This window comes from Sturnus vulgaris, chromosome 1 (genome assembly GCF_052056855.1).
Source record: "Sturnus vulgaris isolate bStuVul1 chromosome 1, bStuVul1.hap1, whole genome shotgun sequence".
In the NCBI taxonomy this organism is placed as follows: domain Eukaryota; kingdom Metazoa; phylum Chordata; class Aves; order Passeriformes; family Sturnidae; genus Sturnus; species Sturnus vulgaris.
This window is the reverse complement of record NC_142243.1, coordinates 94,537,458-94,825,815: the sequence shown is the minus strand read 5'-3', so window position 1 is coordinate 94,825,815 and position 288,358 is coordinate 94,537,458. Positions and strand designations below refer to the sequence as shown.

Genomic DNA, 288,358 nt, shown 5'->3' with positions numbered 1-288,358 from the left:
GAAAGGGCTAATTTCACCAAATAAATTATTTGCAGTGCTTAATATGACCAGTGTAAATAGCTCCATAAGCCACAGGGGAAGGAAGTTTCTCTTTTTTCCTGCTGCTTCTGTTCTTCAGGGAGAGATTGAAGTTTAAGACATTATGAAGATTATCCAAAATTACATTAGTCCAGTCACAATTGTAGCAAAATCCTCCTGTGTTATACAAATTAATTTGCTGTGAAAACCTTTGTATAAAGAGATTCTGAATAAATAGAGGACTAGTGAAATATTACTTCGCGTTGTACAAATAAAATTTTTAATTAAGATTTAGGATGGGAAGCTTCTGTTTCTGCTTCTGCAGTCCCTCTCTGCAGAGCATTGATATCTCTTTTGTTTAAAGATTCACGAGTTGAGCACTATTTCATTGTAAATCACAGGATGTAAGAATTAACGACATTAATTCCAAAGGGAAATAATTTTAAGGTAATGATTTAATATTCCTGTAAGACAAGAGGCTGTATGGCTGCGTGGAGATGTAAGGTACAGGGGAAGAGACGGAATGAGGGAATGGAAGGAAAAGCAAAAGGACAAGAATTAGGATGGTATCCTTAGATACCACACAAGACAACACGATGGAGTGACAGACAGACATCCAAATTCCTTACCCCTGCAGTGGCCAGCTGATCAGTGGCTTAAATAGGAGGCAAATACCATGTTCTGCTGCCAGTCAGAGACCTACAGGATTGCTCCTCATGGTGCTCTCTTCCCCAAACTGCTTGTGCAGACTCACCCCTGATGGCAGGGGCATTGTACTTCCTGTGGTTACCTTATGAAGAGAATGGCTGCAACTGCAGCAAATAAATTGTGGCTATGCACAGCGAAATGTGAATTTTCTATACCATTACCTGGTTTGTGATTCACAAGTCAAGCTTATACTGGAAATCGTGAGCTTCTCTAATTCCCAGGGAAAAAATTGACGTATTGAAATCCAGCTGGATACTATGATGGTCATTTTAATTTGCTTTGAAATTCAATTTCTAATGTTGGCTACTGCTTTAATATTAATGTTCAAAAGCCACTCAAGAGCAGGATGAAAAATACTGATGTGTGAGTCAAAATGGTACACACAGCTCTCAGTGCTGCTTGGTCATCCTGCCAGGTGTTCACCAGCCAGAGCAAATAGATGCCTTCATATCCTTTCTATGCCCTAACTTTGAAACCGCATCAGATCAGAGACAACTGTGTTACTGAAGTGAATTCATGACTCATTGTGGGCTTCTAATCAATGGAGCTTATCAGTGATATGTGCTTCTGGAATGAGAGAAACAGGTCCACTTGAGAGAACAGTAGCCATAACACTGTGAGTCCAGGAAATCACCAATGACGCACTGAAACAAGAGAATGTAAAAGATGGAAAACAAAGTCCAGGTTTGCAAAAATAAGTGACTGTGCCCTCTGTAGCAAAGAATATTGAGGGAGTTCTTTTGATGAACAAACTGTAAAGCCCATCTGCAGATGCTATAGTGCACTTCAGAGCCCAGGGGAAGTGGGCATGAGAATAGCAGTTGGATAAATGGAGACTGGGACAGAAACTGTCAGAGACCAATTAAAAGCCAGTTACAGAGAAAAGCAGAAAAGAGACACTAGCACTGCTGTAGCCTTTCAAACAATGCACCACAAATCCTGCTGTTTTTTCCAGGTATTAGTATTTCTGTTTTCACAGGGAAAAGAAATCAAGAAAAACACGGAAAGGATCACGTGTAAGTTACCATGTAGAGAAGGAAAGTTCCCTTGTGGACATATCAAGTTGACTTAAAATAACTGGAGATCAGGTGTCCAAATTCCTTAAGATATTTGAACATTTTAGTCACTTCATTAATCAGCTAGGAGGGGATAGGATGTACTTTCTTCCATGCTGTAAGAACTGTAGGAGAGCTTTCTGTAATTGACACAAATCTTAGATGTTAGATACTGAGAAACGTTTATTTGGTTCATTGTTTATTTGATGAAAATTGGAACTTTAGAGGAAAGAAAAGAATATAAAGTACCACACTGTGTTTCAACATTTGTAAAATAAATTACCTTGATTTTTGAGGTATTCTTCATTTCAATATTTCCTGAATTCAATGCATAAAAAAAGAAAATAAGTAGTTTTGCACATACAGATGTGCTAAAAAGACATGACATATTTATGTACTGATTGTCTCATGAGGTTTTTGAGGTCTGAAAGACAGGTAAAACATAATGTACTGTGTGGATCTTCTAGCTGTTGTCTTGCCTCCACTCACAAACACAGAATGGGACAAATATCTTAGATACTTTAATCTGAGATTTGCCTTTGACTGTAGAAGAAAGAAATATACATGTTTCCCAGGGAACTAAGATTTCACAGTAGAAACTAGCTAATTAGCTAATTTTAAGTTGTCAACAAAGTACTAATGTGTGAGTAGCATCCTAGGGATGTTTTGCTACATGATTTGATTTCCATTAAAATTGTCAATCACTAGCAGTGACTATAAAGATTTATATTTTATTTTGCATGAAGAAAACTTTGCTAGAGGAGATATTTATTAGAACTATATTTGGATTAGCTCTTCTGTGATCATGCTGAACTGCATGAAATTCATTAAATACTTTAGCATGTGAGGAATTGTTAACAGCAGTCAGGAGATGCTGCATGAAAATCAAGCAAAGGGATCAGTTGAACACAGCCGTAAATGGGAAAAAAATATATTTTGGGCAACTCTTTTGTTGCAATGTGTTCCTCCTTATTTTACTTATTTTTTATTGTTTTACCAAGCACCTTTTGCTACATGGAGTGACTGTTAAAACTTGAAAATGTTGCAATCATCATTGTATATCCTAAGACTGTGCCATTGAAAAGCCCCACAGCCAATTATATCTTTTGCAAAAAGTACATTTGGTATTAGATTGTTTGGTTATTTGTGCATTACAAAGTCACCCACATTTCTAAATATGTTAAAAATCCAAACTGAGGTTGGCCACAAATTGCCTAATTTGAGACAATTAATTCATTGAGCTTTTAGGATATGTTCACAGTTTTTCTTCTGTCTCTGTTTCAACATTTTGAGTCACTAAAGCTCCATGTTGAAAAGGTCTAATACCTGTGGTTTACAGTCATCTGTTACCCATTCATTAGAGGGGCTTCTCTGAACCACTCCTTATCCTGCCCAAAAGTGAGGTTTGAGAAACAACCCACATATAAAACAATTGCAGTCAACAAAACAATCAACCTCATTGTTCTCTGTAGGGATTTGCTCCAAAAAGTACAACTGGAATTATTTAGAAAATTGAATTACTGCAAGATGGAGTCAGAAGAATACTGGTAATACTTTGAAAAATCATCTTGTTCTGCTTGCCTTTAAAAATATCTTTCCATTAAAAACATTAGTGAGAAAACATTAGTAAAAATTGCATATAGCAACATTTCAGCAGAAGAATGAGAGTTTATTACTTAACCTCTGTGGTCTACTGTAATCCTGCAATGTTGTGCATGGGATTTTGCATGAATGCAAATCTTTGCATTTGGATACAGTGATGTGTAACTTCACAGCTGAGGCATTTTTTCTATCTTGCTTGTATCAAAATTTTATAGATAATTTATTGAGAATCAAAGTGTGTGGGGATGATGACCAGCTCTTTAAATCATAGATCCTAAAGAAAATTATGCAGCATTTCTGAAGTTACTCCAACATAGTAAAAAGATGACATTCCTGATGCTGTTAGTGATATTTTAAAAAATCTCGTCCATGCTCTGCATGTCAGCCCATCAGAATCAGGCCCCACACATAATCACGGCGAGCATGAAGACACAGTGCCCTTTCTTGGCCATTTTTTGAAGGAGACAGCTGTGTCTACAACTCCATTTCAGAGTCAGTATGAGCTGCTGTTATCCACAAGATAAAAAAGGGGTAAAACTTTAATTATCTTTCAAGGAACCAGAATGGTTTACACATAGTAGCCAGTAACAATTAGAGAGTCATGACAGGTCAGTATTTATCACATAGCAATATCTGAGAGGGCTTTTCCTTGCTAGTCTGATTCTAGTAAGCCAAAAAGATAACAGTTATCACAAAATCAGATTAGCAAAGTAATTTAGATTACAGTTTTCAAATTTGAGAGACCAAAATCAAGCACTAAATGCATATTTAGCAACCAAATGAGCCACAGGGTGCTTTTAAGCGTGTATCAGTGAGAGATACCAGTCAAAGCTAATGATTTAGCTGCCTAAAGAGGTGGGAATTGCTAGCTAGCCCAACAACGTATAGTATGGTTGTTTGGAAAACTAAATACTGGGGAATTAATGCTTGTTTTAAAGAGATGATTATGCAAAAATACCCCTCTAGATTGATGCTCATATCAGTTATCAACTCTCGTGATCTGAAAGCAAAAGATTGTCTGGAGTATATTTCAGTTATGTGACTGAAGCATGGCAGGTAAAGCAATTATAAAATTTTGAGAGTCAGCAAGTGAAAATACCCACTTTGTTTTTGAGCATCGACAAAAGCAACTTTCTATTATTGAATCTGCCTTTAAAAAAAGCTAAATTTCTTTTTATTCAGAATTTATTTAATTAACACTTGTATCTATGGCACACATGAAATAATTAATTTAATCTGTAATTTCATTGTGAATTTCACTATATGAAATTATTTCATGTGACAACAATCTGTGCTGGAATGACAGAAGTGTATCCCGGGGGGGTGCTTATTCTCTTATTTAGAGACTTATGTGCAGGAAAGCTATGATGCATAAGAAAATTAAAAGTGCACATGGATGTGCAACATGATGACTGGAACTGCTAAATCTACAAGGATGAATCTCTTTATTTCAAAGACTTTTTTCCTTCACTTTTGCTCATAAAGCTTCATAAGTAAAGACAATAAATAGTCACATGGTCCTTTCAGTATTGTTAATCTCATAAGAGAATGTTATGATTGCAACTACACATTAAATTAGAAACATGAAAATATGTTCTATTATTTTTTAGTAGTAGAGTCTAGAAATTTTACCTGTGTGATTAGCATCTTCTCACAGTAAATTAAGATTGCAACTCTCATATTGCATTTTCTTTCCCGCAGTAAAGTTCAAACTAAAAGTGATCATGCATTTAAAGTAGTCTCCTCATTCAGTGTCTTTCAGTATAAAATCGTGATCAAACACCCTTAGATAAATGGTCAGTTTTCTAATATACAAAATTTCAAACTCAGTGTGCCATAACACCTGAGAATGGAAGACCTTAATATACTATAGTCAATAACAAATATCAATGACAAAAATCAATAAGGTATATACCTAGCTCTAAATCAAATAGGAATAACATTTTAAGTCACAGATGTCTATAATGCAATATATAACATTAAACTTATATAATATATATAAAAAATAATACTGATAAAATTTAAGAAGGTCTGACTTAAAAATATGACCAGTGAAGATCCCCACAAAACATTTGTTTGAGTACAAGTGTACAATTAGCCACCTACTGAACAAAAAAATTCAGGCCTACAAAAGACATAATGCATAGATACAAATAAATGAGGCTGATAAAAATAGCAAAATTATATAATTTCTATTATTTGGAATCAATTAGCTAAACAGAAGGAACAACAATGTAGAAAGTAATTTTCTGTTCCTTGAATGATTATTACATGGGACATCAAGTACCGGAAAAGAGGAAGACTTCTTCAACTCTGGGATTAGTTCAGAAAATGATGTACTCCTATCATGCAGCAAATAATACAGACCAGCACAATTAAACTGACATCCAGAGTAGAATGATAAAGAATTACTGACATGGGACAAGCTGCACAAAAGAGAGTTTAGAAAAGAAAAGGAGGATAACACAACAATTATATAAATACATATGCTAGCAAATATATGTAAAACTAGATATATATTTACAAATATGCATATATTTATATATCCATACAATTACACATAGACACACTGGTATGCAAGAATAGAATTTAGATAAACAAGAAACGGATTTTAGCTTAATACGAAATATGATAGCTTTCATTTGCAAAAAGTAAGACCAGCTGGAAGGGATACAGACCCATTAGGAACTAGAGGATAAAATAGCATACATTTTAAACTCTTGGGCAGAAAGACATCGTCAGGAATATTTGTGAATTCATTGCTTTATCATGGAGCAGAAGAAACTTTTAAGGCAAATACTGAATTTATAAGCTAGCAAATTATACCTTTTGATCTACAGAATGTTGGAACAAATAGTTTCAAAGGTAAAGTATCCCAAAACAGATCTATTCTAACACTATAAACTGACAGCACAAACTCCACCTACAGCAGAAAGATTTTGAAGACCATTGATTTCTGATCTTCTAATGGGTTTCAGGGAGAAATTGAGAGAACATTGCAATGCCCATGGTAGTACAGGGGAAGGAGGTCAGCTATGGGACTGAAAAGAGTCATTTGATTAACCCAGAAGGTGAAGGTATACAGAATGAATAGGTCAGAGAATAACACTAGTTTTAAATAAAATTAAGATTTTGGTTCTGAAATGTCTCAGGATTTATTTAAGGAATGCAAAATATCCCTTTTAGGGTTGTTGAATTCATTTTTGAGAAATTGCAAGGCCACATGTGGTATGGAAAATAGAAAAAAGAGGCAACATAACTTAAAAGGGAGGAGAAATGTAGAGAGTTATGGACTGTTCAGCTTAAAAACCCCATTCTGGAACAGAAAATGAAACTGCTTACCTGCAAGAAACCAAGGAGAAGAATAGCACTCAGCACAGGTTATTTAACTAAAAATTGGGTCAAGCACATGCAATTTTATTCTATGACAAAGAAACATAATATGGACAGAGTAGAGAAAAAACATATATATCTTAACTTTAGACTTTGTCTTCTTATAAGCATATAATGAAATATAGTATCACAGTTAAGATTTTACTGTTTCTTATTTAGTATACTTTAGGACAGTATAAAACCAATAAGAAAATCTTTGATAAGTAGTATTTTTTTACAGGGAAGCACTAACTATGATTCTGCATATATCAGTCAGGATTTGTCACTAGTTTTTTGGTTTTTTTTGTTTTGTTTTTTGTTAATGACCTGAATAATGGAAAGGGAGTAGTAATTAAATCTGTAGGTGATGCTGAAATGGAAAGCACCACGTTATGCTGATGGATGGGATTTCATTTCAAAAGGATCTTGACGGATTGAAAGCATGGTGTGAAGAAAACCAAAATTCAAGAGGTACAAGTGAAACAGTGCAGATAGACAGGCCTAATCAGCCAAACAAATTCAGGATCTAGAAAAACTGGTTGAGCAACCGGCCAATAGACAGGGATTTAAAGGTATTAGTGGATCACAAGTGGAACACAAGTCAATAATGCCATGCTGTTGAGAAAAAGATAAGCACTATCCTGGGAAGATTAAAAGGAGCAAAGTGAACAAACATATGGTACAGCTTTCTGCTCTGCTTAGAATTTGTAAGAGTTCAGGAGGAGTCCTGTGTGGGGCATTTTGACAGAAGTGTGGGAGATTCTGCAGGAGAAAACCGAGAACAGCCAGAGATCTGAAAAGCAGATCTTGTGCAGACAGACTGAGAATTCTGGTCTTTAATGTGTGTCATGCACAGAAAAGAACAGGGAGAGTGTTTGACTCATGCTGGCCTTAAAAGACAGCTGGAAGAGAAAAAGAATTATCTTTTCTCTATGGTCACAGTAAACAGGAATAAAAAGACTCTATTTACCAAGCATTTTTAGTTAGATATCAAGCCTCAGGATTATCAGATGTTGAAATAAGTTGCCAAGGCATATGTGGGATCTTCATCACTGTTCTCCATGATAACTTCATTAATTGCTTCAACAAAGGTCTGTTGGGAATGGTATGCTTAAGCTTATTGGGGGAGTGGTGACGAAGGACTAGAAGAATCCTTTGAAAATCCAGGGTCCAAAGTCTTAGTGATCCTTGTATGATGTGACCTGTTAAAAAATGTAATGCAAAGTATTTGGCATGAGAGCTGAAGAACTACAGTGATGGAGTGGTGGGATAGGAAAGCTTGCTTCACCAATATTCCCTCACACTGATAAATATGTTTCTTAAATATCAACTTAGAAAAAGTTTTTAGTGACCATCCTTTCATTCACCGTTGTTTCCACTGAATCCTTGCTGCTATTTCAGTTGCATTTTTGCTGAAGGTAAAACCGATAATAATGATCTACTTACATGGCCTGTTGTCTGCATATCTGTCATATTAAAGTCCATGCTGTTTGTTTATCAAGCAGTCATCTATAATTCTCTATTAATTTAATTATACTAAAAGATCTTAAAAGCCTTGGGCTAAGTAACATGTCAATTACAAATGAGTTTAACTTGGAATAAATATAAACTTAATATTTGTAATTTATTGCTTTAAATATAAACAAAGCCCTTACTATGACACAATCTATTATTAATTGCCCCAGTGCCCTAAGTCCAATTAAGCAAATTCACTTACATTTTCTTCAGAGGAAGTCGATGTTCATTTCTCATAGGAAGTCCGAGGAGCCTACCTTTCCACTTCTTTTAAACCCCTTAATGCAACAAAGCACTTCTGTGTTTTATGAAATGTATCATGTCAGGGGTGAGGGGAATGCTGGTGCCATGGGGGGTAGAGCCATGTGTGAGGGCTCATATTTACTCAAACAAAGTAACTTTCAATCAAATATCTGGTCATACATATTTTTTTCTTTAGATATAAGTAAAGATTGCATGTTTTCTAGTTGAAGATTGTATATTGTCTTTCTCTAGCACCATTTCAGTAACAAGGACAAGCTGTTTGGAGTTACACTATGTATGTGTGTATGTGTATTATATATCTTCACCTGAAAGGTATCTTAAACTTTTTTTGTATTAGTTATACTTGCATGTATTAAAGTAGCTAAACCAATTTATTTTTTTTTTTCTGTGTGTGTGTGTGTGTGAAAACGTGTACATATAAAAATGTCAGCCGCTGTGCTGAGACCTGGTACTTCATGCCTGGGGTAAAATTTTATTGCCTAGTTATAAAAGAGAGGGTTTATAGTGGAAACCCTGACACAACATTAACTATGGTTATGCTATCAAAGGAGTGCAGCATTTAAGAATTTAGGAACTATTCCGTTTGCGTGTGTATAGGCAGCCACGTGTCTGTCTGTGTCTAAAACTTCATGTTGACTTACATATGCCATTTACATGTATTTTTAAACACTTCGAAAAGGAAAATCACAAATTGGTTCTGTTACTTCTGACGGAAGTATCTTCATATGCATATCTGTCCTGTTTGCTGTCTATAAACAATAAACTAATTTAGAAAACTAGAAAAAAAATCACTACTAGAGCGTGTATAGCTTAAAAGTGGATCGGCAATGCTTTTCCCCCCCATTTTTTCAAGCTAGGGAACCGAGTAATGCATAGTGAGTTGCAAGAAGGCACACACAAATAAGTTGCAGATTTGAGTCCAGAGTATAAATCTTCTGAGTTCCAATCCTATACTTCAAATACCTGGCCTCTTTAGTGATATTAATGAAAAACTGAAATCCCTGTGGTGATTGCCTGTTTAGTTGCCTCAAATGGAAGGGGTCTGACAATCATTCTTGAATCCATCACTCATAAAATTATGAGAAACATAAGGGTTGAATCCATAAACCTGCACAGGGTTTCAAAATTTCTGGTGGGACTTGCAGGTAGTCCACTGACTCTTCTGAAAATGAAAGGTTGTGTGGCAGGGGTAGACACTATCACTAGGTTTGCCTGTAGCAAGAAAACAGTAAAATATGGAAAAAATATTTAAGCTAGGCACTATTTCAAAGGACCTCAAGGAAGCTTGGTGCTCTAACATTATTCACTCTTGAAGTAAAACAGTTACTTCCGAGAAAATAACTTCTGTTTTTTTCTATTGTGTGAAAATGATACCAAGAAAAAGTCAAGACAAATTCCCATCACATTTCCAAAAATCTTGTTTCAGATCTCATGATTTTGGAGGCTAAGAGGATAGTAGAAGTGCGAATATAAGACATTACTACTTTTTCAATCTTACAGTATGTGGCATGCCAACATACCAATCCACCACAGGCAGTGTGTTTAAATAGACAAGGGTAGCTTTCTCTAAGTTATTAAAATTAACATGAATGTTAAAGTGTTGATAACACAGCACTTAATGGCAATATTATAAATTGAGATTTTTCTCCCTGGGGATGGCCTCTTAGTGAACAAAGGGAAAGAGATACACTAGTCCTAGGGATGTTACATAGTTATATCCATACCCTTTAGGTACCGGTGCTTGAAATGTTGTCCTCGCATTATTTCAAATATCTTTGAAGTAATGTAGAATCATAGACTCATTGAATACTTTAAATTAACAGGAACAACTTGAGGTCATACACTTCAAGCACTGCTTGGGTGTAATTTGATAAAGGTTGCTCAGGGTCTTATCCTGTCATGTCTTGAAGACCCACAAGGATGGAGATGCCACAACCTCTCTGATCAGAATGCTCCAGTATTTGAATTCCCCAACAATAAATATATCTGTATATCTAACCAGAATTTCCTACGTTCTAACTTGTATTTGTGGCCTCTGGACTGTCATGGTGCACATCTGAGAACTTGCTGGCTCTTTCATCAGTATGTGCTGATCAATTCCATTGCAAACTGCAATAGTCTCCCTTTAGCTTTCTCTTCTCCAGACTGAATAAACTTGCTTTTCTCAGCCCCTCCTAAGATGCCACATGCTCCATCTGCAAACCATTTTTGTTCCTCCACTAGACTGGCTCAAATAAGTCAGTATTTTTATTGTATTTGTCAGCTTTCTTACAGTGCCCATTAACTCTATTCCAGTTCTTATTAACTTTGCTTGACTGCCATGAGCTGTAAAAGATGGCACAGTGTTCTCACAATAACATTGGCCAACTCTTCCAGCACTTGCACACATCCCATCTGATCCCATGGACCTCTGTGACTGAAAGATCAGATGTGGTCTAATAATTTCCATTTGTACACCTATGCTTTTGAACTCCTTCAGAAACGTCTTAATGCTCCATTTTTAGTAGTAACATAAACACAAATTGTATTTAGACTTGTTTAATGTCTCCTTCACACAGCCAAAGCACTGTGAAGGCCTTTAGTATAGAAGAGAATAAAACTCTCAGACTGTAATTAGAGGAGCATTTCTTTCCATGGCAGGCTGGCTAAGCCGTCCTTACTCCTCACCACTCCTTCCTGACTCCAGACAAGACCCTCCATTGTGCTGGTACAACTGTTGGAGAAACGGATTTCAGAGCGTAACACTAACCAGGCTGCTTGGTGAAATGGATTGTAGGGGTTAAAACCAGCCTTATATCCCTGCAGGATAAAATTCAGCTCCCTTATCTTCCACAGACCAGTCCCATGCCAGAAATAGAGACAGCAATAAACATTTAGTTGCAGTATTGAAGAGGAAACAACGAGGCTGATTAATGCTTTGTTTTGCTGCATCCTCAGAACTAGAAACAGGAACTGAGTGATATGACAGGAAGAAAAACCCAAACTAACAAAAAGGAATCATACCATCCCATTTCTTACCTTTATTTTAGCATCTTACCACTCCAGCAAACCTAGAAATCTCAGCATAATGATGCCATTTCAAGCAGCAGGATCAATTGGTTTTGTTATGGTGATATATATGCATGTATATGCCCAATAAAACCTGGTTCCACCTACATTACAATTTATGAAACTCTTACGATAAATAGAAAGTACAATTTTATTACTCCATTCAAGCTATGATGCCTTAATGAAATAGCAGGCACAAAGAAATGTGCTAAGCATAGTCCCTTCTGGTAAATGTGAGGTGCTCTTGAGCTGAGCTGGTTGCACAACTGAGATGGACTTTAAGAGGAGCAGAGGTAAGACGCAGAGCAGATTGAGCAATAAAATATTCACAGAATATATGCCACAACCACAAATAATTGAATTAAGCAATAACAAGGCAGACACAGGGCATTTCCTGGGGATTAATGACTAGCTAGGAGAGTTGATGGTCCACGGCGGTCATCAATTCCCTGGGAAATGTCCTGTGCCAAGGTCATCGTTGCTATTATAGCCCCCTTTTCTTTCCTCCAGCAGAAAAAAAGAATCCCACATTTTACCTGTTTTCACACAGTGTCATCACTCCTTCAGATGGCTGTGGAACAGATGGGTGTGAATGGCAGATCTGCTGAAGGATTTCTGTGTAATTGGTGTTCAGACCCCTTTATCACCATCGAAATTTCAATCAGGCTAACATAATATTTCAGTTTTTGACTCATCTAACTCTCTTGAATCCCCAAATAATAATTTTATTTTGTTGTGGCCTGCAACTCTGACAAATCTGTGTCTGCATTATAGCTAGGTGAACTGAAGGAAGGTAGACATATTTTATTCCTTTAGAAGTTTTCTGGCATAAAGAATCTGCTGAGAGAACTGGCAGAGAATTTATGCATTCAGCCTGCTCTTTGGCAATAATGTGTGGATTTATAACATAAAGTACTTGCCTATAACAGGTCAATAATGGAGATAATTAAATCTGTCTTTGCTATTCAATAACAATTATGAATTAAAATTTGTTATGGCATATTTTTCAATACAAGGCCTATCATGACTGAATTCCTCTAAGTCATAATTTTATCCAGACATTTTTAAGATATTGTTCTGTGGCAAGTATGTAAATCTTCAAAATCTGTTTTTCAGATTGTAAAATAAAAAATAAAGCACTAAACCCAAAGGTCCAGGAGATAAAGGAGCTTATGATTATCTGCATGCTCTTGGATCAAATTTATTTCAGAGTTATACCAATATTCCTTAACTCACTTATCTTCAGGATTTGTGAATATTAATCCGTCACTTTTTCTTCCCCTTAAACTAACATTTCACATTCAATTAGCCTAATCCTGAAATAGAACAGTGTAGACTAAAAATTTTTAAATTACTGTTTATGATCCTTTATACATGTTCCTTTTAAGCACATTCTCTGTTACTGTTGGCATTTTCATAGTTTGTGCTGTACAGCAAGTAACTCTTTCTTCATTTCAGCATGATGTAGTGAAACTGCTTATTTTCACATGCCTGACATTTTTTGGCTCCGTATACCCATATTAATTTAACTGGCCAATTAGTTGTTATTAAAATATTTTAAAAGAACATACAACAACACATGCACAACAAATTATTTCTTTCCACAATTTTATTAACATTTTTGTAGGTAGTTTCCAGTTTCTCACCTCCTTTTCCCACCAAGAGAGAGTCTCCAAGTTAAGGAATACAGAGTGTATGTTAGATTCAGGGCTCCACTGAGTTTCCTTACATTCCTTTAAGCTACACTGAGATCATGGAAAAAGGGCTGAACTAATGAAATCTTTTAGATCCCTTTCCTGTCTCACATTATGAGTTGATGCCACACTTACAACGCGATAGATTCAGATCATGCATGTCAACAGGCTGGTGCTCTAGGAATTTTCAGGAGTGGAAGAAAGATTACTATCAAATTTAATTGCCCAACAAGGTCAAAGTTAGCAATCAATATATTATAAGAAATGCATTGTCGTATATTTAATTTCTTTTTTTATTTGTCAGTTTTAACTATGTACTACATGTTGTTCAAAGAAATTATTCTGAAAAGATCAACACAGAGTTGATCCTTAACACTGAAGTTTAAGCTGTCAGTTCAGCATAGGCAAGGGAAGTATCCTATATTTTTCTTGTAAACCATTTGTGGCAAAAATAGTAGTTTTGTTTTTTGTTTGTAGCTTGTTATAGTTCTTAATCTGTGAGATGGATTCTCAGATAAAATATCGATAGAAAAGTAATTTAAAATGAAAAGTGCTAAATAATTTAGCCAGACCTTCAAAATTTTCCCATATCATTTCATCTCTGCAGTAATATCAATAAAAGGAGTCCCTTAAATGCACAACCCCACCAGGTGAATCATTGTTTCCCATTATACTTGCATCTCTTCTTGGAACTAATCAAAACTTGGCACAGTGGTAGCTGGAGTGCAAAGCAGTACTATAGTGGAAGGCTGCAACTTCTTATATCTATGTGTGTGTGTGTGTCTCTGTGTGTGTGTATAAGTACATGAGAGTGATTTACCTTGCTAAGTCTTTGTCTAATGACAATATCATATTTAAGGCACGAAATTCACAAAAATTTAAGACAATATATTTTTAAAGATGGAAGAAAAGACTATCAGACACAAGCAACAAAATATCAGAACGATCTTCAACTATTTCTCCCCATAAGTAAAAAAAAAAAAAAAAAGCAAAAAATAACCCCTGAAAACATATTTTTAACTAAGGACAGCCATAAAATGGTATCAACAGTAAATCTATATTGAGGGAAAGGAGCTACAGTACAGTAGTTGAGAATCTGGCCTAAAGTTTGCACATAAAATAAAGATAATAGAAAAATGCCACTGTTTACTTCAGGGGGTTACACATTTCAATTTATTGCCATAGAACATAGGTATGGTCAACTTTTAATCACTGGAAATGAAGAGTGTATAATGCTGTTGTGCTTATTTAGTATTTTATAATATTTTCGTTTTGCAAATACTATAAGTATTGAATTATACACATTTTATTTCTGGAAATATTGCATCTATTTTTTCAGGATATCTTCTTTTACCTTTGTGGAACAGCTGACTTACTGCCAACAAACTCAAGGTCAGGGCCCTGCAAAAATTAAAATTTCCCAGTGTAAGAACAGTTACAATAATTGCCACTATTACTGTAAAAAAAGATGGTGACCATAGACTGAAAGAAGAAGCCATGTTGCTTCAGCACTGGCTACTGAATGAGATTCCCTTAAATATTGATTCCAGAAGAATAGTCCTCTGCTCCCTTGCTGCTATTATAGATAGCTAAAGATCATATTTCTAGAAGCCTTTTTATGTCTCCAGGCTCTTCCACTGCAGATGAGAAAAGAAACTCAAAACTGCTATATAGCACGAGCCAGAGGCAGCAAAAAAATATACAATTGCTTTCCCACAGAAGTTGTTACTGTCCAGGGATCTTCTGTGAAGACAAATGGAGAGGAGGTGGTATACACAATCACAGACAAAATGTAAGGATGTCAGTCAGGTATTCCTTCTACCAGGTGTACCATGAACCAGGAAGTTGAGTGTGAAAGCAGGGAATATTTTGGATTAAGTGGGTGCTGAACTCTAATGGAATGGGATGTGACTGAGTGGTTGCATGGTGGCCAAGCACTCTTCCTCCTAAAATAGCTTCTTTCTGGGTTTGGCCCACACCAACAAACACAGAGGAGAGCTGTTTGGGGATCTCTCCTGAGTTGCTGCTCCCTTCTTCTGCCTGAGTCCCTGTATGGGATCAGCATCAATTCCTTCAACAGGAACCCAGAAACATGAGGAGACAATGTGAGCTGTCTACTCCCACCATAGGCTTCATGGTCCACGCACATATTTAGGACTCAGTGCAGTGGATTTTTCCATAATACAAAAAAAACCCTGACCAGCCAGATGAGTATAAAAAGGCTTAAAATAACCTCCATATGCAAAGCGCTTGGATTTTAGTGATGGAGCGCAGACACTGCAAACAAAGAATGGAGAGCTGTTTCTAAACAGGTGAATACACTTGTTTGTTAATCATTCAATTACTTCTGGCAATGCCATAACGTATTTTTATACTGTTCTTGTGTTAAAGAAAACTTTCAGTTTGATAAAGTATCACACCTGTGCAAACATGAGGTATGATGCCATAAGCTTTACTTACAATTACAGTTGTTTTTCTTAAATTGCATGAAGTATAATCCATAAGACGCTTCATTGTTTGCAATTACAGATGTATCTCTGAAAAGGCTGATTGCTTAATTACACCTCTTACTATGACTATTCTGGCAAATTTCTAAAAGGAATCTAACAAAGAACCGGATGAATGTTTCCTCTGTTTTTTTTCAGTTAGGGTTTGACTGTTCGACCTTTAGATTAATTGAAGTCAAACAGTTCAGCTTCTATTTTCTATTTAGTGTAGTTTTACTGCAGGCAAATTTCTCTTATGTATATTTAATCCAAATAAATAATATTATTCCAAACCATCTTGCTTCCTATTGCACAAAGTTGTTAAACAATTGTCTTTGAAAACTCCAGTTGTTAACTGTGACATGTCTCAATGTTAATATGTTATTGTTAGCAGCTGTAGCAAATTGCCTTTCTTACTCATACATACTTGAGCTAAACCTTAAACAGATTTTTCTTTTTTTTTTTTTTAAATAACCCTTCCCTTAATTTTACTCCTTATGTACAGTTAGCTTCCAATTAGATGGCTGGAAATTTCAATTCACCAGTTTTATGGATACACAAATTTGGTCTTTGTATTAGAAGCCTGATGAAAATGTCATCATAAATGTAGGTAAATTTATGTAAAGAAAATTTAGAAACCAAAAATTAATACAGCTAATTTTCCATTATTTTTTAATCAGCTCATTGTTCCCTGGATAAAAGTAGAAATTATTTTTAAAAGTTTCAAAATTATTTTCTTGATTTAATTTCATAGGGATTTTTATTAGGTGGATTATTTCATTGGAACTAGTCCAAATCCTTGAGTCTTTTCAGAATTAAAGTCAGAGTAGAAATATATTTTATTAGTTCTGGAGAAAAGACTGCTGTGATGAGAGTATTCATGAATGCTTCTTCTGAATGAATGCCTGAAAACTTCTCAAAACTTCTTAGCCAACTAATAATGTTCACTCTTTTCCATCTAGACCTTTACTTTCAAGTACTTGTGAAATATTCAGAAAATATTAATTAAAGTGCTTGTTGCTATTGACTTGGTCCTATTCATAACCACAGGTATGCAGAAGTTATAGTGTAATGAATTAGTTGTCTTGAAGTAGGCCCTATGTATCCTAAAGCTGTGCTTTGGGAAAATGTCCCACTTTTGTTTTTCTAAAACCAGAGACCTCAGATGGTTAAATTTATCTGGACGAGCCCATGACCAACATAATCTAATCTTGAAGATAGCCCTGTTTGGGGCAGAAGAGTGACGGGGGTGTCACCCAACACAAATTATTCCATAGCTATAAGATGAAATGTCATTAACATGAGAAGAAGGACTGTAGGTACCAGAGCCCAAACAAGCTATGGCAGGAGAGAAAATGTGACTTCCTGTTACTGAACAATAGCTTCATTACACACAAAGATGTTTAGGAAAGACATAAAATGGAAACCAGCCAAAATGAAGAAGAAAACAATAACTTTTGTAACTGCAAATCCACTGATGAACTGGAAAATCCAGGGCACACAACTTCCTCCTAACCCACTGACCCTTGGTAATAAAAATATACATTTAAATGCATTTGCTTTTTACATACTCAACATTAGTAGTATCAAAATGGTAAAACCAAACAAACAAAACTCAAGCCAAATTAATTGCTTATAAGTTGAATCTGTGCAACCATGAAAGAATAGCACATATCACTCAGCAGAAATGGATCCAAAAATATTTAAAAAATGCTTTGTAAAATACACATAACAAAGTAACACTAACATTATTCACAGACATTCCAGGCTGTTAGGAACATCGCCAATAGCAAGTGAGTATCATAATACAGTGATACATATTCCAACAGCAAGCAAATAATTTCCCTGGCAGCTGAAATAAAGTGTTGACTTTTCTTGAAAATTAATTAGCACAGAAACACAAGAGAAAAAATGAAAGGCTTCTTGTTCCTAAAGGTTGCTCTGTAATGAAATAAATCATATGAAGGTATGCAGTGTGCTCTCCTGTACTTTATGATTAAGTGCTTATAATATAGACAGTCTCTAAGCCTCAGCTTTTGCTAGGAAGTTCACATCAAAGGTGAGTTAAGTCTTTATTATAAATACATGGTAAAATATATAAACCAGAACTGCTTTAAGGTGGGAGATCCTCTGGTTTCAGTAGAAAGACCTTTTTTTCTTTTTATCAACTCATTTTACAAGCAATGTCCCAAATTTATGCTAAGAACATTTTCATGAAGCTTTTCCTATCCTCTTGGCAGAAGGCCTTAAAATTTGTGTCAAATAAATTAGAACTAATGTCTATGGCTAAAAAGAGAAGCCTGTTAAAGGGCAGTAGTAATCAAGACAAGATAATAATTTATCTGTGTTTCTGTGGGTATTAGTCTAATATCCTGTCTATTCACAGCATGTCAAAGATAAGAGCAGTCACCGGTTTACTGTTTTTCTGCCCTCTCCTTCCACCCTCCCTCTATCCCTCAGGCCTTAGCAGATAAAAGATAAAAAACACATATTAGGCCAATTGCAATAATATTCCACTAAAAGGGATACACTGTTACTATTATAAATGAATGCTTTAAAGGAAACTAGTAATAGATAATTATCTGTCCCTTAGATAATTATGCACATGAGTAATTCTGCCTCTCTGAAGAGTTTATAGGATTTACTGGAAGTCCCTGGAGGTATCAACAGTCACATGTGAACCTGCTTACAGGATGTGACTGTAGTTAAAAATGGTAGCTACGACAGTGATTCCTAAAGAAAGTTTCAGGGTGGAAAATCATCAAGAGGGATACCTCATGGGTTTTTTTTGTCAAATCTTTTGTTCCTATATGTATCAATTTAAACTTTAGGGTTTAAATCTCATACTTGTGTGGGCCACTACGGTACTACTGGAAAAATGGTATCTCAAATGTGTTGAACTTCTCTTTAGATGCTTACCAGTTGTTAGAGATTAAATTCTGTTGATTTTGTCACCTTACTACCTTCGAAGACTCTCCTTCCTGATGGGGAACCATTTTAAAGGTCAAATAAATCACATAATTGTCAGTTCTGTAGTTTTTATAGCCACTTTTCTGTCATGTAGTGATACAAAGCAGCCTGAGAGCTGACTCTAAGAACCTCCCCAGCTTGAAGAAACTTCAGGCTCACACTAGTTAGTGAAGCGAAAGTGTTTTTCAGCCCCATATTTTTTTACAGTCTGCTTTTTGGCAGTAGTATTCTGCCTTAACTATGTTAGAAATTGAGGCTCAATTCACCTCATAATTAATTAAGGCAAAGTAATTTATTTAAAACAAAATTATTTTGCTGTTGTGCACAGTGGCTAACCTTTTACATATGACATATTGTATAGATATTTTATCTTATTTACAAATGCCTGTTTAAAAAAAAATTATTAGTTCTGTAGCATGTTCAGCAAGCCTTCTTTATAGCAAAGCCCTCCTGGGAACTCTTATGCAAATAAAATCCATCTGGAGATTGAAAGTAATGCAGGTAAAATTATGAACAATATACTTAATTTTTAGGAGGATTTAAAGGGATATAAAAGCACACTTCATTAGAAAATCCAAACTACCAGCACATGTCCCAGTCACCGTTTTTCAGAAGTGCTGCTTCATACAGCATCATCCATCCTCCCCAAACTATTGAAATTTGTTCCAGGTGAAATTAAGATTTATATACTTACCATTTTTCACAGTTTAGTGACTGTCTTGTATTGGGAAGAAAAACCTTCTAACAATTAGCAAAATTTTCAGTAATTTTAGTAGTTCATTAGATTATGTATGCTAGCAAGAGTCTATTATAGCTATTAGGAAATTATTTTATTTAGTTTCTTTTATTTCAAAATTAAAAATGGCCCATGAGTGGATGTTATCAGGATGTGTATTACAGAAATTAATTAAAAGTTTGTAGCTATTGTTTTCTGTAGCTATGGAAGAGTAAAACAGCATAAAAGGAACGTCTTAGTTGTCTCTACTTTAAGAGTATACGTGTCATGGAAAATTCAAGTCACAGAGTGTCACACTATGGCTATTGTGTAAAATCTAGGAACCGGGCTTATTTCCACGAGCCAAAAATATGACTCCCAAATCCTGTCACTTAAAATGTGTGAAATCTATAGAGACTAGTCCTGCTTTACCACTCCCTCACAAGGTAAGCCCCAAAGGAGTAAAGAGTTGGTTTTTTGATTTGTTTTTTTTTTCCCCATCAAAAGAAAGGAAAAAAGAGAGAAGGGAAGGAACAAGAAAAGAAAGGAGGAAAACACCTGCTGATTATTTTTGTGTGTGCTTGAGAGAGAGGAATCTGCTATTACAGTACTCTTTTGGGACATATTTTCACTTTTATATGTACTTCATCCATCACCAGCACCAGCAAAAATTCAAAGGCGACAATTTTGAAAATTTTGATGCATTTCTAAAGGTAAGTGCATAACAAGGGAAAAAATAGTGACTTTCTTTTGTGTTAGGGAAGACTAGCTGAGTTTCCTGGGTTTTATCTGAAGAACGAAAAACTGTAACTGAACAACTTGGACAGTTCTGACAGCATTTCTGAAACAATCTTTGTTCTTTTGTTTGCTTAGAGTTACAGGAAGAGAAACTTTTGGCATCAAGAAACATCGTTAGCAATATCAGCATGTTTTCAGCATGAAAATACATTGTCCAGTCAGTATTTTAGTTGGAGTTTTGAAAGAAATTCACTTTTGTCTTCATGAGTTAAAAGTCTGTCCTTTTCCAATAAGATGGACATTAACAGTTTCTTGATTTGTTTAATATGAGGAAAAAACCACACATTTCAGGTTACAAATAATGCTGCTCAATACAAAAGAGGTGGGGGATTGTGCCCTTTGGACTTCTTCATTAAGCTGGGATCTGTGCAGATTGTTGGAAAGGCAAAATGCATAGCAGGACTGTCAGCAATCAAAACAAGTCAGAGAAGATAAAAGACAAATCCAAGCACTGTTGAGCGAGTGAGGCATACTGTTGTCGTGGTTCCTTGTAGAAAAAAAGCTGTAGTAGGAAAGAATTTTAGCCAGCTTTTTCATCAGGAAATGGGGCTGCAATCATGAGATTCTGGCTTTAAAAGCTCTTAAATTCAATCAGAAGTCTCAAATTTTGGGGTATACGAAAGAACCACGGTGTACAAAATAACATCTTTCTTTAAGGAGGCAAAATTTCTTTCTCATTAGGATTGAATTCAGTGGGAAATCTAAGAGGAATAATATTGAAATTTGTCTTCAAAAAGCCATTTTCAATTAAGATATTATTGATCTCTAAAATTCTTGAACTCAAAGGTGAACCAATCTAGAGAAGAAAAAAATTAAGGTTTTGTGTAAGTCCTTTGTACACTTGTTTTACATCACATGTCTCTTCTGAGACCACGGAATATCACACAAGATTTCCCTTCCATGGAGCATGTGCCACCTGGTAATATCATGCTTTCTTGCTTTCTTTTTAATTGCAACTCAGTGCTATGTTGGCCTTTATGTCACTGCCCATCCTTAATCTTTATCTATAACATACTCTAAACTCTGACTGATCTTTTTAACATTCTTCACATCAAACTACTACTCTATTTTTGTTTTGGTTTGGGGTTTTTTTTTGTTTGTTTCTGTTTTGGTTTTTAATCACTGCTGCCTGCAATGAGTATCAGAGACTGCATTTGTTCTGGCATTTCCTAGGAAGCTGAACCAGGTCATGTTTGTTTTGTGTTTTCTAATGTGTTTTCCGTTATATCTCTCTGGGTTATGGATTGTTCCGTAAGTTTATGTACATATGCATCTCTACATATGTATACATATAAATATATGTACGTATGTACATATGTGTGTGTGTGTGTCTAACATGTCTCTGTTATATATCTGTATAGCTATTACATCTAGAATATGTATGCTTTCTTCTTTCCCCTTAATCTTACCACAGCCTTTTGTATTGAATGTGTTTAGAGTCTGTAGGGAAAAAGAGAAAAACAACACCCCCCCCCCCCCCAAAAAAAAAACAAAAACCAAAAACCAAAAAAACCAACATCTGTACTGCACAAACACATTTTGGGAGGTCGTAAATAGAAACAGTTTTTCTGCTTGTAAGGTGAACTGGCAGGGTATCTGGCTAATGGACTTCACAAAGAATGCTGTAGCATGTGGCACTTCTATCTGGACTTCAGGCCTGCCTCGATTTCTGCTAAAGCCCAGTGCAATCTCTCCTAAGCTGCCTGTTTTCTAAGTTTAGCAAACAGTCCGTACTGCAGTCCTTCATCCTGACATTATGGAGGTCTATCCCGACTGGAGGCCAGGAAGCAGCATTTATCACAAACAAATACTTCCATTTGCACTTTAACACCACAAAGCATATGTGGGACGAAATTTTCATGGCAAAACCTGCCAGTTTTACCTGCTTATCTGCTGTCTATTAGAAACAAACCAACAATTTTGATATTAATTATAAACAGGAAGCTGGTTGTTTATTTGCCTAATTAGATGTGTAATGGCCAAACTGTAGATTTAGTGGCAGAAGTCAATCTTATATTAGTAGTGACTAAAATGTGATTCTGTTTCTCTTGTGAACATATTCCAGAGCAGAAAAGTGACCAGCAGAATTGAGACTGCTTGCAACCCTTTCTGACATTTCATAGAGAGTCCAAGAAAAAACTGGATATGGTGAATAAATTCTATTTCCTTCAGAAAAAGTAGTTTCTTCTGTCCAGGTAAAAAGTATGTTTGCTTAGCAGTGAGAGAAACTTGCACTGCCTATGCTGTGTGCAGGCTGTCAATAAATAAAGAAGTTCAATTTCCAGGGCTGTCAATAAATATATTATGTATGAGGTTTTTCATTATGTTCAGATGCAACTTGAGGTATTGTCTCTGCCTTCCTGGAACTAAAGCTATTTTTCTCAACTAGAATAAGATTCCCTTAACACATATTTGCAAATACATTGTTAATAAGCCAATGAATTGCATTTAAAGACAGCAAACAGGTTATTTTCATTTCTCTTGATTCCTTCTGGGTGCTTTGAGTGAACTTAAAGGTGATCTTAAACTTGTTTTTATGCTGACTTCATATACTAAGAAATGCAACGTTTATAGATAAATGCTCTCACTTTTAATGAAAATTATGAGCTATTAACATTTTGCTTGGAGGCATAAGCCATAGCCCAAACTCCTTTCAAATCCATTAAATATGCTTGAGACCCAGCTGTCAATAGGCACCATGAAGTAAATTTAATTTTCAGAGTCAATACAGAGCACAGCTGCATTAAGCATAGGATAATTTTGGCACATTATTAATTTGAATGGCCATGTAAGGCATTGTCTAGACAAGATATAAGCCCAAGTTTTCATAGGCAATCTGTACATAAAATGAAGTATGTCAAGGTTGTAAAGAATACTAATAACACAGATCTGGCCTATTAACCAATATTGATTGCTCTTACTGTGACACAGTCCAGTAACTTTAGAGGTGAAATAGTAAGATGTTCAGCACTGCTGCTTCTTTTTGAAAAGCAACACTAAGAATGGACTTTCTCAGATGAGGCTTGAATGCCTGCAATCTCAAATGTTTACTAAGACCATGCATGATTTCTAGTAATCTATTTCTGTAGATTAGGTAATTTTAAAAATAAGAGATTCATCAGAAACAGCAATTAGTCTTGCTGGCAATATGAAGCATTTTTATTTCAAATGCTGTCAATATTTGATCCTTTCGTAACAATTGTGGTTGTGCTCTGCATAAATAATGTCTGTTTTATAAGGTTCAGTAAATTTATACTTGATACATATAGTATTTATATAGTTGCACAGAGTCTGTGTAACATTTCCAAGAAAAAAGATATGAAAAAGGAAAAGTAATCTTTTCAAAACCGTGCAACTCTCTAGCAAAATTTGTACAAATTATTTCTGTGGTCCCATAAGAACTCTGTTAAATGATGGTTATTATGGTGCTTCTTGTTCTGCAGGCAAACAGACTGAAAGTTCTTCTAAACTGCTAGTGAAGTGAATCTTCTTCACTTTCAGTTTGGTCTGCATTTTGTGGATTCATTTGCACACGGAGCCTGGAGGCTTGGGTTCATTACTGCCAGCCCTTTGTCTCCACATCGAGTGACAGGACAGTAGGGGGGATCTGCGGAGCACTGTACTTGGTGCTGAGGACCAATATCCTCACTGTACACATTTCCAGTGTGATTTAATTTGGATTAGGTCTGGTGTAGTCCCAGTGGACCGAATGCTCTGTTGCAACTGTAATCCTGTATCAGTGCACTCCCAGGGGTGCATCCTAAGAGTTTTGTATCGTCCCGGGTTGTCTGTCCCAACGTGAACTAAAGCACAGGAATGGGGAGAACTCTGAGAGATAAATATCAGTAGCTGAACTAAATCATTAATGTGGAGAAAGCCTTTGGGGTCTTATATGAGGTGACTAAAGAACACAGAATAATTCATAGGTTAAGTTAGATTAGCAGATTAGAAGAGACATCAAGAAGTCCTCTAGTCAAACCTAAACTGGCAACCCAGACCTATGGCAGTGGAGAGGAATAACCATTTTCACAGTGCAAGTTAAAACATGCTGTGATCTGAAAGATTGGTAATGTGTTTTTTTTCCTTAACAACTGAGGGAAGACAGAAATAACACAGGTCAGCAACTGAAGTTAACTGGGATAAATGCTCAGCATTTAATGCATAAAAAATACCTATGCTTATCAAATTATATCACAACAGAATAGCTTACTCTTTCTGAGGCTAATGAGACATTTTATTTTTGAAGTATAAGTATCTAGCACTAATAGTTTTATCTTAGTTAATGCAATACTGGAGAGTATTCTTTATAAAATTATGCTTTTATGATTGTTTATAATTTTATGCATCATGATTGCACATGTAAGTATGGTATTTATTTAGAGTAAAATGTACTGCAAAAGTCAATCCCAAAAGTTTATTATAAAAGTAATAAATTATTTCCTTGCACTTCCTTAAAATTTGTGTTTCAAAGAAAGCGTTTCCTTATTTCTTTATTATATCATGTTTAGCTAGTGTTGTCTGGAATTAGGCCAACTATTAAATTACATGATAATAATTTATGGGATTCTTAGTCTTCCGTTTTTTCAAAGAACCTTTTATTGTCAAATTAAAATATTCAGAAGTCATGAAACTGAAGTAAAAAGAAAATTCGACATGTAAACCTTTTTTGCTTGTTATTGGTTTTGTTGTTTTTTTTTTTTTTTTTGTTGCATGAGGGTCTCAGGAGAAAGTCTGACTCCAGGAACATAAACTTTGGAGGGGACAATAAATACTTCTGTATTTGCAAAAAAATCATTAGAACTGGCATGACCTAAAGATTTTGTTCTTTTACAGACAATTTTCCTTTAGGAATCTCATTGCAGTTGGTGCTCCTTAGGACATGAAATAAATTCTTGGTTCCACTGAAGCTCGTTCAATCAAATGTATTGTTGCAGTCTGTCAGTGCTCAAATTTCACCTCTTTTACACCTCTTTTTATCATATACAATAACCAGTTCACAGAATATTTATTTTCTTTGTTTCGTCATTCACAATTGCCTTTTGGCTACTAAGTCTGTAGTTAAATAACATTTTTTATCAGAATAAATATAGTTTCCTTTTTGATTCCTGTATGTATAAATTTTCCCCTCTAGTTTTTTTCCTTAGAACAGCTATATCAAGTATGATTGAATTTTTTTCCTAAGTAAGTTCAAATTGCACGATGGATATTACAAAGAAATCAGTATTTTCTGATTTTCAGATTGCTGTGTTGCCATATTACAAATATTTTATGATAAAAAGTTTTTACTTACTTATTTTGACTTCTATATTAATAACCACCTGTTTTTAGCCTGACTGGTTATTGAAAAATCTACTCTTCAGGTTGTTTCATTTACTTTTTCACCTCTCTCTCACCTCATAATCTTGTATGAGTAGTTCATGGTATTTATAACTTTCCTACAATCCATTGCAGCAAAAAGAATGAAATAAAAATTTCCAAAAATCTCTCCTTTATGATTTTCCAGATGCAGTTTCATAGTTAAGTGTAGTTGTTGACTCCTACATGCAGTTTATTTCTGCTAAGTGTTTCAAGTTTTCATTTGTTTTGATATATGCTTAGGTCATCATGGTTTCCTTTCATCATGGGCTTCACTAATTACAGATCAACAGTTTCACTTATTTCCAGATTTGTAAGAGATAAATCCATATAGAATTCAACAGGAATACTCAGAATCTACTGTCTGTAGTTTTCTGCAGAGCCCTCCTCAAAAGAAGAGGGAATCTTCTGCACATTAGGAACCTCCCTCTTTCTTTTCAGTGGTGTAACCTGAAACCTTAGATCTAAATACATGTGACTATTGAAGGAGTGATTTTGATGCAGACCTGGATGTTTTGGCTAATGACAGGTACAGTTACCAAGTAGGTTTTTTGCACACGTGAACACCCTTTTAAAAAAAAAAATTATACCATTCTTACATAATGTTAGGAAGCATTGCTGACCAATAGAGAATTAGACGAGCAGAGAAAATCAGAAACAGAAGGTGGCAAATATTTGCCAGATAACTCGGCATCAGTACCTGCCCATATACAGTGTACATCTGGAAATATTGAACTCCATAAAACACTTTACAGTAGGGCTTATCAAAAAGATGCAAATGGGATACAAACCCAAAAGTTATCTTCTTTGAAATACACTGAAATCCTTGAGGTGAATATCTCCCTGCATTTATTTCCAGCTGTAGTCTAGAAGTCTAAGCTACTGCCTGGAACTTAACAAAAGAGAAACTTGCTAAAATAAAAATACATTAGTCTGCTAACACAATGCTACACTGGTATTGCCACTGAATATAGACAATAAAATTTGCCATATACCAATAGTATGTTGCATTCCAGTATTAAGAAGAGAAACATCATTTTTTAGCAAGTCCAACTTGTGGGTCTTGCAAAGCAGGCTCTATGCTTTCATCAGAGTAAAAATATTTTCTCAGTGATTTATACAAAGACAGCTGAAGTGTTAAGGAAGCTTAAAAAGATGGCTTCTAAGAAAAGAAAAACATTCTGCTATCATTTTGGAAAGAGCAATTTGAAGTGTCTTCTTACTGCAAAAGACAACATAATCTCAAAATTGAGCAGGATCAGTTAATATATTTTTATCAGTGTGTTATCTCATGCATGCTCTCTGTGCACAGAGATTTGGTGTTATGACAGTTTGGTATCTTGAAACAGACATACATTGCTCACATTTGAGAAGAAGAAGAAGCAGCAAAAACCTGTAGGCTGACCTTTAAAAAAATTACACTAGCCTCAATATAGTGATTTTGTATTTCTGGATCTGGCGAAAGCTCAGCTGTGCCTTGTACAAGAATTTAATCCCTCTCCTTCCATCTTCCATGGTTTCTTCTCTCAGTAAAAATCCTAGATTCATAAACCAGCAGGAACAGCAGCACACCCCAGGCACCTCTCTCAGGAGGAGAGTAGGAGCAGAGAGCACCCTGTTGAGTGTTGCCAACCCTTTACACCTATTGCTTCTTCTGTTCCAATGGAGCCCCCAGAATCCTTGCAAAATGTTAATTTTCCTTTCATGACAGTAAGGCACAAAGCACAGGAGGATGAAGCGAAGAAAAAACAACAAAGAATAAGACATTAGCAATTAGTTCGAGTATTTTTCACTCCCATTAAATATTTCAGAAGGTGACCCATGCTGAGAAATTGTCAGCACTTCACCGCTGCAATTATGGCTCCAGTGGAAATCTTAGTGAAGCTAATGAGTGCTTTCATGTACAGACGGCCTGTTGGATTAGTATCATTATTCACTGTACAACCTGGGAGAGTGGCTGCAGCCAAGACAGGTGCCCTACCAGGCTATGGACTATGCCAGCACGTCACAAAGAACAGGTATAACCCCCACCACAGGTTTCTTACAGTCCAGCTGCAGGCAAAGAAAGGACAGGAGAAAGGAAGCGCCCTGGCTCCTTTTAGCTCCACACCAGAACTCAGAGACAGTGAAGTAATCAGCTGAAGGTCATATAGAAAGTTTGTGGCAGAGCAAAAAAGTGAATGCAGAGTTTCCCAGGTGAAATCCAGTAATTTCAGCTCCACACTTGTTTACTCCCAGTCATTAACATGAGCCAACAAAGACGATTTTTTGAGCAATGCTGTACAGGGATTGAGCCTGCCCAGCTGCTATTCTTTCTCACAGCATATCTCTTTCACCATAGTTTTCTTTAATAGACTGTAAGTTACTGACTATTTGCAGGTAGCAATAATGAATGATATAATTAGCTAGATAATTCTGTTTTTCTTCAGTAAAAGCTTAATAGTTTGTATAAGAAAGCACTAGATTCCTTTCAACTGTTGTTGTTCTATGCATATGCTGAAACCACAAAGGACATTGATTATTTTAACTATGCTCAATTTGCCTTTGAAACCAACATTCTAAAAAGCAAAAGAGCTTAAACAAACATGAAAGTAATCTAATACTGACATAAACATGAAAGATAATAAGATTATTATGAATTGATCTAAATATTACTTAAAATAATTAGAAATTATTTTCCCATGGTATATCATTTAAGTTAAGCAGCTTCTTAGTGTTACTTAGAAAAACAAGCACAGCATTACTTCCCAGAATTTTAGTTAGCTTTGTTTATGACATTCAGTAAAACAATGGGCAAATATGCATTTATATTTATTGCTTTATATTTTGCATACAGTTTGTAACCAACTCTAGTTTTGTACCAGTTAATTTTGTAAGGGCAGGATTGTTGCCATTTTAATACTGTATCATTTTATTAGTTTAAACCATGAACCAATTGAATATTTTTTTTCATTTCTTGGCACCATTTCTTCTAGTTAACTTTATGAAAAGCAGTAACATGAAGGAAACAAGTCATGCTAATAACCCTTACAGCGACCAAACAAAAATGGCATGCATAGAAAAAAATACCAGTTAAATTTCAGTGCCATTTGTCAAATTAGCTATGGGGGCCAATCTCCAAATTAACTCAGTTTGGCCTTGCTTTCACTACCTCAGTCCCAAATGATTTATTGGAAGTTTGGGTCTTGTAAGAAACATAGCACTTGTTTTTTTTTCCTAAGGATTATCCAAGTTATCTGAATATAACTTAATTTTTGAAAATAGGATTAAAAGCTGACAGCACCAGGTTTTCTCTTAAGACTTAAAGATCAACCTGCCTTTATACAATCTGGCAATTGTTTTCTTTTGTAATCTAAGAAGTACTTTTCCTGATTAAAAGGAAACAAAAAATATCACTTGGATAAACTCTTTTCCATTAATCAGTTAAATATTTCAAACACTTAAGTGAATTTAAAAATAAATCGAAACAGGAAAGATACCTGGATAGTTTGGTAGAAATATGAGGACTTCTATTGCATTTCCTGTTCAGCTCTTCAATCTGGATTTATAAAGTTTTCCTCTGTATGCCAAATCTAAGACTAAAGATGAATGATCTTTTTGTTTTTAAAGACTGCAACTTCTACATATTTATCAAGGTGTGTCATTAGATGTAAATATAGTTTCTCTACAGCTTCATTTGGAAGTCAGGTAGGAAAGGCTTGGAGAGAGACCTCAAGAATTGCTCATGAAGCACAAAACACAGAACCAGTAGCAGTTTAGAAGAGAAAGACTTGAGTCTGAAACAAAAGGATCCTGACACATGGCAGCTGTGGGTGGGAGAAAGAATAATTGCTTTCTGGTGGGTGCAACCTTTCCCCCACCTTGTTATTTGGCTCATGATGTTGGGACCCCTCATGATGGGCAATTGACTTTCTTGGAGCAAGCAAAGGTAAAGGCTCTTAGGCCTACTGGAACCTAAGATTGGCCTTAGCCAAGATGACTTTAAACAGCAGCATCATTACAAAGGGAGCTCCATGAAAATGGTCCGTAAAGCAATTAACTTCCAAGGTCTGGCATGGAATAATTGTGGCAAGGAAAACAGAGAAGACAGGGCCAGAAGTGTACACTGGAAATGAAAAGGAAAAAAATAACACTATGTTCTTTTGGGTGAATACAGAAAAAACATCTATTTTTCAGGAGACTCAAATACAAGATTCAGATTCCCATTCTCCTCTTGTCCTCTTTCCATGCTATCTCGCCACCACCTTCCTTTATGTTGTAGGTATCTTCATTTCTTACATGTCTGCTTCTACCAGAGAAATGCCCCAGACCTCAGAATTTCATAGAAAGAGCTGTCACAGTCTTGATAGACCTGGGCTGTAATGCTAATCTTAAGACATCACAGGTTTAAAAAGCAAGGTGGGCTCGTCTCACTTACAAGGTTAAAACTTGATGGCCAGGAGGAGAGCTTCTGTCTCATACCATGGAGATGAGCTTTTTACTGCCTAGAAGCATTCACCTTTCAAGTGAATCCAAATAGGCACTGAACACAAATCTCCCACAAAGGTGACTTAATCCATGGGCTAGTGAATAGGTACCTCTTAATCTCTCCCTCTGGAAGTGCTCTACTTCCAGTGCATAATTAACATTCATCTCTGCAGGGACTGTGACTGGATTCTCCCACATTCCAGGGGAGTACCCTGACCATTGGACTGTAGGACTTATTTGTATTTTCCATCTTTCTTCTAGCCCAGTGAATATTTCATTACTTTCATTTCATTACAAGCATACAGACAAACACAGAGAATCATACACTCACACATCTATAGAATAGTATCTATAAGTATACTCTTCACAGCATATGCTTTTTTCCTGCAATTGGAGAACTGCAAAAAATATTACAGATACCTTGTGTTCATTTAAGAAAAACCAAAAGAAAATGAACACAAAACCTCTAAAATGGAGAAATGAGAAATTTTTACGCTAGGAAGCAAATTTCTTACCTATTAACATTACTACCTCACAAGTGGCTGAAACACATCTTTAGCCTATTGCAATGACTCCCAGTATGTGTATATTGAGGCTGTGCAAAAATCCTAAACCACAAGTAACTCCCTGGGTTTCAGTTTTCGTTATAAGCTCAACACTCAGTTCAGGTTCACTGAAAGGACATTACAAGCCTGGAAAGCCCACGAATGATGTAATGCAGACCGCTCATGTGGCCTACTGTGTTTCACAACACAGCATAGTGACAGATAGCATTTGCTCCTTATTTAGAGGGTACTATCATTGGAGCGCTTCCAAAGATTCAGAGCTGCTTCATGTATACATCACTAAATAAAGACAAAATGCAGGGAAAGATAGGGAGGCAAGAAAGTTATTATTTTAAAGTGCTTGAAAATAGGTCAGAGGAAGGATGCTTATTTGGCAAACTCCAGAAAGAGCAAGTTGGGTGAGTTGGGTGAAATTTATGGTACCCTGTGAGATCTTAATTCTGCTCCTATGTGCATCCAGCCTATGCTCTGAAAGAAGCAGTCTCATGAAAAATACCCTGACACAATGTAATTAAGGTCCATTGTATAATACAGATTCAAAAAGGACTAAATAAAATTTGTAGAGACATTTTCTGTGTTCTTTCTGAGATGTAGCCTTATGAACCTTTTCAGCTAGATTTTTTTCTACATATGAGTTAATTTTTTTTTAAAGAAGTAAAAATCAGAAGTTTATTTTAACAGTAACCTTACAGAGCTAATCGCTACTACATTTTGAACATTTAGAAATTATTTTCAACTACCTAAGCTAAATCTAGAACTACTGTGAACAACCACATAAGGTGGTTGCTACCTCCAGGCAATTGTGGTCTACACCAGCTTTTAGAAAATGGGTAATCTAGTTGTCAGAATACATCAGCTGTTCTAGTGGCACACAACCAGAGTTTTCCTGAGGAATCTAAACTTAAAAACCAAAATAATAACTTGCAAGAGTTTGTAACTCAGCGTTCATAGGTGGACTATTGTCAAAAGAGAAAATCCACTTCTTTACCCTATAGACTGAGTCAGTTGCGGCTTTTTTGCTTTTGAGGTTTTATTTGAGGGGGAGAATATTGCTTCACCTGATTCCGTTATTTGTCACTAATCCTGTATATTTCACTTAGTCTTTCTCAGAAATTCTGTTGTCTCCATGGAAAAGTCCTCAGCCAACAGGAAATACCCACCAAGTAAGATGAGGACTGAGACAGCGATAAAGGGGTTCCTTCACAATTACCACAAAGGGACGCTGTGTAGCTTTAGTGACTATATTTTGCTAGACCAGCACACATTCCCCAATGCACAGGAAAGAGAATATATATTGCATCGTTGGGGTGTCAGATTCTTCAGTGCTTCCTCAGTTCTACCTCAGTTCTACCTTGTAGCCACTACTTAAGAGCTTTCCTGAGCTGGACACACCAATGTACACAAAAGAGATTCTCTCCCTTCCGCAGACATTTAATCCAGCTCCTTTCTTTAGTCGGAGAACAGAAGAGTAGATTTGTAACTAAATCAGGTGCAGCTTGCCTTCAGTCATCTCAGAAGACAGCTACCTTTAAAGCTTCTGTGTCTTTATGCCCCTGGCAGAAAATAGTTGATCAATTTAATCTAAGAAATGAATTCCTGCTTATAACTGTTATTTGATAAATCTTATTCTGACTATTCAACAGAAACCGCTCCTGCATGGTAGTTATTATTCTCACTCAGTTCTAATCCGTACCATATAGCTTTTGTACACAGATTAGTATTTTATAATACATAAATCATATATTGTTTGTATAATCTAATTAGGTATTTTGCAAATAAATACAGACCAGAATTACACTATATGAACACTAATGTAAAGGTCTGAATACTTGAAGAATTGAAACAGTTGCTTACCAGAATTTTCTGTTGCATTAAATTAAACATCCAGCTGGCATTTTTATGTGTATCACATTCTCTTTCTGTAAAATATTTTGTGAAGATGCATGAGATAACATTAGAAGATAGGTGCTTATAATTCAAAAAATGTCCTGTTAATGCTGAAAGTATTGACATTTCTTCCTGAGGTTCTGACAGAAAATACAATACACTGTCTTATGTCAATTGAATAATTAGAGATTATAGTAATTCCTGCAAGGCTTTCATATGTGGCACATTCTGAGAAAATTTCAAAAGATGAGATTTGCATAAAGGTGGGTGTCAGGAAAAACCAGGTGCCTCTTCTCCTACAACAATGACATACTAAAGAGAAAAAATTAAAACTCCTCTGGGGAAAAGTGTTGGCAATGCTTATGTAAACGTTGGGAAAAGCCCGAATTGTAAGTGGAGAAAGGACTTGTCAGTATGCTCCACATCATGTAGGGGAAGTGGTATATTCAGACAATAACGGAGCATTTAGCATCTTTGGATTCAAATATGGTAATGAAAAAAAACCACGATAACCACTCACACTGATTTACAAGATCACTTCTATAATTCTTAAGCAAAAATAACACCTTTCAAACATCAGTGACTTAACACCACTTCCCCTCTCCTTTTTCCTTTTAGTATTGTGTATATATTTTATGTGCATTTTATATACATTTGTCAGGAGAATATTAATGTTCTGCTTTATGATTACCACCACCTTTCTAATCATTGCTTTTTATTATTCTTGTTCAGTACAGCTTAGCCGCTGAGCATGAGCAATGAAATGGGGGGAAAAAGAAAAGCAAATACTGTATTATATCATCATCTGGGGAGCGTGATTGTTTCTGCTGTGTTAATTTACACTAAAATCTATGACCCAGTGAGTCTGATTGATTGCCAAGGGCAGAAATCCAGCCCCTGGCCTAGTTTATTTTGTGAACTGTAGCCTCAGATATCGCTGCAAGCCACAATGATATTGATTTGATATACACTAGATGGGTCTTTATGCTCTTTGGGAAATTTATTGTGTAGAGTCAGAACTCAGACAGATGGGGAGAAGCTGCTCTTTAAATTGAAGAGGGTTATCATGGTTTGACTCCTGGGTCACTCAGGTTACCAAGTGGCCTGAGTGTGGCTGGGTCGGCGCAGGCTCGAGGGATTAGTGCTCATCGGTTTTGAATGTCAAATCTCCTCAGTGGACTTGAGTTACTGCTAATAGGAACTTGCTTGGGCCTATAACATTTGGATGGCCTATAACTTAAACATCATAACCCTTTCTTCATGTCATGGTCCTTTAAATTATGGCTGAGCACACCACCTCTGCTCTGGACGTTTAGCAAGAGATGGCTGTGTGTTATAAAGAAACCTGCGTCCAAGGTAGGCTGCACTACTACAGCCCTGCTCTGCAGGAGTGCTGTACCCACAGCTCCAGTGTCACAGCCATGTCCCCTGCCTTCTGCTGCCCGCTCACTGTCACTGCCCTGGCTTTGCACAGGAGATACAGAACAGTGAAACCTAGAGCACAGCTCTACTTTTCCCTCAATTCAGTATTTTTCCTTCATGAGGGAAAAAGAGGAGGAGGTCTGGGGAAACTTCAGGTTGTGGGACAAAAAAAACCCTGTCATGGTGGGAAATCACATATTCTTTGTGCAACAAATGAATGAAGAAAATAAAAGGCTTCTAAATAGGGATAAAGATTTAAGAGATTTTTCTACATAAAACAAGGCCAGGTCTGCTATGATTAGCCTAAGCCTGAACAGCATTTTCACTTAAGCACTGCTAATTGCTAACCAATATTTCATGCTACAGTAAATGGTGAAGAGACCAGGAAAAATAATATCTATGAATTTAAAGGAACACTTTAGTCTATATATCATAATACACCCAAACCTTTTAATTACCATAGAAGAATCTCACTGTATTTTAATGGGTATCTCTAACAGCCCACATAAACTGTACACAGCCCACATTTTCACACTCAGTGTTTGATCCATTTCCTTTGAGATCAAAAAAAGGATTTCCAGTCTCATTCAGAGAGGAACAGAATTAGCCTGAAGGAAGTCCCACGTATCCAAAAGATGGGACAGGGCTTCGTGCTGCCACTACAGTGAGAAAGGGATATCTGTTCCCACGTTTACAAGTAGCTTCTGGCTTCCTGTGTACAAAAATTAAGAGTTCTCCTCTATTTCTCTTAAACTAGTATACGAAATGGGAGAAAGCGAGTTTAGTTTTTCTTAAGCAGCTGTTTCCTTTTCTTGATCTGATTTGGTGCAACTGGGAATCAATAGTTTTAAAGGAAAAACAGTTTTCTCCAAACTAAAACTGCAACACTTATTTCCAATAAAATAAAAGGAAAAAAATAAAAGCCTTCTGGAAACATATACTTATTCTATCCCATTTTGCAGACCTATACAAAACAAAGACATCTCATGGCATTAATGGTAAATGGCTTAGCCTAGTCTTTTGGACTCCACTCTTGGCAATACACTGTAGCTCTAGCTGTTTATTACAGATATGCTATTACCATTTAAATATAATACTGCCTGGCTTGTATTCTGGTATGAAGTTCCTGGGATTTATTCTTCATTTGAAGTGAATACTAATTGAGAAAGTTACACATTTATATAGCTCCTGAAGAGTAACACCCACTTCACCTATCTCTCTATTGTAAATTAATATGTAGCAGATGGTGAGCTGAGATAGTTTGACAGCCTACTTACAGCACCATCACTTTAACCTCTATCTGAAAAAAAAAAATCCCATTAGCTTTTCTGCTGTTGGGCTCTTAACCCCCCAAAGTATCCTTAGTTATCATATCATGGGATTTTCTGCAATGCCAAGGAAGAAAATAATTAAAGATACCCTCTTCCATTTAAATGCTTGTTCTAATTTTACTGGGCATATCTTTTCCTCTTAACTTGTCCAATAATTTCAATTTAAATCTTCATTTAGAATGAGATTTTTCTTCCAAGGGGATTTTTTTTATCTTCAGGGACAACTTAGTGCACTGCAGAAGCAAACACAGAAGCCCTTCCATATATTATGATTAATATGGTGTTAGGAGCTCCCCTTGCTAGAAATGCAGAATCAAAGGAAGCAGAGCCCATAAGTAGAATTTAAATTCAATACACATTGGAATCTTATGGTTCAATTCAAAGTGACTCTAAAGGAAATAATTAGACACTCACCAAGGCTTTCAGTAAGAAATAACTTTCCCTAAGAAGGGCCTGCTCAAAGTCTTCATTCAAATACTCAGTCACTTTTCTTTCCTCTCTACTCTTTCTGATAGAGAAAGAAGAAGGATTTTTTTAAGATCTGGGAGATATTAAAAGCTTTAAATTTAAATCTTCCTTAAAACAAATGGTCTAATTGAATGTTTTCTTCTGATGGACTGATAGAAGTGCTTTATTTGTTGCAGAATATAAATGTATAGATCATTCTCAGAGATTTGCAAAATCATTGACTATGTATTTAAGATTCTTCCACATGGACTGAAACAAGATATTGTTTAGTCCCACAGCACTGCTCATATTCTGTTGTTTGGGGGTTTAGAAGTGTAAGAGAAAATGCTCAGTGACTCTGAAACAGTATCTGGGCTGGAAGACTCACATGTCAAGATAACAAGAATGTCCTATAATTTGTGGGCTTGATAGCACATGATTGTCTTAGGCCCCTACATTCACCAAAGCATCCAAAATGTCACTTAACTCTTGCACATTTTACAGTAAAATGGACCAAAACTGTACTTGTATTAGAGTTTGATTTCTGTTCAAATCTCTTTCATGAGAGTGTGAATGGAAATTTTCAGTTTCATCATTCATCTCCACAGCTCTTCTTGACTCTGGCAATACACACACATGCACCCAAACCCAGGCCCAAATAGATTTGGTCTCTCTTCTTCCTCTCTCACAAGTATTTACAAAAACAAAATGCTGACTTGCACATACATTCTGACATACAGAGAAGGAATTAACATTAAAAAGATCACAGACACTTTCTGTTTAGATGTCTCTTTTCCTTTCCATTGTGAGTGAATGTAAAATGTCTCTGCCCTCATGTCTGATGTCTGAAGACCAGGGATGTTTCAAGCTATTACTATACCAGTGGCATCACCTGTGGTGCAATCAGAAAAATGTCCTCCTTTAGAATATTTTTAAAGTCTCTTGAGCAGTATAAAGAACTTTTTTCTCCAGATAGATATTCCTACCAAGGAAAGGCAAGAGAAATTATAAACTGCACTCATGGGACACCCAAACCATCTCTCACCCTTATAAACTACCTGGAGTGATTGCAAGTGCCATTCCCAACCAAGCATTGCAAAGGCACAGATGAGAGCAGCTGGCCAGGGAACTGGAGCGGCACGGAGTAGTCATGAGCCTCAGATTGGGAAGGGTGAATTTCACCTCACCAGTCCCTTTACACTACCAGTGCATAGACCCCCAATTGCTTGGGCCTCATTCGAGTGCAGGAGATTGAATTTCACCCAGAAAATCAGAAATACAAATAAACATTTTATTAAATAATTAGAGGCCATAATAGAGGATTACCTTTCATTTGTATTAGAGGAAGGCATGGTATGGTCAGACCCCAGAATCTTGTTTGGTGTTTACATCACATCGGATTTCTAACTGCCATTTCAGAATTGTTTATTTTATTTCATTCTATTTCTTTTTCTATTAAAATTGATTCCAGATATCAGAAACATAATTAATTTCCCCTCACCCTATACTGAGATAGCAGGCTGAAATAGCAGATTGAGAACAACTTTAATTTTCTTTCTAATAAGAAAATACTTCACTTATTTAATTGTTAACTTTTAATATTTTTTCTTTGTAAATCCGAGGGGTAGCAAAACATTTTTAGCTGTTTCCCCAATTTTATATACTATGGAGAATGTCAGAAATGTCCCTTAACACACGTCCAAGTAACATAATAAAGTCCCCATATTTCAGAATAGCAATGTCAGCAGGAGGCTTAAATATGACTTTGAAGTGCTTTCAGTCTCTTGTTTTTAATAAGGTAAATAGGTCATGATTTTTAATAACACCTAGAGTACTTGTGGCTGATTAAAACTTTACTCCTTACTTGAAAAGCCTAATTTGGATCTCAGTTCAATTTTTTAGATGAAATTGCTAAAAGATTTTGAGCTGCTATCTTTTACATAGGGCTGGTGCTGTCATTTCCCAGGAACTAAGGAAGAGCAGGGACTCAGTCACTCTTGGAGAGAGTGGAAATATCCCACCGTTTTTGGAGAAAACTGCTCCTAGTCAAACGTTTCCAGAATTTCCTGTCTAGATGGGAAGACAGTGAATTGTCTATTGCTGCAAATGGCACAGGTTTGTGAACTGCAAGCTGAGCAAAGCACTTTAAAAGAACAAAGTCTACTGTGTGGGATTTGCCTAGGACCAGCATGTATTTTCAAGCACTTGGAGATGGTCTTGAAGGTAAGAATCAGATCAAAGAAGTCAACTAAGGCCCCTAGACCTAATGCTAAGCTTTTAAATGGACAAACAGAGGCCTTAATATTTTTTTATGAACTTGATTATTTTTTTATTTTCAATTTATACAACAATGAATGGCTAGAACAATGCCACCTGTAGCACTACTGATAACGCTTCAAATCCCCACCTAAGATATAGCCTTAGTGACGAACCATGGTGGTTATTCAGAGGTGCATTAGTTGGAGCTACCTGACAACAATAACAGTGGCTTCACCACTGCTAAAAATGTGAATGAAGGCATTAGACAAGCACATGTAAAATTCAGAAATAATACTAACAGAGTGAGATGAATTTATATGGTCTTCTGTGTAACATAAGCCATGCCTGAAACACCTTTTTTTCTTTTCTTTTTTCTTTCTTTCTCTTTCTTTTGGGGGGGGGGGGGGAGAATAAAATAAAAAGCAAGTCACCAAGCAATATTTTAAAATCCCATATATTCACTACTTTCACTTTCACTACTGAAAATGGGTTTCCTTTTTCACCCTGAATTTACTAAGGTTTAACTTCTAGCCATATGATCTTATTATAGTTTTGTCTGATAGATCAAAGAGCACTGTGTTATCAAATTTCTGTTCGTCTTGGTGTAGCATCATACTGGGAACTCTTGTTCAGCTGATTATCTCCCACTGACCTTGCCTTCACCCCAAGAATCCTTTTCATCATCACTACTTTATCCAGTACAGTCCCCCAACCATAAATATGTCCTTCATTCTTTGTGAGTAATGTAGGTTTTTACAACTTGCTACATTAAAATGACCTCATGTTGCCAAGCAAGCCAGATAGTTCTGCAGCAGTGACTTGTCTTCTTTATTATCTCTTGTACCTGCAAACTTTTATGGTTGCTATTTAAAATTGTCTTCTATATCATTGATAAAAATAGAGTACAACTATTTTTTTTCAGACCTCATTTAGAAGCACAGGCTAATAATAATTTTTGCTCAGAAGCACTTTTTGAGTCTTACTGGTTAGCTAGTTTTTAATCCATGTAATATATTACATGTTGATTTTGTACTACTCCCATTTCTTAATCAAAGTGCTGTGTTGTAATAAATGGAATGCCTCACTGAAACCTCAGTACTCTGTATCAACTTGATTATCTTTAGCAACCAAATTTATAATCTTATTAAAAATATATTAAGTTACCTTGATAAGATCTATTTCTGATACACCCATATTGACTGAGACTAGTTTTTTTTACTCTCTTTTGATTCTTCGTACATTAAGTCTCCTATCAGCCATCCCATCATCTTTTTTCCACTGTTATTATGACAGCAGGCCTGCGGTTACTGACATCATCCAATTTTCCCTTTTTAAATATCAGTACTTCACTGGTCTTCTTCTAGCATTCAGGAAAATCTCAGTATTTTAAGAATTACTGAAAAGCAACGATAACAATACAGAAAAAGAATGTCTTCAGATTATTTGAAGCAAAACGCCCAACTTTAAATACCATTTAACATTTCTTTGCTTTAATATGGGGGTGGAATATACATCATGATCATGAGATAGTTAACACTTCACCCTGTTTCTTCTCACAATATAGTGCATTGCTGTATTAACACTTACACACCTCCTATTACCATCTGATAATGGGTCTGTTCCTTTACTAGGATTCCCTTTATTCCAAAACTACTATCAGACAAGGTCTTCCACCTATATCTTAGCTCTTTTGGTCAATGACCTTTTTTTTTAAATTTTTTTATTTTATTCTTTCCTTCTCTCTCAGTTTTGGGCAGTTATTAGTTTAAGTTCATTGCTTTCCATTTCTCCTCCCCTTTATTTTAATCTTGTTTCTATATTACTTTTCAGTTCCCCTTCTTTATAGCTGTCTTCATTTCCCTACTAAACCAGGCCCTTTTTAAAAATCATATAGTCTTTTTTTGTCAGGTATGGAAATGGTTTTTGGATGCCCAGTAAAATGTCGTTTAACAGTTCCAAGCCGCCATTTACCTTTTTCTCTTTGATTCCTCTCACTGGCTTGATATGTCTTAATTATTTTCAGGTTTGTGAAATGGTCCTTTAAAACACTAAGTACATATATTGAATTTTGGATGCCCTCCTAACTAGTCTAGCCAGCCTTTCTCCAAGAACATTGGTTTCTCTTCTACTGAGATGGAAGCTATCCAACCCCTGCAGCATGATAACACAGATGGCAAAGCAGTTTTTTAAAAAAGAAAATATTTTCTGTGTACAACTTAATTGATTAGCAATTAAAGGTATTACTGTAAATCCGTTGCTGTCTAGATTTTTTGCTTTCCATTTCCTTTCTCTTTTGTTACAGGATATGTAACCTCTGACAGAAATGTTCTACTCTTTCAGCACTTGCTTTAGCACCATTAGGAGTTGGCAAAGTGGAATGTCCTCTCTAGAACATATCTTTTGAAGGACTGGCTTAATCTTATTAATCTTAGAGTCATGTTTCATCTCCTGGCTCTCTCAAGACAGAAGAACTCTATTTTTATGCAACATGTCCCATGCATAATGCAATCTCTTAAGGAAAGAACCCCTAACAAGAACCATTCCATGAATCATGTCTGAAGTATATAAATATAATTTGCCAGATGGCTGCTCAGAGGTTTTTCTGTCATTTCCATATTAATAAGATGACTGTATAACTTTAGCCATGCTGAGTTTACTCTGGGACTCTGTTGGTGAGGCCTTTCTCTGGGTTAAAATCCTTCAATGTCGGAAGGAAAATCCGTAAGAAAGTATCTAAGTGTACTGCAGGAGTCTGAAGCTCCTACCTTAGTAAACTAATGTTCAGCCAGCACAGCCAGCAGAGGCCAAGGAGGCAATTCAGCTCACCCTAAAGTATCTCTCTTTTCCCAGTAATGAATAGTATAGTACGTTAAAAAATTAAACCCTAAGATAGACGAAGATAATGAGGCATTTTTGAAACTCACTGAAAAATGCCAGGGAAGATTTGTAACTGTTTCACTATTATCTTGTGGCTAAGCTTACAGCAGAAAGAACTTCTCATTTATCTCATGAACTTGCTTGACCTAATGTTTGATTTTACAAAAACTTCAGTGTAGGTCTATGGTTAACATAACATCATAAAAAAAAAATCCTTGAGATTTTAGTGGCTGAAAGCACATGCATAAAAATGGTTACAATCACGAAGTGAGAAATGAAATTTCAGACAACTTTAATAATGCATTGCTCTTGACCTACATTGCTTATCAGTTACTTGGTAGCAAGACAAAATATTAGTTTGTTAGGGGAATCTTGATTTTAATTTTCATTAGAAAGCAAAATGAACCAAGATAACATTAATGAAGCCAGCACTGAGTTTCCCACCTGAATGTCAGCATTGTTTCACATCTAAGAATTTATGCACTTATTCTAAGAACTTATTTCAGTTTGGGAGGGAACAGCAAGACAGGTATGGAAGAGCTGCTGTCTGGAGAATCACTCAAGGTATCTAATGATCCAGTTGATTTTCACTGTTCTAGTAGACTGTAAATAATATAATTTCTGACTCTTCTGAAATGGGACAGTCAAAGCATGTACAGTATGTGGCTGTTACATTGTATTTGATTTAGGCAAAATAACTATAAAAGGAAAATTTGTGAGGCCAGGTGCAAAGTTTATAATCACAGAAGACATTAAAGAGCTATTTCTGTGCTCTCCTACTTCCTTTAATTTTTATGCCTAAGGAATATATCCATAACAGCCTTATCTTTCTGAGTTTAATACCAGCCTGGAGACTGCACTCCCTGCTGAAAGCAAAGAGATTTATTTCTCTGATTCCTAATTTAATGTTTATTTTTTCTTCTCTGTACCTCTTAGGTCTTCTTTAACTTGATCATTTTAGATGCCTAGGCTTCTGCAGCATCAGTCAGACTTCTCTACCTACTGCAGTTTCTTTGCATCTTTTGTCACAAAAATTAGAGATTCACAACGAAAAGTTAAGTAGCTAGCTTCAAATATAGCAAAAGTCACTTTTGCCCTTTATCAAAATTGGACAACCTACCAGGCCACCTCAAGTTACTAGTTCATTGATAGATGCTGAGAGCTTCAGACCTCTTTTCTCAATTTTCCACATGAATCAGAATTCCAGAAGTTTTATGTTGATTTACTTTCTTACTCTAAACAAAACTTAGGAATTTGGAAATCACGGTTATTTTAAATGAAAACAATGCAGATTGAAACATAATTTCATCAGGCTGTGCTATACCTCACATGCTTTCACTAACTTCTGTTCATAATATCATAATGAACACAAATCTTTTGTGGTAGAGGCTGCTTTCTAACTTTAAAAGTAGGCATAGTTTTTAATACAGCTTTGCCAGGGTTTCTAAGTCTGGACCTTAGATCCAGACAGCATTTCTTCCGTGCACCTACAGTGGTCATCAGTGTTAGTGCACCATGAGTTGCACACGATGAAAATCACTACATTTAGCTCGCTAATTAGTCTCTATTTTCATTTTCAATCACTTTAGACTCAGTCTGGTTTTTTTGCATAGTATCATTAAAAACTAAGTCCCATTTAAAAAAAAACAAAAAAAACCAAAAAAACCCACAGAAATCTATGTCTTATTGACAGCCAGAGTGATTTAGCCTGCTCAATGTCAGATTTGAAGCTGCATTTGGGCACTTATGTGCCAAGCTAGCCTTTCAGAGGCAGCTAAATACTGAACCACTCTAATCAAACTGTCAAAAAACCATACAAGAGTACTTTCTAGACTCATTCAGTAAAGATTCCTTTCCAGCTTGTTGATTGCCTAATGTGCATAGTAGTTATACAGGTATTTCAAAAGTTGAAAACACATGCCTGAGCAAAGGGAAAAACACGAAAAAAATATTTGGAAGGAAGACATCTCCAGGTGTCTGCATTCCTCTCCAGGAATACAGAACATCTGCAGAAGTGAGACTGAGTAGGGGTGACTTCAAGAAAACATGGCTCTAAGTGGAAAGATTAATCTTCTTCAAACTTTCTTTGCCTCTGTTCTTACTGATGTAAACTCTCCCGGCCTGTCATTTGCAGGAGGATTAAATGGATATTCCTGTTTTGAATCATGCTACTGAAAGATGTTTGACCTCCTTCTGTGTAAAAGTTGATGGATCATTTTTAATAAATCTGCTTCCAACTGAGCTACACAATAAGGGTGCAAGGGAATGAAACCTGGGGGTAAGCATAGAGGGTACTACAGCATATGGAAAGTTTGTATAAAACTTATGATGTTAACATGACTTCTTTCACCTAAGGAGAACCTATAAACTTACCTATTTTCTCAGCCTACAAATTCCTGAGTATTTCCCTGGGGACGGCTGAATGGTTCAATTCAAAGGATTTTTTTTAATTCTTGTAACTCTAATCTTCATCATTATTTCTAATTCCTCAGTACGAAACTAGAAATATTGATGATCTAATACATTTTACAGAGCAGCACACAACCTTCTTTATGGCACTTACATCATTATGTAATATATTATAAAGCAACTAGCATGTTGTAAAACTCATTTAAAAGATATATTTTTTCTCTTAGCTTGAGTTCACGATGGCCAAAATTGAGGTGGAAAGCTATTAAAGTTCCAGAAATCCTAGCAGTACACGTTCCTTTCAAACGTTCTTTTCTGCCCTCTTGCTTGGTGTTTTCTGTCACATTTTCAGTATTTCTGATGTGGGTCTATTGAGAGGTAATTTCTCAGCACGGCAGCTGAAGTAAGACTCCTATGGGATTAGTAACCCAACCTTATAAATTGTTACCTGGTTTCTGTCATTTACGCTGATTTGGTCAGGACAGTTGCTAACTGAATGAAAGTGGTGTAAGCCAAAGTGAAAGAAGAATGATACTCAAATATAATATAAAAATATAAATTGAACTTTTCTCATAAGTGATTGAATAGATTTTAACACTTGTCAGTGCTTTATCGACAGTGAGTTACTAGGCACTTTGTCTGGGAAAGCCCCAGAATAAGGTAGTATATTGAGCATTTTTAAAATTAATTTAGTGTTTTTAGGCTCTTCGTTTTCAACACTTGTCAGGTTCCTGTGTCTGCTGCTCTCTTGTACGCTGTATATGCACATCTCGTGCTGACTTTGTGCAATTTTTTGGCTGCAAAAGTAGACAATTACCAGTGCACATGCTTAGTGCTCTAGTGGTTGGGAAAATTAGGGACTGTCATTACACTGAAATACCAGCAGGAATACAGCTCAGTTCTGTTCCCATTGAAACTGGTTGATTTCAGAAGAGCTGAGTTTCAGACACAGACTGTAATTTGTTTTGCTGAAAATGGCCACCCCAGCAACAGCATCCTACTTCACTTGTAATTGAAGAACTAGCATAGCCTGTCAAGCCTAGCAGCATAGAGGCATATCCTGCTTTTGCAAGTGTAGAGCAGACGTTCCTTAGCTGAGAGTAGCAGCCCCCTGTTCTCTTGTGTTAGTCAGGCCAAATTGTAATACCAACTTGCTCACACAGGCAACACCAAAATGTTGTTGCTGTGTCTTCAGTTTAAACTGGAGATAAGCAAAAGTTAAAAGACAAGCTGTTTTGCTCAATTAATTTATATGCTTTCTCAGTCATTTTTTAATGAGGTTATTGAAAAGATTTTGTCTTCACCTGAGCACATAAACACCCAATCACTCACTACCCCAAGTTCCTACAACCTTTGAACAGGAAGTAAAACCGAGGTGAGCCTTTCCACTTGCCCAAGCCTTTGCTGTTAATTTCTTACTGCCAGCCAGGAAAAAAACATAAACTCCAGGTGTTCAGAGAAGAGCAAAAGCTCAGGTATAAAGCATGCCTTTAAGTAGGATTCTCCTTGGTGGACAAGGAGATAAATGATGAAACATATTGCAGCATATTTAGAACAGGAGTGTTGTTTCTGCTTTCTGGGAAATATCGCTGCTGATTAAAAGCAATGCAGCTGCTTGGAGAGTGAAATAGATCCAATAAACTACAGGCCATACCCTCTCAGTGCTAATTAAGGTGTTAATTAAGAAATGTTATCTTGAGGAGGTGTAATTGAGGGAAAGAATCCTTCATACATTTTTGTGTACCAGCAAGCCAAGGATAAGAGATGGTAGCATTTTCAATCCTGAATTTTTAAATGAGAAGATGGATGGTATTTATTTCTTTAACTAAGTCCCCTGCATATAAAGTCATTTAGTTAAAAAAACCCCACTTCCACCTATTGATACATGAAGTCCAGTATTTGTGACTGTAAGGAGAAGATGGGGTACTTTTATTATTTTTTCTCACTTCATGGTTTCTATAAATCAAAACAAATTTTGGGACTGTGGTGGATCTCCCCTACAGGTGTCTCAGCGGGAAAGGTGTTTTGGTGGTTCTCAGTCTCCCTACATCATCAAGAAGATAAAAGCCACTCTACCTCAGGAGACAAGTGAGGGAGACATGTTTCATGTTCTGCTAAACCTGACAGATAGGAAACCTGTGGATTTGAAGAGATGGAATCACTGATTTTTTTCTGAGCTTTCAAAACTAATACTAACTTTGTTAATTGGCCGTTTAAAATTAAGATTCTGGTCTGAATCATATCCCCACATGTAATGGCTATATCTGTAATAAAAATGGTAGAAAGACTACTGTTCAAGTGAGGGATGGGGTGTGATAAGCAAAAACAGGAAGGTCACACTAAACAGCTGTAATTTCATTTGCCTAAAAACTGGAAACTGGCCCACACAGTGAACTTTCCCTTTGGAGGCCTTCCCTTTGCCTCTTTCATTTTTATTTTTTTTTTCCTCTACAGCACTCTAATCCGTGTCAATGTCCAGTAACTTGATTGTAGCTAACTGAGTCAAACAAGATTTATGCGGTGCAATTGAGGCTACAAAACGTTTCAAACCCAACTTTTATACAGAAGTAACGGCTTTAGGATGCCTGCAAAGAGGCTGCTCAGCTGGAGTTGGGTTCAAGCCGGTGAGTCTGTCCTGCTCCCGGACACTGGTGCCTACTGCCAGCCCCAGCCGTACCCAGCAGCGATGGGCGGCCGAGTACTCTGGATGTGTGTATGGGAGCGATGGCTCAGCTTACAGACAGCTCAGCCTGAGGTGGGACACTCAGTTTCCATCCAAACGTGCCCCACATATAGACACCTTTATTTTGGATTCACTGGAAGGATGGGAATTGTTTCTACTACCCTCCTTATCCTTTGTGGGACCATTGCTCTGCTGAGATGCCTGTTTAGGAATCAGGTATCTCCCAGCCTGTGTTTTTTCCCACACAGGCCCTGCCTCAGGCTGACTAGACTTTTTTTTTCCTTTTTTTTTTTTTTCCCTTGACATTGGTTTGGAAGCTGGCAGTTGTCATTTATTTATTTATTAAAATGCGAAAGGCCTTCTCTTATTTATTTCCCAGCTCCTTTCAGCACGGGATTAGCTGTGAGCCACCATGTCGCCCAGGAGAAATTTCTCCTCTCTGTGCGCCTCTTCCTCAAGAATCTTCCGCTCTCCGGCAGTTAATTTAGAATAAGGGCGAAAGCTCGCAGGGCTTGTTCGGGACGGCAGGAGAGGGGGAGGAAATGCCACTGAAGGGGATTTTTTCTCCCTCCGTGGGCCTGGCGCACTGCCGCTGCCCCGCCATGGCCGCCCCCTCATCCGCTGCACCGCGGGCGGCCTGTAGGGGGTGCAAGAGCTCCACTGAAGCCGCGCCGTCCCCTCAGGGCAGCCCCCGCCCGCAGCCGGCCTCCATCGCCCCGCGGGGCCCGGCGAGCCCCGAGCCCGGCCCTGGCAGCGGGCACCGCTCCGGCAATGCTCGGGCCGGCCTCAGCCGCCGTCCTAAACCCGCCAGTGCAAGCGAGACCTCAAAGCGGAGCGAGCCGGTGCTCACCCCGCGGCTCTGCCCGAGCCGAACCCCCGCCCGCCGCAGGAGCGCGGCGAGGGGCGCTTCGGTGGGATGCGGGAAGGGGGGATCTGCTCCGGAAAGGAGTGGCAAACTAGTTTCTTCCCCGGGAAAAAAGTGATCAAGGGTGTGTTGACCATACGGGGGAATAAAAAAAATAAAAAGGGGAAAAAATTAGTGTGTATAGATGTATATATGTACATATGTATGTATGTATGTATGTGTGTATGCATCTATGTATGTATGTATATGTATTTAGAATGAGAAAGCACTTCTGATGAGGATTTTGTTTATAATTTCAGCTAGTATTTTATCTGGGCCATCCTATGAAAAATGTCTATCCCTCTATTTCTTATTTCTTTTTCGTTTTTCTATTTTTTTTCTTCCCCCCCTTGTGTGCTACCACTGCTATTGCTGTGTTTTTAAGCCGTGGTACATCTCAGTCTGGAGCCCTGTGCTGCCTTTATGCCGCTGAGGAGCCCGCTCCGCTTAAGTGATTGTCACTCAAATTAGTCCCATTGTTTTGCGATATATAAGTCGTCTTCTATACTGCCTGGATTAGTCAGTTCAATGGCAGTGACAAACATGGATTGTTTGTTGTCAGCGAGGGGATTCTCACATGGGAAAACACATGTACATCCAGTCGGGACACTGGTGCATTTCTCACCAGAGGGAGAGGGGGAGAGATTTAGCAAACTGGAATTTATTGCTTGTTCTTGCATGCGTGTTGTGTACGTTGGGTATCACAGCTTGACAACAGGAAATAAAGTATTGAAGAAGTGTTTGGGCACATAAAGATGTGTCTCTCAAAGGATTAACAGAGCTCCTCTGCAGCTAAAAGTATGAGCTGATTATTTATAGCTCTGAATTTTGTAACACTTAAATTAGGGTTAAGCCTGAAAATAACAGGTACAAAAGGGGAGATCCAAATCTGTGCAGTCTGAGTTGGCAACGTTTAAAGGGAACTAAAGCCAACGGAAGCTGTGTGAGGCACTTGAAAAAATCATTTTGTTCCCACAGAAGTGCAAAAGCATCAGGGGAGAAAATTAATTCAATACTTGTATTGCATGATACAATATCAAATATTTAGGAAGAAACATTATATAAGGAAGATTTCCCCAATTAAATATATTTAACAAAACTGATAATCTTATGATGGCATATTATAGTAATTTTCTTAAATATTTTCAGTCTAAAAAAAGATTGTTTGCACTGTGCTAACTTTAATATTTGCTATGGTCTAAAATGCAATTCTTTCTCTGAAGTAAGTGAATTTTATAATGTGTATCAATCCACTCTACTTGGAAAAAGGGAAAAAAAAACAACTTAACAGAAACCCAGTCAATTTCTCCTCACCATTATTAAAAACTTTATTCTAGAACAAAATTATGAATTCATAAAAGCTGCCAGAAATTGGTTTTCTGTGGGTAAGCAAAGCTGAGTCATCTCTGCAAATCTGTAGTGCCTTCAGTTTTTCCAAGATTCCTGCTGAAAAATTAAGTAAAAAAACCGCAATTTTTGGCTATCAGAAGAAGGGGGATCTTACTTTAACATTAAAAGAGGCCTCAGAAACTTTTGCATTAAATATTCTATTATCTTGCTCACAGAAAATGGAATTTCACAAACCTGATCAGACCAAAACCTAGGTGAATAGTCAAAATAAATTTCCCCCTGTACTTCAACACATTTTTTCTTACTTTTCTTTTTCCAAAATCTTCCTGTACTCTCTTCTTTAATAAATACTTCCAAAAAGCCCTATCTGTTTTATTCTAGCATATTTTCATGCACTAGAAAACAAATTTTAAATGTTTTCTGTGGTCATTTGTATAACAAAGCAGATATCAAATCAGTAAAATAGAAACCAAATCACTATGTACTCTGTTTCCTTGGGTTTTTAAAACTAAGCAAAACCACTGGAATCTAATTTTTTTTCCTCCTGATTGCAAATCCATTGCTGATTTTTTTTTCCCTTCCTAGGTAAATAAGAAATTTGATCCATTTATAGACATGAGGATAAGGCAAGGCATGAAAAGAAGAATGGAGTTCTCGGGTCTGTCTGTTTGAATCAACAGGACTGCTGCAGTATGAATTAGGGCTTTTGCATGCACATGTTACCTGTGACAGTTCCATGGGATGTTCTATGCATTAGCATATACAGCCACAGTCCCAGCTGAATCAAGAGTCTGTTTCTTTATTGGTTTTGTGTGGGAGAAATGCTGCTTTCATATGCGTGGGTTTTATCCAGAATCCCAGAATTTTATCTGTATGGGTTTTTTTTTCGTTTTTTATCCTGAAAGTTAGAATTGATCCCCATCTGCATAATTTCATTTGTAATTTTTCTTCAGAAGCTGCCATAAAGAGCATTCAAATCTTATTTATTAAAAGCAGTTGCCTCATGATAACACTGTTTTTTGACAGAGCGACATAGGCTTTTCTCTAGGAGCTACTCATGTTAATGACATTGGTTTCAGAGAATAAAATAATTCAGAATGAATCATGAAGTTATTAATGATTTACTAGATGAAAACATACCAAACCAGATTTTTTTTAAACTTGCAACTTCTATTCTGTTGTAAGTTTTCCTTTGCATTGAGCTTGTGAGCAGAAAGCATTAGGGAGAATTTCATCTTGATTAAAGATTGACGTGCATAACTCTTTGTGCACCGCAATGAAAATATGCCCCTTAGAGCAATGGCACTCGACCTTTAACAATCGAAGAGCCATTTAAAATCACAAGAGGCACACAAGTCAAAAACACAAAACCGCGTGTGACCATTTTATGAAAAATTATGAATGAATGCATTCATCAAAAACTGTTAAGGAAATCCTGAAGGCACTGTGCAATTTGTGTCCTAGGGCAAAGTAATTGATTGTGTAGGTTGTATGTTTTTACAAGGAGGAAAAAAGAAAGGTTACATACGTAAATGGAAGGAAATGGTGAAAGATATCATCCAACAAGTTTGCAGAATAGCTGAAAAGAAACAGAACTGAGCCAGCATGTCATACGATTTCTCACTCAGACCCATGATAAAAGCTCTATATAGGCCTCTGAAGAGTGAATTCCATAGGTTGAGTACCACTGCCATTAAATACTGTAGGTGCTGAGGTTGTTTTTACTTTTTTACTGTTCCTTTTGAAGTTACTCAGTGTGTGAATATCAAGTAACATTTTTAATGCTGTGATGATAGATTCTGGTTTTTACAGTGTATTTTGCAACTAGGAGAGCCTTTCCATTGCTGAATGCAGATTTGGCTGTAGGGAAAGGCAAAATTCCCTTCTTTGATTATATTCAGTTATCTAACCTGAAAATCGCAGCTGCATATTCTGCATTGGTTCCATACAGTAAATTCCCATTTGATTTCCAGGGAAAATCTGTGCAAAGGCTGAGTCAAGGATTGCAATAGCAATCCACAGAGGGAAAGAAATTCTTTCTGTCTGTGCTGCTGCTGCAGGCTGCTACACCAGGTTGTCAGTTCTGAAGCGCAGAGCCAAATTCAGCCCTGTGCTACCTTTTTTCAGGCCTTTTTGAACTCAATGACACTATGGAGGGTAAGAAATTTGGTTTTTACTTACTAGGAAGCTGTTTAATGTGAGATGTACGGCAAAAACGTACCAGCTATGAAATGTAAATTCTGAAAAATGGCATGACTGTTTAACTCCTTGTTACTTTGCAATCCTATGGACAAAAATTGGAGCTGACATTTCTCTTTGATCTGGTTTACCCATCTCGCTCTGCTGCTATCAGCAATGTGTGACAGCAGCAGACATTAGCTAGGAAGGAGGGAATCGGGAAGAAAGAAATGTAATCCTCCCCATGGCCTTCATGGGAGAATAGTGAATTAGAGCCAGACATACACTTTTAGGTGGACTTAAAAGACAATGCCCTTCTCCCAGAAGCTGTATGTGCATGCCAAGATATTGGGGAATTCAGTCAAATAGGCTCATTTATTTGAAAATTTAATAAATCAAGGCAAAAAGACAGAAGACGAAACTGAAAAAGTTGAGTACACCTGAACCCGTGCTGAAAACTTGATGTTTTGTTTAATTCTGCTTAGGTTATGTAACAGAAATCAGGATGTGCATCTTGTCCATGAGACTATCTTCCTTTTGAGTTTTGCCATATTTTTGGTCTCTGTAGCAGAGAAGGGGAACCCTTGCCAGAGGAATGGAGCAACTTGCCTCTAGTAGACGCTATTCCTTTCAGCTTCAAGAAGAGATACCTGAAATGGATAATGGTAAGTATTGATAAAATTGTGAGTAACTGGGAGAGGGTTGGATAGGGAGCAGCTTTCAGCATTTCAGTACAATGTTTTCAGAGCATCCAAAGAAGATACCACAAAGCAGATTTAAACCACCTACACAAACAAGAATATTACAGACTTTAACCAGAGAATATAAAAAATAGTGAATCATATTCAAAACTGTCCAGCCTTTCTTAACTTCTGCCAAGTACCCACTACTCCTCTTAGTTGAAGAAAATATTTATCACCCATCAATATGGTGGTTCTGATGTTCCTTTTGTGATTTCAGTATTTTCAGTATGGGTTACTCAAAATGGCTTTAATTTCTATGTCACAAATCCATCATGCCTTCCTATGATGGTCTACTTGTGTTAACAGTTCAAGAAATGAAATACAAACCACTATTTCATATTTCTATTGCATATTTAATTTTAGAAATGTTTATGTTAGCGTAGCTGTGCTGCTACTCTGCTGATCATATCATAACTTAGGGATGGTTTCTAATACCGGACACTGTATCCCAAATACTGTAATTTGTTTATCTAATTCCAGTCTATTTTTTTTCTGCTCTTCCCCATTTTCATGTTCCCTATATTTTAAGAATATTACAAACTATCAGAAGAATTAAAATAATACTTGGCATTTAAAATTATAAATACTTTTCTCTATTTTTCCATAATTTCTAGCATGTTATGCAGTCTGGTTTACTAAAGTCAAGCCCTATCTTTGGTTGGTTGCCAAATCAAGAAGGAAAAGGAGACAGTAAGCTTCTTGCCCTTATGAGGGCTGTAGCTATTTCTTCCAATGATCTTTGTAATCAATAGCATTCTTGCCTCACTCCTTTAGTGGTAAGATTAGCCTTCAGGAATCCCAGGTCCCTGAGGACACTGGGGAAAGTCTGGAGAAAGAAAAACCTTATCCTTTGTGAAGGATCAACTTGAAAGTACACTAAATAAACTGGGCATAAACAAACCTGTGGGACCCAATAGGATGCTACCACAAATGCTGAGGGACCTGTCTGATGTCATCATGAGGCTGCTCTTAATTATCTTTGAGAGGCTATAGGCCTTTGGGTTGTTCCCTGAGAACTGAAAGAAAACAAACGTCATCCTTATTTTCGGGAATGGCAAGAAGGAAGTTCTAGAGAACTACAGACCAGTCAGCTTTCTGATTATGTGCATTGTGATGCAGAAGTAATTCTGGAAAGTATTTCTGGACATAAGAAGGACAAGATGTGATTGGGAGTAGTCAGCCTGGCTTTAGGAAGGGGAAATCATGCTTGATGAACACGATAGCCTTCTGTAATTAGATGACTGGCTTGGCAGAAAGCAGTGGCTGTGAAGCTTCCAGTGTTGCCAACTCTGACTTCTTCATTGACAACCTGAACAGTGAGATAAAAGGACAGTTGATAAAAGGTGGATGGGTGGGGGTGACATGCATGAAGGCCAGCTGGACTCTCATCACTAGTTCTTTAATCTGGAGGTTGCTAATAAGGCCAGTACTGTTCAGCATAGTCACTGATAACCAGGATGATGGGATGGAGTGCAGCCTTGGCAGATTTACACGTGAGAAGCGATTGATACACCAGGTGGCTGCGCTGCCATTAACCGGGATCTTGAGAGGTTGCTGAAGTGGGCCAGTGGGAATCTCCAGACATCAATGAAAGAAAATAAATGCCAAGCCCTACCCCTGGGGAGGAATGAAACTCTGACACTCCCATGAACAGGCTGGGGTCTGACTGACTGGAAAGCAGCTTTGCAGAAAAGGCTGCAAGGCTCCTGGTGGACACTGAGTAGAGTGTGAGCCACAAATCTGCCCTTGTGGCAGACAACCAGCAGTAGCCATCCTACATTAGAGCTTCACCAGCAGGTTAAGGGGATGATTCTTCTCCTCAGCCATGCTGAGAGCACATCTGGAATTTTGTGTCCAAGTCTTGGATGTGAAAGGGAACACTTGGACATGCAGGAGCAAGGCCAATGAAGGTTTGCAAAGATGCTGAAGAGATTGTAGCCTCTGACATAGGAGAGGCTAAGAGAGATGGGATCGCTTCGGCTAGGGAAGGGAGGGTTCAGGAGCAAGTCTTACTAATGTGTGACAGAAAGGAGCAAAGAAAATGGAGTCAGACTCTTCTCAATGGTATCCACTAAAAGCTGAGAGGTGATAGGCACAAACTGAAACACAGAAAATTCTACTTAAATGTAATAAGAAAGAAAAGTCACTGTAATGGTGATTGTTCAGTTGATCAGACTGACCAGAGAGGTCGTGGAAGTCCGCATCCTTGGATATGCTAAAAAAATGAAGCTGATCAGTATCCTGTTTTAGTTGACTTAGCTCTGTGGTGTTGAACTAGATGTTCTCCTGAAGTCATTTCAAATCCCAAAGCTTCTATGATTCTGTGAGAATAGGCAGCTATATCCACTTGAGAAGTAGCTTCAATGAAGTGCTAAGAGGGAAAACAAGGATTATTATGTGTGCTACTCAGGAGAGCATTGCACATGGTAGTAATGACTGGGTGCTGCAACAGGCCATCTACAATAGGTTATGCTTAGTGCTGTGCCATACTATATGGATATGTCATATTTTGGCAGTGCTCCTCCCTGATGTATATGTTACATGGATATAACTAACACAGGTTTCAAAAGTCCAAAAATATCAGTGGGATATTGTTGTTGAGTGACCTGTATCTAGAAGAGATTCCAGGTCTAGCCTCAAGACTTTGATCTGCAAGTACAATACAGAACTGCAGCTGAAAACATCTAATGAGGGTTAATAGAGAGTTTACTAGTGCTGGGTCTAGATAATCAAGTCTGGATGCATGAGTGGAAAAGATGGGGGGTGGGAGGCAGTGACAAAGAGAATCACATGTCAAGGTACACAGTGTATAGCTGCAGTATGGGGAGTTGCATCCTTGGAAGCAACTGATCCCAACAGTGGAGTCTTTGAATGGCAAAACTGAGGCAAAACCTCAAGAATATGCTCCTTCAATATGGTAACAGGGAAGTAGTGAACAAATATATAGGTATATCCATGCAATCAGTTCTAATATCCTCATGTTAAAGGGTGCCCAGAATTGGAGATAAGACCCACAGCAATTATTTGAGGCCCAGGAGGAGACATTTTACTACAAGAACATTAAAGATCATTCTGCTTATTGTATTAAGAATGTCAGAGGTGGTTTGATCTCGCTGTAAAAGTAATGTCAGGAGAGATAGTGTAGGATACTAAAGGCTCTTTAATCTAGTAGAGAGAGGCATAATTAGAACCAATGACTGGAGGCTGAGGCAAGGCAGAGTCATCTGAGAAATCAAGTGCACAATTTCACAGTAGGTCTGAGAAGCCCTTGAAACAGATTATTGGAGTTAAGTGGTGGCTTTTCCTTCTCATGGAGTCTTCAGTTCAGGACTGGATGTCTTTCTGGAAGATGTTTCTCCAAGCTATTGGGCTGCCTACAGCAAAAACAAGATGAAAGGCAGGCTTGTTATTAGTCAGGAGGTCAGTTTTGCCTGATACTCGATGTCCTACTGGGGAATGAAGCTCTCTATCCCATTACTGACTGAGTGAAATTCTTTAAGATTAACTGGAAGATACAGCAAAATAAAGTCTTTTGGCCTTTACTTCTATGGTTTAAGTTAGAGGAGTGAAAGAACTCTTTACTGGGTATTGCTAACATTAACTGTCCTGCCCTGCTCTGCCCAAACAGCTGTAAGGGAACATCACAGCCACCAGCTCTATGGCCTGATCTGGTTGTCTTCAAACAAAAAGGGTTGTGTGTGCTAAATGTATTCTAAATATTGTATAAACTGAATTTACAAATGCAGAACTCAAGGAGCAGTTTCAAGGTACTTCAGAATAAGGTATAATGCTTACATAAAGATGGTAGAACTATTATGCTCTCTCTAAAAATGAATCCATTTTAATGCAAGGCGTCAACAGGTTAATATTTTATAGCATAAATACTGGCAGAGAATCCCTGCATTCTTCTCTACTTACATTTTCATGAGCTCAGTAAACTGAAACAATAATCTTAATAATAATGAAAAACAACAACAACTAAATTACAAGTTGCAGAGGCTATTGTCAATTTTACAAATCCAACAATAGCCTGCAGGGTTCCAGGTTTGTTTCTAGCTGCTCAGGAAGCTTGTGTGATTTGCTCACACATTTTTTTCTTATACCCCAGAGCTGTGCATCTGCTGGAGTCAGGGATCTAATATTCTCTTTGAACTTCCTTAACATCCTAGTGCATGCTGTGATCTATAATTAGTGCATGCACAGACACACACACCAGCTGCATTAACTCCTAAATGGCAGAAGATTTGCTGTGTCCATCACCTGGTTGAGGTGCTGCACAAGAAGAATACAACTGTTGCTGTAACCTTGAGGGTGAAAGTCTGCTCTTATGACTTGTATCCTTAGGGGAATACAAAAATAGAAAACACGACTTTTTGGTTTTTAGGTGGGATACTGTGATGCAGTTTTCCAAATATGAAATATCTGAGATCAAGGAGGCAATCGTAAATTGCACAGAAACCTAAGCTGTCTCAGGTTCAATTATTGATAGAAGACATAATTGCTGCATCATGGCTATATCAATATTATCACTTCTGGAGAGAGATCTTTAGAACGAGAAGATAGATTGCTGGTTTTTTTTGTTTGTTTGCTTGTTTGTTTGTTTGTTGTTGTTGATGTTGTTAAAAACCCAATCAACCAAGAAAACACCAAACAACCAACCCAAAACCAAAGAAAACAAAACACACACACCTCCAACCAACTAAACATATAATCACTTGGAATAAGTGGGATAAGAATGCAGGTAAGTTTGACAAGTTGTGCCGTTTGTGGGCATTCTTTCTAGAGACATTTAAATAAGTCCTACCCACCTCTCTAAAACAACTGAATAGAAGTCACCAAATCCCATGGTGGTTTCCATTTGCATAGGAAACAAGTCTCAGAAGGCTGCCAGGTGCTCCACTGTGAGCATTTAATAGGTTTCTTGGGGAAGAGCAACACTTGTTGAGTAATTGTTTGCAATTAAGAGTGCTCTCGTTTCTGCTAATGACGGTGATTCACACAAACCTGCATTTGTTTTGCAGTAATGAGCAAGACATTAAACACCTCATATCCTTGAGAATGCCAATTTCACTGGCAATAAATAATATAAAGATAAATAATAATGGGAGGAGGGGAGCAGATATATGGAGGGGCACTGATCAAAGAGTCATCATGGAATGTAAGCAGAAATGTGGAGGGATCTTCCCTGTATGGATTTGTAGATTTTAATATTTTAGTTACAGGCACCTAAAGAATCATGTTCAGTCCCATTTAGTAGCATAGCTATGGACCTGTATGCCAGTATTGCTGGGAATATCCCAATAGCTATGTTTGAAGCTTTTTTTGAGAGACTGAAGAAGGATCTCTGTTACAGACCTTTGAGATGTTAAACTGTAGTAATAAGAGAGCCAAGACCCCAGGTTAGCAGAAGGCTTACATTCCCAACAAGGAATTAACTGGTAAATCTGCATTAGTGTCTTAAAAGTCTAAAATGATTGCAAAGCAAGGTATTCATGTTTCTGACACTGCTTTAATTACTTCAACGTGCTACTGAAGTGTGCCAGGCTGTCACTAAAGTACAATATTATTTTTGTGAAAATTACAATAGTTTGCACGAGTTTGACTTTCCAAGACTTTCCAAGACTTTCCAAGAGTTGACAGAAAAGCAAAGATTTGGAAACTTCCTGATGCAGAATGCATACGCTGCTACTTCCCAGATTATTAGATAACCATTATTCAAGCTGAGTTTGCTCTTACTTTTACCCTTTCTTCTCTGACACAATTGCCAGGATTTTGTATATATATAAATATAAACAAAAGGAGAAACAGAATGTAATTCCAAAAGTTCAGGCCTCTCTGGTTAGCAGATGGCCCAAAGTTTAGTGAGACGTGTGTTAGAGTGTGGGGTGTATAGTCAGCATGTGTGTTTAGTTTTCTGGGGTGAACAAGAGTGATTGCATTAAGCACACTGTAACCATATTGTTCCAAGAGATAAGTATCACAGAATTACACTTTGATATAAAACCATGAGTGAATGCCCCGGTGTCACAGCAAGATCAGAGAATACCAACAGGTTTCTGGAACATACCTGAAGTCCTTCACTTACTTCCCTGCTCCATCCCACCTCCGAGAGTCCTGACTGAGTGTCATGCAGGCCAAGCTCTCCTTAGGTGTCGCAGAGAGGACCTAAGAGTGATGTATTGGTTGGATTTCCTCTCAGCTGGGATATAATCTAACTCATGTTAGATTAAGCACATTTTGAGGGTGTGGTGAAATACAGTCAATGTGTTCTATAATCACAGGATTCTTAACCTTATTTACCAGCTGCTACTTTTACACAATTAATATATTAAGCTAGTCTCGTTATATATGTCCAGGTTAAGGTTCTGCCCTCTCCAACTAGCTTCAGCTAATATTTAGAACAAAAATATGGCCATTCATTATAATTATTTATTTAGAACAAAGAAACCAAGATGTGAGTACACAAAGAAATAAAATTGTCAGAAAGTTGTTGGGTTGTTTGTTTTAAGGGGTGTGGTGTTGATTTGTAGATTGGGAGGGGGGAGTTTGTTGTTTGCTTTGTGGGTTTTTTCAGTTTTTTTTTTTTTTTTTTAGAAAATTATCTTCAATAGGAATGTTACCTAACAGCAAAGAAAGAAATACAGGTTTTGTCTTGTGCTGTTCAAACTGAATGCAGGAGTGCAGGGAGGTATAAACTCACTGCCTGAAGATTATTCCACTGCTCCATGGCAATTCCAACTGATTCAGGTGATTCTTAAGGAACACTTGCAGCATGAATATGTAGACCTGCCTACCACATCATCTTCCTCTTGCCTCTGAAATGTGGATTAAGAGTACTTGGTTTGGTGGTTGCAGATTCTGGAATGAACATAAACCATTAAATAATCCCTCAAACCTCTACTCTGAAACAAGGCAAATAAATATATTGCAATTTCTCTCCCTTTCTCACATGCAAGTTGTTTCAGTTTCCTTAGACAAGCAGATGTGAAGCTATTTTCAGTCAGTGTTTGTGTGTTAGCCTTGCACATATATCTCTATTGATGTTTGTCCTTTACAAATGCACAGTGTGGATATATTTAGGATTTTAGCTCCTTGCACAGTTAGAGCATATCATAAAGCCTAAACTAGATCAGTCAAAGGGACCAAAGGAGTTTCCAGCTTCATTTGATTCAGAGAACCAACTGAAAATTTCCTTTACAAGTACAGTACACTGGGCCTTCAGCTATAGTGAACCACTGGAAAGCGATAGTTTATCATTCACAGCAGTGAAAAAGGAGGTCATACAAGGATCACCTCTCCAATGACATAAACATGAGACTTTTCTCACAAGCTGTCAAACTTCAATTGTTGGTGAGATCTGTTGTGTCAGTGTTTCATAATAATTGCTTCTAAGTCTTGTTAAGGGTCTAAAACAAATTACCTGAGTGACATGCTTTTGGCACCAGTGAGGGAGCAGTGAGGGGAAAGCACATTGCATAACAGACTTGCCTATCAGGATTTTCTTTTAGTTTATTGCAGCAATTTTACTATTACTTTCCATTATTTGAAATACAATAATAAAAGTTGCAAGTTATCTCATGTTCACAAGGAAACATTTGCTCCCCAGATAATAGTCTAGCTGGCCAACATAAGCTCATTCATAACAACAGACTTATTTTTAAGAAGTGTTTTAAAACAAACTGAAAAAAATAATCCTTTAAGTTATGAATGCATTTCTTTAGATCTAAATAGTATAATGACTGTCTTTGCACTGAAAGTCATCTACTCTTTCTTTTACAACATATACAATAAATGGATGGCAGATTATATATATTGATGAATGTCAGCAACACACCCATCCAAGCCTACAGAAACACACCTGTCTACAAAAGCATATGAAATTAAATACAGTTTTATATGTACTCCCTTGTTAATAGCTTTGGAGAAAAGTAAATTGCAAAATGCTGATCATGTCTGATTATGTATAATGAGATTTATATGAGAGTGTGGAAAGGGTCTCTAGGCTTGGGGTTTTGTTAGTTTGGTTTTATTTTGCATTGAACAAATATGGAAATAAAAACTCCACTGAAAGAAGAATGGGTCAGCCCATCTTCTTTTTACTCTCATAAGCATAATTCATACAGAAGGTCAGATAGGTGAGCAGTGTACCTTGCCAAACTTAGAATGTCGTCAATGAGTCAATTTAAGTGTAAAATAACCCAGAGGCAGAAAAGAGGGACAAATACTTGATTACTTGCTTTTGACTGCCACTTCTTTGGGCTTTTATTTAAAAAACAACCAGCCAAAACCCTTCTCTGCTTGCGGGGCCCTGGTCTATTTTTCAGGCACAAACTGCTTTTTGGATTTGATAAACAGGACACATCAACTAACAATTTAAACTCCAAAGCCATAGTAATAGGTATGCGGCTTTTTCCCAGAGGCTTGAAGTTAAAATGCTACAAGCGCTGCAGAATGGCAGCTAAACACATGTCCCTTGGGCTCTGCAGGGCTTCATTCTGCACAATGATGGAAATGTGGAAAACAAGTTGAATGCAGATTTGGCCGTTTCCACCAAGCTGCAAAAGCCTAGAGGATTTTGTCGTTTATGTCAGGGGATCAAACTTTCATTGCTCAGTTTAAAGCAAAAAGTTAAACTTGACTGTGCTAAACTTCACTTTTTTACTTTGTCCAGGGCAAAAGAAATAGAACTCTTAATAAGGAGCTTGCAGACATGATGTTTTCCTTAAAATGGGCATATTACATTGCATAACAAAATTACCTAGCTTTTTCATTTTGCCTCTTTTTTTTCCTCAGATTTTCATCGCGCTATCATGCTACTCTTTATTCGAGTTGCATTGTTGGTGACTGATCTTTTAAACATCACGCCAATACTTGGATTTGATGCAGTCTTCCTCCCAGTTGTTCTTACATTGCAGTGTTCTTTTCTGTTATTTTCTCTTTTCAGTTTCCGTGGTCTGACAAGTCAACATCCTGGCCCTGTGCCTGCGCTCCAGCACAGCCAGGAGCTGGGATGTGGTGGAGATGCTCTCTGACCTGCACAGTGCAAGCTCTTCTGAGTATGCTGAGCTCACTGAGGGGTTTCTGAATGGTGCTGCTTAGGAAGATGGGGTCTTGCAGAGAAGCAGTAGTTTCCATGCATTAGGAATTATTTTTCACTAACAGCTATTATATTAGGGATTTGTGTCATCATATACTTGATGACTAGCAAGGATGTAATTATCTTAGAATTGCATTTGCTGGGTGCTGGTAGCAGTACAGGACTAAGGACTGCTGCCCTGGCTGAGGCTTACACTTGCAGCTTGCTTCTGCCTTTGTAGCTTACTGTAAACAGCATAAAAGCTGTAGTGTGTAGGGACTGATTAGTATTCTGAAATAGTTTAAGAGCCCTCTGATGGGCCTCCTTCACATGTATTGTGTAAGTCATGAGTACCAGTGCCAGAGGAGACATAAATTAAGCCATGTATGTTAGTGTGTTGTTGGCAATGGCAGTTATATGAGACTTTCTCTGGTAATATATTTGTAATATATTGAATCAGCAGCAAAAATGCAACAATAGCCTTTTCCAGTAAGCAAAGAACCCAATTTCATTATGTGTCTGAGCTGAGCAGGAACAAATGTAGAGCAGTGTGGTCTTCATTCCAATGAGGGTTCTGAGCATTATTGCAAAATAGTGCTAATAATGCTAAAAAAGTGGTTGACATCATTATGGTGGATACATGTATGTGGATTTTTACAACTCCTCCCATAGTCCTTGGCATCAGACCACCATTCTGCAAAAACAAAGTCATTCCACTTCATTTCTAAAATAAGACAAGCCTTCACCTCTTGCTGAGAAAATACTGTCCTACAAAACTATGCGCCATTTATCACATATGGCTTGTCAACCCAAACCAAGCACTTTTCTTAACAGCCCACAAAGTGACAGTGAAAAATATTGTTCTGTCATATTCTGTCCTCCACATATATACTAGAAACAACCCTATTTCAGATCCATTGTTCAGCTATGATCTGGACAGCCCAAATTACTCTTCTCACACTCCAAATATATAGTGGCTGTAAAGCCATACAATTGCTCCCTGATTTACCTCCTGATTTAGACCAAATACCACAATATGACAGTGTTATGGTACATGAGCAGTTTCATATCTAACTACTGTATTTGTGTGGAAAATTAGGCTCTCAGTCTAGGAAATTTTGCTCTAAGTTGTTCAAGAACTGGGTTTGAAGTATATGGATTATTATTATTATTATTATTAATTATTGCTTTCAACTGAGGTTGAAACTCTGGGGTCAAAGTATGTCTTGAATTTTATTTCAGACTTTCTTAAGTTCTTAAAACTAATTAAAATCTAAAAGTTTGTTTTATCCATATAGTGACATATTTGAGAGTACAGATGAAAGTACTTTGCAGATTTTTAGTAACTAATCTCTATAAATCTGTTAAAAAATAAAGAATAAAATATTTTAGCATAAAATTCTGTGATACAGGAGGTAGTCTTTAAATTTTGAATTTATTTTCCTGCTTAATAGAAGACACATGTTTTGTGAAAAGTCCATTTGGGCCTTTTTATAAAGATGATTTGCCAGTGAAGGCCAGTGAATTTGCCTAGCCTCAGGCTGGACAGCAAGAATGGCCATTGCCTTTCTCATCCTTATTCTTCTGAGTAAATTTTTGAGTAAGTGTATCTGTGTTGTTCACAGACTTCATCAATCCCATCCCAATCTTCCAGCAAGGATCCACAATGAAGAATAGCTATTTGACACAAAATGGTTATGGTGTCATAATATTGTCCTGTCACTTATTGCCCAGCATTGTGTCTTGCTCAAAGATAAGTGATTCATTCTCTGACTGCTGAGAACTTGGGGCTGGTTCTCACTCCAGAGCAAGCAAACTTAATGGGTGATCACATATTTTTCGCATCTCTACTAGTCTATTTCCTTCTGAATCTTAGACCTGTAATCAGTGTATTTTTGCCCTCTGTTTGTGAGGGACAACCTTTCCTGCAATAATCTGAAGGAATGCTCAGAAAGGCTGCTGAATATCAATTAAATCCTATTGACTTCAGTGACACAGGATATGACCGTCACCTCCTGTGATTTATACCGTACTGTGAGCTAAAATATCTTTTGCAGAATGACGATCAGTGCACTTTTCTGACAGCTAATTATGTGACTCTCACAATTTGGAAGTACTAAACAAGATTTCTGTTATAAACAACATCATAAATCTAGAATAATTCAAGTTTTATTGTAATGCATTGCATGGACCTTTAGATCATCTGCTGAGGTTCCCGTGCATCTTTCCTTCTGTCTGCACTGGTGGAGTAGTACTGGCTGGATCTAGGCCTACTGTTTCTGCTCTCATATGTGCCAGGTTCTGACAATAAAATCCTAGAAAACAAAGAAATTAATTGAGTCTGTAACTTTGTCAAACCAATTGAGTTCAGGTGGTTCTCTAATATATAAAAACGATCAAACATTATTTTTAATATTATGTTTTGGGGTTTTTCAGTTAAGGAGTACAAATCCATAAAATATGCCAGTGTCAGAGCTTTAGTATTGCTTGCTTTAATCCACTATGAAATCATGTGAACAATTAGTATTAGTCATGTTTTTCTACAACAAAAATCAGCATTTTTGAAAAATTTTTAACTGTAGTTTTATCTCACAGTGCAACCAGGGAAAACAAGCAAGTTGTTCGTGCAAGCACAGAGAGATCAGTGATGATGCACTATAGTGTTTACCAGATCAGCCAATCAGACCTTTAGTAAACTTATGAGCTAAATGAAGTCAGACGCTGCAACTACAAGGCAATTTCCTTTTCTGAATTGGGATCAATATTTACTAGCTTTCTACAATGTTGCCTATGCTTGCTTGATCAGCATCTGCTTCTGAAGACCATTGATTGTGCAGAAGGCTTTTTCAAAGGCAGATAATGCTCTTTTCAAATACGCTTTGTATTGATCAGCAAAAAGAAAGTTTTTTGATGGTGCAGAGTGCAAAAGCCATTTATAAAGATTAAGGACAGTAATATTTCGCTGTGGGTCACAGTGAGGTTGAATTAATATGGGCTAATGCATGTTCTACTTTTGAAGACAATAGACAAAAGTATTTGAGGATTTAAGTAATAGTATGCCTCCACTTGCAAAATACCTGCTATGCTGTCTCCAGGGAATGAAGCCTTTCTCCTTCAAAAATGAATTGGTTGTACCTACTCCCCAATCTCTTCCCACCTAACTATATATATTCTATGTCCTATGACAAATTAATATATTAACTTGATGGACTGTGGAATTTGATAAAACCAAAAAGATATTTGATTTTAGGTGGTTTAAACCAATATGAAATAAAGAGGGATGAATGCAGCCAGAATTGTAATGGCAAAATAAATAGCCTAGGGTGAGACCTTGGTCTTTCGCAAAAAAAAAAACCAACCAACCAAAAAAAACAAACAAAAAAAAACAAACAAAAAAACAAAACCAAAACCAAGATAAGCCCAGAACTAATTTCAGAGACTTTCTTAAGCCTTCCATTTGATTCTTCTCCCTGCAATTTCATGTTTGAAGAACATGGTGCATCTAAATTTTGTAGTAGGAATCTAAGACTATGTTGTGAAAGTCAGTCTACCATTCTGAAAGAAAAAGGATGATGGGATATTCACAGAGATTTTGGTGTAAGAGCTGGTACTCAGAGAGTTTAATAAAGGAAGTGAAGTTTCTTCAAGCATGTCCTGAACCAGTATACATCTAAAATAAGCAAAATGGAAAGCGTGTGTATGGTCTGCTGGTGTCTACATCTCTCCAAGTACAGCAAGTGCAGCACATCTATGAAATAAGCATTTGGTTTCCTAGCTGGAGTTCTCTGCAAGTGCCAAGGTTGATCACTGGAATATGGCACATACCTCCCATTAAAGTAAACAGCAGTGGCATATATATTCAAGGACAAAACTCTACTCTAGGTCTTTTAGCAGTATTGGTAAGATAATATGTTTTACTGACAGGAAATGTGTGTCTCCTCAGTCTCTTGCCAAAGCCCTCTTTACACCCATGAATCTTCTTTGCAAAAAATTAAAAAGAAATGAAAGGGGGTATAGGCAAAGGGACTTCCTATTGTCTTAACTAGAGGAAATTGATGACAATTAAACATTTCTCTTGCCAGATCACTAAAACTCATACTCTCATAATTTCTGAGTTTTCTGATTAAGCATATTATGGGGTTCTTGGCTCCTTTATCACTTTCTCTCCTCCAGGGGTCATGATGCATTAAAACAGTCTTTTCTCCAACAGAAACTTCCTGGTGACACTTTTGAAGATGAAAAGTACAGTATGAGCTGGTACTAAATTTCCTAGGCATTCCTGATAGTCCTCATAGAGCAACACCTCAAGATACATTTAAAATAAAGAAAATATGAGCTGAAGAGTTGTTTGAATTTAATTATAAGTGTCCAGGAAAATTGATTCTGATCTCAAATGCATAGCCACACTAGCACAGAAGCAGCCTGGGAAGGCAGAAGTTTTTCTAGAGTGGCCAAGTTTATCTGTGACAAGGGTTTGACTGAAATAGAAAAGAGGCTACTTTTGTTTTTCTTTCTCAATTTCTCATACAGAAATCAGGACTTTTCCAAATTAGACCCTGAGGCTTCCTCTGACAGTTTACTTTTGTTCTCTCAAAGTCATTGAGCTTTTTTTCATAAGCTTTTCTTGGTATTCATCCACCTCAAGTCACTGGAGGTAGATGAATCACCAGCTCCAAATGTTTTATCATGCTTCTTCTTGTAGTGCTATTATGCAACATATTTAATACAGAGGATCCTGGCAAAGTGAAATCTAAACTCAGTTGATGTGAGAGTTTATAGTTGTTTCCTTCTGTCCAGCTGGGGAGCTCTGAAGTTTTATCTGTTTTTGGATATGGTATTTACTCGTGTTTCACAAGGGTGGTATGTCCTTAACAGTTTACAGCCTCGTCCCTTTCTTCAGATGCCAGCTGCTACTTTAGTTCTAATTATTTTTTTCCTAGGGCATAGCATATTTGGTTAAATTCATTATTACATGTTTGTATGCACATGACATCCTGTTAAGAATAGAACTTTTGCTCCTTCCCACCCTTTAGGATATCTAGTGTCAGTTACATAATTTCGAGTTTATGTGTGAAGACTTTCTTGAGTGCACATGCATTATGCATTTAAAAGTTTGTGGTCTTCATATTTAACACCTTAGTGCCTCTCAAAGAGGTCACTACTTGTGAGACAAAAGACATCTACCACTAGTATCAATGTTTGTCATATTAGTTTTCCCATGAAGGTTCTCTCTATTTTGCAGATATCATAAATGACAATATTAAGCTTTCTAACAAATTTTTTAACAATTGTATATCTCATGTCAGTGAAAAAAGTATCAGCTGTCACCATGATTAATGAGCAAGTTCCGGTGGAAGAAATAACATGAATACTCTGTGTACAGAGGTATTGCAATACAGACATTTTATTACCTGTGTTTACAAATGAACCAAATAACTGCACACCCACATAAACATGTGTTTATGGTTGATCTAATTGAAGAAAATATGCCAAGAATTGCAGTTTTCACAAAACCAATAAATGTTTGTTAAATATGTAATTCTACTTAGTGCCACTTAAAACTAAACATCTCAATGAAAGAAACAGATAAATAAAGTCCTGAATTCACAAAGAAACCATATTTGTCATCTTGAGTGAGAAAAATAATGGATTTTTTTAAACTATAGGGAGACATCTGAAGACTGACGTATTATTATTTTTATTATTAGCATTATATGGCATTAATCTTCTATTGAGGAGATAATACAAAAATATATAATTTCTATTATTATAAATAATATAATATAAAATAATATAAATTATTTATAAAATAATAAATTTCATGTTTATCTGTTATTGAACAAAAACTACTTTTGCACTTCAAAACAATAATTATGGTCTGGTGTAAAAAAATAAACATCGTTTGCTTAGTCACTGGGACAAAAAGCCAAAAGTGTTGTGCTTTGATTTACAAATTAAGTGAAAAATAAATAATTTTAAATATATACATTTTAGCACAACCTATGGTTATATTTTTCTTGAGACTTGACTGTGTGCTGGTCAAAACATATAAAAGCTGATGTTCCACAAACAGGTCCCAGGACAATGTTTCCGGGAAAGGTGTGTGCACCTGCTTGGAGCAGAAGCAGGCTGCAGCCACATATTGTGAGTAGTAGAAAGCTGCTGGAAAGGCCAATCCTTCTGCCTCACTGCCCCCTTCCTCCCAAGCTAAGCTCATTCCATTTTGTATAGAGTTTGGGTGCAGTTTGTACCACTGAAGTTCCTGTTCTAATACCAGCAGCTGCTCATCGTGACTGATGTTGCCAGGCAATTAACATTTGCTTAGTTTATGAAGGTAGTTAATGCCCACTTGCTTGGAGCCCAATCCACGTTTCTGGTGCATGATTACTTGAACCTGCCATACCTACTGCCAGCGGCCCTACAGGGTGGTGTTGGTGCCTGCTTAGATGCTGGCCTGACTGCATCTGTGTATCTGAGCAGCCAGTCTGCATAAGAACATTCACAAACCAGATAAAAACTGAACACTGGAGCTTTTTAGGTTGCACAAGGATCCTCGTGGTACACAAGATTCAATATCTTGCCATATGAAACTGATGTGTCTCAGACACTGCAAAGCCCTTGACCCTGGAAGGATGAGATTCAATCTGATGATTTTGTTATAGGCTTGGCTTCTCAAGGTCATAAGTTTGGTGTGGGAAATTTTCTTTCAGGAACCCGGCCAAGATGCAAACTTGGCACTTGACTCACACTAAAAATGTCTCTGTCCATGCCATAAACATCACTGCATGCTGGAGATGAGGCCAGCTGGGCCCTTTTTGCTGACTTTCTCAAGGACAGCTTTGGTGGAGTAGCATTATTGGAACAGTGTGCCTCAGGTTGCTTAGTACCTTTCTGACCTTCCACAGACACAACTGAAAAAATCAGCAGCACTTACCCTATAGCCTCTTCCGTGCTCAAGGGCACTACACCTTTGTTTGGGGCACTTGTGGATTCTGAGAAAGAAGATGGGTATGGGAGTGGGTCCTGGCAGTGGACATTCTAGTGAAGGCAGGATACGGCAGGTTCAGGTGACATGAATGTTTCCCATGCATCCCTTATTCATAATTCCCATGCATTATTTTCCTGTCCTTTCTATACCTGCTGGAAGGCATGACAGACTCTTGTATATGGGGGTAGCCCAAGGAGGCTGTAAGAACCCTTTGAGTGTGGGGCACTGTGCCTATGCCAGGCTTGGCATGCCCAAACAGCCCCTCATGAGAAAGTGTGAGAGCAGTTCCTCCTAGGCCATTTTCATAGGGGGCAGCTTTACAGTGTCTTAGGTGTGTGGACACAGCCACAACAAACCTGTTACATCTGTCATTTGTGTGTCCCTGCCCTTCCCTGAATTTATTTCTATTTCATGTCATTCAGTCGCTAGTGGTCCTGCCTTTTCTGGTGGCTCCATTCTTCTTTCCATGTGCTATGCCCATGCTTAATAGTCTCCAATTCACCCCGAGAAAAGCAGTCATGGCTTGATATTTGCTGCAATCATGCTATTCAGTTTGTGAATTTTATTCCTTCCTGTCATTTTCATACATCTTGTTTAATTTAATTGTAAGCTGTTTAAAACAGGGGCAGCTTCCCTGTGTTCATACAATGCCTCTCTCAATGTGTCTGTGACCTCGATAATTACTCAGGTGCATTTATAATAAAGAGTTATTATCAGCTACAATAATTATTCTAGGACCAGGAAAAATACAGTCATATCCTTAGCACATTCCTCTCCACTTTTTGAGCAGTGAATGAACCTGAACAGAGTTGTGTACTCTGTGCTATGTATTGCAGCAATGATTTGCAAAGGGTTTTGAATGCTTACAATTAATGTTTCAGAAATTCTTCTCATCCAATGCAAAATGGGAACCGAGGAGTAAGTCTTTAAATTTCACCTTACTTTGTGATTATTTTCATTATTATGATTATTTCAGAAATATTTTGAGGATGGATGCATTTTTCACCTGGGACATTTTTCTGGAAATAATAGGGGTTTGAAACTGTTCAGAGGGTGCTAGAATAGCAGGAAAAAGTCCTGAGTGGTGTGAGCAGAGTGCAGGTGAAAAAAGTTAAATGATAAATCTAATACAGGCAAATGCTTTCTGCCCTGTATCTTAACATGGCAGTACATACACAACCCGCAGGTATGTGAGGCAAATAAAGACTATGAAATGTGCAACATACTTTCCCCAAATTCAGAATTTTTGAGCAATAATATTGGCAAAGAACCAATCTAGTTTATTTGCCATCTGGGTGCTCTCCTATGGATATTACTCTTCTTAAAAGTGACTAATGCAGGGAAATAATTTTCAAGTGCCATGGAATTTATTTGGACTTAGCAATTTTTAGTAAAAATCCCCTCAGGCTAAGATTCAGTGTACAGACTGTATTTGTACATAGTTCTTTTCTTCTGTGTGCTCTTCTCTAGATGTGTTTACTTGAAAAGCAGATCTTGTTCATAACTGCTTCATAACTAATGATAGCAGCTGAGTCAATACTCAAAAGACACTCTGTCTTTTCATTACACATGCTACCACACTCTTCTCTCCTCTTAGAAAGGCCCCAATCTCATCTTCCTGTATTCGCTTTTTTTACCCTTGACTGGAATACTAAATTAAAGTGCTATCCACCTCACCACCCCTACAAACCAAAGCCAGTTCCAAAATGCATTAAGGATATCAGGTGCAGATTTATGAAGATGAGTTATGCCTGAGAATATAAATGAATTAAAGATGTGGATATCCTCCAGAAGCTATTGCAATAATTTAAGTGATGTGAAAGAATGTTTTGTGATAATGTTATCACTCTTTCTCACTCTTCAGAGAAAACTGACAGTGTGAAAAGTCCTAATGTTAACATGCAATGTGATTCCCAGCTCTGGGATGACCATTACCACTCTGGAAGATCTTGAATTTAAGACCTAGCTCTGTGGAAAGTCTGCTTAGTGCTCAGTAGTGCAATGAGTTCTAATCAAATGTTAGGGATTACCAGAAAGAGAACACAAGATAAACCTCAAAACATTGCATCACTTTGTAAATACTCATGTAGATGCCCTGTGTCTTGAATGCTGTGGTCAGATTCTTTCTGTCAGCCTTCCTCATTTTGAAGACCAAATGCATAGAATATCTCTGCATGAGGAACAGTTTAATTGAGGGGTACTCCAGCTCAGAGAAAAGGAGGAACTTTGTGAGGATATATAATGGGCATCTATGAAACCATGGAGAGGGGAAATGAGGTTTGGTTATTTGCTTAGTCTTCCAATACAAGACCTAAGGCCTGTCAGCATAAAACTGTCTGTGACCTCTTCAAAACAAATGGTGCAAATGTCCATGATATTGTCATAACATATATCTAGTCTAGGGATCTTCAACATAAGGATGCTACTAGTGCTAAAATATTTGCAAGAATTCAAGAGATGAACAGCTGAGTGAATGAAAATGAAAAAGATTGCAAACCACAAAGATACTACCTCTGTCTTAGAAGGCCCATCTTGTAAATTGTTCAAAACTGGAATGGTATTTGTGGGAAGTACATCTGTGGAGTCACTATTCAGTTATGCTTAGGCCTTCATTTCTCATTCCCATAGGAGCCCAGATATAATTGGTGCCTTTGATCTGACCTAGGACACCAGTTTTAAAACTATTTTGTTAAATTCTTATGCTAATTGCCTGAGACTTCACATGAAAATAAGAATGTGGCATGAGGATGAGAATCAAGCACTGGTGTTTTTCAGAGATGTTTACAACACTGAAACATGCCTTTAAAATGATACCTTCCTCTGACATTCTCTGTTATCCCAATGTTTCTAATCAATAAAGATTATTTCTGACATGTGGTTTACCAATGATGTGGAAGAGCTCCTTTGTTCACTCATATACTTTGATGAACTACATCATTTTTATGGTTCTGGAAAGAAAGATTAAAAATTACACTTGCAAGACTAGAGATCTGTGTAATATTTTCTCAGTGTTATACACACCTGGAAGCATGTGGAAGGCAGTAGTTTCCAATTATTTTTTCTATTATCTAGTACAATGGAGAAAATATCATAATTATCAAGACAGCATGTTCTTACAAGTATTGTGAATATTCTAATTATCTCTTGATTGATAGGCAGGACCCATTATATAGATTTGATCTGGTCATATATACTGTTGGTTTGGTTATAGGTCCAAATAATCATATTAAAAAAGATTTCATTCTTTTTGTGGATATTATAAAGCATTCAGGTAGTCACCCATGGTCTGTCCTTTTGCCAGTTTTAAAGGGTCGTCCTGCTGCTCACATTCGAATTGTCATTGAAGCATTTCTGCAACTGATGTAATAGATGCAGAAACAAGCAAAGACAAAAAGACTCAATGCAAAGAAAAAAAGTTGCAGCTACATTTTATTCAGATTCTTTTCTATTCTGAAGCAGAGCTGCTTTTGCAGTCAGTAACTCCCCTGTTGTAGCTGATCCAGCACAAGGCTTTCTAAAGCTGTTATGTTCCCATGGTAATGAGTTGTTACTCCACAGGAGAAGTCCCGTTCCAGAGAAAAAATGAGATGCCAAGCTATCAAAATCGGTTCTGCCTTCAAGGTAAGTTCAGAGTCTCTTCATATGGCAGAGCTGATTATCCTCCATAGTTCTGCTCTTTATACAAAGAATGTGGCTTCATATTCATATAAACTCAGCTCATTGGTAGAGTTGAAAAACTGCTCTGCTGGCAGTGCAGGGAGACTCTATACTTGCCTTTAAGTTCTGAAAATATTAAAAAAGCTAATTCATATGGTCAAAAGTAACATGTCCATGTTTGTCTTATTTTGCAGTAAACATAGATTTTAGAACTAAGGGTGGTTTGCCCACGGATGAGGTTTAAAAAGGGATATTTTCAATGGCATCAACAGGAACATAAAAGCAAAGAATTGTGCCTCTTAGAAAAAGTAGTTTTATTTGACACTGGCTACTGACAAATACTAGCTTACAGATGGACCTTGCCCTGAGGTCTGAGCCCTCACCCACTGAAGAAGCTCTGGTCTGAGTCCTAAACCAATGCTCCTCCCTGTTCTTTTGCTCCATCCGCCTGCCAGGCTTCTGGCACTCCCTTTCCCACTTTCTTAGGATAGGCTTGCCTCCTAAATCTCCCACAGTCTGAAGTGAAAGGTAAATAGTTACTCTGTAGGCACAGTATGTTCTCAGGTTTCTTCCCGTGTGGGAGTTGTGAGGAGCTGAAGGGTGCTCAGAGGAGATAGGCTGCTGAGGCCATGAGCTTGTTTGCATCTATGCAAACTGAAGTTTCCTCAGATAATTTTTGGTTGAGCATTTCTAGGACAAACAGAAGATAAACCTGCAATATTCCCACCAAATTCCATGTTTTGCCACAAACTCTAAAGATGTCAAGTTTAAATAAATGATGTGACAGTATGTCTGAGTTTCTTCTTTAAATGTATGCCACAAGGCCAAGAGAATACATCTTTTGAACCCATTCTCAGAAATATCTCAAACTCTTATTTTTATTTTATACTCAGCATTGCTGTTTGGATTTGCCTTGATACTTTATTTCTCTCATTTAAATGCCTTGACTTGAGAGATTACATCTTACCTGACTGGAGTGGGAGCTGAATCAGACTTTGCATTTATTTACTGGGATGTTTCTTTAAGGTCAGAGCAAGGTTGACTTGAGTCTAACTTGATAGCTTGTAGTAGCTAGGTTGGAATTTTTTTCTCAGTGTTTCTCACTGTCACTGTCCACCTTGTCCAACATGTCTGGGTCTAAATGCATGTCAGCTGAGAAGCAGGTAGCCACTCTTACCTTGCTGAACAAATGTGGCTTCCTCACTTTGGATGAATGAGGTTGCAGAACTCTGTTATGAATTGTGGAGTATTCTTGCCCTTGTATCATTGGAAACAGATTTGCATAATCAAGCTTCACTTCTTTTCCATCCAAAACGTCCAGAGATAAAGCATATTCTGTGACGCTTTAGGTTGCCTAAATGATAATAAAAAAACAATGTTGATTAGACTTTAAAAAGTAATCAACAGTGTATTTTTCAATGATGAGACAGCATATATCATAAAGAGAAAATTTAGTCAAGAAAAACACAACTCAATTTTTAAGATGTATTTTTGCACGTCTGTTATGTTTCCTGGAACATTCACATGATATAAATGTAAAAGGTTCTTGCTTTATGGTTATAAAGAAGATAAATGTTCATTCTGATTTGAAATCAGTCAAAATGAAGGCTTCACCCTAGTAAAAGATGTGAAGAAGCAGTAGATAATTCAGATGTATCTGTCTTGGAATTCAGGTGTATTTTCAGTATCTGACTTGATTTGAATGAGGTCATTGGCATTTTTGGGATAGATATATGAGCTAGTTTTAATTTTTTAAAACATAAATTAAGACAAATAAGTATACTGTAAATTGCTAAATTCTGAAAGCAAAATAATAATTAAAAATTTGGTGAAATATAATAAAATATTGTTCACTTATGTATTTCTTTTGTAAATTACTTTGTTTCCAAGAAATTCAAATTTAGCAAAAATTTTCATTTGTAGCATCACATTTTACATTTTCATGCTCTCACATAAAATTTAAATTCAGGAATTTCTGGGACACCTTTCACTTGAACTACAACATTTTCAATTGGATGATAGACTGCAGCAGTGCCAGTGCATTGATTGATTGCTATGCTGATCTATACAACAACTGATTAAAACTGGCAGAACACTGAAGATGAATGGAATGGCACTGGTCCCTGAGCTCTATTCCTTTCTTATTTTTCTAGGTCTGTGACTGTAGAAGGGTGTTTTGTCTGTCACAAGTCTGCAGTGGTCATTCTTTCTCCAAACTCTACTGCTCAGGCAGTAGAAGAGCTGCCACGTGCATAGAGACCAGCAAAGCAGAATCAGTAGATAAAGCCTCTAGATGTAAGTCTTAAATGCACTTGAAGCTAGGCGGAGTGGTATTAGAGATGTAAAATACCCCACAAACCTCATTTTTCTCATTTCTGTTTTGTTTAAAAGATTCATCTTGGGATTAAGGAGGACTTATAAATGGTAGGAATTAAATTGAAGGAGTTATCCTAGTCCTGTTCTTTGAATCCATTCAGATTTTCTAGGGCTGGATTGCTGTTTAAGATTTCTGCTATAAAGAACTTGTATCAGCAAGTCCTGATGTTTTTACTAGGAGTAATTTAGTTTATTTGAAAATACATTTCAGACTTCACTAGATCTCAGTAGTTGTAGAATGTGAAGCATATATTTGAAGAATTGGGACTTTAATGGATTTCAGCAAGAAGTGCAGATATAGATGTTGATGATAGTGGGTGGCGCGCGCAGTTGATAGTTGTTTTAAAATCTTTTCCAGTTTATGTTTCTTGGCATATTGCGAGTGTCCCAAAAAAATCAAAGGGAGATCCACCACAGATTCTGCTGGATCCTTCTAGCCACCACAAGGTTTTTGTGGTTAGGCTGCCTTTTTTTCTTTTTTTCTTTTCCTAATCTTTTGTCATTTATTAATACAGCCTTTTCTCATATTTGCAATTATCAGTGGTCTTTTCAGTTACTTATTCAAACTCCAAAGCATTAAAATAACAATAAAAAGTACTCATTTACCCCAACCCTCCTCAGTGGGTATGAGTTGGTTTAGTCCAGTTCTTTCTTTGTCTTGAAACTCCTCCATCATTCTAATTGGAGGATGAAGATTTGTGGCTGTCCTTTTTCATTTGCCAGTGTGGGATCTGGCACTATTCATCTAGTTCTTTTGTATTTTATGGAAGTCACTCCAGATTTTCATTCTCATTAAAAAATGAAGGGCCTTTGGGGCTTGAAAATGTATGTATGTATATATGTGTAGCAATAGGATTCTTTCTAAAAGGTGATGTAGGTTGTGGCAATACCCTAAAGAGTGTAACTGCTTTCTTAACAAATTGAGACCCGTCCCTAGCAGAAAAATGGTAGTCACCTGGAATGAAAACATAGAAAAAATGGAAGAGAATCATAGAGAAAATCACAGCAGGCGAGTAATTTGACAGTATGAATAGACTTCTTGTTTCCATTTCTGTTAGGACAGCTCCGGTGGCGAGGGAAGCAGTAGGAAGAATAAAACAAGAAAAAGAAAGAAAAGCAGACTGAAATGAAATGAGCTTAACAGGAGGGCAGGACAGATTAGGACATGGAAGGCTGCAAGGTTGGGAGCTAAAGTAAGATTCCAGTGAGACTTTCAGAGCCCTGTTTGAATAGCTCGTTTTGCTCTAATCCCCCTAAGACAGCTGTTAGACAGCACTCCCCTGCAGGGAACAACCAGGAGCAACTTGACAACAATAAGCCATATTCCTCACTGTTTCAGACTCTGTAAGTACAAGGGAAAAGTAAATGAATAACCAAGTGAACAATAGTTTTGAGAAACTGGTAGAAGAGACATAAATTCTTCTTTCAGTAATCAATATGAGATGGAAAAAGTGGATCTTCATTGAGGAACACAGTGTGTATAACCTGGTGATTATAATAACACCCAGGAACAGCCTTTTATAGCCTGGATGGGTCCTGTGCCAGAGGCCCCTCCAGATGTAGCCCTTAGCTTACTAGCCATGGTATGGCTCTGCATCAAGGCTGTCTAAATGTTTGAATCTCAAGTCTGAGTAGGGATCAATGATCACCAAGAAACAGTTTACAGCAGACCAGCATGTTTAGGAACCACTGTTGTGTAACCAAGAGGCTGATATGGCAGAGGTTGTCACCAACCTCCTCTGACAAGGATTCTTTGGGAGAACCAGGCTGGCTGGAAAAAGTGGTTATGGCTTTGAGTATCAGGGATTCACCTGTTTCTCACAAAACTTTTTCTTAAGTGGCTTCAAGTCACACTCTCCTTGATGCTTCAGCACTTTCAGTAGCTTCCCAGTAAACAAGCCACCTTTTACTGGTCACATTTTTTGCTGCTTCTTTACTCTGCTGAATAAGAAGTCTCCTGCCACTCCCTGAGACAGTGAGTATGTCTAGGCATACTTTTAAAAACACTACTGGAAGCTTTCAAGGAGAGCTTCCAGAATTACAATGAGATTCCCTGACATTTCAGGTTTTTTTCCAGTTTGATGCTTTCTTTCTAGACTATCTTCATATGATGGTACACCTGAGAAATTGCTTTTCTCTTTGCTTTTTCCACCCTCAGCTTTCACATGTGTATCAGTCAGTATCATTTTTTGTTGTACTTTAAGTTAGGTAAAATGCAAACCTCAGGGGAAGCAAACTGTTTCCCACAAAGATGCATTCCTATTTTCTTTGCTGAAGCATTACTCCTGCCTTGATTTGCTTTGTCTTCAGAATAAGCAGCAATAGCACATAACCTTTGCATATACATTTGTTATTTTCCTGCTTATTCCATAAAATAATTGCCTCAACGCCCTAATGCAAATGTCTTGTAACTCTACTTTTACATTTTGAAATCATGCTGTTAACTGGGGTTTTAGTAATTTAAAGGAAAGTTAAATATCCCCTAGTTAAATTGAGCACCCTGTAACCACCTTGAATAAAAGCTTTTCTCATTCATGAACTAGAAAAGCACTGTTTAGAATTCTTACACTGTATAGTGTTATGTTCTGAAAGCAACTTATCCTGAGAAACAAACTGTTTTTTTCTAAGCCAGACATGTCAAATTCTGTTTGCTTTACTTAAGAACCACTGAATTTCCTACTTCTGGAGATTTAGGCAAACTTTTTTTATGAAAGGTTTAATTTAGAAGAGTGTTCTAACAGACTTATTTTTCAGTAATTCATAGTCTGTCTTGTACTTAATCTTGCAGAGACAGATGCTGTGAGCTGAGGCATCCCGCATATGACATAAATAGTCATTAACTATCACTGTTATTCAACTTCCCCGACATAGTTTTCAACATCTCTACTGTAAACAATCATCAGAAATTCAGATAAATATTAAGAGTTGTGCAGGTCTTATTTGTAAAAAAAAAAAAAAAACAAACAAACAAAAAACCCCAAGAATCTTAGAAAAATTAATGATAAAAATAAATTTCAGTTTCTTTATTTTAGTTCTATAGCTGATTTCTTTAGGAGGAGGTTCTAGCAAATGGAAATGCAGTTGTATTTCAAACAATTTCCTCTATGAGTTTACAGGAATATATTATGACGTAGTTGGCAGAATTTGCTTAAGGAAGAGAACTAGGCTGCAGGAAGACTGAATTTTCTTTTAGCACTGGGGAAGTTTGGAAGTAGGGAAATTTGTTTTCATCCTTGAAAAAATCATAACTGATACTAATACCTGTAAAATAGAAGGTACTTACATTTGCCTGGAGATTGCAATGATAGTGTTTATTGTTCCTTTTTTGATGAATATTTTAAAATTAAACAACAGGCATACAATACCACGAGACCTTGCTCCAACTCACATATCTTCTTTAATATGCTTGCCTGAACTGTACAGCTGTTATCACCAAAGCATCAGAGTGGCTGATAGCCCATAATGCTCAGGTTTATTTTAATGATTTTAGTATTAAAAGTACCTATGCTTGTAAGTCAGAGGATCTATGTGACTTACATGCACAATCATGTAAGGTTGTGTTTCTTTCCTACTCAACACCTCTGTGTTGCCAACAGATCAGAGGTTTGTGTACTGCTTTTTATTGTTGGCTTTTGACAGTGGGAGGGATTCTGACTACTGTAGATTTCTGACAGTTTTAGAAAAGCTGCCTCCATCCCTGAGAGCCGTAAATCAGGAGGTTGCTGTAGGTGTCTGTTTCTGCTTTTAGAGATGGATAATGGAAAATGTTCAGGAATGAAATGGTGCTACTTCTGCTTTCTTTTCCTTTTGTGTCTTTTGATCCATTCCCAAACTTCTTTTTGTGTCTCTGAAATTCTTGTGTGAAGGTCAGAAAAATAGAAAGTTGTTCAGCTATCAAGCAGTGCCATAGTTTACCATCCCCTGGCAAACCCAGCCAAGTGTGACAGAGCATTCTAAATTAATGTAAATGGGGTAAAAATGTAGAGCTTTTTTGTAAATACTATCCTGGACTTTCACTGTAATGGAGTCTGTGGTGCTACACATATTTATATCAGATCTTTGTTATATAACTGTCTATTTTATAGTTACCCAAAGGTATATACTACACTGTTTAAGGACAATTTTCATATAAAAATTCCTCTTTTTGATATGGTGCCACTTTTATTCCTATGTATTGACCTAGGCTTTGTAAACATGATAGAGAAGCAATTGTTTTCTGTCCAATTAGCCCAACCTTTGCCTTGGTTGTAAAACTTTATGCAAAATATTCCTTGCAGTCTTTGCAGTCCAATGAAACAAAGATAGACTTATAACTCTTAAGGATTTTTGGCAAACTGCTAATAAGAGCTTTTTAGAAACTGTAAGACCTTCAGCTGATGGAAAAATATAAGAGGAAAAAAAAAAGACTGCAGTCTTGCACAGGCAGTAATGATGACAGCACCATTAATAACATGGATCATTAAAATTTATAAAAAGCTATTCTTAATATAGGATATAAATACATTTCTCAGGCAGAGCTATGAAATTTATAACTTTTTTATTGTCACCAGAGGACCTTCCTAGTGCTCTACACCCCTCCACTGTCTGCCCTCCCTCATAAATCACTGTGTGGTTAATAACCTAGATTACAACTACCAGTTGCATTTACAGAATTAAATATTGACTATGTGAAAATGTTATTACATTTTTACTGATCAGAAGACCGCAGAACAGCCCTGCAGGACATGTAGCTGAACAGAAATATCAGTGTAATCTTTGTTGGAAACACAGTTATGGGATGCTTGGTAACAAGTGACGGTTTTTAGAAACAGAAAAGAGGTGGTGGGAAGTGAACTCCTTAATTTCACACTGAGCAACGCGTTACCCAGAGCAAGTTGTGTATTAAAGGCTACTTCATTTTTGGCTGATAAGTTCAAGACCAAATACATGAAGTAACTTTTAAAATGTGAGTCCCTGTGTTGGCAAAGTGCCATATCAGAAAGTCTGATAGTATTTCTTCTCAGGTCTGAGATCTTGGTGAAATGAGCTGCATTTATAGCAAGTAATGGGGCTTCTGCCAGGTTGGCTGGGAGGCTGACCTAGGTTTTAGTACTTGATGGGCTGTTTCTCATATCACTTCATGTCTATTTTTCCTGTTTTCTGATTGGATGAATTTTTCCAAGGGTCTCTTGAACTTCCTCTTCTCCATAACGCATGAATTAACATACTTCTCAGAATAAAAAAGTTTCTTATTAAAAATAATTTAGGTTTTGAGTCTTGTTATTTATTTAATAATTGATTTAATTGTCCCTTAGAATCCTTTGATATAATTTCATTGTTAATGCAATTTTTTATTAGGATTCAAGAAAAAGCACATGCCCAGATAAATTGCCATTTTCCATGTCACTATTACACTCCTGAACTTCCATCTGAAGGAAAGTAACTCTTTTTCTTGCTCAGGTGTAATTTTGCTGCTGCACTGGAAATAAATTCATCAAACGGTCCATAGTCTCAAGAACAAGTCGAAGTTTTCAATCTGTGATGGCCTCCAAGTTTAGCCTTACTTAGAGATTTGCAGAGCCCTTGCTGGATCTCAATGCAAACTATATAAAAAAAAATTCGTCATGGTAATGATTGTGGGAAGACCAAATACTCCATTCCTTCCCCTTTTAAAACTCTTTCTGGATTAGAAGAAACAGGGAGTTATTCTGGAGAGAATTCTTGTAGATCTAATAGCAAAAGTGCCAGATTTGTGAAGTGTTTCATATTTTGCTTTGATATCTGACCCTAGTCAAAGGAGTCCATTTGTCAGATAACTTTGATTATGAGCTGTTTGGTGTCACTTTGCAAAATTTATTCCAGGCTATAGTGGCACAGAAATCTATTAGTGAACCTTTACTTAACATTTATATGCATTAATTAATAACTGATAATTATTTGTCAGCAAATTTTCAGCATTCTGCAAGTTATAATATTTAACATTAAATACCTTTATTTTTCTTCAATAATAGTAACAATATTTTAATAATATTTGACTTTTTCCAAGTTCTGTAGCACGTTAATACTGTTCACTTTTATACTAAGGGTCTGTGCAAAATCTGTTGAACAAATATGTAAAATCATTGAAGGAATTGCTCAAATTTATTCTATTTTGTGTATAGTTCTTGTTGGATAAATGCTCTAACACTATGTATCAGTGAAGAGCCTGATGGGAAGGGGTAGCAGCCATGTTTCTGAGGGCAACAGGGAAAGAATTAGAAACGTGTTGTTGAGTGGTGAGGCATACAGAACTGTGCACAAAACCAAGGAATTGATATCCCTCTAGACACAGACAACAAACAGTGAATAATTTTTACCAGAGAGAAGAAACGTTTACCCTGCCTAAGAATTCTGCTGTCACACAGTTCTCTGGCTGTATATATCAGTATGGGAAACCTTCCAAAAGATGACCTTTGTCTCCCTAGTGGCATTTTGTATTTCATTCCTTGAGACACTGACATCTGAAAGCTTCCTTCTCTGTTTGTGTGGCCAGACCACTTCAGTGTCCTTTTGGTCATGGTAGTATCACAAGACAGGGATACATTTAGAAAGCAGAAAGATAAAAAAAAAATAGAGGTCAGGTAGAAGAGTACGAAAAGGATATATAACGGGAAACGATGACAGCAGAATCATAATTTTCACATAAAAGGAGATGTCTAGCATTTCAAAGCTCCAGGGCATGTCATGTAGGACCTTCTGGATGGCTCAGTCCAATCAGAGCATCTCTTAGAACAAGGAATATGCCAGCAGCCCATCTTGAGCCTCAAAATCAAACTGTTTCTTTCTCACTAGATGTTTTGATGAGCGACACACTGAATAGGTACTCTTTCCCCTCCAATTAGGCTTAGCATCAGAAATGTTGACCTTATTTAAGCCATTTCTCAGATTTCTTTGAATGACTTGAAATGTCTCAGCATTTTATTAGTTTAGTCATTATACTTCTTATTTTGAATGAATTCAGGCTTGAGGTGGTGTTGACTGACCCCAGTGGGACGAAGTGAAGTCAACCATAGTTGACTTCTATACATTCAAGGTTATCCTTGATATAGAGTGCAACTTCACCTCTTCTTTTTCCCTGTTTTTACAAAACAACCTATAGCATCCATCATGTTCCTCTGAGCCATGTGGGTTGTTCCACCATGTTTCAGTTATTCCTGTGATATCAAAACTTTCTGACAGGCCCAGGAGCTCCAGTTCCTCCTGTCTATTCCTCAGCCTGTGTGCATTGATATACATACATTTAAGATGGTTGGGTTTCTGGTTCTTATCTTGGGAGATGCCTAGGGAACATTTGTTGCTGCTCTGGTTGGCCTGGCTCATTCCCCTAGCATGAGCATTGATACTTTAGACCTTTCTTCTGAAGTCTTTCAGTTTAAAGCACACCTCAAACAGCTGGGTTTCCTGCTGCTCTTGGTCTAGCAATATTCCTTCACCCAACAAGTGGTGTGGACCCTGTCGAGAGATGTGAACTTTGGGCAGGCTGTTACCTACAAGCAATTAGCAGACCATGCAGGCAACAGCAGAGCAGTGAGAGCAGTGGGAGGAGCAATGATGAGCAATTTTCTAAGTTCACATTAACTTTTAAATAAAGTTGATGGAAGTTGGGGAATTAAGAGGACTTTCTGGGCTAAATGTCATTAGATTAAATTTATCTGCTACACATGAAGTGGTCTACCATGAGTAATAAGGTCTGTAAAGTGTTTTTAATCTGCAGTAACGCATAATACAAAAAGTTTAATGTGGTTTATTTCCTGCTATTTATGTGTCTAGATTTGAAAGAGAAACACCCCTTTTAATTAGTCACACATTTTATTCTCAGATGTTCTTATATAGTTTTAGTTGTGGGAAATCTTTAATACAGATACAGACTTCATTTTAGCAAGGTATAAAGAGCTTTGGTTGTGCTAACAGAAGTCTATCCTTTTGGATGTAAAAAGTGGGAGGAAGAAGGAGGAAGAGTAGACATTTGGAGTGATGGCATTTGTCTTTCCAAGTCCCCATGACACATGATGAAACCTTGCTTTCCTTGAGATAGCTGAACATCTGTCTGTCCATGGGAAGTAGTTTTTGTTTTGCTCTGTATGTGTGTGGCTTTTGCTACCCTATTTAATTGTTTTTATCTCAACCCATGAGTTTTCTCACTTTTACTCTTCTCCCTTATCCCACTTGAGGGGAGTGGGTCTGTGGTTACTTGGTTTCTTTCTGGGGTTAAACCATGACAAGTTCAAATGCATAGACCTGCAGAACTCTTTGAAGTGCTATGAGAAAAGCAGATTAATAACAAATACATAAAAATTAGTTCTATTACAACATGGTAGAAATTTACCTCACTTTTATGGGAACAAATGGCAACAAAGCAGTTAGAGGAAAGGTCTTTCTTAAGAGTTTTCATGCACAGTGCCCATTCTTCTTTTCCAACATGAAAATGCCTAGTTTTACAGATGATAGTTAGAAAGTATATTCTCGAGTAAATGTAGTCAGGTTACTCTTGATTCTTACTGATTGACTCTTGACAATTTTCCCCCTTTTCCCTAATTTTTGCCAGTTACCTTTCTTCTTTTTCCTATACAAAACATTTCCTGTAGTCAGCAGACCTTTCAAAGATAGGTTTTTGACATGTTTTTTTGATAGGTTTTTATTGTTTCCCTGCTTCTCAGTCTTTCATATTTGTCTGTTAGAGCTGTCCTTACAGTACAGGGGGGGAATTTTGTAGAAATAGCTAGCTGATGCTTCACACAACAGTTAATAGGTTATTCACCTCCAATAAAAGATGCAGAGAATGTAGTATCTATTGGACAGCTGAGGGCAGTCAGCTCTCCATTCCATTTGCACAATGTCATCTCATTAAATAGCATCCCAAATTAATGTTTGTATCTCTCAGATGTTATATTCTATTCAAGATGGCACTATGAGTAAACTCTTTGCATGATCAGTAGCATTGCCTATCACCTGTGCACTTTCAGAGAAGGAAGCAAACAGGTTTAGCATTCTGCTGTCAGGAGGGAAAATATCTACCTAGCAAATAAGAGGGAATGCAATAAAAGTTGAAGTAAAGCATCTATGTTAAAGCAGGCTTTGTGCTGTGTTGAGTCTTTCATGCTACGTCCAATTCAAAAAGTATCACAAGTAACTGCAGAACACAAAACCAATGCCAAATCTGAGCACAGGGATCTAATTTACTCCTTGGAGAATTTAGATGGCTTTTAGAGCTACGTCTTTCTGTATGCAAGTGTCTGTACGTGTGTTTGCATAGACAAACATGCAATAGGAGAATTACAGAATAAAATCTGTATTTGTTTTGTCTTGATGTAGCCTTCAAAGTGAATCACTTAGCTACAAACTCCTTTCATTTCTGCCACGCAGTCTGTGAGAAATTGGGGCACTTGTCCTTCATAAAATATGATTTAGTTCATGAAAGTGTAAAACTACTAAGACGTATTTCTTCTAGAAGAACCCAAACACTTAAGCCATCTGCATTCAGCAGTTCTACCATGCTGTTTATTCAAATGAGAATTCTTAACAAAAAGGTTACTTCATTGGGCCAGTTCAGCTTGTTTGCCCAGCAGGAGCTCCGCACTTTATTTAAGCTTTTAAACTCCATATCAGTAGCATGAGTTGATGTTTAGTGCACAATAGGGATACAGTATAGCCTAATATATGCATTTTTCCTTCGGAATTCTAATGGTTTAGTACTGAAGGAAATTGACACAAGCCTTATAGAAATTAAAGCAAGGCATTTATTTCATTCAGAGAATGCAGTGACTTCCAATGGTTGCACTGCTAAGGACTCTCAGCTTTGAAAGGGACCTTTTATTGTGCAGGAAGAAAGCTCAGATATAGCGCTAAGCGAAAATTTCAGAGTCCAGATTAGCATGCCTAGCAACTCATTGCTGTGGACGGTTTTTTCCCAGTCCCCTACTAGCTGAACTCTTTCCGTACATCTTTAATTGATTGGGTTAATATAAACCCTCAGCACTACCAGTGTTTGTGTGGCCCCCATAATAAGGCTATTGTGTGCTTCTCTCTACTCTTGTGTTCCCTATTTAGGAATGTGTCGCTCTGAGCAGTTCAAAAGTGTGAGCAAATGAAAAAAGCCACAATCACTTCATTAATGATTTGTAAACAGAATATCCAGTACTGACGCCACCTGCATAGGCTTTCAGAAGAAAAAATACTGGATTTGCTGAAGCTCTGTGTAGAATCACTGTGGAATTTATTTCGGCAGAGTAAATAAATGCCCCAATTAACACTTTTACACTCAACCAAATGGTTGTATTTAGAGGAAACAGTTTCTTTCTTCAAGGAAAAATTCAAAGGAGACATGGGATAAAGATAAAAAAGAACACCCCAAAAACAAACAAACAAAAAATAACCCTTAAATCTCTCTAAGCAAGTTTTACACAAGACGGCACACAGCAGCGGTTGAAGTTATAAAGGCAGACAGCAAAATGTGTTTAAAAAAGGAATGTAAAGTAAGAAAAAAGTTCACTGAAATTTCAAAATAACAGCAAATGTGTTTATAACTTCAGTTTGCTGCTGCTGTAGGCCTCATTAAAGTAAGCCTTTGTTTTTTCCTTTTCAAACACTACCTATTATGACAGCTAGAAACAGCTTACCAGCTGCATACTGTCATCTTGGCCTGCCAAGATATCATGTAATCATTCTCGGAGTCTGAAAATGGGTATCCACCACTGGCTTTGTGAAGATGTCAAAAAAACTAAAATTGCTCTGCATGCATATAGTTCTAACTACACTGCATAGTTGTTGATTTAAGAAAGACTTTTAGTAAGCCCTACTGAGGTAATATTTATCTACTGTACCTTTCTAAATTAGAGGCAAGCTTCTTACATGGCAGCAGATATGCACAGTTTTAAGACCTGTCAAATACTGTGAAGTTCCTTCAAATACAAGGAAAGAAAATAAGAGTCAGGCTTCTTTCTGAAATGCCAGGCACTCAGCCTGCAGTGACACTCACTGGTGCCTGCAATGACAACCCAAACCCCCTCATCAGCCAGGGGATCACCTGGCTCTCCTATCTGATCTGCCATCCTTCTGTACTCTGCCTCTTACTAAAGAAAACATGTTGCAAAGGAAGGAGACATGAAAAGGAAGCTCTGAGTATTTTATCCGGCATTTCTCAAACTGTCTGTGTCACGTAAGACCATAAAATCCCATAAGTAAACAGTGGAGTGAGTCCATATTTTCACTGGAGCAGGTGAGGAGAGATTGTGACCATAGTCAGGTACACAGAGCATTGCAGAGGGAGCCTTTGGAGGGGAGAGTGGCCTCTGAGTGAGACATGGCTTGTGCACCACCACTGCTTTCTTTCCTGTATCCAGAACAAAGGCTTTCTCACTTCACAGAAGGATTCCAAAACACCGATTTTTCTTTTTGGAGATGAAACAGCTGCCCATCCTGAGGTGCATAGTGCCGTTCCTCACTCTCCCCTTTTGCAATGGTCTGTACAGTGAATTTGTGGACAGGGTGAAACAGGTGCTGTCACCCTGAAACACAGCAAGATAAAATATTTTCTGCAAAACTCAGCCACAGTCAAAAAAAAAAGCTCACAGGCAAGATTTTTCAGGAAAGAAAGAGGACACAACAAAGGATGTTGATGTATTGATTGAGGTGGGTTGGGGGGCAAATGCATCTTGGATACTATAGATAGTGCTCCTCCTGTCCTACATTAATCTGAGCAAGAAGGGGTGCAAAAAAGGAAGTTTAGAATTTTAATAACATACATCCACCAATTAAAGAGTTCAGTTAGGTCCAAAGGGACTTGGGAACTCCTGAAAACTTGCAGAAAAATCAGTCATCTTCATTGTGAGGTACTATCTATTTCCCAAATGTTTGCCTATCTATCATTTTAATAGTTTATAGACCATTGACTAACTGTCCTGTACAAAGATGTAAAGCAGGAGTAACGGAAATGGAACATAATTCTAGGATCCAGAGGTTAAATGTGATTGCATCAAGAAAAATATTGGCATCATATTACTGTGAAGCTCTTTGTCATTATTGTTGGCTTCACTCTCACTTCTCATATACAGGCTTATGGTAGTATTATGTTCTTTTAAACTAAAATTATGAAGCATGTTTTTGCAAAGTTTTGGGCTCTCTTTTAAAGATTGAATATTATGAATGGGGTCTGAAGGTCTACCAAAATTGCTCAAACTACTGTACAAATTATTGAGTAAGGAGAACCCTGAGGTAATCTGCATCAGCAGGAGATGTAGCAAACAAAAAAAAATCACAAGAATTAGTGGAAGCATGAGTTAATTTACAAATAAAGGTAATATGTGTCATTAGCACTTCTGCCTTCCTCCATAGACAGAGGTTTCTGGACAGAACCATTCTGGATGGGATAGCTAGAATTCTGGCTGGTTTTCTTGCATATTGTATTTAAGGGTCAATGATGCAAAACCATGCAAAGCAGAAAAACTTGTGGTGCCTGAAAGGTCTCACAAATTAACAGGCAAGATTATTGCCTAACTGTGCCAGAAGCCCACTTCATCTCCTATTTTAAACAAATGTTGGCAGGTATGACAGACAATTTAATCATTGCAGATGCCTCCAGCATCTTTACAAAGCAAAAATATAAATATAATGAACATCATTCCTACTCTGGGAATGTGTGCAAAATAGGCATGGATTTAGAGGATCCTAAAGCAAGGAAGCTGACTTTTTGCTCACCTGGTACTGATGATGATGATGAAAGGAAGTTTATTCTGTGGCGTCTCTGTTTTAGTTTCTTGGTGGATTTCTTCATATTAAGACCTAACCATGCAACAATCCTTTTGGTTTTCCTGATTATCTTAGCAAGACATTCACAAATAGACAGGAGTGAAGTTGCAGTGTGTTCCCAGTTTTAACTTCGGAAGAGATCAGGGCAGGAGGGAATAACATAGAGCTCTCCCTTCCTACCAACCAGACACAGATCACATTTCTGTTCTTTGTATGTAGTGTATATTGTAGAAAAAAAGCAAGATGATTTTTTCCAGGAACAGTTCTGCAACCCTAAGAAGCAAAAACTATTTCACAGCCCCACAACAAGAGTGCTGGACAAGTAACTCTAATAAACATGACTGCTGAGAAAAGGCATTCAAAACCTTTGGATGCCTGACTAGCAGACAGCATTTACCTGTCTTAAACAAGATGAGCTACACCAGCATTTTCTAAAGCTTTCTTAAGTGCTCAAAAGACACAAAATTCCTAAGATATTTACATCCACAAATATCTGACTTCATTACATGACCATCCTGGTTCCTTTAAGAAACACAAGAAATACAAACAGTATACTGTCCTCCAGTTTCATACTTGGCCATATTTGCTGGATTGTACCTTCTCTTTGTTTTAACCTTCTGAAAATGCAGTTTCTGCTGGATAGCCAGCTCAGCATAGCCAGGAGAATTCTGATCATTGTAGTCCCTGAAGTGATATTCTCACTAAAAATAGTGAGTTACAGCATCCTAGGATAACTAGCTGGCTCTTGAGTAAATATTTGGAAATAATTTGCACTGAATAACCTCTGATTGTTTGTAAAGTATTTTTGAAACACAATATTTAGGTCTTTCAGGACAGACACTCAAAATAAGATAACAAGAATTTTAAGTTTGTGAATCTAAGCTAACCTTCTCATGAATCAGTGTTATTAAATTCTATGCATAGAATCTTGATATTTAAAATTGTAGTTCTCATGCTTCAGCAAACAAGCAAAGAAAATTTAATGTATGGAAGGTACGACTCCAAAGTGGAATATGTAGGTTTTGGAAGAATGTCAAAACATTTTGACTCAAAATATTCTCTGAGCATATATTTACACAACTTTGTTTCTTTCAATAAAATCCAAATATTTCAAGCTAGCCTGGTTATAGTTACTGACTTACTTGTAGAAAAGACCAAAATGCTTTGAAGAAATTAATGTGAGGTTTTTTTACTTTCTTTTTCAACTCTACCTTTTCTTTGCATTTTGCCAAAACTGTTATGCTCCCTAGAGTATGATGAGAAATTATATTTGTGGTATTTCAAATTACAGTAAAAGGAAATTGCACAGTGACCCTTCCTAATGTGCAAGAAAATCTTATAATTTTCTGCTGAAAGGGGAGCATGTGAGGGTGTGTGATGCCTTTGAGAAAAGAAGCAGCCTTTTGGCAGTGCTAACAAGCTATAGCTTACAAAATCGTTTCATGAAGCTGAGCATTTGATTCATTTAAGAACCCATGCTCATCATTATATTGAAATTTGCTAATTCCTCTTACACAATCTTTAAATACCTTAGATTAAGCACATACTAGAATGTGACAAAATCAATTCTCTTCACTATAAACTTGGGTAATTCATTTTTGAAAGGAACCAAAAGTCTTCGCTTTCTTAAGAAGTGTGGTCAAAGATTTACAATTCCACTTGGGAATGTTTTCTAATCTACCACTGAAGGTAAGTGGAAAATTAGAGACAGATTTTTCCATTCCAGAGAGGCACTGAGTAGGGAGGAAAGGCTGCTGTTCTTTGCAGTTGTGAACAGCAAAATTCACTCATCTCTCTCCACTTCCTCATCATGAATTCATATTACTTCCTGTATTTCTGTGACTCTTGTTAGGAAAATATAATGATGATCAGAAGAAAATGGCATAATGAAAGGCATTTTTCAAAGTACATCTCTGCTCAAGTCTTCTTTATGACTTACTTTTTATTTTTCGTATTGTAAGACTGATTCACAGCCATATCTTGTCTGGTGGACTCCAGAGAACCCACTGAAACTGAGGAAAACAACTATTTCAGATTTTCATGTGATTTTTTTCTTAGACATATCTGGATGTCTTGAAATTGCCGTTGCAAAGGAAGGTAGTGTTCAGTGGAAAATAGTTCAAACTTGTCCAACTTTTTTTTTTTTTCTCACAGCAATGCAGCATTTCGTCAATAGCTAAGTGTAGTACTAAAACATAACTTTGTTCAGCCTTGTACTAAACTGTGAAAAGGACATCCATACCTTGCCTGTATCATTAATAAACTTTATGCACAATGATGGCAATAATAAACAAAATATGTATTTTGGTGCCTTTTATTTAGATTAAAATGGCATAATGGTTGGTTGGCTGCCTATAAATAGGAGAGTCAAACATCAGCTCGACTACTTCAGTTCCACACTGAGTAAAATTAGCAACTAGCAGTATTCAAACACTACTACAATAAATTTTCTTTCAGTCTAAGATGGACATGACCACTGTGGGTCACAAGACCTTCAAATAAGCACCAACGTGGATGTGGTCTGGGTTTCCTCAGAAGGAGCATCTTTTAATTCCTTCCACGAGCCAAAGGGGGTGCTCTTCTGCTGCCACAGAATCTGCTTTGGGAGCAGGGAGTAAGTAGGAGGTGTGAATAATTATTTAATTATGTTTCGGCATATGTCTGCTTGCTTGTTTTAATCTATGTGGGTAAGTGAGAATGAAAGATTGAAGAAAAAACATAGTTTGGGTTTGTCTTCGATATAAACAGTTTGTAACACCACTTAATATACTATATAATAAAAAAGATTGTGAGACTCCTCCTTGTTTTAATTTGGTAGGTTAGAGGTTTGTTCATTCTCTGTTTTCTTCCCTGAAAGCACAGATTAAATACATACTTTATATGTATTTAAGTGGTAGAAGCTGTACTGCTGCTCCATGTTGAAGAGACATCCTTTCAGAAATAGGCAGTAATTGTTGGCTACTGGGTTATTTTTTGCCCACCAGAAAGGAGTCATCTGACATTTCTGTAGTTTTATTATTGTGTATTTACTTTCCCTAGCTACTCTAGAAAGCTTGTTATTCTTTAGGGCAAGAAAGTTTGAAAATAACATGCTTCAAATGTATTTTACTTTCTGATAGTGAGTGGCACTGTTAGTTTGATCCCTACATGTTAAAATATTATCAGCTTTTTTTCTTTCCAAGAGTAGATCCTTTCAAAGATGAAAACTTTAACATGATTTTTACTTCAGACTTTTTATTCTGACCCTTCAAACAGAAGAAAAACCCTCACCATGCAGTTTACAGTGAGAAGAGCAATCAAGAGATCTTTTCTATTCATATTCTTATCTGGCTTTTGTCTTTTTTAACTGTTTTGGTGACATATGCTTTGAAAACATAGGTCTTTGTTTTTACCCTTCTTGAAAGATTATAATTGATTCAGTTGCCGTCTATGTGCACATGATGAGTATTTGTTGTGTAGATGGAATCAGTACTGGCAGAATATTGCTGCATGCTGCATGTTGCATTATTCACTTTCATCTGCATGCAGCTCATGGCTGGCAGGCTCCTCACAGCTACCTTTAAAGTGGCTTATCCAAGATAAAGCTCTGGCTTGTTTAGTAGGAAGTCTAGTAGATCAGTTGTCATATTGGAAGCCTCCTGCTGAATTCAGGAGAGAATACGGGAGAGGAGACATGCCAAGGTCTGATAGATGATTTTTTTGAGATGGCATTGCTGTGCTCCAAAAAGCTCTGGTCATTTTCCTTGAAGTTATCACTTTGTCTGAAGAGCAAAACAAAGTTGAATTAAGCAGAGATAAATCCCGAGATAGAAACAACCTTTATTTTACCGTTCACTGTCACTGTTATATCCTGTGCAATCCAAAGAGCAAAATGATGTCTTGGAAAACAGGTGCTGGTAACCCTGTTTAATGGTGCATAAATACCTAAAATAAATCTTGGCAAGTCTCTCATTTGTTCATTTGACCTTTTGTGAGAATCATCCAACTGACTTCAAAGTGATGATATAATACTGAAAGTCAATGGATATGCTTTTTCAGAAAGATGCGGTGCAGTCTGAAAATTTCTTCTGGAAGACCATATTGTTAACTTCAGGGTTTCTGTTATGGCATTGAAAGAATACCTGCTATGAATTTATAGGCATCGATTTTGAGGGAAAAATGAGAAGGGAAAACCAAAATGTCTGCAGCTGAGCTGCATCAGCAGGAAATCTCAGTGCTTACATCACCAGTGGCGCTGGGTTGATGCTAAGCAGCCAAACTTCCTTGGTCAGCTTTGCCCTTTTGCTGACTTTGTTTTTGGCTGAAGGGGTACATCTTAAGCTGCTGCACAGCATGACCTGGAGCTTGCCTAGTACTGACTGGAAAAAGTAATTTGGGAACAAAATAGAGTGAATCAATTTTGTATTGAAACATGTTGTTAAGCATTGCTGTTTAGTCTTGACTGTGATACTTAAAGTTTACTTACATTAAACTTGCTCTAAAGACCTATTCCAGTGAGGAAGATTAATGTTTTGATGGTGTTTTCTTGTTTTTGGACTGACAAAACAATTTGAGACAACAATCATTAAACCCTAACATTGTACAGACTGAAAACATCCTCTTTAAGGTCCTGCATGTATTCTTTTCCCTACCTAACTGCATTGTAGGAATTTGTGTACTGGAGGAGAACTTAGTGTATAGGAGGTTTGAATAGGAAGTAGCTTGAAAAAAAAAGTAAAAAAAAAAAAAAAGGGGGGGAAAAAGAGGGAAATAGAAAAATGTTAATGCTTTAGGAAGGTTTTGGAAAAGGTAGGCTGACCTAAGATAGATAAGGAAGAAGGAAATTTGTGGTGACAGAGATTTTCAATGATAGCTCTGCATTGCTTATTTATTCTTTACACTGAATGTACACATAGACTATATTTAAGTTTTTACCTGAGCCCTGTAAGTAGATTTTAATTGTTTCTTTTGTACAGCTATATTAGTTACTTCCTAAAGTCATCCCTGGTGAATTAGCTTCCATCCAGAATTGTCCTGCCCTGCTGGTTGTCTTGTTTTTCTAATTTTGGCATAATTCCTACCTGTTAATTACTGAAAGCATATAATCTGTGTTCTATGTAACTATTTTGCAACAACTATGGTTACAACTTTACTTGTGTTTCCCTTACACTAATTTTTTTTTATTTTATTACATACATTTCTATTTTGATTAATAATTTATGGGAAAAGTTCATGTTTAATGCCTAAAACGATTTCATTAAGTGTTTGCAACTAAGAATGTTTCAGCAGTGGGTTAGAATAACTCAATATGCTATGGCACTCTGTCAAAAATGTTTCTTCACTGCAAATGAAATTCTAGCCACCAGAAATTTTCAACAAGATGCCAAATATCTTTACTTCAACTGATATCTTGAGCTAGCTTGCCTTATGATATGGTACTAGTTACATTTGCAAGTTACACTTTGTTTGAAGGATTTCAGCCATTTAGAGGTTGCTATCTAGATGTCCTTTGACATGTGTTTCTTTTCCTGGTATCGTTATTGCCTTCAGTCAAAGTATGTAATGCAAATTGTGATAGGGAAGGAAGGAAATATTGTGTATAATAAGAGCAAAAAAATGTTTATTCACGGATTTCTCAAGGGCCACTCAAGCAAGACAGCAGCAGGGTTTTTTGTTTTGCTTAAGGCTGAGTTTGTTGCCTAAGGTTTTTCAGCTTTGCTCCCCTTCCCTGCAAATATAGAATATACTGAGGTATGAAATAATATGTTTTCCTTTTTTATATAATGGGGGAACTAATGTTGATATATCAAATTAGTATTCAAAAGAATGGCTTAGATAGTTAAAAACAGTTTTCATTGCTGTTTTTTTCTGTTTTCTCAAACTGTAATGAACTTACATAAAGATTAGTTTTTGTCTGTTAAAGACCTTAAAATAGCCCACAATCTCTTTTGATCTGGCCATTCCTGCACATGTTAATTTTTTTAAGAAACCAGGGAATAAAAACTAATTTGGGAAGCCAGAAAATTTCTAGGCCAACACATCTTCATGACACATATTTTGTTGCCTTTTTATTTCCTTTTTATATTTAAAATTAAAATTATTTCATAATACAGAATCCTATTAGTTAGTGTGGCACAGAAAGAACTATTCTCATCATAGAAGGTGAGAAGTAGGTATTTGCTTTTGTGCCTATCAAATATAGATACTATAAGTACTAAGGAAAAACAAAATTATTATAAGGATTTAAGTGAGCACAAACTATTGAATAAAGATAAAGAACATTTGCTAAGTCAATGCTTTTTCATCCATTTGCATTTTTCAGAGAAAAAATAATGGCTAAAGACCTATATTTCAGCTTATCTGGGCGAAGTTTCATTTATGGCCTTCTAGGCAAGGGTTGACAAGAAATTTTCAATGTATTTATAGTATTGTTAGAAATTAATAATTCATGTTGGTGTTATTATTAAATTGCTGTCAACTAAGGAAGACTGATAATCGTTTTGCCTAAAGGAACACATCCTGGCAGTATATCTATTTGATATCAAGGTGTCAATTGACTCTTAAATGAAACATTTGGACTTTGACAATTCATGGATTTTTAAGGATCTATAGTATTTTGTGAAGATTTAGATTAATTTTTTGCACCCTCCCTCCCAAGAAAATATGTGTCTATGCAGATACATCACAATAATCTGGTCACAAAACTTGAAAAATGCTGTCTGTCCATACATCAGGTTTTTTTATCTCTGTGACATCACTGAAAAAATCCAGTCCAAAACATTCTACTAAAATGTGCACTGAAAGGTGTACTAAACCTCAGAGTGATTTCTCTGACTTTTCTTGGATACAGTATTGAATCCCTGTGAGGGTTACACACAGCAGAATAACAGGCAATAGATCAATGCTGAACTCTTTATTATTTAAAAATTATTGTGGAAATCACACAATATTCTAATTGAATTTACAGCACTGCAAGTACAAAAACTGTGTGAGCACACCTGAATTTTATTCCAAATGTGGCTCAAATCTAGGAATTGTTTTGACATAGAATGCCAGATTTTAGAACAAAAATGGCAGTTAGTTATAATAATATGCTTTCCATGTTTGGCATTGCTTTTTGCTGTATAGTATTACTAGGATTACTGTAGCCAGACAAAGTAAAAATTCTAGAGTCGTGAAGCAGAGGAAAAAGTTTCTTGTTTTAAGCTCACAGGTCTAATCTTTCTTTCTTTACCTCATTCACCAATTTAATTCTAGAGAGAGGAATTGCAAAGCAGAGTGTGGGATCTCTGTCCACTGTCACCTGTCTTCAGATCCTCTCACATCACTGAAGTGATGAGGCTGAGTTATTGCAACATGGGCTTTGCTCTCTGATCTGATGAAACCTGACAACAGCATTGTAGATTAAGGTTTTCCTGAGTTCTATTTCTTACTGCTATCCTTTATTTCTTCACAGCTGTGTTATACTGAAAATATCAACATGTATTCACAGAATTAAGTCTGAAAACTTACATAGGTGGAGATCTTAACAATTAGTGTTGGAGCACTCCTTTATCCACAGTGTAGTTGCCAGTTTGAAATGTGGAGCTTTCCTTAGTTGCTAGGGTAGCACATTTGTATGTCATTTCCAGCACACTACTTCCAGTTTTACAGTAAAAGCCTGGAAATCACAGCACGTTGTTGTTATTGTTTGGAAGTCAGCCCCTATCCGTGCACCCAAGAATGACACTGTGAAGCCTCTATAGGCGAAAGTGAATGGTGCTAAGTAATTTTCTCTTCAGAATTTTATTTACCAGCCTTACATGCTGCTCTGGAGAGAGACTTTGCACTGAGTTACAACACAGTCAAATTAGCAGGTAGTCAGTAACATCCCAAATACCAAAGTCAGCATTACACACACTGCTGCTGATCTCTTGTCTAAATAATTTTGACCACTGGAGGCTAAGCCTACCCTCTTCATGTGGCATGCAAAAGAAAGAGGCATTTGTCATTCTGGTGTTTCAAAGAGTGTTTCTGAAAAGCTATCCTGCTTCAGTCTCTCCTTTTTACCACAGAAAAGCAGTGCTAGGCAGAGTTAAATGGATTAATTACCTTTTCAGTGTAAGAGAAAAAAGAAATGAGTCTTGTCTTTATCTCCTCTGATTTCAGAGGCTGACTAGAGGCTTTTCAGATGCGCATATCCCTTTAATGACTTAATCATCTAATTAGGTGACTTGCAAAGGCTATTGGCAAATGAGCAGAGGGTTATTTTCTAATTCCCATGTATCTGTTGATAGTGCAAAGGATTCTGGTATAGTTTCTGTCTTTTTCCCCCATTCAGACTTCTGGAGATAAAGAGTTAAGATTAAAGAGGAACAAGCTCTTTGAATAGGAAATGCAAACAGGCTAAGAATGTGTTATTTTTATTTTAAACCTCTGCAGCTTTTTAGCAACAAAGTTGGCTTAGAGGATAGGTCTAAACCACTTAAAACAATCCCTCAGTTTTGAAGTTGCCTTTTCAATGCACCCTCTTGATACATGTCAAACCGGCTCTAAGTCTTCAGTTGCGTTGATCTCACACATTTCACTGTGTGTTAAAATGGACAATTAACAAATGTTCTTTACATGTGAATGCTGAATCGAAATACAGGCAGAGTTCTGTGATCATGGGAAAGCAGTGCTGTCTAAAGCAAGTAGACAGCAGATATAGTTTAAATTTTTATGTAGCTCAAGCTCCAAGCTGATGCTACTTTTGTTAGTTTGGGATGTATGAGCTTCCTTGTGCGTTAAGCCCAGTATCTATGTTTACTTGTGGCATTTCAAACATATCAATTTCACCTTCACTGTAAATGCCAGGAAAACGCCATGCCCTTTGCTGTTGTTTCAAAGTCGTGCTTTACTGTGAAAATAACACTTAAGGGGCTACAGAAAGTTATCTAAATCATGACTTAGCATTATGGATGGTAAAATAGTTCAGGGATGTTTAATGTCATTGTGGGAGATTTTCACATGTAAAGCCAACTATTTTTATATTTCTGAGACTCAGATAATGCTGCCAGGTATATGACAAACTCAACACTGGATTCTTAAGTACAGCTTTTGTATATTAATGGTATTTCAGCACAATACAAACCTCTATCACAAAAATAAATTTTAAATTAATCAGAATAAATGTAATTAAGGAATGAATTTAGCCTTGATAAGATGAGCTGAAGGAGTAGTGAAAATCAAGGAGACACTTGCAACTGATTGTGAGTTGATACAGAGAACTCATCCACAGGATATGTATAACTGCATCTTAGTTGCATCTAATTGAGCAGGCTTGTAGAGAGAACAGCTATGGCAAGTTTTAATGAGTTCTCACATCAAGGAACTCTCCAGCTCACCTAGCACCCATTATCTCAGTTCTGGGAGAAAGAAGGTCTTTGGTCTTTGCTCTGCCACACTGGGCAGGAGTTATCCATCTTCATCCTTTCCTCTGGATTGTTAATGTTGTTTCATCACTTTTGCTGGACAGTCATTATGCCTTTTTGCAGGATTTACCCACTCTATTCAACAGATTTCCTCTTCTTTAAGACGTGGTGAAGTGCCATATCTTAAACTGAAACTTTAGAAACTGTGGGTTATTGAACCTCTACAGACACCACTGAATGTTAACTTGCACTGGGATACTCAGTTGCCCACTAAGACTGTTAAACACATTAGCTAGACTTACACCTTGTACATTATATTCACCCAGTTTCCTTATCTGTGTCCTAGTTTTAAACAGAGCATGGCCATGGTGCAGTTTTCTCACATTTATACCTGCAGTCTTGCTTGGCCTCAGCTGCCAAGAGTGGCTGTGCAATCATCCAGCTCCATTAATCTACCACTCTGCTTTGGTTTGTGTATATTTTTGGTGGATGTGTCTAAAGACGACTGCATTGTGGGAGTGGATGCCCAATTTGAAATATAGCAGTTTCTGTCTTCTCTGTTCAATCCTATATGTTCTACCTGTTAGAATTTCTTTCCCTGACTGACAAACTACCAGAAAATAAATTTCTTCTTTTCCTTTTTAATTTTTTTTTTTTTCCCCAGACAAAACATCTGGTTTTGGCAAATGTGCTTTATGTGTTAAGCCTATTTGTCATGAATTCCTGTAAAATTTCTTTTAATGTGCTTTTTTTTTTTTCTGCTTTCTCTTCTTCTAGAGAATTGTTATTTTGTAAATTTGATATTTGTTGTGACAAAAGCAGCCACTGGTTTGGAAACATCAAAATATATTGTTTTATTCCAGTTCAGAATGAACACATTAAAAAACATATCAAAAGACATGCATGAAAGAGAAACTCCTACTTTTGACTAAATTCAGTATAAATAATTAGAATGTATACCAGTCAAATCTATTCTTTTGTTAGGTAATGTAGGTCTACAAGAGAACAAATAATTTAAAAACATTAAAAAAGCTTAGTTGATCTGCACAGGCACATCTGTCGCTTCTCTTTCATTATTGACATCAGTGGCTTAATACACCATTAAAACAAACTATTTTAAAATATATATAAGACCTTACTCATACATTACACTGACTGATGTCCTGTGAATTCCAGCTCAGGCCTCACCAGCCATATGGACTCATATTGCATTGTTCATTAATATTGAATCCAAAAGTTCTCAGTGAAAGCTTGGAGATTTCTGCCTCTCTTGCTCCAGGAACACAGTATATCTGTGTAGACATTGTCAGTCCTAGAGGCCTGTTGTTTGGAATAAATAACAGGGATAATACAGCATTATGCCTTCATGTTTTTGCAGTAATAAGGAGTTCTCTGATAAACTCATCTACAGAATCATCTGAGAAGCAACACTGACCCAGTAATTGTTATTTCAGGTATAACATAATCTGATACCATTTACTCTTCCTTACATCCTATCCTGATGATGTTCCCTGCTGAAGTCGGTTTGCTACAAATGTTCTTTCATACCCTCTTGTTGATTATGATTGCATTCTAGTCCTCCTTTTTGATGTAAGATTACTCTGTGGTCTACTATCCACATACCTTATCAAAGAACAACTCCCATCTCTGCAATTCACTCACAGAGATTGATATTGATAGGAGAAATATTTTAACATGTAATAGTGAGCCCCATTACTAGCATTTAAGAGAAACAGGTTTTGCCTGCATTTTCCCCATAGGTAGATTAGTTTGAAATGGTTGCTAAGGAAAACCTTGTTTTAGAAGTAAGCATATTTTTTAGCACCTGGAAGAAATAACTTCCCCTAAGATCCTGAATACCTGTTTAGGAGCACATGCACTGAATATCAATTTTGACAAGCATGCAAGTGAATATGTGCTGGGAAGAAAGGTGTACCCAGGTAATTCTCAGGCACGCATCTTGCTTGACTGAGAAGTGGTTGGGGAAAGTGTTTTTAGATATTTTGTTCATCTATCTAATTACTGATGAGCAGAATAAAACATCAGCTCACTAATTCCATGTAGGAAACCATTGCCCTCCAAACCAATCTCTGAGTCTCAGAAGATGCTTGGAAAGGGTGAAAAAGGGTGAAGTGTGCCTAAATAAAGATTTTCTTTTTGTGGGGTGCTGGAAGTGACACAGGAGAAGCCTGGTCCCCTTTGTTCCCTATTGAGGATCCTCCGAGCAGGAGTACTCAGACTTGTTTGGACGATCTAATATCCGACGTGGAACAAGGAGCGCATGCATTGTGCCTGTCGCCAGCGGCTCTATTAGAAACAATTGGTCCCTTTCCAAGGCTACATGGGGCGTGATGTAATTCCATTTTCTTCCTGACTGCAGGAAAGGAAAATCAAGTAATTAAATGTGAGAAATCACCAGCCAGGGGGGCCCTTTCTGCTTGGGTGGATTTCTCAACACCGTTGCCCATCCGCAAAAGCCAGAAATCGACCTGGGGAAAGTCGGCACGGCTCTGGACAAAAGCACGACACTGCCCATGAATGCACTGCGTACCAAACACAGTTTGTTGTCAGGAACTGACAAGCCAGCCATGTCCAGCTCAAGTGGCCGTACTTCCCATTGCTTGAAAAGGCCTGCCAGTGAGGAGACTTTGGTCACAGCGTTATGCTTTGTGCTCCTGGCCCCATTGTCCCAGGACCCCAGGTCCCGGGCAGGAGGCGGCACCACCCCACCAGAAGGCAACCAGGGGTGGTGGGACTGGGGAATAGAAATAGGATGAGGGTTTGAGGGGGTGTTCCTGAGGAAATCATGCCCTGCAGCTAGGAGCAGCCCTGGTCACAATGACCTTGTCTCAGATTTGGCCTCATAGCCTTCATAGCCTTTTTACGGCTTGAAAACCTGTATTTGGACCACATCTCTCTCTTCTGCAGGCTGCAGAGCATCTCGGTTATAGAATGCATAAAATCTTAGTGCCAAGAAGCATTTATTAGAATTTTGTGAAATCCTATAGCAGAATTCAAATGTTATATATGTGGGTAATAAAGAGCCTTATCATATATAGCCTTAACTTTCAGAAAGCCTGTACTGCCTAGGAGTGAATGAAACTCTGCAAACAGGCAATAAAGCTGTGGAGAATTTGAGCCACAAGTTTAGTGGGAGAACTAGAGTCATTTTAGTTCACTTTGATTACTCTTTTTAATAGGTAGCTTCCAAGGAGTCCATCACCTGTTTTTTATAAGTAACTATGTTTGACATTTCAATTTCGTTCTTACAGCTTTTAATACATTTTTTATCTTGTACTCTTCTACAGATAATTTACTTCCCAGTGTTTCTTTGTAATAGCAACCGGAATGGAAAAAAATGTTCTCATTTATGTGTAAATTTTGTTAACAAACTCATCTGCATAAATCACATTTCTTCCCAAGGATTTTATTGTGTAGTAGCTGCTTTTTCACTTAAGTTAGAACTTTAAAACAGCTTTCAAAATCAGCTTGAAAGTAAATTACAATGAAAATAAGATCAACATAACAAAACATTTTGATTTTGGCTTTAAAAATAGAGGAGAAAGAATCAAGCCAATAAAGGGTATTAAGGCCAAGGAAATTGCTTAATACTTATGTGTTATTTATCAAATGCATAAAAGGTTATAAAACAGGTTGTTCCATCCTTATGTGTTTTTTAGTAATTGAAATGTGTGATATTTTGTTTCTTGTTTAAGCATACTTAAAGAACATAATATGGAAAAAAAAAATCATTATATGCATTCGTTCCTTGAGACTTTAGATACAAGATTAACACAGAACAAGTTTCTTTGCCAGGACGGTAAAGTTACAAAAACTGTGTCTCAGGTTAGGACCTGAGTTTTGTTCCATTCCTTTCAAAAAAAGTGTGAATATGAATCCCACTGTGTGTATCTGAAAGAGTAAAGCTAATTCAATGCTATTGGGCTGGTACAAGCAGCCAGGACAAAGCACAGCTGCTTTCTGATATTGCTGTTAGTTTGTGCAGCAGCTCTCTGACTGTAGACAAAGCACATAGAAATTTGAAATAATTTTGGTAATGGCTTTTTTTTTGTTGATCTTAATATTCTGTGTTTCAACAGTCTGGGACAGAAATGAGTATGCAGAATGCACATGACACCGTGACTGGTGCTCGTTGCTCCAGGTTTCAGTTAATCCTCTTCAGAGTGCTCTGAGTACTCAACAAAGAAGTTAATTTAAGATAATTTCCCCAGATCTCTTAGAATTATCAGTAAATTAGCTTCTGTGCTGATTTCAGAGAGGGCAGTATCATTTGTCCGGTGCCTACTCAGTGGTAGCAAAGATAGATAATTAGAGAAAGTCACAGTTTCAGGTAGCTCTTCTCCTGTTCAATAAATAAATAATGCATCCCTGAGTGGTAAAACCAATCCTTCTTGGGAAACACAGCAGAATATACCTTTTCATGTACAACTTTACCATGTCAAATATAAAACACTAATGTATAATACTGTGGTAAAACCAGGAATTTAATGTTATTTTTATGTATGCATAATGCTGTTTAGCTCTTTCGAATGTCTTAGTTTAGTAGCCAGTCTTCCTAGTCTAGAAATGCACACAAATTCATAATTGGCTTGTAAATGCTTTATTAGAAGCTCTACACTCATTTCCTCCTAGCCTTCAAAGATCTAGCATTATGACTATCTGGAATGAATTCTGCTCCTTGTTTTAGTAGCAGCTGCATCTGTGCATGGTTAAACTTAGCTGGTAAAGGTTACATAGTGGAATTACTTTTTCAATAACATAAAAATATAAAAATTTTAGCCAGTTCTGATTCAATGTCTCCTTCAGAAAGCAGCTGTCCAAAATACATGATCTGTAGAAAATCAAGCCTATTCAAGCCTTTCTTTTTAAGAAAGAACCATTTCACCTTGGCAAATCAGTGACTCAAAGAAAGTTGTGCAAAGCAAGGATCATAATACTGGCCAGCCTGGGAAAAAAATTCCACACTGTCAGTCCTGTCTTTAATGGTCATCAGAGTCACTGGGTTGAATGTGATCGTCATTTGGTTGCTGTAGGAAGTGCACTGTGGCTTTGCTGGTAATCTAGGCTTGGACAAGTCAAAGTTTGGTCTTTGGAATCCAGGCAACACTGTTCCCTGAGCTAGTGCTTATATGTCTTACCTGGTTTCTGAAGTGCAGTAGGAAATACTTTGTCATGGCTGTCTTTTAAAATGGTTTTTGCTGCTTGTGGCTACGCCTCTATGAGCACCCAGTGATTATTTGGCTGTGTTTGCTACTTGCTGGAGCAAAGGTGGAAGGCAGGAGTAGGAGTCAAATCTCCCCTGAAGCTGTCAATGACAGTGGATGAAATGTTCAAACATAAAAGCTAGGACTATAGTGGCAGAGGTAAAACTCAAGGATTTCTGACTTTCACTTTGTATTTTGCGAAATGTGGTAGGATATTATAATGATGTTTTTGTTACTATATATGTGACATGAAAATTGAATTGTGTTATATGTGGATCATTGAATATTGTTTCTAAACACTGTAGCATTTTTTTAACTTTTAAAATGAAAATGCCACCACATGAAAAATCGAATATATTTTTTAAATTTTTTCTTTTTTTTCTGTATTTTTTTCAAGCAAATATTATGTATCTCTGTATGATCCAAGAGAATTTAATTATGCTTATTTATAACAAACTTACATGTGTTTTATACTGACTGAGTGCCTGGGATGGTGAGATCTTTGAGAAAATATTTAAACAAACATGCATCAGTCTGAAAATTCTGACAGTCATGAATTGTAAGTAATACAAAACTTTCACCATTATCATATGATTTTAGTCCCTCCCTGCTTCATTATTGTCATTGGTCTTCCAAAATTCTAACTGATTTTAATGAGTTTTCTCATAGTTATAATTTTGTATTTTTCCTTTCGAGTGCTTCAAGTTCTCTGTAGCATTTTCTCTTTTTCTCTACAGTCATGTACTGTGCAAAAGTGCATAAAATAATGTCCAAAATACACTGGAGTGAGAGGAATACTGTGTAGAAGTTCTTCCTTAAATGAGCTGCAAGTTTAAATCCAGTTTCTTGAGATTCTAAAGGGACAAATAACAGTGACACAGCAAAAGACTGGTGAAAGACAGATTCTAGTTCCTAAGATCTGTATTAAGAATGTTTTAGTAGCCAGATTTCCAGAAGTGATGAGCTGTTGCCACTTTCTTTTGAATTTAGCCTCTCTGGGGGGAAAAAAAGATGCGTTATCAACATTTTTATTTTGAATTTTTATTTTAGATGCTTCATATTTAAACAAGGATTCCTGCAGTTACATGCTAAGTCTCATGTTAGAGCATTTGGCTCTGAAGACGTTTTTTCCAATAACTGTAAGAAAAATATCCCAGAAAAAAGACACTATGCTACCTTTTTTATTTTTTTTTTTTCTGCCTGCATATATATTGATGGAAAAAACTGTTGTTTTCCCCAATAGTGAGATGATATTGTTTGATCAGTTTTATTTTCTAGATGCTGTCCTTTTAAAATTTGGAATGGAATTTAACTTCAGGGCAAAGTGTTACGTTAGTTATGTTAAAGTGTATGTTATCTCTCCTGCAGCAATGTTTCAAGGTTGGCTTCTCTGACAATTATTTGTTATTATGTTATGCACAGAAATAAGCAAAAGTAATTTAAACACTGCTCAGCTCTGCCTCATTTATAGGACCTGTTGTGTCTTCTCTGAGCACAAAGAGTACCCAGTGCTGCATTGAGGTTTCAGTGTGTTGAGTGGTGAGGAGCCTTTGGGAGAGTGTGAAAGAACAAAGTAGAAAACCAGCCATGAGGAAATGGACTTCTATGTATTTTTATAAATACTTTGTTGAGGGGCATGTGTACAATAAAGAGAGGAAAGAATATCTCCTTTCTATGTTTATCATTATTGTCTGAGTCAACTTAAAATTTCCTTTTGTTCCTCAGTACGTGATCCAACTTCTAAAACACCTCTAAGTTTTTGATTTGCAATTGTCTCAGTTAAGATACAATAAGAAAATGAAAGGCAGATGTCTCACACCTTAAGTCAATCTCTAGAGCATTTCATTGTGCAGCCTATCCAAAGTTCTGAACTTCCTTGGCAAAGTTCCTTAATTTTCCCACACCTGCAGCTTTGCTGTTTTTATTTTTTGGGTGGTTTTTTTTTGTGTCTCACAATAAGCATAGCTAAAACAAGCAAAGCAGTGAGCATGTATAGAGCACTCAGTAGGCAATTTGGGGGACTCATTCATCACCGATCAATAGAACTGCTCAGACAGTGGATGAGATAGCAAACAATTTGATTTATTATGTTCAATGTAATAATACATGATTTTAAAAGAAATTAAAACCTCAAAACTAAAAACCTTTATCTTCTTTATTAACCATTGATAGAAGTAATAAATACATACTGCCTTTTCTTTAAAAATATTACTCTGCTGCATCTGCAAAATGTGATAGCTTTCCTTGAGAGGCATAAAAATGATGGATTTTCAAATATATTTTTAAAATTTTAATATTTTTAGCATAAAGATTTTAATACAGTCAATTAGTAAATTGAATATATGTTAAGAGAACACAGAAACAGAGATTCCACAAGTGCTGAATATGGCAAAACTATCTGGTATCAGTTTGTTGTCACAGAACAATTTATGTCTCTTGCAATAAAAATTAAGTTATGAAATTACAGCATATAGCAATGTACATAATAATATCAGAAATTAATGGATTCTGAAATCTGCATGTGGAAAACTGGAATAATGACTGCTAGTGACTACAAAAAATATTTTTGAATAGTTCTTTAATGTTAAACTCATGTCCAAAACATTTTTCTTAAGAGTTCAAAAATTCCAGAAAAGAGAAAGCCTGAGTTTGACACCCCTCCCACAAGCTTTTCAGTTCAAATTGCACTTAATAAAAAAAAAAGAAGTTGTTGAAATATTGTAACAATATTTACCTAATTATCTGAGCCAAATTTAAAATTATTTTCTAAGTAAATTGGAGAACTGAAGACTAATCTTCTTCATAAGTGTTTTATATGAGCAGTGAAACTCAGCCGTAGAAACAAATATATAGAAAACCAATGAGGTTTTCAGCCACAAAGAACAGACATTGTAACTAATTATATACTTAGTCTGTAGTTTTAAGCAAAGACATATTACTTTTCATGAAAAATTGTCTTTAAAAAGGGGCTGTTTTGTTCATGTATTTCAAAAGCAGCAGAATTAAATTTTGCAGGAGGAGAGAAATTCTCTGAAGACAGAGACCAATCCTGTGTCCCAAAGTTAACAGATATTAAAAGAGGTATAACTTCACTGTATCTATCACATGTAATAAAAACAAATTATACTGTAGAACATTTTTTTTTTTACATGGAGAAATCTTAATGAATTTTGAACTTCTGCAAATTATTTTCTCTTTAATTGAGAATGGTTTCTAAGTAAACATCGATGAAGTCTTTCACCTGAAACGTCCTTGAAGTATTGAGTAGCTGTTTTTTTATTACTAAAAATAAGTACATTTGTAATTTTCCTTATTTGTCCATTTAAGGCTATTTTATTCTGTATTAGATATTCCACTAAAAGACTGTAATTTATCAACAACTTCCACTTGATCGCTACCTTTTTTTTTTTACCAAGACACATTTTTTCAACTTTAACAGAAATGGCTTATTTTTGAAAGAAAAATTCCAGATGATAACAGCACAAAATATATAAATTACTGTAAACAGCTGTGACTGATATCTGTCATGGAAATCAGTCTCCACAAAGGAAAAATAGTTTTGACTAACTTCCAGGGAAAAATTATTTTGGGCAGTCGGTTAACAATACTAAAAATCTTATGCTGCCTGTGAATGCATCTTCAAGTGTGTTGTTGCTGAGGTTTGTCCTGCATCCACTCTCCTCAATGGAGTAGTAGTGACAGGACTTCTCTCTCCAGAACAACAGAATCAAATGCCAGACCAGAAAAAATGCACTTTGATTTTGTTGGTACACATGTACACACATATAATAGATTGGTAGAATGGAAACATCTGAAGCAATCTACTTCCAAACGTGTTAGGACATTGCAAAGTCTCATGAAAATAAACTCTTTCAATGCTCAAAGAGAAACATGTCCCGTGGCTGCAGCTCAGGAACTTCTGGCTCATGCTTGGTGTTCAAATTAGTAGTTTGCTTAACCTTTGAGGAAATACTGCTTTTTAGATTATTTTTGATTAGAACTCAGATTTTTACGGAAAATGGTGAACACAATTTGCATAGAGAGCCTTCCTAAATGTCTCAGAAAAAGATCTTACTGCTTCAAAAAGGCCTTAGAAAATAATTGGCGTTTTTAAACTGTAGTTTATTTTAACATGATGATGATGATCAGGAACATTTCCATGTCAATTTTTTCATGAAATAGTATAATAGGGAGAAATATGATTGCTTCTTTCACTTTTATATATATATATATCATAAAAGTGATGAAAGAGAGATTGCAGGTTTTTTTATCTGCCATTTGTTTTTAATCCAGTTTGGGGAAAATTCTGAAGCTTTTTACTGCCTGTGTATGGTGGAGTCAAAACTCTCTGTAGTGAGAGCTCTGTGATCAGCATTCCCATTTAAACTTTCACACTTGGTGAAACAATGTTTTCTGACAAGTTGTTTTCTGACATGATCTCTATTGTATCTAAACTGGGTCCATATGTTCTTCATTAGTACTTGGTAGACTCCCACTCCTTCGACTTAAAAGACCACAATATAACGTAGAAGTGTCCTGCTATTAGGTCAAATACTGGTTAATGGTCCTTATAGAGGTCTCATACCAATTTACTTTTATTCTCCATTACTCTTTTGGGTTAATACAATGCATATCCTGCATACCCACCTGTATTCAGAAAACTTAAGAGCTGGTTGAATTGTTTCATAGGTAGGAACTGTCTTCTGCTAAAAAGACATATCTTTATAAATGATGTTGTGTTTATAATTATTTATTTTATGCATACTAGATACATCTAAAGCAAATATGCAATTACTAGAACTGTGAAGGCTTCAGAAATTTAGAGGTAACTATTTATAAAGTAAAAGAATAGATAGGAAATTCAAGTTGAGTTATACAAAACCAATTTTAGCCATTGTAAAGGAAATTGCTTTTCTTCCCCCTTTGATTTCATTATAAACTAAATAACAAATTGCATTAAGAAAATCGGCAGAGTTAATTTGTGAGCTGAATTGTGGTGTTTCTTTTTAATTTCAGAATATCTGAGTTTTATTAATGATTTATATAGATAAGAACATTAATGTTGGTAATAAAGACTACACAAATAAAACTTTAATTATGTACATTTTACAGTACATCTCCCTTACACGTAAAATCATGTGATAGAGCATATATTCAGTCAAGTGATACATATGAAGATTGAATGTTATTTGTAGTATAACACACTCCAAATATTTTTTTTTTGTGTAACAGAAAAACCCCTGCACTCTGCCTACCTTATTGTTAACCAGTTTTCTACACATAGCATCTGTTTACATTAGTAATGTAATTGCTGTGATAATAAGCTCATTGATTTAGTATCTAAGGAAATAATCAGTCAGGACATCACATTTGTCTTGTTTTACTTGACAGCCTATCTTCTACACTGAATAGACAATGTCAATTCTTCCCATTGTTTCAGAGAAATGGAGCAACACAAGACCCCAGAAAGACCTCTTCTCTTTGCCAACTATTGCCATAAAAATATTTGCTGCCGCTAACTGGTATTGGACAAATTTAATTTTAACAGTGGCACAAGGCCAGTACACTTTAGTGTAGGAAAATTGTATTTCTTTTGTTATTCAGACAGTATGACAGCCTTATCTTTCACTTGACAGTTAAGAGGAAAAGGACTGTGAAATACTGAAACTGAAATAAATCAAAGATGCAAACTTTGGTTAAACTGTTTCACTAGGATTTTTTTCCCATACTTCTAAGCATTTTTTAATGTGAGAATATGTTGGAAAAATCTCCACTTACTAGGAGTTAAAAAACAATTTACATGATTGTAAGATGTCTATGTACTTGAGTTCAATTCCAAAAATTTCAGAGGAAGAAATAATCAGTTGTGAGTGTTAAAATATAGAACAATCACAGGTTTATGGTTGTTTTTTTTTTCTTTATGTTATTGACAGTGTTGCTCTAATATGTCCTTCTTGCTGCAACTTTTGATTTTGTAAGGTTTCACAAATCCGTGGTTCATGGGCTGAAATTGTGACAGTTCAAGTTGTCTTGACCATGTGTGACGTTCAGGCTGCAGAGGACAAGAGTCTGTCCCCTGCACCTCTCTGCTGCCCACGAAGCCCAGGATTCACCACACAGCCTGTACCCAGCAGTGCTGAGGGACTTCTGCCGAGAACTTTTTGTAGGTGACGAAAGAGTAAGAGAAATTTCATTCCCTCGTGGTGGTGAATCTCAGCTCACCACTTCATAGACAGCAAACTCACATTATATGCAACATCAAATAATACTGCTCTATACTAATATACAAATAATACTAATATCGAAATAATACCACTCATACAGCACCAGCATGTGACAGGACAAGGGTTAATGGCTTCAAAGTGAAAGAGTTGATTTAGATTAGATATTAGGAAAAAAAAAATTACTGTGATGATGAGGAACTAGAAAGGGTTGCCCAGAGAATCTGTGGCTGCCCCATATCTGGAAGTTTTTAAGGACAGGTTGAATGGAGCTCTGAGAAACTTAGTCGAAGTGTAAGATGTCTCTGCCTGTGTCAGGAGTATTGGAAATAGATGATTTTTAAGGTCCTTTCCAACCCAGGCCATTCTGTGTTTCCATGATACTTTAAAAATACTGTCATTAGTTACTGTGTGCTTCACAAAGACAGTTAATGTCTAAACATTTTAGAGAGGAAGGGAGAAGCGCTCTTCCCCTTTTAAGGATAAGATTAAAAACAACACTTAAAGTATTATGTACCATGGTGTGCTCTCCAGGAAATGAATTGAAAAAGTAACTTTACCTCATTTCCCCTCAGCATCAGAAAAAATTCAGGTTTCCTTTCCTCTACATAGCCTTTGTTTTCATTGAAAGTGGGAAAGAAAACTTACCTTGTGGAAGAGTCACGAGAAATGAAGATATACAAAACTAAGTCCTTATCATGGAGTGTTAATTACCTATGCGGTTGTTGTACTTACAAGATGAGAGCAACCAAAGACAGGTTGTTCTTTGTTTCCAAACCAGATGTGGGATAGCAGAAGTGTGGCCTCACAGCTCATCTAAATTCTGAATTCCGGCAGGCTGACAGCTGCTCCTTTACTGCTGATTAAGAAACACCAACAAACACTTTTTTTTTTTCTTTTTTTTTTCCCTCCACAAAGACCTTCTTGGCTGCTTATATTTATAAACTCAAAAATGGGCTCTTCCTATTCAGTGTTTTTAACTGTGATTACAAAAAGGAGGTATTGTTAAATTGGAGAAGAAAGGCAAGATTTGGATGAGATGTGCTAGGAGGTATAACCACACATTTAGCTGATGTATCAGAAAAAAATGACAAGTACAACTGAACATTGTACCATTTTTTTCCCATAACTCTCCTGGACAGAAGCCTTGAAAAGTCCCTCCAAAATGAAGTCCTTTCTTGTCAGACAAATGAAGTCTATTCAGTTTTGGCCCCTTAGGGGATTGCTGGCAGAATTCAGACCTGACACAGGTCCAGATCCCCTTCTGTTCCACATAAGGTAGAAAATCTGTGTTTCTGCTTTAATTTGCAGGATAGCGTTCTAAGTCTATTGGTGTTCTTTCACTTCTCGGAAAAAAAAAAGAAAAAAAAAAAAAAAAAAAAAAAAAGAAAAAAAAAAAGACATGATGCTAATGATGCCCAAAACGGTAAGTTTGAGTCTAGAGCAGGGCCACGAAGATGATCCAGGGGCTGGAACACTGCTCCAATGAAGCCAGGCTGAGAGAGTTGGGGTTGTTCAGCCTGGAGAAGAGAAGGCTCCAGGGAGACCTTACAGCAGCCTTCCAGTGCCTGAAGGGAACCTACAAGAAAGCTGGAGAGGGACTTTTGTAAAAAGCATGTGGGGATAAGACAAGGGACAATAGCTTTAAACTGAGAGAGGGTTTACATTAGAGACAAGGAATAAATTCTCTGGTGCAAGGGTGGTGAGATGCTTGAATAGGTGACCCAGAGAAGTTGTGGATGCCTCACCCCTGGAAGTGTTCCAGGCCACGCTGGATGGGGCTTTGAGCAACCTCACCTAGTGAAAGGTTCCCTGTGGCAGAGGAGTTAGAACTAGGTGATATTTAAGGTCCCTTCCTACACAAAATGTTCTACGACTCTATAAAATGTGGCTCTTTATTGGCATTTCCTCAGGGTGGACAATATGCTGCTGTGATTCTACATTCACTTGACATCTGGGAGAGATTTGGTAGAGTACCTTCATATTAAGACTTGCACATCACTTGTAATTTTGAAAATGTATTTGTTCCAATCCCAGCTGAACATTTTTTTCCTCTAATAGTAATTTCCTTTTGAAGGGAAATGAATATTTGGCAAGATGTGAAGAAGTATTTTGTGTTGGTCACTATGCTGACAACTTTCCCAGTGCCTTTTCCTGAAGCTGGATTATCTAGTTTGAGGTATATGCCCAAGCTATAAATGAACATCTGCTATATGTTTAGACTATGTATATTGAGGGATTTTTTTTCATATACATGTGCACAAGTACACAAATATCTCTGTAATGTAAAAGAAATTATAGACATGTCCAAAATAATATATGAATTTCATCAGATATAAAGATATTTATTTGAGTTTTAATGTTCTTCCTCAGGAAACTGTGCCTACTAAAAAAGCTTTATTGGGGTACAAACAAACTAGTCCTGAGGTTCTGCAGCATACACATCAACAATATCAGAAACTAGGAGTGGAAGACAAGTTTTCTTCCTACCAGTTTGTGCTTAACTAAAATGATTATTCTTCGTCCTATAGCAGGGGAGTTCAGAAGGTTGAATCAAAAGAAAAGATGTACATCTGGATAGCTGGTAGTAGCTTAAACGGTAGTGAAATATGGCTAATGGGTACTAACCAAAGAAGGTAGAAGGCATCCAGATCCAATCCCCATCCTCTAAAGGCATCCAGTCTGATTGCAAACAGGTTTTACCTAATGATTTCCACACAGGAAAATTCTGAAGTGATATCAATTTTAATTTCTTTTTTAACCTGACCTTTCCTCTCTGAAAACTAGTGGAATTGCAGCTCTAGGAAGAGTGAACTGGGAAACACCTGTAGGAAAGAAGAACTTCACTGCAGAAAGATGAAGGTTCACTTTATGAAGGGCCTGTGTTAAATCTTCTTGTCTGCTGCTACCTGAGCAGAAACACTGGATGAGAATAATAGGATAGAAGATAAGAGAACAGTTTTCTCCTTCATTCCGAGATGAAAGATGTTTTTCAGTTGGAGACGTGTAAGTCATACAAAAGCTGGTCATTAATAATAAGTCACTTTCATTTTATACTCACATCTGAGAATAACACCTCTCTGTGGTTATGCCAAATTCTGTTTGCCTACTTTCTTCAGGGCAGGTGGGTTTTTTTGACTGTCAGCTGAGTATCACTGGTGTTTCTTATTATCAGAAAAAATATTGGAGAGTAAGTATCATGCTGTTTTGGAAAAGTTTTATGCTTCTTATATAAGCTTGTTGGAAAGAACTTTGGAATTTATTTTTTATTTTTCTTCCATTTCTTTCACATTCACTGTTTTTATGTATGTTCTCTTCCTCTTATTGTCTTTTACTCAGTGCTGCACTGCTCTGTGGGAAATAAATTTCTTTCAGATAAGGCAGAAGATGCAAGATATTCTAGGATGTTCTGTATTAAATCAGGAGGCTCTGTGGTTAGTCTTGATAGAATATTAAAAAATTTTACATGCACCCTGCAGTTCTTACTTGTAGGTGGTTTTACATTTTGAGAACACTTTTTGAAAATTGTAGTCCTGGGAGATCAAATGACATGAAGATGATGGATTGCTGAGGATATCTTGAAATGAGCAGTGCCTGTTCCATTTATGAATGTAACAATCTTCAAGGTTAGAAATGAAAGCTGAAAAATTGGTAGTTAAAGCTGTTCGAAGTAAAGGAACAGTTCTGAGTTGGAGTTATGTATAAGCTGCTTCATATAGCACCCTTTGTTATGGCTTAAAATTTGAGTGTAGGTGTGAGCAACCACTATAAATTGCCATGGAGATTAGTATTTCAATCACTGAGGTCACACTGACTTGCTCAGTAACTGTTTGAGGTAAAATTAACAGCATCTTTATATTTTATCTCCTTTGGTTAAAATCTATTAAAAAATGACATGCCACTACTTGTAAACTTCACTTTTAAAAGAAAATCAGAGTGAGTGTTACTGGAGTTTGCTACTTAAAGCTCCTGACCTTATGTCTTGTATCAATCAAACACTTCTGGGCTATCTCAAATGGCATTTTCCATCCCTACCTCTTCTGGCTGTCATGGAAACGCCATGCACTCTTATATAAAGGTACTGTAATACTGCTGGGCTGAGCACAAATCACATTAACAGTGAAGCTGGAATCAACTTAGACATAATAATGGTTGTAGCTTAGGGAAATAGCCCCTCGCCTCTCTTCTAGACAGCTCTAAGTCCAAACACTTCCTGGGAAACCACGTTCCATTTCCTGGAGGAAAGCCATCCTGAGGGACACCTGCAATTCTGCACTGAGGTGATGAAAAGGGCAGGTGTGAAATCCCTGCATCTACTGTTAGCTGGGGAAGTTTGCTCTGAGATTTGTGATTTATGAATGACACTTGGCTTTGCCATCCAGTGCCTTTCTTCAAGGGTGCAAGTGCTCATGAAGAAATTAGAGAGAGAGGGACAAAATGCTCCACCTCAAGCATCTCATTCTCATAGCACAGAGAAGAGTCACTGCCTGGCTTCAGACTTGCCTTACAATATAAAATACTATAGCACTCTTTCTTCCCCCCCAAATACCAACCTGATTGTCATCAGCAACAGGAGGAAAAATGAGCATCTTGACGGGGAGACTTTATTATATCTTCTTCTTGTTATGAGTTCTTTTTCCTTAGAGATGTTCAATTTTTCTTTTATTTGGTTCCTTTTTTGGAGTTGTAAGTTCTAGAGCTTGTTCCAGGGGAAAAAAAATAATAAAAAAAAGAGAATAAGGGATATCCTCATCCTCTCTCATAGTGAAAACCTCACAGCTCTGTTTTAAACTGTCATTCCAGAAGAAATCCTGGAAATTCACTCTTTCACCCTCTCCTCCCATTTCTATTGAATGAAATGGCAGCAACTGCTCCACCATTAGGATCAATATCCAGGCCATTATGTTGGCAAAAGAAGCAGCAAATCACATTTACGTGGATTGTCAGATTCATTATTATAAGCAGATGGCAGTCCTTGCACTACAATGCAGCTGAGAAAAGACTGACATCATTTCAAATTAAAATCTATAATGCTAATACACATCTCTAACTCTTTGTACAGGCCTAAGTGCATTAATCTTCTGAATGATTTGCCAACGTGTGCACTGCTTTAGGTGTTTTCACTTGAGTGGAGCTAAAAGGAGAGCTTTTAACTGAGAATGGTTAACATTTATTCATACAGATTGATAAAAGTTAACATGCAATTTTCTTTACTAGTAGCTCCCTAATAGGAATTAATGGGACATTTTGAAGAGAAAATGACCACTTCAGAAGGCCAGTTAAAGAAATGTGTTAACCACTGAAGAGAAAAATACATTAGTAGCATCTCCCTTATATAAACTACTTTTAAAATAATTTCTCATAAAAAAGCAAGGCATTTTTAAAACGTGTTGTCGACTTGTCTAAGTATGCAAATACATTTTGTTTAATAAATGTGGACAAAAAATTGGAAATTTTTACGATCAGATGACTGTCAAAATTTTGAAAAGTGAACATAAAATCAGTCCATTCTTTTAATACACATAAAGTGGAAGATGGTTTCCAGAAAAAGAAGTTTACATATTTCAGGGGATGGTTATATCTGCAGTGTCTAAACAATATATCCTGTCATCATATATTTTTTGTAGCATGCTCTAAAATATCAGAATTTTGTAGACAGTTTTTAGGACATGGAGGCTGACTCCTGAATTCTTCCACCTTTCTCCAGAAAGGATATATCCAAGAGAGAGTATCTTCTGATGATTGAACTATGGACAGCGTGCTGTCAAGCTGCCTACCTGTGAGAATTTAATGTTTTTGCTTCTAGAGAAATGTTTGCATCTTTAGGAGCTGTCCTGGGCATTTTCTGCCTGTGAGTATGATGCTGAATAATGCCACACTGGGAGCTGTGTCATCACAATGTCTATTCCAAGTTAAATCCCTTTCCTTTTGGAAGAGCTTAATAGTTGAGCAGCATTACACTGATGAAGCTGATTGGATCCATGAGACAAACAAAATTCCTGTGTTTTGCCTAAAGAAGATTGTTTTTTAAAACCTCCAGATTAACTACAAAGCCACAAACCTCTGGAATTCTCCCATCAAAATCTTTATAAATATATATGTCATTGCAGAGAGGCTTAGCTTTGCCAAAGAACTAACTGAAAAAAAAAGTTCGTTAAAATGTTTTGAACAAAGCCAGGTAGGATATTTTGTACCATTTATTGTTATCCAGAGATTTAATTTCAAAGGAAACAGAGCCTTCAAACAGAGGTTGTGTTGCTTTCTCCCAGTGTATGCCAGTGTCATGTGCTAACATTAATTACTTACTTCTTTAAATATCATTGATGCTTAGTTTTGCTGAATTCCTTTGTTATTAGCATATCTGAAACATCTTGTCTCTGTATTTCATTCATACTTGCTGACTTTAATGACAAAAATTTATTTATTAGTATTTTCTTGTTCCATTCATCTGATACAGAGCTAAAACCTAGTTTAGTTTGCCCTAGTTTAGTTGTTATGTGCAGCAATAGGAAATAACGTTTCACTAATATAAACAATGTACAATAGCTCAATAATTATTTTACTTAGATTTTTTTTTTTGAGGAAGGATTGATTTGTGTTACAAATGACAAATTTGAATAACAAAGTAAAAAGTAGTTTTTCTCTTTGAGAAGTTCCTTTTAAACATACTGCATGGAGAGCTGCACAGCAAGATTCAGAGAGAGATAATGAAAAACAATTTCATTTTCCAAATTTTTTAAAGGAAATGTCATGCAAGAAAATTAAACTTGAAAGAAAGGTATGTACCCATTTGTATGATATATGAGACTGATCTTCCGAAAAATCTTACTGTTTCATGAAAAATTTTGTGTGGTTGGAGGTTCCAGTTTATACGAATGTTGAAATTTACTGATTAATATAAGAACTTTAGGCCAGCTTTAACTTGTCAGCTTAGCTCTGTGACTATCAGAGAACAAATTAGTAAGAATTCTGAAAAACTAAAAATTCACCAATGTTTTGCTATGTTGAACAGGGTTTATTGTAATATTTGAATCTTTTAAATCCACTTTTTGTAAAGTTTTCTACAAATTATTGAAGTCCTAAATGCTATGCACATCTTTCAGGTTTCTCTTTTTGGGATTACAAATAAAAACAGGTACATCCAGGGTGTTAAAACTTATGGTTCTGATTACTTAAAGTGCATAAGTTGCATCTGATATTTATTTAAGAATTTATTTTCATAGCATAATATTTAAACTGCTTAATTAATGGATAATAGCAAGAGATGGGAAATGTGTAATTTACACATTGAAAAAAGCTCTTAAAAGTTTTGCAGAACATCTGGAACTTTTCCACAACAGTCTTGAAATAATATACTCCAAGCCATAGATCCCATTATAACACATCTCACATATGTACTAGCACGACCACTCCATCAATTGATTTCTCATATGCGAATTGCATGGATTCATTAAGTACAGTACACACTAGCATTCCTCACTCTGAGTTGATTAGTCAACTTATTAACATCCAAAATACTGCTACTGAATTAAAAAATCTGAACAGAGATTTCCCTGAGATGTAGCTCCAGAGCTTATTTTGGAATATAGCAGTTCTCCCAAGTGACTCTCAGTGACACAGTTTGAAACCCATAGTAGTTGGTTAGTAAACTGTAAATTAATATTTTTTGGATACATGAAATAATAGACTATATCTGTGGCTGAAGATATAAGAAACATTTACGGGTTGTGCATGCCTCACATTCAATCTGAGCCCCAGAGTGTACATTTCTTTCCCCACCTCCCCCACCCCCCCTTTCCTTTGCCTGCATTGCAGTTTGTTTTACTGACTGAACACTTAAAGAGATATCTACTTAAGGATGTCAAAAGGTGTAGTAAATGGGAGGCAGGCCACTGGGAGACAAAATAGGGAGGTCATTCCGCCTGACCTCCTCCTGTTTTTTCCCACTAAGAAAGCTGCTGCTCAGCTGACTTAAGATTGAGAGACACGGCAGAAAAACAGCAAAACCAGTATTAACTCAACCTGTTTGGTGGTGCACTTTCTACTTGCAAAAGGTTTTCCTTCATGCTAGTCTCCTGTTGCAGTCATTCCCTTCAGAAATGCTGCAGTATTCCTTCTCTGTATTATTATGTATTTATTCTCTTATTATTTCTTCCCTGTTATTCACCCTGCATGCGGGTTGTGTAAGTGAATGGAAATTCAGTGATAAAGTCCTCTCTGACTTTTATTAGCTATATAAAGATTAGTTTCAATGGTTAAGCTGAGATTGTCAGTAGCTGATGATTTTGTTGACATTGCAAAGAGGATTTTTGTCTTTAGGTGATATGTAAGGCTTCTAATTTCTTATTGTGGCATTAACACATTGGGAAGGGAAACCCAACCTTTAACCTCACAGCTATATTGATGAGGTGCAAACTGATTTCTTGTGTGTATTCAGTCTCTGAGCTGGGCAGGAGGGTCCCAAAAGTTCGGCAGTAAACATTCAGGTGAATGCAAGTGGATGTCATATTGAAGAGAAGCAATGAGTGTGCTCCACTTGCAGGAATTGTGTACTTTTTGTCTTATCCAATGCCTGGCAGATCACGTCCACTTTGACAGGTCCTTGTTTTTCTAATCAGTAGAAATGAGGAATATCTTCTGCACTGGTATCCACTGTAACTAAGAAGCACCTCTGTTCTTTGGACAGCAGAGGTTTCAACTCAGCGAAGTGGAAGTCAGCACTAAAAAAATACAGTCTAAAGAGATGTTCCAAAGGCATTTGTACTTTACAGGTGCTTACCATGAGTGCTTCTTTACTGAATCTCACTCTCACCTCTGAGTGTGGTTTAATATTATTATTTATTATTTGTAGAGAAACTAGTTATATAATTTACCCCTAGAAAGAGGGAAGAGGATCTTGCCTCAGAACAATACAACAAAATAATTTTTTAAATATCTATATGCAGTAAACTGAAGTAGAAACAGTGTAATTTTTTACAAATTAATATTAAATTGGCTTTTGATAAATATGCATACTCAAATTCTTCTTCAACTTATTTTTTTAAGTACTACTCTTGCTACTTGAGGTTTACATTAAAAATATTTTACTTTCTTATATTTTTCCTCTATTTAAATACAATTTAAAGCCACAATTTAAAAACTATTAAGCATTCTGATGGGGGAATATATGCAGTTGAGAAATAAAGGTTTGCAGTTTCACAGGTTAAGCAACTAGGAGGCAAGACTGGAGAAAATACCAACGAATGAGTGTAAGACCTCACCAAACCTTGACAAGTGAATGATTTTGAGTGAGATACTTCCCACTCCCCACTCCTGCGTTGGAATTACTGACTTTCTTTGGTGGAAATTACTTAGGTTATGTTAATTTGACTTATGTCAACATCTCTGAGAGAGAGTTCAAGTCCATGATTCTGGGTTTATAAAAGCACTAAAATTCTCAAATAAAAAGTAGAAAGACTCTTAACTGAAATGGGGGAAAAAAAAAATGTTCTCAGAGCCTTTATAACTTAATTCCATAACCTGCCATGTATTTTCTAGAAGGTTTGTTTTCTTGTTTGGGGTTTGTTTCTTATTTTTTGGTTTTTTTTTTTTTTTTGTTGGTTGGTTGGAATTTGTGTGTTTGTTTGGTTTTTTTTGTAATAAAGGCAGATAAATTCTTGGGAAATACCAAATTTATAATGTTCTGTAAATAGGACTTTTAATGCAAATTTTCTTGCATATAAATGTGAAAAATAATAGTAAATAGTAAATGTTTGGAGTATAACTCTATCTTCATGAAGAAAATGGAACAAGATTTTAAACATAACCAAATCTACTTACATTCATTATCTGAAAATGTCAGTGATGTACCATTGGCAGTCCCGAGTTTTTCACGTCAGCTGTACCACTAAATATCTCTCTTCCCCTTTTCTAAGCTTGAGGTCTTTCTATGATTTATTGTCTCATACATAATTTTAAACAGTAGATAGATATATATTATTTACAACATTTTCTGAAAATCTGTGGAGAAAAAAATACAAACAAACAAATGGTAAAAAAATAGCAAGTCATAGGGATCCAATAAGCCACTTCATATTCTATTACATTGTGCCATGTGCAAACTTAAGGGTAAATAGTTCCCTTTTTTCTTTTCCAGGGTACTACATAGTTATTGATACTCTCTGCTGGTTCTATATTTATTTAGAACATTCAAATAAGCAGCTGAAGAGATGACTTTAAAAACCTGAGATTAAGCTATAGTCAAGTGTTATATCAATAAAAACAGAGAAAAATAAGGATTAAATACAAATAGAATGGCTCCAGAATTGAATGTTTTAACCTATTCTCTGGAGGAGCAAGAAATATTTTAGTGCAGGAGTACTCAAGACCTTGTACATGAATATGTGAACAGGATTAATCCCTTGTCCTTAATAATGTTTTTTGTAGCCATTTTAAAAGCAAACTTTGCCAATTACAAAAGATAGAAAATATCAATTAATCTTCATTTATTAATATGTTTCACTTAAAGAGTTTGCTTGTGATTTGAAAGCCAAACTCTTTTCAATGGTATCCTTAATTTTAGGGATCTGTGGCAAATGCACAGATCATCCTGCAATGCAGGGGAAGTGCATTTCTCAAATGGCAATTAGTTTTTCACTGTTACTGATTCACTCGGTGTCTTCTGTCCAGTGGGGCAGCACAAGTGGGGGCGGCCTATTGGATAAAGAGCTCCAAATGGGAATGATAGATGTGCTTTAAAGCTAGCCATCTGTACTTACTTTCAAAGGTGCTGAACTAGTGATTTTTTTTCCCACTTCCTCCTTTTTTTCATTTCTCATGATACACATTTGCAAAAGTACAGAATCTCCAGTGAATGGCAAAGTGGGATGCGGACAAAGGTTTTCCTTACTCGGGAAGGATGAGCATGGTGTAGAGTGAAAAGTTCATTGTATGATGGATGAGCCAGTGAGTATGAAGGTCACTCTGTCAATGGTACACAAGAGAGGATTATGGGTGACAACAGCTCTAAAGTGCTGGCAACTAAATTGTTTACCAAATGCAATAATAGTGAGTTGTAAAAAACTTCCTCAACTTTGTTGTTGCAAAAGGATCACCAAGACAAATAAGCTGAAAGTTTTTTTGGATATCTTGGGGTACATTTTAAAAGTAGGGAGAGATCGTTGCTTTGAGGACTAAGATCATCTGTTCCTCTTCAAATTAAATTATCACTAAGAGACAAAGAAGTCCCAGCTCAAAGCAGCAAACACAGCAGAACCCCACCAACCAATTCTGAAAAAAAAATCCCAACCAAAACCACAAAATAAAAAAAAGTTATATTAATTTTAACTAACCCCCTGCCAAAAAGAAAAATTTATAAAAAATGAAGTTTTACAAGATACTGCTGTGTGCTGAATGAAAATAAAGGATTCTTGTTACGTTTCAAATTGTGCAAAAACATTCTTATTCTGTTTAATATATTGTTTTTTAAAATCAGTCATTTAATGTTCTAATAAAAAATTACCTCGGGCATAGCTCCCGAAATGACCCTCAGATGCCCCAGTATTTGCATAATTTATTTTCTACCAGCTTAAAAATAATATAAAATAACCTGAGGTTGTTATAAAATGTTAATCTCATTAGCATTATAAACCCTAGTATTTAATTATGACTTTCTGACATTTTTAACTTGCTTTTCTTTCAAATAAACACGGTTTTGGGATGTCTGAATGTTAAATTGTCTAAAATTGGAATATGGAAAGTGTAACATTTAATACCATAAAATTTCATTATGATTCAATCATGTTCTAGAAATGCCTCCTTTGAAGTCCCTTATTTTGAAAAGCAATGTATCTTAAAAACTTGAGCAATTAATATATCAAATTTCTGCACAAATGTTTTCCTAAACAAAAGAACAGAGTTTTAAATAAAAAAATTCATCCTCAAGATATGCACCATCTTTTCTCCAGCTAAACAGAAGCATGTACGGAAAGATTTCCAGGCACCCACCAACATGAGAACATGCCAGAAGCAATAGTTTCCGTCCATATCAAAGCAGTGTACTGGACAGTGTTTTTACACTGACTTAAAGCTGTGATAACAGTCCTTTTCAGATATGCCATTTCTTAAATAAGGCACCCTTCATTTAACCAAGTGTTCAGTATTGCCAAATCTATAAAGCTAAATTGCTTTTTTATAAGGTAGAACCTTACCTGTTGGATAAAGTATGTGCAGTGAGGCTTATAAATGCTCATAAAGGGAAAGTATGGACGGTAAAAGTATCCATTACCTTTTGGAAAAAGGACGATTATTTCAAAGAAAATGCCAGCAGTGGGAGACATATAATAATAATTTAGGAGGAAAAATAAAACTGACTTTTTCCCAGTACCACTGTTAATAATACAACTACTTCTTTTATATTAATTAAAAAGTGTTTCTTGCTTGCTATATATTTTTAGTTAGCAGCCAAGTATTTTGCACTTTATAGCAAAGACTGGACTTTAACCAAATTGGGAGCAAGTGTGCTATGGAAAGCTATTGGGGAAAACTTTATAACATAGTGTCTATTAATGAAGGACAAATTCATTTAATAGATCTCCCTGTAAATCAACATCTGTTGGTAAATTGGCTAGTGGAATTGCTGTGGGTGAAATTCACTTTTGTGTACCGAAATGGCACAGTTCAACTTTTGAGTTAGGTTAGGCTTTTTACCTACCAATAAGATGCAGATAAATGGCTCAAGTGCTTTTTTCTAAGGTACAATGCTAGGCTTTCCTATGCTGGTGTAAGCACATAAGAAGGTCTGGAGAAAAGAAAAAGCCAAAGTTCCGCATTCCAAAGCTCATCTTTGTATCAGCATTTGGAACTATTTCATAATAGATAAATCAGCCTACTTCGGTCTGAAGGGGACACTTTTGTCATTTACTTTTTATCCAAATGAACTTGGTAGCATTTATTCTACATCAGTGTCCCTGAAAGGCTTCACCACATAAGCCTCCTCAGATACTGACCTTTGCCAAATATACCTGACTATGAAAATGAGGTTGTCTGTCCTACTGATGAACAGTCTCCAGTAACTGCACTTCATTAAGTACAGGAGATAATGCTACATGACTATTTTATGATGCTTGACATCTGTAGAACAATTGGTTGTTCATCTGGGATGGGGAGTGATGAGAAGACATTCAGGGGTCCAAACAAGAATTAAGAGCTCTCATTTCTAAGATAATCTCCAAAATTCCAGATTGGATCAGATTCTCCATCTCTTGTGGAGATTTGCTAGGATACAAAGAACCGTTGTGATGAACTAATCTGATTATGCAAAACAAAGACAATAGGACTGGTCAAAAGTGTGTTTCACTGTGAATGAGAACATATCACTTTTAGGGGAAAAGAGTCTAGTCTCAATTTTCCTATAATGGAGAAATTCTCATGATCCTTTAAGATTTGTTAATTTTTCTTTCTGAATAGTTTTATTGGGTTTGCATGGATAGATTTGTAACTGGGGGGGAGGAGGCAAGGGGGGAAACACGAATGGCTTCTGTGAGAAGAGTCTCACATATCTGACAGAGCATAACTCAAGCCAATATCACAAGCTTGAGCATGAAAACATCTTTTGTCTCCTTTTTTCCAAAGGCTATCAAATTGGGATCATGTCATGTGCATAAGCTGCTCACTAAAAATGAATTATTTCCCTAATCTATTGTCACACTTCCAGGGTGCTGTCCTATCTGAAAAATCAAGAAGAACAAATTCCTTCCTTCCTTCCTTCCTTCCTTCCTTCCTTCCTTCCTTCCTTCCTTCCTTCCTTCCTTCCTTCCTTCCTTCCTTCCTTCCTTCCTTCCTTCCTTCCTTCCTTCCTTCCTTCCTTCCTTCCTTCCTTCCTTCCTTCCTTCCTTCCTTCCTTCCTTCCTTCCTTCCTTCCTTCCTTCCTTCCTTCCTTCCTTCCTTCCTTCCTTCCTTCCTTCCTTCCTTCCTTCCTTCCTTCCTTCCTTCCTTCCTTCCTTCCTTCCTTCCTTCCTTCCTTCCTTCCTTCCTTCCTTCCTTCCTTCCCACACCCAACCCATACCCTAAACATCTTCCCTTCCTTCCCTCATTCCAACTCCTGCCCATGGTGATGTCAAAATTTGGGGTAGGTAAATTTATTAATGATTTTTTTCCCTCTACACTGAGAAACAGTAGGAAAAGTAATCAACCTACAGAGGATGATATCAGAATACTTTCGTAAGATCATAGGACTAAACTAGTTAGGACAAGCACTACTGGATTGCTTTGTACTTTTGCAGAAAAATGTTACAGAAATTAAAGCATCCTCCTGAGTGAGCTCTCACTTGTATAGGAAGTGTAAGCTGACTTGGGATGGATTTAATGAGCCATACCACAACTCTTCTTGGTAAACTCAGACAGTGTTTTGCAACTGGAATAGACATATTCTAGCATATTTATAAGTAGCACTATGCAATGACCTAAGTTTGGCTTCAGAGATCTCAGTGTACCTCCAAGGACAGTGACATTTTAAAATTCATGACCTAGATTGTGTCTAAATAAAAAGTAAAACTTTAATTCCAGTTTGTTGGAACTTCAGAAACAAAGTGGGCATGGGATGCTTTATTTCAAGCAAATTTTTCCAGTGAAGGGTTTTATAAGTTCACCAGTCATATAATTAAATTTAGGTTTGCATCACAAATTTGAGTAGATTACACCAATTTTAAGAAAATACTTCATTTTTTTTAAAGCACATTTAAATACAGTATTACTTAAATTGAAGGATAAACTGAAAACAAAAGAAAATCTGACATTTCAAATGTGATTTAATGTACAAGTAGTTTTGTTTGAAAACTGAAAGTCATTCATTAATTTCTACCAAACAAAAACTCTCCTTGGGACATTCAGCAGTGCTAATGATAATTGAGTACTCAGTTGGAAAGGCCTTCAATATAGGTTGATGTAGTACAAATGTCAGGGGCGATTATAACTCTCTTAACTATGATGGAAATCCCCAGTCTTTTAAAGGTAGGAAGTTAAAGGGAATAAACCAGAACTAAATATCTTCATCATATATGATGCTTAAAGTTCCTCTTACCACACTCAGAGTCTTCATTTTACCTCATCTCCAGTTTCAGAAAATCACTATGTTCTTTCTCTTGGTGAAACAAATGATTTTTCAATGTTCTTTGTGTTAGTAGGTGTTCCTGCATTGTTTGCCTTTGCAGCACTTGAGGGGCTCAGATATGAAAGCCCCACATTCCCTCAAGCAGCAGGGATGCCCTGCCTGGGAGGAAGGGCTGTGTAGCCAACCCCTCTTGCCCTGCAGTCCCTTCTGATGCTCTGTGAGGCAGCGCTGGGGGAAGAGTGGCACCAGGGCGGAGACCCAGGAAACGGCAGCGAGCCACAAGCTGTCTTCAGCGGGTAGTTCCCCCTGTTACCTCAACCAGAACTTTACAATTTCCCATTGAGGAGTCTTTTCAGGGTGTATTGACAGGAGTGGCAGACAGGGTAATGAAAGACAAATTCCATAACGCAAAAGGCAGAGGCGCTGACAATGAGATCAGAGAGCTGACCCCTGACCCAAGTCAGCATTTTCTTTTCTCCTTCTCCTTCCCTCTTTCTTTCTCAGTTTACTGTTTCAGGTTTGCTTATTATATGGAACAGTCTCAATTGTGACCCTGAGCCCATTATTGCTTTGGCTTTTCCCCTTCCCTCAAATGATTGTTTGGAAAATGGCCCCAACAATGTGGAAAAGATGCTGATAAGTATAGAAAAGAGAGGTTAATGAGAAAAGCTTGGAGATGCTTGCAGTTTTTATCAAAAAGAATAAAAGGAAGAGTAGTGTTTTCAGTGCTGGTGATAGCTAGAAGATGAGTGCAAGCCTTCTCCGTGCATTTATGTAAGTTTGTGTGTGATGTGTATGCGTGATGGAAGTCCTTCTGTCAGCCACTTTCACCAAGAGGATAGGACAAGCAGTGTCATTTCTTTTCCTGTAATGATTTAAGACTTCAAGTCATAACACCAAGATGTGAAAAATGTCTGTGTTGTCATTTTTCAAGCACTTAACCCTCTTTTTTAGCATTTTCCTACAGAAACATATTCATTAGTTAAAATTATTAATGTTATTGATTTAGCTTATGAGAAGGGGAAAATATATTATTGTATCCTAGGGGTGCCAAGACTGGCATTCTACTGAATACTAGGCATCTCACTTCTGAAACACATGGCTTCATTGGTCATATATTCTTTCAGGATAACTGTCTCACTACCAGTTGTGTTTGGACATTTACACTTTTTAAATATCTAGAAAGGTCTCCCCTTTAATGTCTGAATAATGGTTAGTTGAAACAACCCAGTTATGCAAATCATAAAGATGCTTTTCAAAAGATTTCTTCTGTTTGTTATCTCCGGGAGGTTTCCTTACTGTTGAGGTACTCTTCAGACACTATGTGAGATGTGTCTGTTATACTGTATTGGTCTGATATTCAGCTATTTCCATCTTCTCTCTGTAATTTTAAACTTCTTCAATTTCACGAGTGCACTGAGGGCCACATCACCAATGACATTAAAAAAATCAAAATAATTGTTTGTAATTGTGGAACAGAAGCTTTGTCTTAGAAATAAAAAAAAAAAAACACAAAAATCCCAAACAAAACAAAACAAAACAACCCAACCAACCAAAAAAAAAAAAAAAAAAAAAAAAAAAACCAACCAAAAAAACCACAACAAAAAAACCCCACCAAAATTACACTATAATATATATGGGTATTTATTCTTAAAGAATAATGTTTGAACATCCACAAACTACAATGTACTTGAAGCCAAACAGGAAGGGATGGAGAACAAAAATCCCAGTGCTAAGAATCTTCAGGCTGTTTCTTTCACAAGGTCATCATGTTGTGAGAGTTTGGATGCCAAGTCAAGGTTGTGCTGATGAGAAATAAACCTTTTGTTTGACAAATAGAACTGGGAAAACATTGCCTACTGTCTTTATTAAAAATATCCTCCGCCATTACTGGTCTGAGCCTTGAAGAATGCAATTTTAAGACATGCTGCATTAGCTGCAGTGCTGTTCATAGCAATAATTTAATTGTAGAGAAACAAGAGCAGTATCCCAAAATTTTAGGTGCTATGAACCTGTAAATGAAAATATAGAGTCCTATTAGGAAAAGGTATAAGGAAAATAGAAATAAAAATTTCTGAACTCTATTGACATGTTTTATAAGTATAAAGGTAAAGGTACCAGTGTTTTAACTAAACCACTCCAAACCTGCTAATAGTTAATAAAATACTTAAGGGAAGAATTTGTTCTTTTTAAAACTTTATTACACTGCATTAATACAGGCTAAATAGGAGGACCTTGAAGAGTCATCTAAATCTGACATTTCTCTGTCTCTTCCTCTAGCTCATTTTGCTATTAGCAATAAGTTGGATATGGAAAATATTCTTTCTTAAAGCATCATATCCCCTTGGGAGTAATTTTGTTCTCTGACCAGCAGACATTTTTCTTTCTCTTACAGGACATTTATCAGGTTCAAGTGTGTTTTGCCTCTTTTGCAAAGGACCACAAATCAAATCAAATATCACAAAGTACCTGGGGATTACCTATGCCTCATGCTCAACCTTATTATAGGTACTATCTCTTACACCAACATATCCCATGTGAAAGTAGCCCTATTAGTATTCTCCACTAATGCTTTAAAGCAGGCCATTGGATAAGGGAATAAAGATAGAACCTTTAAATTATTAATAATAAAAAAAAGTCTCCTATATCATATCAATTCACGGGGAAAAAAAAAGCAATTTGCTATGGTGGAATAGGCATTAATTGAAAGGTTGACCTTCATTCAGCACAGCTTAGACAAGATCAGCAGAGTGGAGGCACTGGCGGACCGCAGATCTCCAGAGGGTTTCCAGCTCCTTGTTGTGATGCTTTGGATGAAGCTTTGCATTCTGCCTCACTTCAGGGACTTGTTAAACTGCTGAAATTTGTGAAGTGAGGAAAAGAGCACTATTTGTACACAGGCTTCTGGCATGTTTCAAAATATGGGGCCAACAGGGTCATACCTTTCAGCATCGACCTATGAGCTTGCCTGCCTCACATTCCCAAAGCATCGTTCAGAATGGGGAGCCCTGTGTGGGTAGCAGGGCTCTTCTACTTAAAGTATTATGGCACCTGATCTGGATTTTCTATTGATTTGGTTCCATCAAACTGAGCAGATAAGCATATTGACCAGTGTTTATTGCAGGTGCTGCAGTGGACTATGAAAACCAGACAAAATTGTACTATCCTAAACATGTTTTTTTTTTCCTGGGAGATTAGATGCTCCAAATCCTGCTTCTGAAAGTGGAATAGTTTTTTTCCAAAGAAGTAAAGAAATATGTGTGTGATTTTATCATTGTTTAAGTAAGCTGAAAATAGTAGTAAAATGAAAGTTTTGTTGAAAGTCTTCAGAAATGACAAAACACATGCTCCAAATATGGAGCATATTTCTGTGTGTCATCTCTAAAGTCAAAAAGTTTTTCAATCTGTGTTTCAAATGGAACAGTGGAGGCTTCCCGTGAATGAAATCTTCTAACATCAGAGTCAGATTTAGAGAATCATTTTTAGATTCTGCACCTCTTGAGAAAAGAGGTTCTCCAGCTAATGTCAACCAAGGAAACAGCAGAACTCCAGCTGATTGACAGAACCTCTCCTGCTGCTATGCCATATTACAAGACTAAATATAGAGTTCCTCAATATTACTTTTCTGTTTGAAGCAGATTTGGCTTGCAAACTTGGAGCAAGGAAGAATGAGAATATATTCAGTGTGGCAGACAGTGTTCAAATAGCCCATGAAAGGAAAATCTGTTCCTTTCCACATACAGGTTTCAGTAACTTGCCTCATTTTTTCCAGGTCATACATCTCTGGGGACAAAAAGCCCAAACCAAATGAACAACAATATCAACAGACAAAAAACCCCACCCAAACAAGCAAACAACCCCCCCACCACACCCCCCCAAAAAACCCCCCACTCCTCTTTGCAACATGATTACAAACCCACACAGATCAAACTTTAATTTAACTATGCATGGAAATGAAAAAAACATCTACATTGTGGATTGTTTGGATTAGATTTTACTAGCACTGAACAGAATTCTGGAAATCAAGATGATAGCATTTACTAAATGTCAGACAATCCCCATTGCATACAAAGTAGAGGATTCATGAAAATATTCTTCACACTGCTGTCAAGATCACAGAATTAGGTGATCTGTTCATTTCTTTTATGTCCTGTCATAGCTAGTCTGTAGTATGACATCATAATACAAGTGGGAAAGGAAATAAGTTAATTTTCAAAGTTGAAAGAAAACTAATGAAATAAAACTGTGGAAAATGGGACAGTTCAGGCTTCTGTGCTATTTCTGGAAGTACAATAGTGAGCACTAGATACTTTTTGAAGCACTTTGTTTCCATTGTTCTGACTTTCTAGAAAATAAGTGGTATTTAAAGGAAAAAGATTCCCTATGGTTTACTTCTCTCATTTGTTGGGAAAGTTGAAGTTAATGAAATGGGTTGATAAAGCACTATATGGCCTAAAAATCACTGAATTCAGGAAAAGTCAGACGATCTTTAGAAATGCAATTTAAGAAATAATTTAGTTATATTTTTAGTGTTTTGTAGTACAGAATTAGAATGAAACACATGAGCTCACACATATTGTTGCTCTGCAACAATATAGCAGAGCAGAAAAATATAAAGTGGACCTACTCTGATCAACCTCAAAATGCAGAAGGTAAATGAGGTCCTGTAATAGTCCACGGGGGTAATTGCAGTCAAATATGGTGCCTCTGTGTGTGTACTCTTCAGGATGAGTAGGAAGCATAATTTGTGACAATTCTTTAGTCATGCATATTCCTGCTTACTCTTTGGGTTATTAAGTAGTAAAAAGTAAGGCAGAAACCTACGTCTCCTTTTGCCAACTCTATTTTTTTCCTGTTACAAGGTACTTTTGTAACAATGATCTTTATGAGTTTTTAATCTAATGCTCTGCAGGGGAGACAGATTATAACCCTGCATTCCTCTAGAAATGACTCTACAAAAGGGAGAACCAGAGTCATTAATCCTTCTACTATATATATTGCAAAAAGGCACAACACAGAAAAGGATAAAGTAGCATCCATTGAGGCTTGCTCCTTATGCTTTCTCCTGTGTTTCAGTATACAGAAGAAAGATCATCACTGTAGGTGATAGGATCCATAGGACGTCTTCCTTAGTAATATTCAGGGGGAAAATAAAAGAAAAGATAGCCAGAAACTTGAAAAGTTTTATTGACTTCCTAAATACTCAAGATATGTACCACAATTTGGGCTAGCACTTCTCCTGCATTGTCTATTTGCCCACATCCTCATCCAATCTCAAGCAAGTTGTTATATCTGGTGAGTCATGAAAATTTTATTATAACTATATTTTTAACTTAGAAAAATGAGTTTAATTCATAGTGCACACTGAAAACCTTTTATTTTCTTAAAATTTTGTCTCGTTATTTCAAAATGCTCATAACTTTCTGAAAGGCACTAGCAGTCTTCCAGGCTTCTTTTCATTAGAAATGGTGGGAAAATTTGCTTTTTGAAAAAAATTGGTTTAGCAATTCTTGAGGTATAGTTTGTAAACCAATTTCTCCTCTCTATTTTCTAGGTACATTTTTTACACATTTCTATCACAAACATTTTGTGAATAAGGAAAATAATTGCCTTAATTTTCTAGCGGTGTTTAATCAGCGGATCATGGTTATAAAGTTATCTGTGACAGAAAGAATTGAAGCCAGACTTGTTTGTGTATTGTCTGAACAGTACAACAACATTTTCTCTGCTCTGAGTTTTTTGCTGTCTTCTGCCTTCAGTCACCCATCAGAATACTTGGAGTTTTTCCTAAAAAACATGCCTGCAAAAAGCAGTGCAAAAAACTTTTGCAGAGCAAATCAGGAGGCCTTGTTAACAGCTCTGTGCAGTAATGTTTTATGTTGCCTTTATGGTAATCTATATCCTATTACAGTGATAAACCCTAGAGTCAATTAAATTTTTGTCTTTGCAATAAGCATTTAGGATTAGTAAGAAGTAATAAGATAAGTGGTCTTAGATTAAAAAAAGTAAAATAATAGTTTCTTCTCCAGCAAACTCTTTCTTTCGCTCCCTTTTATTTAGTGTCTGCAAACCAGAAATGAAAATGCATGTATTCCCTTTGAGGAATTGCAAAGATATTCTTCATCGTACTCTCTGCAAATATAGCCTAAAAGAGCCTGATAATATGAATAAAGTTTGCACAGATGTGAACATATTCACCAGTAATTTACCAGGACTATTTGTGTGCAACTCTTTCTTTATAAATAAAATTTGCACATTGAGTCCTAAAGTCTTATAAAATCTGCTAAATGAAATAAATTAACAATTTCTCTTTGACATACCAGGACAATCAAGAGCAGATACTACCTGGGAAATCATCAAACTCCTCCCGTCCATTCCTATTTGGCCCCCTGTTGCCCTGTGGGCTACTTTGTCAGCTTTGTGGCCAGTCATGTATCACTATTCTGGTACCACTGGGCAGGGGAAGATGCAAGACCCCAGCAAGCTGGGCGGATCACTGTACAGACCTTCCAGAAGCTCCTTGCTGCTTCTAGGAAATTATTGAATGGAATCATAGAATCATAGAATGGTTTGGGTTAGAAGGGACCTTAAAAGATCACTTAGTTCCATTCATTTTGACCAACAGAAACGGGAATGAAGAGCCCAATGCTACTAATCCTGATTAACCTTCCAACTTAGTGTAGGAGCTAACATTCAGGTGGGCCCAGGTAGCATTTATGCCATCTAACATTATGCATTTTTGTTTAATTCTACAACATCCCAGCTACCTAAATCTCTGCCTTCAGCTGTGTAGTTCTACCCTATTGTCTTTTCAGTAAAACTCCATGAAACTTCCTACATATATCCAAGGTGCCAGTTTTAGGAGGGTACTCTCTGTGTGGTCTACTGGAGAGAGATGGTTTATTTTAGAGAACATTTAAAAGCCCACAGGGCTCGCACAGCTCCCACCGACCCATCTGATACTATCTTCACTCCTTTGGCTATACAGCTCCCCTGTACTGGCAAATAAAAAGCCCAGCACTTTTTCTCTGATCCAGAATGTGGGTGGAACACTGTCCCTTTACATAAGCAAACTCTCTTCTTCCAAAGAAGTCAGCCTCATATATCGTGCTTACCATCCTTGGTCTGCTGCAGAAGTCAGCTCCAAATGTGTCTGGGAGGATGTCATTTGCACTGACAGTGCTACAGTGACAGGACTCTGTCAGCCTGCAGTAACATTGCATGGACAGCTGCTCAGCCAAGCTTAGCACCAAAGCATTTTACTGTCATCTCACCCTCTCTCAATGAGACCATTTCCTCCACATGTATGGGGACCCAAGACTACATTTCCTTGTAGTTGTATGCTGTCATTTTCCATATCACGTGGAAATATCATGTGAGATGAGGTGGGTGTTATTAGAGCTTTATAAACCAGAGGAGGTAGCCATGTGCCATTTAAGTTGAAGCCACATTGTGAAACCCTTATTTCATGTTGGTAAGTCATAACATGGCTGGTCTTCAGCCCATTGGTAGTTACCAAGCCTTGGGAGTACTCACCAGTGTTAAAAACTCATATTAAAAAAAAAAAAACAAAACAAAAAATAAATACAAATATAGCTTTTAGGGTTCTTTCCCTAATGAACCACTGCTAGGCTTTTTGAGCTTTAGCATAAGAAAAGAAGATCCTGAACTGCTGTTTTTGATCAGCATCTCTTTTTTGGCTCTAATTTTCCTTCATTCATCTTTCACTGTCTTTTGAAGTTTCAAGAGGCAAAATCTGCACTTAACCTGTGGCTCTTCCCAGCCCCACAATATGTTTTATAAATCTTTGAGTCTCTCATACTCTGCTCCCTACTGTATAGAATAAAGTGGAAATTAACTTCTGCAGAGGCCATTACCAAGATTTATTGATCTGAAAGGATAACATTTTCTTAGTCAAAACTGAAGCTAAACATGAAGGGAAGAGACTAAACATATTTAGCCCTGTGAGCTTTTTATAGTGGAGGTGCCAGGACCTTATTTCCGTTTTGGAATAATCTATTCTCTTTCTTTTTTATTTTTTTTGAGCTCACAGAAAATGTCCATATTTGTTTCCATGTTGTAGTTCAAAGCCTTTCTTTTTAGATTTTAGTAAGGACACTTCTCTGCAGGCTTTCCCTGAGGTCTGAAGTAGGTTTGTTGTTCCTGAAATCTCTGCAGCAGTTCTTTTTCATATCATGCCAGCTTGGAATTAAATTGCTTTTCACCTCTGGCATCTGTGACATGAAAAATATACATTTCTGTGTTCTGAAAATAAGAGACAGTTAGTATTTTGACATTTAATGAGTCTAGACATACCAGTTAGGCAGACTCAAATCTTTACAGTAGTGGCTTTTCAGCGTGTCTTTTTCAAACTTTTTTTAATACTTCCAACTGGTGTAACTAAATATGCTTTAGAAACGTGATTTTTGTAGTTTTTTTTTTTTTTTTCAGAGATGTTAAGAGTTGTTTGAAATTCCTTAAATAGATCTATATATATGTATGGCATACCATTTGTGAAACATTTGATAGTAGTTAAAACTTAATATGTGATTTGTCCTTGAAATACCTAAACTAAACCTAAATTCCATTGTATGGAACTAAGTGGAGGTGTAAGGAATACTGTAATAGCAAAAAGAAGCATAATATAAATTATTTTGTGGAGAGTGGTAATTAATCCCCCTTTTCTTTTTTTTTTTTTTTTTGGTAGATTGTCAAACTGCCATTTGAAACTTTTTAGAGAAACCTTATTGATCCTAACTCTAGTTTGGTCATATTTATAGCCAGCTAGAGCTTGAATGTTTGAGTTGTCCAAAAGCCTCTTTGCCTCTTCCATAATTTATAAAGTGCTGTTTATCTATCTGCTCCTCTGATTTGTGCTCATCAGGCCTTGCTACTAGTTCCCTAATCTAAATATCCTCTCCTTTTCTTTTTCTAAGAAGCATGGTTATAACTTTCCTCACATTTTTGGCATATGTAAAGGCCAGAAATCAGCAGCTTGGGCATACTTGTGATCTGTGACTTTGAAAGCTCTCTGTACAGCAGTCCATTCTCATGGATACGGTAAGACTCAAAGGCATAGGAAAACCACTGGGGCCATGCTGAGTCCCACTGATAATTACTTTGAGTTGCTCCACTTGCAAATTTATTTCATTTAATTCAGCTGGTTTCACTTATAAATCCAAATTGACTTAAAAGCTTTGTTACTGCAAATTATCCTAATTTTATGAACAAACTGTTCATAAAACAAATTGTTTCTACTTTTGCCTTGAAAATTTCCCTTGTACTTCTCAATCTTTTTCATACATATTTAGGCTTCCTTTCCATGAAATGATAGGTGTAATTATGCTTACTCACTTCACTGTTCCAGGGGTGCCTTCATTCTCTGTTTTGGCTCATTTAATCACAGTCAGTAAGAGCTGTAGGAAAGGAAAAGCCTCATTGAGGCTCTCTTGGAGCCTCAAACAGTCCTCTTAGGGTATCTGTGGGCTAGAACTATAGGTTAAACCTTTACTCTTGCTAAGAGAAACCCTTTGTTCTGAGGCTCCCAGCTACACTGAGTTTTCCCCAGACTGGAGATCTCTGTTAGTGGTCCCACAGAACACTTCTCAAAGGTGACAGTGCATAGTCCTCTCATTGCAGAAAGGCCCAAAAAAGTTTTGAGGTATTAGAAAAAGCAGTTGACAGTAGCTCGTTTCTTCCAAGAAGAAGGTCTAATACTTTTGGTAGTTTTAATGCCTGGAAGAAGCTCCAGTTCCTCCATGAGCAAAGAAAAAATGTTTGCATTTATAGTTAATTACTAGACTCTTCCCTTTTTTCCTCTTTTGTCACTGATTGAGAAGAACATGTCAATACAGGGACTTAAAGATTATATTTACTATGAATACATTAGTCCTTTGAATGAAAGAAGAAAACAAAACACAACAAAAAGAAACCCCCAACATGTACATGTGGAGATCATGTAAAAGAGGTAACATCTATGTGAGAAGGCACTTTGATATTTGGAATTCTGGGGTAAAATTGTGAAAGTATATCTTCATATACTATACTTGAATCACTTGAAATACTCATGGAAGAAAAATAACCTCATTTGTGATTGCCTGTGCTGTTTGCAAAGTCATGGAAGTGTGGTAATGTAGTCAGGAAAGTCAAAGGAAATTCAGACTCTAAAAAGAACAGCTTTCCACTTTGATTAGATCATCAGCAACATTCAAGAACGACTGTCACCATTTTCACAAATCTTGTAGAAGACACTTGCTCCTTCAGAGCACAAGCCAGAAAATCATCATATTATCCTCATACACTTCTGCAGTATAACTTTCATACAATGATGATCATCCTATTTTGCAATGTCTAACATTCAGTTTTTAAAGTATTTCTATATTTGAATAAGGAAAGGTTATGCTTTATAACTTCTAGAACTTTGTGGTAGAAATCAATAGTGAAGGACAAGCTATCGGATGTATTTTATTGTTTTATGCATTGATTTAAGCCTTACAAATTACACTCGACCAAATTTTAATCCCTTCCTTCCCTCCTTCTTTTTAGAAGGCAAAGTAACCCTAAATTTAAAAACAATTACAGAATTATTTATTTATACAAGTATTTACACAAGATCAATATTTTTTTCTTCAGTCTATTGTATAAAAATGAGCTGTACCAAGTTGATGGGTTTGAGGTCAGTAAGTGGCACATTTGGAAGACAAGATTACTTATTTCATTAATTCATCATTAGACTCAGTCTTTCAAAATTCCTCTTTCCAAAGAATTTAAATGTCAAATATTATATAATTTCCATCCAGTTGTTTTTGAAGTTCTATGTAGTACTTATAGTTGGAGTTTCTTGAAAGTAACTTTGTGTTTTATCCAAAATTTTTTAAATGCATACATGGATTTAATTTTTATACTGAAAGAGTTTATCTTTTAGTAAATACAAGTACTACAAAGGAGTTTCATCTTGAGCACATATATTTATGGTACAAAAAGATTTATGGTATAAAAAGGTTTTGCTGCCAATTTAATTATGTTGATTATTTTTAAAAGTTTTTGAACCCAGATTTCTCTGGCTAATATTGTATTTTTATATTTATTATATAATAGGCATTTATGCATACATATTCATAAGTATATATTTATTTTATAATATATAGTTATTAGATTTTTCTTTTGCATTTTTCACTATGCATTTTCCTTTGGAGGAGTAGTTTTTCAGACAACAGGTGACACATTTAACAATCTTATATTTTAATTTCACATTTCCTGTATTAAACATGTAGATTCTGAATTTCTCACTGTCCCTTATAGCTCTTTTTTTTTCTTGTTGAAAGGTTAGGATGAATTTTGCAGAAGTTAAAGTAATAATGAGAAAATGATCTGTAGATGATTAAACAGGAGTAAAGTGAAGCACAATGATGTCTTTGGAGGTCATGTCATGAAACAATGAAGGAAGCTCAAAAGAGCAGCAGCAGAACTTTCTGGGAAGCCTCAATTGTGGTCTCAAAACCCCCTAAATTCTTTGTAAGCTTCCAGAGATATGTTGCTTCCTGACATTTTAGTTGTTTTTGTTTTGGTTTGGTTTTTTTTCCACAAACTTTTCATCCTTGTCAAAAATCTCAGAATAATATTTCACGTAATCTATTCAGTATATAGAGAAAGTACAATTAGCACTGAAAGAGGAGTATGAGGAGCATAGGTTAAACAATGAAAAAGAATTACAGCTCCTTGACCCTTGCTGAGAGAGAAAATGTACAGCAAATTAATAATTTATACATATGTCTCTATATATGTGAGGAGTATGTACAAATGAGGGAAAGCTGAGAGTGTGAGACAAAGTGGAGTGGATCTCAAAAAATGTAAAAGGTTTATTTCACTATTGTAAGAAAGGACATATAAAGAGAACCGCTGTATAAATTTTTCTGTTAAAAGTTTATTTTCATTTAAAACACTGTTGATTAAGAAGTATAGAACCAAGGTGTTTATACTAAAAATGATAGGTTTTGACTCAGTACTTGTCATGTACTTCCATAAGAGAAGCTGGCATTTCCATGAATAAATACAAGAACAGAATTCAGAAGACTTAGGGGGGAAAAAAATCTCTTTACAACCACAGCCCAAAGTAATGGAGAAAAAGGAGGTGAAAATATATTTTCTTATGACAAAACTTGTTTTATATAAAAGTTGACAGGTTGAGAAATTAGTAGAGGCAGTTGAAACCAAGAGAAACAAATCAGGTCTAATGATAGACTTGTTGAAATTATGTCTGGTTACTTTGAGCACCTCTAAAATTAGCATATGGAGCCTTTTCAATTTAGGCCAGCTCTACTGAAATAACTTGTTTACTCCTGAGGTTCTTACTTAAAAGTGCAGAGAAATTAAGACTACTTGCAAATTTCTGCTTTCTTCTTTTAATTTTCTTGAATAAAGTGTATAATTTCTGCCTAGGCTCATGTTAAATCAGCTTTTGTAAAATGTAATATCCTCACTAAGACACTCTTGAAAATTATCATAAAGAAAATATGTCTGTGAGAAAATTTAAATAAAAAATACAACGAGGGCTCCTAGGACTTCCTACACAGAGTTTATAATTAATATGAGGGTTTTAAAAGCAAGTGGATTCCATACACAGCTGTAGAGATTTTGACTAGTAACAACTGGTAATTTCAGCTATAGCTGTAATGCATAAGTATATCAGACATGAAGGGGTTAAAATGAATTTATTTTCTCATAAGTAACTTTTGTTTAAGTCAAAATTATTTTATAATAAGCTTATTTGAGCTCCTTTTTTAAAGAATCTCATAGCTCCACTATAGATGTTAGGAAAACTTGCTAGAGGGCAAAAAATCTCTGAAGGGAATATCGTCTTCTGATAGACTCTTGGATTGCAAAGCAAGGTACTGAAGAATGAAAAAGGAACTACTGCAATTCTTATCACTAACATAAATTCAACTGCATGCAGAAGCAGAAAAAATGTGTGTGTGCTTAATGAAATTATATAATCGTTGTCTGTGTGATTATTGACTCTATACAAGGTCAATGTCCTGGAAACAAATTAATATTTGTGAGCTGTTTCATGTGCACAGTACTTGGATAGTTATAGTATTACTTGCCCAGGCTCTGAACTGCTTATACAAATGAATGTTCTCAGACGGTGCCTCATTGGGATTAGAAGCAGAGAAGGGCCATATTAACTGTATTGCAAGATGGCTTCTCAACCTTCTTTCCTGCCACTTGAGAAATAAGATGAAACCAATTGCCTTCTCTGTGTACTGCAACTGTGTGAATGACAGGAATGCAATAAACATCCATAGTTATAAAAATTGCCTAAATAGGCTGCTACTACGGCTTATCGCTTGTTTGGAACATTGAAATGAAAGTAATTTAAAACTTTGGGAATTCTCTTTGAAATACACTAATTTAAAAAACTTCTGAAATTTTAACCCTGTTTCTTGATTTTATAACAGTCAAGAGTAGTTTCTGGTATGAAAGGTTATGTTAATAGTGTCGTAACATTCTGATCCATGCAGATTTGTAGAGCCCATGGGCTTGATGGATGTATTTGGAAGCCCAAAAGTGCCTGCAATAGCTGAGTACTTCTGTACCATCTTATCTTTCACTTTATTTTGCTTGTTTATCTTCTAAAATGTTGTAAATATGCACATAAATAGAAAAAAACTGCACCCCAAGGGTTTAAAATTCAGAAAATATCAAGAGATTAGTTCCTCCTATGGAGTTAACTGCAGCTGCCCACTTACTTATAAAAACGACCCTTAAATTCCATTCTGGTCCAATCTTACAAAATGATCTCACATCCTACCCCAGATGACTAGTTAAGCAGAATATGTATATACATGCTTATACTGAAAAAAATAGTGAAGTAATGTAGGCAGGATTACATCATGTCTATGGTTAACAGGAGCCAGAGATCTAGGTTTTCTCTGCAGTTTGTGGCAAGAAGCTGAAGGCCAAAAGGTCAAGGAAAATATTTGGAATTGAACAAGCAAGGGAAAGGTGTAAGAGAAGAAATGGGCAGTCTGAAAAAGTCTTGAAAGGATTCTCTAGAAAATGCACACTGCTGTAATACTGATCTCTCACAGTTTAGAGAAGAAACTGGTAACACTGAAATCTAAGGGATTTGAGACAAGTAGCAACAGTCAAACAAGCATGATTCAGCTCTTTCTTTTCCACAGTAACTCTATTGTCAAACAAAGCACAAAAATTGTTTGGGTTTTTTTTTTTTTTTTTTCATCATAATGTAAAATAATGTAATACTGTATTACAAAATTCTGGTACCAGATTCCTTTGTAAATGTAAACATAATTTCTTCCTCAGCATGCATATTAATCCAAATGCCACCAAGAGTGAGAGAGGCTCAACTGTTTTGGAGCAACTGAAATAAAAATGTTGAGCAGTAGCATTAATAGTATTTGCAGTCAAGTCTGCTTCCAATAAACCTTCGTAGTGAGACTTCCTGCATTTGAGTGGAACACAGGTCTGCTGTCAGAGTTGTCATGGAGCTCCTCAGAAAAAGAACTTGGAGGTCAGGACATATGTCCCAGTTATAACATGGTAAGAAACCTGTGCAGCTTATGTCTTAAGTCTAAAAAAATGCTACTGCTGCAATTGATTTGCAATTGGAGCCTTAGAGGATTTACTCTATTTAAAATTTCCTTTCCAGAACTATAGCTCTTTAATGTCCTTTTCTACAAAGAGATGGAACAATAATTGTAGTAATGCAAAATTGCAAAGTTATTATTTTTTATTATTTATTTAAATATCTTTTCACGATTTCACTAGCAGGAAAAAATTCTCAACCTTGTCTTTTTATGGATTTTTTTTTTACTTTAGATTTTTCTCATTTCTTAGCTAAGTTCCTCTCCTTATGCCAAATCTGTGTGTACAAGGGAGGTTTTATTTAATCGACCCTTACCAATTGCTTTACTTACTGTCCCTTGCAATAGTCAAGGAATGTACAATTTGATACTAATTTAATAATTTGCTTAGCAAGTTTTCGCCTGTTTATCATTTCTCAATTTAATCATATAATTCAGATATTATTTTTCAACTTAAACATACCATTCTAATTGCAAATTTAAAGCCAGTATGATGCATGTAGTTTCATACACAATTTCATGTGATCTTTGATAAACAGTAAAATGATATGTGTCCACAGTTCAAGAACTAAAAATTTAATAAAAAGAAAGGGAAATTAATATTGTTTTTTCTTGGAATATGTCAACAGGGCATAGGTTTCCTGATATTTTTAAAAATTATGTGGCTATTACTGTAGAACTGTTTAATTTATCAAACACAACTATCATTTTCATAATTTTCTTCTTACAATCCATTCATAAATACCAAGTGATGATTCTTGTTATAAAGAAAAATCCTGTCCCAAAATTTCTCTGATTCTATTTCTAATTAATAGGTTTGATAAACTATCTGCAGCTATATTACTTTCATAATACATATTTTGTATAGTATGTGCCTCCAAGTTGTCTTTCAGCACCACTCATTGGATATTTAAGAGGCTTACTTCAAAACTGCTTTTTTGCAGACTTGACCAATGTAGTTTTGCAATTTTGACTGTATTCCTTATTTTATTTCACTGATCCTCAGGGAATGGACACAAAATTGCGATAACAATTAAATTGTCTTTACTGAATTTGCTCCTGCCAGCTGCATGTTTGCTGGTTTTTTTTTTTCTAAGTGCTTCCAAAATGGTAGATATCCCATGAATCCCATTTTTATGAATGGAATTTAAGGAGTTGCAGGCACTTAATTCTCTTCATCTACTTATTCAATGCCAGGTATTATTTTCAGTTTTCTGATCTTTCAATCTTCATCACTTTCATCATTCACAAATTTTCATCATCCCATTAATGACTGCTACACTTATGCATATTAAAGTAGTCACATATGGAGTTAAATAACTTAAATTCCTTAGGATTTTATTATATTTATTATCTTTATTTTGAGCTGTAATTTCTGAACAAAATAGATATCTGAACAAAACTAATACACAAACAAACAAACTCCCCTCCCCCTCCTGGCCAAGCTTCTAGTTTGTCAGTCTACACAGAAATCAAGTTTGGAAGGTAGAGTGATGTCAGACAAAAAGGTAGAGGCAATGATGCAGACAACAAAGAAAGTGAAATGGAAGGCTGTTGTGAATAAAAAAGGACATATTTGGAATCAAGTCTCAGCCCCATGTTACCAGAATTCACTTAAACTCCATCTTCTCCTTATTACTGATAATTTTGCTGTTGGGAAGGAAAAACATCCAGCTCTGATTTAAATGATATCGTCTTAAGGCAAATAATTTTGAATCATGAATCAATGTGACAATATAATAAACTATCACACATATACATTCAGAACAAATGTATTATTTATGTGCTTTTCAGAGACAGATGCTTTGATGGTTTGGAACAGCTTCTACATTGGCACAGTGTCTGTTGTTCCTTCCACCCTTGGGACACAGACGAAAAACTCCTGTGTGCTACACCTGTCTAAATGGGGGTGCTCTTTTTCCATGGACATTCAGTAGGAAGCAAAGGAAAATGGTCACACAGGCAGAAAAATCTAGGACCAGAGCTGATCACATCCCCTTTTCTCATATAAGTATAATTAATTGACTTATCTAATTTTCCCTTTCCCTCTTTATTTCTCCTCCATGCTATGGATTGCTCTCAAATACCTTGCTGTGTGTAGGGAGAAAAATGTTTTATCAGGGAAAGGGAAGGAATGGGGAGGAGTTCAATCTGCCCAGCATATGCTGGGTTTTTTTCAAGCTGCCAGTACTGAAACATCCTACAGATTTCTAAAAATTACAGATGACAATTTATTAACTTAGAGAGTCTTTCATCTTACATAGAGGAATTTTGTCTTACCTCATCTTGTCAGATAAAGAGGACCTGATCACAGGACTAAAAATTAGTGGTTTCTTGGGCGCAAATGTCTGCAACTTGATTTCACTACGTATGCAAAAGAAATAAAAGACATACAATAAAAGACATCTCATTGAAAAATATCATGAGATATAAACTTGGTGCTTAAAAGGGCCAGTTTAACAAAGGAAAAAACAATTATGAGACAAATTAACTGTGAGACAAAACTCAGTTGGAAAAGACTAAATAGTTATTGCAAACTATTTGGTAATTTTTAACTAGCTGCCTAAAATTATATCAGCAAAATTCAGTTCGGTCAAAACTGAAAGCAAGCATCAAGACAGCCAAAAGGATAAATGACAGCAGCCATAAAAATGTGGCAAACCCAACAATACATGAAGTTATGAAAAGAAAATAAAAAGAGAACAATGAATATTAATTAGATCAATTTTATGAGTAGAAGATTATTTGGAAATAAAAGAGCAGAAATAAATTTATAAAATTAACTTTTATTTCCTAAGATATTTTTAAACTTAATTTGTAAAATTCAACATACTGTGTGCTGATGTGGGCATTAAAGAGTGAAGGTCTCTGAGCTCTCTTTGGTTCATGGGTGAACACACTTCTAAGCTTATGACCCAACTGTATCTGCAAGATACATATTTTCTTAATATCCTAACCCAGTCTTCTAAAAAAAAAAAAAAGATATTAGGTAACATGGTGGATTATATTAGAATGGTCATTTACATGATTAAAACAAGCTCATGAAATTCTTTGATCTACACCCAGTGCACTTAAAATCACATAATCACTGTGTGGGTCAGGTTGGGAGGGACCACAGTAGATCATCTGGTCCAATCTCTCTGCTCAATCAGAGCACAAGGCACAGGATTGTGTCCAGATAGTTCTTGAATATCTCCATTGAGGAAGACTCCAAAGCCTCTCCGGGCACAGCTGTTGCAGTGCATGGTCATCCACACAATAAAGAAGTTCTTCATTTTCTGGTGGAACTTCTGTGCATCATTTCCTGCCCATTGCCTCTTGTCCTACTGCTGGACAGCACTGAGAAGAGCCTGGCTCCATGCTCTTGACACCCTCCCTTCAGCTGCTTGTACACATTGATGAGGTCCCCTTGCAGTTGTCTCCTCTAGAGGCTGAAGTGGCCCAGGTCCTTCAATCTGTCCTCATAATAGGGTTACTCCAGTCCCCTAACCACATCTTTTACCCTCCAGAACTGGTCACAGCACTCCAGATATGACCTCCCTAGGGCTGAGTAGAGGGGCAGGACCACCTTCCTTGACCTGCTGGCAATGCTTTTCCTGGTGTACCCCGGGATACCATTGGTCTTCTTGGCCCCCTGGGCACACTGTTGACTTGTGGGCTACTTGTCCACTCACATCCCAGTGATTATTGTGGAAGAGTGGCTGATACCCCGGAGGGCTGTGCAGCCGTTCAGAGAGATCTCAAACAGGCTGGAAAGATGGGCAGAGAGGAACCATCTGAAATTCAGCAAAGGCAAATGCAGGATCTTGCACCTGGGGAGGAATAACCCCCTGCACCAGTATAGGCTGGGGGCTGACCTGCTGGAAGACAGCTCTGTGAAGAAGGATTTGGGAGTCCTGGCAGACATGAGCTGTCCATTTCTACAAGTATCTAAAGGGAGGCTGACAAAAGGGTGGACTCAGGCTCTTCTTGGTGGTGCCAAGCAACAGACAAGAGGCCATGGGCAGAAATTGATGCACAGGAAACTCCACCTAAATGAGAACTTCTTTACTGTGCAGGTGCGAAACAATAGGACCCAATAACCCACTGTGGTCCCTTTTAGCCTTGCTAATTGGGTGACTCTGTGATTCTGTGACTACTGCAACTCTGAACCTACTGCTTGCATCCACAACAGATGAAGAATGCTGATCAATTAGAAAGCCTCCAGAGGGAGTTGCGTCATGGGATGAAAATAATTTAAAGGCTGGAAAATATTCTACACATACTCCAGCAGTCTATTTAGCTTATCAGTGAGAAAGTTTAGGAGATGGCCTGATCTGACCCTAGACTCGTCCACATGAAATGTGAAAACACAGTAGTAGGTGATCTTCATTGCAGTGCAGAAGGAATGATTTCTATTTCTTCCTAGTAAAAGAAGACAGAATGAGACTTAAAGTAGGAGTTGTTACTACTATAGTAATTTATCAATTTTGCTATAGATTTGAAAGGATACTTTTCTAAAATTCTTAAAAATTCATTCAGTGAGGTCATTTAGCTGCACTATGTCAAGGATAAGACATAGATCACAATATCTAGTTGTTCGTTTGACTTGCTCACAAATCTCAAAAAGGGAAATTGCCTACTGTGTGAAGTGTTTCATAAATCTCTAACACACTGAAGAATTTACCACCTTGAGAGGACACTTTTATCTTCTATGCTTTTACCAGAGAAAGGTGCAGATCCTGAAGACATCTGCTGGTTTGACAGAGTACTACTTCTATTTGTCTGGAAGAGAGAAAGTGTGTGTAGGGGAAACGGTCCTTAAAAACTCTGTCTCAGACTTTGTTTTCTGATGTGGTTCCTCTAGACTGTAGCTGGGGTGCCCCCGATGTATTATTGCTTATCTTGAATGAAGAGTGATACCGCAGAAAAATGGGGAGGCATAATACCTGTAGCACAACATGCTCATGAAGCTTATTTCTGTCACAAGTGGATCTAGGTCCTCAGAAATATAGTCACCCCCTCTTCAGAGCTACCTGCTCTACTCAGGTGGCTAGAATCTCAGAGCAGAGCAAAAAGTCCATCAGAAAGTTACCTGTGAGGAAAGAGCCTGGGGGAGACAAAAAGATCCACAGTTTATGAGCTATCTGAGTGCTGTAAGTTGAAAGGGGAAACACAACAGGAAGCATTTATATCCAGAATGACAGTGGCAGCAGGCTGTAAAGGAAAAGCATCCTTTCTCTGAGCTGTCTGAAGAGTGGAAGTTTGCAAGCTGGATCTGAAGGAGCTGTGGAAATCAAGCATCTAGGTTGAATGAAATCACTACAGCACAGTCTCTTTCTGAACATCTTTTGTGTAAGGGTTCAGAAAGGCAGTATGAGAAGCAAGTCAAATCTAAGGTAAATTACTGACATCAGTGCAAGAAGCTGACAGGGAAAAATGAAAGAGGACGGGAAGTTCAATAGAGCATCCACTACTGAAAACATCTCTTGAATGTTTTTAGTGTTGATTTTTTCTCTCAATGTCCCAAAGATAGTGTTAGAAAAAGTGCTATGGGAAGGGAAGTTTGACTATATAGAAAAGGTTTTCTTTATCTTCTGTTTTTAATGTCAACTACAGAACCCTTCCCTCTCTATATATTTTATCAAACCATGTTTTCAGATACAGATAACCAATGTAGATAATACTTTTATGATAAACACTTTAATATGGGAACACTCATTAATTTCTAATTTAAAATTATCATAGAAAGCTATAATTATTTTGAAACTGAGGGACAACAGTAAAACATTTTAAATTGTTTCAGGTTCTGACTAGTATATTTTCTTGAAAATATGTAAAGAAAAGTCATAGAATCAAAGCACTCCTTTTCACATTTCATGGAAAATGTTTCTAAAATATCAGAACATAACACTGCATGCATAAGGGCTTGAAAAGAACTATCAAAAAATCTTTTCAGCTCTGTGATTAAGTTGAATCAAGCATTGTATAGGGTGCTGGAAAAGCACAATCAATTTACAGAGCCAGAGACAGCTTCACTCTAGATGTGAAGAGACATACAGCAGCACATAATGTGTTTGGGATCATACATATCAGATGGGTCAGCATCAGTGGAGCCTTAGTCAGTCATTCCCTACAATCCGCTCCTGATCTGAAGAGTTTTAACCCCATTTTTCTCTGCCTTTGGTATTCTGTGGCCTTTTTGAATCACAGAAGTCTGTTATAAAATCATATCAGGTCAGAGTGGTGGGTCTTTACAGCTACTTCTCAATTCCCTGGTCAGAGACTGGACTTTGGTGCTGGGCATTGGGGCAGACAAGCTTTCAGAGAGCAGCCAGCTTCACCTCTGGGCGAGACCACACCGGGCAGAGCTTCTCTGCATCCCACCCTTTCTGCCTGGCCGTCCTCTCCCAGTCTTCCTGGCTGATGGCCTAGCTTTCCACTGCCTCAAGGTTTATTAAATACACATTCACCATGGGAGGGACTGTAGCTGTGGCTGAGTCTTCACAACACAGAGAAGCAAAATGGCAGGAAAATTTTTGCTAGTTTAATGAGATGCAGCATGGTTTTTGAGGACTTCAGCTCCAAGGAAACAATATGGCACTGATTGTCCCACCATTTCAGCACATCTTTTTTCACCCAAGGCAAGTTGCACACGATTTGTCTTTTGAACAGTAGGACTTCTGTTTCTCCTCCCTGAGGCCTAGCAGGAGGAAATGCTAAGCTAACTGGAACCTGGCTATTTGTATTGAATTAGTACAGTCATTAGGACTTTAACTATTTTTATTTGGTGACAGTTTGCTACTGATACCACCTTTGGGACAAGCACCTCTCTCTTTTATGTTGCTTTTCTTATCACTAACAGGAGAAAATGACTGATTGGTTTTGGCCTTTGCTTGAAACTCCTTTTCGTGACTTTCTTGAGTGCATATCCTGTAGCAAATAGATACTGCTAGTATGCACCAGTCTTCATTTACCAGCCTGAACAAGTGCTGACAGATGAGGGAGCTGACAGTCTGCCCTACTGTTGAAGCTGGGAGATATAGTTACATGTGAATTTGCTGGCTTTTTAGACCTGAATAACTGCAATTGTGTATAAGGGTCACCTCTGGGCTCAGTTATCATTCTGAAGAAAAATGGAACTTTTTTAGAAAAAAAAGTCATATATTTTTGGCTTTCTGCTAAGTGATGCCCGAGGAATGCATGGCCTTGGAAAGTCAGGTTTTCACAAAGTGGCACGGAAAAAATAAGACCAATGCTATCATGATAGCAAGTGGAGATGTTAGGCATAATTATTATCTAAATTAAACCACTGGCATTTTTTCCAACAGCACTGGCTCTCAGAAAAGTCTCTCACTCCCTCCCTCCCTGTCTGTCTGCCTGCCTGTCTGTCCTGAAGAATTTTGCACCATATTATCCAATTACATATGTCACTGTCAACTTTTCCATTAGGACTCTGTTCCTTCATTGTCTTCAGTAGTACTAATCATGCAGGAGTCCGCTCTGGAAAATATAAGGCAGTCATATTTCAGTTTATAATTCCAGAATATTGCTAGCTTTTGAGAATTTTGTGATAGTGGTTTGCCATAGCAATATCAATAATCAGAAAGAACAAACACAAAACTGCTCTGCACTCCATATGTGTATTTTCAGGCATCTAATGTTTTAAAAATATTTCTTTGGGGTTAAAATTCTTTTTCTTTTCACTGTATCAGTTTTAAATCAAAATTTTAAAGCCTTAGTAAGCACCTGGTAATTTACAATAAACTTTTTAACCAAAGTACCTCCTTGCTGACCGTAAGCTTCTTATCAGCACGAATTTGAAGAGCCATAGGAAAAAATACTTGATATGTGCTCTGACTCAGGTTCAGAAGAAGTGGTAGAGTCTAGGTGTTCATTGGATGGTGAACATTTGCATCTCCTAAAGTAATTTACACTCAATTTTTCTTTCTCTTCCTTTGTTGCAAATATAGTTAATTATGAGTTCAGCATATTATTCCTTCTAGTGGAATGAATTCCCATTCTACTATAGGTGCTCTATCAGAGGTGCTTTGTTACAACATTTTCTGAAAGGTTTATCAAATTCTTTAGAAACGTTTCTGAGTTCATTCTAGTCAGTGCAGAAAATAGTCATATACATCTAATTATCTAAGCAGGCTGATATCTACTGTATCAGCATATTCAGAAAAGTGGGTTATTTTAGCCTTTTAAAGGTTTATACCCAAGTTCTTCTATTGCACGTAGTTTATCTATTCAAATCTGCTTTGCCTGCTGCTTTGATATAGTCACAGAGAACAGTCTTATTAGCATTATGTTAAGGACACTCAGCAGAAAGAAAACAAGCTGCTGTCCTGATCTTATTCTTGTTTATTGACATTCATAGTCAATCAGGAGCATTTTTCTCAAGAAAATTGTTTTTGGTTTGTTTTAATGATGAATGTAAATATTATCAATCCTATAAAATTCTAATATGACTGAAGAACTGATAAAAAGATCACAGCAAGGAAAGTTGAAAGGTAGGGGATTTATAGACATAGTCTTTAAAACTGTTTTGCTTTTATTTCTTGTTAATACCCATCTAGCACAACATCTAATTAACATTCTGGATAAAACACAGCATTATTAAGGCTTCACTACACTCATAGACACCTTTCAATTAAGGTGCTTGAGTTCACACAAAACATGCTTTCCAATCCTCAGAAAAAGCTTTCAAGAAAACTAGCTGAGTCTTGACAAGTTTATGTTAAATAAAAAGAGAGAGACTTTTCAAAGCTTGTTTGGGCCCTTAAAAAAAAACAAAAAAAACCAACAACAACAAAACCCTCCAGAAATATACAAAAACAGTTTTCAGGCTTTTACCAAAAAGAAGCAAGAAGTCTGGAAATCTAAAACTTTTTAAGTCTTAGGCTGATCTCAAAAATTTCTGACCATTTTTGGAAATAGTGCTTTTCAGAGGCTAGGTATTTTTGCTGGAGTTTCCTCACTCTACATAACATTGCATTGATTTTGAACCACTCAACATTTTTATGGAAGAGCAAAGTAGATCTGGCTTAAGACTGGAAAAAATCAGTGCCTGTCAGGCCAGTGGGACGAATTGTAGTTTTGGAATCTATTCTTTGATCCCCAAAGTTTATGTACCCTCTTTTATTGTTACCAACTGCTTGACATACCTTCTGTACCAGACTGACACTTCGTTATGAATTTATTGTAAAACGGACTTCAGTAGCACATAAATGAAATTAAAATTGAATCCTACTGCAATTTTCTGTTTCCTTCTGTAGAACTCTGAAAGTAGGAATCAAATTCAATGCAAGAAAGAAAAAAAGTCAAGTACTTAATTGTCTGTCTTTTGTAGTTTTTGTCCAAGCTAAACTTTCTTTCCCTACATTCTATTTTCTTTCTTTTATTTAGATAAACTGTCTTTCTTTCTAAGCACTACTTATGGTAAAAAAAAGAAGAAAAAAAAAGGAAGTAATCTAGAGTTCACTTACAGATCAAGCACCATAAGCTGGTGTTTTTAAGTATCCTGAAAGTTTATTAATGCTTTCCAACTCATTTCCTACTTCCCTGCCAAAAGCAGTCTTTAGTGGACTGTAAAGTTTTTTTAAATAATAGACATCTGATCCAAGTTTCTTATGATTTTTCTTTTCAAGAGATCACATACTTTCAGAAATCTGGTAAATTTTTATTGCAATATAAAAATCTGGTATTTGGACTGGGTGCTAAGCGTTGTGGACTTATTAGCCTTTTAACATCTGTTAAAAAATTCATTTCCTCATTCTGAGAGATTCATCTTTGCTTTAATACACATATTCATATGATGTTTAAGTCAGAAGAATAAAAGATTGCTGACCTTCCACTCACACATAATAGTATCTGATATCAAAATGGTCATGACCTTTTGAAAAAAAAGCACTCTTTTGAAGTACAATGCAGGACTGTAAAAAATTGTCATTTGTATGTATTTTATGAGCTTGACAGCAACATTTCCATCTCTAAATAAAGGACCTCTTTGATCATGTATGACTTCCAAAAGAGAGGCAGACCATCTATTTGTGATCCAAGATCTCATGGATGAAACTTTATACTCCCTCCAAACATATACCTGACAGACTCTTAAATTGGGGTTTCAGCACAAGATCCCCCCTATAATCAAATTGTGACCTCACCTAAGACTAGCACCAGGAGCAACAAATGCAGAGGGAACCCTCTGAACACAAGTCAGTCTTAAGTATCTCATAGAGGCTTGGGGTCTTGGGTCTGCACATTTATGTAGCCACAGAATTTCTTCATGCTCTTGTGTTTTGTGATAATTTGTATGACACCTAGGCTGTAAAACAAGATTGAACTGAATGTCAGTGTGGCACTGTTAACATCTATAAACTGGCTTAGCAGAGAAGCTTAGAGCAGGGTTAGTCATTTCAACAATCAACAATCTTTTCTGTGCTTTTGATTAAAATTTAATAAAAATGTCCAATGAGGTGAAAACTTTTGCAGGGCAGGTGAGGAAAGATCAACATTTACTCAGCCCAAATCTAATCCAACTTCTTTTCCCTCTTCTCATATTCCCCATTCATTCAGAGAGGCCAGTGTCCCATCTATTCCTGAAACTTAACAGGCAGCATGACATAGTCTCTTACTCAGGAAAGAGGATTAGAAAAAATAGTTTCTATTTGTAGGATATGGGGTATCTAAAACTCTATCTGCATCCCCACAGCAGCCACAACTCACCTCTTTAAGCCAGAGGTTTTTCTTTGACTGCAAGGGTATAAAATTCCATTGAGGTCACAGTGAATCTTATCCAGAAACTCACCACTGTAAAATATAAGGCAGAATTCAGTGATGATCAAGTCAGAGCCAATATAAACCAACAACCTCAACATTGTGAAGTCCCAGTGTGACTATGGAGTTCAGGCTATGCAAACTGTTTAGACCAGACAAACCGTGCAACTGTCTCAGGATACTCTTTTCTGCTTAGGAAATGGTGCTGGTGAAATTATCACATTAACATTTTACAAGAATACAAAGGAAGGACAAGAAAAGACAGAGTGAATGGGAAGCTAGAAGCAGATTTCTTCATTATGCTCTCTGAAAGCATTGCATCATTTCCAGAACCAGTACTATATCTTGATGGGCTAAAGTTTTGAGACTGCATAAGTAATAAAGATAATTAATAAAGCATGTGGTTTAAGTGCTGATTTTATATTATAATTTTATATTGTGTATATTAATGCAGTGTAAACATCTTTGTTGATGCAGACTGCTATACTTATCTGGTTGGTGAGGCACAATAAAGCTTCCCTTCTTCCTCATGAGACATTTGAAAGGCCAGGATTTTAGCAATGAAACACTGGCCTTCAAAAGCCTTCCATCATAAACATTGAAAGCAGTCCAGCATGGAAGGTCAGTCATCAATCACTATTATGCTGTCCTTCCAAGCAACTTTGTAGCACAAGCCATTTCATATGCATCCAAATTCTTTCTGACATGGGGTTTGTGGGTTGCATCATTATAGAAATACATGGCTTTGCTCTCCATGTGCTGTGTTGAATCACAGAGTCATTAAGGTCGCAAAACACCCTTAAGATCATCGAGTCCAACCACTAACCCAGCACTGCCAAGTCCACCACTAAACCACGTCCCCCAGTGGCACACCTACATGACTTTAAATACCTCTGGGGATGGTGACTCAAGCACCTCCCTGGGCAGCCTGTGCCAATGCTTAACAACCTCTTTGGTGAAGATATTTTTCCAAATATCCAATATAAATCTCCTGTAAGTGAAGTGAATTCTAGTAGGGGATGTATTTGTGACCAAACTTGATATCGTTCCTTCAGCAATTTTTTTTATTGAGTTAGAATTTTTGATTTTGATACTTTTTAAAGGAAAATAAGATTATTTTTTATTACTAGTTTTCTGCCTCCTTAAAAGGAAGCAAGTAGAAGAAGAATACCTGTTGAGAAAAGGTGTCTTAAAAAACTACGTTTGTCTTGTTCTATCATAGTGAGAGGAGATGTTTGCACGTCTATGCAGACTTTTCAATCCAATAGTTGAAAATATAGATCAGTTTAGACAAAATTTGTATAAATATTAGATTTTGGTGTAGCTAACATAGACACTCAAAAATTACACAGAAAACATAAAGCTGTGTGTGGTAAATGGAGGAACTCAAAGATGACCAACCCTTAAGCACAAATAAAGCATGCTTAATTTTAAAAAGTGAAAATTCACATAAATAACAAATAACATTTTTAAGTACCAATAACCTTATAACTAGACCAATTTCTACCACAAATATCTAGTGACTTTTGAAATTCAATGTAAGGTACAAACCTTGAGTATGCTGAATACCTTCTTTATTTCATTTTTTTTTTCCTTTTCAGCTTAGTTAAATAATTAATTGTAGTATTAAATTATAACTATGTGGAGTTAAATTTTAATATTCGTATTACAGAAAGGTGAGCTGGATTTAAGCCTGAAGATCTTTTTGGCATTCAGGTGAGTCTTTTTTAAAGGACAATTTGCCCCAGAGTAGAACTTGTCTCATAAAGAACAAGTGCACTTGTACAAAATACTCCGAGCAGGTAAACACCCATAACTTTCCAATGAAGTAAGGAAGTGATTTTATCACAATATGTTAAATATTTGGCTGATCATTTTAAACTGCCCCTTTCAGGAATTCCAGTCATAACATTCAAAATAGTCTGTTTGGTCCTATCATCAATTCCTACTAAATCTTTTACTTTTCTAATACTTATGGAAGCCATAGAAATGGGAAAATTAAATCATTCATACAAGGTTCTGCCATATTTACTCATACTAGGTGAAATAAATGGAAGACAAAATTATTTTAAAAAATCAACTAGCTAATTTTGATTTTAAATTCAAGCACATGACTTGATAAAAAAGAAAGTTTTACTGTTTCCATTTTTTTCTGCTGTTTAAAGTAAAAAAATTTGAAATAATTTTTTGTAGTTAAAAAAAATCCCTCAGAATTAAGTTTTGTAGTTCATTATAAATATTGATCTAAAAATAACTGAATTATTGAAAACATTATCTTACATATTAATGACACAAATTATCAAAGAAGTGCAGCCACTTAAGACTGCACATAAATTAATATCCAAATGTTTGTATAAGAAAGGCAATATTAGGTGCACATAAATACACTCTTTTGGAACTACATTTTCTATTACTTTATCCATGTAAAAATATTTCAAGGGATCACATGAAATGTTAATTCATTTTTTTCACACTACCATATAACCAAAAAGTGATGAAATCTGACTCCTTTGTCTCAGTCATTTTTCTCTACCAATCTGATTCAGACAGAATAGTGGACTATTTTGGCTGTATTCTGTCCTCTTTTATTTTTGCTATTTGTATTCATAATAGATTGCTTTTTTTTTCAAAACTTGTGAAGTGGAGTGTGGTACATGTAAAAAAGAAAATAATTTGCCACTGTATTTGACTATAAAAAAAGATAAGTTTCTCCTTATTGAATAAACTCAAGAACTACCCAGCTCCTGAATTATGGGAACTGTAGCAAAATTGACATTTTCAGTACAAAATTTTAGTATTAGAATTACTTCTAGTTGGACTTTAAATTTTATTTCCTTTTCATCTCTCTTTTTTACTTAAGCAAAATGGATATTGTCTGTGTCTTCATTGTGATCTTATGTGCATGATATGCTCTGATACATGAGACACCTGTTCTGAGGTCACAAAACAGTGCTGAGAAATAGATTCTTCTTTCTCTTTTACTACTAGGTAGTGGGTTTGGCTACTTTTTTGAGAAATAAAATAATTTTCTCCCTACCAAATGATGACACAATAAAAAATTGTATCATTGCAGAGTTCTAGGGTGCTAGTACTAAATCAGGACCACACTGTCCTAGGATCTGCACAAACATTGAACTTAAAATCAAAAAAACCCAGAAAACAAGAGGATTTTTTTTTTCCCTGTAGCTTATAGAACAGTTAAATTGCTGGTTTCAGGCTGTGCTCTTGTAAGTAAAGTGTAAAACATACTAAGTAAAATGGAAAATTCTGTGTTAATAGAATGAGGAGTGACTTTAAAAATATAAACCACCATAAGCAAGTGAATAGCATGGCTTTTATACAGATTGGGTTCATACCTGAAAGTATATTTTCTCATCTTTTTAGACCAAACAATGCATAAAATCCCTACAGCAGCTATATATAATGAAGAACAGAAAATGAATGATAAATAATATATTGTGTCTTGTATGTTCTCTTTTGGAAAGGATGTGCATTAAACAACATTCTTGACTTGTCATTCAAAATTAAAACTAAATCTGCCTTCCCAATATAAAATTTACAAAGAGAATGCTTCTTGCCTTTTCTTCCACTGTGCACAGTAGAGTATTGTACACATCTTTCTGGAATGAGGCAGGTAAAGTCATCCAGTTAGATCTATCATCTGCTGATTTTGTTGTTGTTATTCTCTATTGAAAATCTTCCATAATTTGTGTCATTCTTTACCAAGGAGTGATTGTTGGTACACTTTTATGTGCTGTACATGATCTGAAGAAATTAGCAAAAAATAATAAATAAATATAGTTGGTATCTTATTATCTGGCAGCTCTGGAAAGCCTACACCATCACTTTGCCCTTGTTGACATTGAAAATTGAAATCAAAGCATTTGAAAAGTTAAGAACAGATCAAATGTCTTTAATTTAAAGTTCATGTGGGGATTATTTTATTTATAGAAATATGAATAGCATTAATATTGGCCTTGCACAGCTGAAGTCTTCATAGAAAGACTAAAATAAAACTAAATTATTTGTATTTTGCTGAGCTGAAGAATACATAGTAAAAGAGATCACAAATCTGTCAGAGTTCAGGCTCAGTTTTACAATTAGGACCAAACTCAAGACATCCAGCACTGTCTCCAATCCATCTATGGTGAAGCATGTCTTCAAGAATGTTTAAATTCTCAAGAGAATTTCTTTCGCTTTCACTGCTGTCCAACGTACAAAAAACCCCCATGTCTAAATGATGTAAAATTTGACACAGAAGATGTAATCTGATTCTAAGCACAAGTTTTAACAAAAAGTTAATGTTTTAATCTGTCTTTTCTACAGTTATCTAGGGTCACAGTGAATCTAGTGCTGCGGTGCCACTTTCTCCATTTCATATTCATGCTATCAACTGATGGAGTTCTTCCCTTCCCGATCTGGCTTATGAGCTTTTCAGCAACAAATGAAAATTTTCCAAAAGATGTTTGAATCAGATAACGAAGACTGTGATGCAGAAAAGAAGCAAAGCACTGCTTTATTTCTGCCCTTAGATATCACCACTGTTTGATTAAGATCTGACCGCTTAGATGATCATAAACCTGAGCTGAGTAGCAGGCAAGTAACTGATCTGATACAGTCTTAATTGAGCTACTGGGGTACTGTAGGATGAAGCACGGCATTCCAGGTTCTGAATTGCTTTTATTGTTTTTTATTTGAATGGTTTAAAGTGTAGGACTAATTTTGAAGATTTTTTTTCACTCAGAAGCCTTATAACAGCAGTTTTGTGATGTGAATTACAAAAGAGAAAGAACAACAAAGGTTACAGGTAATTATTTCTTTTTCAGTTGACTGTATTTGAGATGGGTTTACCTATTTCATTTTGCAGGGGTAAGATTAAAAACCAGGGTATAATTTAGTAATTGTTGTAAAATACTTTGCATTTATGTTCATTCCCTACAATATGTTTTTAGGTGGCTGTCAATCACAATTTTGTGGACACTACCATAAAATGCTTTTACAAGTATTTATATATACATGCAAAGTAGAAAGTTCAACTTAAATAAGTATCTCAGAAAGCAAGGAAAATAGTGTCTTTTATCCAACTTCATTTACATAAATGCATGTTTTCTGTTCTCTAAATTGCTTGGTTACACCTAAATAGAGTCTAGCTTGGGATAAGGTTGGAAAGTTCACCTGGATTCATATGGCCTAATTTGCTAAGACAAACTAAGCATTACTCACAAAGGAAAGTCTGCAATAAATACTGAAAAGCACAGCTAAACACAGTAAAGACAGTAAAATCACACCCTGATTTATGCTTACATTTCAGCACCTACTAAGCATGCATCTGTGTTTGAGCTGTTTATATGGATTGTCTTTGTGATTGGTGGCTTGAAATGAAGTCTTCTAGGGCACAGTTCTTCTACAGCAGTCATCTAAAATAAGCCAAATGAGTCATGGCCTCGAAGTGCTTCTCTTTCCTGATTACAGACAGAGTCTAGATAACCAGCTGAGATGTGAAAGTCTATACAGTAGTTGTCTACAGTTAACAGACACATCTCACTCATAGTGATTTTACACTCACATAGGTTCCTCTACACCACTCTTGGGGACTGATTGATTGTTTAACTCAATTTCAAAGTTGTATCAGTTCCAGTGAGTTTTAAAACAGAGCAGCTAAAATTGTGTGATGCCTAGTTGTCAATATGTCAGATAAATTTCATTAAACTTCAGCCTAACTTAATGGGGAATCAGATTAAGATGAACTGATGAGTCTGATTCATTCTGAATTAATTAATTAATTCTTTAAAATCCAGTTTTCAGTGTGTCTAGTTTTATTTGGCTATAGGAAAGTTTTCAAGGTATTTTAATATTAATCTGAATCACTTTGATTCAGACACCGAAGGAAATAGCAAGAAAAGAAAAAGCAGCTGCTGAGAATAAAAGACATCAGGCTCATGTGCAAAAATAGGCTTACCGAGGTGAAAAGGACAAAAAAAGTAGAGGAGAAAATTCACAGATTATTCTTTTTCTTTAGCAAAACAAAGGCTTTTTTTTTTTTTTTTTTTTTTTTTTTTTTTTTTTTTTTTGTGTGTGTGTTTTGGTTTGGTTTGGTTTTGTTTTTTTGTTTATTTTTTTTTAACACCGGGAAGATTGCTCAGTTCACCTCTATTTGGGCATGTGAAACTCTAATGTAAGTGTTTGTGCCTGTAATATAATGAAATGTTTGAAAGTCTAAATTCAAATGCTACAGAAAGAGTCTTCAAGTTTGGCCTTGGTAGTTCTCATGATAGTGATTCAATTAAAAACTGAGGTTGAAAGCCTATACTTCCTAATTTCAATTGGGGTTTGGACACTGATTTTAAAGGGACCTTAGCATCATGCTAAACCTCTGATTTGTGATACTACATTGTGCCAGATTGACTCACTCTGCTCTTCTGGAATATGTCAATGAGGATATCAGATAATGTAAACAGATCTATTGCCTTTGAAAATCAGTGGAGTCAGTTTGATTTACAGCAGCTGGTAACCCAGCCAGGGATATTTCCAATGGCATCCCAAGTTCGGCTATTTAAATGAAGGTCAAGGATGTAACTTCCTTGTTACTCCTTGTAACTTCCTTTTGCTTCTGCTGATCTTTTGCACACTGATTATTTCAACACTATCAGAAACCAGATACCTATTCAAATTGGATCTCTGATTCACATCTTGAGATTTGCTTGCTTGCATGTTGATGCATTAATTAAAATGTACTCAGTTTACATCCGGATGCACTCAAGCACTCTGAAATAACTCATGGGAAGCAAATTCTTTTTTTAAATGAAGAGATGCTGGCTGCACGGCAACTGTGGCAAGCTTTAGCCCATCACTCATGTTGTTAATCACTCTGGAGTGCATACTTATGCAGAAAGCATAAAAGGAATTTGTTGCCCTTTCCTATATGTTTCTGAATGGCCTGATAACCTTGTAGTATCTTAATTTGTGGTTTGCTTGGGGTTTTTTAATGCTATATACAAGAATGCATGTTTTATTCATCTAAAACAAAGATTGCCACCTTATGAATATTTCTACTATATAATATAGAAAACATGTACTTTTTCCACACCTCAAGTGCCTGCTCTGTAGACCTGGAAATGCTATACACTTAAAAACCAAGCACAAATTGAAATGGCAATAATCTAGCTTATAAAGTCTGCTTTTAAGGGAGCAGGAAATAAAAAAGGTGATGGCAATTATAAAAGAAATTTTAAAAACCCACACAATATAACTTGAACCGTGTTTTTGGAAAGCTCTCAAGAATGTCCAACAGTTTTTGCTCGTATTTCCTTCTGAGGCTATTGTTTATAGCTTGCTTTCTGCTCCCCTCCTTTGCTCATGTATTATTACTCCATATTTACCGCTTTTTTAATATTCTGCACAAAGAAGTTTAGAAAGCACTGTACTGCAGATATTGCAATGTAAAAATGGACATTTTTTTACCATTTCAAAACAAGTAACATCAAATTTCTCCGAAAGTGGTATTAAACTGGAAAGATATATTTTTCATTTTCTTAACTTAATTTCTTTTCCAAGGGAATATTGCAGAGGTTTATTTCTAGCACACTGCAAAGGAGGAAAAAAATACCAGATTGTTTTTTAGATTCAGATATTTTTAATTAATCCCTTTATTCTTATGCACAATGGTTTAAACTTGTTGAGTAATAGCAACTTGATTAAAAAAAAATTACCCATATATCTAAACTGCAGCTTAGCATAAAGATATGCAAGTTCCCACCCAACAGGGTAAATAGGGAATGTGACTACATTATGTCACTTTTCAGAGTTAGGTCTAATATCTATGAATAGGCTTGTGTATAAATCAATAAGCATATGGAATTCTATTGGATTGAAGTTAATTGTAGTACTTTCAACTTTAATTTTTTTATCATTCAAAAACCATGTGTATTACCTTGTGTTTCATATATATGTATGTGCATTTCATTCACATTTCTTTTTCTTGTCATCTGTGCCTTCTAAACAATTCTAGTGGAAGATATACATTATGTATGATTCTGAAAGAAGACAGCCTGGCAGCAGTAGGATTCAGACAGTAAACTTCATAATTTCATTTTCTAACACCCCACAAGAATTTTTTTTTTTACCAGTAGTAATTAAGAAGTGATAATTAATACCAAAAGTAATAATTTTAAATCCATCCTGTTACTTCTCGATTGCTGTTTTTTTCTGCTCTTACATTGACAAGATTTTAACTTTTTTCTTTTTTTTTTTTTATTTCCTACACATCCTTAAATATCATTTAGAACTCAAAGTATTTAGAAAAAATAGGAATTATGTTACTGAAATTTATTCTTATTTGGCATCATTTAAGTGAGGGAGAAAACCCTGAACTATGTCATACCTAACTCCTTTAATATTGCATACTCATACTATTTTATATGGACAGCAAGACCTGACTATCCATTTACTTGTGTGGGGCTAGCACTTCACATTATCGTGGAGAAGATTCATTCTGGAAAAAAATGGAAATTTTCTTGGCCAGTTAAAAAAAATTGCAGTTAGATTTCTGTGAATCTTAAACAGTAGTGCTTTGTTCATGGGAACAAATCATTTTATAACACAATATATTACAATTTAAAATCTAAGGTGTTGCTTTGGACAAATTGCTTCAGAAATGCTTGGCATCATTCTATAGCAGCATAGCTGTAGTGGAATCCCTGTGGATGGAAAAATCACAGAAGTTCATCAGTTAATCTGAATCATAGTATCATAATATATTTTGCTATGACTCAATCAGTTAATTGTCCCTCTTGTGCTTGAACCTACTATAAGAACAAATAATAAATGAGGGTAGCAAAATAAGAAGAAATACAAATCAGGATAAAATTCTCACCTTAGGTTAAGGTCTTACTAAAGTAGTTAGCCAGTGTTTTAAGGGGTAAATAAAATAACTTCTGTGTTCTCTGATAAATAAAACCTGAAATTATGCATATAGATTAATGTAGAGGTATGCAGATATTTTAAGTTCATTATTAGGAAATTGGTAGCAATCTCATGCTGAAATTAGGACAAGCTTTTAGTTACAGCATGAAATGAGGTACTCTTATCCAGTTTACTTTTCTTTTATGGACCCAAATATACATCTCCCAAGATTTTTGACCTAATGATAACACTAGATGTTTCTCCTGGTATCTTGCTATGTCCTCCTTCATGGCAGAAAAAATGAAAAGAGTATTGAAAAATATATGTATCAAAGGCTGTGGATGATGATGATGATGACGACGATGATGATGATGATAATAATAATAATAACAGTAATAATAATAATATCACTGCCCACAAATCATAATGAAAGAACTCTTATTGTGTTAGGCTGTGAAACAAGAATAATTTTGTCCTGCAGATTTATTCTGATTGTAATCAACATTTCTGGATACATCACCATTCATTAACAGTAAGAAAAAAGTTTTAAACTTTTAGGAAGAATATTGCTGAGCTACTGATGCCTACTGATTGTGCTTTTGAAAATGCTTCAATTTTTTTAACCAGTGACTAGACTGTAGAACGGCTGCAGAATATCAAACTGATACTATGACTATTTCTAGGATACGAGCCACAGAAAAAGCTATGACAAACCAAGAATTTTCATCTTTAATCACCTGACTTTTGTACAGGAAGCATATATTGGATATGTGAGAAGATCTAGGTCTTCAAAACTATTTTTATTGGTCTCCATAGATTTACCCTATTAATGAGAAACACGTGTTTAGTTGGACTTTGGGACTATTGAATCAGCTGTCTAATGGTGCTGCAGACATTACTGATGATTTTTAGTTTTCATTTTGGAGAAAGAAGAAAGTTTATTGGTTGTATCTGACAGAATGGTCATGTTATGGAACACTGGCTATCCATTTTTCTCTGAGAGAGACAGAGTAACCATGTACAGTAGGAATCTCAATTTCAATGCATACTATGTGAGAAGGCCTAAACATAGATGGGCTCTTCAACTCCCACTTGTGAGGTTATCTAACTGCCAACAGCACATATTAAATGTCATGTGCATGTGGTGTGACTGCGATATGAAGAGTGTTAATACTGATTTCAAATAACCCTCTGATAAAAGTCTGCTGATTGCTCCTACTTCCACCATATCCACTACAACTTACCTGCAGATTTCTTGCTCGTGTTTCCTAGAAATTATATGTAATAGATCACATTTTCCCTTTAGATTTATTCTAAATTATTTGATTAATACAATAATAAGGGTTCCAGTCAACTGGAATTATTTTTTCAAGAAGGAGTGTTCATTTCATCTCTGGTCCTTGAAACTTCTTCCAATTAGTACTTCAATGAGAAATGAGTACTTTTGCCATTTTTTTAGTGCTTTGTCATATGAAAAAATTCTTTGATTGGCCAGAACATATAAGTCTCATTTGGCTACTGTTAAAGGAATTTTTACTCCTTTATTATGCCTTTATTATGAAACAGTTTAGGCTCTGAGATCTGAGATCAGCTCATCTGCCTGTTTTCTACCTAGGGATAAGTTTTACTCTTCCTTTGTTCTACTCTTGCTACCAGTGTTGCCAGCTCACAAGTTCTATTTGCCAAAGTCCTTGTCCTGCTGGCTGCGCTATTTCTGATACAGGCCAGGATGTCACTGGCCTTCTTGGCCACCTGGGCACACTCTGGCTCATCTTCAGCTGGCTGTCAACCAGCATACCCGGGTCCTTCTCTGGTGAGCCTTTTTCCAGACACTCTGCCCACAGCCTGTAGAGATGCACAGGGTTGTAGCAACCCAAGGGCAGGACTTGGCAGTTGATGTTATTGAACTTTGTACAATTGGCCTTGGCCCATTGATCCAGCCTGTTCAGACTCCTCTGTAGAGTCTTCCAACCCTCCAGTTGATCAACTCTCCTGCCCACTCGGTGACATCTGCAAAGTGACTGAAGGTACACACTCGATATTCCCCCCTGGAAAAGACCATGGTGAAGCATGTTGCCACCCTGCTACCTATGGCAACAACCACACCAAAACAGTAATTGGCACTACAGTCTGTGGAGGAGCCCACACCAGAGTAGTCAATTAGCCCTGGAGAAAGCTGCAGCTCATGGAGGGCTTACGCAGGAGAAGTCTCCTAGAAGGAACCATGGCCCATGAAAGGGAGCTCAAGCAGGGCCAGTCTTTGATTAAAGGGCTATACTCCACAGAAAGAATCCACAGTGGAGCAGTTCCTGAAGAACTGCAGCCTGTGGGAAGGGCCCAAAATGGAGAAGTCTGTGAAGGACTGTACCCCATGGGAGTGACAAACCCCACACTGGTTCAGAAGAACAGTGAGAGAGGGAGCAGGGACTAACCACAGCTCCCATTCTGCATCTACTCTGCACTTCTTGGGGCAGGAAAGGAGGGAGGCTGAAGAATCAGGAAGATGTGCCTGAGCAGAGAGGGAATGTAGTGAAGAGGGTTTTAGTTTCGTGCCTATTTCTCACTATCCTGCTCCGTTATTAATTGACAATAAGTTATTCTTCCCCAGGTTGAGTCCGTTTTCCTGTGATGATAATTCATGAGTGATCTCCCTGTCCTTAACATATGAGTTTTTCATCATACATCCTCCTCCTGCTAAGAGCTTGAGAGAGCTGCTTGATGGGCACCTGCCAGCCAGCCAAAGTCAACCCACCACAATATAACATAGTAAATTAGAATTATAGAAATGACATTACCTTTCATCACTATCTAAAAGGCAAATAGGAGGAAGAAAGGGATTCAGTAAAAAATTATGAAGATTACTTAACAAGGAAAATTTGAACAAGAAAGAAAGCATGTAAAGAGAAGAGAATAAGAAGGAAACATCTAGGAAAGACATGAGAAATTCTGCATGCAGAGAAAACATGAATGTATTTTAACAAAATAGTTAAAGAAAAACCTTGCTTCTACCAAGCAATAATAATTTGACATAGAAATTAATTGGAGCATCCTCCTACTCTTTTTCACAGCAAAAGCTTTTTCATCTTAAAACAAGGGTATTCTGCCAATTTTCCTGGAATCTGGAGTACAACTCTACAACAAAGCCACAAAGCCAAAGAATACCAGAAAGCCTTCTTCCTTTCTGTGCTCAGGTCCTGAAAGCTCTCTGACCACACAGAACAGCACAATGTCTAAGTGAGGATGAGGTATTGTCTTCCTCAAAGTCAAAGGATGGAAACCTTTGGAACACAAGGCATTACTTTGAGCCAGACTGCTACACAGAGATGCTGGTGCTGACACTGTCAGTGGCCAGCAGTTAGGCAAGATAAACATTTCAGCTCGTCACTGTCATTTGAAATCCTGCAGAAGTTGGTATGGACTGTCTACATGATCTTAGGGTCCAAAGTAAAATAACAGTTATGAATCATCATCAACTTAAACCATGACCAAAAATTGTAACGTTTATTATTAATCTTTTGGTTACCAAAACCCAACCTAAATATTTTGATTTATGTCACTTATTTTAATTATCTAAGTTATTTTTATATTTATTTCAATTATTTATTTCAATTATTTGAATTGTTTTAATTGTCCAAATATAAACTTATTTTTCTCCAACTTATGTCAGTTTTGACTACCTAGATGAATAATTTACTATGAGTTGAAGTCCAATAATGTCCAAACTGAAAGAAATCTGACTATTGAAAATATGTCTTGTCCCCGACTCTGTCTTCATGGGTTTTACTTCTTCCTTTCTTTGCAGATGCAATTAATGTGGAAATTTACAATACATAATGTGAAAAGACCAGAAGTGGAGAAGTAGATCTTTTTCCAGCTTGGCTGTATGAGATGATAAAGAGGGTAGTCTCAATGAGTGATAACCTGAATCCCTCTTCTGAATCTCCAGTTGCTACTGTGCATTCATTTTCAGCTGGTACAAAATCATTTTGTTGGAAAAATAATTTTCTTCCTCACTTATCCACTATAAATTCTGGAAATAATTTTGTCTCACTGAAACTGCTTTTATAGCACAGTAATGCTACTAATTTTGATGGATTTTCTGAATAGGTAGAACTGAGAGGCAAGGTGTATGCTTTGTCACATTAAAAGCTTCTAGGTGGGGAAAGTCAACAGAGGATGCCTGTTGTGTCATTTAGTTTCATAGTGACTAACACTGCATTCAACATACCAGCTCCACAGATGTTCTCATTTACAATTTACAACAAAGTGAATTTAGTCTGAGATGCTTTTAAATAGAAAATATATTTGTTTGACCCCTATTTGGACGAAATAAGAGGTAAAATATAATCTATACAATAGTCACTTAGAATCATGATTTAGAAAGTAAGTGAAGGGAAAACAGAGAATATTCCTGGAATGTACTAGAACAACTATGTGAGATAGAGATATTTTTGCTTATGTGTAAGGGACTTGTTTTTACAAATAAAAAAAAAATACATAGTTTTAACCCTTTTTTTTTTTTGAGAAATGTTTCCATGGACAACCTTCATACAAACATGGAGCCAAGGTGTTAAAAATATAGAAACCAGAAAATATTGCAGATATTGAAGATTGCTCATTTTGAGGAAACTATGCCAATGTCCTAAAGCTTTTAATTTTTCTTGCATATTTTTTATTTCTTAACTCAGATAAAACTAGAAAAATCTGTGTGGCTACTGGTGCTGATCCTAATCTTTGCTTGCCTTGATTTCACACATATCTGTTATTCTAAAACACCACCTTATGAAAATGGTTTGGTAGGGCAAGTTAAATGCCTCATTTGGCATATCTACTTACTAAACTGCTCCAGTTTAACTAATTGCTGTAAATTTTGAGTTAAATTTTGCAGGTTTGGGCCCAAAAAACTTGTACTTTCCATTATGGGAAAATGCAGCAATCTGCAGCACTCAAGGTTATGTTCTTTGATATAACAACAGACAGAGGTTAGCTGTATATATAAAGTGGGAATGACAGGGAGTTCAGGGGCCTCTAAGCAGACCCTGCCCAGTATTTCTGAGTTGCATGTATATGATGTTCTTCTTTCCTGTGGCTGGTGCCCCATGTCAGACATTCCTCTGGCAGGCTCAGCAGCTTGCACCCAAAGGGAGCTGGGTTGCAAGGCAAGCAGTTTGACAGACAGGGAGCCAAAACCAAGACAGTGTGCTATTTATATTGCTGTCTGGCTTATCTGTTTATATGTAAAGTGTATGAGTAGTTCAGCCTTGAGCTTGAACCTCCACTGAGTGTTGCTCTGGTGGTACAGTCTAATCAAACAACACAATATTTTAGGCATGCATAGGGGTTTTTTTAGGACTCCCTCATTTATAGGGAGGCACACCTTTGATAACTACAGAAAGCTGATGATGGTATACCATTAAAATATTTCTTTGGGCATAACAATTCTGCAGTTATTGCCTTCTTTAGAGGCATGATCAGCAGCACCAGACAGGCACTGTCCCAAAGTGAGAATTTATGGGAGACCAACTGTGACTCTGAGCATGCAGCCTGTCCTGCTATAAAGGTGTGTGTGTGAAGACAGTGCTCTTGCTTTGTAGGGGGGTGCTGAATGACTTGCCCAAGGGTGTGATTTTTCCCTGCAGCCCTAGGGTTTGTGAAGGGAAAATACCTTGCTGCGTGTGGGAGAAAGCAGGAGAGAGAGCGAGAGCAGGTTAGTGAGGGAACGCTGAGCCCTTACAGGTGATCCATTACCCTGCAGCCATTACAATTTGTCATATATGCTTCACCTAGCATCAGCTGCAAGATGAAATGTTTTCAGCTCAGTTTATCAGTCTACCTGGATGTGTCAGGTCAACTTCCTTTTAACCCACTGTTCTGGTTCATGGGCTTTTAGAAAATATGGCACAGCTGATCAGAGCTATCAGTTGTCTTTCTTCTTCTTTTTTTTTTTTTTTTTTTTTTCTATTATTTTGCTCACAGTGTGAACTAGGGATTTCTGTACACACATACCAAGAATTTGACTTCCAGATTGCTCCAGTACAATTAAAAAATCCTGGATTATGACTTCACTTCTGTTCCAAATGATAATTAGGAGAACATATTATATTAGAAAAACAACTTCCTTTGTAAATATATTTTTGCACACGCATGTACATATGCATGTGGACACATGAACACACCTACCTACACATCTGCGTTCTAAGAATCCAATCACTATGAAGGAAACCCACTTTAAATTATTTTGGTTGGTTACCAGAATATAGAAATATACATTTTTTTAGTCACAAAACTATGGCAAAATGATATGCTGGAGATTATTCTATTATATTTATCTTTTTGTGTGTCTATAATGACAGGGAAGAATCATGGTATACTCTATTGGAGCAACACTCAAATTAGAAAATTCTATTCACAAAATTTTTAACTTTGTCCTATACATAAAGCAGATAGAATCTGAAGAGCTTAATTTCTGTTTTTACTGTCAGACATAACTGGCTGAATTTCTATACACATGGCATAAGTTTAGAATGGAAATTATTGGAACGGTAGTTAAAGTTAAATGGTCAGGCAGTTTGCACAAATTACATTGCTCTTCCATACAGAATGTCTTAAGATACTGCTGTCAGTGTCCATTGCTCAGTCCCATCTTATTCCCAGAACCTATTAATACTGACTATGTAGAGATTGAAGAATATTTGTCTGTATTTTTTCATACTGACTGCTATCCAGTGTGCAACCAAAGTGAGTATTGCTAACAAGTGCAATTATCATGTAGCTTTGGAAACCTTGCCATTTTTCTGTCCACTTGACTCTCTAAGTGGTCTTTTAAAATTATAAATATATAAAAACATCACATGGCTGACCTTTTATTTCTAATTTATCTTCTACCTTGAAGGGAATATGGTAGTATTGGAGATCCTCTGAAGACATTGTTATTATTTTTATTATTTTCTAGATGAGTGGGTGTGTAATATCAAAGAATAAATAGTATCTTTTGTTATTTATGATCCTTCATAGTTATTCTACTGTTTCTGGGAGTAGTACTAGTTGTAGTAGTAGTTGTAGTGGTAATATTATATTTCCCTGCAGGTTTCTAGACATATATACTCAATTTTTTGAAAGTTGCAAGCATATAAATGATAGCTTTTCAGTTTTTGGTGTTACAGCCCCTCTCCAAATTTCTTATCCTTGAAAACACAGTAAACAAATAGAGTTTTGCCATGGAACAGAAACACAGGGAGTGCAAAAGAAAGATTGGAATTTCACTTGTACATGACTCCTCTTTTTTTGTTCAGGCAGGCTGCTTAATAAAAATGACTGTTGACTTGAATACAATGCAATTTGATAAAACCTATCATTTTACTAAAACCAAAAATATATATATATATAGAGAGAGAGAGTACTCTTTCCACCTTCTTTTTTTAATTGCAATTTTCGTGAAGTTACTTTCAACCTTTGTGTTCTGTGCTGCAACATAACAATTTGTCACCTGTTTGGCTCAGCCTCAAGTGCTTAGATGGTTATTTTTGAAACTTCCAGGCTGGGATATCTCTTTTTCCTGTATACATTATCTTACCAAGCTAATGGAGGCATGGCTTTTGATGAGACAAAGAATTCTGTAATTATAGAAGTCCAGCATATTTTGTCAAGAAAAGGCTGACCTGCTCGCTACAGGGGCCACCAAGATCTACTTGTCTGTCATCTCCAGCATTTTTAGAGACGTGTTAGAAGTTAGAACTCCTCCAAACATGCAACCCAGTATCCCTCTAAGACCAGTATGGGGAGAAGCTGGATGTAAACCATACTCACTTGAACATGTGGGTGTGAGGGAAAGAAGCTATCCCTCAGCACAGGTCAAAAGATGATCTAGTAGAAAGAATATCTAAACGACCTAAGGAGCTTAAGCACTGTACAAAACCCCTTGATGTGAGCTGTCATGCCTGAAGGACTAAACTTATCGATATAAGAGGGGAAATCTAACCTGGTAAGACTGATTGATATTCACCAAATTGCTCTGCTTCTGTTTAAAACGGCTAAGGCTAGGCTGGAAATCACAAATAAGGGAAGAAAATTTGTTTAAACTATAGCATGGCCTATCAACACTATGTTCACTCAGAGTATTAAGTAAAATGATATAGCTTGAAAATAATGAAAAATAATGAAATTATGCTAAAAGATGATTTTATTAGATATTTCCAACACTGGAGAAAACAAACCAATCTGACTGAATCTGAAGAGTAGGAGAGCATTCAACTCTAACATTAAGCCTACCTCATCTTTATAAACACAAGGAATTAAACATCAAGAGAATATTAAGTGATTATTTCAAATGTGCATATACATGATGGTCGTGAGAAGACTGTTTTATTGACAAGTGATTGACTTCTTTTCATATATCTATTCAACAAACACTGTGTTGAATTCCAACAAGCTAAGGAATCCCTCTAATTAAATTATTAAGGGAATGCTTTAAATTTATTTAGAAATGATTTTTTTCTCTAGGACTTAAACATATCAGCAAACATATTAAAGAAAATCATCTAAGGATAAAATTATTTTTGTCCACTCAAAACAGCAAACTGTGCAAAACAGTTGTGTTAGTTATATAAGGAAATGTCACCACATTACGGTATTAATGTAAATTGTTCATCTTAGTTAATCTCAATTAACAGGAAACATCAGCCTAAAAATCTTCATGGTATTTTTTTTCATGAAGCCATACTTCTGCAATTCTCATCCTGGAATGGGAAGGCACATAGGATTCTGCCTCTTTCCAGTGAAAAAATTGCAAATTACCAAAGGAGAGGAAAGAGGTAATACTCTGAATTGTCTGAAACAGACCTTTCTAGGCTTTTCAATGTCTTCTTCTTTCAACATTTTGAATTATTCATCATTTTTTTTTGACCTGTCTTGTTTCAAAGTAAAAGGCCAACAGAAATTGAAAAGAAAAACAACTGAAATTATATTACCACTTTCTTTCAAGTAACAAAGGCATGTCTATAAATGTACCTGTGTACTGTGTAAAATAATTTCAGAATAAAAATATCTGCATCTGATCACAGCTTTAAAATCTGAGAGAATTTCAGATTTAAGAACTGTAAATAAAGTGGGTTTGATTTGCAACACAAATAATATTTGTCTATATCAACTTCCTTTCCCATGTTGTTTATGATTGATATCTTAAAATGATCCTCTGAGAATTTTTGGCGTAATTGTTCTCTAGCAAATGGCTTATATAGTTTGAAGTGACAGGTGGTTATAAGCTAATAAAACACATTCCCTAGACCACAGCTTTAAAAGCTCCATGCAAAATGAAGTAAACTGGCCTTATTTTGTATTTTGACAGTGTTTAGTCCTTAGTGGGCAACTCCTCACACCAACTGGCCAACCAAAACTTTCCTAATACCATACAACCTGAGGAAAAATATCAAAGTCTTTCAAAACTTCATTGAGTTGTGTTTGGTTCTTCCCTTTACTATGGCCTTTTTTATTCTTTTCTGGAGAGTAACACCAGGAAATTCTGTTTAATTTCTTTATGCAAGGAATTTTGCATAGCAGGATCATGTGCAGAAAGATTTAATTGGCTCAAGTAATCAATTTGGGAAGTTCTGACAGCATGACTGGGTACTTTATTCAAGTGCGTACACCCCTAATTGACAACAGATTCTTACAACAGTGCATCAGTTAAACCTGTGCCATCATTCACTGAATTATAAACGTTATGAGCACATAATACCAGTTATATAATTTTCATTTTTCCCAAGTTTGAAATATTCTATTAGACAAAAGCTTAGTCTCTATGCAAAGCTTTAGAGTTTCTTGATAGATGGCTAGGTTAGAGAAGGTTAAGTAGATATGTGTGTAAAGTAAATAAAAGGCTGAATTTGGATAAATCCTTTTACATACAGACATTCTTGATACCTGTTTACTTAAACATTAATTACTTTGTAAGAAAGTTTGGTCAAACCTGAAATTTGGTGTCAGTTCAAGTGGACGAGAAGGCTACTTTTATGTTGGGAGAATTTTTTTCACTTTGATGAGAAGAATAAAAAAAGGCTGGAAATTGAAGACGTATCTCATCAGAGCACAGCTGCTATTAGAGGAGAAGAGGTGTGAAAACAGACATGTCAAACATGTCTGAACAGACATCAAATACAATAAAAATCAGTATCTTGGATATTATGTCAGCCCTTTGTCATGTCACTTCTGGTTTTTCTGCAGAAGTTTGGTTTTCAAGCTCTGTCTGTTACTATCTTTACTAAAAATTTCACTAATATTATAAACCCTATAAAAATAGAGCATATTGTAGTTGCAGTTTATTCCATCCTGAAGGTCTGTGATAGCTTACTCCAAGTTTAATTTGGTTCTTTAACAACACAAAAAGATAAAAGAAGCACTTTAATTGAACTCAAAGGAAAAAGAATAAGTAAAACTGAAACAGGTGCTCTGCAGTTACACATTTAATTATACTCTCTGTTATCCTCTTCCATAGCTTTATTTTACAAATGATTACGTGGCTAGTGCCTGTATAAAAGACATGTAATCCTTGTTGATTTCCACAAAGAGTCTACTTGAATTTTCACTTTTATGTCTGGAAACAAAGCAAGGTTTATTAGAAGTCTAAACCCGGGTGATCCAATCCACTTTAAAAATAATTTTTCGCAGGGTATTTGGCTAACGGTGTACTGATGCAGCATTGCTGGAATATTATTTTGGCTACTTTGGTATGGCAGAAACATTTCACAAATTAAACAAATTATTATTTATTTTTAAAAAGCTGTTCATATGTTTGTGCAAATGAAATGTGCTGTCTGCAAAATACCCGGCTGTAGGTATATTAAAGGAAGAAATATGGGAAAGAAAAAGTGGTGTCAATCTTACCAGTTCATCAAGTTTGAGAACAAATTGGTATAGTAAATACATGATGAGATAATTTCTGTTATTGGAATGCTAATATAAAATAGGAATAGCTTGTAAAAGAAAGGCAGATAATGGAAAAAAGGAGGAGCAACGCTTTGAAGAGGAAGGATGTGTGTGCTTGCCAAGACAGAAGAAAAGAGAGAAGCTTGTTGAAAATGTCTGAGTAGAAAGGAGGGGCAAGGAAACAATGGAGCTATCTGATAAAGATCTACTGGAGTCCAAAATGTGAACTTGCTCAGGATAAGACTTTCTGTGAAGAAATAGCAAAATTATTCATCACACAGAATTTGCTTTCAAAAGGAATGGGGAATTAGGGAAATGATGCAGAAAGTTAGAGCTAATTCCAGCCAACATAGAAATATTGGATAAGAATGTAAAGGTGAAAGACCATCTTAATGTGAATAAAAATAAACCAATGGTATTCAAGATCTGGTAGGGTTAAGAAGTAAAATGACATGGAAAAAATATTAAAAAGTCAGACTCTCAGGAAGATATATGTAGTCAGAGGGCTGACAAATATTGCAGGTGAATGTAAGAAAAAAGTGATATAAGTAGCCTTCTCTTATAAGTACAAATACAAAAGATAGGCAGCTAGGAAACTTCCTTGAATTGTGAGTTTTTAGAGAGCTCAGATGTATAGAGAAATTGTGCAGCAAGCACAAAAATACATTAGCTTACTGAGAATAAGTTGAAAAGCACTGAACAAACACATAAGGACAAAATCCTAAATGTCTGGACAGCAAATGAGGTGCAACTTAGAAGAAATGGAATTGATAGTGCAAAACATGTATATTTATAAGAAAAGAAAAACTAAGAATACCATTGGTCAGCTTCTTCATGGAGAAGGAGGGGTGTTCATCAACGATGCCTCGGAGGCCAACTATTTTAATGGCTTATGGTTCTTCATAAGATATTAAAGTTATAAGCCACCATTTGCTATTAGCAAAATTGATGAGAAAAATAAGTTTCCAATCTAGAATAAAGGAAGAAGAAATGGGAGTACTTAAATAAGACAGAAGTTTTCTACTATTTTTTTTTCTGATGATGTCCAAATGAAATCACAAAAAGTAAACAGATATTTTTGAGACTGAAAGATGTGTCATTAATTTATTTTCAAAAAGGAAGGAAAACAAGAGTGACACATCAGTTATATATAATCCTTGTCAAAAAACAACAGCAAAAAAGCCCCCCACACAAAAAACCAAAAAACACATAAGCAAATAATGAAACCATCTCCAACCATCTGAAAGGCAATAGAGAGATAAATAGCAGCCACCACAGACATGTAAAGAATAAAAACTATAAATCTGTGTGTATATATATTTATTTATGTATGCATATTTGGGATTTTAATGAAAGGATGGCAGATTTGTAGGTCAGGAATTTGTTGTGCTTTTTACCTTTCTGAGTATTTTCTCTAGCCATTAAAAGTAGATTATCTGTTTAATCGACTTTTTTTTTCCTAAGTATGGTGCTAAATGAATTACTCTTTTTTACATACATTTTTAAATTATATTTACCTAAAATCCATTTGAACTTTTAAATTTCCTTAACAGGAACTTTTTCATTGTTTTGAAGAAAATAATAGCGTAGTTGATAGAATGATTGGTGCTTGAGAGACAGAGATTGAGAGTGATTGTGCAACTACTTTTCTTTGTTTTCATTTTAAAGACAAATGGGAATCAAACGCCAGCATGAGGTAGTTATAAACATAGTGAAATTGTTCTACTAATCTTGCAATATGCTGTCAAGATAATAATAGCTCTGAGCATTTCCATTGATTTCTGAAGGAATTACTGACTTATTATCTGGAGGAACTCCTTATAGCTGGTTAAAAATGAAATGCGGGTTTGAAATATCCACTATTTCAATAAATGCTGTGAAAATTACCCTTTTATTCAAAAAGAAAGCAAGGAAAATGAGAAGTAGCATGTTATGGATGTGTCATCTTGAGTTACACAGATGTAAGGTGGATGGAAGAGTCCCCACATATCTTTTCATGATTGCTTGGAATTGTCCATTCAGAGTCTTCTATTTCACAGATTTATCAAAGGCTTCAAAATTTATGTTTTGTCCACATTGGGCCAAACTGTCGCATGTCTTCCCAAGACAGAACTGTAATAAAACAGTGCTCCTTGGAGCAAAACCAAGAATCTTTCTTGGATTCCTCCTTTCTCAACCATTAGGGAACTCTGGAAGACAGAAATTATCCCACTAGAAAGTACTAAAGCAAAAAAGCTCTAATTAAACAAAGTATTTTGAGAAAAGTACGTTTAACAAGAACTCTATCTTTCACTCTCTATAGTGCAAATTCAGTGAGTGAGATAAGAATGAGGATAAAATCTTACCTAGCTAGTAAATATGTGCCTTCTTTGATGCATATTTTTAGTTTGAGGAGGCCTTTTTTTGCCCTAGGAAGGAATACATCTCCGGAGAAAATGTGCATTCAAATTTACTACTTTGAAACTGATGTTAGAACTCTTTTGTTATGTTCCATTTTATGTTCTAGTATTACCTTTCATTCAAAATCTCAGGATACCAATTTTACTTACACAATGCAACACTTAAATAGTAGCTGCTTTAACAGGCAGTGTCACTTTTGCAATAAGAACAGTAATCTTATTACAATGTTTGCATACTGTATACACTAATTTTCTGAAGACTTGTATATGTTTTAGGCACTATGCTTGATCCACATCGGTTTAGGAAGTTTACTGAAAAATATTATAATGTTTCCTATTATAAGCATAATCTGACAAAATATTTCGAGTATCATTCTTGCTATGTTCTTAGTGCATCGTGGCCCAGCTTACATAGGATATTTGCAGTAGTTGGTAAATTTTCTTACTTTCTGTTTTTACTCCAATACTGCTTTGGAAAATTTCATTCCTTAACCTTCATAGGTTAAAATTCTCTATTCTGAGGATTTGGAGTTTCAACCACCTCGAACTATCACCAGCTACTCATCCACGTATGTTCAGCAAGAAAATACAAATACAGTTATCTGCACACAAGGAAAAATTACATGCCTGTGTCAAGCAGAGCCTTTGCGTCATAAATCTGAGCTTCTGGAGGCATGCAGCTCAGGAGCACGTGTAATTGCCGAGCTCTGGACAGTGTGCAGCATTCCTCTCATCATTGTTTCCAGATCATTTTGTTACGTGGCATCTGTGAGCCCCACACAGCAGCGCGCCGTGGAGAAAGCAGAGGGATGGCCGTGCGTGGAAAGGTCGCAGCACGGGCACTGCTGGCTTTGCAGCACCGTGTGTATGCCCGGCGTGGGGGAGCACTGGTGATGCCAGGCGGAATGCATCAGCTGAGGGCACTGTGTGGAAGGGCTGCAGCACCGAGCCCTGCTGCAGCAGCCACAGCAGCCAGGAGCCGAGAGCCAGCCACCCGCGGGTGTAACCAGGCTGATGCTGCAAACAGGACTTCTGACCTCAGTACAGGGGATACATTAACTCTGTGCTTTTTATTATCTGTTTTTACCCCCACCTACTCTCCATGCAGCCTTCAAATCTACAGTCTTAGGTGCTTGCCTTGTATCATTTCTTGTGGATGAAAAATAGGCTTCTACTTTGAGTACTGAATTTCAGAAATTGTACACCGAACAGGAAGATGTCCTTTGTGTTCTTTGTCCAAAATGAGTTTTGGCACAGTAAGATTTTATTCTGGTCCTTATATTGTATACAAGGGTATCTGGTTGTGCTTATACACTTTTGAATTTTACAGTGATTTGGAATATCTTGGATCTGAATACCTGAAGTAGATCATGAAGTACTCGTTAAGGGCTTGAGAGAGACTTAGTTTTCTGCTTTCTGTCAATCAAAAAATACCCCTTATAAATTATTTCTGATATATCTGAAGAGTATAGACTGTAAATATTTGCCATGAAATTTACTACACCATGAGAAAGATAGCAGCACATTGACCCTCATACTTATTAGAATGAATGCTCTATTTTGAGAATTAGCACAATAAAAAATATTTTTATTTTCTCTCATGATCATCTGTGTACTGCTGGAGACTGTTTTGAAAATAAAAATATTTGGCTAGCAAATCAGAACAACTAATCATGGTTTTTTGTCAATATTGGTTTTTTGTATCCTTCACAGTTGCGTGTTGCTGTCTGTAGTGTGCCCTGGTTTCAGTCTGCAGTTTTCACCAATGGTGAAATTATGGTTCATTATTTAAATGAGACAAATAGGCTATTGTCAGGGACTGTGATCCTGGCGACATTATTATTCTGACCTAGTGTAAATATTATGACCTGTCTTGGAACTCTTGCCGTAAATGAAAGGGTTCAGGCAGTCAAGGTGACAACAACCTGCCCACAAATCAAACCTTCAGTCATTAGGATAAGTTTTATTAAAGAACAAATGGATTTCTTGACATTATGATTTGCTTAAAAAAGTTAGAAAGTATAAATGTAGCCATTTATTTTAAAAGATAAACTAGATTAAGTTGTGAGACTAATGAAAAATATTGCTGTACTTTTTATTTTCACCTTTTTGTGTTGACTATGGAACATCTAAAATACCAGAGATGGATGATACACACAGAAACCCACTTATTCTGAAAGACAGCAGGAATCTAAGCCCATGAACATAGCTGCTATTAAAGATCAGTGGCTTAATTAACTCAATACTCTAACATTTTTATTTAACATAAGGCTACACAAAATTATTTCATGCTTCAGAAAGGTTCCATTATATCTGGATGTGTAAGCTAATATGAATTTGTAAGAAAGCTTTAAGAAAATGTAATGCTTTTTCTTTAAAGGATGTGATCTGAATTCAGATAGTCCCACAGTAAAAAATATACATTGTGGGAACTATATTCTTTTACACATACTTGTAACTTTTTCCATCATCACTGTAGAGGTTTAAAATTTGCACACCCATAAAGTAAAGAATTCTAAACACATAATAAAATATTATATATCAGAAAACATTGACCAAAGACATTTTTTTCAAAATAATTTGATTCTAAAACATAAGAGAAATTAAAAAGGTACAGTTTATGCACCAGATAGTTTTCTGTTTAAAAAAAGAAATACTGCAGAAGTCCTGAGAGTCATATTTGCATAGTCAAGTATAATATATAATATATTTATTTATGCATATTACAAGAAAAATATGTGCATCTAAAAAATAAATATTGCTATAAAAGACAAGTCTTCAGCCACACTACCCAAGTCACAGAAGGCAAAGGTAGAGATTGGGAGAATGAGAACCAATCAGTGCAGGAAAAGGTCAGGTTTGAGACATTCAGGAACCTGAAGATGTGCAAGTCATAGAATTATCAAATGGCTTGGGTTGGAAGGCAGGTTAAAGATCATCTTGTTCCAAGCCCCCTGCCATGGATTTCCCTAGACCCCCATCCAGTTTGGTCTTGAACACTTTCAGTGAGGAGGCACCCACAACTTCTCCGGATCTGATGAGATGCATCCATGGATTCTGAGGAACGGGCAGATGAAGTGACTAAGCCATCATATTCAAGACATTGTGGCAGTCCAGTGAGGTTCCTACTGATTGGAACAAGGGGAAACATAACCTCCATTTTAAAAACTGGAAAACAATTCAGACCTGGGGAGCTACAGGCCAGTCAGTCCCACCTCTGTGCTCAGCAAGGTCATAGAGCAGGTGCTCCTGGAAACTATCCTATGGTACATGGGAAATGAGGAAGTGATTTTTGAAAGCTATCATGACTTCACTAAGAGCAAATTGTGTCTGAAAAATTTGGTGGCTTTCTATGTCAGGGTCAGAGATTTGGTGGACAAGTGAAGAGCATGTGTCTGGACTTGTGCAAAGCATTTGACACTGTCCCATCCTTGTCGTTAAACTATACAGACATGGAATTGACAGATGGACCACTCAGTGGATAAGGAATAGGCTGGGTGGTTGCACTCAAAGACATCTGGTCAATGGTTGGATGTCCAAGTATAGACCAGGATCAAGCAGTTTCCTCAGGTATTGAGGCTGGCACTGTTTAATATCTTTGCTGGTGGCATTGACAGAGGGATTGAGTGTACCCTCAGCAAGTTTACCAATGTCACCAACTGTATGGTGCAAATGACGTGGAAGAGATGCCATCCAGAGGGATCTTAAACAGCTGGAGAGCTGAATCCATGTGAACCTTATGAAGTTCTACAAGTCCAAGTGCAAAGTTCTGCACCTGGGTCAGGCCAATCCCAAATGCAAGCTGGGTGTGGAGTGGATTGAAAGTGACCCTGAGGAGAATGACTTGGGGGTGTTTGTTCATGAGAAGCTTGACATGAATCAGCAATGTGTGCTACCCAAAAAGACAAACGTGTTCTGGGCTGCATTAAAAGTACCTCCAGAAGGTTCAGGGAAAGGATTCTCCTCTTCTACTCTGCTCTGGTGAGACCCCATCTGGAGTGCTGCATCCAGCTCTGGGGGTCTCAAAACAAGAAGAGCATGGACATGTTGGAGCGAGTCCAAATGAAGCCACAAAGATGACCAAAGGTGAGCCTCTCCTATGAAGACAGGCAGAGAGAATTTGGGCTGTTCAGAATAGAGAAGAAAACTCTCCAGGGAGATTTTCCAGTACCTGTAGGGGGCTTATGAGGTAGCTGGAGAGGGACTTTTTGCAAGGGCATGTAGTGATAAGACAAGGAGGAATGGCTTTAAAATGAGAGTAGGTTTAGATTGGATATTAGGAACAAATGGTTCATTGTGGGAGTGGTGAGATACTGGCACAGGTTCTCCAGAGAAGTTGTGGATGCCCCCTCATTGGAAATGTTCAGACTATGTTGGATGTTTGAGCAGCTTGGCCTAGTGTAAGATGTCTCTGTTCATAGCAAGGTGGTCAGAACTAGATGATCTTTAAGGCCCCTTCCAATACAAATAATTCTATGATTCTATGAATCTGTGCTATTTAGAGAAAAAGTTTGCAAAAGATAGGGAGTTCCTGACACAGAAAAAATTTGAATACTTTTCAGATGCTGAAAGAAGTCAAACCGAATAAGGGGCTGATTTTAAAATATTTGCTGATGGAAATTTTTATTTTTGAAAGGAACAGAATGAAAGCCAAATGTATCCTGGGAAAATTAGGACAGGAAAGGAAACTTCTAAAAAAATTAAGAAACTGAAACTGATAACTGAGAACGGAAAAATTATATCTCATAAAGAGAAAAAGGCAGTGGCTTTTCTTCAGGTTAGCTGACTACAACCAGAATGCAAGGGGAAATGCCTGGCCTTCATTCTAGAAATTGTTTCTGAGATTGCAAGTGCTTTTTTAGAGCTGAAGCCAGTGTGATAAAGTGCTGTTCTTTCACCAGAAAGAATGTTTGCTTACTATTTCATCATCCCCTGGAGGCACAGAGAAAGAAAATAAGCACATCAGTTGTCATTATGACAGGATAAAAATGGAGCCATCATATTTCAATAACACAATGCAATGAGCAGCCCCATCGAGTGATGAATTATGGACTCTCTCTTTCACACTCAACTATAAGTTAATATTATCTCCCCAGGATAATTAGAGTGAAGTTCAATTACTGACCCTGAATTACCGTGTGGGCCACTCCATGGGTTCTGACACAGCGTTTTACACATTTATCTTTTCACCTAATGCGCTAAATCTGCATTGCTCAGGTGATTAATCATACTGGGTCCCATCTAGCTCACACTATTCTTCTTGTATGGATTGGCTGGTCCCTGGAGTCCCCTTGAGCACTATATGAGAAGGTCTATTATGCTGTGTTTTTCTTCCAATTTGTGTTCTTCCTTGTGTTTTGAGACTATGGTCACTTCTGATGTTTGCCCAAAAAAAGCTCATTGTAAAAATGCAACACTTTCAGGTGGGGAATTACCCACCTCCTTGCCAACAAGGAGACAGATAACTCAGTCAGTGCAGGTAAAACATACCCATAAAACTCCAGTTGAAACAGATAGGTCCCTTTATTTCTGTGTGTAGAGATGAAAGAAGAGAAATTCACAATATGGGTCTGGAGGCATTGATCAATTTCCTGCAAGCTGTGTTATTTCTTTCCCTTGTGAAGAACAAATTCTACCCTTGATCTAGTTACTCAAAATAAATCCCTTGCTAATTTTTCATGTCTTTTTAGGACTGTGTATGAATAATCTCAAATATCTCTCATTAAAAAAAGAAAAAAGTGCAAGTTTTTATTTATAATGCAAATTGTACAAACAAACCTCTAAATTCAGAACCCTTAGCACAGTTTATTACAATTATGTTTTCATCAGCCCGGTGTCTTGCTAAATATACATTGGTGATTTGAGAAAGCTAGATAATTCCACCTCACTTAAAAGAAAATCCTGGTTTACTCCATGAGCACTCTCAGTGAAATGAAGGAGAAGGGATTAAAAGAGAGTCAGAGGATCTGGATAATCAGCTATCTAAAGGATAGAGATTGAGGTCATATGCGGGAGGAATAAAAGAGAATGAGATCCCCTTTTATGTCAGTAGCCATAATACTTAAATCTCAGGTTGCAGGGCATTGGAGTAAGTTGTAATTCCCTCACCCACAAGCCAGGGAAATGGGTAGCAAGGAGAAACAAGAGGCAGGGAATAATTTGGGCAAGTGACTACACCTAACATGCAGATCAACACAATATCATGTAGCAAATTTGGGCTACAGCAAAAAAGCTATGCAGCAAAACAGAATAGAATCAGGAATAGAAGTAGACCTCAGAATGGTATCTAATTTCCACCTCTTCCCTGGATATAACCTCCCTGCACTAGATATCAATAATATGGCGCCAATTAATAACTCTGTTTGCTCCTAGCAAGCAATTTCATATTAAGCTATAGCCAAAATTTTTGCAGTGGTTAAAACCTTGACTTAAAAGTGTTTTTAAACTTACCCAATTTTTTTTATTTGAATCAGATTCAGACCTAGTTTTATAGACGTTTATGTTTTCTGAACTGATCCTTTGGGTTCTAATTTTGTCTCTCTGGGTCACAATTTCTGCAAATATAATTTATGTTAAAAGAGAAACAATAACTGCTACAAAACTACTACACACAAAGGAAGAAAAATAGTAAATCTAATGTCTGACAAATAACAATTAAGAGCAGAAAAAAACCAGGGAATATCCAGTGTTCGGGAAAAATGATGGAAAGCAGCTAGAAGCAGAGTAAAACCAAGGAGTGAATGAAATATTCAGCCTTTCTGATATGTGAATTGTACTATTTCATTGGATGACCCATTTAATTTACTCATTAAATCCTTAAAATACTATCCATAGAAAACAATCAGAAATCAAAGCTAACAGTGTAATTAGTCACAATTTTGTTACTGAACTAGTGCAGCTGTATAGTGATATGCTACACCTGATGAAATGTGGTGAGTTTTCTAAAGAGGTGTGATGGGACATGCTGGCATGCTCTGAGTTTTGCATTGATTTATTTTGCATTTATTTGTCTTTCAGGGTCAAAGCAACTTTATGAGCTGTGAGTCTATGAAACTGTAACTGAAGCAGCCATAAAGGTGGTGTGGAGGAAGGAATATGATTTTCATGTGAGCATAATAACGGGCTGGTGTGGTGGCAGCCATTTCAGAGGAGGGCAAATACCTTCAATCTAATCAGTAGTCATTTTTAATTACTCTTGCAGCACAAAACAGTTGGAAACCCGACTCCTGTAGTATGCTGGATATCTCTTGTGAGATTTGCAGTACATGTAATAAAGTTCTGCACTTTGCCTTTCCCAGGTTATATATATATTCATCAAAACCCTTCCCATTCCTGTTCTCCTTCCCCTGCTTGGGAAGAGTTGGCACTGTGATGCAGAGGAGGCTTTAATGATTCTCAAGTGATCTGAGAGTCTCTGGGTGTTGAGTGTCTTAAAGCTGACATTCCCCCTGTCCCTGTTCTGTGCCAAGGGCAGGTCAGAAAAGCAAAAGAAACTCTATCTAACAAAATGCAAACATCGACCTCTTTCCACCTTCAGGCTGTAATACAAGACCCTGTCTTCCTAATCACCTGGAGAAGCATAGTCAGAGCAACATAACTATTTTAATTAGACTTTTTGGATGATACTAATCATTTCTTCAAGTAGGAGAGGGAATGTTTTCCGAAAGTCCCATGAGGATCTGTACTTTTAATCCATCTGCATAGCTCTGCCTTTCTGAAACTATGCACTGGAAAAGCCTGTGATTTTTGTTTTTCCAGCTATATGTAGTAGTCTAATCACAGATAGGTCTAGATGATGTGCTTTAGCACAATTACAACTATAAATGAAAATTTTTCAATCATTTGATATGTCACATAGATTTCAGCAGAGGATCTTTTTGAACTTGAATATGCTTTGATAAGCTGCTTTGTAGATTTTTTTTTTTTCTGAACATAAATACCTATACTTGAGAATGTCAACCTTCTTTTATCCCATTCCCCTGATTTGTCACTTTTGTCCACGCAGGACAGCCCTCATTATTCTTCTAAGCATACCACTGCCTTAAAAAGCAGTCCAGGATTGGGCCTTACCTGTCAACAAGTTGAACTGTTCAAGAGCTACATCGTTAATTTCAACAGCCAGAAAAACAGAGCAAAGAGCACCTTCCGACTGAGCCAAGCCTACTGAGCTCTGTGTTGGCTCACCTGACAACATTGTTCCTATTTTAGTATTTACTATTTTAGACCATAGAGGTACTGGCTTGAGTCAGGCAACTGTGATGTGAGGAGTCACTCTGCAAACCCAGGCCCAGGATGAGAGAGATTGCTAATTGGGTAAGTCTGGCCACCATCTGGCACTTGTAGTCTCTACCTAAACTCTCCAGATGCAGCTCTGAGCAGCTGTAAATAAAGACTTTCAGCAGTCAAAGGTAATTTATATTAGATATTTTATTCTGTTAGTTAAAGTCCAGAGAATTTCGTGAGTCTGACAGCCTTCTGTGAGCCAGAAGGAAGAGCATGGTGAGGAGGCAGAGGATGGCAGTTAAAGCTGTACTCCAGTTGTTTTCAAGACACTTGGATCGCTATGCCAGCAGTTCAGTCACGTTTTCAACACGCTCTTGTGAGTGCAGCTGCTGAACTTTGTCCAGCATGTGTTAGCATCTGAAAAACATACACAGTTTGTGTGTTGTCCCCCATGAGGTTGATACCATCCCTTAAAAAAGACTGAAAATTCAGGGTGCAAGTTATGTCATACTGCTACTGATAATACTATGAAATGTTACAAGGGATCAATCCCTTTCTAAAGGTATAACTGAATCTTAATTTTCTTTTATTATCTACTTTAATATATTCCCATATTTCTACAGTATTCTTGCAATTTCATGGGTTTTTACATTGTACAGTATTCTTACTCTCCATTTTTCTCTACTTATTCTTCTCTCTGGAAATCCTCTCTCCAGCTTTTTTCTCTCTCAGTTCTTTCCTTTTTTTGCCATTCTTTTCCTTTCTCTTTTCCTTTCATCAATTTAACCTGCTTAATTTCATTCTCTCAGGCCTGTATGCATGCAAAAACTCTCCTGTATTCAAAAGGCAACAATTTTTCTGCCACTTTATCTTTAAAACCAAACAAGCACAATCTGAAAAAGCCTCGGTATCCACTTAAATGTGCAGTGCCCACAGTTCTCAAAGCTTTTCTTGCTCACTTAACCCTCAATTGACATATCCAATGTTTTTTCCTTCCATATTTTTTGTCTCTTTATTTTCGACCTAGTATAGGCCTATGTCCACCCAAACCCACACATCTACCTTCCTGCTCTTCATTTACTTCGGACTTCAGTCATGCCTGTCCAGCTTTTGCACATGTAGGGATTGCAGTCTTTCCTAAGTCTCTAAAGCACGTGTTACTGTGTTGATTGTACTAAAAAAAAAAAAGCAAATTGTACTAAAAAAAAAAGCAAACTCCTGCCCTGTCAATAAGAAGAACAGCATGTGCTATAGCTCTTTAACTGAGCTCAAATTCTATCTCATAAATGGTCCCAAGGGCTTCTTTTAGTTCCATCCAGGGCCACTGACTCAGCACATTTCCTCCCTGAATCGATAATGCAATACCTGGGCCAGATAACAAAAAGTGGAATGCCACCTTTTTCCTTTTCCTTTTACTTCCCTCAGACTTTGATTATAACCATACACACTGAACAATACCTGTCCCAAAGAAATGACATTGCAGGCTTGCAGTTGAATTTCTGTGTGAAGAGAAAATTTCTGCCTGGAAAAAAAATCTGGTTTATTTTAGAAAAAATTTTGAAAGAAGTGAAAAGGAATGTTATATGCCCAGTTCCAACAAAAGTGATTGTGTGGTTATGGTATGTAGCCCTACAAGAAGATTTCCATGTAGCAATATTTTGTGGGTAATAGCAGGAAGACTTCCCTTGGTCATTCAGTAAAATCTACATTGAGGTGGCTTTTACATAGATTTACTACTGTCTTGCTTTAACTTTTTCAAGTTGTCGTTAAAAGACAACTTATTTATAAACTGGAAAGCTTTTCTCCTTCCAGATCAGTCATCTCATAAAATTCTAAATAATAGTATAAAGCATTTTTTGAAGCTTAGTTCCAAAGACTGTTGCGATATCCCTCATTTGGACCACACTGGCTGCCCTGGCAGTAGACAGGAGAGATGTCTCTCTCTCTGAGAGGGATCCATCCCCAGGCACAAGGCTCTTATGATGATGCAGGCTGCTCTGCAGACTGTTCCGAAATCTGATGCAGAGGGAAAGGAATGCTGTGGCCTGAACTCTTTCCTGTGTCCTTTAGATTGTAACAACATCTCTTGGGCACGAAAAGGAATGTATTTTCCTCAACAGCAGCTACTACAGCTCTCAATAGTCCTCTCATAAATGCTTCTGCTAAAGACATCCTAGTCTCATTTAGTCAAATTGGGGTAATAATGCTACGGTGACAAATTCTAATTTTTTAGGTAAGTTTTTTTCTCGTACACAAACTCATATTAAAAAACCCCAAAACTCTGCACCAAACCCTCTCAATTATTTGCTGTCTTTTTTCTATGACACACCTTTGGGTGCCAGTACTTCCTAATGCCTAAGAGTTAAAAGGATATGTTTTTAAAACTCCTGTTTTCTCACATCAGCTTTATTTCCAGAGGGGTATTTATATTCCTTCTTTTGATGGTAGTTGTTGGCACATCTTCAGTGAAATGTAAATAGTGAAATGTCTCTTTCTTTAGAATCTTCTGAAACATCCAGAACGGCTTCAGAAAGTCATTGTAATACATTACTAGTCAAGAACTAAGAATGCTCCTACACTATCCATTTCTTCCTCAAACAATGGATACAAGAGTTTGTCAGCTATTCGGAACATTTTTTTTTTTAGAATTCAGCCCTGAAGTTGTCTCAGGCTGTAGTCAATACTACAGCTATTTCAGGCACACGTTTTTTAAGGAACATTTATGTCATCATTGTTCTCTAGATTTTTTTATAAGCAAGAACCAGCCAAAGCATATTTGCTTACAATACTGTGTATTTATTGGTATCTATGGTACAGTATGTTTTATAGGGTTGGTTAATCCAGGAGAAAGGTTAGCCTAAGTTGACAAGACTGAAAGAAGTCATGAAAAAGAGATCAGGTCCTATAGGATTTCTGAATATTTATTAATGATTGATTGAACCTATGTAGAGTACAGTTTAATGGACTTAGATCGTTAATTTATGCTTCAGTTTTCCTGAGGCTCTTCTTGGATGGTTCAAAACCTCTGCTAGTTTGCATTAAATTGTACATTGCAGAAGTTCAGGGTCTGAACTACTTACTTAGAATTTCCTTCATTTTCTTGCAGTTGTAAAGTCTGAACTGTGAATTGATGAGCATTCTGGGAAATGAGTTCTGTGTTTCTTTTGAAAAGAAATACCACAAAGCATACAATTTACCATCAATTACAATACAGCTAAGATTGTCCAAGAAATTAACCTAAACAATCAAGTCATCCTTTGATATTATTTCAGTAGCTGACTGGCACTGCCACATTTCAGAAAATTGAATTCAGCTTTATGAAACATATGTTTAAAAGTTGTACTCTTTCAATAATTATGCTATAACATCCCTATTTTATGCAAAGCTAACTAGATATTGTCATATTAAAATAGCAAATCCAATTCATTGCTTATGAAACACATGTTTAAAAAAATAAAAGGCACACTTTAATTATTTCAAGAGTGTTCAGACTGACTCACCAGCCTACTGAATATTGCATTTGTTTAAAACTCAATCATGCAAAATGAAGACTCGATTTGAAAAATTTTAATAAAGATAACCAGACTATCATTATATCATTTGAATGCTAATCGGTGCTTTCATTCAGTGGAGGGAGCAGCGATAGTGTCAACTTTGCTGGAGGCTCTTTATTTTGCAATAAAAACATTTACATTCTAATGATTTTATTAAAGCATAGTAGCTGTCAGCATCCCCAGATGACTCCCTGGCAAACTGTATCAGTTATCAACTCATATTGCCTTTATCAAAACCACCCAGTGGTGAGTCTAGGTCTGCCACAATGAGATGTCTATTGCTCAGAGAGCTGGTATTTAATCATTTCTTCTTCAGTATTGTTCTGCTTACAGTGCATAAATAAGTGCTTCAAATAACCCCAGAGTGCTACTGACAATGAAACAAAGTATCAGTCCTATTTATCTTTCCCACATTCTTCAGAAACCTTCTTCTCCACTTCTTTTTTTCCCCCTTTTTTATTATTTTGTTGTTGTTGCAGGCGCTTTTTTATTCACTCTAACCTATCATCATTCAACAGCTCTGAATTTCTTCATGATGAGCAGTAGAACTCACAGATAGAGTCAAGGAAGGTGATATTTTTTGTGCTAAGAATTGATATAATGAATACTGGAAACAACTGCATTAGAAGTGATAGGTGGACTCTGAAGCAATGTTGACCTTAACAGAAAAACCTAAGGGGAAGGGAAAAAAGCAACCAAGCCCCAAGGTTGCCATTTTATATCTCAAAACAGAAAGAATGTTCCTTATGGAGAGAGAGAAGGCGAAAAAAATGGTGGGGGCGGTAAGCACAAGATTGTAAACCTCCTGGGCAGACCTTGTCAACTTTCTGGTAAGGGTTGCTAAATATAAACAGATGCAGGCTATACATTGTCAGATTTCTTTTCCTGATCGAGCAATGCTGATCTGAGGACAGCTCTCTTCATGGTGGTAAAAGTGTGTCAGTCTCCAGCATGCACACACGTCTGTATTTAAAAGAAATTCTTTCTCTGGCTTTTGTTCACTTTTTTTTTTTTTTCACTCAGAGAAGCAGCAGAGATTATAGTGCTCTGAGGAGTCTTTTTTCAGCCAAGCCAACTAAAACCATGTTGTTCTCACTGGTAAAATGACTCTTAATTTGGTAGTAGTGAAGATCTGTCCTTGGATTGTAGCTGAATAACTGCTTGGAATAATCTTTAAAACCTTCAGCAGAGATTAGCTGTAGATGTTTTGTTCTGGCATTAGCCCAACTTGTTCTGACAGATGGCAGAGGGACAGTCTACTAGGTGGGGGCTTTCAAGTTCAGTGTCCTAACATTTGACTTTCTGCTTAAACTGCTGAACATCAGCTCTGATCCACTGCAGATCACACATAGCAGAAATGTCATCACATCCTTTTGGTTTATGGCAGCTGTCCATCTACCCAGTCATATTATCCATTCTCCACTAAAGTGTTTAGTATCAACATCAAAATGCACCATCCAAATCAATAACATATTGTTGTAATTACATTTCTCAGGCTGGAAAATCAAATAATGTTTTCAGTGTTTGGCTGAAATGGCATAAATATGCAAAGTCTATTTCTCGGCTGGTCTACTGGTAGCAGATCTGCTTTAAATTCTAGATCCAGATTTTGTTTCTGATTGCTTCTGATTTGCTCTGCAGCTTTTGGCAAATCTCATTTGCCTCCATCTGTAAAAGCAGATGATAACTGATCAAAGGCACCATCTCTGACTGGTGTGTGTAATCACAGCCTAAAATCAGGAGAGATTTTGAAAGGACACTTAGAGACAGGTGAAGAGTCAGTAGTGCTAATGCCTGAATGAGGGATGGATACGAATCTAGACTTGCTCGTGAAGTGTTTTTGGGGACAGTGTCCAGGATGGGTATATTTTGTTCCTGAAGGAAGTGTGATTTTGGCCTCCACTCTTCTTCCTTCCAATCTCACTCAATTTCCATGTTCTCTTATGAGGCTTTGAGATCTGAGAGGATTTTGAAACTGAAATGTTCTTCTTCTGCTCCAAATGATTTCCTGTTTTAATATTGTTGAGAGTTTCCTTATTTTCTTAATCTAAAAAAGCACCATCCAGGTCAACAAACATACACCTTCATTCAGTGAGGGGAGAGAAACAATTGCCTCCTTTTAAATGTCCTTCACAGTTTTCCCATCTGATGTTAGTACAAGGCTCAGGGCTTCCATTTGACCCTGTCCTGCTCACTTTATACTGAAATGATGTTGACCTGACCTCTTTGATATATCAATGTTGACAAACATGCAGCCTGACAAACAAGGTCCTGATCAGAGTCTTTCAGACACAGCAGCAGTACTTCAAACACCCTTCAAGCTGCTGTTCAGATGACGATCCTGCCAGAACACATTTAATTTTTTTATAAGGTGGAGAGTGTACCAAGAGTTTAGAAATAAATCCTCAAAAAATAGAATTGAGATTTTATCAAAATGCATTTATTATTGTTTTGCCAAGTGCAGCTTTGAAATGTTATTTCAGCTGTAGCTTTACAAAGTAGCACATTTATCGGTATTGAACATAAGTGGCTTTATAATGTTGGATGAAAGATATTGAGGAGTTGACTGAGGATGCACTACCAAGCTAAACACCATTTTTATACAAATGCCATTCGTTTTATTAATTATCTTTTTGCATAAAAATTCCTGTTTCTTATTTTCAGTACATACATGCATTTCTTTTGACAGAAGAAAAAGCCGTATATAAACTAGCTATTTGTTAGTTTCATGAGCAGAAAAGACTGCTGATCTCAGTTATTTAAAAGAAAAGTATTAAGGAAACTGGATTGCTCAAAGGTGATCTGCAAATTAATTTTCAAATATGGATATTATTTGCCGAAAAATTTTCATGTATTTTAGATTTGTGAAATTATATTTGAAAAGAACATGCCTGGGATAAGCATTTCCTCACCAATTTAAAATTATCTGTGTAGTAATCTTTTTCTTCCTAAATATGTAATTTTGACCAAAGTTGCTGTAGGTTGTGTTCTAGTGAATTTCTGATTAGAATACTTTCAAGGCAGATGTAAAATGTAGCAATCTGTTATTACTCAATAAAGCTCAGACAAACAAGAATTGATATAAATTTATGTTAATTATCTAGAAAACAGGCTAAGAGAATTCTAAATTTGGCAGAGTGTGCAACTCTTCCAATAATAGCTTGGACTGTCCAACAGAATTGCATTCTTCTAAAATGGATCATGCCTCATCAGCAAACTACTGACTTCAAAAGATGTGATAGAATCTGAGCTCTTACTGTGAAACACAATAATTGTTTTTCATTTCTTTCTCTGACATGCATTTATGGAAGAGAAAAGCTATAAAGGGTCTTTCACCATTTTTATACTACTGACAAAATTTCTCCTTTTGTGCAGTGGCTGGAAGGATGGAAGAAATTCCAGAAGCTATTATCTTTTTAGGGATAAACACTCAAGAAAACACAGTTTTCTTTGAAGAATAGCAACCTGTGGCAGACAAGACTGAGCTCTCACTTCCCTTCTACTTTCATTAGTACATCACACTGTGATCAGAGAGATCCTTAGGAAGGAGAAGAGGGCCTGCAAAACAAAAACCCGTTCCCACTCTATCTAGCACTAACTCTGAGCAAACCTGACAGCTACAGGGAGTGGAATCAGGAGGCAGGTGAGCAGTGAGATGAGGTGAGCTCATTGAAGGGATGCCAAAAGTTACTCTTTTAAGAGAAGTACCAAGTAGGCTCCAGAGCTTAATCTCCATGAAACATAAGGCCTGATATATTTGATACTGTCCACCTCCTTTGCCTGTGACAATTTATTGCTTGCAACACTGGAAAGTTCCACAGCCATACAAGCCACTGCTGGATGGGGAAAATGTGGAGGGACACCTGCCAATGAACATCACAGATACCAGAGCCTTTCTGTGTGGTTTCAGACCAAACTGTATGAAATGTAGCACTGTAATTGTACAATCTAAAAAACTATAACAATATGAATTCTTTATGTCTTTCTTCCCTGATTTATGAAAGTACTAGAATGGCATCACTGAAGAGCATGAATAAGTGCTAGTAATCTTTTGTCTCTTTTCTATTACTTTCTGTTATTTTGATATTTGCTGCTATAGATATTGTATTGTATCAACAACGACAAAGAAAAAAAAAACTTCAAGGTTTTTTTTATTACTTTTATTTTATTAATAGAAAAGTGGTATGATTCAAAGCAATAATTTTAATGATGTTAACACCATCATACAATCTGTTGGGATCTTTTTCTCATTTTGACTACTTTTGAACTGTCAAAAGTACTTTTAATTTCCACTACAGATAGAAATGTTTTCCAGATGTACACAAGAAACATGTGTAAACCTAGAGAGTTTTGTTTACTTATGAAAAAAATAGTTTGGTTTTAAAATCAGTGTGATAATAAATAAAAGACATTCAACCAAGAGTAAATTTATTTGCATTCACTGACCATTTTTGCAAAAGACCACACTACACTGAGATAGCTATAAAAGAATCAGAAAACTCTTAGTTTCTCAATTTTTTTTCTATACAAATTATCCATGGATATGCATTATCCATATATTAGAAATGAATCAGCAAAATACAGAACCATAAGTAATTAATTTATCTCTTTCTGTAGGCAGCAACCAAGTTGTGCAATGCTCAATAATGGGTCTTAGCAGGGTTTTCTGTACTTTAGATAAAGAGCTGTGAAAACTATGTGTAGTGCTGCTCACCTGAAAATCATGAAATCAGCACATGGTCTCTTGACTTCTCTGTGTAAGTTCTTCTCAGACTTTACTTGCTTTCTGAGTGTCTCTCAATTTCTCTGATTTAAAAGAGAATCCGTCTTTTACAGAATCTCTGAAAACCACGTCAACATGAAAACAAGCTATAGTCTCTCTGAGGGTAAGAAAGGGATTACTGGAACCAGCATACTGTTTGAGCAGATTTTTAGCAAAAGATGTAGATTTATTAAAGTGAAATAGTTGATGGAAATATGTCAATTTTACAGCTTTTACATAGAAAATTAAAAAATGTTATTTTTCTCTCTTGATGTTTCATGAGATAAAGTGCGCACTTTCTAAAGATTTTTGCTCTATTTCACTGAAATAGATTATTACATTTATTTTAATATTATAAAATGTATGCCCTGATATTTTTCTCTGTATATTTTATATGTACGTTTAGTCTATGTATTTAATATTCAAATGAAAAATAACAGTTTATCAAAGGAAATGTTTCAATGTTACCAATTACACTTTTCAGATGATTTTTATTATGTAAAAGTTTTTGAAATACCTCATTTTTGTTCGATTTGGAATGGAGTCCCTCAAAATGTTGCAAATTAATTAAGTTCTAAAATTATGTAAAATCTAAAGAAATAAAAAAAAGGTTTTTACTTTGGTACATCCAGGTAAATGTCATCCCTTCTCAGGTAAAATCATCCCTCATTCTATTCATGCAAAGTGGTCTTGCTGAAGTGAAGTAGCTATGGAGAATAAATAAAAATTGTCCCATTCCCAAGTCCCTGCCCTTTGCCAGATGGGATTATTTTCATTAGCTGTATAAAACTGCCTTTTGGATCATAAAATCATGGACTGGACTACAGAGAGTGGACTGGAATAGTGGCTGTGATGGGGGTGGTGTTCATTACCTCTGTCTCCATCTGGGACACACAGAACAAGCAATGGCACAGTTTGAGGCTCTGTTCCCTTTCCTGAGATTCTGCCCGTGGCAGCACAGGAATTCCCCTGATGAGCAAAGACGAGGACATGCCAATGAGGACTGGTGCCATCACTAAGCGCTCCCTGAAGCAAAATTTCCCCCTGTGAGGGTGGATGCTGTTGAGCATGGTGAGGATAGCATGATGTAGATTGCACAAGGAACAATACCATGCCCAGGTGGAGTAATTATGTAAAAAGCTGGAAGAAGCTTTCAGTAATATTCAGTAAACTACTGACAAATTAAGAATTTGTTTATTTTCTTGCTCCCTGGGAATCTACATATGAAAAGGTCTGGGGGATTGTATACAGGGATTTATCTAAAAAAAAATATTATTTTTAAGCAATTGTCAAAAGGTCTTGTTTCATTTAAAACCTAATAATAATTTTAACTTAGTTCCATATGAGGATAATGAGACTATATATATATATTATTTAGGGACCTGTTTGAACTTTATACTGAGCCATTGTTTTCTAATGTTCCTCTGATGTTCCTAAAGGAACAAAAAAGCCCTCCAGAAACTGATTTTAAATATGTTTTATATTTTTATAAAATAAAAATTAATGCATTTTTATGGCAATTCATTTCTAAAAAAAATTGTCCTGGAGAGTTTTGAACAAATTTACAAATATATCCAGAAATCTAGTGATTTGAATCACATCCATCTTTTTCTTCTCACCCTGAGTTTTCATGATCAGATTTTTTAGCATGATCAGATATGCTTTAGAAAGTCATAGCATGACACTCTAAACACATATAATCTAAATGCTGCTCTTCCACTTGAACTAATGATGTACACGACTCTAGCAAACAAAGAATGTTCATTTGTAATAAATCAAAAAGCACTGCACTTTATATAATTGCACATAAAATATATTAAGAGAAGCTATTAAGGTTGCAAAGTCAAGCATTCAAAAATTTGAAAACCTCAGAATTAAAATTGCTCATGCAACCTTAATTTACTCTGTCAGTGTATGCATTATTATAAAGATATCAATAATATGATCACATTGCTTTTTTTTTTTTCCCTACAGGAACTTTGCCTCATAAAATGGGTAATATTTTCTTACAAATAACTATTCGGTATAATCTTTTCCCATCATCATTCAGTGTGTGGTCTCTGGGACATATATATTTATTCAAGGCTCTTCTCAAGATGCAATGATGAACACCCTTCATGGCTTATCTACAGTGCTGATCATTCACTTATATTTAATAAAAAAGTGAATTTATGCCCCTACAAAAATAACTGTGTTGGAATGAGATTCATGTCAATGGTACTTCCCAAATAGATTCTGAATTTGAGATGCCTGTTGTCTGAATTATATTTTTTTCCAAAGACACTTTAATTAGATAGCATTTTGTGGGTGGAAAGATTATTTTTATTTGCTGCATTTGTAGCTGTGAATTCTCATTGTTTATGCCAAACAAGTTCTTGGGCCTCTAATTATCCAACCAAGAACCAGAAGAATGCAGAGATAGCAATCTCATGAAAAAATCTTTTCTTGCCCAGGAAAACATAGAACCTCTATGGCAGTCACAATGTCTCAAGTCAGGATTCGAATCCTGACAGTGTCAGCCTGTGTGATTCAATGGAGATTTATGTTAATCAGTTCACCCTGAAGGTAATGCCCACATAGGCTCAGCTGCTTAGCCCTTCAGTATATTACATTGTCTCGGTTTGAAAGACAGGTATGGTCTAAGGAAAGGCAGGAGCCCCTTTTCTGCGATGCAGAGTGCAACCCCCCTCCCTTTTAATTATTTTAGGTCCAATTCAGACACCTTCAGGCAGGAGATATGGGGATGAGAATAACAGTTCTTTACTGGTATTTAACAAAGCAGAAAAAAAAACAACAACAGCTATAAAAATTGGCAACAGAAACAGTCTAGCTCCGCTCCAGTCCCTTCTGGCCGCAGGCCGTCTCCCTGTGCTGTTACCGGTGCTGTGGGGGCAGGGCAGGTCCCGCGCAGTTGAAGAGGGCTGGGTGATGGCGGCCGCGGCCCAGGGGTGAGAGGGGATGGGGAAAGTTACTCCCCCCTCACGGTGTCGGTCGTGGTGCTCAGCAGAGTGTCCGGAGGTAGTAGGGTGAGCTGGGAGAGCCGCGGAGCGATGTCCAAAGGCAGGGAGCGTGGATCTCAGCGCTGGGATGACAGGGGAAGATGCCAGAGCAGAGCCCAGGTTGTCTTCCCACTCCAGGAGCCAAGCGAGAGCCCGTCCCCCGCTCCAGACCCCCCTATCCCACCTTTCCTTTTCCGGTTCCCCCCCCCCCCCTCTCCCTCCAGCCACCCCCCTACGAGAGAACATTATCTGTCATTTTAAGGTGTAGCCACAATTAATTAGCATAACAATGGGAGAAATTCCACAGAAAGAAAAGCAAAGCATTCAACCCCCAACATTATCCACCCCTGAATTTCTCCCATACTAATATGCTATATCAAATTAAACTGTTACATTATATATACATACATGCAGTTAGAGACATAGGCACAGTACTATAGGTATTTCACCCTAAAACAAGGTCTCCTTGGGGTATGCATCTGGTCTCTCCATTCTTTTGCATTACCCACCAGGTGCAACCTGGTCCTTGAGCGAATACAACTCCATGGATGGGATTGTCTTTGCTGGAGGCAGGATTCACCCAAACAGTTTTTCCTAGCATACCTCTCATGTGTACCACTGGAACCTTATCTCCATTCGATATTCCCAAGGGCTCAGATTGGGCAGGGCCTGCTCGGTTAGTGGAACCTCGGGTGTTCACTAACCAGGTGGCCTTTGGTAGATTAATCTCCCAGTTCTTGAAAGTTCCCCCACCCAGTGCCTTCAAGGTGGTTTTAAGCAGGCCATTGCACCGTTCAACTTTCCCTGCAGCTGGTGCATGGTAGGGGATATGGTACACCCACTCAATGCCGTGTTCTCTAGCCCAGGTGTTTATAAGGCTGTTCTTGAAATGAGTCCCATTGTCTGACTCAATTCTCTCAGGGGTACCATGCCTCCAAAGAACTTGTTTTTCCAGGCCCAGGATGGTGTTCCGAGCAGTGGCATGAGGCACAGGGTAGGTCTCCAACCATCCAGTGGTGGCTTCCACCATGGTCAGTACATAGCGCTTGCCCTGGCGGGTTTGAGGCAGTGTGATGTAGTCAATCTGCCAGGCCTCTCCATACTTATATTTGGACCATCGCCCCCCATACCAGAGGGGCTTCACCCGCTTGGCTTGCTTGATGGCAGCGCATGTCTCACAGTCATGGATAACTTGAGAAATACTGTCCATGGTTAGATCCACCCCTCGGTCTCGTGCCCACTTATATGTGGCATCTCTGCCCTGATGACCTGAGGCATCATGGGCCCATCGAGCCAGGAACAACTCTCCCTTGTGCTGCCAGTCTAAATCTATCTGCGACACCTCTATCTGTGCAGCCTGATCTACCTGCTCATTGTGTCGGTGTTCCTCATTAGCCCGACTCTTGGGGACATGGGCATCTACGTGACGGACTTTCACAGGCAACTTCTCTACCCGGGTGGCAATGTCTTTCCATTCATTGGCAGCCCAGATTGGTTTTCCCCTACGTTGCCAGTTAGCCTTTTTCCACCTTTCCAGCCATCCCCACAGAGCATTGGCTACCATCCATGAATCAGTGTAAAGGTAGAGTTTTGGCCACTTCTCTCTTTCAGCAATGTCCAGGGCCAGCTGAACAGCTTTGAGTTCAGCAAGTTGACTCGATCCACCTTCTCCTTCGGTAGCTTGTGCAACCTGTCGTGTGGGGCTCCATACGGCTGCTTTCCACTTCCGGTTCATCCCCACGATGCGGCAGGAACCATCAGTGAAAAGAGCATAGCATGTTTCATCTGCTGGCAGTTGGTTATATGGTGGGGCTTCTTCGGCCCGGGTCACCTGTTCCTGTTCCTCTTCGTCGGCAAGGCCAAAGTCTTCCCCTTCCGGCCAGTTGGTAATTATCTCCAAAATCCCAGGGCGATTCGGGTTTCCAATACGGGCACGTTGTGTGATGAGGGCAATCCATTTACTCCATGTGGCGTCAGTGGCATGGTGGGTTGAGGGAACCTTTCCTTTAAACATCCAGCCCAGCACTGGCAGTCGGGGTGCCAGGAGGAGTTGTGTTTCTGTGCCAACCACCTCTGAGGCTGCTTGGACCCCTTCATAGGCGGCCAAGATCTCCCTCTCCGTCGGAGTGTAGTTGGCCTCGGACCCTCTGTAGCTTCGGCTCCAGAACCCCAGTGGTCGGCCTCGCGTCTCACCAGGCACCTTCTGCCACAGGCTCCAGGACAGACCATGGTTCCCGGCTGCAGAGTAGAGCACGTTCTTCACATCTGGTCCCGTCCTGACTGGGCCAAGGGCTACTGCATGAGCAATCTCCTGCTTGATCTGGGCAAAGGCTTGCTGCTGCTCAGGGCCCCAGTGGAAATCGTTCTTCTTGCGGGTGACCAGGTAAAGAGGGCTTACAATCTGGCTGTACTCAGGAATGTGCATTCTCCAAAAGCCTATGGCACCTAGGAAGGCTTGTGTTTCCTTCTTGCTGGTTGGTGGAGACATTGCAGTGATCTTATTGATGACCTCACTGGGGATCTGGCGCCGTCCATCTTGCCACTTTACTCCCAGGAACTGGATCTCTTGGGCAGGCCCTTTGACTTTGCTCTTTTTAATGGCGAAACCGGCTCCCAGCAGAATCTCAATGATCTTTTCTCCTTTCTGAAATACTTCCATTGCCGTATCCCCCCACACAATGATGTCATCAATGTACTGCAGATGTTCTGGAGCTCCACCCTTCTCCAGTGTAGCCTGGATCAGCCCATGACAGATGGTGGGGCTGTGTTTCCACCCCTGGGGCAGTCGGTTCCACATGTATTGCACACCCCTCCAGGTGAAAGCGAACTGAGGCCTGCACTCTGCTGCCAGAGGAATGGAGAAGAATGCATTGGCGATGTCAATGGTGGCGTACCACTTGGCTGCCTTGGACTCCAGCTCGTACTGCAGTTCCAGCATGTCCGGCACGGCAGCGCTCAGCGGTGGAGTCACCTCATTCAGTGCACGATAGTCCACTGTCAATCTCCATTCTCCTTCCGATTTACGCACAGGCCAGATGGGGCTGTTGAAGGGTGAGTGGGTTTTGCTGACCACCCCTTGGCTCTCCAGCTCACGGATCATCTTGTGGATGGGGATCACGGCATCTCGATTCGTCCGGTACTGCCGGCGGTGCACTGTTGAGGTAGCAATTGGCACCTGTTGCTCTTTCACCCTGAGGAGTCCCACTGCAGATGGGTTTTCTGATAGCCCAGGCAGGGTGTTCAACTGCTTAATGCCCTCTGCTGCCACAGCAGCTATTCCAAAAGCCCACCTGAGTCCCTTTGGGTCTTTGTAATAGCCATTCCTGAGGAAGTCTATGCCTAGGATACATGGTGCCTCTGGGCCAGTCACAATTGGATGTTTCTGCCACTCTTTCCCAGTCAGGCTCACCTCAGCCTCCAGCAGAGTCAATTCCTGAGATCCCCCTGTAACCCCAGCAATTGAAACAGGTTCCTTCCCGACATGTCCTGATGGTATTAATGTACATTGTGAACCAGTGTCAACCAATGCTCTGTGTTCCTGTGGCTCTGATGTGCCAGGCCATCGGATCCACACCGTCCAAAAGATCCGGTTTTCCCGTGCCTCTCCCTGGCTAGAGGCAGGGCCCCTCTAGCCCTGGTTATTATTTCTCTCCTGGGCATACATACTGGAGGTTCCTTCAAGGGGATCTGACAGATCATCCTCCCTTCTGTAATACCCTGCACCTCCATGGGAGGCTGAGGCTACCCTCACTTTAGTGGAGTTCCCTCTGTTGGTGTTCCCCTCCCTGAGTTGGCGCACCCGTGCTGCCAGGACAGAAGTGGGTTTCCCATCCCACCTTCTCATGTCTTCCCCGTGGTCACGTAGAAAAAACCACAGGTCAGCACGTGGGGTGTACCCTCTCTCCCTAGCTGGGGGGCGTTGGGCTCTACTTTTGGGGTCCATGACTCTCACTGGTGCTGCACTGATCTTCCTCACCTCTTCCCTTATCTCCTTCATCTCCTCCTTAAACTCCTCTCTGAGGTCCTTAGCCACAGCAGAGACATGAGCCTGCACCGGGCCAGCCATCATACTCTGATAATTCCTGAGCCTGTTGGCAACAGAACCCACTGTCACTTGGTTGGTATCAGCATCAATCATTGCAATAAAGGGGGTATATTGAGATGGGCCCAGGTTTGCCAGATTCCACAACATCTGCCCTGTGCACCTGACCTTGTCAGGGTCATTGTCATGCTGTCCATCCCTCCCAAAGAGCACCTCCAGTACTGCCACTTCTCTCAGCTTTTGGATCCCTTCCTCAAGGGTATTCCAACGTGTTCTCTGGTGGTACTCCTGCATTCTTTCCCTGTGGACAAATCTCTCTCTCACACTCATTAAAAGTCGCTCCCAGAGGGAAAGGAGACCTGTCTCCCTTACAAATACCTGGTCCACACCTGAGTCCTGGGTCAAGGCTCCCAAATTCCTTGCCTCAGTACCATCCAGTTGCACACCTGTACCCATAAGGTCCCAGACCCGCAGTAACCAGGTTGTAAAAGCCTCACGGCCCCGCCGTACAATGTCTTTTCGCAGGTTACGGAGACTCTCGTATGACAGGGACTCGGTGATGATCTCAACTTCTGGCTCCCCTGCTGGTTGTGAGGGGCCCCCTTCCTGACCCTTATTATCTAGGTGCCTTGTTTTCATCTTAGACTTCCTAGTTTCCACAGGGGCAACTGCTGCTGGCTGTGAGTGCCCTTGCAGTTCAGCTGGAACCTGGGCAGATGTAACATCTGTGGGTCCCACTGCTGCACCACCAGAGTCTCCCTCTTTAAGGCAGGGGGAGGGTTTCTCACCAGCTGGGGAGAGGTACTCCTTCAGCATCTGGCCCATCTCACGTATCTCCTTTGCTAGCACCCCCACCCATTCTGGGTGGTTCCTTTCCGAGGTGGGCTGTGGAGCAGGGTCAAACTCTGGGGTAATATCCCTAGTCTCTGGGATAGGATCAGGCTCTGGGGTAACCTCCCTAGTCTCTGGGATAGGATCAGGCTCTGGGGTAACCTCCCTAGTCTCTGGGACAGGATCAGGCTCTGGGGTAACATCACTATTTCCTCGGGTAGGTATCAGGGTTGTTATCCAAGTCAATCTCCCCTTATCTCTGAATGTTAGATAGAACAGGTTTAACAGGGATATAAGCAACACTAGCCACAATATAATGTCATTAGCATTTAAAGTGGATTGGAACCCCTTGAAGACTGGTGGGGTGAACTTCAAAAACCCTGTGATGGGTTGAGAAAAAATTTCACCTGCTGCCACTTCCTCACAGTAAGTACCATTATTGAAGTAGCCCCAGAAACACACACTTAGAGTGTGATAGCTCTGAATCCATGTGGCCATCTTCCAGAGAAAATTAAAAATCCATGAATTCCTCAACTGATCAACCCACATAATAAACTGGATAATAGCCACAGTAACCTTGGTTATGAAACTCATGTTTAAAAAAGGGCTTGCAAATGGGAGAGATATAGCAGTGACCACATGGAGGCCAATCCAGGGTAAGCTGGACAGCATGGTGTCACCTACCACAAGCTTGGGTAATTTAAGAACTGTTATCCCCTTTTCTACCCCTCTCTCAATGCCCTCAGGCAATGCCCCACGTTGGGCGCCAAAATCTGTCTCGGTTTGAAAGACAGGTATGGTCTAAGGAAAGGCAGGAGCCCCTTTTCTGCGATGCAGAGTGCAACCCCCCTCCCTTTTAATTATTTTAGGTCCAATTCAGACACCTTCAGGCAGGAGATATGGGGATGAGAATAACAGTTCTTTACTGGTATTTAACAAAGCAGAAAAAAAAACAACAACAGCTATAAAAATTGGCAACAGAAACAGTCTAGCTCCGCTCCAGTCCCTTCTGGCCGCAGGCCGTCTCCCTGTGCTGTTACCGGTGCTGTGGGGGCAGGGCAGGTCCCGCGCAGTTGAAGAGGGCTGGGTGATGGCGGCCGCGGCCCAGGGGTGAGAGGGGATGGGGAAAGTTACTCCCCCCTCACGGTGTCGGTCGTGGTGCTCAGCAGAGTGTCCGGAGGTAGTAGGGTGAGCTGGGAGAGCCGCGGAGCGATGTCCAAAGGCAGGGAGCGTGGATCTCAGCGCTGGGATGACAGGGGAAGATGCCAGAGCAGAGCCCAGGTTGTCTTCCCACTCCAGGAGCCAAGCGAGAGCCCGTCCCCCGCTCCAGACCCCCCCTATCCCACCTTTCCTTTTCCGGTTCCCCCCCCCCCCCCTCTCCCTCCAGCCACCCCCCTACGAGAGAACATTATCTGTCATTTTAAGGTGTAGCCACAATTAATTAGCATAACAATGGGAGAAATTCCACAGAAAGAAAAGCAAAGCATTCAACCCCCAACATACATTTAGCTGAGTACAAGGGGAGCTGCAGCACCTAGTTCACATGTAGACACCAGCATTTATCTGTCTTAACCTGCAAATTGCAATCCACTCGTTTTCTTGCATAGTCCTAACCATGAGATTGTTCTGATTCTTTCTTCCCTTCCCTTACTTCACTTTCATTACATATCTTCCAACTTCTACAATAAAAGATACTTTTCTATCCCTAAAGTAGATTTCTGAACATGATATTACAGAATCACAGAATGAACTAGGTGGGAAAGGACCTTTAAAGTCATCTAGTCCAACTTATGACTTAACACCTGCCCATCAACTAAACCATGGCACTGAGTGCCACGTCCAGTCTATTTTATATTTTTAATAAATTATATGTTATATATATAATAGTATATGTAATTTCTAGTAATATAATAATGTGTAATAATATTATATATTATATATTAATATATTATATTAATTAACAAAGCTTAAGTGATTAGAGAACAACATAATGACTGCTAATGTAGCTCACTTTTCCATGGAAATGCCTGGAAATATCTTCCTCAATGCTGGAAGCAATTTCCATTTAACCTCTTTCTCCTTAGCTAAATTTAGCCACGTTTTGTCTTTTTCTTTCTGAGATTTTCTGCAAATGCCTTTCAAATTTCCTCTGGGATCCTTCTCCAACCTTCCATTGACTCATTCATGCTTCTCTCTTATTCCTCATAATTTTCAATTCATAACATTTCCCTGTTCTTTTGACTAAAAGGACTCTTCCATCCACTTGAATCAATCAGTTGTCCCCTTCCTCATGTCAGTCCTTGTGTTTTAGCAGTTCACCACTACTTTCATTCAGAAGACAGTCCAAAGATAGACATAATCAAAACTGTCCTGGACTATATTCCTCTTGCAGTGACAATTAGAAACAAAAGCTTTCTGGGTTTTATGTCTTCTCAAGTTTCAAGGATGAGCTAACAGGGCCACCGGCAGCAATAATCATCACCTGCGTGTGGCAAAACTAACAAAGAGCAAAGACTAACAAACAAGGGGCAAGACTAAATTCTATGCTAGAAGGCTTTGCAGATAGCAAACCTGACCCAGTCTGCAGCAGCCTAAAGTTACAATTTCAGGAAAAGTCCTGCTTGTCCATTGGCATAGATGAGCATGCCCAGATTACCATGGAGATGTGTGTTTTTCACCAGGCTAAATCCTTAAGATTTAAGACAAATCTTTAGCCTGGTGATTTTCAAGGAAGATTTTCAAAAGGAAACAAATGTCATATACTGTTTTCCTGCCATTGTCCTTCCTCCATGTCTTATAAGGTATATATTTTCTTGTCTAAAAAACGTTTAAATTTTAGAATATTTCTGTAAAGGCATAACAGTTATGGCCAAAATTTTGCAAAGAAATTCAACTTTACTTACCACATTAGGGAAAGATATTTCATCCCTGATAACATACTGAAGTTATTTACGTGTGATGCTTTTCTCATAGGTGTCCAGTAATTTTTCATAATGTGGAGTACTATCCACCCCACTCATAATTACTGAACTTCAATGTATATTCTTGGCTTACAGGTAAACGAAAGCTAATTAAAATTGCCATCACTGTTCCATTCCCTGCTAAACATCTAATCCTATATCTTCTAAAATAATTTACTCTGAGAGCTTTAGCACATGGTTTTACATGTTCAAAAATCTTCCATCCAGAGGACAATGAAAACAGGGATGTGTGCTGAACTCTGATCTTCCTCTCTGATTTAAAGCCGTAAACCCAGAGGCATTAAAAGCACGTTAATACTTGTTGAAAAAAAATTGCAAATGTGTTTAAAAGGTAATTAGTGAATAATTCCTTTAGTTACTTTGCTCTCTTCCTTTCTCATTGAACTTGACCCTGTTGTCTATAGGAAGCATTATAAATTTTGAAAGTCTCTCATGAATTGGACATTTTAATGAACTACTCACAGCAGTCACCTGTCAGTGGCCAGTTTATTGGGGAGAGTGAGTGAAAATTTATCTCTCTGCACAATATGTAACACTACTTTTCACAGGGACCTGGGCTAATTTAACTCTGCTGTTTTCTGAATTAACAAGGCTTGTCTTCAAACCTTTCGACATAGGAGCATTCTGTTCTGTTATTATTTTAGTGCTTGCCTTCCCACCCTCCCTCAGGACGTGCATTATTTAATCCATCTGGAGCCTTAGTAACCAAGTTCCCCTGCTCTCCCTGACCCCAGTGATTTATGTTTCATATTTCATGCTGTGGTTGGTCTTTTACCACTTATATTCCCCCTCCTTATCCTGGTCTATTTTTTTTTGTTATTTTCCCTCTCCCTCTACTCCCTTCCCCCCCCTCCCCCCCCACCTCTTTTTTTCTTTTCCTTTTCTTTTTTTTTAAGAGGAAGGATAAATATTTGACAAGTGGACTGTTTGTCATGCAAGCTCTAACACAGTTACAGTTAGGGAGGGAAATAATTCAATCTGCCAAGAGTTAAATGCTGATAGATCATTGGATGTTGCTAGGCCAAGGGTTGTGCCACTCATAATTTTTCCCACTGATACAACTATTTTATGGAATATGACATACATCTTTAGGTGTTAAATCATCTCTAGAATAATTTGTCTGTCAGGAATCAAAGTGAAAGGAAATAAAATCACCAGAGCACAGAGTTGTATTGCTAAATCTCATATTCCACAGAGACTCCTGCTTACACTTTAGTGTGGTTGTATCTGTGTCTTTAAATAAAAACAACACACACGCAGAGGGAAGAAAATCACGAAGGAAGCTGGGATGGGGAGGCATTTGCATTGTGAATGTTGGATTCACAATCAGTCTTCCTTTGCTCTGTACCTTCCTTACTCCCAGTTCCTCATATCCTTCTTATCAGATTTCATGTTTAATGCCCAGCCTGAACTCCCCGTCCTACACCCACAAATCTGACTGAACACAATAGCACTGATAAAACGGAAGCAAATTTCTTCTATTAGTGACTGACAGCAATTTGAACAAAATGAAGTTGTACCATGATATCGTTATATATACAAGGTGCAAATAACCTAGTTTGAATAATCACAGCCTCTGTCCTTTTAAATGATTTTTCTCCCCCATTTAGAGGGAGGCCTTTGATGTGATAATATTAATTCCCTCTGTGCTTGGAGGAAGGGAAAAAAAAAAAACCTAGGAGAAGCGGAAATTAAATGAGTAATGCAATGTCAGTCAATCTTTTAAACCAGGGCCTTATTAACAGCTAATCATTTTGTCATTTTGTCGCTCAAAGTAATGAATTTGATAGGAGGAGAAGGGAATGTTTTATGTTTATTTTTATTAGTTTTAAACAGAAACAGTTGTGGAAATATTATATTATCAAGAGTCGCAGCATTTAAGTGGTTTCTGTTCAGCATATCGCTATTTTTCTTCTCTGCCAGTATCTGATTGCCATAATTTTGAATAATCTGCTTGTCTTTCAAAAAAAAATTGAAAAGGATATTCATCTCAGGCATAGCACAGGGTTCCATCATTGGAGATGCATTAGGCTTTTGTTAGGTATTTCTTTACATCCTATTTATTCCGAAGTATCTAAGTAATTAATCGCTAGAAGGAGAGTTATGCAGCTGAAAGGAACAGTATATGTTTCTCAGCTGCCAGCATCTGAAGACCAGAAAAATTACAGGGAAAAGACCATGAATAACTTTCTGTTTCTAAAAGTGTAATGCATGGTTTTGTTTTATTTTAAAATTCTGTAGGCTACAGCTACACATTAAACATGAACTAGTAGAAGGCATTAAATATTTGTTGCTGGGAAAGGATTCTCTGTTTGATGTCCCTGTAGCATTCTCCTTTGAAATGGCAGGGGTGACCTCTGAATTAGGACTCCAGAGGACTCTCAAATTAAGTACTTTGAATGTGGTGCCATTATAAGGCTTGATCTAATGTTGATGGTAGTTTTCCATCAGTAAAAACTGCAATACTGGGCACAAAAAGGATACAAGCATCCAAGGCCTCCTATGGGGTTACAAGTTTCGGGTTGCATCAATGCTGTCCTTCATAGGCTTCCATTACATTCACGTATTTATTTATTTTATATTTTCTTGCTATTTACTAGTTTATTTTACACTTGTATTTTAATGGCTGAAGAATGGATCTTGACTGTAGAGAAGTCGAAAAATGTCGTCCCTGATCTCCAGCTCAAGGCCAGCCTTCATTTACTGTGAGTTAAGTTAGCAAGCAAATCAATACCTGGTAGCCTAGTGATACATCTGGTGATTTACTTACTCATTGACTGAAAAGTAATTGAGTGGGTTAGACTGCATGTGAAAATATGTCTGTAATATTAGCATAGATTCCATTGGAGTTTGTTGTTTTTTTTCAAACATGAACGTTTGGAAATTCTCTCCACCAGGATGGAAGCATTTGCTGCATAGGGAGACACACATGAAGGTGGATAAAACAAACCAGACATATCTATGAGTTTAATTAATGGATATATATATAATAACTGTAATTGTCATCATACCCAACCAACTTGTGGCAAATATGAGATGAAACCTATTAGCTAAAAATTGTTGCAAGAAACCCATATGAAACTGTTAGATCTTTTTGTTAGATTTTTGGTGGTCTAGGAATACACACAGGGTTCCCAAAGGTCAGCTGTCAAACACAAGTTTGGCTAAGCTGTGTTAATGAACCTTTGTGTTGGAGTCCAAAGCATGGCATAGTATTTGAGCAACTACACTTCCAGTTTTCTGGGTCACGCATTCTCTTTTTGTCTTTTTTCAGAGATTTAGAAAGCAGGAAGAGGAATATGAAATACTCCTATCAGTTTAAGGATTTTAAATATATTTATTGAGTGTAAACCATTCTCATATGGCAATGACTCTGCTGTTTTTCAGTGAAAGTATTACTCAGGAGTCTGTGCTAAATGATGAGTCTTCCTTTTCATTTTCTTTACATATCTAAGTATCTTTGTGCTATAGAAGGAATGCCCTTGTGGGAACTGATTGCTGCCATTAGTCTGTTGATTCAGTTGATTGCTGCTTTAGGCTATTCATTTAGTCTCCACTCTCCTCAGAGTAGATTGTCCAGAGAGTTTCATAAAGCAGTTTTTCTTCAGAAGAGAAAAACCTTCAAAGCATTACCAGAGATATTACTTCCTTTCTGGTTGTGTGGAGCAAAGACATCAAAGAAATAGCTGGATACATAATCTACAGCATATTCAGAAAATACATAAACTTTTCAAATTTCTCTATAATTATTTGGAAATTACATTTTAGTATTGAAGAGAGATTGTTAGAGAGTAGTTGCAGAATCACAGAAAAATTTAGATTGCAAAGGACCTCTGGAGGTTGCCTGAGGGTGAAGGTGGATCAGGTGGCTCAGGGGTCTGTCCTGCCAAATTCTGTGGATAGAGGCTCCACAGTCTCACCAGTCACTCACCAGTCCAACCCTTAAGACAAATTCAAATTTTCAGCAGCTGAAACCAAACAATAATATCATAATGAATTTTTTCATGAATTAATTTTTTCTAAAGATCTTTTTTTTTTAAATCAAAAAGTATTTTTAGACCCAAGTGTTTCTGATAGACTTCTGATAGATCTACATTTTGAACATTTATACTTCAATTTTATGGAGCAATCAGAAGAGCCCATTTTTTCATTGGTTTTAAATACTTCTGGTGAAAAGAAACTTCAGCTATCCTTCTGTCCTAAGAGAATTGCAAAGTTACCACCTGACTATGAAAAGATATGAAATATCATTTTTGAAATTCAACTTGAATTTGGGATACAGATACTTGAAGTATGAAATGTTTCTCAGCTAAGTGAGTCCACGTTTTTCTCTTGAATATTGTCTTACCATATACACATTCTCTATTTGCTATTAGGAAATCACACATCTTAATACATATTAAAAATTGTGTATTTGCAGCAAATATTCAATGCATTCTTATGAATAGACCCAGTTTACCACACAAGCAAACTCTGTCTCTTCAAATAAGGAGTGATCATTAAAAACGTTATTACAAATAAAATCTAGAATGTGATGGATCATGAAGTATAAAATCCTGTGCTAATTTACACATTTCTCTCGTCTTCACAATAAAGTCTTTTTTTCCCCTAAAATATTATGTCTCAGAACCTCAAGCTTCTTGTTATTCCCCTAATCACTTCCTCACATTCAAAGATGGCTGAACTCATTACTACATAGAAATTTGACTTGAAAAATGTCTAGTCAGGAGGCAAAGATTTAAAAAACTGAAGACAGCAACTGGAACACATTTATTTGTATATTCATAACTGCATATTTCTATAATTGATAATAAAAACCATGCTGCAGAAAGGAACCTGGGGATTCTGGTTGACTGAAAGTTGAATATGAGTCAGCAGTGTGGTCTGGTGTCAGGCACAGCATCATCAGCTAGTCAAGGGAGGGGATTGTCCTACTCCAGTTTTGCCTTAGTGCTGCTTCTTCTTGAGTGCTGTGTGCAATTTTGGCACAATATAAGAAAGATATTAAACTATTAGAGAGTGTCCAAATGAGAAGTAGCTGAGGTCACTTGGTCTGTTTGGCCTGGAGGATACTGAGGGGAGACTTCATCACAGTTACAAATTCCTCATGAGAGGAAGAGGAGGGGCAGGCACTGATCTCTTCTCTGTGGTGACCAGTGACAGGACCCGAGGGAATGACCTGAAGTTTTATCTGAGAAGTTTTAAATTGGATATTAGGGAAAGGTTCTTCACTCACAGGGTTCTTGGGCCCTGGAAAAGGCTCCCCAGGGAAGTGGTCACAGCATCAGCCTGGCAGAGCTCAACAAGCATTTGGAGAATGCTCTTGGGACTTTTGGAGTGTCTTGTGCAGGAGCAGGAGCTGGGCTCAATAATCCCTGTGGGTCCCTTCCACCTCAGCTGATTCTGTGACTTTTCCAAACATGCACACACTTTTATTATAGTAGCTCATAATCTTATATTTTTAAGCTATTCCTGTTCTATGCTTGCATACCATTTTACTTCTTTTTGATCTTTAAGATTTTCCATCTGAAAGACAGGAAGGAACACTTTTTCAGAATATCATTTTATTTACTAATGATACACATTTTCCATAAAATTATTCTCATTTTTTTCTGTATGTATCAATACAATATCATTTTCAATATTAATATTCATTTAAATATAAAGAGCGAGGTATATGTGTAAAGAATGTAATCTGTGAGCAATGATATACACTTATGAGAACACTGGAGGAGCAAAACTCTTCAGAACGTATGTAGGGATAAAAGCTATATAGTTGAAGGGATAGTATTGAATTTATTTTTTTTTGTTAATATGGTAATGCACCATCACTTTTACTAATTTATTGCAGAATTATGATCTGAATAACTTGTACTAAAACCAGCCACAAGTAAATATATTTGGCAGACAGTTGAAAAAAAACATGGTAGAGAACTAGGGCTGAAATGTCAGATATAATATTCATCTCACCTCCTGAACCACTGTGTCAATAATGTATGAAACAAAACATCTCCAAAAGTTATAGGCCAAGAATTTTTTAAAAAGGATCCTTAAAGTCTACCCCTAAATACACAAATAAATGACCTGTTTTATTTAAAAAAAGTTGAGCTCACTAAACTTTTAATCTCAACAAATGGTTTTTGGTACTCTGTTGTTCTGAAAACCAGGCCTTTTTTTTACATGACCGACAATTTGGTTTAGGAACTTATATTCAGGTTTTGAAAATCTTAGTCATTGATCCAAGTTTGCTTCTCATAGAAATCAGTAAGACAGACTTTGTCTCTGTTTTAAATGTAACTAGGAGTATGTAATTCCCTAAAATATACATCTATTCACAGTAGCAAAATATATAGACAGACTGTGCAAATTTCAAGTCATGCTATTGTCTTGTGGGCATGTGACTGAAATGCAGAGGCTGATAAATCACAAAACCAATTGGACTTTCTCCTCATAACTGGACATATTTTAGATGCCCAAAAGATAAAATATAAACTACCTTGTAATTTTTTTCCTAATATTCTGAATAAATTATATTACATGGAAAGTCATAGAATGCCCCCAATATAATAGAGAATAATATTTCAAAATCCATACTCCCTGAATATACGTTTTTTAATCATTCAAATCATCATTATGGATGACTTTCTATAGAGTTATGAGAAGGAGAATATTTTTTCCCATACTTCAAAAAATACTAATATTCTCAAGAGTTTAATAAAATTTGTTGTGCAAAATGTCCCCACACTGTTTCCAATAAAATCAGACACTAAAGATGCTAATTTAGGAAAGAAAAGGAATCATAGTGGCTACACATATAAGTTGTTTAAAGACAACTCCTTTATTTTGAAAAAATTACGTATTCTATAGAGCAGTATTTCATATCATGTTATTTTTTCTTTACACTGTAAAAAAAATCATCACGAAATAAGAAGTGAGAAGCAAAAACAAGCTAGAGTTATTTTATATATCTCCAGATATACCTTCTGCATGCCCAGACCTTTATCTCTGTTATTCTCTGGCAAACAGGAGGGAGGGACTCATACCTATCTTAATCAAATGCTTCTAAGACTCTCAGAGTCAGTGTGAAGTTTTCCTTGAGAATTATTATTGGAAACACAGGTGCTTAAAATTCTCTTTTGCACCTCTGTCATGTTCAAGAGACTCAGCTTCATAGTTTGAGCAGTTTCAGTATTTTTTGTGCCCTGAAAAGTTGATATGATGATACACTATTTGGAGCTGATTACTTATTCTTTCAATAAAACTGTTAAATTCTTCAAAACAAAAGCAAAATCCAAAGACCCTGAGATGTTAATTTTTAACAATATTAATATATTTTTAATGATCTCATGCAAGTAATTTTTGTAAATAAATATGTATAATAAATATAAAATTATAAAAATAAATATAAATAAAATTAAGTCATGTTCCAAAAATAAGTGCTAAAAAAGACACATAGTCTTCCAGTAATGTAATATGATGCCATACCTCTAAAATGTTTCAACTGCTCACTGAAAACAATACATATGGATATATATTTTTATTTTTTTTTTTAATTATAGAGGTGTGGACTTATGTTTACGACATTCAGAAAATTTAAATGTGTTCAAGGAAAAAAGCTTTGTAACTTCTGTGGTTCAAAATTTAGATACCTGCCGGTATCAGCATTGTTTTATTGCCATTCTGTATGATTTTAGTTTGGGTGTATCTAAGTAGAAGTTGCCTTTTACTCTTGCTGCTCTATTTTATTAGGGAATGTAATTGAGTAGAATTTCACTTTAGATCACTGTTCTAATGAAAAAATAATGCAGTATCTTATACATTTAATTAAACAAGCAATAGCCACATACATCTTTATGTTCTACATTTTATTGACAAATAGAATTATATTGCATGGATCCTTTTCTGGAGCATCCCTGACATAAAAATAGGGCATCCTCTAACAAGGTCATTAAGACCTCAGGAAAGAGCCTATCTCTCATTAGAAGTAAATTTAGGATTTATCCTTTTCTTCAGTCTATGAGAGAGCAGAAGAGAAGTGATTTTACAGAGTGAGAATTGCAGAGACAAAAAGACAAGCACACAAGGCTTACTTGCAGACACCAGGCAGCTTCTCAGTCACTTCCTCACTGTCAGTAAAGGAATTCTGAAACAGCCACTTGCCAGTGAGCAAAATGAAGAGGAGTCAGACTACCCACTTTAGAAGTGGATGATATTTTGTCTTCATTTCTATATTTAGTACTGTCCCAAAGGACTGTGTATGTGTTTGTAAATAAAAATTTGTAAATAAAAATCTCCTCTGATCCCCAGGGGCATGTGACACAGAACAGGTCATATTCATATGGTTGAAGTCTCATAATCTTAAAAAGGCAAAGTAGCATCTCTATACTGACTCTTGGTAACATTTTCTGAATTATTCAGTCCTCTGAAGTGTGCCTAAGTGCTGTCTGGAAAGGATTCAAGTCCAAACAAGGCTTAATGGTTTAACAGCACAATGGCATTTAATCTGAATTTATTGCATTCATCAGTATACACAGCTCACAACTTGTAAGCAGATTCACACAGGAAAAGCCTTACAACATGTTAAATAAGTTAATAAACTTTCTGAGGACTATACTGTATGTGCTATATACTGTATATGAATATAGGTGTGAACAACAATCTATATGTTCTTTTTTTCTGAGCAGTGCATAGGCATGCATTAAAATATATTAAAATATCATTCTGTGTGTTAAGCAGTTGTGATGCATGGTTTCAAACTTACTGTTCTCAGTCTTGCCCCACAGTGCTATGTTTTATTAGTTGATAGCTAACTGATTTGCAACCAGCAGTGAATACTTGCAGATCTAAGTTAGATTCCAAGAATTAAACTGATCAAAAATTTTCAAAAATCCATTAGATTCACTGGATGGGAGCGCGATCAGTTTGAAATGTAGTATTGTAATATTTTTTTTTATTTAAAAAAACCCAACTGTTTTTTATCTAAAACATTAGTACATAGAGAATAATTGCATTGTAATGTTGAATACAAGAAGGTTTTACAAAAACTTTACTAGAAATCTTCTTGCATTATAAAAGAGACTGTGACACATAGAGGTGCCATAGGTTCTTATGGTACTCTCTGTGACATAATGAATGAGGCAAAAAGCCATGTTCTTCCAGCAAATTTGGATGTACTGATAGCCTAACATAAGAGCCCTCATTATTTTTCTTGATATGATAGTTAAGTCATAATATGGTCCATTTCAAATGTGATCTTCCAGAAACTGCTTATATTCTGTGCATCTTTATATCCTGAGCTTTGGATGAAATTTTTCTGTCATAGCAAATTGCTTGTGCCACCATCTCCGTGTAGATATTTAATCCAACACTTCTTATTAGGCACCGTGAAGCTCGAGGAAGCTTGTGCTCACAGAGAGAGCAAATTCTTTACAAATCACTCCTCCAAGCTTTTTGGGGGTTGCTTTGGCTAGGAGATGACCCAAATGAACAACTCTTGAAGATTCTACTCGTTCTTTCTCTGACTAAGGGAAGAGACTTAAGCAACACATACTAGAGCTACAGAGGTGTCCTGGGGTGACTGGATGCTCCAGTGGCCCCATCATTTTAGTCCTTTAAAAATATCAAGCCTCCAACTTAATCCCAGTGAACCCACCAATGCTTTTGATGGACTTTCAGTACAGTTTGCCAGAGTAAAGAGATACTTTTTCATTATGATGACACAAAGAATTTAAAGAAACATGCTGTATAAACCAATGTGAGTAACAGGTAATGAGATGTAGTCTGAAAATCATCTGCTCTGGGAGTGCTCTTCAGGCTCATTTGTAAGGTGGCAATTTGTACAGCACTGTATACCACGGATTAGCTGTTCTTGTCTCACTTTATTGTTAGCAATACGTTCCCATATACTGTTAATGCTGACTCCTCAGGAGCTCACTTAAATCATGAGAGACAGGGAAAGGCCTGCTCCACTTTATTCTTTCTCAAGAAACATTAAGAGACATTTGGGTGTGTATTGAAGACCCTTTTTATCTTAAGGGTTCCTCAGAGTTATATTTAAACTAAAAACGACTGATTTCCAGCAATCTGTTGCTATTGCCCTCTTCATAATTTTCACAGAATCATAGAATATCCAGAGTTGGAAGGGAGCCACTAGGATCACCAAAGTCCAAATCCTCTGAACAGTTACCTTGGGAATAACATATAATTTGAGTTAAACTGTCCAAATTCCTGAAGAAATAACCAGCAGTTAGAAAAATTCCCTACCTCTAAATGGAACTTTTGTGTAGCTGTAGATTTCATGCTGGATGCTTTAACCACATTTTCCTTTGGAAAGTATACATGACCTTTGGGTTTAATAAACACTTTGGAACTTTGTGAGGAGACACCTGAAAGTTAAATGCTGAGATACTGATTACCCATCGCCTCCTTCTGCCAGTCCTCACTTATGTCTCTGCAAATTAAGTCTATAGTACCTCGGGCAAAAATCTATTTTACAATTTGAATAGTGCTCATCTTCACTTATTGTCACACTCCCCAAGTGAAATTACCTAGTGAATTCTCAGTGGACTTCACAGAATCTTTTAAGCTCAAACGCACTTGTCTTTTTATCTCTTTTTACCTGTTCTGATATGCTTTCATTGGAAAACAAAACGAAACAAAAACCAAACCAAACCAATCAAACAAAAAACCCCTCAAAAAAACAAAAAAAAACCCCAAAAACCCCCAAATCCCCCAAAACAACTAAACTACTTTTTAAAAAACTAATTTCAATGCTTTATGTCTTCCTTGACTTCTCTGTAGTAGACTTGCTAAATAAAACTGGAAAATTAGATTTTATAAAATTATCCTAGAAGTTCAGAGGAACAACTGTAACTTTGCTGGAAAGAGCAATGTGCAGTTAAGCACCCAGGAATACTTGAGATACAATGCAATGAGCCATTTGCTTTGGCAGCATAACTGAGTGAAGAAATTCTGTCTCTCTCTGTCCCCATTCCCAGATGTTCATTCATATCCCTGCAGCTTCTGAACCTGGAATATTTGATTTTCCTTGGTTTACAGTGCAAGAACCTAGAGATAATATATGTGAACAGGAAAGAGGAGAGAATGAATCAGAAATATACAAAATTAGATATTATTTCTGTACACATGATGCACTAAATGCTCCACAAAAGGGGATTTAAAGCATAACAAAGGTTTCTAGTCAATTATGCTACAGGCTCCTGATAATCTTTCTGTGTGCTGGTTGATTTAAGCTAGAGATGGGGGTGAGGAGAGAAGCACACTGGAATGAAATTTGAATGAATGACCTGGTCACTTGATTGGCCAGAGACATCTGTTTCTTCCTTTTATTTTTTCTTTTTTATTATTTTCTGGTGGTAAGGCTCAGAACATCATGTTTCCTTGTTTGATAAAAGTGGGGTATATGACATCCCTGACTTACTGCCTTAGTGATCAGCCCTTGTGAGAATAGGTGTGTGTGCACGCACATCCTCTGTGTCACTGCACTTCATGAACCTCTGGCTTCATCAGAGGCTGGGTTAAAAAGTATGGTGTGGTACAAATGGAGCATCTCTATTCAAACGTGTGGCCCTCATTCTTTCTGATTTATTGGTGCAATGTGGTGTAGGGCAATATTACCCAAACATGGTGTATTTATCAAACACATCTTTCCAGTAACTTGTGATGAGCATAAAAAAAAAAGAATGCATATCTTTCATATAAAGCCTCTGATATCCAGGCACAAGATTTTAAATAACATTGGTAAAAGTTCAGCAGATCTAGCTATGCCAGAGCAATTTCTTCTCCCAAATATCATTGTCTATTAACTATTTTGCCCTCACATTTCTTAGCAGTAAATTTATACTTGAAGTATTTTGAATCTTAAATTCTGCCTTGCTTATTTTTTAATTGTTCTTCCAATGATGAATATAATGAGTAGTTTCCACTCCTCTGTGATAATGTAAAATACAATGTTGTATCATATGTCATTTTTCCTAATGCTAATTAGCTAAAAGTCTTCATGAATGGAGAAAGTTCACATCTTTTTATATACACCATTTACAATACTTTGGTACAATTAAAACTCTTAATTATAAAAACTGCAAAAAAGCACTATTTTAAGGTCAATCAAACAAAGTATATGGAAAAATGTAAAGTAACTTCCCAATAAATTTCAGTCAACTTAAGACTAGTAATGACTTCAGTACTTCTTTTTACCTTAGGACACTGTTCTCATAATTTTATTTTTTTCTATTATAAGATTTCTGATACATTTCATGCTTAGTGCTTATTCTGACCAAATATTTTCTGCTCCTCAGATGAGAGTTTCCACCTTACAGTGATGTATCTTTATTACTAATTGCTGTTGAGACCTTTACATGCTAAGCCACAGACCTATCAGACTTCATCCTGACTTTTTCTGTATTTATAAATAATGTTTGGCATATTTCTGACATCAGTTTCTCATTTGCAGCGTAAACTAATAACGTAAGATGGAATGGAAAGACACAGAGATAATCCTCACTGACCCTTGGGGTCACTCTCTGCTTTGCTATAAAGATGAAAAGAAATGAGCTGCAGCTCAGCCTTTTAAATTAACAGCAAAAGATATCAAATCCTTAAACCATTTAACAACTTAATTTGACTTGGTTTTGTTTTTCTTTTATTTCTTGTGAGAGAAGGAAATGGGAAAGCCTGATTAGAGCGGGGTTCCAATTCTACCAGTCTTTGAACTAATGTTTGGAAGAGTGAGTTCACTTAATATTTAAATCATTTAACTATATATTCATCCAGTTTACATGTATTGCAATGTGTCAATAGAATCATTCTCTAATAAATGTGATGCATGCTGAAGTTCAGCTCTAGATAGGATGTTATTTTAGAACAGTGATAATATTAGTATTGCTAACGACTTCAATTTTTTAGATTCCTCTGCCTTTCCTATGGCCTCTTAAATGCAACTAATGAAACACCCAGCATTCAACCACAGGAAACTGGTATTTTAATGAAAGATACTTTTTAATCTATTCATTTTTTCAGCCTTTTCACTGAGCCTTGGTTATGATTTAAGTAGCTAAAAATGTAGTTCTTTCTTCTGCTATCAGATATTGTTATTATTGTTGCCCTGGGATATTACCATGATGATGATTGAAATTGCTCTATTTCTTCAATTTTAGTATGCAGTGAAAACATATTTTTGGATCCAGCATAATCATTACTACACAGCATTAGATTATTATGTCACCAGTTTAGGACTGCTTTTGACTTCATTATAAAACCTGACAGGAAAATAAGATGGATTACATGGCTACCAGCTGAGCAAAAGTTTAAATTACTTTTTTGCATCCTAGGGAATAAAGCTTCCTCCCCTTCCAAATTAAAAAAAAAAAAAAAAAAAAGAAAAGAAAAGAAAAGAAAAACAGACACACCAATATCTGATGTAACAAAAATCCAAATAGCAGTGATAAAAGCAGTTAAAATAAATTCTGCTTAGCATCTAGCAAGAGATGTCACAGTGGTGTGAGTTTCTAGCACAAAAAAGTCGGGTTTGAATATTGATCTTTTGAAGCTCCATTAGCTATATGTTGAGCATTGCTGACATCACAGATTGATGTCTTTTTAAACTGTGTCTCAGATTTAATCACTTGGGGAAACCAGCTATTGACTTTGGATGTTTGTGCTGTTCAGCCACAGGAGAATGTTCTCTTACTCTCTCTCTCTCTCTCTCTCCCTTTGTCCATCTGTTTTTCTGTGTCTCTCTTGAAGATGTGCACATGCACACACACACTCATGCTTGTGCCTTCTTGTTAGGGAATATTGTCATTATTTTCTGTGTAAGTATAGCTTGCCAAAGTTACACTTATGCTCCCTTATTACATCTGTACATTACAATGTTTAGATCATGATGTTCACACTGAGGCAAAGCACTTCTTACTGATTTGGGGTATTGAGATAGTATCCAGGAAGGTCTAAAGGGAAGAGCATCATCTAGTCTGTGGAGACCTTCATTTCACCTTGTAAAGTGAGGCAACCACAATAGCCTCCAGAAAAGTGCTGTAGGAATCAATAAAGACAAAGAAACCAAAGCCCTTCTGAGGTGCTGGTGGTAGTGATGTGTGTCTGCGTGTGTGCGTGCCTGTATGCCTAAGGATGAAGAGAGATGGTTTCTGATGAAAAGAAATGCAAATGTTCAAGGCATTGATCAGCACTCATCTCCGTTCAACCTCATGCCCTCTGCTACATCAATACATTGGAAACATAATTTGTATCAGCAGTTGTTTCTTTAATTAAGATCTCTCCCAAATCTTTTTCATTGATTCATGCCATTAACTTATTGATCCGTTTACTTATGCTGAGATGGTAGTTTTGTTGAGAAAGGGTGTCTTTCTCAGTTCATGATTCTGGTTTGCTACAAATATCTTTTTGGCAACGAGTGGGTAAATTGGAGCTCCTGCGGCTTTGGCACTGCTATAGCAGTACACAGAGGCTTTCCTGGGGCAAGTAAAAAAATCAAAAAAACCCTCAAATATACTTTGAAAACCTTTCAAAGTCCTGAAAACAGGACTTTGAAAACCTGCTCCCTGAAAAAATAGTAATGAAAAGTTTTATATGTTTTAAAACCTCACTTAAGAACTAATCACTCTAAAGACAACAAACCAAAAATATAGCCATGGGGGTATATGGTATATCCAGTCTCTGTATGTTGATGGCTAATAACCAGGAGCTAAATGGCAGAATTTGAGCTGAACTGTAAGATATATTTAGAAATTAATGACAAGTAACTGATGCCTCATTTAATCAAATTGTTGGTAAAAAATGTGATAATCATGGCAGGGTGAGGTTAAGGCTGGGTGAAATCTGAAAAAGGAAAGTTCCACAAGTATTTAATTGTAATTCTGCATATTTAATCTCTTCACATGATCTTTTTATGACATTTTGTCATAAATGCTGTATCAAATAGAACTGTTCAGTATGTTCATAGACCGAGAATTTCATAGGGATACTCTTGGTCTAAAATTGAGTATTTGTGTGGGAACTTAGAAAGAAAGGCAGAAAGAAAAGTAAACTGTATTACCTCTGTCTTCTTAGATAGTCTAGTTGAAGTAGCACAATTATGAATGGTTTATGCAAAATTTACAGATGAAGATTTATTCAACAAAGTTATTTAGATCTAAGGTTCTTCCCTGTCTCATGATGTCTTCCCATGAATCCACGATGTCTTTCTAAAACTGCAGGGAAGTGCAATGCCTTTTAGAAATATTGTTCTGGGAGGTTCAACAGGATCCAGAAAACCAAGAAGAAACCATCAAAACCTCTAAACCTAATTTTCAGATGGAACAGCCCAGGGAGAGATAAACTGCACATGGCACACATTAAAGAGCTATGCCCTATATACAACCCTTGGGGAACACTTTAACCTCATCAAAATACTTTTGAATATTCAAGATGACCAGTCAAGAAATGGCTAGACTGATTAGTTTGTTGGGTTAGAGAAGCACAGTGTAGCACAGTGGTGGCTGGACTACTGGGACAGATGTGTGTGAATTTGGGAGATATGTCAATAGCAATGAGTAAAGATATTACTGACAGAAACAATTATCAAATATGAGATACAGAAGCTGATGTTTTTCCTCATGAACAAATGTATTACAATTAATACAAATAAAATTAATAAAATAATTCCTTGTGTTTCTTAGGCAACTAGCATTTGAACTGAATTTACTCTCTGTGAAAAAATGTGTCTTGGGAGTCCAGGTTCTACTTTCAAAAGTAGTACTTCTCAAGGATACAGGTGAGTTATATGCTCTGAGCTCACACAAGGCACAAATCATTACTGACAGTAGCCTGGACACTCCCTTTCAAATCTGCTTCAGCAAGACAAATTGTAAGACTCTGAAGAGCAGTTTAGCAATAGCAGCGTGTATCTCTTTAGAGTCTGATAGAAACACAGTATGAAATGAGTGCTGTTTTGCATTAAGATCCCTGAGATAACTATTCTTTTTTTATTTACTGAGCATCAACCTTTAAATTATTACTATTTCTGCTCAGAAAATTTAGTCAGCTGCACCATATAATTTTCAGAAAATAACATTATGACCTTCCCAGAAGCAACATTCATCTCAGATGATACAAAGGGCCATGAATCCCACCAAAGGGACAAAGAAAATGTAAAACGGGGGAAATATAACAACTATATGGAAGTAAAAGTGTGACTAAGTGAAAAAATCAGGCATGTAAGCTAAAACTGACCTTCTGTGGCTTTGAATAATACAACCTGCATTTGAAAAGGATATGATTTTCACAAATAATGTGTTCTCCCTTGAAATCTTCCAGAGCAGCCATATCTAACCACATGAATATTCATATAGCTTATATCAGTAAAATGGGGAAAAACTTAGCCTGCATTTCTCAGAACTCTGATTTCCCTTTAAATTATGTATTTATTCGAAGATCCCTATCCTGGTCAGGATAGAGCAGTGTCTGCAACCATCTCTGGAAGTCCAGAAGCAGAAATACTCAAACCCAGGCCTGAGTGTCTGAGGCTGAGGAGTTATAAGGTAACTGGAAGTTGATTGTGCCTGTGCAGCTTCCATGGGGATTAAAAACCATAAAGCTTTTGCTGCACTTCTAAACCCTGTTCCTAGCTGCACCTTCCCATGTGGAGCTAGCAAGGAAGCAATAAAGAGAGAGCTGGGAAAGCCACAGACCACAAGACAGGTGGCAGCCGTCTTCTTTTTGGTCACTAAATGGAAGAATAGGTGAGAACACACTTAAATTCAGTTTTGAGAAGAAGTGGTCCATGAATATATATCTGACGTGGGACAGACAGACAGAATTCATGGTGCACTTCTCTTTACAGAAAAAAAAATCCGAAAACACTTGTAACTTCCTCTGCTCTTAGAAAAATATACCTGAGGAACAGTAACCTGATGATAAATAAGCAGCCAGAGATGTTCTATGTAGTGAGTTGCACCATAATTCCAATTAATTGGAATTATAATTCCAATTTTAATTATAATTCCAATTAGTTGCACCAATCTCCAATTAGAGATTATCAGTAGGGGACCTGTTTTTTTGTTGTTTTCTTTGGATAGCTCGGCTTTCAAAAAAATCAAAGGAGTGGTTTAGAATTGTGGGATATGAAATTAAGATGAATGTTGTGGTCAAAATGATCTGGAGTGAAATAGTTGGGTTTTTTCCCCTTGGCTAAGATGAGCACTAAATCTGACCTAAATTGAGTTAAACTTCACAATAAATTCTAGAATAGATGAATGAGGCATTGAGATGCCCTTGCCAGAGCTTTCAGGTGAGGTTTTGGAAACTTACTTCAATGGACACAGTATTTCACAATTGTTTTAGTTACCCTGCAAGCAACACAAGACAAGATTTGATCAAATTATGCTAATTCACATTTTCAAGGTTGTTTTCAGAATGGGTGAAATTCTGGCAGAGAATCTATCAAAATTAATTTAGCTAATTGGTGGATTCTTCTCTGCAATCTGAAGTAAGAGTGAACACAGTTATCATTAGGCTGCTTCTAATCCATTAGGTTAATTTGGTATTTGAACTGAATGTAATCAAGACCTTATGTTCTGACACAAAGTTCAGGTAAAAGGGAGAAAACATGAGAAATTGCTTACTTAGAGACTCACAGAGTATAGTAAGAAAAAAAGAAAACTGTCTGAGAATAATTTTAAGCAATGATTGAAGTGTACACTATCTGTCTGATTTTAGTATTTTGGAAACACAGGAAAATTTATACTCTGCATGATAGCCTAATTTATAGGCTTTGCAGGATAGTCCTCTCAGGTGCAGAGGTACTAATTCTGATGGGCAGAAGAGCGCTCTAGTAAGAGAAATCTGTAGGGTTTGCTTGCTTCAGTTGACTGCATATGCTCTTATTTGTAACAATTTGCACAAAAACAATTTTGTATGAGAAAAATGAGAGTGAATTTTTCTGAAGAGCACTCATTCCAAAAGACAGGATCAGAGTTCAGAGAGAATTCATTGCAAGAAATTCCATGGATGAAGTTTCTGTGGGCACCCCTTCGTCCTGTTGTCCCTCCTCCAGGACATAATTTTTGTCTGTGAGTTAAATGTGCCGTGTCTTAGTTTTTAAACTCTGACAATTATTTTTCTTTCTACAGCCTCTCAAGTTTGCTACCAGTAGCTTGAGCAGCTGTAACTTCTATTAATTTTTATTTTTTTACTGGTTTTCTTATTAATGTACTTATAATAACATGTTAAAAAGAATAGAAACCTGAAAGGTCAGCTTGTAAAATAGACAGATGTTCACAGATGTAAAAATAGACAGATGTTTTATAATACATAAATTTATCATATATGCAAGCTTCTCAGAGACATCTTTTGCTGAAAAATTAAAACTCCCACAATGTACTCAGTAGGCTGAGGGATATAATATGGACACTAGCTCTAACCTTCTTGTCTTCATGGTAAAAAGAATCTGAGTGACCTGGTTTGGAGCAGAGCAATGGGTAGTTTGCTCAGAGGGTGAGCCAGGACTTCATCCTTGCAGGCAAGGAATACAAATGGATAGTTGAACAGTGATAAAGAAATTGAAAATATGGCCTACATTTTTTTTTTCAGAAATATTTTCAATTAACATTGTCTTCATTACATTTTCTTCTTAGATTGATAGAATCGTAGAATGGTTTGGGTTGGAAGAGACCTTAAAGGCCATGTACTTCAAGCCTCCCTACCGTGAACAGGCAAACCTTTCACTAGACCAGATTACTCAGAGTCCCATCCAGCCTGGCCTGGAGCACCTCCAGGAATGAGGAGTCCACAGCCCCTCTGGGCAGCCTGTTCTAGCTCCTCACCACTCTCATCATAAAGAATTTCTTCTGAATATCTTATCTAAAATATCTGCTTTCAGCTTACAGGAATTGCTTCTTGCTCTATCACTACACACCCGTGTACTTCTCTGGCCCTCTTGTGAGCTCTCCTTCTTGTAAACACTGAAAGGCATTATAAATTCTCTCTGGAGCCTTCTCTTCTCCAAGCTGAGCAGCCCCAATCGTCTCAGCCTGTCTTCAGAGGAGATGTGCTCCAGTTCTTTGATCAATTTTGTCAGTCTACTCTGGATTTAATCCAATAAGTTTCTACTTTTTCATATTTTGCAGTATCCTTCCTGAATTCTTGGTGCTGTTTCTATAGCTTCCTGATTACTTATTTGTCTTTTTTTTTCCTCTTTTTTTTCTCTTTTTGCCCCTTTTTCACTCTTTCTCTCTTTTTCTGTCTTTCTCTGTTTCATCCATTCTTTATGTCCCCATCTCATTCTCTTTCTCACCTTTTTTTCTAGTAAACTCTCTTTTGTCTAATTTCTCTCTCTCTCTTGTTCCCTATCTTGGTTTCTCACCATGTCTTTCTCTTTCTTTTGTTCTCTCTCTTTCTGTGTCTCCCCTGCCACACTTCCTTTATAGTATTTTTGTATTGGTTGCCAGACACTGAATTGAAATTTAGACACTTTAATATAGATACATGTTACAGAAGAAAAAGAAAAATTCTTAGTCTTAGAAGAGGTGCACTTATAAAATCAAATTTATGGATACCCAGGTAATATTATCAACCCTATATTTGTATTGGAAATCTAACAAAACACTGGGAGCATGCTATTAGAGCTCCTGGTGTGTAAACTAATGTTAAGTATTGGATGGTCATGATTGTTTGAACTGCTGTTGTTTTATATAAGGAAATAAAAACAGGAGAAATTACTGAACATTTGAGGCATATACTGTGACCATTCAGCCAGGGTTTTCTTGTTGGAAGATTTTATTTTGTGAACATTGATACCATCCTTTAATGTACTGACAATAATTTCAGAGAAGAGAGACTTTAATGTTTTTGAATCAATGGAATTTATAAAGATACGATTCCCTTTGAAATTCCATATTGACTTTTCTGGAAGTTTAGTCTGTATTTTATTGGGCACTGGGAGCAGTTGTGGAGATTGATTAATTTTGCTGTATCTGACACTGCCCCAGAAGAACTGTAACTGGCGGAAAGGCTGGCATTCATCTTAGCTAACTCAGATGTTCACAGCACAGACCTTGACTCTGAGTTGTCGAGACTTCCTTCAAGTCAGTTCTTTACAGTCACTCTTTATAAACCAGAAAGAGAATTTGAACTACTACTTTCAATATAGGTATCTACAAGAGTTTAAAGGTAATGACCTCTGAGAATATACTACATGTTGCAGGTGTTGGAAGTTTAGTGGAATGCAAGGGGTCACTGGAAAAATTGATAAACTAGAAATCCTTTGAGGATTAGTAAAAACATAAACACCACTTCTGGTTCAGGAAATGTCTAAAATGCAAGCTTTTGAGGGCTGAGAGAGTGTCTGTCAGTGCATCTTAAAAAATTTATTTTGTTTTCCTGCTCCTCCTTAGCCAGCCTCTTAGTACCATTGGCAGAGACAGGATAGTTTGTGCTGAGATGCACCTTTGCTTTCACTCTGTGCACAGACTCATGTTATGACATTGTCATAGTAATAGACAGTAGTAAGGGGTTTTTAGTGCAAAATTATCTTTCTGTGGGCTACAAGACTTTTCTGTTTGAAAATATCTATCAAAACTATATTGAAAAACTATTGTGATGGATCCTGAAAGAAGAATGTCAGTATATATAAGAAGAAGTGGACCAGGTTATTAGCTATAGGCTCATTCATTCCATCTGCAAGCTGCTAGAAACTTTATCAAAGGTAAAGCTCTAGAAACTGAAGGAGGCAGATCAGCTGAAAAATGGTCTGAAAAACATTGTGGTGATAAGGTACTTGAAAGCACCCTAACAGCTGCTGAAAGTGGCCAATACACATGGTGGTATGGCATGAGCTAAGAAGGAGCACTGTTTCATCTATTGTTTAAAGGCTGGTTTCTTCTAAGAAAGTTTTTCTCCTCACCTGAAAAAAATACCGTTTTACACAGTTATCTTGTCACTGGCATTACTCCCAGGAAAGGACTGCCAAACCCTGTGAGGTGAACTCTGACTGATCTACCTTGTTTGACATCCAGGACCTAGCCTAGACAGGAGGAATTATATGCTCCCATCTTGAAAAAGAGGAAACAATTAAACTGGTCCAGGAAGGACTGTACTCAGAGAAGTCCAAGAAATCCAGTGTGGAATTAACTTACTGACTGTGATATGCTGCAGGTAATGACTTCTCCAGTCATTGCATTACACTGAAAGATATGTGAGATGCTTCTCACTTCCATTGTTAGAGAAATTATTTCTATAAATAATTCACTCCACTCTCTATAAGTAATTAATAATTATTTATTTATTCAAGAGAAAGTGAACCTTAGAGAGGCTGACTCTGTAGCTCTGTGGTCAAGGTATTCTTATTTTTCAGATGTGGGTGATGGTGCTACAAGTCCAAATAACTCTATGACCTGTAACTAATTCCATCCCACTTCCTAAGGAGGGGGAAGATACATGTGATAGAAAAATAAGACTCTTCACTCTTGGAGTAGTGAAAAAAAATCAAGCAAAATAACCAAAAAACCCTTCCTCATTCTGGATTTTATGTTACAGAATTCTTTTTATACACTCAAGGTGTCTTGAGATGCACTTAATTTCACTATGCTTCTGTTAGGAAAAACAGCTGTGCATATTTCATATGACTGCTTTTTAAAAGGTGTTATATGACAACTTTTTAAATATGTAATATTTAATTTCTATTTTTTCTATATATTGTGAAAACATTAAACTCCTGTAGTTTGGATGAACAGTTGGATAAATACTGTTTCATCATTTTTTTCCCTGAAAAAATATTTCGCTTTTGATTGAAGACAGCTTGATATAAACCATGTGCACTTTACCATTTCAGAGTAAGAGGACCTTGTACATGCATTTCCTTGCTTTGCACATCTATTGATCAGACTGACAGACAATATGAGGTAAAAATTTCTTATACTTGGCCTCATCTCATTCTGGATAAAATAGAGGGGTAGATTAAATACAGAGGCAATATATTAGTATCTTATTTTCTCTGAGTAATCAGTGGTTTGATTGTGTTTTATAGTCTTATAGATAGAAATATGGGACTGTGTGGTTTTCAGAGCTCTTTAGGATTTTAGATTCTGCTGTGATGATCCTTGATCATCAGATTTTAAAGATGTCCTCTTTATATTTCATACATCCTTTTAGGCAACTATGCATTCTTTATTACATTCATCAGATTGGTAAAAGAAAGTTGCAGAAATCAAACAACTGTTCCTTACATTATTTCATACTAATATAACCAATAAAACTATTAATCAAATTTGGGTTTTGGTATTGAATTAAACATGAAGAATCCTAGCATTTTTAAATTGATAGCTTAACAGGAAAGGCTTCTCCTTTTTTCCTACTCCAAAAGTTTGATTATTCTTTTTCAAATCCAAGTTCTCAGTTCCTTTATTCTCTTTTGATGTGGTAGAGGCAATTGCAACCAAGAAAGATCCTTTCTAGGAAAAGTAAAAATTAACACCTGTGTAAAATACACAATTTTGAAATGCATGAGAACTTTTATATATAATCACAAATTTCAGAGAACCCTGCTGTCAAGATAAGGCTATAAAATATGAAAATGTGGCCAGATTTGAAAATTTCTATAGATCTCAATTTCTATTGAGATATACGAACCTATAAATATAGTTGTTTGGGTCATGCAGGACTTTGCTGTAACATACTATTTCAGTTTTCAAATTGACTATGGAAGAAGTTCTCACAAACATAATTTACATCTAAATATAAGGTTTGCTTCAAGAAAGGTTGCATGATAGTTTATGAAAAGATCTAAATTAAAAACCAATCAAACAAACAAACCAACAAAACCAAATGAAAGAAACCCGAACCCCAAGTCCTTCAGGTGTATGCTGACACTGTTATTTGGCTAAAGAACATACCAGAATCAGACAAAGATCTGTGAAGAAAGCAAACCTTTTATTTCAGTAAATATGATGGAGTAATGTTCCAACAAAATTTCTGAGTAATTGGAGCTAAACATCTTGCAGTGTAACATCTCATGGGTATCACTTGATCTCAAAAAAACCTCCCAAAACAAAATATTATACATTTACAAGTAATTATATCAGCTGTTACAGAAATGCAAATAGTAAGTGTGAAGTGGCTTTCAACAATAGCACCTATCTATTCAAAAGAACTTCAGCCAGGATATTCAGCATTATGATATCTAAAAACGTTTGTGTCCTACCTATTTGTCATTGGGTAAATAATGACTAATCAGAGCACAGTATCTGGAGGTGCTGTTGGATTTGCAAGGATGGGTCATGGCACAGACTGGCTGGGTGAGGTCTTATTAGCACATCAAGATGCCCTTTTAAAAATAAAAATATTGCATTTTCTTGAATGGATTATTTAATAGTTTTACACAGATCAATGCAGATAACAAGAATGCTGTAGGTCATGCACATTAAGTTCTTCGTGTTTTGAATGTTAAGTAGAAGAATATTTGGTAAAAGGAAGCAAATGAAGGATCTATTTCTATCATAGCTTCAAAGAACAAAACTCTTGAAATGCCTTTGCAATAAATCCATATGTATATAAATTAATATCTCATGAAGTTTATAGAACCACTGTAACTTGAGAACCCTAACTGCAATGACCTTAAATTGGAACCACAGATTCTACCATGGAAGTAAATTTTTGAAGGAGAGTGAAATACAGGTTTCAGAGTTACAGGTGCTCAAATATTCTAAATTTAAAACACAATGGAGTTATCACTGAAGTATAATATTATTCTGGCCCTGCAGTTCTTTTCTGTATCTAACTATCACTCTAGTGAATGCTACATTTCATCAAGATAATTACAGAGCTGGACTTCAATACGTCTTTGTTTCTGTTGTGATGATTTATTTGGAAAGTATTGTATTTGGCACTAGTAAGAATAGAAACCTGCTTTGCGTCTTAAACTGAAAACTAAAACCCCAACTGTGCATAAATTTAGGCAAGTGTCCATCTTTGTGCATTATGAATGTCTCTTTGCAGAAATCAGGACTTCAGATCTCTACTTACTTGTGTTGCTTTTGTACACAAAACTTTTCACTTTCTGTACAGCTAAACTTCTTTCATCCCTATTAAGAAAGTATGACCTCCAACAGATTTCCTTAAAATCTTATTTGAATGTCATGTTTCCTCTGTCACAGTGGATGTGCTACAATATTGTACTTGGTTTACTCTGCAACTTGATATATAAAGTTGGATGTGTACTACATTCACTATACATCATGAACAAAAGGACTGCTCTTTTAGGCAATACAGCATTCAATTGGTTTTTATAAACTGGTAACTGCCACACATCATCAAAATAAACGTTTACCTTATGCAGTGAGGTGTGTACTACTATCATGAGGACTGCATCTAGCCCATCATGACTGGGCTGCACTCACTCTGCTCCTCCCACTCTCTATGACTGTGGGTGGTATGTAATCTACATTAAGGATCATGCAGGCAGCACAAGTGGACACATTAGAGCAGACCTCTGTAAAGTGCCATTGCAGAAGCCTTGTGAAACGGAGGGAATCTCACTAAATAGTAAAGGAATGCTGCTTTTCAGTCTTATTTGGGGATTTTTTTTGTGTGGTATTTTTGATGGATCCTCTTACTCAAAATCCATCAACTCATCTGATACCACTGGAACCTGTGAAGTGTTAAACTCTTAACCTCATCCTTTTGGAAGATGACTTAAAATAGGTAAAAGGATGTCTGTTTTGTGGAGAAGGGGATATATATTAAAAAAAATAAATAATGGCGTGATAGGGATAAGGGGCACGGGGGAAGCTGATGGTTTAAATCTCCATGGGCCTCGGAATCGAGCCTGTTTCTGTCAGATTGTGGCCCTGCTAACAAATCCAATAGCAGCTAATCTGATCATCTGCTCTCCAGTTTTCATGCTGTGTTTTCTTCAGAGTTCCTTCTCCTAGTTCCAGTCTGTGACAGTGTGATAAGACACAAGAAATTTAGTCATCATTGCTGCTGTAAAGGAGCTCAGAGAAGGGATTATGATATTCCATAACCCTTACATTAGACACGGACAGGGGCAGCCACTGCTGTGATTACAGGCCTGAACACTGCTGTTATTTTTCCCACCTCCCTCCCACTAGTAATTTAATTATTTATTTCTTTTTATTTTATTTTTTATTTCTATTTTTTTCAAGAAAGCTTTAAAGATTAGCAGAGAAATAGTCACCATCATAATCATCATCCTAAATCTCGTGCAGAACTCAGAAGCTGGGCAGCTCAGAATGTTGCTACACTTCTAACCAGCAAGATAGCTCTCAACCAAGTTATCAAAACCACTCATCCACTATTCAGTCATTATTAGGAAATTCAAACAGTGTAAGCTGAACAAATCAACATGGAATACAGAGAGGATGCCACAGGGAGCACTGATTTGGGAAAAAATATAGTATGCTGCTGAGGCAAGTCAGAGATTAGTTTGCCTTTCCTCTGTTCTGCACATGGCAATATTTATGATGAATACATTATTTGCAGTACCTCTTGCTTCTGGGTATCAAATAGGTTTGCAGTGATGTCTCTGAACTAGTAATTTTATTTGTGTTAATTGACATTCCTGCATCAAATCTCTTTATGCCATCTGTGGTTCTTAAGCCCATAAAGAAAGGTCGTCATGAAAACCAGCAAAGTCACAAATTAAAATTACAGGTGATGATGGAAGCTGGATTTCTCAGTCTCAAAAGGTAATAAAATGGTCTGGAAAGGATCTGTTCTGTTATTTGTTCCATTTAAAGAGAAGGAGTGAGAGAGCTTTTAAATTGGTTTATGCTGTTGGTTAAAGATTACTTCCTGCATTTCAAAAGGAACCCCCATCATTGGTGGTGTGACTTGTTTTGCAGCATTATTAAAAGGAAAGGTACTGCATGGAAATGTACACCATATGCCTGAGCCCAACGAAAGAGAGTGAGTGAAGCACTGGGCAGAGAGACAGAATTCAGTGGGATGTTCTGTGTCCGTACACACATGTGGTGTGCAGTGCTGCCTGCCTTGCTCTGCTCTGCTCTGCTCTGCTTGGAGCGCCCAGGCAGATGCAGAAACAGCTCCGTGGTGGTCACTGGACTGGCTCAGGAGCTGCTCCTGAGATCCTAAAAGAAAATTTCATGGCAGATGAACCATCTGACAGGACCTGCCTGGTCACTACTCAACTCTGAGGAAGGAGGAAAGGTTTCAATCACAGCAGTAAAAGGCAGATCTGTAGATCTCTGTGGCTCCACTCGGGATTGAAAGAGATGCTGTTGTGAGCACTGGGCCTCCCTTACATGCCATACAATTCTGGCAGTGGAGACTGCTCTCCTGCTGTTTGGTGAGAGATTTTTTTGAGCTTTTCAGATGTGATTTTCTCTCAATTTCTAAAGCAACAGTGATACACAAAGCCTAAGACTTCAACTCCCAGACCAGATCAGAGGAGTATGTGTTTAAGTGTAATGTACTAAAAATAAGCAATGTAAATATCATGTTAATACTTTATATTTGAATATTGTAATCACGATGAAAAGAGGAACTTTGAGGGACATATTATCATCAGTAAATTCTACCAACAGATTTAGTTTAAAATTTAATCAAAGTATTCCAAATATGGTTTGCTATATTTGATGCTATTTATAATGGTTTCTGTATGCATTAATTTTCTTTTTAATTGGAAGACTTATGTGGTACTATCTCTTTGAAAGTTGACTGGAAACTATTAATTCTGACTTATCAAAGTTTTGCATTCAGTTAATATAAGATTTAACTCAGCAGTGTTTTCTGGAAACAGCTATTGCTTTCTTTAAGCAAAACTTCTGTGTATCCTTTCACAGAATATTTTTTCTAAGGCACAGAAAGAGCAAAGGTAACTCAGATAACAATAGCTTATTCTTTGACAAATACAGCTAGATTTCTTTGGCCTTTTTACAAAGAATATTGAAAAGATTAAATATTACTGCAGAATAAAAATTCCCTAGTAAAAGTAAGCTGTGAGAGAAAAACTATGCAACCTCTTATAAAAAATTCATAAAAACTGGCAGATGTCTAAGACTGATGGCAAAATTCCCTATTAATTTATGATATTTTGTATTAGGAGATTCAGCAGGCCTTGTGTGCAGAGATGACAAGATAAACAATGATAGTTTTTGCTAAGTAGGTAAGCAATCATTCTGAGAAAAAGGAAAAAAATAAACAACAGAAAATCCACCCTCCAGCATGTTCCTCTTCTGCATTTTGAACTTCTGTGTTGAAGCTGATTGCCTTGAGTATGCCTTAGACATTTTAATTTGATCAAAACCTTTTGACATTTCTTTAACATATTTTCCTGTATTACCCCTGCCATCTCAGGTATTGCTGACATCCACAATCAAAGTGATCCAGCACAATGGATTAGCACCCAGCCAGTTACCCTACCCCATTAAGATGAAGGCTAACCGATATTTTTGTTTGCTTGCTTTTGATATTTTGCTTTCCTCTAGTTAAGTGAAAATTTATTGCAGAGCAATATAACCAGAATAGATTTTGATAGAAGAGGCCTCATTTGTCCTTGAGCTAATCAAATTGGGAACTCAGACTGACAAAGGTCAAGGTTGCCGACTACTTCCTGTTTCCTTTAAAACTAAAAGAAACATTAAAAGATCCCAAACATTTAAGCCATCACCACGGGGATTTTAGAAGATGACTGAGGCCGAAACAAAGCTTACCCTTTTGCTTCTGGGTATCAAGAAGGACTTTAATGGTATCATGACATTGATCATTGAATTCAAGGTCACAGTCATGTCAGTGTTAATGAATTCCAAGTATGATTTCTGAAGATATTAGTATACAGAACATAGGAAACAGAGCATATTATAAATGCTTTTGGACATTATTTATAACAATCTAGAATAAAGCTTTATGTTGTCCACCTCTGATAGATTTGGACAATTTTTTCTTTTGTGTCATGTGAATCAACATGAAAAAACAACAACCTTTCTTTCTACATAGATTTTCTTTATTCATCACTGCTTTAAAGAAATTGTATAAATTTCTTGAAATTAGGGTTGTCAATTTCTGAAGAATTTTTTTAATCCTGACTAAGTAAAATATTGATAACACTATGTTCTGAAATTATTTTCTGTCTTTGTTGATTTTCTCAGTCTGTAGTCAGTTCACATTTTCTTGTGATTTGCACATATTCAAAGTCAGATGAAATTAGGACAGAGCTGTCTCAGTGAAGCCCGCAGTGACAGAGATCTCCCCAGCTGCAGGAATTTGCAGTTGTGACTGCCTCTTTTCTCTGTCCACTATAAATATTTCAATAGATCATGAAAGAAGCCAACTACACAAATCACAATTACTATGTATTGAAGTTAGCTTGCTTTCCATTGGCCTAGCATAAGCCAATACTTCTTTAAAATTCATTGTTATGATGTATTACATGCATTTTTTCATTTAAAAAATATATTTTTCGAAAGAGTTTATCAAAGAGATTTTCTTTATTTTTTTAGTTATAAATGAACTATCATTAATAATTGAAAATGCTGCAAATTTTAGTGAGATTTGTATTCCCACCTAGAATCTGTTTGTATTTCTTGAATCTGTCTCTGTATTAGAACCAAACATTTCTCACATACTGCAGCACAAGTGAGCTATGCTCTTCAAGATCTAAGAATCAGATTGCTAGTGGAACTTTAATAGATGTTCTGCATCAAAAATGGAGGAAGTACTGGCTTTGAAGCCAGACTGAATTCTGGTTTTTGAAACTAAGTAAGCAGGGACCAAGTCAAGGTGATAGCAGACAATTTCCTGTGCTTCTGGAGATCATTGCAAAATTTCAGAGTTTCTGACAATGCCTGTGCACCCCTAATAAAAAATTGCAATCTAGAAAGGGTAGACAGAAACAAAAACTATTAGACATCTCACCTGAAAATAAGCTCTAGAAAGGTATTTTCTACTGAATTCTATCAGATACAGTTTGAGTGATGAAAATTTCGCAGCAATAGCCGTCAGATCAATGCTAACCAAAGCTAAGTGATGACATCACATTTGCTATCAAACTTAGGTTAAAGTAGGCCAAAAATTAGACATATCATGGTGTTAAAATGCTTCAGTTGAAAAGTAACAATAAACTCTAATTATTTCATGCAATTCTTAGACCCTTTCAACAATTTTCTACTATTTTCTACCACACTCTGGCAAATGCATATCAAAAAGTATTTTTTCCTACAAACTAGACACAGCCAGGTTCTGTCTGTTTACTAGACTGGCCCCTTAGAGCTCTGGAACTTTCTGTATCTGTGAAGACTCTGTAGAACTATGAGAGAGAAGACAAGCACTTGTATTTGTACTGTCTGTTAATAGTGAACCCGATATTTCCATGCCATTTTTGAAATTATAAAATCACACAAAAAATTCATGGAATCATAGAATGGTTTGGGTTGGAATAACCTTTCATGGCCATCTGGTCTAACCCCCTGCCATGGGACACCTTCTGCTAGACCAGGTTACTCAGAGCCAACCTGACTTCAAATACCTCAAAAAATGAGGCATTCACAACTTCTCTGGGCAACCTGATCCAGTGTCTTCACACCTTCATAAGAAAAATTGTTACTTATGTCCAGTCTACCCTCTTTCAGTTTAAAACTATTGCCCTTTTTCAAGATCTTGGTAGAAAGAAGGCTTTGGTAGAAAGTCTCTCTCAATCTTACATGTCTACTTCATACTTTGAACTGTAGCAATAAAATCTTCCTGGAACCTTCTATTCTTCAGAAAATAAAAATAACATTTTAAAAAACAATGTTCTCTCTACCCTCCAGATAGGAACCTAATTAATTGATTTGGAGGACCAAAAATTAATATAGTAACTTACCCTAGCCACTGGCTGATAACTTCCTGGAAGGTGCTCAGTTGAGCAAGGCAGGAGACTGGATGTAGTCTGCAATTTTTGGAGTAGGTCTAAGTCATGAAAATAATAGCCAGTCATCACTACCTTCCTGAGCATATATTTTCTTGGAGTATCCTTCTGCCTGTATTTTTCTCTTTTTAAGTGTGATCACTGAGGACAAATATATATTTTGAGCAGAACTTAATAGATTTGACATCTAGAGGTTGTAAAGGATATGTCTGAAAATTAAGGATTTTTCAGAATTTTCAGAGGCATTAAATTACCACACAAGCTTTTCCTTTTGTGAAATACTTCTAAAATAATTTGAGAATAATTTCTAAAAATAGTTTAATGATAAGGAACAGTTTACATTACCATTAGATGGAATAAATTTGACCACTAATAGGGCAGACTTAGGTGGTTTAGGTTTCACATTTGGTAAAATCTTATTTTAAACCAGAAAAATAATTTGAATCTGTGCTGTGCACTAAGGAAATATATGGCAACTCTTATTGTCTCTAAGTTACTTTAGTTAAGGAATTTCTGTGCACCAATAAAGTATATTTTTAAAAAATATTAATATACCTTCTTTCTTTAATGTGTGTTACTAGAATCGTTACTTTAGTTAAGGAATTTCTGTGCACCAATAAAGTATATTTTTAAAAAATATTAATATACCTTCTTTCTTTAATGTGTGTTACTAGAATAGTAGATTACAGGTAGTAAATTATAAACCCTGATACAGGGTAATACTCATATAAGGAACGAAATCTGTTAAGCAGTATGTTCGATAGCTGTCCTGTGGCAAAAGGGCTTTCCATTACAAGGGTTCTTACAGCAGCCTCTTTGGCTGGATTGGGAGAGTACCTCAAATTATTGTTTTTATTTATCTAGCTACAATCGTAAATTTGCATATAGTTTTAACTACATAACAGAACGTCTTAAATATGTTAACTGCATGGAAAGGGCTGTTGTAGATGCTGTTCACACAACAACAGCTTTCATTGAAGATTTAGTTTCTAATGTCTTATCTGTGTACAGTTTGATCACTTCTGCAACAGAAATCACAGAGAGCAGCCTTTGGGACATTCCACTCACACTGATAATCAACACATTTAAGTGTAATAATCAGATGTGAAACAGCAAGAGCTGCCTTGAGGAATTTTAAGAATGACAAAAAATTACCACCTGGGTTTCTGTAGCAGTAGAATAATTAATTACAAATGTTCCACTTATCACCAAGTTTCAAATAGACCCCAAGTCAAAACCCAATATGTCATCTCAACTATACATGTGACAGATTAATGATTCAAGTGAACTGAGCAGGCATACAAGCACAACAGCCCTAGTGCCTAGCTAAACCTTAATCATAATTAAAGAATGGACTTCATTCTAGAGAAAAATTATTTATTGTAGAGGTGAGGCACTGAAACAGGTTGCCGAGAGAAGCTTTGGATGCCCGACCCTTGGAAGTGTTCAGGGCCAGGTTGGATGGGGCCCTGAGCAGCCTGGGATTGTGGAAGGTGTCCCTGCTCATGGCAATGGGATGATCTCTAAGGCCTCGACCAACCCAAACCATTCTGTCGTTCTATGACTGGCATTGTTTGGCCTGGGTTGTTTAAAAATATGCTTCTCTCCTGAGCACTTACCTGTATTTAATGAAATCTGCCTCTTTTGATCTATGGAGATTGGAATTTTTAATGTGCAAAATCCTACCTGCACGACTGAATTACAAGCATTTGATTTGGGAGACTGAATTCCTTTCTTAATTCAGCAATTGACAAATACCTATGATTTTTAGAAAAATTAGTAATTCCTAACATAATTTTCTTAATCATCATAAAATTTTTGAATCATAAACACTTCTTCCAGGGGTATTTTGTAAACTATTTACTACTTTGTAAAATATTTGCATCAAGAGATGACAAGTGCAGTAGAGTTTCAAATTGGTATTTTTTGTAAACTCTGAACTATAGTGCATTGTTTCTGAAGTATATATATGGCTCAATAATATATTTGAACAGATGAGGTGGAAAAAACTTCAGTGATTTAGAATATCTGCAAAATCAAGATATGGTAGAGAGGTATTTTTATTTTGAAATTGAAGGAGATTTGTTAGGTTTCGGATAGCCATGTAAAGTATAACCATCTAGTGTCCAGAAAATCTGCAGCCAAAAAGCAACTGAAAAACACTGTCTTTGTTCTTTATTTTCACTGATCAGAGTGGAACTGGAGAAAAAAATTCCAAGAAAAAACTTTAAAGGGAGAGATGAAACTGTCACCTGCTTTCTGGTGCTATTTCAAAACAGTTCTCTAGCCATCTGTGTTTAAGTATTGTGATTCTAAACCTAGATTTGACATATATTGCAGGAAAGTATGACTTCCCTATACCAGTTGCACAAATTCTACTGTATGTTTTTTTGCTATTAGTACAGGTAACTAGGATCCACTTTTTATATAAGTTTCCATATATTACCATAATAGCAGCTTTATGCCTCATAGTTACTTGCTTTGTTTTTCTTTCCCATTTTATAACAGCATGCCTGAAGCCCATCAATATTCAAGTTAGTACTTTAAAATGAAACTATAAATTTCAATTTAGAGAAAATAAGCCCTTATTCAGGCTCATAAGTTTTAAATAACACATTACCATTGGCTACATTAAGTTTGCATTCCTAATGTTATTTTATGCATTTGACAATAGATGTTCCACTCTGCTCAGCAGTGGAGAGCAAATGCATGTGAAATGTAAGTCTGCTTAAAATGTAGGAATTTATTAGAGCTGTCAGTCAGCAGTGACATGAGAATTAAATTATTTCTGAAAATATTTCAGTTGATTTTTGCACTTTCTATTGTCTTTATCCTCTGAAGTTTGAGTATAAATATCCCTTTTAAAAGGTTTCCTTCCTAGACTGGTTAGTGCTTCCTAAAGTCAAATAAAATGAAAGTGAAGATAGGAAAATAGACTGTGCAAACCTCTTGAGGAAATAGGTAGGTAACATTTGAAATAGGAAAAAAAAAAAAAGAAAAAATAAGTTAATTATTTATTTCTATTAATCCCAGAAGAACGAGGTTAGCTTACTTCTATTTTCATTGTTGTTGTTCAATTTAGTACCTTTAGGAAAAAAGGTGATTAATTAGTTTCCTTTTCAATGTCTTTTTTTAAGTAAAAGGTATGTGCTGGTGGTCAAGTGGCATCTTTTTCAACTGTCTGAATATTAGCTGTGAAACAAATTAATATAAAATTCCCTCTGCTGTAGGACTAACAGCAAGGCACTTTTTCTAGCTGTTACTACAAAGCACTACTTTTCCTGGCAGGAGTGATACTCATTCTTTACAGCTTTTCTTGTTTATTGCATGGGTTGCCAAGTGCACTGATTGATCTGAAGGAAAAATTTCCTTTTCACTTTACTCTTTTTTTTTTTTTTTTTTATGATCATCTGGTGCTACTGCCTGCATTTCTTAAGCCTATTTTCTTCTACAGAAATTAGAATGAAGAACAATTAGTTTCCTTATGAAATATTACATCTGTGAGCTACTGCAGTCGTGCTACCTTGATTCATTTTGGTTGTTAACTTAAGAGCTTTTGCATGTCTAGAATTACAAGTGTCAAGGATGAACTCACGCTGCCCAGTCTCTTAGAACTGAAAACCTGACTGCATAGCTCTTATGTACTACATTTGTCAAAAAATCCCCAACAAAAATGAAAAGAAAATGATAAAAAGAGGGCTTTTTGCTAATTGGTTAGTTAAAAGTGTTTATTCTTTGCTCAGGTGTAAAGACATAGCTAAAAAAATAGTATGAATGAGTACTGACAAAATTTTGATTCTTGGATTCATATAAATATGATCATGCTAAGAACAAATTTCCACAGTACCATTTGTATTTAATTGCTATGTGATGACAGGAAATTCCTATGGTTACTTGGACTGCTACAATGTTTTCACATGAAAAGGTCAAAATTCAGTCATGGCATAAATAGAGGAAGTTTCACAATGTAAATTTAATTTGAATATAACAAAATTAATAAAACGAGCGTATTTTCTTCATTCATGTGAATAATTTTCACACGAGGATTTATAATGAATATATAAATTTGTCATTAATTTCTCCATTATTGGAATAACTCTGTTTCCAAAAGCGTATTATTACCAAAATATATACAGCATTAGCTCTAAAATACCTGGAAATGCCTTGCTTACAATTCTAATTTTAAAAAATTAATCAAAAAAATCTGTAATTGGTTAGAAAAACCTGAGTGTGATCTTTGCTGAACTAGGTATCCTCAAATCTTGCATTTGTTTTTACAGATACCCTTCTGAAATACAGAAATTTTGACAGGAATTATCTTTAACTAGAAAAGCAGATGCAGGAAGGAAAAAAGGGGAATCTTTTGGACTTAGAGAGCAAATGAATGGATTGATATGGAACTGGATTCATGTCCATGCTAGAGCTCAGAAATAATGCTGAATTAACATGCAATTATACTCCATTAATACTCAAACTGCTGTAGGCTGTCTTAAACACCTCTATGTATTTTCATAGGTATCACAATCATAATTCTGATCCTTCTATGCATGCTGAGATAGCAACAAAATACTTTTTTTTTTTGGCTAATAAACCAACAGGAGTCCAACATACAGATTTGAATACTGGTTACATTAAATATCTGCTGAGGAAGAAGATTGGGTCATATTGTAAAAAAAATTAACCTGTACTCAGATAGAACTACGAGTCACTCAAAAGTGAAGATCTTTATTTTTTCTCTTCTGGTGTTACTCCAAAAGAATGAGTAAGACCATTTCAAGTCTTTCTGTGTTAGGGGGCACAGCTGGGGCATTAAATAAATGAGTTGTCAGACTGGACTCAGATGAGGCAAGTGTCTACATTAAGTCAGAGAAATTCAGGCTCTGTGTTTTTGTAGCTACAGTAATCCAGCATTTCCATGTAAGCCATGTATGGCTGACATGGTGGAATATTTGCTGTGGCAGCAGGAGGCTTGTGCTGTGGCCTCTGGCATGATGCAGAAGATAGCAGAATTTCATCTCCCAGTCAGACTTTGCATTCCCAGAAGAGCCTCTTGATAACTCCTGTTTCCTTGTTATTCCACTATCCATACAAGCCTCTGCATCTGTGTTTCTGGGCAAGGATCTTGGAAAAAAATGGTCCTGGCTCATCAAAAGTGTGGACAAAACTCACTTTGGACTCTATGAAATTGATCTTGCACTTCAACTTGACAAGGCAGTACACAGATATCTACAAACTCAGGCTGAGTAAAGATCTTCAGAGGAGCTCTCCCCTTCTTACTGTAGGTATTGCTACACCAGGGACTAATTTGTCCATTCATGGAACAAGAAGTAAGTTCACAATTAGGATGTCTAAAAGAGAAGTCTAATAGTAAATAAATATAATTCAGGTGCAAAAATGAACAAATCAGCTGTGCAGTCTGGACAATACACATGACAAGTGGCTTGAGCATCTGAGTTTTCATGGTTAGACTATCACTCCCTCCACAAGTCAAATGCAGAAATTAAGCAGCAGAATACAGGTGAAATCTGGAATAAGCAGAAACAGTTTTTTAAATAACAAGGGCAAGGTAATGTTTTGTATGATCCACATATGAGTCTTTTACAGAGCTGAGGAAAAGCTGTTCTGTTGAAAACTTCATTTTCAGCTTTCCCTGTTTGAATCATTCCACCGTGCTCTCAGCCAAGCCATTTAATAAAAAATTACATTATCCAGATATTGTACTGCAAACCCATCATGTCTGCAAAAGACTGCCTGGTTGTAAATCAAAACCTTTTTAAGGCAAGGGAAACAAGTATTACTTGCTTCAAGTGATGGAAAAGTAGTGTACACAGGAATCTGATAATGCCAGTAGTAGAGGTCACATCCATTAGGATAATTTCAACCCATTTGAATAAACACAGCCACAGCTCCAAGTAAAATCCAATAATAGATGTTACAAAGCAAGCCATCACACCTGAATACTTGAGTTTTAATATTTACTGGAAATAAATCAGGCCAGGAAAGCAATCTGGAAACAATACAGAGGGATGACTACAAGGGAGAGTGAACACCACAGTGTCTACAGTTTTCTTCTTTTTCTCTAGGTTTTGCAAAGCTTGGCAATAGTGCCTGTTGTAATAGTGATGGCAGTATTAATTAGAAGCCAAACAGTAGCCACGGGTGCTCCAGAATTTTCTGCTATCAGGTTTTGTGAGGCTATTAGTAGTTATTACAGAATCATAGAATGGGTTGGGTTGGGTTGGGTTGGGTTGGGTTGGGTTGGGTTGGGTTGGGAGGGACCTTAAAGATCATCTAATTCCAACCCCCTGCCATGGGCAGACATGCCAGCCATTGGATCATGTTGCTCAGGGCCCCATCTAACCTGGCCTTGAACAGGTTAGCAAGGATTGAGCAAAAATGTTATGTCAAAAAACATAGAGGGACAACAGGGATGTGCTGTAGCAACAGTTCAGCTCCCAAAAGAGGCTACAAAGAAAGAGAAGCTTTTTTTCACAAGACATATTTTTGCACATAGGTATTCCAGTACTGCATTTCATTAAAAAAGTTGTCACCAATAAATATAACCAATTTTAGACACATTTGATTGCCTGAAAGTCCATTGCTCCATAAGTTCCAAAATAAGGACAAGGAAAGCAATACTAATAAGGTGAATTGATAAAGGCAGGGGAAAATTTTATTTTGGAGCTAATCAGGAACAGGCATTCAAGCCATGTCTTACTTTAAAAGCACATTCTCTTTTATTTTGTTTCAAAAATTGTAGAAAGCTTGTGGAAAATGCACCAAAGCTGATGAAAATTGTGACTTGAGTTCCCAAAAATGAAATAACAGTTCATGAGCTATAGAGAATTACACAAAGGATGCATAAGTGTAACTTTTGTAACTTTAAAAACTATTTTTTGTGCATTCATCTCAAAATGTGAAATGTAATAAAATTTTCTTTGATAAATACAATCTAGAATGCCAATATGAAGACAATAGATAGATATCTGGTGATTTTTCAGCCTATTGGAGAGCCAATGTGATATGGCACAGATAGGTGGCTGGTCTGGAAGTCGATGTCATAGTGCAACACCATTGATTTTAAAATGGCCTCATATGCTAATTTTTAAAACACAGTTCTCTATAATCAACAAAACAGCACTGACATATCTACTAGGTATTTACAAGCACCCTTTCCTTTGGTCAGCTTGTCACTCAGGCAACATAGATTTGTAGACACATCTGTATTCTCCTTCAACCTATGATTTAAAACTTTCGTAATGACATCAAATCAAATGACATTTAATGATAGTAAATAATGGCAGAGTTACAATAATGGTTTTTGGAAAGGAGGCATTAACATTTTATTCATATCTCTTCCCCACAACCTTTCCTTAACAACACACCTTCACAAATTCTAAAGCCTGAGCAATCTGTGCATTTTAGTAGTCATCAAGTGTGACATTCATCTTTGCCTTCCTTTTCCTGTTCCATTCACTTGTCCATGTTCTCCAGGAGCACTTGCCAATTAAGTTGTTCAGAAGATACTTTAGCACGTGAGGACCATGCACCTCATCCTGAATTACTGAGAGTACTACAGTGACTTAAGAGCTGTTGGCAATGATCTCTGAGAACACAGAGGGTGGGAATTATACTGAAGACTGGAACAGTGCAGATGGATTGCTCATCTCTAAAATGGGATAGGAATTCTAAAAGGAGGTACAAGAGAATTACAGATCAACCGGTTTAATTTCAGTGCTCAGAAAACTACAGAACCAAAAAAAGATCCAACAAATATTTGTAACCTGGAAAGTAATGGAAAACTGACTATCAGCCAGTATGGATTTGTCAATAGCAAATGATTTCCTTCTATTACAGAGTAGTAGGCCCTGTGGACAAAGCACAAGCTGTAGATATATTTTTAAAATAGAACTCTTTTAACATTGTGCACATGGCATTTTCCTAAGCCATGTAGAAAGATATGTTTTTAAAAAAAATGCTACAGTATCAGGAAAGAAAAGATAGAAAAGATTATGGTTCACTGATAAAATCAAACACATCATCTGTTATTGTCCTGTTCATGATTTCCTTTTGTGACATAGATGATGGAATGTTTATTAAGTGAGTGGCAAGCAACACAACCACAAGATCTTCAGAGGACAGGAAGACAATGTAAAATTGTCACAAAACACTAGAAAAACTGCTCATAACAAAGAGAGAATAGATTAATATTTATCGAACATGGGAGATAGTTATCCACTGTAAAACCATTATGGGGAGAAAACCAGTCCTATGAAAATTTTGCAGAAAGACATTTGGTGTCACAGGACAAATATTAGTCTAAATTCAGTATTCTTGCTAAACAAGAAAAGGGAAGAAGAGACTTGTAAGAACATAAAACCATCCTCCTGCTGTATAACTTCTAAACCCTGAGAGGACCAGCTGGACGTCATGTGCAGGAAACTAATAAGGAATTTAGAGACTGAGGAAGCATTATTAATGGGAGGAGGCTGAAGTTCCTAGTCTTCATCAAGCTGCAAAAGAAAGTGGAGATAAATCTCTAATTTTCTAATAAATGGAAGATTGTTGAACGGAGAAACTGCTTAATCTCTTTTCCTTGACCAAGATAAGCAACATAAGAAGTCATCTGTGCAATGGAAGGCATTCTTACATTCAAACTGGAATAACTGAGATGTAGGTAGGGTTTTCAAAGTATAAAAAACTAATGGCTAGAGTCTTAAGCTTTAAATCTTTTTTAGAACAAGCTAGACAAGTGACATATTTGCCATGACATATTTGATATCTCAACTACAGTAAGGAAATGATCCCATGAGGTCACTTCCTCTCATACTCTTTCCTACTAAGGAGTGACACTGCCAGGGAAAGTGGCAATCTGTGCTTTGCCTGTTCTTTGAATAAACGAAAGATGGGGTCTAGCAGGACTTTCCTTATGCTCCAGCAAAATAAGATATTTTTCTATAAATACCTATGAAGCAAGTGTAAATTTATAATATAAAGGAAAACAACAAGCAACAGTATTAATTTGGCTTTATTATGTTTTCTATTTCCATTTTGACATGCCTCACTACCTTATTAGCAATGTAAAGATATGAATACAGAAGTGCTCATTTTATCATGACAACATTCAGTTTTGAAACTAATCTAAAATAAAACCCAGGGTATGCACAGAAAACTCAATTATGAAACAAAAGGCATCCAGTATGAAATTAAGGTAGTACATTCCATGTTTTATGTTCTGGCATTGTAGTTTGTTACAGGGTTTTTTTTGCTGATAAACCTCCAAAAGCTCACATAGCCAAGAGCAGCTCTAATGGACTGAATCAAAAATTACTCACTTTCATCTGCTGAAACAAATTGGTTTAATATACAGTTGTTTGCTGTCAAATACACCAAAAAAACTTGTGCCAAACCAAATTATAGGCTGTGTTTCTCGTTTCCCTGGTATATTTGTTAGGTGGGGGAATGGGAAAAGGAGGAAAGACAGTGGGTGGATTTATCTGTGCACTTGCCAACATCAGACTAGATAGCATTAAGAAGATGTAACATACACAATATGCATGCAATGTGTCTGAGTTACACAGGCATAAAGTTTTTTCCTTCCATTTTTTAATGTTTGACCACGTGTAACTAAAAAGTTCTAACCTGTTGGGCATTGCAAGATAGTATGCAAATAAACCGGCAATTGACAAAGGACTACAGTAATTCACTTTTCTGTTAATCAGGGTGTGATTATCATTTAATTCTTTTGAACTCCATCCAGCTTGCTATTCTGTCTCTACTTCAAGCAGGTGTTTTGTTGTTGCCAGACCATGAACACAGCCCTGTGCCTGAGTCTTTCAAGTGTGCTGGCTGTGCAGATGAATTTTGCCTGCAAACTTTCCTCAGGCAATGAACTGACTAGTGCAACATGCTCACAACAATGTTAATCTAGCTCAGGGACATGCACTGCACATGAAAGACTATTTTTAACCTAATTTTTAATTGATATATTTTGTCCGCTGCAAGTTTTTTCTCTCTCTCTTATTTTTTGTCTACACTCTTTCTCTCTCTCTCTCTCTCTCTTTCTTTATATCTATCAACTTTTTCTTTTTCTTTTAATTTTTTTTTTTTGAGACAGAAAACGTATTGAAGTGAAATGAAACTGCACTAGCTGGCAGACACAAAGCAGAAACAAGGGTGAAGTTAAATAAAATATGAGAGGGTGGATGCTCAGCAAAGAATTCACCTTTGATTTAAAGATTAGATAAATTGGAAAAGTAATAATCAGGAAATTGAAAAGTGGGGACTATTATGCATTAGCATTGTGACTAGCATAACAAATATTGTTTGTTTATTTATACTTTGGATGGTGCAATATATTATATTATACAATAGCATAAAATGTCTTCTGGAAAGGGGTCACAATGATACATTTTAACTCTGTGATCCTAACAAGAAATATTTGTGAATATGATTCAACAATATTCAACAGAAATTGGTTTGAATATCAGAATCTTTCATACTTGCTCACAACACGTGTGTTAAATGTAACTTGCTTTAAAACATTTGATTGGTCCATTTCTATGCTATATATTGGCCTTGGATTTTTTTGCATCAGGTATAGCTGTTGATCTTTACCTGAAAATATATATGTGTATACACCATCGTGGATCTAAAATATGATTAGAATTAAAACATGGTTTAGAATAAAAATACAAGCATCTGTATGCTGACTACACAAAGCTTCCCTACTAATTTTTAATACACTGTATTACAAACCCTTAAAAACAAAGGTACAAGAGGCTAATTTGACAAAAGAAAAATTCAGAAAAGGAGTTTCACAGCTCACTGTTCCTGAGTTGGGTGTTTTCCACCTTTCCTCAATATCTACATGAGGAATATTTAACATGGAAAAGATACCTTATATTGTCTGCTCTCTGCCATTCACTCTTAGCCAGAAATTGGTTCTTTCTCCTTCCTTTTGACAGAAAAATGCAGAGCTCTCTCTGTCCTTTTGCTTCTTTGAAAAGGAAGTTTTTTCCCAGAAGTTCATGTTCATCACAGTTGATGTCTGTCTTTCCTTGTGGTTCCAGGCAGGAATACCATTGACCCTCCGTGGCCTTGCTGTGTGAACAGCATCAATTCCATACTGAGCAGATGCAGGTGAGGAAGGACATCCAGCTACGTCTGAGGGAATTTGAAAAGCTAAAACAGAGGAATGAACACTTGATGTGTACTATTTGCAAAAGGAGAAGGAAAATAAAACTATTTCACAGGGGGGATGAACAGGGGGAAATGAAGATTTGGGATATAGAAAATTGCATTAATGGAGAGAAAACCACTGGAACTGAAGTGACAACAAGAGAGGCTGGGCGTTTTCAAAAGTGGAATAGTTGAGCAGGAACAGAAGGAGAAAATAACCACATATTTTGAAAGCTCAAGAAATAACAGTGGAAGAACTTCTAGACACTGTTCCAAGCAGCTGTAAAAATTTGGGGGAAATGATATTTTCTGGTGGGGTTTTTTGGTGTCTCAAAACCACATAACTGGGATAAAATGGTCATTAAGTCCTTTGTTAAACCTTGTGTGTATTAGCATTACAAAAATATTCCAACATATTCTTTGCTTATTTTTTTTATTTTAAGATATTATACTTCCATTTTTAAGACAAATGCATTGTTTATGACATTTTTATATATTTGCAAAACAGTTAATTTTAGACTAATTTTGGATCTTAATTATTAAAATCAAAGGGAAAATAAGAAATAAAAAAAAGTGGATTCTTTCAATGGTATGAAATCAGATGATATTTTAAAATAGCTTAGGCAATTATTTTAGTTAACTCGTAATGTTGTCTTTCACATCATATGATTTATTATAAATTATAGAATGATATCTGTGCCATTGAGTTATAGTGTATCCATACAGGTAACTATCATTTAGTTGGCAAATTAAGGAAATTCAGTCAGTATCCATTACTGTTCATACAAATAGTTTGTCCGCAACTGAAATCGTTTTAGAAGTGATTTTCAATTTAAAAATTCCAGTCCATTTCATGAATTGCTTTTCAATTGTAGTATAATTTTAGATAAAGTTAACTATTCCTAGATGTAATAATCACCACAGAAATAAACTCACTGTTGCATGATTGACACTCCTAATCAGGGAACTTAACTGCTGTTTAGTTATAAGGGCAGATGTACTCAGACTTTTTTTACAGTAATGGATTTCAGGTGTCAGCACTGGTTGAAGACAACCCTATTCCCATTTTCTCTTCCCTTGTGGTATGATGATACTGCATGAAGTGGTTGAAAAATAGATCAAAACCCAAAATGTTCAAAATAATAATTCTTTTTGTATGTTTGGTTGGGTTTTGTGGTTTTGTTTTTTTTTCATTTGCTTTATACTTCTTTTTACATAGATCAGCTCACTAATCCACTGCACAGTGGAATCATGTCTCGAATGTGGGAGCACACAAATAAGCTTCCTCATCCCACTCAAGTGCTGCAGCCTTGGGTTTATGTTGGAGCTGTGCCATAATACACTGTTTTATGATACAGCTAATCTGATCTGACAGCTAACTGCCACCAGACAGAGCAGTCTTCCCTCTTCCCTGCTTTTCCTTCTGGCCCTGGCTATGTGTCTGTCTACTCTCGTGTCCTGGCAATGGTACACTTCTAACTCCCCAGAGGGATGGCTCAGTGGAGTAAGCTCACAGAAAAATATTCCTTTCTCTCTTCTTGGCATCTTGTCTGGCCCCCAGACTGGCTCCAAGGAGGGCTGGGTGAACACCAATTTCTCCTGGGGCAGGCAGAAGAGAGAAGCAGAGGACACCTGGGGCAGCCTGTGGTCAGCAGCACACCCCAGGATCCCTCTTCTGTACCCACCTCTCATCAGGAAGCAGTACAGCACATCAGCAGTACCACTGCTGACACCCTGGTACCTGTCTTCTCTTGTTTATCATTTGTAGAGTTATTTACAATTAAAAAAGCCTCATAGAAAAAAAATGTTGAAGAACACCAGAGTTACGAGCTGACAAGAGCAGAGCAGTCCCAGTGGGAATTTAAGGCTACGATAAGCTATAAGCAAGGTATTGTATTGAGCATAACCCTAGATATTGTAAGTGCTCATTATTGGTTTTTATCAAGTCTCTGAAACAAACTGGGTTATTTGAAATGGTTCTAGACTGACATAAATAATTTTAAAAAAATTAAAAATACCATTTAAGTCTATGAGGAACTTTTCACGGAGGAGAAATTTCTTATTTCCATTGAGTGTCAGTCTCCTATGGACTGAGCCCTAAGTTCATCAACCTTAGCACGGATTTACTCACTGATTTTTCACTCCATGGAGTTTTCCACGGGATAGGTAAGGTGAAATAAACCAGTCTACAATATGGAAAAATTTCTCATGATAAATGTGTTTGCTCTTCAACAAACTTCTCTTTGTATCTCTTTTGTGAAAAAGCAGAATGTTAAGCAAAAACTTTGAGGTGAAATTCTATAAAAGGCGTCTTGAGTAGAAATACATTACTAAAACCTACTCTTCTAGGCATTACATAGGGTTCTACTTTGCCCTGCTTTGCCTTGTACTTTGTGTATGTCTGTGCATTCCGAGGTTTGTTGATCAGCACTGAGGACATCTAAACCAGAGCTCATAATAGGTTTATTTACAATCACATAGTGATTTAATTGGAGTACTCAGACACTATCCCAGTTCAAGGAGTATGCTACATTTTTTTTATTCAGAAGAAGTTTTTAGTGAAACTGAAGTAAGAATTGCTATAAACTAATGTCTAAACTCCAATTTGAGAAATAATTGTTGTAGCACTTAGTGCTGGATCTTCTACAGGTGTTTTTAATTCTTTCTCTGTGATACTGTTGTTATCCACAGTGATCAGAATAACAGAAATAAGTTTAAATGCAGTGTCGGAAACACAAGGGTTTTCAGACTTTTCCAGGGCCATGAAAAGGTTTTGCAAGCTGAGGTGATCTACTAGTTATCTTCATGATAACTAGATGCATCAAGATACATCAAGAGATGCAAGAGATGAAGGAAGCTGAGTTTTTACTAACACCTAAACTGACAATAAATATATAAAACTATTCATGTAAACAAAGTGTAATGGAGAAATGCAGTTAGCTAAAGGGATGCTAGCAATGCTAGCTGGAAAGGCTTTCATCATAATAAATTTCTCAAATTTAATTGCATAAGTCTCACTGTTTTCATTTCTATAAACAGGATCATTAGGAAGCACTGAAGAATAACAGTAATACTAATAACAAAAATGACAACAATAGTATCATAAAAATATATCTCATTGTCATAAATGGATTTCTGAAATGAGTATTGGAAAATTCTGAAGGTTATTTTCATTATCACACATTGTTACTATACTAAACCAGATTTTTTTCTTTTTTTTCTTTTTTCTTTTTTTTTTGTTTGTTTGTTATGCAGTCAAAAAAAAAAAAAAAAAAGAGATAAAGTATAGATTAGGGTAAGGATACTTCTGTGCAATGTAGTGTAGATTGACCCTGCTTGAGCAGGGAGGCTGGACCAGAGAACCCTTCCAACCTTACCCATTCTTTGACTCGGTAAGAAAAAGAAGCAGGGAAAATAAACAGGAAAAATCACAAGTAAAAAAAAGGGAAAGGAAAGAGAAAAAGGACCTCACCCCCACCAAAGAGTTGTTGGAAATCAGTACCATATTGAAGAATACCTGGTTCTGTGCATATGTGCATCTATAAAATTAGTCATACATTTTCAGAAGCACAAGGCCCTCAGGATTACACATTGTACTGTTAATTATGAAGAGCTCTGTATCTACAACTTTACGACCTAGATTACAGTTTATTCATGTTCATTATGAACATGAGTTTTGTATGCTAAATTTTATTTTTAAAAATCTTAAATATAGTGTTTTTTCCACACATAGTCACATGTATAAATATTAATTTATATACATATTTATTGATTTTTAAGTATCTGCAGCATGGAAATTATTCATTATCAAGTTTTAATACAACAAAATTGTCTGAGAATGACCATGTTCTTCACAATACATTTTGTACGGTTTCTTCAAATTTTGCTCTTGTGGAGCAAGCAGAGTGGGCAGGAACTGGAAATCTCTGTGCATTTGTGTCTTGAACCTAAAAAAATTAATTATTTATTAATTATTGCATTTACATACATAACAATATTGATAAACCAAATTTATTTGACAAAAATTTAGAAACACCACTATATTAGTGTTCAGCTGTACTTAGCAAGCGTTCATATTTTTCTAAACAAAAGCTGAGGTGTATGATGGGAAAACAAATATTAGCATATCTAGATTTAACACGGCTTGTAGACTCCCTGGTGAGTAGTGCTTCTACAGCTAAGGATTATTCACACCATATACAATTACGTTTTCCTTTAAGACTGAATCTTTTATGCTGCAGATAAAAATGAGAAGCTACACAAAGTCTTCTAAAGAAATATTCACATATCTTCAATAAAGAAAAGAATGTAGTTCATCTCTTGCAGGCCAGCCAAACTTAGGGAGTTTTATTTTATCTAGGAGTGTCTAAGAACAGAGTTTGGTATACAGTTTGACCTCTCTGATTGTGTTTTGAGGTTGTTATTGTAATTTGCTGTCGGCTCTTTAATTAATCTTGCCGGGTCTGTAATATCATTGGGGCAGAAATAATTGCTCAAATATAAAAGGACCTGTTAAGACAGCCACATGGGAAACAGTGAAGTGGTGAAAGAGTGCACTTCTAAGATTTCCTTATTGACTGTTTAGTAATAAATCGTATGTTTTAATTGCTCTGTCAGAAGAATCCTTCAATGAGGGAAAGGTGACTGGAGCTGAATATGGGAACACCACAGGACAGCTGTTTGGTCTGGCAAAGGGCTCTGTGCACTTGTACTATATATCCAGAGCGACCTTTCAGATTCCATGTACATAGTAACAATTAAAAGTACACAATGACTTGACAATGTTCACTGTGACAGACTGCAGGTTGGCTGCTTCCCATAACAGCCTCCCAGGCAGAGAGGAACAAAGAGCCCGGGCCCATCTGTACGCGCCTCTGAATGCCTCATGTTCCAGAGAGTGCGCTTTGTTTCTCCAAACGCCCCAGGAAGCTCTTCAACAAACAAAACTCAGAGGTCCAGAGGAGCCCAGTCAGGACATTAATATGATAATGAATTCCGGATTACCCTGACAGACGTGACAAAGAAATAGATCCTTTTGATAATAAGTTATCGGGTTGATTAGGCGGAATTTGTCTGACTCCGCGACTGTTGTGGGTATTTCAACAAAGTCAACAAACCCATGTATGACATCACTTCAGTCACCCTCTATCCTTGTTGCTTTTCAGTAGGTCTGACCCGTGCTGCTAATTTAAGGGCTCTTCAGTTGCAGTGTAAATGCTGCTACCTGTCCAAAAAGGTATCATAAACTATAAAATGTCAGCATCTTTGCAAGTGCACAAAACAAAGGAAAATGGCCGCTTGTCACAGGCAGTTCTGAAGAAAAATTGCCATGAACTCAGATGTATGACTTTGCTTTCCAGCTGATGTTCCTAGGCTGAATTAGTTCAGTAGACTTTGTAAGATTAATTTCCAGTCACCTCACCAACAAGGCAAAATGGTTCCTTTTATGGCCCACCAGAATAAATCTGATTCAGCAGAGGCTGTCATAGCACTTGGAAAGGTTCTTACTTTTTTTGTGTTGCTATTGATTTCTGTGGTAATTATTATGTCTTCTTGTCTGGATTCTCCAAAAGGCTCTAAGATAAACTTCTGTTATTCCACAAAAGCTCAGCAGCAAAAGAGCATCAACTGGTTGCAGATACAGTAGATGACTAAGGTCACACAAAATACCAAAATCGGGTGGCACCAGCCATCTGTAGTTAACAGCTATTATATAAACATAAAGGAATGTGCCCTGTGTTCTGAGTGATGGAAAAAAACTGGTCATTAGCCACATGGGAATGTCCGATTCCCCCCACAGCTTTCCAGCTGCGATCCAAGTGTGTTTAAATAAAAACTTAGCACACTTAACAAGAAGTTTGATAGAGTGTTAACAATCCTCAACTTCACATTGAGCTGTTAACCAACAAAGTAGTCATTAAAGTCTGGTAATGACTGCGTTTCTTGAGATTATTGCTTAATTATAAACTCGATAGAGTGGGTCCTGCCTTCTGACTTGGGGGACATTTTCCACTGCAGAGTTTTAACTACAAACTTTTCTTACTATACCACCTCATTTATAAAACCTTGAATATAAACTAGAGTGAGAATAGTGTCTTTAAAAACGGTTATTTGTACACCTCACAATTATGTTAAAACCATAACTGATCTTGGATTCACCTCAGACAGTGGACTAGCAAAGCTCAACTGCTGTTAACAAATGATTTCTGAGAGAATAGGGCTTTCTTGCAGAATAAAATAAGAATTTCTGAAAAAGAATTCTGTACTCTTATTGACTGGAAGGAGTCTAGAATGTAGCACTTCTTTTCAAAAGAAAACCAATGAAAGTGGTGAAAAACTGCAATGGATGTTTTATCTTTTGTTCTTTAGAAGTGACTGAATACTGTTTTTACTGTACAAGAAATTATTTCAGCAGCCATGACCTTGAAAGTTCCCTAGTTATTGCTAGCTGCTTTGTCTTTATATTTAATAATAATTTCCCCAAATCTGTAGATACCTTGGCCTTATGTATATAAATTATTATAAAAATGTATTCAGGAAAGTTTTCTCCTCTGCACTGATATCGGAGCATCTAAATATATACTATCCAAATGCACAAGGAAAGATAAGGGGTGAAAAGTTTCATGCAGTCACATACTTCATATTCCAGCACATGAGATGGCCATGCACAGACACAAAGGGTACAGAGACAAAGGCAGTCCTATTGTTTTTTTGTTTTTTTTTGGTTGGTTTCATGTGTGTTCACTATATACCACTAATGTACATAAGATATCTTACAAAAATTATTAAAGTGTTGGGATTTGAATGTGTGAGTACACTGAATTTATTCCCTTTTTTCCCATAGGAAAACTTCTAAAACTTCTTATAACTCCTTGGCACTTTAAGGCCACTTAATATTTTCAAGCAGGGAGGCAATTGGTAGGAAGAAATCGTCCTTTAAACTGAATCTTGTTCTGTAATTCACAAAATACTGAGTCTTCTAATGCTAAGTAGCTAAGCAAACTAATACATCTTTCGTCTTTTTCAGACTGTTCTTTTAGGTATTAAACAACTAGGAAATCAAACAAAATTCCATCTTCAGAAGCTATCAGATCAAACATTCTTTGAAAAGAATAACATATAGAATATATTTATTTGCACAAACTTTTAACTGCAAGTCTCCCAGCTAGATAGATAGTTTCACAACTAATTTGTCTGCAAAATGACATTTAAGTATTTTAGAAGTGTTTAGAAGATGGTTAAATAATGATTTTCAAGTTATTGTATTAATTTTCTCATCAGTGACAACTGTAAAGAAGAGTTTCATCTTTTAACAGAACAAATTATATAGCTGAAAAAGATGGAGGAAACTTGGAGCACACAAGTCCATTTAGGTTTTGCATTTTGTTTCCGATTATTGCCAGTAAATGAAAGGAGGAGCAGTTTTTTGGAAATCTGAAAGGGAAAAGAGACAAATATCTTTGCATGTGTAAATCCTCTTCTTCATTCAAAAACTCAGGCTTGTGTCCACAGTGGCTTGCTGGCTCAGTTCATCAGAAAGCCTGCAGCAATTCCCTGAGCCCTCATTTGTAGACATCACTTTGGCAATGGAACAATGCAGCAATTTCTCATTCGAGGGATTATGATACTATATATAAAGAAAACATAAAAAGATTTACATATATTCCATGTAATTTTCCCCATTATATATTAAGCATGGAGAAGAATTTTGAGTCTTTTAAATGGTAGAGGTGTCATTAAATATTTTTTAAATGGTAATTTTATATCCCAGCGTTTTATTTTCAGTGATAATATGCATCTCATATATCACTCTCAATAGACGCCCCAGAATCTGCAGTCTGGGAAAAAGGATAAAATTCAAGCTACCCTTTTGAGGCTAAATTACTTACCTTGCTGCATAATTTGAGTAGTGCCTATACCCTACCAAACCCACCCCCTGCTTTGCATGCACACCGTAAATGGCCTAGAGAAGGATCACAGTTATTGTTGCCCAGCATTCCACCCTGATGAACGAGAGGGAACAGTGCCATTTGTGGACCAGGCATGAGTCAAGAACTACTGTGCACCAACAGATCTGCAACACCTACATTCCTATGCTTTTCCAGGCATTTCAAGATAGAAGAGAGGGAGCTGTACCACTGAGAAAAGTCTCTAATGTCATAGATTCTCAGTCACAAAGATTATGCTTCATCACACAAATGTGCTAGTACTGCTTTGCTCTAGGTGAGAAGTAAACAGAGCACTCTTTGTGATGGGCAGTACCAAATCCAACAATGCTCCTGATAGGAAGAAGCTGTGTGAGACACATTCAAACCAACACATTTGAACACAAAATTAATTTATTCCAAATCAACCCCTATTTAAATCACACAGCTGCTTTATAATACTGATTTTGGGAGCCCCAGAGTCCTGCTTGGCCTATTGTTGGGTGATACCTTACCATGCGATGTCTTCATTTCTGGGTATCTACTGTGTGCTAGTTTCTCATTCATTGAGGCATGATTAAACTTAAAGACACCTCAGCTGAAAATTCCCACCAAACATTTTGACTTTAAATAAAAAAATCTTCCATTTGCTTAACAAACTTTGGGATCAGACTACTCATGGGAAAAATGGAAAGAAGTGGAAATGAAAGGAGCCTAAAAACCTATTACTGTCACCAGTAATGTGTGAGCAAAAAATGCCAAGAGTGCAGTTGAATGACAAAAGAGGAGATTCACTGGGCTACTAAAAAGACATTAATTTTGATTAAGTTCAATGACATGGCACATAAATAACTCTCTCTGAGAAGATCTGGGCCCCTTTGCAAAGCTTCCTGTTGGCAGAAGCGCTGTACAGAAAGCACAAGCCTCTTGAGCCCAATGAGCCAATGATGTACTGTTACACAGACTCCTGTGGCTCCAGAGCCCAGAGAGAAAGAAGGTTTTGTGCAGCAGAGATTTGGAAGACCAGCAGTGAAGCATAAGATAGAGCCTGTAGTGCCAGATATGACACTCAAAACTGCACAGAGTCTCTGAGCCTGATCCCTTGGTGAGGACAGACTGGTTTTCCCTTTGTGGCAGAGGACCCACAGATCTGAGATGAGTGAAACAGGGACCAAGAGAAGCCTCTAACTCGTTTGACATACCCTCAGTTGCCTGGCACATCAGCAAAGAGAGAGCAATTATGACCTGGGACTTACAGGAAAGACACAGCTGTCTGTAGCAGCAGCAGACAGCCAGGAGATGTAACCTCACTACCTGAAATGGCAATTGACACCTGCATGCAGGAGTGCAAATCCTTTTCTCTGTTTTTTGGGCTTTTTTTCCCCACAACTTCTTGTACTCAGTCCTTAACACAGAATTTCTGTCAACTTTTGTCAGTCAGAATGAGGTCAGCCAATTGTCTGTGCTGCTTCTGCAGAGACAGTTTAAGGAGATAGGCCCCTGGGAAGCTGGCTAGTCCCATCCAATTGGACAAGCACATTGGGATGTGATTGATTGTCGTTTTTCCATATGTTGATGTCATTAAGTATTGATTAGACAAATCAACCAAACTCCACTGGAAAACTCATTTTCAGGCCACAAAAGGAAGATGAGATGAATCACCATTTATGCAAAGTCACAAAAGTACTTACTTAACTTACAGGACTCCTCAAAAGAAAAAGTACTTTGAATGACAAGACCTTTTTCTTAAACTTTTGACTCAGATTGAAAAATCCAAAAAATGTATCATTACGTTTACAGGAAGGTCATGATGGAGTTGTTCAACCTTGATAGGGTCCTCATGAACCAGAAAGTCATCTATATATGCATTTTCTAGAAAATCAGCTAATATGGAGCTTTTTAATTTATTTTGCTTTGTCCTAGTACAGACAATTTACCATTCAAGCATATTGGCTTTGTCTTCTTAGATTCATGCTGCCAGAAGTCCTGGAGAAGTAATCAAAAACTGTGTTCTCATTTAAATGTTATGTTTGACATTACTTCCAGCAGCACATGCAATGTAAATTAGATGAACCCATTTCAACAATAATAAAATAGGCAAAAATAATTTAAAAATCATATTATTTGTACATTGCATGAGATTTTAATAAATTTTATAATAATTCTGTATTCCATCTTAAGAATTACTGCATGCTTTTTATCCTCCCAAAATAACATTAGTACTTAATTTGGGTCCATTACACATAGATAGATCTTTAATTTTATCTGTTTTCTAGCTTTGTCCAAATATGTCCATTCCCTAATTCACATTATGAAAAAAAAAAAAAAAAAAAAAGGAAGGTAAGCTGTAAGCCTATACTAATTACATGACAAAGATCTTTGTCTTTTTAACTTTATCATTTTGTCCTATTAACAATAAATGCCATCTTTCCTAAGAAGCCCAAATGAATAGATTAAGGAGCACAGAAAGGATAGGAATAGTTCTGTTTGTTACCTGTGCATTCAGATCTTTATAAAAGCAGCTCCCAAAGTTACTACTTCTCTCTGCACCATAATGATATTGTACAGTGCCTTTTGGCTCTAGCACAATGTGTTATGCATCAGTGTTTAAGAGCATATTGTGCACCATTATTGCCCTCTCTCTAGAGGACTACAAACTGCATTAGTTTGAATTACCAAATCAAAACTTTATGTGCAGCAGTTCCCCCACAAGGGCTTTAGCATTTTTATGTCATAATCCCTCTATTATCCCCCTCCTCACATGCTTTATAACCATTAAGTTATTGAAAAATTCTCAACAGATGTCATCTTAAGATGAATGTTGCTGTGCCGACTGGTATCAAGGCTGGAATCTGGATATTGCTCAACTTTACTAAAAATGTCAGGGAGAGAATAGTCAGCTGTAAAAATACAAGATATGCCAGCAATGGTTGTTTTCATGTCAACTGCAACATGACTTGTAGTGTTCGCAATTTTAGCTTCTAGAAGATGCAGTTTTCATTTGATGGGTTGGCAGTAATGGCTTGAGATATGTAGCAAGAAAAAGGAAAATAATTCAAGGTCTTTTTTCTCCTCTCCTTTTATGATAAAAGCAGATTTGTGCACTAATCTAAGTCTCAAGACTTACCTTTTAGCATATATTGTTCCTATTGAGAAATTTTCTGAAATACAGAAACTTTTTGCATAGGTGTAATAATTATTAGAGGGTATTGTTGATTATGTATTCTCTGTGCATCTAAAGCACTGAAATACAAAACATGACTGCTATGATGGTAACAATAACAATTTTATATTTTCCCTCTCATTCTGTCGGGACATTTGTAATTTTAAACACCATAAAAATATAAAAACATACATTGTGACATAATTTAGAGCCATCTTAAATTTGAAGCAAACAAAGCAAAAGACATTTATCTTCCGAAGAGGTGACAGTATGGTATTTAAATAATAGGAGATACACATGGCACAGATACTTGTCAAAATGAGATTAAAGAACAGAACTAGGGCCCACATTAGTAAGAGCTTTAAAAAATAGTGGCATTTGATTGTAAATCAGCTTTTTAAGAAGCAGTTACTGTACGAAAGATAGGAATAGCATAATATGCTCAATTCATCTGAATAGCAATATAGTAGTTGAGTTCTTATATTCAGAGCTGATGTGAACAAACCTGAGAGATTTTTAGAGAGGAAATTACAATAATCAACTCCCATGATGAAACAGGTATATTTTGTGTAAAGCTGGCAAGGAATGTATAAGGGATATATATTCCATGAGGAATGAAGCAGAAATAAATCTATTGGTATTGCATCTGAGATGTGAAGAGTTTTTTTACTCAAAAACGAAGCTTGAGATTCTTAATGTGAATCTTCTATATCTTACTTCTACAGAAAGTAAAATCAGATTACAAAAAAGCTTCGTATTTTCCTCTAGTCCTTCCCTAAAGGCCCAGAACTGGTTAATGGAAAGTTTTCCCATAGTGTCTATGAGACTGTTGCTATTTTTTTGATTCACAGCTGTATCTGCTATTCTAGCTGTCTAGACCCCTATAATTAGGGGAAGATTGGTTTTTGGACAGCTTTCCAGCTATCCACTTTCCATTTTGCATCCTAAAGGCTCCTCCCTTCCATGGAAGCTCATAGCTTCCAGTGGTGCAAAGATATAAAGAGGAGATGGGATTCACCAAAGAAAACTCTTTTAGCTGATATTAGCTGTCATAGAGAAGAGGCTGATGAAGTCAATCTTGCCTGTAAGCAATAAAAGGTGGAAATGCCAAAACAGGGCTGTCGAAGGCAACATAGATCTGACTCTTCACTGTAAAAAATGGTGTTAAGAAAGATGATGCACTCAAACTGCCAGATATTCAAAACTCCCAGAAACTCCATTCTGACTATTTTAATAGGAGACACTTTTGAATGTCCAGTCATCTTTAGGAGAATAATGAATGCTGAATTTTAGAAATAAAAGGTGCTGAACTTCTGTTTTCAAGATTTATTTAACGACAGAAAACTCATCTTGTATTTAAGTCTTTACAGTCACTGTGTGGTGTGTATTATTCCTATTTGTCTATCTTGTAAAAATATTCTAATTCATCTCATTATACAGTATATGCTCCTTTTGTTCTGTAGTGTGATTTTAAAACTTATGCCATATGAACATTTCCGGTTCTTTTGAATATGATACTCTACTTGAATTTTTACTCACAGTTTATAAACTGAGCTGGTTAATGTATTCATTTATATGCTATGATAGTCTTCCAGCTCAAAGCTTTAATATTTCATTGCAGTGCTGGTATCTGATCTGAGGAAATATATTTCTGTATATTTTGCAAGAATCTTCTTAGGTTTTCCCAACATTTATTTTCATATGGTTCTTTAGTGAAGGTTTAGGTTTGTTCTGCTCCTTTATTGCATGTTCCTACCTCTATATTTGACTGGTGTGCCTTGGTATATAATCTGCCACTAACCTGGATAATTTCTATCACTTTACTTTCTAAAAGCCCAGGATGAGCTGCACTGAGGAAAATAATTGTAAAGGCATTTGAGCTACTCCAGTGCTATATGAGACTTTGCACAAAGGTTATATACAAAAAAAATGTTGATAATAAGCTAGAACCTCCCTAACTTATAGCAAATTAGAGTATATTACCTAAATCTCCTACACCTTTGTCTCTGGCACCAGGATAATGTCCATTTGCAGATAAATTACTCATTTGCTTCCAATTTTACCTGCACTTTATTAGGACCTGGCCTATCTTTGTGAGAAATAAAATTCTTCTACCAAGCAGTTTTTCCATCTTCTTCTTCAGCTGTAATAACAGAAGTTAAATAACATTTAACAAATTGCCACTTCCTTATGCCCTGTCTTCAATCCCCCATCATTGCTTTTAATGGGACAATTTAACCTTTGAACCTATGTCTCTACTACAGATATAGTTGAAGAGCTTTTAATTGAAATATTCCATACAACTTGACATCCAATATTATTTCTTTGCTCCTCTAATTATCCTTTTAACTTTCTTCTGCTTATTTGTATAAACTTTCTTCAGTCTGTCTTTCTACCAGACTGTTTATATATTTTTCAAAAGCCTTTCAATTATTTGCTCATTCTACTCTTTACATACTACATAAATACATTTGACCTCTGTAACCTTCCTCCTTGTTTAGATTTAGCCAAAATGAATTTCATTTGCAAGGTCTACAGAAACTTCTTAAATTGTTTCCCACTGCTCATCCATAGTGCTCATCTCTGCATTGGAGAGCAACCAAAAAAAGGTCTCTTTGGAAATGTTATATAATATCAGACTTTCTAATAGTAAAAACAAAGTCCCAATCCAGAAACATCTGAAATATGTTGGTTTATTTCAGTACAGGTGTGAAAAAACAAGCCTAGAGAGAGGTTTACCAGCTCCCAATGGTGAGATGATTACTACTTTCGGGCTGTTTGGGTGCCCAGTATTTATAAAATACAAAGCAAAATTAGGAAGAATTCATGCCAAGTCTAAAACATGCCAACTTGAGGAAGTCATGACAGTATTCCTGTCCTATAACTTGGAGTTTCTTGTCTTCTTTCTTCTTTGTTGGACATTATACTCCACCTATTTCTAAGACAGTCCTTCTTGCCCTGACATCCCAAATGAAAGAATAAAAAGTACCTTCTGCTCTCAAATCTAAGCTCTGGGTATAGTGATTGACAGTGGCTGGTAGTAGGATGATTCACACTAATCTGATGTTCAGGGTAGCCTTGATTTCCATATAACATACAGAAACCCTTAACTTTTCTATATAATATTTTTTCCAGTCTCTCAATTTTTTTAAAATTTTTTTTTCTCTTGGAAGTAGTGTTTTCTATGGCTGAGAAGAGATATGGTGCAGAATGGAGTTTATGGGTCACCCAAGACGCTTACATGTTTCCTTATAGAGCAGTTTTTTGACTCACTTTCTCATCAGGTGGCAAAGCAAAACTTCTGGACTATTGCTGTCCATGTTGCAAGTGCCTCAGAGAGTATTACTTGAAAGCCACTACCTTTGCTGGCCATATCTGGTAAACACATTAAAGATGTTATCTGAAAGTTAAAGATGCTTTCCAGGAAACTTCAGCCAGTGACAGGCAGCTATAATCTTCTCCAGAATAATTTTATCCATCCAAACCTGAATAATTGCCAAGAGTTTCCCATGCTATATAAAATTTTTAAAATTTTTTACAAATTTTCTGTGAAAATTTCTGCAAATTTTATGCCCTGACATTATGACACGTCTTCCCACACAGACAGTTCAGTAAGCTCAGTAGTAGTATCCAGTTGTTCACTATGACTTCATACTATCTTCTTTGGGTTTTGAATATCCATTTTACACTCAATAACTATGCAATTAAAACCTCTCCAATACCACATATTCTGTCCTCATTACAGTCCCCTCTTTTCCACACACTGTGGAAAAGTGACCTCAATGAAGAACTTAAAAGGCAGACACTAATGCAATTGAAAATCATAGAATATTCATTCAAAATTTGAAAATGTTGATCTGTATATGAGGAGTTTCGTACTGATAAATCTGATGCCTTGAAATATTTTCCTATAAGAGTAGGACCAATGAGTTGAGTTTTTATCTTCTCATGCACTGAGTCTCCTTAAAAATAAGGGAACTACCATATTCTATCAGGGAAATGTCATCTCACCAAACACAAAAGATGAAAGGAAGAATGAATTACTAAAACGAGGTATTATTTCAGAAGTGTATATAATCACTGGTTGCAGAAATTTTATCTTTTCTAAAGTTTTCTATAAAAATAAAAATGAGTTTTAACTTGAATGTAGATAATATCACACAACTGACACCTACATGGGCAGACCTAAGTGCAATCACTGGGCCTTACAATTATATAGGTCTTGCAAAGGTTTCCTTTTTACTTTTTTTTTTTTTTTTTTTTTTTTTTTTTTTTTTTTTAAGGTACTGAGCGTTCACCAAGACAGATTTGCAAATGCATTAAAACAGAAATCCCTTAGAACTGCATTGGAAATTCTTCCTAAATTTTAAAGATTTCCACAACAATGAACACACTTTTAAGGTCTTATAGTACTCTTAATATATAACAACACTGTGTAGTTGAGTCAGAAACTACAGTATTCTTTTGCATTCAGTATAGGAGGATCAAGACAAAGGCTTTCAAATACATTTGCAAAGAAACAGAGCACTCATCTATGACTATTACATGGAATGTTTAACAGAAAAAAAATCAAATATTTTTATTTTTCATAATGAAGAACAGTGAGTTTTATCACTAAGGGCATCTGAACAGCTGTGTCAGATCAGACCAAAAGCCTGTCTGGTCCCGTATCCTGTCTCTGACAGTAGGCAAAAGCAGATGCCTGGAAAAAAGTGGAAGAAGATGACAAGTATATTGTGAAATTCCCCTGAACCCAGCAGTTGTACATTTAGGAAACTTTTAGAGGTAGATGTGTTGTCGCTATTCGTTATAGACTCCAGTGACATCTTTTATATTTTCTTCCAATGTGTTTTAGAATCCATGTAAGTAGTTGTGTCCCACTGCCTTTCACACTGGGTATTACCACTGCTAATATTCCATATTGTTTGGAAATTTGAACCTGTCACCTTCTGGTTTTGTTTGATTGCAGATAGTTCTAGGACTGAAAGGAATGTGGTCTCTAAACCACACCATTTCTGCAGTTAAGGATGCCATCATACCTCCCTTCTTTCTGTCAGCCTCAAACCCATGCTAGTTTATTCAACATTTCCTCACTTGGAAGCTGGTTTTGTACATTTTCCTGACTTTCCATTGTATGTCCTTCAGGATAAGAGAGTCAGATGTACACAACATTCAAATCTGGGTGTACATTTTATATTGTCAAATAATAGTATTTTCTGTCTTGTCTTCTATTCCTTACCTATTAAGCCTTAACATTTGGGGTTTTTCTCCTTTTAGTGAACACAGAAGTGATACTTATGTGAACATATCTATTGTAATCTATGATCTCATTCCTGACTAACAGTCATCTTAGAAGCCATCATCACAGAACCCATCATCAAATTGCATTTGTTTTTCCATATGCACATCACATTTATTTGCATTAAATCCTATCCTCCGGTTTATCATCCCATATCTCAGGGCTATATAGTCCTTTTGCAAATCTCTGCAGCCAACTCTTCTTTTTAGGATCCCAAATAAATCATTATGATCAGCAAACTATTCACATAGTTATTCATCTTATTTACAGGACAGTTTGTTCAGAACTTCACTGGTCAATTCTCTTCTGTATGAAAAAAACATTTTTTCCACTGCATCCTAATTTATAGTGATTTATTTACCCAGGATAGAGTCTTACCTTATACCATGGCTACATAGTTTCCTTAAGAGTCTCTGCAGATGCCCAGACTTTGTCTTATTTTCTTTTTCATTCACAGTACAGGTTATTGATCAGTGAGTTTCCAGAGTAAGTCTCTTTCTAGTCCTCCAGTATAAAGCCAATTTTAAGTGTGAAGGTACATACTTCAGTCCATAATTCATACATTTATTCCTTGAATTTCAGCAAAGCTCTTGAAAGAATGTGTTTGGCTTTGATGATGTATAATCATTCATTTTGTCAAGTTCTCCTATGAGCTGTGCCCCTGACATTTAAATGTGATATTTGTAGTCTCTTTTGTGTTCTTTGTGAAAAACAGTTCTGCCTAAAACAAGCAAACAAAAAAATCTTCAAACACCTATCTGATGCAGGGAGATTCAAAATATTAATTTAGTTCTTTTGCTACTTTGTAATCTATGTTGTCATCTCATTCAAGCACTCAATTTTCCTGACAAGATTTTAGGATTTTGTTTTTGTCTGGCATTAATATGTTTTTACATTTAAGCTACCAAAGTTCATGTTCTTTTCTGGTCTTTATTCAGATTGAACTTCACGTTTTTTAAGGATTCCTTTTTACTTTAATTTACTTCCTTACTCTGCTGTTGGCCCATGTTGACTTTCTTTTGTTCTTTTGTTATTTTCCTAACCTTCTTTGAAAATGTACACATTTGTGTTATGACTCAAACCAAATCATTCACAAGATTCTAAATTTTACAAAAAGATTTTGCTTTTACGGGGGCTCCTTTTAGTTTCTTTTTAAGTATCTATCTTACTTTCATGTTGTTCTCTTTTGTAAATATTGCAAGACAGTTGAGGTTTTTTGGTCTTATTATTCACACAAAACTGTTGAGATGAAGTATGTTCTAGAGTGGCTCTTTGACAAAAGTGTTATGACAATTTCATATAGACTGACTCAGGACCAGAATTATTTCTCTTTGGAGGTTTCTTGTATGGCTCGGCCCAGGAATCATTGGTTGTCCAGGAATCATTAAGAAAAAAAAAAAGTTTGTAAGCACTTAACTCTAAGCATTCTATATCACAGAGCAACATTTCTGCATCATTTCCCTCTATTTTTAACTTATTCTAACTGTCCCACTGATTTATTTTGCTGTATTTTCTGATACATCTTTTCCTTCAATTGTACAGGTGCCTGTCAGCTGTAAGAGTGCATATAAGAGGACTTTAGATAGGATCACATATACGATTCTCTAATACCCCACTTGGAAGTGGCAGTGGCAGACAAGCTGGGAAACCTCTTTGCCCACAGCAGCGGTCTACCATGTAGTTTTGGTGTAAGAGCTGTAACAGAGAATCCAACTCAGTGGCAAGGACTACAAATAAAATGCTCTTAAAATGAAAACACACTCTTATAACAAGGAAGTTATTAATATTAACTGGGACATGTGCTTAATTTCACTGCAATATAAACACACTTTTGATGTTCATTTTCAAAGTATGCATTTGTATATAATTATGCTTAATGCATATCATATTCTGCAGTCTTATGATTTTACAGTCAGACTGATGGAAGTGCTTGGCTTTTTCATCTTCTTTTATTTGTATTGCAAAATTTTTCTTTGTCTTTATTGTTCTTACCTGCTGGAAACCACTTTTCCATGAATCATGTAGATGAGTATTTCTAAGTCATGGTATACCATATTTCGAAAATTTGTAAATATTTCCTACTTTCAAGTAAGTGAAGAACTGCAATAATGTACTAATGTTGGTGCAATTTAGTCTATAATATATATAATTTACAGACAAGAAAGGAAAAAAAAGTTTACTTGTTATAATGTAGATTAAAAAGAGAGTTCTGACTACAGCCTTATCCGTTGTATTTTTGGGCTTATTTAATTTTCTTTTTCAGTGATTGTTGTCACAACAACTATTGTTTCCAGTAAGCTTCATATTTACCCAGCAATAATAATACCATTTTAATCTTGTAATGATGTGCCGTCTCTAACTGAATTAATAAGGAAACCAACCAAAAGATAATTTGGGATATCTCTAAAATGTGTGCTAATAAAAAGACTATGATCAGTCTGACTACATGTTGTTCTTAGTAATAATATGCTAACAATACTACATAACAGCCTTTTATTGTGTCCTTCATTTTCTTTATAAAGATAAATATTGATAGATTTGCATGAAGCAATACAAATGGCTATTTCCTTCTGAAGTTTATAAGCATGGCCCTGCTAAATGGAACAATGCTAGTCCTGTTTCCATCAAGACTTTCTATAGGATTTCAATACCTGTCCTCAACTGAAGTATCTTTTCATGTTATAGAAAAATAAGAAGGTAAATCAATATCTATCAACTATTTGCATGTATAAAAATATACAATGAATGTTTTCATAGTCATTTATAAATGTTGCAAGTGTTCCCTAGCCTCAGGGGTGGCTTCAGCCAGGAGTTGCTTGAAGCTTCCCCTTTATCCCAGGGAACCAACGACATCTGGCTCCAAGGTGAACCTGATTCTGGCCAAGGATGAGCCCATCAGCAACAGTGGCAGAGGACAGATTTTGGAACGGTTGAGGGGCAGGGGAAACGAGCACCTTCAGAAGGGCAGCAGAGTATGAATATCTGAAAGAAACATCTCTGCAGACGCCATGGTCAGTGAAGAAGGAGGGGCAGGAGGTGCTCCAGGTGCAGGAGCTGGGGTTCCCCTGCAGAACATGGTTAGGCAGCTGTGCCCCTGCCGGCTATGCAGTTCTGCAGGGGAGCAGAGATCCACCTGCAGCCTGTGGAGAGGATCACCAGAGCAGGTAGATGTCTAAAGCAGGCTGTGATGGGAAGGCCCCACTGGAGCAGGCTCCTGGGGGCACCTCTATCCTGTGAAGAGAGGAGCCCACACTGGAGTAAGTTTGCTGTCCGGGCTTGTGACTCTGTCAGAGATCCATGCTGGAGCAGTCTGTTCCTGGGGCACCCCATGGGAGTCACCCACATTGAATCATGAAGGTTTGTCTCCCATAGGAGGGACCCCATGCTGTAGCAGGAGAAGAGTGTAAGGAGATTTTCTCCTGAGGAGGAAGGAGCAGCAGAAACAGAGTGTGATGCAGACCCCATTCTCCATCCCCCTGCAGGGCTGCAGGGGAGAAAGTTGAGAAAATCAGGAGTGAAGTTTAACTGGGGAGAGGAGAGTGATAAGGCTGGTTTAGTGGGTGCCTGGAGTCCAGACAGTATCAACATAGCAGAGACTCACAATTAGACAGTCAAAATTAGACTATTATTTCTATGTCTAGATGAGAACAGTCAATGGTAGTATAAATACTACAGATGTGTCCTTCTTCTGGCTAAAAAATATGTTTTGAACTTGTGAGAATGGATCTTTGTTTCACAAAAACCAAATTTAACTTTTGGATCTCCTGAATGGTGAACTCTTTCCTAAATGAGCATGGATACTTTGTCATGGATAAGCTCATTTTTGCATGAGTTCAACACAATGAAAGGCTGTGTATTCTGGCTATTTTATATAAAGATTTATACACTTCAAATTTTCTCTCCCTATTATTATATATGGATATATTTAATTTTACTTATTTTGGAAGGTGGTACTAATATCACTGTAGGTTTCTGTCTTCATTGATGCATATTTAACTGGGGATTTTTTGGTGCCAGCTCAAGGAAACCTCTGCTAAAAATGCTTTTTGAATTCTACTGCCTACCGTCTGGATAGGCTGGATCATCTCAAAATCTTTGTTTTCCCCCTTTTCAGAGGGGTAGGTGGGAGGGGTAAATAAGACATCTCAGAACTTGAGTGGAACCAGGAGATCCAGAGAACTCCACAAAGTTAACCTTTTGGTTTGGCCATAGGAAATGGTTTGGAAAGCAGGAACAGATCTCTCATAGAAACAGTATAGATTTAATATGGTATACTATTTTTATTACTGGTGCTACTAGTGGTACAACTACAGAACAAAATATGGCATTTTGTGAAAAAAGGTTTCTAAATTTGTCTAATTAATGTGTAGTGCGAAAAGAAATTTTAAATGTTCTGATGAAAAAAATCTTACCAACTTAGTGTGTTTTTCTTTTTCTCTCAGATTAGATGTTTTCTTGATGTAAAGTCAAAGAAGGACAAAGAAATTTTTATTCTAAAACAGATTCTTATGCAATTATTTTATGTACAGATTAATCTAAAATATCAAACACGTATAACATATTTGACATAAAACACATTTTCTGTCTTTTTCATATTAACAGGATCCCTAAACTACTGTACAGAAGATTTCCAAATCCTTTAAATTTTGCCATTGTGGGAAAGCCACATGTCAGGTAGAATGTGGCCAAAAGGGGCACCCTATTATTTAGTTTTACTGCTATAAAAACAGTAGAAATGACAGTATGTACCTTTTTTTCCCCTCTCAGTTTCCCATTCCTCTCTCGGAGAATATATCTATGAAGAAAAAAACCCCAGAGAATAAAGACACAGTGTATGAAAACTATGGATCATTACCTGAAAGATAAAACCCCTTGTTTTCTTAACTTTGTGTATTTCATGACAAAATGTACCAAACTACCGACTGAACATCCAGTATTAATAGATTAACTTTTTTCTTTCAATTCTTCATTCTGGAGCTCTCTTACTGTTTGGTCTGCTTCCAAATGCCAATCTTAGCACAGAATGGACATTTGATCAAAAGCAGCATTTATATCTGTGTTGGCACTGTGCTGGAGGGCTCACATAGCTTGGCATTGTGTGATATTGCATTACTTAATCTTCTGACAAAATAGAATCACATCTCACATGTAACTTCTCTTAAAAGTAGCTTCCACTTGCAGATAGAGTTCCCATGTTCTTGACTAGAGCAGTCCAGTCATATGGTGTGAATTCATTGTGTGGAGAAATGTGAGAACTGTCAGAGGGCAAATGAGCCATGGTGGTACCGTGCACCACCATCCTTTTACATATTTTTAAATGTTTCCTCTAACTGGGACTTGATCATTTCAGTCACTGTAAGGAGCCTGAAATCCAGTAGTCTTTGTTGTTTACTCTCTTCTCAGAAGGAATTATTTCTGTATGTCCAGAATTGCTCATACAAAAGCACTGAATAAGTTTATAAAGATGCTGATTTTTTCAACAGGATGCACTCCTGTAAGAGTTGTATTTGCATAATTAACTCCAATGACATTGTCAGAAGTGCAATGATGAGCATCCTCTTGTAACACCTAAGATAAATTAAGCAAAATGAGATAGAATTACAGCTCCAGACTGCATACTCCACCACTTCATATTTTTATTATCTTTTCATTTTTAAGGCAGTTCACAAAATCCAGATGTCAAATGAAAGTTATGAACTAGTAACATGTGGTTACTTGCTCAGTTCACATTTACAGGCATTTTTTGTGTCAGTTTTCTCTTTGTCTTTCCCATAGGTAGGCTGCAGATGTGCTTCTAAACGTCTGTCTTTTGATGTAATATATCATATTTTAATTACTTTCCGTTCTTCTTGCATTTGATTCACATATGAAAGAAATTATTGGCTAATCCCAGGTGAGATCTATAAATAACCTTTTATGTAGAAAATATTTTTTTCTTTTCAGTAGCTTCAGTTTATTCTTAGAGTTGCATTCAGGATTTTGTCTAAGCAAATAAGCTGTATGTCTTTCAAGGAGATGCTTTCACAGATTGAAGAAAAATCTTTCACCTCCTCCTCACCTGTGGGAAATTTGAGGGTCCTTCTTTTCACTTCAAAGTGTTGGGAATAAATCATAAAATATTATGATTTTACAAGGAGAAATGTTTGAAAAACTTATTTTGATGTAGAAAAGGACTCATGAGTCTTAAAAATGTTTTCATTATAGACAAGCTTAAACCAATACTTTTTGATTTTGACAATTAAGAGTTTTCTTTTCCAGTTTTCTTTTCCAATTTTCTTCCTAAAACTTTTATGCTTGTTGAACTTAAAAATATAGGAAGAAGAAATCTGCACAAGTGTTATCAGCCAAAGGTAGTGTGGCCAGCACTTTCAGGTATTCTCTTGGATGAAATAAAATTCATTTATTTTTAATTTTTCTGTATCAGACAAACAATAACAGACATTTTTGTTACACTTTTTGTCTTCTTTGGTCCTTATAGCAGAAAGTTATAGCTGGTGCTTGCTCCAAAAACTTTACCAAATCTTGAAGTACATTGATGCTATGCAACTTTTTCATCATTTTGTGATTCAGTTTCCATTGTGAGAAAGCACTATGTGGTCTAGAGATGTAAAGAACTGAATAACAACTAAATATCTGTGTTCAAGTTATGTGACCCATTCTCAGTATATGGCTTTAGTTTTCTGCTGTTGTTGGATACACTGGACCCATCTGTATCCACAAGATAATTTAAATATGTTTAGTAAGATGCTTGCTGTCAGATGGAGTTTCCAAAGACATTGAATCAGCAGCCCAGGAACTGAACAAGCAAGTACATATTTTATCAGAGTCCTGGCAAGCCTTTTCTGCACACTAGTGCATCCTCCTTGGGCCAAATATAACTGTGTGGACACAGAAATTGAAGAATAGCTTGGCTTTAATCAAAGAAGCTAAACACTAGTTATAAAATGAACTTTATTTCCATTTCTGTTTTAAATCTATGCATAGATTCTATATTATGCACTTAAGTATGTGTTGTTCAATAGTTAGCTATGTCGTTAATAGTTTGTAATGGAACATATATGGCACCAGGAAAACACTTATAGTTTTGCACATGAAATCACAGTGTCTGTTTCCATAATGACACTTTTAATGACACTTTTAATGACACTTTTGCCTTGTCTTGCAGAGTGCATGACATACCTGTGAGATTGTCCTCACTACAGGAAGGGCATAAGGTACAATGAAGTGGGATTCAACCATTTTGTACATGACACAGAAGGCTAATAATGATCACAATCTTGTGTTATGAGAAAACAAAATCTCTCTGGAGTAATTACTGGGAATAAACAAATCACATTTTTTTCTTTGTACAAGCTAAATCCACAGGCTAGGCTGATGACCTAAATAAATAAACAGAAGAAGAAGCTAAGAGCTTTTGGTGGAGACATGGTTTAAAAACTTGTGAGTTTATTCAGTTTTTGTGCTGCTTGTCTCAAACCAGATTTGTCTCCAAGAAATCATACTCCAGAAGGAGCTGGAGAGACTCTAGTTTCTATCCCATACTTTTTCTCCTCTCTCAAGTGGATTTTTCATATTATGACTTACTGAGTACTCTAAGAGATGTAAGTCGTGGTTGCACTGTCGCTCATTATCTGCTGTGAACTCTTGTGCTCAATGCTAATGAGCAGCTCCCTCTTTACTATTGTGTAGCCTTTTAGCCCCATAAATTCAGAATTGTTACTCCCTGTAAGAGCCCCAGGCTTCTTTTAGACCTCAGGACTTGGACTTGTCTTAGCCTGCCTGGAGATAAGGTTTTAGCTTGTGGAGGTTTTAGCTAATTTAATGATCATGTAGCAGTTACCTGCATTGATTTAGCTTTTGCTCAGCTTTGAACAGTTTTTTTTGTTCTGTACATTTTGTAATTAATACACAATAATAACATTTTTGTGGAATGAGGACTGTGGAATGGCTCTATTGTCATAGAATAAAATACAGTATAAATGACTAAAGATAAGGAATGATAGAGAACTTCCTGAAAATATGAGAGATGGCGACTGAAGACTCCAGATTTATAAGCTACTGATCTGTGTCCAAATACTGCTCCTCACAGGAATGCCACCTGAATGAAACCTGGTTTAGTTTCATTTCATTAGTTTAGGAAGCAGGATGCACAGGACAAATATTCACTGTATGTAAAACCTGTATGTACATAAAAAGATCGGATGCAACCTGGACTTTCAGAACAACTGAGATAGAACAAGGTGCAGAGCATGTTAATAAGCACAAAAAGTTGCTCTAAACATGTCATTATTGGGAGGATGACACTGTCAACATCACCACCAAACTTCTCCTGGCATGCTGATGACTTGCTGTAACAATTTCCCCTCCTAGAATTTTCGTCATTGGCCTTAGGAACTCAGAGGAGCAAAGGGTGAAAATAATGCCATAGAAAGGAGGAAATACGCTTGAAAGTTTTGCATATATAATATTTTGGCTGTAATATAATTGGAAGTAAAATTATTGCAACTAGACTAATATTTATTTCACTAGACTTCATTTTTTAATATTTTAGCACTTTAAATATTACCACTGGATTATTCTAAGAGCTAATTCCTCTGTTTGCATGTTCCACTTGTCAAGAGTGTGACACTCTGATAATCTATTTTATAACTTTCATGCAAAATATTTGTAATACAAGAGACATGAATAGAACAAAACAAAACAGGCTTTGGATTTATTCACCAAACATATGCCATCTGGACCTTTTTAAAAAAATACGTTATTCCTGCAGGCTGGAAAAATAGGTGACTGTTCACTGGAGCAAAGCCAACAGGCCATTCAAAAATAATTGAAACTCAACTTTGTGTAAAAAAAAAAATCACATGAAGCTGATGCAGGGAGAGAAGTGATTTATAAATAAGCATTTGTGTTTGCATATTTTATGAGATTTATGGGATTCTCAGAAACCTGCACATCTCCAGAGCAGACAGACCCTTCATTCTGTGACAAACATTCAAACATTCAACACTGTCATAAGACAACTCATCTTCCTATTTTTTACTTTGTATAAGTGGATTCTTGACAGGCCAGAATGTGGTGCTTAGCTCTTTTTCAGCAGAAAAGCCATTGAGATTTTTTTCTCCATCTCAATTAACTTTATTTCCTTTACAAGTTTTGTTAGTTTTTTTTTCTTTTTTTTTTTAATTTTTTTTTCAAAGTTAATGGAAATTTTTATCATGTTTCTTTAAATTTCATACCCAGAAATGCAGACAATATTCCAAGTAAGGCTGCATGGCAGCTATTAAAAGATACTCCTCCACTTTCAGAAATGAAATCTCTGTGTGGGCAATTGAAATTTGTTTCGCTGGTTTTTGTAGCTAAAATTCTGTAAGATCACGTCGAGTTTGTTGAAGAATTTCACACACTGATTACTTTCTAGAGATCTTTCTTCTTTTAGATTTTTCAGATAAAGGAATCAGAATGCAATTATATTCTTTTTCAGACTGTGCAATATTGACATTCCTATTTTTTCATTCCATTTTCCTTTCCTCATAATGAAGATTCTTCGTCATACCTCAAGTGATTGAAGGTAACTTTTTTTAATATTGATATTAGAATTTATGTCTTTTGGTGGTAGTGGTAACTTGCTAGCACTACTGGCTTATATAATCATTATAACTTCTTGAGTGCTATTTATATTGTGTCAAATATATAAAGCCTAAGGAACTTCTGAACAGCCACCAGTTATGCCAAGAAATTTTATAACAAAGGTCTTATAGACTATGGGAAGTTGACTTAAGTCAGAATGGTTGCATCAGAAAATAATTTGATTAAACTTTCCCCTTCATAAGTGGAGAAAGACAAGATATTCCTATCTACCATAATTTGTTGCTATTACTTCTTAAATCACACAATGGGAATCAACAGCCACAGGACTACCTGTTCTATTTGTCTTCTTTTCACTTTCATATACCTTTTATGTATGTTCACTAAAAAAACCGTGAAGGCCTTTGAAATTACTTTTTCTGTAGAAGTTGTGGCCAACATCATTATTGCAATTGAAGAGACGGCAAACTCGATGGAGGGTCACTTACGCCTGTGAAGCTAAAATATATTATTAAAGGAAATCTGAATTTCACTTTATTTCTCAATAATTCACTTGTGATTGTACCTTCTATCAAGCAAAAGTGGCCTGCAAATACTTAAAACACAATAAACTAAGAACCACTTCTCTGACCTTCACATCTGACTTTCAATCTATATCTTCCATTTAAATAGGAAAATAGCAACCTGGTCTAACTAAGATAAAGAATACACTGTAGCCGAATCCTGGAATAGAAAGAAGACAACTATGGTGTTTGCCACAGGCATATGAAATAGATAAAAGAAAGATAAGAGCTTTAAAAAAAGGTCGACCATAATGAATATTTGGGAATGAAGAAAGGAAACGGTTTGTTTTCTTTCCCCCAAAGTAAAAGGGAAAACACTTTTTCAGTGTTTTCAGTTTTGCCTGAGAAGCAGGAATCTGGTATATTTCTTCAATCTTAATTTAGGCAGAGGGAGCTCTCTGACACTTGAAGGGACCAGAGAGTGAAATGTTTTCCCTTTGACACAGAGTCCTACAATAGTGAGATTTTATATTTAATGGGATGCAGGGTCATTTCCCGTGGGCTATTTAGTGGACCTTTGTAGCTTCAAAATGTGATTCTTTCCTCAGAAGGGCCTAAAGCTGATTATTAACCATGATTCGTAAATTCTTCAGAAGGCGATCAAGTTAGGTTTATGAATTTAAGCTGGGACAGAATGCAGCTGCCTCCTTTCTGCCTGTAAATAACAAGAAGCACTGCAACTTACAGAAAAATAACATTTTAAAGTTGATTTTCCTTCCTCATTGTCCTTTTCCAACAAGAAAACAGATGTTTACATGAATTCTTGGTACTTGCAAAGGGAAGAAAAGGGAAAAGAGTGAAAAAAAAAATCATGTATTTAAATTTCTCATTAGAATGGCACATCTCATGAGTTAGTTTTCTGAAACAGTTGTCAATTTTAAAGGAACAACTCGAAACAGTGGAAGGGTTGGGAACTGTTCACTGCATGAAATCGGTTCTGATTCATGATCAGATCCAAAAAATAATTCAAACAATCAATGATACTGTGTTAAGTGTATGATACAGTACAAATATGTGGAGGAACACATAGAAATCCTCCAAGCATCATTACCACGCTGAAGGAAAACCTTGCCCAAGGCCTGTGGTTATTTTTTCTCAAGCACAGAGCCACAGATTTGTAGGCCAAATACTCTAAATGAATAAACTCTGGGTAGAATGCATTGACTCTTGCACATTTTCTGCAATTTTTACTTTTCCAAAGGTAGCAACTATGAACAAGGCATATCAGAGTCCTACTTATATCACCACAGATGGTACTATAAACGACAGATATGACTGTAATGCACAAAGACACAAACTCAGAATATTCTGTGAATCTCTGAAAATGTTGTTAGGATGCACAGCACTGTTTCTAGTTTATTCTGGCAAAAGCCTTTTGTTATATGTAACTTAGTGGAAATCTTCTTGTTAGTCTTTAAGCTGGCTGGCTTGTTTTAAGTGTGTGGTTCCAATGCTTATACAATCTCTGGTCTTCTGGTTGAAATCAGCTAGAGTACTTACATTTACTCCATATATGACAATAGTTCAATTTACAGGGATCTTTATATCTAAAGTTCAATTAAGATTATAATCTTGCTACCACTCAAAAACCATTTCTCTCCAGCAAAAATAAATTCTAAGGGCATATAACAGGTATTGTTCTCTAAATAAGTCATATCACATTTTTTTCTTTGAGCTGCTGATATTAGTATCTAAGTTAGCTATTTGAATAAGACAATTCCATTTTCCCATATACGACAAAGTTGTGGATTCAGTTCTTCTTATTTGGCAGACTTTTTAGATTTAGTTGCTCAAATGAGTGAATGAAGAGAGGGAGTGACAAGAACCATTTTCTTTGTCAGACATCTTGTACATGGAGTTTTTGTATTATTTTAATTAATATTTTGATAAAATTCTTTTATTTAAAATTTGTTTATTGTCTTGTTAACAAAAAAGTTATTTATAAAAATTGCAGTCAGTTTGAGGAAATTGTTTGCAACCAAACTCTCCTGATTGCAGGAGCAGGGAGAAGAATTTAGTACTGTACAGTATGTATGTGCCTATTTATGATTGGAGATGGACTGATTCAAGATCCATGTGTTATCTACACCTTTAAGGTAATTCTAATTCAAAACTTTCTATTTGAATGTGTTCTCAGAAATATTTATTAATATTATGAGATAGAGTCATATTTTTGTGGAAATGTTTTGTGTCTCTGATGATACTTCAATAAATTGTGCTTTACCGTGCATAAATTGTAGTCTGCACTAGAAGGTCATCAACTTTTATAATAATTTCCCCTTCCCTTTTTTCCTAAGTCTGTATGAGAAATGGTCCACAAAGTTCAGGATTCAGCAGGGAAGACACAATAAATTCAAATGAAGGTATTGGCTTCTGAGTGATGACATGAGAGAAAGGAGCAGATGCCCAGCCTTGCTGTATCCAAAGATGTGCCCAGGGTTCCAGCAGTAATTACTGAACTGCAAACAGCCCCCTTATATGGAGGGTTGAGGTCTGGGCCATTAAGACAGCCATTGCTGAATTCAGGTTACTTTGGCTTGGTTTCAGTTTTTTTTCACCCTATCAGACTAAACAAAACCCCCAAAAAAAGAACTAAAGGTATTCAAAAGCAGTGCAGGTTAATCAGAAACTTATTGATGTAAGGTTGGCAGTGTCTGTCAGGGAGATGAAAAAGACAGGAAAGTGCAGCAATTACTGAATTCATCTCCCTGCCATGTGGTTAAACTCCAAAGCTTTGGACTCAAGCATGTTTTTTCCTGTGTTGGCTTTGTTGAATTTTGGGCAGAATGATAACATAACGGGAACTACATTCTTGTAAATCATTTCAAGAGTGTCCTCAAACAGAATTAATCTCTTAGACTTTGATGTATAAGAAGAGTTTACTTGAAAATGAGGAGTCTTAGAGTGTATCATCCTCATAGTGGAATTTCTTGATTTCTCGATGTTTGTGCTTATAGGTCTGTCCATGAGGTGCATTGCTTCCAAAATATTTCCATCCATTTACTTCTTGGTACCCTGCTATCTAGCAGCCTTAATTATTTGTTCCTACCTAGGCATATTCTATTTTTTCCGTATAAGGCACACTTGAAAGAAACATTTTCTTAGTTGCATCCCTGGAATGACTTCTCTTGGATGCCTATAATGCAATAAATCAATGGAGAATCTACACTGAAGAGATTAAATATTACTTCACAGAAATATTAGCTGGTGAAAACAATCAGACTTTGATTCATGTAATTTATTATAGTCTCCCACTCTCCGTCCTGTCTTGATAGCAAAGCTGCCAGTTAAGATCACATTGGAAGATTGTTGCAGTTTTTGCTATTATTACTTGATATTAAATTTGCATTTTATTATTTTTTCTGCTATTTGTTATTAAACTAAAATGCTACTAAACAGCATGTTTGAGTGTGGCTCGACCTTTGTGCTGTCCCACATCTTCTGCATAAGTATTTAAAGTGTTATAGAGCATGATTTTCGGAGGAGGTCGAGAGAAGCTATAGGAGGGAATTGGGCAGTTGCATTTTAGTTATCCAAAATTAATACCATCAATGAAGAGGGAGATGTCTGGAGTTTTTCCATTTCAGTTTGCTCTTCCCCAGGCTGAACAAGCTGAGTTACTTCAGCCTCTCTTCATATGGGTAAGGACTTTTCTTGACTTGGAGGAGGGAGACCAGTGTCAACAGTGAACCCAGGTAAAAACTTACTCCAGATGTAGCTTTAATAGCTGGAAAAGTAGGTAGATGTCCCACTTTTGAACATCCCATGCCACTGAAGATCCTTTTTCTCCTGATATAATTTTGCTAATCTTTTACCTCTTTTTGATGAACAGCTCAATCTGCCTCTGCACCTGTGCCCCTATCTCTTCCTTATGCCAATTTTTGTCCTGCTATATCCATGTAATTTCTCAGCCGTCGACATTCACAATTTCTAAGACTCCCTATGTAACTGCTGTTTTGTCCTTCCCTTCATGCACATTCCTTGTTCAAATGATTCTACTACAGGTAGATCTCTAAATCTCCCTTACATCTCGCTTGTTATCCCTGGTGCAGCTATGAGCTCCTACTAGTTTCTTCAAACAGCAAAGTCCACACTTCCTTAACTTCTTCATCAGCTCCTACAATGACAAAATGTAGAAACTGTAGATATACTTTGCATGTGCCAAGGTTTTGTACAAATGATGACTGAAACACTGTCCCAATGTTCCAGGGTCAACCTACCCTCCTCCATAAAAAAAATCAAACCACCAACACCCAAAAACCAAATCAAACGAACAAAATCTGAAAAAGAAAGCAGATGCAATTATGATAGTCTCAGAAGAAACTGACTAGAATATATGTGCCATCATTGACAAGCACAGGAATTACACATTGGATTATATGATTAACTCAATTAATTGGATTTCTTTCATTCACTGCTGGCACTTACAAAATATTGCTATACTCTTCATCACTATGTCTTCAGGAAAAGTAAAAAGCATTGAGAAACAGACTTTTCTTCCACGGTGCATTAAGACTGGCAATGGACTTTAGAAGAAATTAAGCTGCAGGCTGTATAAATGTCCTGTAATTCATTTATACAGAAAGAGGATCTACTAATTTGTCATATAGTTTCTCTGAGTTATCGAGATTTCTTAGAATTCTCCCCAAAATTCCATTACATTATACATGACATATTTGGGTACTACTTGGGTAGAATGGATGTTCTCTATAAAAACTTGTTAAATTTTAGCATATTAATATATTGATTCTTTTCAAATTTCAGGATGATGTTTTCATCATTAGTGCCAGTAGACATAAATATAACAACCTTGTTGCCTGAATGTTACAAAGTGTGTCTTCTTTCTGAAGGAATGCAAGCCTACAATGACCACTAGGTAAACAGCTTTGCTGCAATTACAATTATCCCCATTGCATCTCTTCTGCAAGCTATTGGTTTGAGAGAAGGACCATGTTGTAGAGAAAAGGTATATATTATGCACTGTTATACACCAGCTAAACTGCTTGTTACATGTGCTTTAAATTTTAAAATAAAATGTTATCATGAAGATTTTCTTGGGAATCCTTTGTCAAAGGCATAAAGTCTAGCCAAAAATAACTGTGGAGAAATATCTTAAGCAGAAAATTAAATGTGTAGATTCATGAACTCCTAGTACTAAAAGAAAAGTAATACAAATTAGGCTTTCAGGCATGTTTGAAAACAAAGAAAAATATGACAAGCAAATAAATTTGCTTATTGGTAACTCTTCAGAAAATTCTGAATATTAAATTCAGAGGGATTTTGATGTGCTCGATATCTGGGTGATCTAAGTTTCATTAGGAAAAAGAAATCCTTTTTTACAAACAGTTGCAAAATAATTGAGCTTTTCAAAATTAGCATCAAAATTATCTTTAGAAAGTTTAGGTTCAATTTCAATAGTAGATAACGTCCATATTTAATATATTAGAATTTTTGAAAAGTTGATATTACTGAAAAGTAGAACATTAATTGAAAAGTTTACAAATCCCAGCAAAGAAATGGATGTATTTCTATTTTAAAAGAATAAGGAGTTGAGGGGCTTTTTGTTTAGTATTTCAGAATTCCATAAGTTATGAATTCCTGCATTCTCTCCAGGTCAATCAAATCATACCTAACCATGTATTCTAACAAATGAACAGTCATAAAGATATGAAAAGGTCTAAGCCTTTACTTTGAAACACTGCTTTAAAAAGTTAACACTAATGTTGTTCTTTTAAAAGACTGTATTTTCAGACAATGATAATAGTAACAACAATAATGATAACAATAATAATAATATAATTTCTTAATAGGTTTTGACAGAAAAAATAGAAAAAATGGATAAACTTTTACCACAAAAGAAATTGTAGGCTTTAGAATTAAACACTTGTCCTCATCTTTTTAGGATTTGTGTTTTGCAGCTGGGTCTTGATCCTGCAAAAAATCCAATTTCCTTTATGCAAGTGGACTTCTAAACTGTAAGCCTAGCTTGTAAAATTAACATTGTGCTATCTATTTTGCAAGGGTTTGGCCCCAAATGGTAGAACCTTGCCAGAGAGTTATTCTTTAAATAGATTTATGAGAATGTCTGCTTTTGTCTTCCTACAAATTAGAGATTTAAGCTTGCAGATCTGAGGAAGAGAAGCCAAGCTATTCTAGTCTAGTCTGAACCATAGCCAAAGGAGAGGCTCGGATCAAAGAATTTGGATTTGAGCCTTAGCTGTATGTATTGGGGAGAGTGTGTGTGTGTGTATGTATGTATGTATTTATATTTATACATTGCAGGACTCCAGATGTGTGATTTAATCTCTTCATGCATTGTATGACTTTATTTGCAGTCTACAAGTCATCTGAATGATGAGCTGAGAGTTTATTTAGATATTGAAATAAATTCTAAGCCTCAGTGATTTTTTTTTCTGCATCTACGGAAAATATGTGCAAGCCACAGTAACTGATACTTATATAGAATTTAAACATACAAAACATGAAATGCTACTAGTTTATGATGGAAATTGATCTACAAAATGCTTTATTTTTCCCCCCATCATTGCTCAATCCATGCTATAGTTTATGAACCACAGGTGAAAAGTGAAAAGGCAAATGGCTGGAATATATATATAATAAAATGCAACTCGTTTTTAATGTGAAGCAAAGAGAAGTGGAAATGGAAAATTCTTTTTATTGTTGTTTCTTCAAAAGTAAAAATAATGAACATTGTAGAGTTTCTATTATTTAGCTTACATTCTTCATTTGTACACTTCAAGCTTCATAATTTCATAAAAGGAGATGGTAAAACTCATCATGTTTTGATCCTTATATTTATAAACTTTGATCCATAGCTAAAATATTAAAAAAATGTAGTGCTATCTTCCCCCCATCCCTTAATGCTGAATGTAAATTGAACCACTGTACATTTTAAGATCAAGCTTAGAACTCAATTTAAATTCTAGCACATTCAAACTTCTTAAAAATATAAGTTCCATTCAAATGAGAGTTTTTCACTGCACACAGAGCTCTAATCAAAAGTAGAACTGTATAGAATGGTTTAAATTTAATCCAAATCTCAGTGAATTTCATGAATCTGACTATTCAAGCTTTACATGACTGGGCTCATAAAAGTTATTTCTGCTTTTATGCATGATAGGTTGCGAGTTACTGCTGCTTCTGGGCTTCACAACAAATGCCACAAACCAGAGTTCATCTCTGCCTTCATGCATTTTTCATAGCTGCAGCTAAAAAGTAAAACTGTACTGATTGATAATAGTTAATGAATGTGTAAGCTGTTAGTGAATGTTTTCCAGAGGTTTCCACTAGTTTGGGTCACAGGGAGTTGAAGTGGATAACTGATTATCCATAATGATCACATTAGTGTATTAAAGAAGAATAGGTCAAATACCAACCTCACACACACACATACACACACACACAAAATTCATTATTTTTCCCATTAGTGATATCCCTGAACACTCTAGTAAACATTATTTTGCACCTTTTCTCAGTTGTAGGTATTTCCTATGGTTTCTTCTTTCTGGGGTAAAAATATCGTGGACTGTCTGTTCTAAATGTGTTTATGTGTTTCATATTGAGAAATTAGCATTTTAGGCTGAATTATATCCTTTTTTTTTTTTTTTTTGTAATAATGCCAAAGTTCTTCACAGACACAAAATGTATGGAATTCACTTTGTGAAAACTGGCATATTTGGCCAGTATTGTGTCATCACATTTCCACAGATAATTTATTTTTCTGGTTGTCTTTGCACAATGAATACAGGAGCTACAATATCCTTTTTCCTCCTGCTAATACTTAATAACTTACTTTCTCACCATAGTAGATTATGTGTTTGTCCCTTCAGGTACAATGTTTCTCGTTTCTCACTACTCAGATGGTGCCATTTGGAAGCTAGTATCCATAGTAAATTTTTAGGTTAACAGTTACATTAGTAATAGCAAAATATCTGGAGGAAGAGAGTACCCGAATAAGATATATTCATTAGAAATATGGAGAGACTTTCTGAGAAATGGTTAGCCAAAAGTGACAAACAAATCTGCATCAAAGAAAGCAGTTTAAGCTCTTCTCTAGCAACAATTTCTGTCTGCAAGCAAACACAGGAGAACATCACACCATCACTTATATTTTGAATTACACAATTGGGACATTCATAAAGTAAGGCATGGCAAATAAAACACCCTTTTCTTATTGCCCAGGCTTCCATGACAACTTCAGTGTTTCGAAATAGGGTCAGAGAGTCAGGTGTGGGAATGGGGTGGTTTACTCCATTTGAACCATATTACACAGCCTATCTCATTCTGTTGGGACATGATACTTGGCTGGTGTAGGGCTGGCTGGAGGCCACATCACAACTTCACACTATGCTCCTGCCTCGCACTCTGGACACTATACAAGATGAGACCACACAGACAGCAATAAAGCTTATCACTGTATTACATTTTCAACACCCAATATAAAGTAGAGGGCAAGTTATTCCCTAAATATTTACCTGTTATCAAGACTGTTGACTAAGAAAGCGAGATCTCTAGTTTAGCTTGTTCATCTCAAACCTCATTTCAGACTCCTTCTTCATTCTGTCTTTTTGCTAATACAACTTGTACATAGCAAGGCATTTGCTAAGTACCTTGATAGTTGCTTGAGAGTCCTCCTTTTCTCCTCAGTGCTATGAGATCCTGGAAAAACCTACCAAATTTTGGAATTACTATCACCCAGCCTTTTGCAGAGGTCTGCAGGAAAACATCACAGAAGCAGAACAAAATTTTACTACCATCAGAAATACTGTGAAAGAGGGAGAAGCTCTTGTTCTCCTATCACTGCAAAGAAACTTTTTGCTTAATATTCAATAAATTACTACGAATTTCCAAATTTTAAATTTCCTTAAGCATTTTATAAAAATATTTGCATAATTCTATGCCACTTGGGAATATCTCAGGTCAATGCTTGACAAGACACATTAGATGCTGTCACTGAAATATTGCAACCATTTTAGAATAGTATTTCACTGACAACTAGACTTCTGCTACAAGTCTACTTACAGCAAGGAATTTGGTGCAAGGGAAGTGCATCAGTAGGCTCTCATATTTCCCTTATGTCTGTTTTCAAGTAGGCTGTTGAACAAATGCTGCACATATAGATTACAGGTTTCTGACAAAAAGAACCATAACACTCTATGTACCATGGATCTGCAGGAAGAGCCATCCACATTGTTTCTGAATTTAATTACATAAATCAAATGTCATGTCAAGTATTTGGAGTGATTTTGGAGTGAAGCTTCTGACTTTGTTTTCTCAAAAAATGTAGTTTACATTTACATTTACATTAATTTACAGTCTCAAAATTGGCCCCAAGATTGACTCAAAAGGCAATTAATAGAAAAAAAAAATCAGGAAATTCACTTTCAAATCATGTTTCTGTTTCAGTGCAACATCTCAAATATCAGCCCAGATTTGGAATCAAACAGAAGCTTAATGCAATTTATATGGTATAGCTCTGGAAGGCACATTCTGTATGCATATTTGACCTTGTGTCTTGAACTGTGTTAACCTAGCATTGTGGCAATGTCTTACAATACTTGAAGCATGCCACATGAAAATGGAGAATACTTTACTTCTATGGTTTGAGGCTTTTTCTCTGAAATGAACGTGAGTTAATGAGAAGAAAGACAGAATTAATTTTTTGTTCATTAACACCTTCGATTATCATGAGCTCCTTCACCTCCAACATTACGATTATGAATTATCTAGAATGATTTTGATCAGTTGAAGATTCACAGCCAGGGAGTATGAAGGAATTTCTGGAGCAACTGAAATTTTTTCTTCCCACATATCCTCAGATATCCTAAGGTATATTCATGTGCCACCTAGTGAAGTCCATGAGTTTTGATGCTTTGAACTTGAATTAAATCAACCCAAGGCAGGTTTAAAATTGTTTCTGGAAAGTTTTTTACCTCCAATCTTTTAACTTCTTGAAGTATGGCAGAATGGTTGAATGTCTAAAGCCTCTGGAGGACAACTAATTGAACAAATATTTTATCACTCTAAATGTCTGGATTGAAATATGATTAGCAATCTGGTGCGTTTTGATCATATCATGTGGAATTTGGAGGTGGAGTATTGAAAACTGTGTGAGAAATGCCTGGCTGAAGAAAGAAACTGCTTTCTAATTTTGACTTAAATTCCACTATTTCTCTCATATTAATTTGCAATATTTGTGGTTGAGTATCCACCTAATTTACTTGATGTGTTTTTCTCACTCCTTTTCTAATTTACATACATTACTGTACCTCATTTGAAACTATAATTTGAATCTTCTGCCTATACCAATTAACATCAACTTATTGATGTGCGCTGACAAAAGAAGCTTTCAGATCCTTTTGGAAATAGTGACTTTACCTCAAACTAGAATATGCAGTAAGAGTTTGTATTAATAATGTAATAGCAAAACTGGCCTGTTTAGTCAGTTGAAGTCCTTTTTGATAGGGCTAGAATTCTTTGGAAAATAGATTTACTTTTATTCATAAGCAGATTAATAAAGTTACTACTGACATGCTACCCAACTCGCCTGAGTTTTCCATTACCTCTTGCAAGCACAGCAGTAAAAGTTCAAAAAGACCAACTAAATACAATTATTATAATTAGCTCAGTCCATAAGAGTTACGGACTGGGAGGTAGAACAAATGTTTGGTACACAGAAAGAAGTAAATCTCAGAAAGGGCTGCAGATTCGTACCACTGAGAAGGGATGTTTGTCCCCTTGTTAAACACAAGCAATAGTTCATTGATAAAAAATGCAGAGCAGAGTTCTGTGCTGTCTGCCAGAAGCAGAGCTTTACATCTAAGTCTCAGAGGAATCCTAAGAAAGCAAACAATATCTTATGATTGATGGGTAAACATCACTGCAGACACCACAGATCAAGGATGGTTGTGACAATTTTTAGAAGATTCTCAAAAAATGGTATATAAAGTGGTCTTTGAAAATGTAATAAAAGTTCAGAATTGTTTTTGAATAAGCAATATATTATGATGCCTCTGTTGTTATCGGCCAATAAAGGATAGATTGATGATCAGAAGAAATAAGCTTAGTATTGATGAGAACAACAGTCAGGAAAATGAAAATGTTGATGATAAGTAGCCTAACGATTTTTGATGGAGTATGTCAAACTGCTGCTGTGAAAGTGTGTGGAAATAAATGTCTAGTATGTTGAGATTTTTTCACTTAGGACATGGAATCTGTCTGTATAATAAAACATCTCTAGTTTCATGGGAATATTTGTAGTCCTAGAATTGTCTATTGTCTCTAGAGTATATTTGGATTAGATCCTGTGAACATACTTTTAATATGCATTTGCAGGGCCATAGAAGAGCAAAATATTTCAAATTGAAAAGGACCTCAAGAGGTAATCTAGTCCAACTTCCTGCTCAGCAAGGGGGTCAGAAGAGTCAGCAATGAGATCAGATCAACTTGTTCAGAACTGCATCCAGCTGTGTCTCCACGGCTGAAATCCTCCCTGTTCCCCTATTTTGCTATCTTTATATGCAGTTGAAATCTCTCATATTGCAATGCAAGGTTATTGATAAGCAACAAAATAAATGAAGAATAATGAATATTTATATATCTCTATAAAGATATATCTCTTTTTTAGACTAATAGAAAAAATCAACTGACTTATCAGCTAGATCTAAGTAATGCAGAAAATATCAGAACACATTTTGAAGGAAAGCATAATAATACAGAGAGGTAAATCAAAAATGGGGTGAAAAATATATATTAAGAGAAGGCAGAATGTTTCAAACTCATTTTTCTTTCATTGATTAAATAATTGTCCTTATACACTAGAAAAATATCATAGATTTCATAGAAATAAAATGTAAGGAAAGCTTCTGGAAAATAATTATTAGTCAAGAATCATAGAGATGATCTGATGCAACGCTAAATAGGATGCTGCTCATTAAGATGATAGGGATGATAACTAAATTCTAAAATGAGCATTCAACTTGCTAACAGGTAAACCAGACTGTCCTGGAAGGGGAAATAATGGCCTGGCACAAAAATGCTTGCCAATGTTTATATTAAAGAAGTCAGTGCTAAAAGTTAGACCCTGATGATGAAAATCCTTCTGACATAACATATGGTGATGCTATCAACAGAAAAAAAGAATTGAATACAGTATAGAAAGAAATAGAGTGTGTCTGCATTAGCATTTTATTTCAGGGCAGGAGGCAGTTTATGACATCAGTCTGCTGATTTTCCCCACTTATCGACCTGTGGCTCGGAGCACAAGTGTCTCAAAGAGCAACTGGAAGATGTTTCCTGCAGTATCAGGAAAGTACCTGAAGCTCTTTACTCATGAATAGCTTCACTGTACCAGACTAAAGTTAAAAAAACCTCTTACCCCAGAATGTGTGGACATCATGTCCTTAGTACCAGCTACTCTACAGATCCACTTGTACTAATCCACACTGTTCAGCAATGTAGGCTTATAATGTAGACGTTGAATTGATAGCTATTTATTTATTTATCTTCACTATGGAGTAATAAATTATATTTTCTACTCCTGTTAGGTAAAATTACACTGAAACCTATGGCCCAAGACAGGGCCCGAGGTTATTTCATAAGCCCCGCCCAGTGGGAGGATCCACGAAATAGGATCAGACTAGCCAAGTCTGAGCTAAAGCCTCTGCTGTGGGTCTTGGGTAGACAGTGGGGTCTGAGCACCAAATGTCTGTGACACAGATCCACCGCTACTGTGCAGTTGTATTTTCTGAAGCACAAAGAGTCTTTGGAACACTTGGAGCTGGAATAGCAGTGGTTTACATTGTAAGAAGGGGATTTATCAGTTGGCAACCAGTGGAAGTAGAAACTTTGGTTATATTATTTCATCACAGAATAGTATAAGAAAATGAAGTAGTGACTGTGGAAAAAGGAGTGTGCATGAGTCAGCATTTTTAAAAATTGATGTATAAATCACCATAACGTAATATTAATGCCTTTATACTAAAAGTTGAATAAAATACTTTCCAAGACTAAAACGGTTTTAAATGTTGAGGGGTTTCTACCTATGTTTATAACATAACTTGGAACATCTGAATTTTGAACAATATTTGAACAAATGTAAATAAACATTTACAGTATCTTAACTTGAGAAGACAAAACGGAGGTTCACAGAATCATGTAATTTCCTTTCTTTGACCCAAATTACAAATAATTTAAGTAAGCAAAACAAAACCCTATTGTCACAGTTTTAAATTTCTATGGAATAGTGATAAAATAATATTGATATTAATCTATTTTTTAATATATATATATATATTAAATCATCTGGCTATAAATCTTCTGCAACTGAGGGGCTGGAATCTATCAACTCTCTCTTATCTATTCAACAATTTGGATTAAAAAAAGAGTTAGTACGGCAAGTTACATTTACAATGTATTTTTACATATTTTTGATAATATACACTAATATATTGGTGCTAATTATCACATTCTGTATTATTTTCTTCATTTTTTTCTCAGGATATTTATTCCGAATACATTTGTATACCTTACAAGAAACAAGTTTGATGGTAAATCTTCATTCCATCTATTATTTTATTTAAAAGGTAAACTATTAGGAACCCTAAGGAAATTTTGTCTAAAAATCTTATTATTGTATAACCAAGTATGTGGAGTGCCTTTGGGGAGAGGCAGAGTTGCTTCATTATATTATTGGTCATGAAAATACTGAACAGATATTTTGGTAATGGTTACTCTTGAAGAAGAACATTTTCAGAATCTGTTCTGTATCTCTATTTCTTCATCTTCCCAAGATGAAATTTAGCAAATAACATAGAAATGTTGCCACATATGAGGGGAAAATATTCTTCAGTCAGATTGTTCCACAGTACCTGCTAATTATTAATATCTTGCTTGTGCTTTGAGGAACAAGCTACTTTTTCCAAGTTCTGGATGCATCTCTTTCCTTCCAAAAATAGTAGTGCACTGATTCCAAGAAAACCTTAGTGCCCCATTATGAGCTCTATACATACTGTATCACTCAGTACTAATCACCAGGTGCTTCTTTAGGCCCTCATCTTTTAAAGATGTGATCATCTGCTCAATTTTATATTCTGTGAATACTTCCATTAAAGGCAAGGGGCTTCTCACTGAGATTAAAGGTAAAAGCACATGTTAGTCTTTATGAGTTATCTTTGGAACTGCTATTATTAGCTTTGATTTATGTATTGTCTATTTTTTAAAAATTAAAACTGAATAAAAGATAAACTTCAATCATAAATTTTGAGTCTTAATAGAAAACATTAGTTCACGAGTTATTTAAATAATTCCTGAAATATAGAAAACTAATAAAATCACTGCTATGTTAAGTACTTGAGTTTGACGCAATTTTAAAATCAGTAGCCCAAATATAGTTCATTTGCTGTATTTCATGATTTTAGAAAGATATTATTTCATATTTATCTGTTCGTTTCTATTTTGGTATATCAGGAAACTAGACCAAGTAATGATTCCAAATACAACTTACAGCAAATATGGGAACATTATTCCAAGCTTTATGTAAGGCTGGAAAATAGTTGAAGATTGATCCTACTATTATTGAAAGGTGCAAATTTTATTAATTTCAACAGTAGTGAACCTGGATTTTGGACAAGAGATTTTGTCAGCTTAGTTCTAGCCAGTATTTATACAGCAGAAAATATACTTCTATTACCCCAGTCTGCCTCATACATGTGCCACATGCTGTATTGATGTGCATCCAAAAATAATAAAACACTCAAAATGTGAAAGGAAGAAACTATTATGCATAAGTCATTGCAAGTACAAAGACAATTTTGTATCATGGGATGGTGTCCAGAAACATACTCAAAGTGAGGAAAGAGTTTTCTTTCTTTAAAAACAAACCTGAATCTTAATTTAAGGAATGTTTAGATCGAATTATTTTCTTTTCTTTATTTTCCTTGAATGGTTTCATTTCCGTCATGATACAGGGATGGGGTTTTGTTTCATTTTTTCAGTTACAATTTTATTTACAGGTTTTGTTCTTATTTACCATGAAACAAAATTTCTCTTAAATGTTTCCAGGCCCAAAACTAAAAGAAAAAAAATAAAGAAAATCTCTTTGATTATCTTGATCTGAGAAACTCTTCTGCTGGCAAATCATTCCCTTTCTCTTATGTTTTCTTCCAGAGCCAAAGGACGTGGTAAGTTCTGAACTGCCTGGACCTTCTCTGCTCTAGAGAAGTTGCTAGTCCCACAGTTCCAACATGTGGTAAACAGGTGTGAGACCAGTCCTTAGCTGCATTTTGCTGGGGGAGAAAAAAATCTACTTTCTGTTCTGTTCAAACCAATTCACTTCCTACAAATTAGATATTCTTTGGACCAGAGAATGAAAGAGAATTTCCTCTTCAGTGAGGCAGAGTTCAGCTAGCAGATGGAAGAGGTAGTCTTAGGTTCATCATCATCACACATCTCAGGTGAAGACTGGCATTGTTTTTTAGAAAGTTAAATATTATTTCTAAACAAATGTATCTCCTTTACTGGGCGAGTTATATTCTGATTCTATTTTGGCAAATGTATAAAGAAAACCCAAAGGACAAAGAGGAGTAGTCAGCCTAGAAGATCAATCTAAACTGCCCCAGAAAGGGATACTTCTGAACCTGGTAAATTTTTAAGCTACCTGCATAGGCAATATTTGTTGAAAGTGGTGTGCTTTACTTTCAGAAACTTGTAAATTTTAAGCAGGAAAGAGTTATTCAGGAAATATCTGCTTGTGTATCAAAAAAAGTTAAATGTACAATATTATTAATTTTGACATAGTATTCTGAAAAGTCTGGTAAAGTATGTTATGTTAATGTAAATTTTTATGTTTTAAAGTAGTGAAATGCAAATTAAACTAAATAATAAAGTCATAAATACAACTATTTTCCTAAAGAATGGAGATGAGGAGAGTGGAAACTCTTTGTTGTGGTTATACTTAAACAAAGGCTTCAAACATTACTTATGTTTCTCATATAATAGAGAAACAATATTTTCTCAGAGAAATTAATCTCTTAAAAAAAATTACAAAGAAATTCCCATTCTGAATGGAGAAAAATAAAATGCAAAATAAGCTTAGACATGTTTCCTTCTAGTTCCTCATCTTGTCTGACTCACTGAACCTGATGACTTGCAAACATATTTCCTTAAGGCACCAGAAACATAAGAGAAAAAATATTAAGATACTTATAAGCTCTCTGCTGGGATGGCATGCATTTCTCATTCATTATTGATTCCATTGATAACTTTTATAGATATAGTCATAGAAGTTTGTAAAAATGTTCTGATATTCAGATGCCACAGTATAGAGCATTGTACACACTGAAAATTTATTTAGTTTCTCACACTCATATTTAAAATATGTGTATTCCTCTGTTTCTCTAAGTAATTCCTGTCTTGCTCTGGTGCTATATTTGTATCTGCAGTGAATAAGACAGCACCACTCTCATTTGGTTATTTCTCCTTTCACTGGCCCTGCCAATGCCAATCCAAAGTGAAAATAGACCCAAGAGTCAGTGGAGAAAATACAAGCCAAACCTCATGAAACTAAAAGTAGTGAGAGGATTTTATCAGAGGCATTCAGTATCAACTTCAACACCTAAACATTTTTCAAAGCATCACATTTCCAAGGTCATGCAAAGGTCTTAGCATTTTGGCAGGTTTTATTAGGCAGTGTGGGTGGAATCTCACAGGAACCTGTGCAGCAACACAGGGGTAATGGAGCAGCCTTCTGCCAGCCCTGCAGGGCACAGTTTTGCAGTGTTTAATCAAAAAGCTCCTCAACTTCTTGCAAATCCCAGGCCAGATCCTGCCAAGTAACAGCATGGAAAAGAAGCAGGGTTATGGCAAGAGCTGAAGGACCGTGGGTTCAAACTTTAGAGAGGTCTGAAGGGGTGCTGGCACCTTGCCCATCAGCCATGGGCACAACCTGGGTGCCCGCACTGGGCGCAGCATGGAGATGGCTGCGCGGGCTGTCTGCTCTGCCCAGGCTGCATCTGCCCGAGATGAGGCTGCAAAATTGTTTCCTTTTGAATATTTTAAGCTTTTGGAAAGCTTCAATAGGTTGCTATTTCCTTCTGCTTCTAGTTAGCCCTTACAGTTGTGCTGTTTTGATGTGAGCTGACTTTGTGAGGTCAGGCGGGTTAAATGGTGTTTGATTAAAATCAGAACACCCAACAACTACTGTTTCACAGTTTGACTTTGTGGCCTCTTCATCTGGGAATTCAGGAAGACACCTTTAGCTTCAAAAAAAGGAGGAAAAAAAAGCAGCTTTTTTTTCAGGGTTTTTTTCCCCCCCTATGGCTTAAAGAGAAACAAAGAGAAAAAGCCACATTGTGTATGTTTTTCTGGCAATGGGCCTGCCACTGTTTATCAAACCAAGGCAAATCCAATTAGCCTGTGGCCTGCCTCCCAACCTTATTAACCTGCTCAGCTGTGAGAAACTCAACAGCCCCTGCCAATATCTCATTTCTCCAGCAGCTGATAAGATCAGTTCAAGATATTCAATGGGGTTTCCTTTCACTTCGGCTTCATCACAGTCACCGGCATCTTAACCGTGGTAGCCGGATCTTATTTTCCTCTCATTTACCACATGAAATAGGATGGCGACTCCGAGGCCTATGCAGCTTGTTGGAACAAACAGCGATCAGGCCTTCGTGGCGTTTGACAGGACGGGCTGATTTTCCTTATCGCGGCTTGCCCACAAAGGCCCGGGCCAGGCCGGGGTTATTAGCATTCCTCGGCGAGATGCGTCAGGCCTATTTCTGTCACGCAGACAGATTGAGCCTTTCACTCAGGCTCGCGAATGAGTGACACATGGCCTGACTGGGAGGACAACATTGTTATTTGAGTTAAGAAATCAATTTGTATCAAATGTACACTGTAATTTATTTGTTGGCTTTGAAGGGAACCTGGCTGAGATAAATGGGAATGGGCTTCTTTCTTCCCCCCTATGCTGAGCTGATAAAGTTCTTGTGAAGCTCCAGATAGCTCCAGTCAGAGCCAAAGTGACAAACATGTTTAAAGTTGCACAGTGATCTTTAAATCTCAAAAAGAACACCTTGTCGGACATGATAGAACATTTTTTACCTTTTCCCTCTATCTGTCAGAAAGCTGCTGTGACACATTGCTTTAGTATTTTTGCTGACATTTTCTTTATCAAGCACATCTGTTTGTGGTCGAAAGATGCTTATTCCTATTTTCTTCAATCTACAGCAGCCTAGAAAACTGCCAAAAGGAAGGAAGAAAATGAGACATTCTTTCCAAGAATACTGCTCTTTTTTTTTTTTTTTTTTTTTTTTAATTGTGACTTTTCTTGATCAGTTTTCTTTTTGCTTTTGTAAAAAGAGAGAAGAAACATGTGGGGAACATGTACCATGAGATGTTGTCTCTTTCAAGAAGTTTGGTTTGGGTTCAGATTGCTGGTACTTTAAGATGTTGGTATTACACATTAAATTGTGAGCTGTGAGATTGACATTCTCCTTATTAGAGTAATAAATATAAGTGTTGACCCTTTGTATCAGTGTCTTTATCTTTGCAATAATTTGAATAATCAAAAGTTACATCTATGGTTTCATGTATGCTAGCAGTTATGACTCCATAATGAAAAAATGCTAGCAAACTAGCCACAGGCAGAGTAGCTTGCTGACATTTCTATACAATAACCTGATTGTTTAGTTTTGCCTTTCAAAAGTGATCTAAATGTAACATGTCATATTAGATCACCATGTAAGATACCTTACCCTTCCTCTGCATTATATCCACCTGCATATAGGCTCTTCTTTACCAGATATGCACGTGTATGAGTGCCCAAACATGCAGCATTATAAACTGCTGTACTTGAATTAGTCCACACAAAGTACAGCCATCATCAAAGCAAGGTCAGACTTGAGGTAGTCCAAAGTGGGCAGCCTGGGTCAAAGGGTCTTCAAGTCCTTCTGGAAGCTAGGTCAAAAGTAATTAGTATACATGCATTTTTGAGATAAGTTTGTTTTAGGAACTGTTGAACTTACGAATGGCCTGATCACATCACCAAAATAGTCACACCATTCCCAAGAATTTCAAAGAGGCCCACTTATCACGATTAATTCTTCTCTCAGGCTGCCCAGCCAATATATTTCACTCTTTCCTTCCTTTCCTCTGGGAATGTTGCAATCCTTTAGTCTGTAAGCAGCCTGCCAGTCTTAGATCTTGTTATACCTATGAGTACTGACACTGTAATAGTGTTAAGCCTTACTCTCAGGTTTCTTCTGTGCCATGGCCTTTGGGCGAGGTCTTGCCCTTTTACCTCTCAGTCTAGGTGCATAGCGACTGTGCTTTTATTCATACTTACCTGACATTTTTAATGTGGTGCTTTTTAAACTTCAACTCTGTGTTTCCACATTTAGGTAATAGTTGCAGATTTTGTCACACCTCACCAGACCAAGGACAATATATAATTTTAAATATCTAAGATGGTTTCTCATTTTTGTGCTCTGGCACAGTCTAGAGATGTGACTTCTGATTTTTGAGTGCTCAGAATAGGCAATATTGCAATCCAGCTCTAATTAGCAGGAATTTAAATGTATTTATATTTCTTCATGAACATATTCTGTAAAACATGCACCTTCTCAAATGAGGACTGTACTTTTTAGTTCACAGTTATTACTGACTGAGCGAATCAATCAATTCATTGTCAGATCGAACTCTTCAAGAAATCATACCAAATATCGTTTAACCTCATTGCTTTAGAAATAACCATTGGCAGTGAAGTAATTTAGACCCCAGAAATGTCAGTGCAAAATAATACACCCTCTAGCTTTTATACAAGAGCACTCTGTCATGTCTACAGCTTCACTCTATTAAAATTATGTATCCTCCAAAGCACTTGTTTTGGCTTTCTTCTGCCTTATCTTATATCCCTTAGTGGCAGAAAACAGAAAGAACTTAATTTCTCTTTGAGGTTTGTATTAATTCATTACGAGAAATGTCAATTTTGTCTCTGCTGTGAGCAGGCCCCTGATGACAGCATAAAATTGAACCTTATGCATGGAATTTGGAGAGGAAGAGAACAGATACAACAATGTGGCATGTTTGTTCATTATTTACTTTCAGTTATGCTCTCTAAAAAGCACAATGACCGACAGCAGGGGCAAACTGACATTTATCTGGTCTTCAGTAACTCACATGAATCAGAGAGAATGCTCTGGGTCAAGGGGGTTTCCTTCTGTGCCTTACCTGAGAGCAATGAGTGTCTGTGAAAAAAAAAGAAAAAAAAAACTGTGATGAAACCTGTGGGGCAAGCAGTGTGAGAAACCCAACAAGCAGAGAGCCTTCAGCAAGAGCAGTGGTTCTTGAGGAGATCAGGGTCAAAGATACATGGGGAAAGGGAAAAAAAAAAAAAAAAAAAAAAAAAAGAAGAGAAAAAACCCACACACACAAAGGAAACTCCCTTTTTCTCAAGAGAGGTATGCATTGAGTTTGGTTCAAGAAGCCCTTGAAAGTTATTGGATTCAGAGCAAGGCTCAAAAAAGCAAGGATACAGTGGGCAAAGGAAGATTTATTTTTGTATTTTCTTACTTTTATTGCCTTACTTAAGCAGGCCTCACTTTTCTCTTTATAAAGGTCCATTGTTTTAGTCTGAGCTAAAATAAACTAGAATTTCAGAGTTTGTTGAATGTTTTTTGGCGTGCTTGCCGTAAGAACAATATCTACCTCAAAATTCTCACTGACTCATAGTCCTTTCCCTGAAGATAACTCTGTGTATCCTGAAAGCTTCGAGAACTAGCAAACTGGGAAACAAAGAAAATGAATTGTAGCTATTTCAAAAGCAATTGCTATGAACTTAAAATCCACATGTATAAGGAATGAATTATAATTTTAATCTGTAAATGAAGGAAATATGAGAATAATATTTTGGTATTCAGTAAAACAGAACACTGTCTGCATGCATAAAATTGAGTAATTACTCAAGTGAAGTCTGCTGTGCAACCCCTAGTGACACAAAATGTCTCTCTGTCACCTTTGGGTAGTCAGACTACAGGAAGAGGGTTTGTGAAGATGATGCTGCAAGCGTGATAAGAGATGTAAAGATTTATCTCAGAGTATCAGTGTCTCCTTCCTTAGGGCTCGAGCACATGTCTGGAAGTGGTTATTCTTTTTAGAACACTATCATGGTTCTAGAGACAATGGCTCCTCATATTTCTCCTTGGAGAAAAGGGAAAGGGAGGAAGAATACAGCAATGTATCTCAGAACCTCATGCTAAAGCTCCTATGGAAGTGACTTTTTTGGGTCTATATTTAGAGACTTAAACCAAAGCATACACATGAAAGCACAGAAAGAAATGAGAAATCAGTCTACCTCCTTTGCCCCTAGCTCTCTGGGACAGCTGTGTTAAAATGCAGCAGGTGAATAGGAGTTGAATATGGTAATTAACAGGCAGTGCTGAAATGTGTTTCTTCGTTGTGTTTGGGAGACACACCTGCTAAAAATGAGGTTGTCATGAAGTGGGGGGGCATGTTAGAACAGTAAACATATCAGATTCTGAACTTTCTGAACACTAAACATTTCTGGGAGAAGGAGCCACTCTAAACTGAAGGTAGTAGGAGGCACAAGAGTTAAAGGCCAATTCAAAGTGCAAGAGTTAAATCCTCAGGAAAAAATGGAAACAAAATTTCCATAGTAGAATATTTTAGGAATGTCAAGTATGTCTGTCTGTGAATAACCAAATAACCTATGTCTAGTGCCTGCATGCTACATGCTCCCACTGACAAGTGAAAACAGCTAAACAGCAAGTGCTCCTGATGAAGCCACAGATCACAGCTAAACCTAAAATCATGATGCTCATTTTGGGACTAGGAAAAATGGGACACTAGAAAGTTCAGTTCCACTTCCCTTTTGAGGGATTTCTGAATAAATATTTGAGATGGTGTCCATTTATTAACCTAAATTTTGAATTGGTTAATTTTTCCTGACAGTCAAGTCCTGGTTAATACAATGACGAGTGTATCACTGCTTATTAATATAGGCTGAGAGAAAAAGTCTTCCAGATATTCGGTCTCTTTAAGTTTCTCGACTCTATATTTTCAGACTGAAAGCATCCATATAAATATTTGCTTCAGACTGAATCATTTTGGACAGTTTCAGCCAAAACAATTTGGGGAATTCTGATGACCTTTTATTTAGTCCATTGTGTATTCAAGTAGATTTATCCATTTGAAAAGAAGGAATTTGATGGAAAGCAGACTGCTTGGCAGACTCTTGGCTTTCACTAGGTCTTTTTTTAAATTAAAACAAATAATTGTGATATTAACATCTAGTTAAAAACTGGATTATAATGTAGATAGAGTAGATTGCAAGACTAGGGTTATAAGGACACATCAGTGTTTTTGTAACAGTGGTAACTTTAACTCTGTTTTTGAAATAATATTCTCAAAAATATTTTGTTTTTTGAAATATCATATTTGGTTCAACATCTCTGGACAACCTGCTGAAGTAGTCATACAGTGGAACATAATCCTTAGGTTAACAGGTAGATATAAAGCTGAGATATTTGTTATATCACAGACCAGGAGCATTTGGTTACTGATTAGCCATTAGTAAGAAAATGCTTCTGGCTTAGCAAGTAATAGATTTTTATATATAGTAGAAAAACTTGCCTTTGTTATCTTAACAATATTCAAGACATAAATGAATAATATAATCTCTTAAAAAAGAAAATACAATTCCAAAAGGTTCAATATTAAGTCTTTTGGAGTATTAAGTGGCACAATGGTTCTGCTACCGTTCTAGGGAGTCTCTTTCATATGATCTAGTCTTCATCCTGTCCAACACTGCAGGAATTAGAGATAGCCTAATTCATATGAGATGAACTTGGTGAGTATCATTTCCCACTTTCAAATGCAAACATGCTATCATACATTTCATGAAAGAACATCTCTTCTCAACTGTAATTCTTCAATTTTCATTTGCAGAAGGTCTGTATAATGAACTTGATTTCTGCTGGGCTTCTTAAGACACTCCTCAAGAAGCACCAAATGCTTTATATTACACACTGAAATAAAAAAAAAAACAAAAACAAAACAACAAAAAAAAAACCAAAACAAACAAAAAAACCCCACACACAAAAACAAAACAAAACAAAACAAGCCCCCAACAAACAAACAAAAAACCAAAGAAATGCCAAAGGAAACCACAAACAAAACCCCAAACTAACAAAGAAACCCCCTTACCTATAAATACTACAGATGCCATCATTCTTCCAGGTGCTTTGGGTAGCAGAGCATAAAAAATGAAGAGAATTCAAAAGTAATTTTATTTTTAATATTTTTAATTTAGCATTAGATTTTGACTTCTGTCAGTAAGCCACGAAATGAAATGGAAGTTTTTACTCAACCCCAGTTTTCTCCTGCTCAACAGGCATTCAGAGAGTGCAGGAAGGAGACTAAGAGGGCTGTGCCACAGCTGTCTCTGATGCAGCTGCAGGCCAGTCCACAGCTGCAGCTTCCTGTCTGCCCAGCAGGTTGTTGGAGGAGCATCTTGAAGTGGATGGTTCCTACTGTGGGTTTCTCCTGCTCATGGATCTCAGCAGCTTAACAACTGATTGTTGGAGACAGAATAACTATGTGTAAAGCACAGCCTTTTTAACAGCCTCAGATTCTTTTCTTCTCTTACTACTCAAGCCTGGAAATGGAGGGGGAAAAAAAGCTATTAAAAAATGCTTGTTCAAAAACATCTAGGGCGTGAGCACTTCCAAATCCTTCTTATTATTTGACTTTTTCTCCTTGGGAACCATGTATTTAGTTCCATATTGCTGCTTTGGGTGCTAGCATGGAAGACCAGTGTAACTGTGATCCGAATCTCATTCA

At 36.6% G+C, this 288,358-nt stretch overlaps 1 long non-coding RNA gene across 1 annotated transcript; it reads left to right on the top strand.

The window, feature by feature from the left end:
• Nucleotides 1–70,717: 70,717 nt before the first annotated feature.
• LOC148225360 (uncharacterized) lies at nucleotides 70,718–240,946 on the top strand. The gene is made up of 4 exons (XR_015806251.1): nucleotides 70,718–70,808; nucleotides 148,927–148,970; nucleotides 151,581–151,854; nucleotides 237,839–240,946. It is a non-coding gene; the product is annotated as an uncharacterized LOC148225360 (long non-coding RNA).
• The last annotated feature ends 47,412 nt before the right edge of the window (nucleotides 240,947–288,358 follow it).